This window comes from Oncorhynchus gorbuscha, linkage group LG03 (assembly GCF_021184085.1).
Source record: "Oncorhynchus gorbuscha isolate QuinsamMale2020 ecotype Even-year linkage group LG03, OgorEven_v1.0, whole genome shotgun sequence".
In the NCBI taxonomy this organism is placed as follows: domain Eukaryota; kingdom Metazoa; phylum Chordata; class Actinopteri; order Salmoniformes; family Salmonidae; genus Oncorhynchus; species Oncorhynchus gorbuscha.
In genome coordinates this window covers 532,631-812,500 of record NC_060175.1, presented here as the reverse complement: position 1 = coordinate 812,500, position 279,870 = coordinate 532,631, and the positions used below count along the sequence as shown (strand labels likewise).

The 279,870-nt window shown below is 43.0% G+C and overlaps 2 protein-coding genes across 4 annotated transcripts; one reads left to right on the top strand and one right to left on the bottom strand.

Moving 5' to 3' along the window:
- Positions 1-36,667: 36,667 nt before the first annotated feature.
- cfap92 (cilia and flagella associated protein 92 (putative)) lies at positions 36,668-219,405 on the bottom strand. 3 transcript variants are annotated; one of them, XM_046333526.1, is made up of 22 exons: positions 219,257-219,405; positions 218,424-218,863; positions 194,617-194,825; positions 184,802-184,956; positions 179,035-179,096; positions 169,814-169,948; positions 169,316-169,406; positions 168,939-169,105; positions 168,678-168,830; positions 152,319-152,503; positions 152,068-152,185; positions 151,602-151,873; positions 151,167-151,322; positions 148,930-149,285; positions 77,377-77,571; positions 74,258-74,543; positions 63,373-63,483; positions 58,707-58,919; positions 54,999-55,155; positions 51,786-52,006; positions 44,328-44,506; positions 36,668-37,236 (listed from the first exon to the last, which is right to left on the bottom strand). In XM_046333526.1, the coding sequence occupies exons 2-22, from the start codon at positions 218,842-218,844 to the stop codon at positions 37,038-37,040; spliced, it is 4,041 nt and encodes a 1,346-aa protein (XP_046189482.1). In that variant the 5' UTR covers positions 218,845-218,863; positions 219,257-219,405; the 3' UTR covers positions 36,668-37,037. The 3 variants fall into 3 exon arrangements, with proteins under 3 accessions (XP_046189482.1, XP_046189496.1, XP_046189489.1); XM_046333540.1 differs by lacking the exons at positions 184,802-184,956; positions 218,424-218,863; positions 219,257-219,405 and having other exon boundaries at positions 194,617-194,750; XM_046333533.1 differs by lacking the exons at positions 36,668-37,236; positions 44,328-44,506; positions 54,999-55,155 and having other exon boundaries at positions 51,834-52,006.
- Positions 219,406-220,473: 1,068 nt separating this feature from the next.
- Positions 220,474-256,146, top strand: efcc1 (EF-hand and coiled-coil domain containing 1). The gene is made up of 10 exons (XM_046343710.1): positions 220,474-221,172; positions 221,415-221,920; positions 235,505-235,653; positions 235,726-235,794; positions 235,911-235,977; positions 236,328-236,535; positions 247,324-247,434; positions 254,739-254,877; positions 255,313-255,451; positions 255,702-256,146. The coding sequence occupies exons 1-10, from the start codon at positions 220,474-220,476 to the stop codon at positions 256,144-256,146; spliced, it is 2,532 nt and encodes an 843-aa protein (XP_046199666.1).
- The last annotated feature ends 23,724 nt before the right edge of the window (positions 256,147-279,870 follow it).

The following is a 279,870-nucleotide window of genomic DNA, read 5'->3' as shown; positions in this document are numbered from 1 at the left end:
ATAGCAAGGCAACATCACATGACAACAGAGTGTGGTAGCAACACAACATGACGAGAGAGACCGAAGACAACAACATAGCAAGGCAACATCACATGACAACAGTGTGGTAGCAACACAACATGACGAGAGAGACCGAAGACAACAACATAGCAAGGCAACATCACATGACAACAGAGTGTGGTAGCAACACAACATGACGAGAGAGACCGAAGACAACAACATAGCAAGGACAACAACATAGCAAGGCAACATCACATGACAACAGAGTGTGGTAGCAACACAACATGACGAGAGAGACCGAAGACAACAACATAGCAAGGCAACATCACATGACAACAGAGTGTGGTAGCAACACAACATGACGAGAGAGACCGAAGACAACAACATAGCAAGGCAACATCACATGACAACAGAGTGTGGTAGCAACACAACATGACGAGAGAGACCGAAGACAACAACATAGCAAGGCAACATCACATGACAACAGTGTGGTAGCAACACAACATGACGAGAGAGACCGAAGACAACAACATAGCAAGGCAACATCACATGACAACAGTGTGGTAGCAACACAACATGAGAGAGAGACCGAAGACAACAACATAGCAAGGCAACATCACATGACAACAGAGTGTGGTAGCAACACAACATGACGAGAGAGACCGAAGACAACAACATAGCAAGGCAACATCACATGACAACAGTGTGGTAGCAACACAACATGACGAGAGAGACCGAAGACAACAACATAGCAAGGCAACATCACATGACAACAGAGTGTGGTAGCAACACAACATGACGAGAGAGTTGAAGACAACAACATAGCAAGGCAACATCACATGACAACAGAGTGTGGTAGCAACACAACATGACGAGAGAGACCGAAGACAACAACATAGCAAGGCAACATCACATGACAACAGAGTGTGGTAGCAACACAACATGACGAGAGAGACCGAAGACAACAACATAGCAAGGCAACATCACATGACAACAGAGTGTGGTAGCAACACAACATGACGAGAGAGACCGAAGACAACAACATAGCAAGGCAACATCACATGACAACAGAGTGTGGTAGCAACACAACATGACGAGAGAGACCGAAGACAACAACATAGCAAGGCAACATCACATGACAACAGAGTGTGGTAGCAACACAACATGACGAGAGAGACCGAAGACAACAACATAGCAAGGCAACATCACATGACAACAGTGTGGTAGCAACACAACATGACGAGAGAGACCGAAGACAACAACATAGCAAGGCAACATCACATGACAACAGAGTGTGGTAGCAACACAACATGACGAGAGAGACCGAAGACAACAACATAGCAAGGCAACATCACATGACAACAGAGTGTGGTAGCAACACAACATGACGAGAGAGACCGAAGACAACAACATAGCAAGGCAACATCACATGACAACAGAGTGTGGTAGCAACACAACATGACGAGAGAGACCGAAGACAACAACATAGCAAGGCAACATCACATGACAACAGAGTGTGGTAGCAACACAACATGACGAGAGAGACCGAAGACAACAACATAGCAAGGCAACATCACATGACAACAGAGTGTGGTAGCAACACAACATGACGAGAGAGACCGAAGACAACAACATAGCAAGGCAACATCACATGACAACAGAGTGTGGTAGCAACACAACATGACGAGAGAGACCGAAGACAACAACATAGCAAGGCAACATCACATGACAACAGAGTGTGGTAGCAACACAACATGACGAGAGAGACCGAAGACAACAACATAGCAAGGCAACATCACATGACAACAGTGTGGAGTGTGACAACAACATAGCAAGGCAACATCACATGACAACATGCAACACAACATGAGAGAGACCGAAGACAACAACATAGCAAGGCAACATCACATGACAACAGAGTGTGGTAGCAACACAACATGACGAGAGAGACCGAAGACAACAACATAGCAAGGCAACATCACATGACAACAGAGTGTGGTAGCAACACAACATGACGAGAGAGACCGAAGACAACAACATAGCAAGGCAACATCACATGACAACAGAGTGTGGTAGCAACACAACATGACGAGAGAGACCGAAGACAACAACATAGCAAGGCAACATCACATGACAACAGTGTGGTAGCAACACAACATGACGAGAGAGACCGAAGACAACAACATAGCAAGGCAACATCACATGACAACAGAGTGTGGTAGCAACACAACATGACGAGAGAGACCGAAGACAACAACATAGCAAGGCAACATCACATGACAACAGAGTGTGGTAGCAACACAACATGACGAGAGAGACCGAAGACAACAACATAGCAAGGCAACATCACATGACAACAGAGTGTGGTAGCAACACAACATGACGAGAGAGACCGAAGACAACAACATAGCAAGGCAACATCACATGACAACAGAGTGTGGTAGCAACACAACATGACGAGAGAGACCGAAGACAACAACATAGCAAGGCATCACATGACACATGACAACGAGAGAGAGAGTGCAAGGCAACATCACATGACAACAGAGTGTGGTAGCAACACAACATGACGAGAGAGACCGAAGACAACAACATAGCAAAGGCAACATCACATGACAACAGAGTGTGGTAGCAACACAACATGACGAGAGAGACCGAAGACAACAACATAGCAAGGCAACATCACATGACAACAGAGTGTGGTAGCAACACAACATGACGAGAGAGACCGAAGACAACAACATAGCAAGGCAACATCACATGACAACAGAGTGTGGTAGCAACACAACATGACGAGAGAGACCGAAGACAACAACATAGCAAGGCAACATCACATGACAACAGAGTGTGGTAGCAACACAACATGACGAGAGAGACCGAAGACAACAACATAGCAAGGCAACATCACATGACAACAGAGTGTGGTAGCAACACAACATGACGAGAGAGACCGAAGACAACAACATAGCAAGGCAACATCACATGACAACAGAGTGTGGTAGCAACACAACATGACGAGAGAGACCGAAGACAACAACATAGCAAGGCAACATCACATGACAACAGAGTGTGGTAGCAACACAACATGACGAGAGAGACCGAAGACAACAACATAGCAAGGCAACATCACATGACAACAGAGTGTGGTAGCAACACAACATGACGAGAGAGACCGAAGACAACAACATAGCAAGGCAACATCACATGACAACAGAGTGTGGTAGCAACACAACATGACGAGAGAGACCGAAGACAACAACATAGCAAGGCAACATCACATGACAACAGAGTGTGGTAGCAACACAACATGACGAGAGAGACCGAAGACAACAACATAGCAAGGCAACATCACATGACAACAGAGTGTGGTAGCAACACAACATGACGAGAGAGACCGAAGACAACAACATAGCAAGGCAACATCACATGACAACAGAGTGTGGTAGCAACACAACATGACGAGAGAGACCGAAGACAACAACATAGCAAGGCAACATCACATGACAACAGAGTGTGGTAGCAACACAACATGACGAGAGAGACCGAAGACAACAACATAGCAAGGCAACATCACATGACAACAGTGTGGTAGCAACACAACATGACGAGAGAGACCGAAGACAACAACATAGCAAGGCAACATCACATGACAACAGAGTGTGGTAGCAACACAACATGACGAGAGAGACCGAAGACAACAACATAGCAAGGCAACATCACATGACAACAGAGTGTGGTAGCAACACAACATGACGAGAGAGACCGAAGACAACAACATAGCAAGGCAACATCACATGACAACAGAGTGTGGTAGCAACACAACATGACGAGAGAGACCGAAGACAACAACATAGCAAGGCAACATCACATGACAACAGAGTGTGGTAGCAACACAACATGACGAGAGAGACCGAAGACAACAACATAGCAAGGCAACATCACATGACAACAGAGTGTGGTAGCAACACAACATGACGAGAGAGACCGAAGACAACAACATAGCAAGGCAACATCACATGACAACAGAGTGTGGTAGCAACAACAACATGACAACAGAGTGTGGTAGCAACACAACATGACGAGAGACCGAAGACAACAACATAGCAAGGCAACATCACATGACAACAGAGTGTGGTAGCAACACAACATGACGAGAGAGACCGAAGACAACAACATAGCAAGGCAACATCACATGACAACAGAGTGTGGTAGCAACACAACATGACGAGAGAGACCGAAGACAACAACATAGCAAGGCAACATCACATGACAACAGAGTGTGGTAACACAACATGACAACCGAAGACAACAACATAGCAAGGCAACATCACATGACAACAGAGTGTGGTAGCAACACAACATGACGAGAGAGAAGACAACAACATAGCAAGGCAACATCACATGACAACAGAGTGTGGTAGCAACACAACATGACGAGAGAGACCGAAGACAACAACATAGCAAGGCAACATCACATGACAACAGAGTGTGGTAGCAACACAACATGACGAGAGAGACCGAAGACAACAACATAGCAAGGCAACATCACATGACAACAGAGTGTGGTAGCAACACAACATGACGAGAGAGACCGAAGACAACAACATAGCAAGGCAACATCACATGACAACAGAGTGTGGTAGCAACACAACATGACGAGAGAGACCGAAGACAACAACATAGCAAGGCAACATCACATGACAACAGAGTGTGGTAGCAACACAACATGACGAGAGAGACCGAAGACAACAACATAGCAAGGCAACATCACATGACAACAGTGTGGTAGCAACACAACATGACGAGAGAGACCGAAGACAACAACATAGCAAGGCAACATCACATGACAACAGTGTGGTAGCAACACAACATGACGAGAGAGACCGAAGACAACAACATAGCAAGGCAACATCACATGACAACAGTGTGGTAGCAACACAACATGACGAGAGAGACCGAAGACAACAACATAGCAAGGCAACATCACATGACAACAGAGTGTGGTAGCAACACAACATGACGAGAGAGACCGAAGACAACAACATAGCAAGGCAACATCACATGACAACAGAGTGTGGTAGCAACACAACATGACGAGAGAGACCGAAGACAACAACATAGCAAGGCAACATCACATGACAACAGTGTGGTAGCAACACAACATGACGAGAGAGACCGAAGACAACAACATAGCAAGGCAACATCACATGACAACAGTGTGGTAGCAACACAACATGACGAGAGAGACCGAAGACAACAACATAGCAAGGCAACATCACATGACAACAGAGTGTGGTAGCAACACAACATGACGAGAGAGACCGAAGACAACAACATAGCAAGGCAACATCACATGACAACAGAGTGTGGTAGCAACACAACATGACGAGAGAGACCGAAGACAACAACATAGCAAGGCAACATCACATGACAACAGAGTGTGGTAGCAACACAACATGACGAGAGAGACCGAAGACAACAACATAGCAAGGCAACATCACATGACAACAGTGTGGTAGCAACACAACATGACGAGAGAGACCGAAGACAACAACATAGCAAGGCAACATCACATGACAACAGAGTGTGGTAGCAACACAACATGACGAGAGAGACCGAAGACAACAACATAGCAAGGCAACATCACATGACAACAGAGTGTGGTAGCAACACAACATGACGAGAGAGACCGAAGACAACAACATAGCAAGGCAACATGACAACATGACAACAACAGAGTGTGGTAGCAACAACACAACATGACGAGAGAGACCGAAGACAACAACATAGCAAGGCAACATCACATGACAACAGTGTGGTAGCAACACAACATGACGAGAGAGACCGAAGACAACAACATAGCAAGGCAACATCACATGACAACAGTGTGGTAGCAACACAACATGACGAGAGAGACCGAAGACAACAACATAGCAAGGCAACATCACATGACAACAGAGTGTGGTAGCAACACAACATGACGAGAGAGACCGAAGACAACAACATAGCAAGGCAACATCACATGACAACAGAGTGTGGTAGCAACACAACATGACCACAACATGGTAGCAACACAACATGGTAAAAACATTACTGGGCACAGACAACAGCACAAAGGGCAAGAAGGTAGAGACAAATAATACATTCTACAGGGACTTCAGGTTACGAAAAAAAATAAGGTATGGGAACTATAAAAATATCTGAACATTATGAAGTGGATATGAACACGTACTCAATTACATGCCTGCTTACACATACAGACTTACTCATACACACCTGATCTCGCTCTCTCACTCTCTATTTTCTCTCCTCTCCCTCTCTATTGTCGAGAACTGTTTTATAATTTAATGTGTTTATTGTTTGTCTATCTTTTTGATGTATTTGTCTACAAGTTTATATATGTTTACAGCAAGCAAGGGGACGATATCGGAGTAGGGGCATTGGGGCATTGGGGAATAATAACATATTGTACAGAATACATGTGTACTGTAGTGAAGCCGTGTCTAGAGTAATGCAAGGTCTCTTTCATGATCATGTGAAACTTCAGTTGCTATGGAAATGCTGGGATGTGTTTTTCAATTATGTTAAATGGAATTATGATGCAACTATGATGGTGATACGATATGGATACAATTATGAATATTAAGGCTATACGCACTACATGTTAGACACATAGACACTCAAACATGCAAATTGGCAGAGTTGTTATTTATTTGGACATCACACATTATAGTCTTACTCTTATACTAGATCTCATAATGTTAATGTTCACTGCTATGTGGATGACACACAGCTGTACATTTCAATAAAACATGGTGAAGCCCCAAAATTGCCCTCGCTAGAAGCATGTGGTTCAGACATAAGAAAGTGGATGGCTGCAAACTTTCTACTTTTAAACTCGGACAAAACAGAGATGCTTGTTTTAGGTCCCAAGAAACAAAGAGGTCTTCTGTTGAATCTGACAATTAATCTTAATGGTTGTACAGTCGTCTCAAATAAAACTGTAAAGGACCTCTGTGTTATTCTGGACCCTGATCTCTCTTTTGAAGAACATATCAAGACCATTTCAAGGACAGCTTTTTTCCATCTACGTAACATTGCAAAAATCAGAAACTTTCTGTCCAAAAATGATGCAGAAAAATTAATCCATGCTTTTGTCACTTCTAGGTTAGACTACTGCAATGCTCTACTTTCCGGCTACCGGGATAAAGCACTACATAAACTTCAGTTAGTGCTAAATACGGCTGCTAGAATCCTGACTAGAACCAAAAAATTTGATCATATTACTCCAGTGCTAGCCTCCCTACACTGGCTTCCTGTCAAAGCAAGGGCTGATTTCAAGGTTTTACAGCTAACCTACAAAGCATTAGGTAGGAGCAAGCCCATGTATCTCTCTGATTTGGTCCTGCCGTACATACCTACACGTACACTACGGTCACAAGACGCAGGCCTCTTAATTGTCCCTAGAATTTCTAAACAAACAGCTGGAGGCAGAGCTTTCTCCTATAGAGCTCCATTTTTATGGAACGGTCTGCCTACCCATGTGAGAAACGTAAACTCTGTCTCAAACTTTAAGTCTTTACTGAAGACTCATCTCTTCAGTGGGTCATATGATTGAGTAGTCTGGCCCAGGAGTGTGAAGGTGAATGGAAAGGCTCTAGAGCAACGAACCACCCTTCCTGTCTCTGCCTGGCCGGTTCCCCTCTTTCCACTGGGATTCTCTGCCTCTAAGCCTATTACAGGGGCTGAGTCACTGGCTTACTGGGACTCTCTCATACCGTCCCTGGGAGGGGTGTGTCACCTGAGTGGGTTGAGTCACTGATGTGATCATCCTGTCTGGGTTGGCACCCCCCCCTTGGGTTGTGCCATGGTGGAGATCTTTGTGGGCTATACTCAGCCGTGTCTCAGGATGGTAAGTTGGTGGTTGAAGACATCCCTCTAGTGGTGTGGGGGCTGTGCTTTGGCAAAGTGGGTGGGGTTATATCCTTCCTGTTTGGCCCTGTCTGGGGGTGTCCTCGGATGGGGCCACAGTGTCTCCTGACCCCTCCTGTCTCAGCCTCCAGTATTTATGCTGCAGTAGTTTGTGTCGGGGGGCTAGGGTCAGTTTGTTATATCTGGAGTACTTCTTCTGTCCTATTCGGTGTCCTGTGTGAATTTAAGTGTGCTCTCTCTAATTCTCTTTTTCTTTCTCTCTCTCGGAGGACCTGAGCCCTAGGACCATGCTTCAGGACTACCTGACATGATGACTCCTTGCTGTCCCCAGTCCACCTGGCCGTGCTGCTGCTCCAGTTTCAACTGTTCTGCCTTATTATTATTGGACCATGCTGGTCATTTATGAACATTTGAACATCTTGGCCATGTTCTGTTATAATCTCCACCCGGCACAGCCAGAAGAGGACTGGCCACCCCACATAGCCTGGTTCCTCTAGTTTTCTTCCTAGGTTTTGGCCTTTCTAGCGAGTTTTTCCTAGCCACCGTGCTTCTACACCTGCATTGCTTGCTGTTTGGAGTTTTAGGCTGGGTTTCTGTACAGCACTTTGAGATATCAGCTGATGTACGAAGGGCTATATAAATTATCACCTTCACAAGTGCAGTCTCGGTGCTATGATGGGGTCTAAAACCAGAATGAAGCATTTCGTATACATAGTTTCTCTTCAGGAAGGCAGTGAGTTGCTGTGCAACAGCCTTTTCTAAAAATGTTGAGAGGAATGGAAGATTCAATATAGGCAAATAGTTTTTTATATTTTCTGTGTCAAGGTTTGGCTTTTTCAAGAGAGGCTTTATTACTGCCACTTTTAGTGAGTTTGGTACACATCCAGTGGATAGAGAGCCATTTATTATGTTCAACATAGGAGGGCCAAGCACAGGAAGCAGCTCTTTCAGTACTTTAGTTGGAATAGGGTCCAGTATGCAGCTTGAAGGTTTAGAGGCCATGATTAATTTCATCATTGTGTCAAGAGATATAGTACTAAAACACTTGAGTGTCTCTCTTGATCCTAGGTCCTGGCAGAGTTGTGCAGACTCAGGACAACTGAGCTTTGAAGGAATACGCAGATTTAAAGAGGAGTCCGTAATTAGCTTTCTAATAATCATGATATTTTCCTCAAAGAAGTTCATGAATTTATTACTGCTGAAGTGAAAGCCATCCTCTCTTGTGGAATGCTGCATTTTAGTTAGCTTTGCGACAGTATCAAAAAGGAATTGCAGATTGTTCTTATTTTCCTCAATTAAGTTGGAAAAATAGGATGATCGAGCAGCAGTAAGGGCTCTTCGATACTGCACTTTCCAAGCTAGTTGGAAGACTTCCAGTTTGGTATGTCTCCATTTCCGTTCAAATTTTCTTGAAGCTTGCTTCGGTGCTCGGGGTATTTTCTGTGTACCAGGGAGCTAGTTTCTTATGAGAAATGTTTTTAGGGGTGCAACTGCATCTAGGGTATTGCGCAAGGTTAAATTAAGTTACTCAGTTAGGTGGTTAACTGATTTTTGTCCTCTGGCGTCCTTGGGTAGACAGAGGGAGTCTGGAAGGACATCAAGGAATCTTTGTGTTGTCTGTGAATTTGTAGCACGACTTTTGATGTTCCTTGGTTGGGGTCTGAGCAGATTATTTGTTACAATTGCAAATGTAATAAAATGGTGGTCCAATAGTCCAGGATCATCCTCTCCCACTGAATGACGATTATAGTAAAATATTCTTTCCAAATAAAATAAAAAATGGAAAATTAACAAATGTACAGAAAGATCAGTGCGAAGGCCAAATTACAGAGGAAGAACTTTTTGAGGCTATTAAATCCTTTCAGTCTGGAAAACCCCCGGGAATTGATGGCATACTGGTAGAGGTATATCAAATATTTTTTTTATATACTAAAAGCTCCATTGTTAGATTGTTTTAACTACTCCTATAGAAATGGTAGTCTGTCAGGTACTCAGCAGGAAGGTCTGATATCTCTATAATTTAAACAAAACCCAGATGGCAAATATAAAGACCCAGTCAATCTAAAAAACTGGAGGCCCCTTGCACTTCAATGTTGAGATGCAAAAATACTAGCAAAATGCAGAGCACTCAGAATTAAAAGGGTTTTACCAGGTATTGTTCATCCTGATCAGACAGGTTTTTTACATGGACGATACGATGGAGATAATATACGACAACTACTAGAAATAATAGAACATCATGAAACATCTAAGAAGCCAGGTCTGGTATTTATAGCAGATTTTGAAAAGGCATTTGATAAAGTGAAAACTTTATTTATAATTGCCTGGATTTTTTAAATTTCGGTAATTGTCTTATGAAATGGATAAAAAATAATGTACTAAAGAGTTTTGAATTGGGAAGAGGAGTCAAACAAAGGTGTCCGCAGTCACCATATCTATTCGTTATGGCCATTGAAATGCTGGCTATTAAAATCAGATCCAATAATGACAATAGAGGATTAGAAATCTAAGGTTTAAAAAGAAAAGGTGTCCCGATGTAGGCAGATGACTACGGTTTTATATTAATTCCACAAGCTAGATCCCTGCATTGTCTCATTGAAGATCTAGGTAACTAAAACCTAATTATGATAAGTGTACAATATTACGTATTGGATCCTTAAAAAATACTACTTTTACATTTCCCTGCAGCTTACCTATAAAATGGGCTGATGGTGAAGTAGACATACTTGGTATTCATATCACAAAATATATAAATAAGCTCTCCACAATGAATTTCAATACCTCCATGGAGATGTACCTGTCCATTTATGGGAAAAAAAGCCCTGATTAACTCCTTAGTCATATCTCAGTTTACTCACGTACACACAGCGCTGCCTACTCCTGATGATTCATTTTTCAAATCATATGAGCAAAAAATATTTCACTTTATCTGGGACGCTAAACCAGATAAAGTATAACGTGCCTATCTGTATAATGAATATGAATTGGGTGGGTTGAGATGATGAAATATAAAAGCACTAAACCTCACTAAAAGCTTCACTCATTCAAAAGTGTTATTTGAACCCTAAATGGTTCTAAAGTAGATTACTAAGAAAAGCTCCTCCATTGTTTAAAAATGGCCATATTGCCTTTGTACAGATTTTCATGTCTAATTTTCAATTAATTGAAAATGATACTTTTTTCAAAGTATCTGTCTTTTTCAAACAAGCATTGCAGAGCTTTTATCTCTACTTGCACATCATCATCTGCTCATCTATCACTCCAGTGTTAATCTGCTAAATTGTAATTATTCGCTCCTATGGCCTATTTATTGCCCACCTCATCATGCCTTTTGCACACACTGTATATAGACTTTCTTTTTTCTACTGTGTCATTGACTTGTTTATTGTGTTATTGGCTTGTTTATTGTTTACTCCATGTGTAACTTTGTGTTGTTGTCTGTGTCACACTTCTTTGCTTTATCTTGGCCAGGTCGCAGTTGCAAATGAGAACTTGTTCTCAACTAGCCTACCTGGTTAAATGAAGGTGAAATAAAAAATAATATATTAAGAAGAATGGGCCTTGAAGAATGGGCAACAATCCAAGTGGCTAGATGTGCCAAGCTTATAGAGACATACCCCAAGAGACTTGCAGTTGTAATTGCTGAAAAAGGTGCCTCTTCAAAGTATTGACTTTAACAGCTGTGTTGTGTGTATAAATTGCAAAATAATTGGGAAGAGATTTTCGATGCACCCATGGCACATGGTTTATGAATTGATATGCAAAACAACGCTGGATTCAAAATTTCTAATTTTCCAATTTAAATTACTATACAAAATTCTTGAAACTAATAGAATATTATATATATGGAGGATACAATTTTCCCAGCGCTGCAGATTCTGCTGTGAGGAGGCAGAGTCATTAGATCATTTATTTTGGTATTGTCTATATGTAGCTCGTTTATGGTCACAGGTCCAGGAATGGCTGAAGAATTGCATCATTTGCCTAGAACTAACGCCACAGATAGCAATACTGGGTGATTTGAAAAGCCATAGTCAATCAATAATATAATAATTATTTTAGCAAAAAATATATATTTTTAATTTACAATCTGTAGAATCTATGAGAATAGAAAGGTTCAATTATTTTGTGAAGCATCACAGCACAGTTTAAAAATATTTGGCAAATAAAAAATGGAAATGGATGATGTTGAGAGATAGATAGGTGGGGTTGAATGGAGCTGAAGGGTGGGACTGGATGGTGTTGAGAGATAGATAGGTGGGGTTGAATGGAGCTGAAGGGTGGGACTGGATGGTGTTGAGAGATAGATAGGTGGGGTTGAATGGAGCTGAAGGGTGGGACTAATAACAAGAGAAACAATGTAAAACATATACGGGATCTGTCAAATGTATATAGGTTCTGAACTTTTGTGAAATAGCAGTTACAAATAGAAATCAAACTGGATGGACATCAGAAATAGAGGAAGGACTAAGAACAAACAAGAGAGAACTATTGTAAAGTAGACTGTGTCTGCAGAATGTGTATAAGATGTATAAATTGAAGGTAAAAGCCGAAGTGTTTATTAGTTTAGTCCAATTGGGGGATCGGTGGTAGGATTTGTGGGGAATAATTATAAAGGTATATTCTTTAAAAAAGTATGTCTATATAGGTATGTGTATGTATATACAGTATGTGTATATGTATGCATGTATAACGAATCTCTTCGTCGTCTGAGGAGGAGTAGGAAATATCGGATCTGCCTCTGATTGGGAACCATACCAGGCCAAAAGCAGAAATACAACACATAGAACAAAAACATCAAAAACCCCAACTCAGCCAGCATATGCTGCCTTCCCAGCTCCTATGTTCTTAACTCTTTCCTTGTCTGCCTTTCACACCTCCTCTTTCTTCCTCTATTTTTTTATAAACAACAGATGTGCATTGAAGTACAGATTGAACTTGTAGTTATAATATTACAATTATAATATTTATAATGCATGTATTTATAACACTTGGATAATGAACTTCTTTCAATAAAGCATTTCACATTCTCTCCTGGTTTAAATTTAAGTTGATGAAATACTACACCTATCCTGTGTTTTTAAATTTTTTAAACTTTTATTTAACAAGGAAGGGCTCATTGAGATTTAAAATCTATTTTTCAAGAGCGTCCTGGCCAAGATCGGCAGCACCAAGTCATTACAAAAATTACAGACAAACTGTCATGTTTTGTCTTATATTGTCTTGTCATTATGCTTTCCCTTCTGTTCTGTACAGCACTTTGAGATATCAGCTGATGTACGAAGGGCTATATAAATAAATTTGATTGATTGATTGATTGTTCGTTTCCCCCTGCTGGTCTTATTAGGTTTGTTCCCTTTTTCTATCCCTCTCTCTCCCCCTCCCTCTCTCTCCTCTCTCTATCGTTCCGTTCCTGCTCCCAGCTGTTCCTCATTCTCCTAACTCACTCATTTAGTCTTTTCACACCTGTCCCCTATTTTGTCCTCTGATTAGAGTCCCTATTTCTCCCCTTGTTTTCCGCTTCTGTCCTTGTCGGATCCTTGTATGATGTTCGCTGTGCTGTGTCCTTGTCTCGCCCTGTCGTGTCTTGTCTCCTTCAGATGCTGCGTGTGAGCAGGTGTCTAAGTCTGCTATGGTCGGTGCCTTCCTGAAGCAACCTGCAGTAAATGCTCGAGTCTCCAGTCTGTCCTCGTTACTACGAGTGGATTTAAGTTTTTTTCCAGTTTTGTTTTCGTCTTGAGTTTTACTGGAATAAAGACTCTGTTTTCGCTAAGTCGCTTTTGGGTCCTCATTCACCTGCATAACAGAAGGATCCGACAACGAATGGACCCAGCGACTACGGATTCTCGTAACACTGCCGTCGAGATCCAGGGAGCTATGCTCGGCAGACACGAGCAGGAATTGTCTGCTGCTCGTCATGCCGTTGAGACCCTGGCCGCTCAGGTTTCCGACCTCTCTGGACAGTTCCAGAGTCTTCGTCTCGTGCCACCAGCTACTTCCTGGTCTGCCGAGTCTCCGGAACCTAGGGTTAATAACCCACCTTGTTACTCCGGGCAGCCCACTGAGTGCCGCTCCTTTCTCACCCAGTGTGATATTGTGTTCTCTCTCCAACCCAACACATACTCAAGAGAGAGAGCTCGGGTTGCTTACGTCATATCACTCCTTACTGGCCGGGCTCGAGAGTGGGGCACAGCTATCTGGGAGGCAAGGGCTGATTGTTCTAACAATTACCTGAGCTTTAAAGAGGAGGAGATACGGGTTTTTGATCGTTCAGTTTTTGGTAGGGAGGCTTCTAGGGCCCTGGCTTCCCTATGTCAAGGTGATCGATCCATAACGGATTACTCTATAGAGTTTCGCACTCTTGCTGCCTCTAGTGACTGGAACGAGCCGGCGCTGCTCGCTCGTTTTCTGGAGGGACTCCACGCAGAGGTTAAGGATGAGATTCTCTCCCGGGAGGTTCCTTCCAGTGTGGACTCTTTGATTGCACTCGCCATCCGCATAGAACGACGGGTAGATCTTCGTCACCGAGCTCGTGGAAGAGAGCTCGCGTTAACGGGTTTTCCCCTCTCCGCATCACAACCATCTCCTTCCTCCGGCTCAGAGACTGAGCCCATGCAGCTGGGAGGTATTCGCATCTCGACTAAGGAGAGGGAACGGAGGATCACCAACCGCCTGTGCCTCTATTGCGGATTTGCTGGACATTTTGTCAATTCATGTCCAGTAAAAGCCAGAGCTCATCAGTAAGCGGATGGCTACTGGTGAGCGCTACTACTCAGGTCTCTCCATCAAGATCCTGTACTACTATGTCGGTCCATCTACGCTGGACCGGTTCGGCTGCTTCATGCAGTGCCTTGATAGACTCTGGGGCTGAGGGTTGTTTTATGGACGAAGCATGGGCTCGGAAACATGACATTCCTCTCAGACAGTTAGGGAAGCCCACGCCCATGTTCGCCTTAGATGGTAGTCATCTCCCAGTATCAGATATGAGACACTACCTTTAACCCTCACAGTATCTGGTAACCACAGTGAGACTATTTCCTTTTTGATTTTTCGTTCACCTTTTACACCTGTTGTTTTGGGTCATCCCTGGCTAGTATGTCATAATCCTTCTATTAATTGGTCTAGTAATTCTATCCTATCCTGGAACGTTTCTTGTCATGTGAAGTGTTTAATGTCTGCTATCCCTCCTGTTTCTTCTGTCCCCTCTTCTCAGGAGGAACCTGGTGATTTGACAGGAGTGCCGGAGGAATATCATGATCTGCGCACGGTCTTCAGTCGGTCCAGAGCCAACTCCCTTCCTCTTCACCGGTCGTATGATTGTAGTATTGATCTCCTTCCGGGGACCACTCCCCCTCGGGGTAGACTATACTCTCTGTCGGCTCCCGAACGTAAGGCTCTCGAGGATTATTTGTCTGTTTCTCTTGACGCCGGCACCGTAGTGCCTTCTTCCTCTCCTGCCGGGGCGGGGTTTTTTTTTGTTAAGAAGAAAGACGGTACTCTGCGCCCCTGCATGGATTATCGAGGGCTGAATGACATAACGGTTAAGAATCGTTATCCGCTTCCCCTTATGTCATCAGCCTTCGAGATTCTGCAGGGAGCCAGGTTCTTTACTAAGTTGGACCTTCGTAATGCTTACCATCTCGTGCGCATCAGAGAGGGGGACGAGTGGAAAACGGCGTTTAACACTCCGTTAGGGCATTTTGAGTACTGGGTTCTGCCGTTTGGTCTCGCTAATGCTCCAGCTGTTTTTCAGGCATTAGTTAATGATGTACTGAGAGACATGCTGAACATCTTTGTTTTTGTCTACCTTGACGATATCCTGATTTTTTTCACCGTCACTCGAGATTCATGTTCAGCACGTTCGACGTGTACTCCAGCGCTTTTTAGAGAATTGTCTCTACGTGAAGGCTGAGAAGTGCGCCTTTCATGTCTCCTCCGTCACTTTTCTCGGTTCTGTTATTTCCGCTGAAGGCATTCAGATGGATCCCGCTAAGGTCCAGGCTGTCACTGATTGGCCCGTTCCAAGGTCACGTGTCGAGTTGCAGCGCTTTCTAGGTTTCGCTAATTTCTATCGGCGTTTTATTCGTAATTTCGGTCAAGTTGCTGCCCCTCTCACAGCTCTTACTTCTGTCAAGACGTGCTTTAAGTGGTCCGGTTCCGCCCAGGGAGCTTTTGATCTCCTCAAGAAGCGTTTTACGTCCGCTCCTATCCTCGTTACTCCTGACGTCACTAAACAATTCATTGTCGAGGTTGACGCTTCAGAGGTGGGCGTGGGAGCCATTCTATCCCAGTGCTTCCAGTCTGACGATAAGGTTCATCCTTGCGCTTATTTTTCTCATCGCCTGTCGCCATCGGAACGCAACTATGATGTGGGTAACCGCAAACTGCTCGCCATCCGCTTAGCCCTAGGCGAATGGCGACAGTGGTTGGAGGGGGCGACCGTTCCTTTTGTCGTTTGGACTGACCATAAGAACCTTGAGTACATCCGTTCTGCCAAACGACTTAATGCACCTCAAGCTCGTTGGGCGTTGTTTTTCGCTCGTTTCGAGTTTGTGATTTCTTATCGCCCGGGTAATAAGAACACCAAGCCTGATGCCTTATCCCGTCTCTTTAGTTCTTCTGTGGCTTCTACTGATCCCGAGGGGATTCTTCCTTATGGGCGTGTTGTCGGGTTGACAGTCTGGGGAATTGAGAGACAGGTTAAGCAAGCACTCACTCACACTGCGTCGCCGCGCGCTTGTCCTAGTAACCTTCTTTTCGTTCCTGTTTCTACTCGTCTGGCTGTTCTTCAGTGGGCTCACTCTGCCAAGTTAGCTGGCCATCCCGGCGTTCGAGGTACTCTTGCTTCTATTCGCCAGCGCTTTTGGTGGCCTACTCAGGAGCGTGACACGCGCCGTTTCGTGGCTGCTTGTTCGGACTGCGCGCAGACTAAGTCAGGTAACTCTCCTCCTGCCGGTCGTCTCAGACCGCTTCCCATTCCTTCTCGACCATGGTCTCACATCGCCTTAGACTTCATTACCGGTCTGCCTTCGTCTGCGGGGAAGACTGTGATTCTTACGGTTGTCGATAGGTTCTCTAAGGCGGCACATTTCATTCCCCTCGCTAAGCTTCCTTCCGCTAAGGAGACGGCACAAATCATCATCGAGAATGTGTTCAGAATTCATGGCCTCCCGTTAGACGGCGTTTCAGACAGAGGTCCGCAATTCACGTCACAGTTTTGGAGGGAGTTCTGTCGTTTGATTGGTGCTTCCGTCAGTCTCTCTTCCGGTTTTCATCCCCAGTCTAACGGTCAAGCAGAAACAGAAATCAGACGATTGGTCGCATATTACGCAGCCTTTCTTTTAGAAACCCTGCGTCTTGGGCAGAACAGCTCCCCTGGGCAGAATACGCTCACAACTCGCTTCCTTCGTCTGCTACCGGGCTATCTCCGTTTCAGAGTAGTCTGGGTTACCAGCCTCCTCTGTTCTCGTCCCAGCTCGCAGAGTCCAGCGTTCCCTCCGCTCAGGCGTTTGTCCAACGTTGTGAGCGCACCTGGAGGAGGGTGAGGTCTGCACTTTGCCGTTACAGGGCGCAGACTGTGAGAGCCGCCAATAAACGTAGGATTAAGAGTCCTAGGTATTGTCGCGGCCAGAGAGTGTGGCTTTCCACTCGTAACCTTCCCCTTACGACAGCTTCTCGTAAGTTGACTCCGCGGTTCATTGGTCCGTTCCGTGTCTCCCAGGTCTCCCTCTCTTCTTCCGCGACATCTTCGTCGCGTCCATCCTGTCTTCCATGTCTCCTGTGTCAAGCCCTTTCTTCGCACCCCCGTTCGTCTCCCCCCGTCCTTGTCGAGGGTGCACCTATTTACAAGGTACGTAGGATCATGGACATGCGTTCTCGGGGACGTGGTCATCAGTACTTAGTGGATTGGGAGGGTTACGGTCCTGAGGAGAGGAGTTGGGTTCCATCTCGGGACGTGCTGGACCGTTCGCTGATTGATGATTTCCTCCGTTGCCGCCAGGATTCCTCCTCGAGTGCGCCAGGAGGCGCTCGGTGAGTGGGGGGGTACTGTCATGTTTTTTCTTATATTGTCTTGTCATTATGCTTTCCCTTCTGTTCGTTTCCCCCTGCTGGTCTTATTAGGTTCGTTCCCTTTTTCTAACTCTCTCTCTCCCCCTCCCTCTCTCTCCTCTCTCTATCGTTCCGTTCCTGCTCCCAGCTGTTCCTCATTCTCCTAACTCACTCATTTAGTCTTTTCACACCTGTCCCCTATTTTGTCCTCTGATTAGAGTCCCTATTTCTCCCCTTGTTTTCCGCTTCTGTCCTTGTCGGATCCTTGTATGATGTTCGCTGTGCTGTGTCCTTGTCTCGCCCTGTCGTGTCTTGTCTCCTTCAGATGCTGCGTGTGAGCAGGTGTCTAAGTCTGCTACGGTCGGTGCCTTCCCGAAGCAACCTGCAGTCAATGCTCGAGTCTCCAGTCTGTCCTCGTTACTACGAGTGGATTTAAGTTTTTTTCCTGTTTTGTTTTCGTCTTGAGTTTTACTGGAATAAAGACTCTGTTTTCGCTAAGTCGCTTTTGGGTCCTCATTCACCTGCATAACACAAACAACATGAAAAACTACAAGTAAAAACCATAGAATTCACAAGAGTATAACTAAATCAAAATCAGCAAATTAAAAACATTGACAGGTCAGGGAATCAGTCTCAAGATCATTCATCAGTGATTTAAAAACACCAATCGGGACAAGTTCTTCCAGTTTAAAAGTATTTTGTAAGGTGTTCCAAGACGATGGATGGCCAGAGTACATAAAAGCCCTTTTTCCAAATTTAGTTCGGACATTTGGAACAGTTAGCAGGATAAAGTCCAGCGAACGAAGAGAGACATTTCTGAACAATAAAAATGCACAAATAAAAAGGTAGTAAACCCAAAATGACTTTTGTAAAATATCCCTATAGTCTAGTAAAGGCATAAATAGCCTCCTTCTGGCTTCAATAGAAAAACAGGTCTTATTCCTAAAATAAAATCCCAATTTCAGCTTCAATTTTTTTGTAAATTGTTGAATATGCAATTTAAAAGAGAGGTCGTCATCAATTAAAATTTAATGTAAATGTAAATGTAAAAAAAATGTAAATGTAAAAATGTAAAAATTCCAAGATATTTATATGAGGTTACAACCTCAATCTCCTTACCCTGACATGTGGTAATAGTTGAAAGGTTCAGAGGTCTATTTCTTGCTTTAGAAAACACCATTAGTTTAGTTTTGTCAGTATTGAGGATATGTTTATCAGATCAATGCAGATGAAGGGCATTAGATATTGAGATGAACTGGTTTTACAGTATTTACATGATGCATAGGAGGTGTAGTGTACTGTTTTTTAAAATTCTATTTCTGTATACATGAATTACAAATCAGCCTTTAACTAGTTAAATTGTTTCTAGTCTATTGCATAGTTACAATGTGTAACCATTGATGTCCCAGGACCAATATTGGTAAACACTGTTGAAGTGTATAATTGTAATACAGACATGCAGACACATCATCATTCAAAGACTGGAATATGATACTCCTGATATTGGATATGACTGGAAAATAATCTCAAACACATTCATACCTGAACTGCACCTTTAGTTGCCAAGATAGAGTACATGATCAGTGAATATTTACACCGAGCTGTCTGTCTAAACTACTGGCACACACCTCAGACACCCATGCATACCCCACAAGACATGCCACAAGAGGTCTCTTCACAGTCCAAGTCCAGAACAGACTATGGGAGGTGCACAGTACTACATAGATCCATGGATACATGGAACTCTAGATTTGAAAAACAGATAAAAAAAACACCTTATGGAACAGCGGGGACTGTGAAGCCACACAAACATTGGCACAGACACTTACTTACACACACACTCATACACACATACGACAACAAACGCACTATACATACACATGGATATAGTAATGTAGATATGTGGTAGTGGGGGTGGGTATCATTTGTGGAACGTTCCAACAGCAATCTGTTCCAAAACTTTGTGAATTACAAGGTTGCCAACAAACAATTCATACAAAGTAGCATGATCAATTCACATAGCGAACTAGCTGCCGAATAGCCATCAACTCACCATGTATCTTATTCTTAATGTTTGTCCATAGGCTACCAGAGTGAGGACAGCCATTGTTCAGAATAAACGTGGTGAGTGGAAAAACTTGATGAAATAGTCCACCCTGGTAGTGGTGGAGGAGGGGCCTGAGGGCACACAGTGTGTTGTGAAATCTGTGAATGTACTGTACTGTTTAAAAATGGCCGTAATTTTGCTGGACCCCAAGAAGAGTAGTGGGGATCCATAATAAATACAAAAATACAAATCTATTAAATGTACAGGCTACAATGTGGGTGTATCATCCATGGTAATAACTACATGTACACCTGAAGTCGGAAGTTTACATACACGTCGGTTGGAGTCATTAAAACTCCTTTTTCAACCACTCCACAAATTTCTTGTAAACAAACTATAGTTTTGGCAAGTCTTTTAGGGCATCTACTTTGTGCAGACAGAAGTAATTTTTCCAACAATTGTTTACAGACAGACTATTTCACTTATAATTCACTGTATCACAATTCCAGTGGGTCAGAGGTTTACATACACTAAGGTGACTGTCCCTTACACAGCTTGGAAAATTCCAGAAAATGATGGCATGGCTTCTGATAGGCTAATTGACATAATTTGAGTCAATTGGAGGTGTACCTGTGGAGGTATTTCAAGGCCTACCTTCAAACTCACTAACTCTTTGCTTGATATCCATGGGAAAATCAAAAGAAATCAGCCAATACCTCAGAATTTCTTTTGTAGATCTCCACAAGTCTGCTTCATCCTTGGGAGCAATTTCCAAAAGCCTGAAGGTACCACGTTCATCTGTACAAACAATAGTATAAACACCATGGGACCATGCAGCCATTGTACCGCTCAGGAAGGAGACAAGTTCTGTCTCCTAGAGATGAACGTACTTTGGTGCAAAAAGTGCAAATCAAATCCCAAAACAACAGCAAAGGACCTTGTGAAGTTGCTGGAGGAAACGGGTACAAAATAATCTATAGCCACAGTAAAACAAGTCCTATATCGACATAACCTGAAAGGCCGCTCAACAAGGAAGAAACCACTGCTCCAAAACTGCCATAATAAAGCCAGACAAGGGTTTACAACTGCACATGGGGACAAAGATCGTACTTTTTGGAGAAATGTCCTCTGGTCTGATGAAACAAAAGTAGAACTGTTTGGCCATAATTACCATCGTTGTGTTTGGAGGGAAAACCGTGAAGCACGGGGTGGCAGCATCATGTTGTGGGGGTGCTTTGCTGCAGGAGGCCTGGTGCACTTCACAAAATAGATGGCTTCATGAGGAAGGGAAATTATGTGGATATATTGAAGCAACATCTCAAGACATCAGGAAGTTAAAGCTTGGTTGCAAATGGGTCATCCAAATGGACAATGACCCCAAGTATACTTCCGAAGTTGTGTCAAAATGACTTAAGAACAACAAAGTCAAGGTATTTGAGTGGCCATCACAAAGCCCTGACCTCAATCCTATAGAAAATGTGTGGGAAGAAATGAAAAAGCGTGTGCGAGCAAGGAGGCCTTACAACCCTGACTTGGTTACACCAGCTCTGTCAGGAGGAATGGGACAAATTTCACCCAACTTATTGTGGGAAGCTTGTGGAAGGCTACCCGAAATGTTTGACCCAAGTTAAACCATTTAAAGGCAATGCTACCAAATACTAATTGAATGTATTATAGCGACCCGCACAGACAGCTGTGTGTTATGTGTTAGGCTAGGAGGTGGTTGTGTTGTACTGACCAGTACCCGGTGTTCGCGGGGTCCGACATGTCAATCAACCTGCTATCTGCCAATCACGGGAATGCCTGGAATGTTCTGATGCCGGGCATCCTGGTGGTTGGCGGAGTGGCGTGGAGGGGGGTTGGGCAGGGGGGTGGAGCATTGGAAGTTAAGACCAGGTTCAGCCTTTGTTCTCTCTCTCTTACGTCTGGGCTTCACAAGAGAAGTTCACGATTGTCTTGTGGGTTATCTGTCATCTATTTGGCGTGTGCTACGGCCCAAACAGTAGCCTGTGTAAAGTTGGTTTAATAAACCGTCAATTCGCAAACTCAAGCCTCTGTCTGGACAATTGTTCATTTATGATCTAGTCAGGTCATTACAGTATGTAAACTTCTGACTCGCTGGGAATGTGATGAAAGAAATAAAAGAAATAAAAGCTCATATTCTTAAAATTAAGTGGTGATCCTAACTGACCTAAGACTGGGAATTTTTACATGGATTAAATGTCAGGAATGATGAAAAACTGAGTTTAAATGTATTTGGCTAAGGTGTATGTAAACTTCCGACTTCAACTGTATATACAACTTGCATCCTTGGCACAAAATGATATTATATTCTACTCAATCAATAGGCTTCATTAATGTCATTCAGACTGTTTTGAAGTTGATACAACTGGCTATGATAGCTGAGGTTCATTGCTAAGTTCTGAACAAATATGTATACCAAATGTGTCACGTTCTGACCTTAGTTTCTTTGTTTTGCCTTTTGTTTTAGTATGGTGAGGGCTTGAGTTGGGTGGGTTGTCTATGTTAGTTTGTCTATGATTTGCTATTTCTGTGTTTGGCCTGGTATGGTTCTCAATCAGAGGCAGCTGTCAATCGTTGTCCCTGATTGAGAACCATATTTAGGGAGCCTGTTTTCCATTGTGTTTTGTGGGTGGTTATTTTCTGTCTTTGTGTATTTTGCCAGACAGGACTGTTTCGGTTTAGTCACGTTTATTGTTTTGTTCCAGTGTTCTGTTCAGTTTGATTCATTAAATATTACATCATGAACACTTACCACGCTGCAAATTGGTCCTCCGATCCTTCTCGCTACTACTCCTCAGAAGAGGAGGACAAGATCCGTTACAAAACTTTTGGGTACTGTCATGTCGTTGGCTATGCCGGATTAAGTGATTTCTCCGTAATTAATATTACCTGATTGAGGTAATCATGTAAATGTAATTAACTAGAGAGTCGGGGCACCACGAAATAATATTCATAGAGCTGTTATCTCCCAAATAAACTCTTAAAGACCTAGTAATATTTTACGTTAATAGCAATCAATATTAATCGTCACCTTAATTCAGTCTTAAACCCAATTCTTGGTTATCTTCACGAACCCTGGCTAACAAGTTGAATCAGCAATACACAATTGGGTTTAATTATTTATTTACTAAATACCCAACTAATCACACAGAATTACATATACAAAAATTAATCATACCTTGATTACAAATTACGTCATAAAGGAAAACGTCCCTAGTGGACGGAACAGATATGACAGCTGGTTACACAAAAGAAAAGGGGGCTGGGTTTGAGTGAAAGACTGAGGGACAAAGGGAGAAGCTGTGCTATCGTAAATACAGTATCTTATGCATTCTAAATTACCGCCCATTTGGAAAAGGAAAATGCAATAAATATTCATTTTGAGCTGCGCTTCGGTAGGTTGGTGATAGATGGAAGGCCATGTTGCCCAACCGAGTCCTTTGTCCTTTGAAGAATGTCTCTGGTGGTCAATTGGATACGTTGTAGTAACGTCGTTGTGTGGTAGATGGGATACTCTGTCTGTTCTTTCCTAGACCACGTTTGCAGCTGCTGTTGCTAACTCAACGGCTAGGAGGTATCATTCTGTAGTGAATCACTTCAAAGTTCATACCATTCCCAACCAAAACTCACTAAGAGGTTGGCATAGTTCTGTAGTTGACATGTTAGTCCTTTTAACGCAGAGGCTGCAGACCTCACATACTTGGAACAGGAGGTTACATTTTCATCAAGGGAGAGGAGGGCGTGTTTGAAAAGCTGTATAACCATGTCCCTTCACAGGGGCGGGCTACTGATTGAGCAGAGCCCTACCTTATGAAAACCAAAATCTCTCAATTGGAAGCTAAAATTACATTTTATCTCTTCACCAATAATTGTATATTCAAACATTCAAATTGAACAACAATTCCATGTGAATCCTATAACTCTGATGTGTAGCCTTTCCACTGTAGAGTTTATGTCATCCTATCATCGATGAGAATGTCTCAGACAACCAAACTGATATCATAGGTTTTATTGCTTCTTTAATCAGGACAACAGTTTTCAGCTGTGCTAACATAATTGTGAAAAAGGTTTTCTAATGATCAATTAGCCTTTTAAAATGACAAACTTGGATTAGCTAACACAATGTGCCATTGGAACACAGGAGTGATGGTTGCTGATAATGGGCCTCTGTACTTGGATTAGCTAACACAACATGCCATTGGAACACAGGAGTGATGGTTGCTGATAATGGGCCTCCGTACTTGGATTAGCTAACACAACGTGCCATTGGAACACAGGAGTGATGGTTGTTGATAATGGGCCTCCGTACTTGGATTAGCTAACACAACGTGCCATTGGAACACAGGAGTGATGGTTGCTGATAATGGGCCTCTGTACTTGGATTAGCTAACACAATGTGCCATTGGAACACAGGAGTGATGGTTGCTGATAATGGGCCTCTGTACTTGGATTAGCTAACACAAAGTGCCATTGGAACACAGGAGTGATGGTTGTTGATAATGGGCCTCTGTACTTGGATTAGCTAACACAAAGTGCCATTGGAACACAGGAGTGGTGGTTGTTGATAATGGGCCTCTGTACTTGGATTAGCTAACACAACGTGCCATTGGAACACAGGAGTGATGGTTGTTGATAATGGGCCTCTGTACTTGGATTAGCTAACACAACGTGCCATTGGAACACAGGAGTGATGGTTGCTGATACTGGGCCTCTGTACTTGGATTAGCTAACACAAAGTGCCATTGGAACACAGGAGTGATGGTTGTTGATAATGGGCCTCTGTACTTGGATTAGCTAACACAAAGTGCCATTGGAACACAGGAGTGATGGTTGTTGATAATGGGCCTCTGTACTTGGATTAGCTAACACAACGTGCCATTGGAACACAGGACTGATGGTTGCTGATACTGGGCCTATGTAGATATTCCATAAAAAATCTGCTGTTTACAGCTACAATGGGTCGTTTACAAGATGAACAATGTCTACATTGTATTTCTAATCAATTTGATGTTATTTTAATGGACAAAACATTTGCTTTTCTTCCAAGCACCAGGATATTTCTTAAGTCACCCCAAACTTTTGAACAGCAGTGTGTATATATATACATATAATTATTTACTGTATGTACAGTATATTATATAAAGCTACATTATTTACTGTATATACAGTAGTTTATATAAAGCTACATTATATCCCTCTTTTTCTCTGACTGTTTCTCAGTGAAATGTAATGTAAGTGAATTGATGTGTTCAAACTAAAAAAGCTTGTAAATGTTACACATTCTTTTTCTCAGTTCAGTTCCCAAAGTAATGGAACAGTTACTTCTGCCATCAAATAAGTAGATATATTTGGTACGATTAAAAGGAAATCATTTGTTGAATTCCTCTGCCAAATGTTCCATGTGTTGAACAGTGTTTACAGTGTTGCGTGTTTCCATGGAGACGGCCATGGTGATTACTAAGGCTGCTCACTAAGGTCCCCCCAGTGTTGATACCAGCGGGGACCTTCTCTCAACTCCCTCACTTCCTGTCCCTGCTGAGATCATGTTCATCTGCTCAGCAGCTGCACACACACACACACACACACACACACACACACACACACACACACACACACACACACACACACACACACACACACACACACACACACACACACACACACACACACACACACACACACACAGATTCACAGATCTGTTCTGAGGTAGCGTATTCCTAGCGGTGTGTGTATGGGGCCATGTTATTGAGGATAACCAGTAAAGTAGTGGGAAATGCTTCAGATACCCCCTGTCTTCCTGTCATCGTCCTGCGTGAGTTTATTCCCGGTTCATAGTGTTGACCAACATTTGATTAAACAGACTAGTTTTAGACATTTAAAGAGACTTCCTCCATGGCCATGAAAGGATTTGATCACAAGATAAGCATAAGGGAATGGGGTAGTAGGGGATGGGGTAGTATGGGATGGGGTAGTAGGGAATGGGGTAGTATGGGATGGGGTAGTATGGGATGGGGTAGTATGGGATGGGGTAGTATGGGATGGGGTAGTAGGGGATGGGGTAGTATGGGATGGGGTAGTATGGGATGGGGTAGTATGGGATGGGGTAGTATGGGATGGGGTAGTATGGGATGGGGTAGTAGGGGATGGGGTAGTATGGGATGGGGTAGTATGGGATGGGGTAGTAGGGAATGGGGTAGTATGGGATGGGGTAGTATGGGATGGGGTAGTATGGGATGGGGTAGTATGGGATGGGGAGTAGGGAATGGGGTAGTATGGGATGGGGTAGTATGGGATGGGGTAGTAGGGAATGGGGTAGTAGGGAATGGGGTAGTAGGGGATGGGGTAGTAGGGGATGGGTAGTAGGGAATGGGGTAGTAGGGGATGGGGTAGTAGGGAATGGGGTAGTAGGGGATGGGATAGGGAATGGGGAGTAGGGAATGGGGTAGTAGGGGATGGGTAGTAGGGGATGGGGTAGTAGGGGATGGGGTAGTAGGGGATGGGGGAGTAGGGAATGGGGTAGTAGGGGATGGGGTAGTAGGGAATGGGGTAGTAGGGAATGGGGTAGTATGGGATGGGGTAGTAGGGGATGGGGTAGTAGGGAATGGGGGAGTATGGGATGGGGGAGTAGGGGATGGGGAGTAGGGAATGGGGGAGTAGGGAATGGGGGAGTAGGGGATGGGGGAGTAGGGGATGGGGTAGTAGGGACGGGGGGGTAGTAGGGGAGTAGGGGATGGGGGAGTAGGGGACGGGGGGAGTAGGGAACGGGGTAGTAGGGGATGGGGAGTAGTAGGGAATGGGGTAGTAGGGGATGGGGGAGTAGGGGACAGGGTTAGTAGGGGGGGGGAGTAGGGAACGGGGTAGTAGGGGATGGGGGAGTAGGGGATGGGGGAGTAGTGGACGGGGGAGTAGGAGATGGGGAGTAGGGAATGGGGTAGTAGGGGATGGGGGAGTAGGGGATGGGGTAGTAGGGAATGGGGGTACGGGATGGGGAGTAATGAATGGGGTAGTAGGGAACGGGGGAGTAATGAATGGGGTAGTAGGGAATGGGGGAGTAATGAATGGGGTGGTAGGGGATGGAGGAGTAAGGAATGGGGTAGTATGGGATGGGGGAGTAGGGAATGGGGTAGTATGGGATGTGGTAGTAGGGAATGGGGTAGTAGGGAATGGGGTAGTAGGGGATGGGGTAGTAATGAATGGGGTAGTAGGGAATGGGGGAGTAATGAATGGGGTGGTAGGGGATGGAGGAGTAAGGAATGGGGTAGTATGGGATGGTACTATATACCGGTCTCTCTGTCTCTCCAGACTATAGACTCTACTGTACTCTACTATATACCTGTCTCTCTCTCTCTGTCCCTCCAGACTATAGACTCTACTGTACTCTATTATATACCTGTCTCTCTCTGTTTCTTCAGACTATAGACTCTACTGTACTCTACTATATACCTGTCTCTCTCTCTTTCTATCCCTCCAGACTATAGACTCTACTGTTCTCTACTATATACCGGTCTCTCTGTCTCTTCAGACTATAGACTCTACTGTACTCTACTATATACCTGTCTCTCTCTCTCTGTCCCTCCAGACTATAGACTCTACTGTACTCTACTATATACCTGTCTCTCTCTGTCCCTCCAGACTATAGACTCTACTATATGCCTGTCTCTCTCTCTGTATCTCCAGACTATAGACTCTACTATATGCCTGTCTCTCTCTCTCTCTCTGTCTCTCCAGACTATAGACTCTACTATATGCCTGTCTCTCTCGCTGTCTCTCCAGACTATAGACTCGACTATATACTTGTTTCTCTCTCTGTCCCTCCAGACTATAGACTCTACTATATGCCTGTCTCTCTCTCTGTCTCTTCAGACTATAGACTCTACTATATGCCTGCCTCTCTCTCTGTTTCTCCAGACTATAGACTCGATTATATACCTGTTTCTCTCTCTGTCCCTCCAGACTATAGACTCTACTATATGCCTGTCTCTCTCTCTGTCTCTTCAGACTATAGACTCTACTATATGCCTGCCTCTCTCTCTGTTTCTCCAGACTATAGACTCGATTATATACCTGTTTCTCTCTCTGTCCCTCCAGACTATAGACTCTACTATATGCCTGTCTCTCTCTCTGTCTCTCCAGACTATAGACTCGACTATATACTTGTTTCTCTCTCTGTCCCTCCAGACTATAGACTCTACTGTACTGTTACGTTCCCCAGTTTCTGTGTTGTGGGTTTGTATGTGTGTGTTTTTCAGAAAATGGCTTCCTGGATTCTAAGCAGCTGATAGGTCAGCCCCATTGCAGATTGGAACTCTGACCCCTCTCTCTCATCAGGGGATACAGCTGCCTCTGCAATTACCATCTCCTTCTCCAGCTTGATATTATCCAGTGTTCCTTTGTCAGAAGAGAGCTACTTTTTATGTCCCTTGTTAATTGTTGTGGCGGTCAGTAAAAGTTGTGTGGATATTATTTTGTAGCCGCTCCTTCGGCGGTATGTGTATCCCAAAAGTACTTCGTGTTTTTGGTTATTGAAATTGTTCATTAAGTATTGGTAATTAGTCTGTTTAATTTGTTCCCAGGGGGGGGGGATTTGATCCACTAAATCAAATCAAATCCAAATCAAATTGTATTTGTCACATACACATGGTTAGCAGATGTTAATGCGAGTGTAGCGAAATGCTTGTGCTTCTAGTTCTGACAATGCAGTAATAACCAACAAGTAATCTAGCCAACAATTCCCAAACTACTACCTTATAGACACAGGTGTAAGGGGATAAGAATAAGTACATAAAGAGATATGAATGAGTTTAATAACACTTAAAAAAACAAACTGCATAGTTTCCTAGGAATGCGAAGCGAGGCGGCCATCTCTGTCGGCGCCAGAAGTAACTGTAATGTAATGCAGTGTAGTAAAATTATGAGTTGTGATTATAGTTCATTGTTTAGCTAGCTACATGTCTAAACAGAAGACTCCACTATGTAATGCAGGGTAGTAACGTTATGAGTTGGGATTATAGTTCATTGTTTAGCTAGCTAGCTACATGTCTAAAGAAAAGACTCCACTATGTAATGCAGGGTACTAACGTTATGAGTTGGGATTATAGTTCATTGTTTAGCTAGCTACATGTATATACAAATGACTCCACTATGTAATGCAGGGTACTAACGTTATGAGTTGGGATTATAGTTCATTGTTTAGCTAGCTACATGTATATACAAACGACTCCACTATGTAATGCAGGGTACTAACATTATGAGTTGGGATTATAGTTCATTGTTTAGCTAGCTACATGTATATATAAATGACTCCACTATGCCAGTAACCATTCCACTGTACTGTTTACACCTTCTGTATCCTCTGCATGATTTGATATAGTGTTTGTTTACCAGAGATGGGAATGTGAAGAGCAACATGTATCAAAGTCAAATTAGGATATAAAATTACGATTCTCTGGTAGAATGCTCTGATTTAAGCTATAAGCTATTTTCTGCAATTAGCTCGCCATTTACTTGTAAATAATGATCTTGTTGTGAGTTTATTTTGTGTAATAATGAATCTAGATTAGCTAAAGTGAAGTTGTTGTCAGCTATATGATATGGTCATTATTTGAACTGGATAGCCAGCAAACTAACAAGCTAAAAACGAACCAAACATTGTTCAGAAAGTTGCTTTTAGTTGGCTGGTTTACTAGATTGACATTTACTAAAATCGTTTTTTAAACTGATGGGTTTATTGGTGTTAATAAAATACACCAATTATGCTATTTTGGACCACCATGCATCCTGTTGTTTTTGTGTTTCTACTTTTTCATAGCGACAACTGTCTACAGACACGTCGATAGGCGTAGTGTAGTAAAGCAGCCTTTAGTATTAACATTTTAGTTTTTTTTGTGCACTCTGTTTAGTACATGGCCTCACATGTGAATCCTTAAAGAGATGGGTGGGGCTAAGGCTTAAGAGGGTGTGAACAATGCTGAATTGGTCCTTCTGTAGCTCAGTTGGTAGAGCATGGCGCTTGTAACGCCAGGGTAGTGGGTTCGATTCCCGGGACCACCCATACGTAGAATGTCTGCACACATGACTGTAAGTCGCTTTGGATAAAAGCGTCTGCTAAATGGCATATATTATTATTATTATTATGAATGGGTGGGGCTAAGGCTTAAGAGGGTGTGAACAATGCCGAATGGGTGGGGCTAAGGCTTAAGAGGGTGTGAACAATGCTGAATGGGTGTAGACAAAGGAAAGACAATATGACAAATGTATGCACTCACTACTGTAAGTAACTCTGGATAAGAGCTTATGTTAAATGACTAACATGTAAAGAACAGCTCTCCAAAACATTCAAGGGACATTTTCTCAAAAGTGGGGTTGCAAGTTTATCAACTTTCAAAGCAGAATGTTTTTGCCATAGTTCACCAACTGTAGTGTAAGATATACAATTATCTTATCTCTGTGTCTTTACTTTTATAGGTGAACAGATGATCCCTGCGTGTGTGGTTCCCACTGTGAAGCATGGAGGAGGAGATGTGAGGGTGCTTTGCTGGTGACACTGTATGTGATTTAACCTGTTGCGATGAGCAAACCCGTATCCGGGAGCGTAATCATTGCCTCAAATGCATTAGCATAACGCAACGGACATAAATACCCCTAGAAACTTTTCCTATTCATGAAAATCGCAAATGAAATGAAATAAATATATTCAAACACAAGCTTAGCCTTTTGTTAACAACACTGTCATCTCAGATTTTCAAAATATGCGTTACAGCCAATGCTAGACAAGCATTTGTGTACGTTTATCATGGCATAATGCTATGCTAGGCTCTGCAGGCAGCAGGCAACATTTTCACGAAAATAAGAAATGCAACCAAATGAAATCATTTACCTCTGAAGAACTTCAGATGCTTTCACTCAGGAGACTCACAGTTAGATAGCAAATGTTCCTTTTTTCCCAAAATATTATTTTTGTAGGCGAAATAGCTCCCGTTTGTTCATCATGCTTGGCTGAGAAATCGACCCTATAACGGCAAACTTTTTTCAAAATTTGCTCCATAATATCGACAGAAACATGGCAGATGTTGTTTAGGATCCATCCTCAAGGTGTTAACAAATATATTCGATAATATATCCGTCGAGGCAGTTGGTTTCTCATAAGAAGCGATAGGAAAAATGGCTACCTCAGTATTTTACGCGAGGTTTTCTGCGCGAGACACCATGTGACCACATGCCATATATGGTCCCTTACAGCCATTCTTCAAGGGAAATGCCTAAACGTCACAATGCTCTAGACACTTTGGGGAAAACATGGAAAACGTAAGCTCATTCGTAGCTCATTCACAGCCATATAAGGAGTCATTGGCATGAGGTGGTTTCAAAAAAGGTGTCACTTCCTGGTTGGATTTTTTTCTGGGTTTCGCCTGTAACATCAGTTCTGTGGCACTCACAGACAATATCTTTGCAGTTTTGGAAACGTTAGTGTCTTCTTTCCAAAGCTGTCAATTGTATGCATAGTCGAGCATATTGTCGTGACAAAATATCTTGTTTAAAACGGGAACGTTTTTCATCCAAAAATTAAAATAGCGCCCCCTAAATCCAACTGGTTATTTAGAATTCAAGGCACAACCAGCATGTCTACCACAGTATTCTGCAGAGATACACCATCCCGTCTGGTTTGCTCTTAGTGGAACTATCATTTGTTTTTCAACAGGACAATGACCCAAAACACCTCCAGGCTGTGTAAGGGCTATTTGACCAAGAAGGAGAGTGATGGATTGCTGCATCAGATGATCTGGCCTCCACAATCACCCAACCTCAACCCAGTTGAGATGGTTTGGGATGAGTTGGACTGCAGAGTGAATCACAGACAGTGTCACCAGCAAAGCACCCACACAACATCACACCTCCTCTTCCATGCTTCACGGTGGGAACCACACATGCGGAGATCACCTGTTCACCTACTCTGAGTCTCAAAAGACACAGTGGTTAGAACCAAAAATCTCAAATTTGGACTCATCAGACCAGAGTGAAGGAAATGCAGCCAACTAGTGCTCAGCATATGTGGGAACTCCTTCAAGACTGTTGGAAAAGCATTCCTCATGAAGCTGGAAATAATTTTCATAATTTTAATTCTTTGGTTACTACACTTTTTTGGTTATTACATGATCCTATATGTGTTATCTCATAGTTTTGATGTCTTCACTATTATTCAACAATGTAGAGAAGAGAAAAAATATATAAATATTAAAAAAAAATATATATATATATATATATATATATATATATATAAAATATAAAAAATAAAGAAAAGCCCTTGAATGAGTAGGTGTGTCCAAACTTTTGACTGGTACTGTATTGGCTGTCCTTTCCAGACTTTCCACTTTGGTTAAATAGGTATCCACGTTAGCAGTGAGCACTTCCAATGATTCAATTACCAGTTTTAATTGTAAATCGAAGGCAGAGGTAATCCCTCACAAATATTCTCTTGTATAGTAGTTTTCAACTCTTTCTGTTGGTGTTGAGAGCCGCCATGTTCCCACTGTTGAATTGTGGACAGAAATCCTAGCTGCTGGAGTGTAATAGACCTGCTAGTTATTTCTTGTCCCACATCTTAATATGATGTTTAGTATTGACAGGTTGCAAAAGAAAGCCATGAAAAGGCCACTCGCTTCAATGCATGCCACCGGAACCTTTCCTCAATATTTATTTCTTCCATTTTTTTATATCTCTAATATATATTGTACCGTGACGAACTAAGTGAAAGGTGTCTTCGGTTGTTGTATGGGTGTGTTCTGTTGTTCTACGGAAGTGTTCTATTGTTCTACGGAAGTGTTCTATTGTTCTACGGAAGTGTTCTGTTGTTCTACGGAAGTGTTCTGTTGTTCTACGGGTGTGTTCTGTTGTTCTACGGGTGTGTTCTGTTGTTCTACGGGTGTGTTCTGTTGTTCTACGGGTGTGTTCTGTTGTTCTACGGGTGTCTTCTGTTGTTCTACGGGTGTCTTCTGTTGTTCTACGGGTGTGTTCTGTTGTTCTACGGAAGTGTTCTATTGTTCTACGGAAGTGTTCTATTGTTCTACGGAAGTGTTCTGTTGTTCTACGGAAGTGTTCTGTTGTTCTACGGGTGTGTTCTGTTGTTCTACGGGTGTGTTCTGTTGTTCTACGGGTGTGTTCTGTTGTTCTACGGGTGTGTTCTGTTGTTCTACGGGTGTGTTCTGTTGTTCTACGGGTGTCTTCTGTTGTTCTACGGGTGTCTTCTGTTGTTCTACGGGTGTGTTATGTTGTTCTACGGGTGTCTTCTGTTGTTCTACGGGTGTGTTCTGTTGTTCTACGGGTGTCTTCTGTTGTTCTACGGGTGTCTTCTGTTGTTCTACGGGTGTCTTCTGTTGTTCTACGGGTGTCTTCTGTTGTTCTACGGGTGTGTTCTGTTGTTCTACGGGTGTGTTCTGTTGTTCTACGGAAGTGTTCTGTTGTTCTAAGGGTGTGTTCTGTTGTTCTAAGAGTGTGTTCTGTGTTCTACGGGTGTGTTCTGGTGTGTTCTGTTGTTCTACGGGTGTGTTCTGTTGTTCTACGGGTGTGTTCTGTTGTTCTACGGAAGTGTTCTGTTATTCTACGGAAGTGTTCTGTTGTTCTAAGGGTGCGTTCTGTTGTTCTTCGGAAGTGTTCTGTTGTTCTACGGAAGTGTTCCCTTGTATGGGTGTGTTCTGTTGTTCTACTAAGGGTGTGTTCTGTTGAAGTGTTCTGTTGTTCTAAGGGTGTGTTCTGTTGTTCTAAGGGTGTCTTCTGTTGTTCTACGGGTGGTGTGTTCTGTTGTTCTACGGGTGTGTTCTGTTCTACGGAAGTGTTCTGTTGTTCTACGGAAGTGTTCTGTTGTTCTAAGGGTGTGGGTGTGCTCTGTTGTTCTAAGGGTGTGTTCTGTTGTTCTACGAAAGAGTTCTGTTGTTCTACGGAAGTGTTCTGTTGTTCTACGGGTGTGTTCTGTTGTTCTACGGGTGTCTTCTGTTGTTCTACGGGTGTCTTCTGTTGTTCTACGGGTGTCTTCTGTTGTTCTACGGGTGTGTTCTGTTGTTCTAAGGGTGTGTTCTGTTGTTCTAAGGGTGTGTTCTGTTGTTCTACGGGTGTGTTCTGTTGTTCTACGTGTTCTGGTGTGTTCTGTTGTTCTACGGAAGTGTTCTGTTGTTCTAAGGGTGCTGTTGTTCTGTTGTTCTACGGGTGTGTTCTGTTGTTCTACGGGTGTTCGGAAGTGTTCTGTTGTTCTACGGAAGTGTTCTGTTGTTCTACGGAAGTGTTCTGTTGTTCTACGGGTGTCTTCTGTTGTTCTACGGGTGTGTTCTGTTGTTCTACGGGTGTGTTCTGTTGTTCTACGGGTGTCTTCTGTTGTTCTACGGGTGTGTTCTGTTGTTCTACGGGTGTGTTCTGTTGTTCTACGGGTGTGTTCTGTTGTTCTACGGGTGTGTACTGTTGTTCTACGGAAGTGTTCTGTTGTTCTACGGAAGTGTTTTGTTGTTCTACGGAAGTGTTCTGTTGTTCTACGGGTGTCTTCTGTTGTTCTACGGGTGTGTTCTGTTGTTCTAGGGGGTGTGTTCTGTTGTTCTACGGGTGTCTTCTGTTGTTCTACGGGTGTGTTCTGTTGTTCTACGGGTGTGTGTCCTGTTGTTCTATGGGTGTGTTCTGTTGTTCTACGGGTGTGTTCTGTTGTTCTACGGGTGTGTTCTGTTGTTCTACAGAAGTGTTCTGTTGTTCTACAGAAGTGTTCTGTTGTTCTACGGAAGTGTTCTGTTGTTCTACGGAAGTGTTGTGTTGTTCTACGGGTGTGTTCTGTTGTTCTACGGAAGTTTTCTGTTGTTCTACGGGTGTCTTCTGTTGTTGTACGGGTGTGTTCTGTTGTTCTACGGAAGTGTTCTGTTGTTCTAAGGGTGTGTTCTGTTGTTCTAAGGGTGTGTTCTGTTGTTCTACGGGTGTGTTCTGTTGTTCTACTGTGTGTGTTCTGTTGTTCTACGGGTGTGTTCTGTTGTTCTAAGGGTGTGTTCTGTTGTTCTACGGAAGTGTTCTGTTGTTCTACGGAAGTGTTCTGTTGTTCTACGGAAGTGTTCTGTTGTTCTACGGAAGTGTTCTGTTGTTCTACGGAAGTGTTCTGTTGTTCTACAGAAGTGTTCTGTTGTTCTACAGAAGTGTTCTGTTGTTCTACGGAAGTGTTATGTTGTTCTACGGAAGTGTTCTGTTGTTGTACGGGTGTGTTCTGTTGTTCTGTTCTGGAAGTTTTCTGTTGTTCTAAGGTGTCTGTTGGTGTGTTCTGTTGTTCTACGGAAGTGTTCTGTTGTTCTGTTGTTCTAGGGTGTGTTCTGTTGTTCGGAAGTGTTCTGTTGTTCTACGGAAGTGTTCTGTTGTTCTACAGAAGTGTTCTGTTGTTCTACAGAAGTGTTCTGTTGTTCTACAGAAGTGTTCTGTTGTATGGGTGTGTTCTGTTGTTCTACGGAAGTGTTCTGTTGTTCTAAGGTGTTCTGTGTTCGGAAGTGTTCTGTTGTTCTAAGGGTGTGTTCTGTTGTTCTAAGGGTGTGTTCTGTTGTTCTAAGGGTGTGTTCTGTTGTTCTAAGGGTGTCTTCTGTTGTTCTACGGGTGTGTTCTGTTGTTCTACGGGTGTGTTCTGTTCTACGGAAGTGTTCTGTTGTTCTACGGAAGTGTTCTGTTGTTCTAAGGGTGTGCTCTGTTGTTCTAAGGGTGTGTTCTGTTGTTCTACAGGTGTGTTCTGTTGTTCAGGTGTGTTCTGTTGTTCTACGGAAGTGTTCTGTTGTTCTACGGGTGTGTTCTGTTGTTCTACGTGGTGTGTTCTGTTGTTCTACGGGTGTGTTCTGTTGTTCTACTGGTGTGTTCTGTTGTTCTATGGAAGTGTTGTGTTGTTCTAAGGGTGTGTTCTGTTGTTCTATGGAAGTTTTCTGTTGTTCTAAGGGTGTGTTCTGTTGTTCTACGGAAGTGTTCTGTTGTTCTACGGAAGTGTTCTGTTGTTGTACGGGTGTGTTCTGTTGTTCTATGGAAGTTTTCTGTTGTTCTACGGAAGTGTTCTATGGTCTAAGGGTGTGTTCTGTTGTTCTAAGGGTGTGTTAGGTTGTTCTACGGGTGTGTTCTGTTGTTCTAAGGGTGTGTTCTGTTGTTATACGGCTGTGTTGTGTTCTATTTTTCTAGGTGCTGCTGCCTAACACGTTCTGCACCAACGCATTCTTCAAGAACAACTACTAGATGACTCAGCTGCAGAAGAGTGGGTAGAACAGAAAACATGGGCGGCTAATTGTTTACAGCCAGTAGAGTTTTACCGCTCATCACGACAGCAGAGTTGCATGTGTTGCAGAAATCCCACCAGTCAGTCAGCCACATCATCGCATGCCATAAGGGTGTGTTCTGTTGTTCTACGAAATTGCCACATTATACAAGCTATTTTAATTACTGACATTTCATATGCTTTGTGCCAGTTACTCAACATATTCAGAGAGCAGGGGTTTTCTTTTTGATCCAGAAAAAACTATTGTTTTATTAGATGAATGAATGTAGTGGATGTTTGTATGTAATTAAGCTCTATTGGTTCCAGATTCTCTCAAGAAAATCACCAGGGATGTTCATTTAATACTGTATATACCATTTATAATAACACACACAAGTGACTATAATGACCTTACCTGGGTCCCATTGCACCCTGTTTCCCAGATCAAAAGTAGTGCACTACATAGCATATAGGGTGCCATTTGGGATGCTGCTCTTCTTTTAGTACTGATGATTCTACTGACACTACTGAAGAGGTTGTAATGAAATGAACAGTGGTGGTTGGAACATACTGACCATTTATTATATTAAAGTGTTGATTTTTCACATTTGTCATCCATAGTGCAGTGGTGTGGTTTCAGTCTGAGGTTACATCTCAAATGGCACCCGATTCCCTATACAGTACCAACGTTTGGTCAAGTAGTGCACTGTATAGGGTGCCATTTGGGACTCACACAAGGGGTTTTCCTCAGTTGATGTGCAGGGTGACATCCCTATAGGTCCGAGTCTCTACGATGCTCTGGGCTGGCTGTGATTGGCTGGTTCCAGCAGTTTGTCTGGTGTCATAGGGGGCTGGGTGTTTCTGGAAAACGTGGATACGCCTCTCTTTGTCTGTTAGGGGAGGAGCTGACCTCTTGTACTGGAACGACCTCTGCCTCAGGAACTCCCTTCAGGAAGTGACATCACACTTATGTTTCATGGTCCTTTAAAACAAATCTGTGGCACCTATAGCTCCCAGCTAGGGCCTCTATTTATTTTTCTCTAACATTTCCTGTTACTAAATACAACTACAAGAGAGTGATATAGATTAGTATCTATACAGTTATTTACTACATTTGTAAAATCTGAGATTCTGTTGTGACTAATGTTAGTGTGTATGGTAATAAAGATTGTGAGGTAACATACATGAACTGGTACTTGTAGGAGTAATAGGGTCAGGAGTAATACGGTGAGGTAAGGGTTAGAGTCAGGATTGTTAGGGTTAGAGAGTGTTAGGGTTAGAGTCAGGAGTGTTAGGGTTAGGGAGTGTTAGGGTTAGGGAGTGTAAGGGTTAGAGTCAGGAGTTAGGGTTAGGGTTAGAGTCAGGAGTGTTAGGGTTAGAGGGTCAGGAGTGTTAGGGTTAGGGAGTGTTAGGGTTAGGGTTAGGGAGTGTTAGGGTTAGGGAGTGTTAGGGTTAGAGTCAGAGTGTTAGGGTTAGAGAGTGTTAGGGTTAGGGTTAGGGAGTGTTAGGGTTTGTTAGAGTCAGGATTAGGGTTGTTAGTGGGTTAGAGAGTGTTAGGGTTAGAGTCAGGAGTTAGTTAGGGTTAGGGTTAGGAGTGTGTTAGGGTTAGAGAGTGTTAGGGTTAGAGTCAGGAGTATTAGGGTTAGGGAGTGTTAGGTTAGGGTTAGGGAGTGGGAGTGTTAGGGTTAGGGAGTGTTAGAGTTAGGGAGTGTTAGGGTTAGAGAGTGTTAGGGTTAGGGTTAGGGAGTGTTAGGGTTAGGGGGGTAGGGTTAGGAGTGTTAGGGGGAGTCATGATTGTTAGGGTTAGAGTCAGGAGTATTAGGGTTAGGGTGATTGTTAGGGTTAGAGAGTGTTAGGGTTAGAGTCAGGAGTATTAGGGTTAGGGAGGTTAGGGTTAGGAGTGTTAGGGTTAGGGAGTGTTAGGGTTAGAGTCAGGAGTATTGTTAGGGTTTAGGGGGAGTGTTAGGGTTAGAGGGTTAGGGGTTAGGGTTAGGGATTGTGTTAGGGTTAGGGGAGTAGTGTTAGGGTTAGAGTCAGGAGTGTTAGGGTTAGGAGTGTTAGGGTTAGAGTATTAGGGTTGTTAGGGTTAGGGTTAGGGTTAGGGAGTATTAGGGTTAGGAGTGTTAGGGTTAGAGAGTGTTAGGGTTGTATTAGGGTTAGAGTCAGGAGTGTTAGGGTTAGAGTCAGGATGAGGGTTGTTAGGGTTAGAGTGTTAGGGTTAGAGTCAGAGGTTAGGGTTGTTAGGGTTAGAGTCAGGAGTGTTAGGGTTAGGGAGTGTTAGGGTTTATTGTTAGGGTTAGGGAGGTTAGGGTTAGAGTTAGGAGTGTTAGGGTTAGGAGTATTAGGGTTAGGGTTAGGGTTAGAGTCAGGAGTGTTAGGGTTAGAGGTTAGAGTATTAGGGTTAGAGTCAGGAGTGTTAGGGTTAGAGTCAGGAGTATTAGGGTTAGAGTTAGGGTCAGGAGTGTTAGGGTTAGAGTCAGGAGTGTTAGGGTTAGGAGTGTTGTTAGTTAGGGTTAGAGGTTAGGGTTAGGGTGTTAGGGTTAGAGTCAGGAGTGTTAGGGTTAGAAGTGTTAGGGTTAGGGAGTGTTAGGGTTAGGATAGTGTTAGGGTTAGGGAGTGTAGGGTTAGTGGGTTAGAGTCAGGAGTGTTAGGGTTAGGGTTAGGGTTAGGAGTGTTAGGGTTAGGGAGTTGTTAGGGTTAGAGTGTTAGGGTTGTTAGGGTTAGGGAGTGTTAGTGTTAGGGTTAGAGAGTTGTTAGGGTTAGAGTCAGGAGTGTTAGGGTTAGGAGTGTTAGGGTTAGAGTCAGGAGTGTTAGGGTTAGAGTAAGGGTTAGAGAGTGTTAGGGTTAGGGAGGTGTTTAGGGTTAGGGTTAGGAGTGTTAGGGTTAGGGAGTGTTAGGGTTAGGGAGTGTTAGGGTTAGGGAGTGTTAGGGTTAGAGTCAGGTTAGGGTGTTAGGGTTAGAGAGTGTTAGGGTTAGGGAGTTATTAGGGTTAGAGTCAGGAGTGTTAGGGTTAGAGAGTGTTAGGGTTAGAGTCAGGAGTGTTAGGGTTAGAGTCAGGTTAGGGTTATTAGGGTTAGAGTCAGGAGTATTAGGGTTAGAGTCAGGATTGTTAGGGTTAGGGAGTGTTAGGGTTAGAGTCAGGAGTGTTAGGGTTAGTTAGGGAATGTTAGGGTTAGGGAGTGTTAGGGTTGGAGAGTGTTAGGGTTAGGGAGTGTTAGGGTTAGAGTCAGGATTGTTAGGGTTAGGGAGTGTTAGGGTTAGAGAGAGTGTTAGGGTTAGGTAGGGTTAGGGGGAGTGTAGTGTTAGGGTTAGAGAGTGTTAGGGTTAGGGAGTGTTAGGGTTAGAGTCAGGAGTGTTAGGGTTAGGGAGTGTTAGGGTTAGAGTCAGGAGTGTTAGGGTTAGAGTCAGGAGTGTTAGGGTTAGAGTAGGAGTGTTAGGGTTAGGGAGTGTTAGGGGAGTGTTAGGGTTAGGGAGTGTTAGGGTTGGAGAGTAGGGTTAGGGTTAGGGGGAGTGTTAGGGTTAGAGTCAGGATTGTTAGGGTTAGGGTTAGGGAGTGTTAGGGTTAGGGTTAGAGTGTTAGGGTTAGGGAGTGTTAGGGTTAGGGGGAGTGTTAGGGTTAGAGAGTTAGGGTTAGCGTTAGGGTTAGGGAGTGTTAGGGTTAGGGAGTGTTAGGGTTAGAGTCATGATTGTTAGGGTTAGAGTTAGGGTTAGGGTAGAGTTAGGAGTGTTAGGGTTAGAGTCAGGAGTTAGGGTTAGGGTAGGGTTAGGGAGTGTTAGGGTTAGGGAGTGTTAGGGTTGGAGTGTTAGGGTTAGGGGGGAGTTAGGGTTAGAGTCAGGATTGTTAGGGTTAGGATTAGGGTTTAGGGTTAGGGTTAGAGGGTTAGGGTTAGGGAGTGTTAAGGGTTAGGGAGTGTAGGAGTGGGTTAGGGAGTGTTAGGGTTAGGGAGTGTTAGGGTTAGGGTTAGGGAGTATTAGGGTTAGGGTTAGGGTTAGGGAGTGTTAGGGTTAGGAGTGTTAGGGTTAGGAGTGTTAGGGTTAGGGAGTGTTAGGGGGAGTGTTAGGGTTAGGGAGTGTTAGGGTTAGGGAGTGTTAGGGTTAGAGAGTGTTAGGTTAGGGAGTGTTAGGGTTAGAGTGTTAGGGTTGTTAGGGTTAGAGTCAGGAGTGTTAGGGTTAGAGTCAGGAGTGTTAGGGTTAGAGTCAGGAGTGTTAGGGTTAGAGTCAGGAGTGTTAGGGTTAGGGTTAGGGTTAGGGAGTGTTAGGGTTAGGGAGGTTAGGGGGAGTGTTAGGGTTAGAGTCAGGAGGTTGTTAGGGTTAGAGAGTGTTAGGGTTAGAGAGTGTTAGGGTTAGGGAGTGTTAGGGTTAGGGGAGTGTTAGGGTTAGAGTGTTAGGGAGTGTTAGGGTTAGAGTCAGGAGTGTTAGGGTTAGAGAGTGTTAGGGTTAGTTAGAGTGTTAGGGTTAGGGAGTATTAGGGTTAGAGTCAGGAGTGTTAGGGTTAGGGAGAGTGTTAGAGGGTTAGGGAGTGTTAGGGTTAGGGAGGGTTAGGGAGTGTTAGGGTTAGAGTCAGGAGTGTTAGGGTTAGGAGTGTTAGGGTTACAGTCAGGAGTGTTATTAGGGTTAGGAGTCAGGATTGTTAGGGTTAGGGAGGTGTTAGGGTTAGAGTCAGGAGTGTTAGGGTTAGAGAATGTTAGGGTTAGGGAGTTGTTAGGGGGTTGGAGAGTGTTAGGGTTAGGGAGTGTTAGGGTTAGAGTCAGGATTGTTATGGTTAGGGAAATGTAATGTAATGTAATGGAGTGTTAGGGTTAGAGTAGATTGTTAGTGTTAGGCTTAGGGAGTGTAAGGGTTCGTTAGAGGTTAGAGAGAGAGTGTTAGGGTTAGTTAGTTAGGAGGAGTGTTAGGGTTAGAGTCAGTTAGGAGTTAAGTCAGGAGTGTTAGGGTTAGGGTTAGAGTTGTTAGGGTTAGGGTTAGGAGTGTTAGGGTTGGGAGTGTTAGGGTTAGGGAGTGTTAGGGTTAGGGTTAGGAGTGTTAGGAGTCAGGGTTGTTAGGGTTAGGGAGTGTTAGGGTTAGTTAGAGTCAGGAGTGTTAGGGTTAGGGAGTGTTAGGGTTAGGGAGTGTTAGGGTTAGAGAGTGTTAGCGTTAGGGTTAGGGAGTGTAAGGGTTAGGGAGTGTTAGGGTTAGAGTCATGATTGTTAGGGTTATAGAGTGTTAGGGGGTAGAGTTAGGAGTGTTAGGGTTAGAGTCAGGAGTGTTAGGGTAGGGTTAGGGAGTGTTAGGGAGTGTTATGGAGTGTTAGGGTTAGGGAGTGTTAGGGTAGAGTCAGGATTGTTAGGGTTAGGTAGTGTTAGGGTTAGGAAGTGTAAGGGTTAGGGAGTGTAAGGGTTAGGGAGTGTTAGGGTTAGGGTTAGTGTTAGGGTTAGTCAGGGGTTAGGGTTAGGGGGTTAGGGTTAGGGAGTGTTAGGGTTAGGGAGTGTTAGGGTTAGGGTTAGGGGGAGTGTTAGGGTTAGGGAGTGTTAGGGTTAGAGGAGTGTTAGGGTTAGGGAGGTGTTAGGGTTAGAGAGTGTTAGGGTTAGAGTCAGGAGTGTTAGGGTTAGAGTCAGGATTGTGTTAGGGTTAGAGTCAGGAGTGTTAGGGTTAGAGTCAGGAGTGTTAGGGTTAGAGTCAGGAGTGTTAGGGTTAGTAATGGAGTCAGGGTTAGAGTGTTAGGGTTAGGGAGGAGTGTTAGGGTTAGGAGTGTTAGGGTTAGAGTCAGGAGTGTTAGGGTTAGAGAGTGTTAGGGTTAGAGAGTGTTAGGGTTAGGGAGTGTTAGGGTTAGGGAGTATTAGGGTTAGAGTCAGGAGTGTTAGGGTTAGAGAGTGTTAGGGTTACAGTCAGGAGTGTTAGGGTTAGAGTCAGGAGTATTAGGGTTAGAGTCAGGATTGTTAGGGTTAGGGAGTGTTAGGGTTAGAGTCAGGAGTGTTAGGGTTAGAGAATGTTAGGGTTAGGGAGTGTTAGGGTTGGTAAGGGTTAGGGAGTGTTAGGGTTAGGGAGTGTTAGGCTTAGTGTTAGGGTTAGGGAGTGTTAGGGGAGTGTTAGGGTTAGAGTCAGGATTGTTATGGTTAGGGAGTGTTAGGAGTGTTAGGGTTAGAGTCAGGGGTTAGAGAGTGTTAGGGTTAGGGAGTGTAAGGGTTAGAGAGTGTTAGGGTTAGAGTCAGGAGTGTTAGGGTTAGAGTCAGGAGTGTTAGGGTTAGAGTCAGGAGTGTTAGGGTTAGGGAGTGTTAGGGTTGGAGAGTGTTAGGGTTAGGGAGTGTTAGGGTTAGAGTCAGGATTGTTAGGGTTAGGGAGTGTTAGGGTTAGAGAGTGTTAGGGTTAGGGAGTGTTAGGGTTAGGGAGTGTTAGGGTTAGAGAGTGTTAGCGTTAGGGTTAGGGAGTGTAAGGGTTAGGGAGTGTTAGGGTTAGAGTCATGATTGTTAGGGTAGAGTTAGGAGTGTTAGGGTTAGAGTCAGGAGTGTTAGGGTAGGGTTAGGGAGTGTTAGGGAGTGTTAGGGAGTGTTAGGGTTAGGGAGTGTTAGGGTAGAGTCAGGATTGTTAGGGTTAGGGGTTAGGCTTGGGGGAAGTGTTAGCTTTACGTAACATACATACAGTGGTAATTGTTGTACTGTCAGGAGGGTTAGGCTAGGGGGGGAAGTGTTAGCTTTAGGTAACATACATAAAGTGGTACTTGTTGTACTGTCAGGAGGGTTAGGCTAGGGGGGAAGTGTTAGCTTTAGGTAACTTCCATACAGTGGTACTTGTTGTAGTGTCAGGAGGGTTAGGGGTTTGGCTAGGGGGGAAGTGTTAGCTTTAGGTAACATACATAAAGTGGTACTTGTTGTAGTGTCAGGAGGGTTAGGGGTTTCTAGGGGGAGTGGTTAGGCTAGTGGTACTTGTTGTACTGTCAGGAGGGTTAGGCTAGGGGGGAAGTGTTAGCTTTAGGTAACATGCATAAAGTGGTACTTGTTGTAGTGTCAGGAGGGTTAGGCTAGGGGGGAAGTGTTAGCTTTAGGTAACATACATAAAGTGGTACTTGTTGTACTGTCAGGAGGGTTAGGCTAGGGGGGAAGTGTTAGTTTTAGGTAACATACATAAAGTGGTACTTGTTCTAGTGCCAGGAGGGTTAGGGGTTTGGCTAGGGGGGAAGTGTTAGTTTTAGGTAACATACATAAAGTGGTACTTGTTCTAGTGCCAGGAGGGTTAGGCTAGGGGGGGAAGTGTTAGCTTTAGGTAACTTCCATAAAGTGGTACTTGTTCTAGTGCCAGGAGGGTTAGGCTAGGGGGGGAAGTGTTAGTTTTAGGTAACATACATAAAGTGGTACTTGTTGTAGTGTCAGAAGGGTTAGGGGTTAGGCTTGGGGGAAGTGTTAGCTTTACGTAACATACATACAGTGGTAATTGTTGTAGTGTCAGGAGGGTTAGGCTTGGGGGGGAAGTGTTAGCTTTAGGTAACTTCCATAAAGTGGTACTTGTTGTAGTGTCAGGAGGGTTAGGGGTTAGGCTAGGGGGGAAGTGTTAGCTTTAGGTAACTTCCATAAAGTGGTACTTGTTGTAGTGTCAGGAGGGTTAGGCTAGGGGGGGAAGTGTTAGCTTTAGGTAACTTCCATAATAATAATAATAATAATAATAATAATAATAAATAATAATATATGCCATTTAGCAGACGCTTTTATCCAAAGCGACTTACAGTCATGTGTGCATACATTCTACGTATGGGTGGTCCCGGTGATTGAACCCACTTCCCTGGCGTTACAAGCGCCATGCTCTACCAACTGAGCTACATGACCACACAAGTGGTACTTGTTGTAGTGTCAGGAGGGTTAGGCTAGGGGGGGAAGTGTTAGCTTTAGGTAACTTCCATAAAGTGGTACTTGTTGTAGTGTCAGGAGGGTTAGGGGTTAGGCTAGAGGGGAAGTGTTAGCTTTAGGTAACATACTGTACATAATGTGTTACTTGTTGTAGTGTGATGGTTGTCGTGGTAATGTATGTGATGTGTTGCTTGTTGTAGTGAGGGTGGTCATGGTAACTTACGTAAAGTGGTACTTGTTGTAGTGTGAGGGTTGTCGGGGGATGGTGTTCTTATTCCATCTCAGACTGTGTTCCGGGAACGGTCCTGGGGCGAAGGATGAGCTCTCCTCTCTCACCACCGCCATACGGCCTGACCTGGAGACCTGCTGGGGTTGTTGCAGTACTGACAGTACCGGCATGGGCTGTGATACAACACATACACATTGTCATACAGTAAGTACACACACACAACCATTACCAAACAAACACCAGTGAGGGTGGAAGGATTTTTCAATTGGGTAATTTTTTTTCCTATGTTTGATCGTTTTCTGCTTTCTGATTTAGAAGGTTTGTGGATGCTTCTCTTCTGTCATTACTTGATGCTGTTGAATACTAAATAAATCAAATCTAATGTTATTGGTCACATACACATATTTATCAGATGTTATTGCAGGTGTAGCGAAATGCTTATGTTCCTAGCTCCAACAGTGCAGTAACATCTCACAAATCACAACAATACACTTAAATATAAAAGTTAAATTATGGAATTAAGATATTTTTTAAATATTACTACGAGCAATGTCGGAGTGGCATTGACTAAAATACAGTATAAGAGAATACAGCAAATAAACCCAGCAAAAAAAGAAACGGACCTTTTTCAGGACCCTGTCTTTCAAAGATAATTCATAAAAATCCAAATAACTTCACAGATCTTCATTGTAAAGGGTTTAAGCACTGTTTTCCATGAACCATAATGAACATGCACCTGTGGAACGGTCATTAAGACACTAACAGCTTATAGACGGTGTCACGCCTTGGTCATTGTATTTTGTGTTTTCGTTATATATTTGTTCAGGCCAGGGTGTGACATGGGTTTATTGTGTTGTCGTATTGTTTTTTTTGTAGGCATTGGGATTGTGGTTGATTTGGGGTGTGTCTAGTTTAGGCTTGGCTGCCTGAGGCGGTTCTCAATCAGAGTCAGGTGATTCTTGTTGTCTCTGATAGGGAACCGTATTTAGGTAGCCTGGGTTTCACTGTGTATTTCGTGGGTGATTGTTTCTGTCTCTGTGTAGTTTCACCAGATAGGCTGTAATTAGGTTTCACGTTCCATTTGTTGTTTTTGTATTTATTAGTTATTTCATGTATCGTCATTTCTCTTAATTAAAGACATGAGTAACCACCACGCTGCATTTCGGTCCGACTCTCTTTCTACAAATGAAGAACGCCGTTACAGAATCACCCACCACACACGTACCGAGTGACGTGGTAACAGGCAGCTGGAGCAGCGAAAGGAGGACGTTATGGACAACAGAAGTATGGAGTATACTACGTGGGAAGAAATAGATAGGTGGGCGGTCGACCCAGAGAGAGTGCCAAGCCCGCCTGGGATTCGCTGTAGCAGTGCGAAGAGGGCTATAGGAGAATGGAGTCGAAGAGAAAGACACGGCGGCGCAGAAGGAAACCCGAAAGTCACCCCCAAAAATGTATTGAGGGAGGGCTCAGGGAGAGAGTGGCAGAGTCAGGAGTCAGACCTGAGCCAACTCTCCCTGTTAATCGTGAGGAGCAGCGATCTAAGGACTTCTGGACATGGGAGGAGATATTAGACGGAAAAGGACCCTGGGCTCAGCCTGGAGAATATCGCCGTCCCAAGGAAGAACTGGAGGCGGCCAAGCGAAGAGGCGCTGGTATGAGGAGGCAGCACGGCGCCGCGGATGGAAGCCCGAAAAGCAGCCCAAAAAAATGTATTGGGGGGGGCTTACAGGGAGTATGGCTATGCCAGGTAGGAGACCTGCGCAAACTCCCTGTGCTTACCGGTGGGCTAGAGAGACCAGGCAGACAACGTGTTATGCTATAGCCCGGTGCGGTTCATACCAGCGCTTCGTATTGGCCGGGCTAGAGTGGGCATCGAGCCAGGTAAGGTTGGGCAGGCTCGGTGCTCAAGAGCTCCAGTGCGCCTGCACGGTCAGGTCTATCCTGAGCCACCTCCACACACCAGTCCTCCGGTAGCAGCTCCCCGCACCAGGCTTCCTGTGCGTGTCCTCGATCCTGTAGCACCAGTTCCAGCACCACGCACCAGGCCTTCAGTGCGCCTCGCCTGTTCAGCACAGCCAGAGCCTTCATTCCCTCCTACGCTGTCGGAGTCTCCCGCCTGTTCAGCACTATCAGAGCCTTCCTCCTCTACAGCGCTGCCGGAGCCTCCTGCCTGTTCGGAGCAGCCTGAGCTGTCAGTCTGCATGAAGCAGCCAGAGCTGTCAGTCTGCATGGAGCAGCCAGAGCTGTCAGTCTGCATGAAGCAGCCAGAGCTGCCAGTCTGCAAAGAGCTGCCAGTCTGCAAGGAGCTGTCAGTCTGCAAGGAGCTGCCAGTCTGCAGGGTGCTGTCAGCCTGCATGGAGCAGTCAGAGCTGTCAGTCTGTATGAAGCAGCCAGAGCTGTCAGTCTGCATAAAGCAGCCAGAGCTGTCAGTCTGTATGAAGCAGCCAGAGCTTTCAGTTTGCATGAAGCAGCCAGAGCTGTCAGTCTGCAAAGAGCTGCCAGTCTGCAAGGAGCTGTCAGTCTGCAAGGAGCTGTCAGTCTGCAGGGAGCTGTCAGCCTGCATGGAGCAGCCAGAGCTGTCACTCTACATAGAGCAGCTAGATCCGCCAGTCAGCCATGATCTTCTAAATCTGCCAGTCAACCAGATTCTTCCAGATCTGCCAGTCAACCAGAATCTTCCAGATCTGCTAGTCAACCAGAATCTTCCAGATCCACCAGCCAGCCAGGATCTACCGGAGCCTACTGCCTGCCTGAGCTTCATCTCAGTACTGGGCTTCCTCTCAGTACTGGGCTTCCTCTCAGTACTGGGCTTTCTCTCAGTACTGGGCTTCCCCTCAGTCCCGGGCTGCCCCTCAGTCCTGAGCTGCCCCTCAGTCCCGAGCTGCCCCTCAGTCACGAGCTTCCCCTCAGTCCCGAGCTGCCTCAGTCCCGAGCTGCCCCTCATTCACGTGCTGCCCCTCAGTTCAGTGGGGTTCTGGGTGAGGACTATTAGACCATGGTCGGCTGTGAGGGTGGATTATCCCAGGACGTGAAGGGGAGGAACTAGGACATTAATGGAGTGGGGTCCACGTCCCGAGCCGGAACCGCCACCATGGACAGACGCCCACCCGGACCCTCCCTATGGTTGTGAGGTGCGCCCGGGAGTCCGCACCCTGGGGGGGGGGGGTTCTGTCACGCCTTGGTCTTAGTATTTTGTGTTTTCGTTATATATTTGTTCAGGCCAGGGTGTGACATGGGTTTATTGTGTTGTCGTATTGGGTTTTTTGTAGGCATTGGGATTGTGGTTGATTAGGGGTGTGTCTAGTTTAGGCTTGGCTGCCTGAGGCGGTTCTCAATCAGAGTCAGGTGATTCTTGTTGTCTCTGATAGGGAACCGTATTTAGGTAGCCTGGGTTTCACTGTGTATTTCGTGGGTGATTGTTTCTGTCTCTGTGTAGTTTCACCAGATAGGCTGTAATTAGGTTTCACGTTCCATTTGTTGTTTTTGTATTTATTAGTTATTTCATGTATCGTCATTTCTCTTAATTAAAGACATGAGTAACCACCACGCTGCATTTCGGTCCGACTCTCTTTCTACAAATGAAGAACACCGTTACAGACGGTAGGCAATTAAGGTCACAGTTATGAAGACTTAGGACACTAAAGAGGCCTTTCTACAGACTCTGAAAAACACCAAAAGAAAGATGCCCAGGAGCCCAGCTCATCTGCATGAACGTGCCTTAGGCATGCTGCAAGGAGGCATGAGGACTGCAGATGTGGCCAGGGCAGTAAATTGCAATATCCGTACAGTGAGACGCCTAAGACAGTGCTACAGGGAGACGGGACGAACAGTTGATCGTCCTCGCAGTGGCAGACCACGTGTAACAACACAGGTGTTGCACCAGGAACGCACAATCCCTCCATCAGTGATTAGACTGTCCGCGATAGGCTGAGAGAGGCTGGACTGGGGGCTTGTAGGCCTGTTGTAAGGCAGGTCCACACCAGACATCACCGGCAACAAGGCCGCCTATGGGCACGAAACCACCGTTGCTGGACCAGACAGGACTGGCAAAAAGTGCTATTCATTAACGAGTCATGGATTTGTCTCACCAGGGATGATGGTCGGATTCGCTAACCCTAACTAGTCGAAGGAATGAGCGTTACACCGAGGCCTGTACTCTGGAGCGGGATCGATTTGGAGGTGGAGGGTCCATCATAGTCTGGAGCGGTGTGTCACAGCAGGCAATCTCAACACGGTTCGTTATAGGGAAGACATCCTCCTCCCTCCTGACATGACCCTCCAGCATGACAATGCCACAAACAGATACTGACTGTTACTTTTGATTTGGATCCCCCCTTTGTTCACGGTCAAATTATTCCATTTCTGTTAGTCACATGTCTGTGGAACTTGTTCAGTTTACAGTTGAAGTCAAAACTTTACAATACACCTTAGCCAAATAAATTTAAACTCAATTTCTGACATTTAATCCTAGTAAAACTCCCTGTTTTCAGTCAGATAGGATCAACACTGTATTAAAAGAATGTGAAATGTCAGAATAATTGTAGAGAGAATGATTTATTTCAGCTTTTATTCCTTTCATCACATTCCCAGCGGGTCAGAAGTTTACATACACTCAATTAGTATTTGATAGCATTGCCTTTAAATTGTTTAACATGGGGCAAACGTTTTGGGTAGCCTTCCACAAGCTTCCCACAATAAGTTGTGAGTCAGGGTTGTAAGGCCTCCTTGCTCGCACACGCTTTTTCAGTTCTGCCCACAAATTTTCTATGGGATTGAAATCAGGGCTTTGTGATAGCCACTCCAATACATTGACTTTGTTGTCCTTAAGCCATTTGGCCACAACTTTGGAAGTATGCTTGGGGTCATTGTCCATCTGGAAGACCCATTTGCAAACAAGCTTCCTGACTGATGTCTTGAGATGTTGCTTCAATATATCCACATAATTTCCCTACCTCGTGATGACATCTATTTTGTGAAGTGCACCAGTCCTTCCTGCAGCAGAGCACCCCCACAACATGATGCTGCCACCTCCGTGCTTCACGGTTGGGATGGTGTTCTTTGGCTTGCAAACCTCCCCCTTTTTCCTCCAAACATAACGATGGTCATTATGGCCAAGTGGTTCTATTTTTGTTTCATCGGACCAGAGGGCATTTCTCCAAAAAGTACGATCTTTGTCCCCATGTTCCGTTGCAATCCGTAGTCTCGCTTTTTTATGGCGGCTTTGGAGCAGTGTCTTCTTCCTTGCTGAGTGTCCTTTCAGGTTATGTCAATATAGGACTTGTTTTACTGTGGATATAGATACTTTTGTACCTGCTTCCTCCAGCATCTTCACAAGGTCCTTTGCTGTTGTTCTGGGATTGATTTGCACTTTTCACACCAAAGTATGTTCATCTCTAGGAGACAGAACGCGTCTCCTTCCTGAGCGGTATGACGGATGCGTGGTCCCATGGTGTTTATACTTGCGTACTATTACGCAAGTATAAAGGTCCACAACTTTTTTCTGAGGCCTGTTATTGTTCCCATCACAAGGTGTATCTCTGTAATGATCATGCTGTTCAATCAGCTTCTTGATATGCCACACCTGTCAGGTGGATGGAGTATCTTGGCAAAGGAGAAATGCTCACTAACAGGGATGTTACCAAATTTGTGCACAAAAATTTGAGATAAATACTCTTTTTGTGCATATGGAACATTTCTGTGATATTTTTTTCTGCTCATGAAACATGAGACCTACACTTGACATGTTGCATTTTAAATTTTGGTCAGTGTAGTTGACATTGGTCAAGATTTGTCTTTCATTTCTGCTTCTCTAGTGGAGCGAGGACGCTTAGGGAGAGGGGAGATTTTTTTGTGCAAAATGTCCAAATGACATCAATTGGACCGGTTTTAAGGAAGTAAAAAACAAAAATCCAACATTCTGGGAGTATAGCAGTTCATCTTGGATGCACATTATGTGGTAAAAAAAAGTATATACTGTCAGCTTTTATTTCACCGAAAGAAATTGGTCCTTCTGTAGCTCAGTTGGTAGAGCATGGCGCTTGTAACGCCAGGGTAGTGGGTTCGATCCCCGGGACCACCCATACATAGAATGTATGCACACTTGTCTGTAAGTCGCTTTGGATAAAAGCGTCTGCTAAATAGCATATATTAAATTGCATGTTTAGGCTACACAACAGGTCCCTAAATGTGCCTTCTTACAGTATTCTCTCAAGATGCTGAAAGAAAGAAATCAAATTTCTCCACTTCTGTTCGCGAGACAAAATTAACATTTTTCTGCAAGAAACAGTTCATTGTTCAGGAGTTCATTCTATAATAGGCTACCACTGAAGCTGACAGTCAGCGGCCAGACTTCCAACTAGGCTACTGTTCCCATCTGAGCTTGAAATGAGGGAGTACGGACATGTCTGACACACATGGTATCACACATCTCTGGCTCAAGGAGCAAGAGAACACACTGTATTTCAGGGGAAGAACATGATGTCATGGTATCACACATCCATTGGCTCAAGGAGCAAGAGAACACACTGTATTTCAGGGGAAGAACATGATGTCATGGTATCACACATCCATTGGCTCAAGGAGCAAGAGAACACACTGTATTTCAGGGGAAGAACATGATGTCATGGTATCACACATCCATTGGCTCAAGGAGCAAGAGAACACACTGTATGTCAGGGGAAGAACATGATGTCATGGTATCATACATCCATTGGCTCAAGGAGCAAGAGAACACACTGTATTTCAGGGGAAGAACATGATGTCATGGTATCACACATCTCTGGCTCAAGGAGCAAGAGAACACACTGTATTTCAGGGGAAGAACATGATGTCATGGTATCACACATCCATTGGCTCAAGGAGCAAGAGAACACACTGTATGTCAGGGGAAGAACATGATGTCATGGTATCACACATCCATTGGCTCAAGGAGCAAGAGAACACACTGTATTTCAGGGGAAGAACATGATGTCATGGTATCACACATCCATTGGCTCAAGGAGCAAGAGAACACACTGTATGTCAGGGGAAGAACATGATGTCATGGTATCACACATCCATTGGCTCAAAGAGCAAGAGAACACACTGTATTTCAGGGGAAGAACATGATGTCATGGTATCACACATCCATTGGCTCAAGGAGCAAGAGAACACACTGTATTTCAGGGGAAGAACATGATGTCATGGTATCACACATCTCTGGCTCAAGGAGCAAGAGAACACACTGTATTTCAGGGGAAGAACATGATGTCATGGTATCACACATCCATTGGCTCAAGGAGCAAGAGAACACACTGTATGTCAGGGGAAGAACATGATGTCATGTTCTGTAATTCCTCCTCAACATTACTTTTGGTTTTCTGTGATTGTCTATTAATGGGGGCAGGAGTGTTTCCTGAAGCAGTGTTCACCTGAACAGGTAAATCTCCTGTCCCTACTCCTGTTCCCTACCTTGAGGGTGAGGCCAGGTTTCCTGAGGGAGTATTTCATTGGTCGATCCTTCAGTATATCATGCAGCTTCCCTGGGTCGGCCCCGCCCATGTGGCAGCTGAACTGTGGGACCCGCGCGTGGCTGCAGTTTGGAGTGTGTCCTGCGTCAGGCAGCACCTTCCTCAGCCAGCGGTAGTACTGAGACTGGGCTCCCTGCAGCTGCTCCCTCTGCAGACGCTCTCCTGAGGGAACACAGGTAGGAGCATATTATAATGAATGTTTCACAATGCCGTACCCTACTGAACGCCGTGCCCTATTGAAAACGGGATCCTTCTGAACACTGTAACCTACTAAAAGCTGGGCCATACTGAACTCTGTAACCTACTGAACACTGTATCCTACTGAACACTGAATACTACTGAACACTAACCTACTAAAGGGTGTATCCTACTGAACAACGTAACCTATTAAAAGCTGGGCCATTCTGAACACTGTAACCTACTAAAATCTGGGCCATACTGAACACTGTAACCTACTGAATACTGTATCCTACTGAACACTGTAACCTACTGAACACTGTAACCTACTGAACACTGTATCCTACTGAACACTGTATCCTACTGAACACTGTAACCTACTGAACACTGAATACTACTGAACACTGTAACCTACTAAAAGCTGGGCCATACTGAACACTGTAACCTACTGAACACTGTATCCTACTGAACACTATATCCTACTGAACACTGAATACTACTGAACACTGTATCCTACTGAACACTGAATACTACTGAACACTGTAACCTACTGAACACTGTAACCTACTGAACACTGTATCCTACTGAACACTGTGACCTACTGAACACTGTGTCCTACTGAACACTGAATACTACTGAACACTGTATCCTACTGAACACTGAATACTACTGAACACTGAATACTACTGAACACTGTATCCTACTGCACACTGAATACTACTGAACACTGTATCCTACTGCACACTGAATACTACTGAACACTGAATACTACTGAACACTACTGAACACTGAATACTACTGAACACTGTATCCTACTGAACTCTGTAACCTACTGAACACTGAATACTACTGAACACTGAATACTACTGAACACTAACCTACTAAAGGGTGTATCCTACTGAACAATGTATCCTATTAAAAGCTGGGTCATTCTGAACACTGTAACCTACTAAAATCTGGGCCATACTGAACACTGTAACCTACTGAATACTGTATCCTACTGAACACTGTATCCTACTGAACACTGTAACCTACTGAACACTGTATCCTACTGAACACTGTAACCTACTGAACACTGTAACCTACTAAAAGCTGGGCCATACTGAACACTGTAACCTACTGAACACTGTATCCTACTGAACACTGTATCCTACTGAACACTGAATACTACTGAACACTGTATCCTACTGAACACTGTATCCTACTGAACACTGTAACCTACTGAACACTGTAACCTACTGAACACTGTATCCTACTGAACACTGTGTCCTACTGAACACTGTGTCCTACTGAACACTGAATACTACTGAACACTACTGAACACTGTATCCTACTGAACACTGAATACTACTGAACACTGAATACTACTGAACACTGTATCCTACTGCACACTGAATACTACTGAACACTGAATACTACTGAACACTGAATACTACTGAACACTGTATCCTACCGAACACTGAATACTACTGAACACTGAATACTACTGAACACTGAATACTACTGAACACTGAATACTACTGAACACTGAATACTACTGAACACCGGATACTACTGAACACTGTATCCTACTGAACACTACTGTGTATAGTAACCATAGAGACAGGGTGGGGGTCTGGTACATGGTAGGTGTATAGTAACTATAGAGACAGGGTGAGGGTCTGGTACATGGTAGGTGTATAGTAACCATAGAGACAGGGTGGGGGTCTGGTACATGGTAGGTGTATAGTAACTATAGACACAGGGTGGGGGTCTGGTACATGGTAGGTGTATAGTAACCATAGAGACAGGGTGGGGGTCTGGTACATGGTAGGTGTATAGTAACCATAGAGACAGGGTGGGGGTCTGGTACATGGTAGGTGTATAGTAACTATAGAGTCAGGGTGGGGGTCTGGTACATGGTAGGTGTATAGTAACACAAGACACAGGGTGGGGGTCTGGTACATGTTAGGTGTATAGTAACCATAGAGACAGGGTGGGGGTCTGGTACATGGTAGGTGTATAGTAACTATAGAGTCAGGGTGGGGGTCTGGTACATGGTAGGTATATAGTAACTATAGACACAGGGTGGGGGTCTGGTACATGGTAGGTGTATAGTAACCATAGAGACAGGGTGGGGGTCTGGTACATGGTAGGTGTATAGTAACCATAGAGACAGGGTGGGGGTCTGGTACATAGTAGGTGTATAGAAACTATAGAGACAGGGTGAGGGTCTGGTACATGGTAGGTGTATAGTAACCATAGAGACGGAGTGGGGGTCTGGTACATGGTAGGTGTATTGTAACTATAGAGACAGGGTGGGGGTCTGGTACATGGTAGGTGTATAGTAACCATAGAGACGGGGTGGGGGTCTGGTACATGGTAGGTGTATAGTAACCATAGAGACGGGGTGGGGGTCTGGTACATGGTAGGTGTATAGTAACCATAGAGACGGGGTGGGGGTCTGGTACATGGTAGGTGTATAGTAACTATAGAGACAGGGTGGGGGTCTGGTACATGGTAGGTGTATAGTAACTATAGAGACAGGGTGGGGGTCTGGTACATGGTAGGTGTATAGTAACCATAGAGACAGGGTGGGGGTCTGGTACATGGTAGGTGTATAGTAACTATAGAGACAGGGTGGGGGTCTGGTACATGGTAGGTGTATAGTAACTATAGAGATGGGTGGGGGTCTGGTACATGGTAGGTGTATAGTAACAGGGCTGATAGTGTGTTACCTGCCAGGTGTATAGTAACCATAGAGACAGGATGGGGGTCTGGTACATGGTAGGTGTATAGTAACCATAGAGACGGGGTGGGGGTCTGGTACATGGTAGGTGTATAGTAACAGGGCTGATGGTGTGTTACCTGCCAGGTGTATAGTAACTATAGAGACAGGGTGGGGGTCTGGTACATGGTAGGTGTATAGTAACCATAGAGACAGGGTGGGGGTCTGGTACATGGTAGGTGTATAGTAACAGGGCTGATGGTGTGTTACCTGCCAGGTGTATAGTGACAGGGGGGACAGGACTCAAGACTGGTGGGGGTGTGATGTAGAGCTCCATGTCATTGTAGCGGTGTAGCCAGGGTCGGATGTCTCTCTGAGGCAGTGTGGGTCTCTGGGTGTTGCCATGAAGCACATTCTCTCTCCAAGGCTATGGAGGTAGAGACATTACACATTAAGATGCTACACATAGCTGTTTTAAAAACATCACTAACCATAACCCTACAGAGATATACATCACTAACCATAACACCTATAGAGGTATATATCACTAACCATAACCCTAACCCTATAGAGATATACATCACTAACCATAACCCTATAGAGGTATATATCACTAACCATAACCCTAACCCTATAGAGATATACATCACTAACCATAACCCTTTAGAGGTATATATCACTAACCATAACCCTATAGAGGTATATATCACTAACCATAACCCTATAGAGGTATATATCACTAACCATAACCCTATAGAGGTATATATCACTAACCATAACCCTATAGAGGTATATATCACTAACCATAACCCTATAGAGGTATATATCACTAACCATAACCCTATAGAGGTATATATCACTAACCATAACCCTATAGAGGTATATATCACTAACCATAACCCTATAGAGGTATATATCACTAACCATAACCCTATAGAGGTATACATCACTAACCATAACCCTATAGAGATATACATCACTAACCATAACCCTATAGAGGTATACATCATTAACCATAACCCTATAGAGGTATATATCACTAACCATAACCCTATAGAGGTATATATCACTAACCATAACCCTATAGAGGTATATATCACTAACCATAACCCTATAGAGGTATATATCACTAACCATAACCCTATAGAGGTATATATCACTAAACATAACACTATAAAGGTATATATCACTAACCATAACCCTATAGAGGTATATATCACTAACCCATAACACAGTGTTTGGTATGTCACATGACCTCCTATCAAATACCAGAGACTACCTACTCTAACCTCATGCATTGATCTGATTTTCTGTAATATACCATTGCTGAACAGACCATAATATTGTGACCATAACCATGACCACCAAGGTTCCAAAGAAACCCCCTAGGATTGTGGTCAAAATACATGTTAAAACATTTAATCATGATCTATTTCTAAATGATTTGGCTGCTGTACCCTGGGAGCTGATTTATCTAGAGGATGATTTAAATCATGCTACAGAATGTTTTATTGATTTGCTCACTGAGGTAATGGACCATCATGCCCCCGTAAGAAAGAGTACAGTTGGTGCCCGTCCATCTCCGTTGATTGATGATGAACTGGGTGAGGCTTTTTCTCAAAGAAATATGGCAAAAGTCTTAGCAGCCTATTCAAAATTAGAAATGATTGTAAAAAGGTATGGAACACAGTTAAGGGCTTACTTGGTACATATATCTCATCATCTAGTGTGGAGGTTGACAGGAGGATAATAACAAAACCAGTTGATATATCAATAAGCTAAGGATCCTGGGACTAAACACCTCGCTCTGCAACTGGATCCTGGACTTCCTGACGGGCCGCCGCCAGGTGGTGAGGGTAGATAGCAACACATCTGCCACACTGATCCTCAACACTGGAGCTCCACAGGGGTGCGTGCTCAGTCCCCTCCTGTATTCCCTGTTCACCCACGACTGCAAGGCCAGGCACGACTCCAACACCATCATTAAGTTTGCTGACGACACAACAGTGGTAGGCCTGATCACCAGCAACGATGAGACAGGGAGGAGGTCAGAGACCTGGCCGGGTGGTGCCAGAATAACAACCTATCCCTCAACATAACCAAGACTAAGGAGATGATTGTGGACTACAGGAAAAGGAGGACCGAGAACACACCCATTCTCATCGACGGGGCTTTAGTGGAGCAGGTTGAGAGCTTCAAGTTCCTTGGTGTCCACATCAAGAACAAACTAGAATGGTCCAAACACACCAAGACAGTCGTGAAGAGGGCACGACAAAGCCTATTCCCCCTCAGGAAACTAAAAAGATTTGGCATGGGTCCTGAGATCCTCAAAAGGTTCTATAGCTGCAACATCGAGAGCATCCTGACTGGTTGCATCACTGCCTGGTACAGCAATTGCTCGGCCTCTGACCGCAAGGCACTACAGAGGATAGTGTGTACAGACCAGTACATCACTGGGGCTAAATTGGCTGCCATCCAGGACCTCTACACCAGGCGGTTTCAGAGGACGGCCCTAAACATTGTCAGACCCCAGCCACCCCAGTCATAGACTGTTCTCTCTACTACCGCATGGCAAGTGGTGCCAAGTCTAGGACAAAAAGGATTCTCAACAGTTTTTACCCCTAAGCCATAAGCCTCCTGAACAGGTAATCAAATGGCACCCCAGACTATTTGCATTGTGTCCCCTCCCAACCCCTCTTTTTACGCTGCTGCTACTCTCTGTTTATCATATAGTCACTTTAACTATACATTCATGTACATACTACCTCAATTGGGCTGACCAACCATTGACTAACCGGGCTGTTGCATTGTGTCCTAACACGCCAACCCCTCTTTTACGCTGTCTGCATTGTCACTTTAACTGTCCCATACACCTCAATTGGGCTGACCAACCACATTGACTAACCGGGCTGTCTGCATTGTGTTCTTTTACGCTGCTGCTACTCTCTGTTTATCATATAGTCACTTTAACTATACACCCCTCTTTTACGCTGCTGCTACTCTCTGTTTATCATATAGTCACTTTAACTATACATTCATGTACATACTACCTCAATTGGGCTGACCAACCACATTGACTAACCGGGCTGTCTGCATTGTGTCCCAACACTCGCCAACCCCTCTTTTACGCTGCTGCTACTCTCTGTTTATCATATAGTCACTTTAACTATACATTCATGTACATACTACCTCAATTGGGCTGACCAACCACATTGATGCTATCTGCATTGTGTCCCACCACTTTAACCACGCTGCTGCTACTCTCTGTTTATCATATATGCATCGTCACTTTAACCATATCTACATGTACATACTACCTCAATCAGCCTGACTAACTGGTGTGTGTATATAGCCTTGCTACTGCTACTCTCTGTTCATCATATATGTATAGACACTTTAACCATATCTACATGGACATACTACCTCAATCAGCCTGACTAACTGGTGTGTGTATGTAGCCTCACTACTTTTATAGCCTCGCTACTGTATATAGCCTGTCTTTTTACTGTTGTTTTATTTCTTTATTGACCTATTGTTCACCTAATACCTTTTTTGCACATTTGGTTAGAGCCTGTAAGTAATCGTTTCACTGTAAGGTCTACACCTGTCATTTTCGGTGCACGTGACAAATAAACTTTGATTTGATTTGATTCTAGGAAGTTTTTCCTAGCCACCTTGATTCTACACCTGCATTGCTTGCTGTTTGGGGTTTTAGGCTGGGTTTCTACACAGCACTTTGTGACATCAGCTGATGTAAGAAGGGCTTTATAAATACATTTGATTGATTGATTGATTGAATGAATGAGAAGTCTTGTTTTCAGTTGCAGAACATACTGGTGATGGTGAAGCCTGCTGAAACCTGGGTTGTGAATGTGAATGAATGTGCCTTAATGAATATGAAAGAATGTGCCTTAATGAATGTTACCCTGCTGTAACCGGACCTCTGAACCCTAACCTCTGGGCTATCTATGATATCACCTTCCTGAGCTCGTCCCTGCGGGCCTCATCGGGGAGTCTGGGGTGTTCGTTGGCCTCGATGGAACTCCTGAAGCCTGGGTAGAGGAAGCCATCGTGGGTCCTCCAGGCTGCCCTCCTCTGGGCCTCCCTAGCCTTCCGCTCAGCCTCTACCTCCTGGGGGTCGACTGTAGCGCTGTGGTACTGCTGGTTGTAGGGCCACCTCTGCCCTAAAGACTGCATAGGGAGAGGAAGCGAGTATATTTAGCCCCTCTTGGAAGACAATGGAAGTACACTGAACAAAAATATAAGCACAAAATGCAACAATTTAAACGTTTTTACTTAGTTACAGTTCATATAAGAAATTCAGTGTTTTAAAATACATTCATTAGGACCTAATCTATGGATTTCACATGACTGGGAATACAGATGTGCATCTGTTGGTCACAGATACCTTTCTTTAAAAAAGTAGGGACGTGGATCAGAAAACCAGTCAGTAGCTGGTGTGACCATCAATTGCCTCATTCAGTGGGACACATTTCCTTTGCATAGAGTTGATCAGGCTGTTGAACATGCTTAATGGTTGACATGTCTGGTGAGTATGCAGGCCATGGACGAACTGGGACATTTTCAGCTTCTAGGAATTGTGTGCAGATCCTTGAGACATGGGTCATGCATTATCATGCTGAAACATGAGGTGATGGAGGCGAATGAAAGGCACGACAATGGGCCTCAGGATCTTGTCACGATATCTCTGTGCATTCAAATTACCATCAATAAAATGCAATTGTGTCCATAGCTTATGCCTGCCCATACCATAACCCCACTGCCACCATGGGGCACTCTGTTCACAACGCTGACATCAGCAAATCGCTTGCCCACACAACGCCATCTTGTTTTGTACTTTAGACGTTTTTCTTGTTTTGTATCGTTCAATGTTCTTCGTCATTGAACTCACTAACTGCACTTGCTTCCTGACTCCCTGCATCTACATGACAGAAATAAGCTTTTTGTGCGTATGGAACAATTCTGGGATCTTTTATTTCAGCTCATGAAACATGGGACCAACACTTTTCCACACACCCCGTTGCTGAAACACCCAGATCCTAAGCTAACCTTTGTGGTGGGCGTGGGAGCTGTCCTGTCACAACGTCAGAGTAATCAACAAAAACTGCATCCATGTGCATACTACTCTAAAAAAGCTGTCCCCTGCAGAGAGGAACTATGACTTCGGTGATCGATAGCTCCTGGCGGTGAAGTTGGCATTAGAGGAGTGGAGACACCGGCACCACGGACCTGTTTCTCGTCCTCATCAACCACCGGGACTTGGAGTACATACGGACAGCGAGGCAGCTGAATCCGGACATCCGCCAGGCTCTGGAGAGGGAACCCGCACCGGCTACCTGTCCTCCAGAGCGCACCTACGTTCCCACTGAGGTAAGGGATTGACTTTTGACCTGGGTGCAATCATCCCTTGTCGCTGAACACCCAGGTATCACCCGCACCACTCAATCCATCTCCATTAAGTACTGGTAACCCACCTTGGCGCAGGACGTCTCCTGCTACGTCAACTCCTGCTCCGTATGTACTGTCATGACGTTGCCCTCTTTGGGAACAGCGAGCACCATCCCCCTCCCTCTGTCTCCTACACTCAGGCTGCTGTGACCTCAGGTCGTAAATTCCTGGAGGAAATGATCTCCTCATGGCCACAGTATAGAGCGAGAGTGAGTTTCCATAGAGAGAACAAAGGAATTTCTTCCACCTCACGGAACTTGAGGTCCGAACTACATTTATGTTCTGGAGAAGGTATAAAAGATTGGTGAAGAATCCAGCTACGAACTGGTCCATTTGGTACAATTTTGTGAAACTCATGGAAGCTAATACGGCCACATTACCATAATGCTGTTTATACAATAGCCTCAGATATGAGGCTTACATCTAATTGTTGTATAAGATGAATGTGTGAGGATGATACTGTTTGTGAAATTGTGTAATGTGATTTTGGACTGTTTAATGAAGGAAACTCCTATTCCCTTTGGAGTTTAACTAAATCAGAGGACCGCCCATGAGCACAGTTATGGTCTGGCATCCTGGGACAGGCCCCTTTCTGCTCTTCCGAATAAAACCCCCACCTTGAGAATTTCTCAACAAACCGTGTTTCTCTCAATCACAAGAGGACAAAGGTTGCAGACCAGCTTACCTCGATAACGAGAGGGCCAAGGTTTGAGTAGATGGCTGAATCTTTTAACCATACCACATGGTTAAACTCTTAGACTAATCGATACCGACAAAATAAGAACAAGTCTTTGATATTAACTACTAATCTGCAGCTAGGAATTGGGTATCATTGAACGCGAAGACCGACAACCGCCGAAAAATCTATTCTATAACAACATGAATGAATGTCACTCTGAACTATTCATTCTAGCCACGACAGACAGGGAGAGAGGGCGGACAAACTCTCCAACAGAAACAAACTTTTCAACAGAGATCCCGACGACACACTGAGCGTAAATATATTTATCGATTGCAATTGTTCCCGAATGAGTGAGCGTTCATGTGCAAAGGATTAGGATTTGTTATAATTATCAACTTTGTAGTGTCTCATGTCAGTTGACCCCCACTTCCCTTTCTGTCCACCAAGCCGTGATGCCGGGTTATCCCACTAGGGAATCTCCGTTATCCTTTCCTTGTAACTGTCTACTGTCTTTGTTTATGCATTTCTGTGAATTACTTAGTTAGAAAATAAATGATTTAAGACAATTGATGTATGGATGACTCACAGTGAAGACTGGGTTCGTGCAGATAACCAACAATTTACGACGTTTGGAATGAGACTAACAAATCAAATCAAATGTATTTATATAGCCCTTCGTACATCAGCTGATGTCTCAACGTGCTGTACAGAAACCCAGCCTAAAACCCCAAACAGCAAGCAATGCAGGTGTAGAAGCACTGACGTGAGGTAAAATAAATAATTCATTAATTAAGAAGACAAATTGATGAGATATTAAAATATCTGAAAAGTTGTATTAGGAAAATTATAATTTTGTAAAGACACGACTGTGCTATCTAACCTCCAAACGAGGTTCAATGCCATACAACACTCCTTCCGTGGCCTCCAACTGCTCTTAAACGCTAGTAAAATCAAATGCATGCTTTTCAACCGTTCGCTGCCTGCACCCGCATGCCCGACTAGCATCACCACCCTGGATGGTTCCGACCTAGAATATGTGGACATCTATAAGTACCTAGGTGTCTGGCTAGACTGTAAACCCTCCTTCCAGACTCATATCAAACATCTCCAATCTAAAATCAAATCTAAAGTCGGCTTTCTATTCCGCAACAAAGCCTCCTTCACTCACACCGCCAAACTTACCCTAGTAAAACTGACTATCCTACCGATCCTCGACTTCGTCGATGTTATCTACAAAATAGCTTCCAACACTCTACTCAGCAAACTGGATGCAGTTTATCACAGTGCCATCCGTTTTGTTACTAAAGCACCTTATACGACCCACCACTGCGACCTGTATGCTCTAGTCGGCTGGCCCTCGCTACATATTCGTCGCCAGACCCACTGGCTCCAGGTCATCTACAAGTCCATGCTAGGTAAAGCTCCGCCTTATCTCAGTTCACTGGTCACAATGGCAACACCCACCCGTAGCACGCGCTCCAGCAGGTGTATCTCACTGATCATCTCTAAAGCCAACATCTCATTTGGCTGCCTTTCGTTCCAGTTCTCTGCTGCCTGTGCCTGGAACGAACTGCAAAAATCGCTCCATCCCAGTGTAGCATGTTTCTACTCTGTACTACATCCTGCTCCATCCCAGTGTAGCATGTTTCTACCCTGTACCACAGCCTGCTCCATCCCAGTCTAGCATGTTTCTACCCTGTACCACAGCCTGCTCCATCCCAGTGTAGCATGTTTCTACCCTGTATTACATCCTGCTCCATCCCAGTGTAGCATGTTTCTACCCTGCATTACATCCTGCTCCATCCCAGTGTAGCATGTTTCTACCCTGTACTACAGCCTGCTCCATCCCAGTATGGTATGTTTCTACTCTGTACTACATCCTGCTCCATCCCAGTGTAGCATGTTTCTACCCTGTATTACATCCTGCTCCATCCCAGTGTAGCATGTTTCTACCCTGCATTACATCATGCTCCATCCCAGTGTAGCATGTTTCTACCCTGTACCACAGCCTGCTCCATCCCAGTGTAGCATGTTTCTACCCTGTATTACATCCTGCTCCATCCCAGTGTAGCATGTTTCTACCCTGCATTACATCCTGCTCCATCCCAGTGTAGCATGTTTCTACCCTGTACTACAGCCTGCTCCATCCCAGTATGGTATGTTTCTACTCTGTACTACATCCTGCTCCATCCCAGTGTAGCATGTTTCTACCCTGTATTACATCCTGCTCCATCCCAGTGTAGCATGTTTCTACCCTGCATTACATCATGCTCCATCCCAATGTAGCATGTTTCTACCCTGTACTACATCCTGCTCCATCCCAGTGTAGCATGTTTCTACCCTGTACTACATACTGCTCCATCCCAGTGTAGCATGTTTCTACCCTGTATTACAACCTGCTCCATCCCAGTATGGTATGTTTCTACCCTGTATTACAACCTGCTCCATCCCAGTATGGTATGTTTCTACTCTGTACTACATCCTGCTCCATACCTGCATTGTGGTCTGAATGCTGTGTCTTTCGTCATCCAGTGGAGCTTGCAGTACAGCAGGTCTGGCCCTCTGCAGCTGAAGACTGGCCTGCTGCACCTCCGCAATGTTGGCCTGAGAATACATATGGATGGGTTGGATCAGAGTTACTGCAATGAATTGGTATTTGTTTAAAAAAACATCTAATCAAATCACATTTTATTGGACACATACATGCGTTTAGCAGGTGTAGGGAAATGCCCCTTGGCAACTTTATTTATTTAGCCTGGTCCTACATCTGTTTGTGCTGTCCATTAGTCTGGTCTCAGAGCAAAACGTATTATATCTTACTAAAATCTATTTAGTATGTGTTACAGGCTTTGGTTTTTCCATTTATATTTTAAGGTTGGACGTTAGCATGTAGAGCGCACCGATTGGCGTCACCTCGTTAGTCATAATGTGTTACACCTGTGCTGGTTTGTCACCTCTTTAGTGGGAAGGTGTTTCACCTGTGCTGGTTGAGGTGTTATTTACATGTCTGGCCCAGTGCTCCAGTTGTCTTGAGAGATGTGGAGGGTTAACACCTTCAGTTGACCCAGTGCTCCAGTTGTCTTGAGAGATGTGGAGGGTTAACACCTTCAGTTGACCCAGTGCTCCAGTTGTCTTGAGAGATGTGGAGGGTTAACAACTTCAGTTGACCCAGTGCTCCAGTTGTCTTGAGAGATGTGGAGGGTTAACAACTTCAGTTGACCCAGTGCTCCAGTTGTCTTGAGAGATGTGGAGGGTGAACACCTTCAGTTGACCCAGTGCTCCAGTTGTCTTGAGAGATGTGGAGGGTTAACACCTTCAGTTGACCCAGTGCTCCAGTTGTCTTGAGAGATGTGGAGGGTTAACACCTTCAGTTGACCCAGTGCTCCAGTTGTCTTGAGAGATGTGGAGGGTTAACACCTTCAGTTGACCCAGTGCTCCAGTTGTCTTGAGAGATGTGGAGGGTTAACACCTTCAGTTGACCCAGTGCTCCAGTTGTCTTGAGAGATGACCCAGTGCTCCAGTTGTCTTGAGAGATGTGGAGGGTTAACACCTTCAGTTGACCCAGTGCTCCAGTTGTCTTGAGAGATGTGGAGGGTTAACAACTTCAGTTGACCCAGTGCTCCAGTTGTCTTGAGAGATGTGGAGGGTTAACAACTTCAGTTGACCCAGTGCTCCAGTTGTCTTGAGAGATGTGGAGGGTGAACACCTTCAGTTGACCCAGTGCTCCAGTTGTCTTGAGAGATGTGGAGGGTTAACACCTTCAGTTGGCCCAGTGCTCCAGTTGTCTTGAGAGATGTGGAGGGTGAACAACTTCAGTTGGCGCTCCCTATTTTATTTCTAGACAAACAATCCTTTATCTGATCTTCCCTGTTTTCCTCTTTGCTCCACTTTTTGGTTTGATTCCTGTGTTTATGTGTGGGTGTCTTTTAGGTTCCAGTTGTTATTGCTAGTCAACTGTCAGTGGACACCCCCATGAGTGTCTTTCAGAAGCCCTCTGAAAACCCCTTCTGTTTCATTGTGGGTTTGCTCAGTGACTCTGCAGAACACTGTTTGTTTTGTATCCGCCAGTTCGTCACTACTGCCGTGAGAAACCACATTTACATTTACATTTAAGTCATTTAGCAGACGCTCTTATCCAGAGCGACTTACAAATTGGTGCATTCACCTTATGACATCCAGTGGAACAGCCACTTTACAATAGTGCATCTAAATCTTTTAGGGGGGGGGGTGAGAAGGATTACTTTATCCTATCCTAGGTATTCCTTAAAAAGGTGGGGTTTCAGGTGTCTCCGGAAGGTGGTAATTGACTCCGCTGTCCTGGCGTCTTGAGGGAGTTTGTTCCACCATTGGGGGGCCAGAGCAGCGAACAGTTTTGACTGGGCTGAGCGGGAACTGTACTTCCTCAGTGGTAGGGAGGCGAGCAGGCCAGAGGTGGATGAACGCAGTGCCCTTGTTTGGGTGTAGGGCCTGATCAGAGCCTGGAGGTACTGAGGTGCCGTTCCCCTCACAGCTCCGTAGGCAAGCACCATGGTCTTGTAGCGGATGCGAGCTTCAACTGGAAGCCAGTGGAGAGAGCGGAGGAGCGGGGTGACGTGAGAGAACTTGGGAAGGTTGAACACCAGACGGGCTGCGGCGTTCTGGATGAGTTGTAGGGGTTTAATGGCACAGGCAGGGAGCCCAGCCAACAGCGAGTTGTAGTAATCCAGACGGGAGATGACAAGTGCCTGGATTAGGACCTGCGCCGCTTCCTGTGTGAGGCAGGGTCGTACTCTGCGGATGTTGTAGAGCATGAACCTACAGGAACGGGCCACCGCCTTGATGTTAGTTGAGAACGACAGGGTGTTGTCCAGGATCACGCCAAGGTTCAATTGTCTCTGTGTCCTACGTTGAGATAAAAATTCTTAATTCTTATGGGAGCAGTCCAGCCCATTAAGTCTCTGGTCTATCTCCATAACAAGATTTTGGATCAGATATGTATGAACCCTTTGTTTCAGATGGGTTTGTGTCTCTGCAGAGGGGAGATGCTGGTAAGCAGCCGGAGAAGATACTGTGAGACATTGGGGGCAGGCCAGTCCTTCATTTTGGAGGGTGTTTTGCCTTTGGCTGAAACTTCAGCAACTGGTTAAAGTGTGTTAGTGGAGAAGGGTTGCATGGAAGATCCTTTGTATTATGTAGAATGCGAATCTGATCTTTTATCTGGTTTCTTATTGTATTTGTGGTATTGACCTGTTGAGCTGTCTGTTTGAACTACTTATTTTATTAAAACTGCGTTGTTGGTTAAGGGCTTCTAAGTAAGAATTTCAATGTACACCTGTTGTATTTGGCGCATGTGACAAATACAATTTGATTTGCAACGGCACACCTGCCTGTATAAGGTCCCACAGTCGAAGGAATTGTCCGTAGAGCTCTGGGACAGGATTGTGTCGAAGCACCGATCTGGGGTAGGGTACCAAAACATTTCTGCAGCATTGAAGGTCCCCAAGAACACAGTGGCCTCCATCATTCTTAAATGGAAGAAGTTTTGAACCACCAATACTTTTTCTAGAGCTGGCCGCCCAGCCAAATTGAGCAATCGCGGAAGAAGAGCCTTCATCAGGGAGGTGACCAAGATCCCGATGGTCACTCTGACAGAGCTCCAGAGTTCCTGTGTGGGGATGGGAGAACCTTGCAGAAGGACAACCATCTCTGCAGCACTCCACCAATCAGGCCTTTATGGTAGAGTTGCCAGACTGAAGCCACTCCTCAGGAATAGGCACACGCCCGCTTGGAGGACTCTCAGACCATGAGAAATAAGATTCTCTTGTCTGATAAAACCAAGATTGAACTATTTGCCCTGAATGCCAAGTGTCTGGATGAAACCTGACTCCATCCCTACGGTAAGTATGGTGATGGTAGCATCATGCTGTGGGGATGTTTGTCTGTGGTGGAGACTTGGAGACTTGTCAAGATCAAGGGAAAGATGAATGGAGCAAAGTACAGAGAGCTCTTTGATGAATACTTGCTCCAGAGTGCTCAGGGCCTCAGACTGGGGTTCACCTTCTAACTGGACAACGACCCTAAGCACAGCAAAGATAATGCAGGAGCCCAAACTTGAACCTGATCGAACAGCTCTGGAGAGACCTGAAAATAGCTGTGCAGCGAGGCTCCCCATCCAACCTGACAGAGCTTGAGAGGATCTGCAGAAATGAACTGGATAAACTACTCAAATACAGATGTGCCAAGCTTGTAGAATCATACCCAAGAAGACTCGAGGCTGTAGTCACTGCCACTGTTACTGTTTTTGCTTTGTCATTATGGGGTATTGTATTTAGATTGATGAAGGGGAAAACACTATTTTATCCATTTTATATTAATATTAAGGCTAACATAGTGGAAAAAGTCAAGGGGTCTGAACTTTCCGAGTGCACAGTATTTTACGATTGCTATTGCATTGGTAGGCCAATGTAACGTAGAGTAACATATCATACTAAATGGAGTGGCGCAAATATTTAAATATATATTTTACTCTGAGACCAAATTGTGTCCATAGCATTTGGCAAGACAGCACAAAAAGATCACGCGACAGGGCAATTATTTAATCACTATTAGCCTGGTTCAGACCTTGATGTACCAACTCCTCTGATGATCGTTTTCTTTCCTTCACACACTCTCTAAACTACCACACACACACACACACACACACACACACACACACACACACACACACACACACACACACACACACACACACACACACACACACACACACACACACACACACACACACACACACACACACACTCTCACTCTCACACATGTACTCCTCTTGCTCTCTCTCTCACACATCTCTCTCCTACTCTTGCTCTCTCTCTCTGCATTGCATAACATAAGATTACTCCTACAGCATGGAGATCTGGCATAACCAGGCATAATACTGTACATAATTGCATAACATAATTGCATAACATAATAAGTATTACATAATACAGCATGAAATAGCATTATATAACATAGCATAACATAGTATAGTATAACATGTTATAGAATAATATAGCATAACAATATATGCATAATATGGCATAATATACCATTATGCATAATATATTATGATAATATAGAATTGCAAAATATAGCATAACAATATAAGCATAATATAGCATAACATAATATAGCATAATATAACATAACATAATATAGCATAACATAATATAGAATTGCAAATATACAATAATATAGCATATAGCATAATAACATATAGCATATAATAATGTAGCATAATATAGCATAATATAACATAATATAACATAATATAACATAATATAATATAACATAATATAGCATAATATAACATAATATAATATAGCATAATATAGCATAATATAAATAATATACATAATATAGCATAATATAACATAATATAATATATAATATAACATAATATAGCATAATATAGCATAATATAACATAATATAACATAATATAACATAATATAGCATAATATAGCATAATATAACATAATATAGCATAATATAACATAATATAACATAATATAACATAATATAGCATAATATAGCATAATATAACATAATATAATATAATATAACATAATATAACATAATATAATATAACATAATATAACATAATATAATATAACATAATATAACATAATATAACATAATATAGCATAATATAATATAATATAATATAACATAATATAATAACATAATATAAATATAACATAATATAATATAATATAACATAATATAACATAATATAATATAACATAAATAATATACATAATATAACATAATATAACATAATATAGCATAATATAACATAATATAACATAATATAACATAATATAATATAACATAATATAACATAATATAATATAACATAATATAACATAATATAACATAATATAATATAGCATAATATAACATAATATAACATAATATAGCATAATATAACATAATATAACATAATATAATATAGCATAATATAGCATAATATAACATAATATAGCATAATATAACATAATATAGCATAATATAACATAATATAACATAATATAGCATAATATAGCATAATATAACATAATATAATATAACATAATATAGCATAATATAACATAATATAATATAGCATAATATAGCATAATATAACATAATATAACATAATATAGCATAATATAACATAATATAATATAACATAATATAATATAACATAATATAACATAATATAGCATAATATAACATAATATAACATAATATAACATAATATAATATAGCATAATATAACATAATATAATATAACATAATATAATATAACATAATATAACATAATATAGCATAATATAACATAATATAACATAATATAGCATAATATAACATAATATAATATAACATAATATAACATAATATAACATAATATAACATAATATAACATAATATAGCATAATACAGCATAATATAGAATTGCAAAATATAGCATAACAATATATAGCATAATAGCATAATATAAAATAACATAGCATAACATAATATAGTATAACATAATATAGCATAATACAGCATAACATAATATAACATAATATAACATAATACAGCATAGCATAATGTAGCATAATATAGCATAATATAACATAATATAATATAACATAATATAATATAACATAATATAACATAATATAACATAATATAACATAATATAGCATAATATAGAATTGCAAAATATAGCATAACAATATATAGCATAATAGCATAATATAAAATAACATAGCATAACATAATATAGTATAACATAATATAGCATAATACAGCATAACATAATATAACATAATATAACATAATACAGCATAGCATAATGTAGCATAATATAGCATAATATAACATAATATAACATAATATAATATAACATAATATAGCATAATATAACATAATATAATATAGCATAATATAGCATAATATAACATAATATAGCATAATATAGCATAATATAACATAATATAATATAACATAATATAACATAATATAGCATAATATAGCATAATATAACATAATATAACATAATATAACATAATATAGCATAATATAGCATAATATAACATAATATAGCATAATATAACATAATATAACATAATATAACATAATATAGCATAATATAACATAATATAATATAATATAATATAACATAATATAACATAATATAACATAACATAATATAACATAATATAACATAATATAGCATAATATAACATAATATAACATAATATAACATAATATAATATAATATAACATAATATAACATAATATAGCATAATATAACATAATATAGCATAATATAACATAATATAGCATAATATAACATAATATAATATAGCATAATATAGCATAATATAACATAATATAGCATAATATAGCATAATATAACATAATATAATATAGCATAATATAGCATAATATAACATAATATAGCATAATATAACATAATATAACATAATATAGAATAATATAACATAATATAACATAATATAGCATAATATAACATAATATAATATAACATAATATAATATAACATAATATAACATAATATAGCATAATATAACATAATATAACATAATATAACATAATATAATATAACATAATATAATATAGCATAATATAGCATAATATAGCATAATATAGCATAATATAGCATAATATAACATAATATAACATAATATAGCATAATATAATATAGCATAATATAACATAATATAATATAACATAATATAGCATAATATAACATAATATAGCAGAATATAGCATAATATAACATAATATAATATAACATAATATAATATAACATAATATAATATAACATAATATAGCATAATATAGCATAATATAACATAATATAATATAACATAATATAATATAACATAATATAATATAACATAATATAGCATAATATAGCATAATATAGCATAATATAACATAATATAATATAACATAATATAATATAACATAATATAATATAACATAATATAATATAACATAATATAGCATAATATAGCATAATATAACATAATATAACATAATATAACATAATATAATATAGCATAATATAACATAATATAATATAACATAATATAGCATAATATAGCATAATATAGCATAATATAACATAATATAATATAACATAATATAACATAATATAGCATAATATAACATAATATAACATAATATAACATAATACAGCATAGCATAATATAACATAATATAACATAATATAACATAATATAACATAATACAGCATAGCATAATATAACATAATATAACATAATATAATATAGCATAATATAGCATAATATAACATAATATAACATAATATAACATAATATAGCATAATATAACATAATATAATATAACATAATATAGCATAATATAGCATAATATAACATAATATAATATAACATAATATAATATAACATAATATAATATAACATAATATAGCATAATATAGCATAATATAGCATAATATAACATAATATAATATAACATAATATAATATAATATAACATAATATAATATAACATAATATAATATAACATAATATAGCATAATATAGCATAATATAACATAATATAACATAATATAACATAATATAATATAGCATAATATAACATAATATAATATAACATAATATAGCATAATATAGCATAATATAGCATAATATAACATAATATAATATAACATAATATAACATAATATAGCATAATATAACATAATATAACATAATATAACATAATACAGCATAGCATAATATAACATAATATAACATAATATAACATAATATAACATAATACAGCATAGCATAATATAACATAATATAACATAATATAATATAGCATAATATAGCATAATATAACATAATATAACATAATATAACATAATATAGCATAATATAACATAATATAATATAACATAATATAACATAATATAACATAATATAGCATAATATAACATAATATAACATAATATAATATAACATAATATAACATAATATAGCATAATATAGCATAATATAGCATAATATAATATAACATAATATAACATAATATAGCATAATATAACATAATATAGCATAATATAACATAATATAACATAATATAACATAATATAACATAATATAATATAGCATAATATAACATAATATAATATAACATAATATAGCATAATATAACATAATATAGCAGAATATAGCATAATATAACATAATATAATATAACATAATATAATATAACATAATATAATATAACATAATATAGCATAATATAGCATAATATAACATAATATAATATAACATAATATAATATAACATAATATAATATAACATAATATAGCATAATATAGCATAATATAGCATAATATAACATAATATAATATAACATAATATAATATAACATAATATAATATAACATAATATAATATAACATAATATAATATAACATAATATAGCATAATATAGCATAATATAACATAATATAACATAATATAACATAATATAATATAGCATAATATAACATAATATAATATAACATAATATAGCATAATATAGCATAATATAGCATAATATAACATAATATAATATAACATAATATAATATAACATAATATAACATAATATAGCATAATATAACATAATATAACATAATATAACATAATACAGCATAGCATAATATAACATAATATAACATAATATAACATAATATAACATAATACAGCATAGCATAATATAACATAATATAACATAATATAATATAGCATAATATAGCATAATATAACATAATATAACATAATATAACATAATATAGCATAATATAACATAATATAATATAACATAATATAACATAATATAACATAATATAGCATAATATAACATAATATAACATAATATAATATAACATAATATAACATAATATAGCATAATATAGCATAATATAGCATAATATAATATAACATAATATAACATAATATAGCATAATATAGCATAATATAATATAATATAGCATAATATAGCATAATATAATATAACATAATATAGCATAATATAATATAATATAACATAATATAACATAATATAGCATAATATAATATAATATAGCATAATATAATATAACATAATATAGCATAATATAGCATAATATAGCATAATATAATATAACATAATATAACATAATATAGCATAATATAGCATAATATAATATAATATAATATAGCATAATATAATATAACATAATATAACATAATATAGCATAATATAACATAATATAGCATAATATAGCATAATATAGCATAATATAATATAACATAATATAACATAATATAGCATAATATAGCATAATATAATATAATATAACATAATATAACATAATATAGCATAATATAACATAATATAACATAATATAGCATAATACAGCATAGCATAATATAACATAATATAACATAATATAACATAATATAGCATAATATAACATAATATAACATAATATAATATAACATAATATAACATAATATAGCATAATATAGCATAATATAGCATAATATAATATAACATAATATAACATAATATAGCATAATATAGCATAATATAATATAATATAGCATAATATAGCATAATATAATATAACATAATATAGCATAATATAATATAATATAATATAACATAATATAGCATAATATAATATAATATAGCATAATATAATATAACATAATATAGCATAATATAGCATAATATAGCATAATATAATATAACATAATATAACATAATATAGCATAATATAGCATAATATAATATAATATAGCATAATATAATATAACATAATATAACATAATATAGCATAATATAACATAATATAGCATAATATAGCATAATATAGCATAATATAATATAACATAATATAACATAATATAGCATAATATAGCATCATATAATATAATATAGCATAATATAATATAACATAATATAACATAATATAGCATAATATAACATAATATAACATAATATAGCATAATATAACATAATATAACATAATATAACATAATATAGCATAATACAGCATAGCATAATATAGCATAATGTAGCATAATATAACATAATATAACATAATATAACATAATATAACATAATATAACATAATATAATATAGCACAACATAATATTGATTAGTATAGCATAATGTAGCATAACATAACATAAAATAACAAATAGAATCACATAACATAGCGTAATATAGCTTTACATAACATATTATATCATAACATAAAATAGCTTAAAATGGCATAGCATAGCATTGCATTACACAGCATAGCATAAACAGGGATAGTATAGCGTAACATAACACAAGACACCACAACCTGTATAAAATCTTTGGTGAGTTTGTTCATCTGCTGGTTGGAGAGGTAATGTTTCCACTGTAAATAGGGAGCATTGTGTGTATCCACGTGGCATTGTGTGTTCTCTGAGCCATGGTGTGACAGCACATCAGCCTCTGCTACACCACTACCCAGCAGCCTCTGCTGCCACCTCCCAGGGTGCACCGCTCCAAACTCCTTGGTCATGGAGAGGACCATCTCAGCCGACGGGAACAGATTGTTCTGAACAACGTCCTTCATCTTCCTCAGCTGGACCAGCAGGCTCAACCTGAAGAATCATAAGCAACTATATTAATCATATACAACTATATTAACCACATACAACTATATTAACCACATACAACTATATTAACCACATACAACTATATTAACCACATACAACTATATTAACCACATACAACTATATTAATCATATACAACTATATTAACCATATACAACTATATTAACCATATACAACTATATTAACCATATACAACTATATTAACCATATACAACCATATTAACCATATACAACTATATTAACCATATACAACTATATTAACCATATACAACTATATTAACCATATACAACTATATTAACCATATACAACTATATTAATCATATACAACTATATTAACCATATACAACTATATTAACCATATACAACTATATTAATCATATACAACTATATTAACCATATACAACTATATTAACTATATACAACTATATTAACCATATACAACTATATTAATCATATACAACTATATTAACCATATACAACTATATTAACTATATACAACTATATTAACCATATACAACCATAACCATAAAAAAGACCGTAAAACCGTAAAAAATAATTGCGGCCTTTTAAGCATTCTAGTACAGTTAAACAGTTACACAGACGCAGCGGTCTAAGGCACTGTATCTCAGTGCAAGAAGCGTCACTACAGTCCCTGGTTCGAATCCAGGCTGTATCACATCCGGCCGTAATTGGGACTCTCATAGCGCACAATTGGCCCAGCGTCGTCCGGGTTTGGCCGGGGTAGGCCGTCATTGTAAATAAGGATTTGTTCTTAACTGACTTGCCTAGTGAAATGAAGGTTAAATTAAAAATATATATTCATAATATATAACACATACACATCAGCATGGCTGAGCATACAACCACAGGGCTGAGCATACAACCATGGGTTGGAGGTCAAAGACAGACAGAGACAGACGGACAGAAAGACAGACAGAGACAGACGGACAGAAAGACAGACAGACAGACAGACAAACAAGTGTAACAGAAAGACAGACAGACAGACAGACAGACAGACAGACAGACAGACAGACAGACAGACAGACAGACAGACAGACAGACAGACAGACAGACAGACAGACAGACAGACAGACAGACAGACAGACAGACAGACAGACAAACAAGTGTAACAGACAGACAGACAGACAGACAGACAGACAGACAGACAGACAGACAGACAGACAGACAGACAGACAGACAGACAGACAGACAGACAGACAGACAGACAGACAGACAGACAGACAGACAGACAGACAGACAGACAGACAGACAGGTGTAATGGACAGACAGTCAAACAGATTAAATAGACGGACAAATGGACATCTGTCTGACAGACAGACAAACAGACAGACAGACAGACAACCAGACAGACAGACAGACAGGTGTAACAGACAGACAGACAGACAGACAGACAGACAGACAGACGAAATAGACAGACAAATGGATATCTGTCTCACAGACAGACAAACAGACAGAGAGGTGTAACAGACAGACAGACAGACAGACAGACAGACAGACAGACAGACAGACAGACAGACAGACAGACAGACAGACAGACAGACAGACAGACAGACAGACAGACAGACAGACAGGTGTAATGGACAGACAGTCAAAAAGATTAAACAGACAGACAGACAGACAGACAGACAGACAGACAGACAGACAGACAGACAGACAGACAGACAGACAGACAGACAGACAGACAGACAGACAGACAGACAGACAGACAGACAGGTGTAATGGACAGACAGTCAAACAGATTAAATAGACGGACAAATGGACATCTGTCTGACAGACAGACAAACAGACAGACAGACAGACAACCAGACAGACAGACAGACAGGTGTAACAGACAGACAGACAGACAGACAGACAGACAGACAGACAGACAGACAGACAGACAGACAGACAGACAGACAGACAGACAGACAGACAGACAGACAGACAGACGAAATAGACAGACAAATGGATATCTGTCTCACAGACAGACAAACAGACAGAGAGGTGTAACAGACAGACAGACAGACAGACAGACAGACAGACAGACAGACAGACAGACAGACAGACAGACAGACAGACAGACAGACAGACAGACAGACAGACAGACAGGTGTAATGGACAGACAGTCAAAAAGATTAAACAGACAGACAGACAGACAGACAACCAGACAGACAGACAGACAGGTGTAACAGACGGTCAGACAGACAGACAGACAGACAGACAGACAGACAGACAGACAGACAGACAGACAGACAGACAGACAGACAGACAGACAGACAGGTGTAACAGACAGACAGACAGACAGACAGACAGACAGACAGACAGACAGACAGACAGACAGACAGACAGACAGACAGACAGACAGACAGACAGACGAAATAGACAGACAAATGGATATCTGTCTCACAGACAGACAAACAGACAGAGAGGTGTAACAGACAGACAGACAGACAGACAGACAGACAGACAGACAGACAGACAGACAGACAGACAGACAGACAGACAGACAGACAGACAGACAGACAGACAGACAGACAGACAGACAGACAGACAGACAGACAGACAGACAGACAAATAGGTGTAACAGACAGACAGATAGGTGTAACAGATAGACAAATAGGTGTGACAGACAGACAAATAGGTGTGACAGACAGACAGACAGACAGACAGACAGACAGACAGACAGACAGACAGACAGACAGACAGACAGACAGACAGACAGACAGACAGACAGACAGACAGACAGACAGACAGACAGACAGACAGACAGACAGACAGACAGACAGACAGACAGACAGACAGACAGACAGGTGTAGTACCGTGACATGGCCTGGAAGCAGGTATGAGGCACCATGTCTCTGACGTAGACCAGAGGTTGTCTCATGATGGTCTCCAGGGGTTGGTGTAGGTGGACGGGAGTAAAGCTGACATCCAGACGGGTATATAGACGCTTAGAGAAACTCAGACCAGAGTTATAGAGAACCATCACCTGGTCCTCCTCACTGCCTGTTAACCTGAAACCACATTAACACCACACTTTACATGTATCTATAACATCTTACTGTCTGGAGAGTCTCTATGTACCTTACTGTCTGGAGAGTCTCTATGTATCTGTCTGGAGAGTCTCTATGTACCTTACTGTCTGGAGAGTCTCTATGTATCTGTCTGGAGAGTCTCTAGGTACCTTACTGTCTGGAGAGTCTCTATGTATCTTACTGTCTGGAGAGTCTCTATGTACCTGTCTGGAGAGTCTCTATGTACCTTACTGCCTGGAGAGTCTCTATGTACCTTACTGTCTGGAGAGTCTCTATGTACCTGTCTGGGGAGTCTCTATGTATCTGTCTGGAGAGTCTCTATGTACCTGTCTGGAGAGTCTCTATGTACCTGTCTGGAGAGTCTCTATGTATCTGTCTGGAGAGTCTCTATGTACCTGTCTGGAGAGTCTCTATGTACCTTACTGTCTGGAGAGTCTCTATGTACCTTACTGTCTGGAGAGTCTCTATGTATCTGTCTGGAGAGTCTCTATGTATCTGTCTGGAGAGTCTCTATGTATCCGTCTGGAGAGTCTCTATGTATCTGTCTGGAGAGTCTCTATGTACCTGTCTGGAGAGTCTCTATGTATCTTACTGTCTGGAGAGTCTCTATGTACCTTACTGTCTGGAGAGTCTCTATGTACCTGTCTGGAGAGTCTCTATGTACCTTACTGTCTGGAGAGTCTCTATGTACCTTACTGTCTGGAGAGTCTCTATGTACCTGTCTGGAGAGTCTCTATGTATCTGTCTGGAGAGTCTCTATGTACCTGTCTGGAGAGTCTCTATGTATCTTACTGTCTGGAGAGTCTCTATGTACCTTACTGTCTGGAGAGTTTCTATGTATCTGTCTGGAGAGTCTCTATGTATCTGTCTGGAGAGTCTCTATGTATCTGTCTGGAGAGTCTCTATGTACCTGTCTGGAAAGTCTCTATGTATCTTACTGTCTGGAGAATCTCTATGTACCTTACTGTATGGAGAGTCTCTATGTACCTGTCTGGAGAGTCTCTATGTATCTTACTGTCTGGAGAGTCTCTATGTACCTGTCTGGAGAGTCTCTATGTATCTTACTGTCTGGAGAGTCTCTATGTATCTTACTGTCTGGAGAGTCTCTATGTACCTTACTGTCTGGAGAGTCTCTATGTACCTTACTGTCTGGAGAGTCTCTAAGTATCTGTCTGGAGAGTCTCTATGTATCTGTCTGGAGAGTCTCTATGTATCTGTCTGGAGAGTCTCTATGTACCTTACTGTCTGGAGAGTCTCTATGTATCTGTCTGGAGAGTCTCTATGTATCTGTCTGGAGAGTCTCTATGTATCTGTCTGGAGAGTCTCTATGTATCTGTCTGGAGAGTCTCTATGTATCTGTCTGGAGAGTCTCTATGTATCTGTCTGGAGAGTCTCTATGTATCTTACTGTCTGGAGAGTCTCTGTGTATCTTACTGTCTGGAGAGTCTCTATGTATCTGTCTGGAGAGTCTCTATGTATCTGTCTGGAGAGTCTCTATGTATCTGTCTGGAGAGTCTCTATGTATCTTACTGTCTGGAGAGTCTCTATGTATCTTACTGTCTGGAGAGTCTCTATGTATCTTACTGTCTGGAGAGTCTTTATGTATCTGTCTGGAGAGTCTCTATGTATCTGTCTGGAGAGTCTCTATGTATCTGTCTGGAGAGTCTCTATGTACCTGTCTGGAAAGTCTCTATGTATCTTACTGTCTGGAGAGTCTCTATGTACCTTACTGTATGGAGAGTCTCTATGTACCTGTCTGGAGAGTCTCTATGTATCTTACTGTCTGGAGAGTCTCTATGTACCTGTCTGGAGAGTCTCTATGTATCTTACTGTCTGGAGAGTCTCTATGTATCTTACTGTCTGGAGAGTCTCTATGTAACTTACTGTCTGGAGAGTCTCTATGTATCTGTCTGGAGAGTCTCTATGTATCTTACTGTCTGGAGAGTCTCTATGTATCTTACTGTCTGGAGAGTCTCTATGTACCTTACTGTCTGGAGAGTCTCTATGTATCTGTCTGGAGAGTCTCTATGTATCTGTCTGGAGAGTCTCTATGTATCTGTCTGGAGAGTCTCTATGTACCTTACTGTCTGGAGAGTCTCTATGTATCTGTCTGGAGAGTCTCTATGTATCTGTCTGGAGAGTCTCTATGTATCTGTCTGGAGAGTCTCTATGTATCTTACTGTCTGGAGAGTCTATGTGTATCTTACTGTCTGGAGAGTCTCTATGTATCTTACTGTCTGGAGAGTCTCTATGTATCTTACTGTCAGGAGAGTCTCTATGTATCTGTCTGGAGAGTCTCTATGTATCTGTCTGGAGAGTCTCTATGTATCTTACTGTCTGGAGAGTCTATGTATCTTACTGTCTGGAGAGTCTCTATGTATCTTACTGTCTGGAGAGTCTCTATGTACCTTACTGTCTGGAGAGTCTCTATGTATCTTACTGTCTGGAGAGTCTCTATGTATCTTACTGTCTGGAGAGTCTCTATGTATCTTACTGTCTGGAGAGTCTCTATGTACCTTACTGTCTGGAGATTCTCTATGTATCTGTCTGGAGAGTCTCTATGTATCTGTCTGGAGAGTCTCTATGTACCTTACTGTCTGGAGAGTCTCTATGTACCTTACTGTCTGGAGAGTCTCTATGTATCTTACTGTCTGGAGAGTCTCTATGTATCTGTCTGGAGAGTCTCTATGTATCTGTCTGGAGAGTCTCTATGTACCTTACTGTCTGGAGAGTCTCTATGTACCTTACTGTCTGGAGATTCTCTATGTATCTGTCTGGAGAGTCTCTATGTATCTGTCTGGAGAGTCTCTATGTATCTGTCTGGAGAGTCTCTATGTATCTGTCTGGAGAGTCTCTATGTACCTTACTGTCTGGAGAGTCTCTATGTACCTGTCTGGAGAGTCTCTATGTATCTGTCTGGAGAGTCTCTATGTATCTGTCTGGAGAGTCTCTATGTATCTGTCTGGAGAGTCTCTATGTATCTGTCTGGAGAGTCTCTATGTACCTTACTGTCTGGAGAGTCTCTATGTATCTGTCTGGAGAGTCTCTATGTATCTGTCTGGAAAGTCTCTATGTATCTGTCTGGAGAGTCTCTATGTATCTGTCTGGAGAGTCTCTATGTATCTTACTGTCTGGAGAGTCTCTGTGTATCTTACTGTCTGGAGAGTCTCTATGTACCTGTCTGGAGAGTCTCTATGTATCTGTCTGGAGAGTCTCTATGTATCTGTCTGGAGAGTCTATATGTATCTTACTGTCTGGAGAGTCTCTATGTATCTTACTGTCTGGAGAGTCTCTATGTATCTTACTGTCTGGAGTGTCTCTATGTATCTGTCTGGAGAGTCTCTATGTATCTTACTGTCTGGAGAGTATCTATGTATCTTACTGTCTGGAGAGTCTCTATGTATCTGTCTGGAGAGTCTCTATGTATCTGTCTGGAGTGTCTCTATGTATCTGTCTGGAGAGTCTCTATGTATCTTACTGCCTGGAGAGTATCTATGTATCTTACTGTCTGGAGAGTCTCTATGTATCTGTCTGGAGAGTCTCTATGTATCTGTCTGGAGAGTCTCTATGTATCTTACTGTCTGGAGAGTCTATGTATCTTACTGTCTGGAGAGTCTCTATGTATCTTACTGCCTGGAGAGTCTCTATGTACCTTACTGTCTGGAGAGTCTCTATGTATCTGTCTGGAGAGTCTCTATGTATCTTACTGTCTGGAGAGTCTCTATGTATCTTACTGTCTGGAGTGTCTCTATGTATCTGTCTGGAGAGTCTCTATGTATCTTACTGTCTGGAGAGTATCTATGTATCTTACTGTCTGGAGAGTCTCTATGTATCTGTCTGGAGAGTCTCTATGTATCTGTCTGGAGTGTCTCTATGTATCTGTCTGGAGAGTCTCTATGTATCTTACTGTCTGGAGAGTATCTATGTATCTTACTGTCTGGAGAGTCTCTATGTATCTGTCTGGAGAGTCTCTATGTATCTGTCTGGAGAGTCTCTATGTATCTTACTGTCTGGAGAGTCTATGTATCTTACTGTCTGGAGAGTCTCTATGTATCTTACTGCCTGGAGAGTCTATGTATCTGTCTGGAGAGTCTCTATGTACCTTACTGTCTGGAGAGTCTCTATGTATCTGTCTGGAGAGTCTCTATGTACCTTACTCTCTGGAGAGTCTCTATGTATCTTACTGTCTGGAGAGTCTCTATGTATCTTACTGTCTGGAGAGTCTCTATGTATCTGTCTGGAGAGTCTCTATGTACCTTACTGTCTGGAGAGTCTCTATGTACCTTACTGTCTGGAGAGTCTCTATGTACCTTACTGTCTGGAGAGTCTCTATGTATCTGTCTGGAGAGTCTCTATGTATCTTACTGTCTGGAGAGTCTCTATGTATCTTACTGTCTGGAGAGTCTCTATGTACCTTACTGTCTGGAGATTCTCTATGTATCTGTCTGGAGAGTCTCTATGTATCTGTCTGGAGAGTCTCTATGTACCTTACTGTCTGGAGAGTCTCTATGTATCTGTCTGGAGAGTCTCTATGTACCTTACTCTCTGGAGAGTCTCTATGTATCTTACTGTCTGGAGAGTCTCTATGTATCTTACTGTCTGGAGAGTCTCTATGTATCTGTCTGGAGAGTCTCTATGTACCTTACTGTCTGGAGAGTCTCTATGTACCTTACTGTCTGGAGAGTCTCTATGTACCTTACTGTCTGGAGATTCTCTATGTATCTTACTGTCTGGAGAGTCTCTATGTATCTTACTGTCTGGAGAGTCTCTATGTACCTGTCTGGAGAGTCTCTATGTATCTTACTGTCTGGAGAGTCTCTATGTATCTTACTGTCTGGAGAGTCTCTATGTACCTTACTGTCTGGAGAGTCTCTATGTACCTTACTGTCTGGAGAGTCTCTATGTATCTGTCTGGAGAGTCTCTATGTATCTGTCTGGAGAGTCTCTATGTATCTGTCTGGAGAGTCTCTATGTACCTTACTGTCTGGAGAGTCTCTATGTATCTGTCTGGAGAGTCTATGTATCTGTCTGGAGAGTCTCTATGTATCTGTCTGGAGAGTCTCTATGTATCTGTCTGGAGAGTCTCTATGTATCTGTCTGGAGAGTCTCTATGTATCTGTCTGGAGAGTCTCTATGTATCTTACTGTCTGGAGAGTCTCTGTGTATCTTACTGTCTGGAGAGTCTCTATGTATCTGTCTGGAGAGTCTCTATGTATCTGTCTGGAGAGTCTCTATGTATCTGTCTGGAGAGTCTCTATGTATCTTACTGTCTGGAGAGTCTCTATGTATCTTACTGTCTGGAGAGTCTCTATGTATCTTACTGTCTGGAGAGTCTTTATGTATCTGTCTGGAGAGTCTCTATGTATCTGTCTGGAGAGTCTCTATGTATCTGTCTGGAGAGTCTCTATGTACCTGTCTGGAAAGTCTCTATGTATCTTACTGTCTGGAGAGTCTCTATGTACCTTACTGTATGGAGAGTCTCTATGTACCTGGAGAGTCTCTATGTATCTTACTGTCTGGAGAGTCTCTATGTACCTGTCTGGAGAGTCTCTATGTATCTTACTGTCTGGAGAGTCTCTATGTATCTTACTGTCTGGAGAGTCTCTATGTAACTTACTGTCTGGAGAGTCTCTATGTATCTGTCTGGAGAGTCTCTATGTATCTTACTGTCTGGAGAGTCTCTATGTATCTTACTGTCTGGAGAGTCTCTATGTACCTTACTGTCTGGAGAGTCTCTATGTATCTGTCTGGAGAGTCTCTATGTATCTGTCTGGAGAGTCTCTATGTATCTGTCTGGAGAGTCTCTATGTACCTTACTGTCTGGAGAGTCTCTATGTATCTGTCTGGAGAGTCTCTATGTATCTGTCTGGAGAGTCTCTATGTATCTGTCTGGAGAGTCTCTATGTATCTTACTGTCTGGAGAGTCTATGTGTATCTTACTGTCTGGAGAGTCTCTATGTATCTTACTGTCTGGAGAGTCTCTATGTATCTTACTGTCAGGAGAGTCTCTATGTATCTGTCTGGAGAGTCTCTATGTATCTGTCTGGAGAGTCTCTATGTATCTTACTGTCTGGAGAGTCTATGTATCTTACTGTCTGGAGAGTCTCTATGTATCTTACTGTCTGGAGAGTCTCTATGTACCTTACTGTCTGGAGAGTCTCTATGTATCTTACTGTCTGGAGAGTCTCTATGTATCTTACTGTCTGGAGAGTCTCTATGTATCTTACTGTCTGGAGAGTCTCTATGTACCTTACTGTCTGGAGATTCTCTATGTATCTGTCTGGAGAGTCTCTATGTATCTGTCTGGAGAGTCTCTATGTACCTTACTGTCTGGAGAGTCTCTATGTACCTTACTGTCTGGAGAGTCTCTATGTATCTTACTGTCTGGAGAGTCTCTATGTATCTGTCTGGAGAGTCTCTATGTATCTGTCTGGAGAGTCTCTATGTACCTTACTGTCTGGAGAGTCTCTATGTACCTTACTGTCTGGAGATTCTCTATGTATCTGTCTGGAGAGTCTCTATGTATCTGTCGTGAGAGTCTCTATGTATCTGTCTGGAGAGTCTCTATGTATCTGTCTGGAGAGTCTCTATGTACCTTACTGTCTGGAGAGTCTCTATGTACCTGTCTGGAGAGTCTCTATGTATCTGTCTGGAGAGTCTCTATGTATCTGTCTGGAGAGTCTCTATGTATCTGTCTGGAGAGTCTCTATGTATCTGTCTGGAGAGTCTCTATGTACCTTACTGTCTGGAGAGTCTCTATGTATCTGTCTGGAGAGTCTCTATGTATCTGTCTGGAAAGTCTCTATGTATCTGTCTGGAGAGTCTCTATGTATCTGTCTGGAGAGTCTCTATGTATCTTACTGTCTGGAGAGTCTCTGTGTATCTTACTGTCTGGAGAGTCTCTATGTACCTGTCTGGAGAGTCTCTATGTATCTGTCTGGAGAGTCTCTATGTATCTGTCTGGAGAGTCTATATGTATCTTACTGTCTGGAGAGTCTCTATGTATCTTACTGTCTGGAGAGTCTCTATGTATCTTACTGTCTGGAGTGTCTCTATGTATCTGTCTGGAGAGTCTCTATGTATCTTACTGTCTGGAGAGTATCTATGTATCTTACTGTCTGGAGAGTCTCTATGTATCTGTCTGGAGAGTCTCTATGTATCTGTCTGGAGTGTCTCTATGTATCTGTCTGGAGAGTCTCTATGTATCTTACTGCCTGGAGAGTATCTATGTATCTTACTGTCTGGAGAGTCTCTATGTATCTGTCTGGAGAGTCTCTATGTATCTGTCTGGAGAGTCTCTATGTATCTTACTGTCTGGAGAGTCTATGTATCTTACTGTCTGGAGAGTCTCTATGTATCTTACTGCCTGGAGAGTCTCTATGTACCTTACTGTCTGGAGAGTCTCTATGTATCTGTCTGGAGAGTCTCTATGTATCTTACTGTCTGGAGAGTCTCTATGTATCTTACTGTCTGGAGTGTCTCTATGTATCTGTCTGGAGAGTCTCTATGTATCTTACTGTCTGGAGAGTATCTATGTATCTTACTGTCTGGAGAGTCTCTATGTATCTGTCTGGAGAGTCTCTATGTATCTGTCTGGAGTGTCTCTATGTATCTGTCTGGAGAGTCTCTATGTATCTTACTGTCTGGAGAGTATCTATGTATCTTACTGTCTGGAGAGTCTCTATGTATCTGTCTGGAGAGTCTCTATGTATCTGTCTGGAGAGTCTCTATGTATCTTACTGTCTGGAGAGTCTATGTATCTTACTGTCTGGAGAGTCTCTATGTATCTTACTGCCTGGAGAGTCTATGTATCTGTCTGGAGAGTCTCTATGTACCTTACTGTCTGGAGAGTCTCTATGTATCTGTCTGGAGAGTCTCTATGTACCTTACTCTCTGGAGAGTCTCTATGTATCTTACTGTCTGGAGAGTCTCTATGTATCTTACTGTCTGGAGAGTCTCTATGTATCTGTCTGGAGAGTCTCTATGTACCTTACTGTCTGGAGAGTCTCTATGTACCTTACTGTCTGGAGAGTCTCTATGTACCTTACTGTCTGGAGAGTCTCTATGTATCTGTCTGGAGAGTCTCTATGTATCTTACTGTCTGGAGAGTCTCTATGTATCTTACTGTCTGGAGAGTCTCTATGTACCTTACTGTCTGGAGATTCTCTATGTATCTGTCTGGAGAGTCTCTATGTATCTGTCTGGAGAGTCTCTATGTACCTTACTGTCTGGAGAGTCTCTATGTATCTGTCTGGAGAGTCTCTATGTACCTTACTCTCTGGAGAGTCTCTATGTATCTTACTGTCTGGAGAGTCTCTATGTATCTTACTGTCTGGAGAGTCTCTATGTATCTGTCTGGAGAGTCTCTATGTACCTTACTGTCTGGAGAGTCTCTATGTACCTTACTGTCTGGAGAGTCTCTATGTACCTTACTGTCTGGAGATTCTCTATGTATCTTACTGTCTGGAGAGTCTCTATGTATCTTACTGTCTGGAGAGTCTCTATGTACCTGTCTGGAGAGTCTCTATGTATCTTACTGTCTGGAGAGTCTCTATGTATCTTACTGTCTGGAGAGTCTCTCTACTGTAGTCTCTATGTACCTGTCTGGAGAGTCTCTATGTATCTTACTGTCTGGAGAGTCTCTATGTACCTGTCTGGAGAGTCTCTATGTATCTTAATGTCTGGAAAGTCTCTATGTATCATACTGTCTGGAGAGTCTCTATGTACCTTACTGTCTGGAGAGTCTCTATGTATCTGTCTGGAGAGTCTCTATGTATCTTACTGTCTGGAGAGTCTCTATGTATCTTACTGTCTGGAGAGTCTCTATGTACCTTACTGTCTGGAGAGTCTCTATGTATCTGTCTGGAGAGTCTCTATGTATCTGTCTGGAGAGTCTCTATGTATCTGTCTGGAGAGTCTCTATGTACCTTACTGTCTGGAGAGTCTCTATGTATCTGTCTGGAGAGTCTCTATGTATCTGTCTGGAGAGTCTCTATGTATCTGTCTGGAGAGTCTCTATGTATCTTACTGTCTGGAGAGTCTATGTGTATCTTACTGTCTGGAGAGTCTCTATGTATCTTACTGTCTGGAGAGTCTCTATGTATCTTACTGTCTGGAGAGTCTCTATGTATCTGTCTGGAGAGTCTCTATGTATCTGTCTGGAGAGTCTCTATGTATCTTACTGTCTGGAGAGTCTATGTATCTTACTGTCTGGAGAGTCTCTATGTATCTTACTGTCTGGAGAGTCTCTATGTACCTTACTGTCTGGAGAGTCTCTATGTATCTTACTGTCTGGAGAGTCTCTATGTATCTTACTGTCTGGAGAGTCTCTATGTATCTTACTGTCTGGAGAGTCTCTATGTACCTTACTGTCTGGAGATTCTCTATGTATCTGTCTGGAGAGTCTCTATGTATCTGTCTGGAGAGTCTCTATGTACCTTACTGTCTGGAGAGTCTCTATGTACCTTACTGTCTGGAGAGTCTCTATGTATCTTACTGTCTGGAGAGTCTCTATGTATCTGTCTGGAGAGTCTCTATGTATCTGTCTGGAGAGTCTCTATGTACCTTACTGTCTGGAGAGTCTCTATGTACCTTACTGTCTGGAGAGTCTCTATGTATCTGTCTGGAGAGTCTCTATGTATCTGTCTGGAGAGTCTCTATGTATCTGTCTGGAGAGTCTCTATGTATCTGTCTGGAGAGTCTCTATGTACCTTACTGTCTGGAGAGTCTCTATGTACCTGTCTGGAGAGTCTCTATGTATCTGTCTGGAGAGTCTCTATGTATCTGTCTGGAGAGTCTCTATGTATCTGTCTGGAGAGTCTCTATGTATCTGTCTGGAGAGTCTCTATGTACCTTACTGTCTGGAGAGTCTCTATGTATCTGTCTGGAGAGTCTCTATGTATCTGTCTGGAAAGTCTCTATGTATCTGTCTGGAGAGTCTCTATGTATCTGTCTGGAGAGTCTCTATGTATCTTACTGTCTGGAGAGTCTCTGTGTATCTTACTGTCTGGAGAGTCTCTATGTACCTGTCTGGAGAGTCTCTATGTATCTGTCTGGAGAGTCTCTATGTATCTGTCTGGAGAGTCTATATGTATCTTACTGTCTGGAGAGTCTCTATGTATCTTACTGTCTGGAGAGTCTCTATGTATCTTACTGTCTGGAGTGTCTCTATGTATCTGTCTGGAGAGTCTCTATGTATCTTACTGTCTGGAGAGTATCTATGTATCTTACTGTCTGGAGAGTCTCTATGTATCTGTCTGGAGAGTCTCTATGTATCTGTCTGGAGTGTCTCTATGTATCTGTCTGGAGAGTCTCTATGTATCTTACTGCCTGGAGAGTATCTATGTATCTTACTGTCTGGAGAGTCTCTATGTATCTGTCTGGAGAGTCTCTATGTATCTGTCTGGAGAGTCTCTATGTATCTTACTGTCTGGAGAGTCTATGTATCTTACTGTCTGGAGAGTCTCTATGTATCTTACTGCCTGGAGAGTCTCTATGTACCTTACTGTCTGGAGAGTCTCTATGTATCTGTCTGGAGAGTCTCTATGTATCTTACTGTCTGGAGAGTCTCTATGTATCTTACTGTCTGGAGTGTCTCTATGTATCTGTCTGGAGAGTCTCTATGTATCTTACTGTCTGGAGAGTATCTATGTATCTTACTGTCTGGAGAGTCTCTATGTATCTGTCTGGAGAGTCTCTATGTATCTGTCTGGAGTGTCTCTATGTATCTGTCTGGAGAGTCTCTATGTATCTTACTGTCTGGAGAGTATCTATGTATCTTACTGTCTGGAGAGTCTCTATGTATCTGTCTGGAGAGTCTCTATGTATCTGTCTGGAGAGTCTCTATGTATCTTACTGTCTGGAGAGTCTATGTATCTTACTGTCTGGAGAGTCTCTATGTATCTTACTGCCTGGAGAGTCTATGTATCTGTCTGGAGAGTCTCTATGTACCTTACTGTCTGGAGAGTCTCTATGTATCTGTCTGGAGAGTCTCTATGTACCTTACTCTCTGGAGAGTCTCTATGTATCTTACTGTCTGGAGAGTCTCTATGTATCTTACTGTCTGGAGAGTCTCTATGTATCTGTCTGGAGAGTCTCTATGTACCTTACTGTCTGGAGAGTCTCTATGTACCTTACTGTCTGGAGAGTCTCTATGTACCTTACTGTCTGGAGAGTCTCTATGTATCTGTCTGGAGAGTCTCTATGTATCTTACTGTCTGGAGAGTCTCTATGTATCTTACTGTCTGGAGAGTCTCTATGTACCTTACTGTCTGGAGATTCTCTATGTATCTGTCTGGAGAGTCTCTATGTATCTGTCTGGAGAGTCTCTATGTACCTTACTGTCTGGAGAGTCTCTATGTATCTGTCTGGAGAGTCTCTATGTACCTTACTCTCTGGAGAGTCTCTATGTATCTTACTGTCTGGAGAGTCTCTATGTATCTTACTGTCTGGAGAGTCTCTATGTATCTGTCTGGAGAGTCTCTATGTACCTTACTGTCTGGAGAGTCTCTATGTACCTTACTGTCTGGAGAGTCTCTATGTACCTTACTGTCTGGAGATTCTCTATGTATCTTACTGTCTGGAGAGTCTCTATGTATCTTACTGTCTGGAGAGTCTATGTATCTTACTGTCTGGAGAGTCTCTATGTATCTTACTGCCTGGAGAGTCTCTATGTACCTTACTGTCTGGAGAGTCTCTATGTATCTGTCTGGAGAGTCTCTATGTATCTTACTGTCTGGAGAGTCTCTATGTATCTTACTGTCTGGAGTGTCTCTATGTATCTGTCTGGAGAGTCTCTATGTATCTTACTGTCTGGAGAGTATCTATGTATCTTACTGTCTGGAGAGTCTCTATGTATCTGTCTGGAGAGTCTCTATGTATCTGTCTGGAGTGTCTCTATGTATCTGTCTGGAGAGTCTCTATGTATCTTACTGTCTGGAGAGTATCTATGTATCTTACTGTCTGGAGAGTCTCTATGTATCTGTCTGGAGAGTCTCTATGTATCTGTCTGGAGAGTCTCTATGTATCTTACTGTCTGGAGAGTCTATGTATCTTACTGTCTGGAGAGTCTCTATGTATCTTACTGCCTGGAGAGTCTATGTATCTGTCTGGAGAGTCTCTATGTACCTTACTGTCTGGAGAGTCTCTATGTATCTGTCTGGAGAGTCTCTATGTACCTTACTGTCTGGAGAGTCTCTATGTATCTTACTGTCTGGAGAGTCTCTATGTATCTTACTGTCTGGAGAGTCTCTATGTATCTGTCTGGAGAGTCTCTATGTACCTTACTGTCTGGAGAGTCTCTATGTACCTTACTGTCTGGAGAGTCTCTATGTACCTTACTGTCTGGAGAGTCTCTATGTATCTGTCTGGAGAGTCTCTATGTATCTTACTGTCTGGAGAGTCTCTATGTATCTTACTGTCTGGAGAGTCTCTATGTACCTTACTGTCTGGAGATTCTCTATGTATCTGTCTGGAGAGTCTCTATGTATCTGTCTGGAGAGTCTCTATGTACCTTACTGTCTGGAGAGTCTCTATGTATCTGTCTGGAGAGTCTCTGTCTGGAGAGTCTCTATGTATCTTACTGTCTGGAGAGTCTCTATGTATCTTACTGTCTGGAGAGTCTCTATGTATCTGTCTGGAGAGTCTCTATGTACCTTACTGTCTGGAGAGTCTCTATGTACCTTACTGTCTGGAGAGTCTCTATGTACCTTACTGTCTGGAGATTCTCTATGTATCTTACTGTCTGGAGAGTCTCTATGTATCTTACTGTCTGGAGAGTCTCTATGTATCTATCTGGAGAGTCTCTATGTATCTGTCTGGAGAGTCTCTATGTACCTTACTGTCTGGAGATTCTCTATGTATCTGTCTGGAGAGTCTCTATGTATCTGTCGTGAGAGTCTCTATGTATCTGTCTGGAGAGTCTCTATGTATCTGTCTGGAGAGTCTCTATGTACCTTACTGTCTGGAGAGTCTCTATGTACCTGTCTGGAGAGTCTCTATGTATCTTACTGTCTGGAGAGTCTCTGTGTATCTTACTGTCTGGAGAGTCTCTATGTACCTGTCTGGAGAGTCTCTATGTATCTGTCTGGAGAGTCTCTATGTACCTTACTGTCTGGAGAGTCTCTATGTACCTGTCTGGAGAGTCTCTATGTATCTTACTGTCTGGAGAGTCTCTGTGTATCTTACTGTCTGGAGAGTCTCTATGTATCTGTCTGGAGAGCCTCTATGTATCTGTCTGGAGAGTCTCTATGTATCTTACTGTCTGGAGAGTCTCTGTGTATCTTACTGTCTGGAGAGTCTCTATGTACCTTACTGTCTGGAGAGTCTCTATGTACCTTACTGTCTGGAGAGTCTCTATGTACCTTACTGTCTGGAGATTCTCTATGTATCTTACTGTCTGGAGAGTCTCTATGTATCTTACTGTCTGGAGAGTCTCTATGTATCTATCTGGAGAGTCTCTATGTATCTGTCTGGAGAGTCTCTATGTACCTTACTGTCTGGAGATTCTCTATGTATCTGTCTGGAGAGTCTCTATGTATCTGTCGGGAGAGTCTCTATGTATCTGTCTGGAGAGTCTCTATGTATCTGTCTGGAGAGTCTCTATGTACCTTACTGTCTGGAGAGTCTCTATGTACCTGTCTGGAGAGTCTCTATGTATCTTACTGTCTGGAGAGTCTCTGTGTATCTTACTGTCTGGAGAGTCTCTATGTACCTGTCTGGAGAGTCTCTATGTATCTGTCTGGAGAGTCTCTATGTACCTTACTGTCTGGAGAGTCTCTATGTACCTGTCTGGAGAGTCTCTATGTATCTTACTGTCTGGAGAGTCTCTGTGTATCTTACTGTCTGGAGAGTCTCTATGTATCTGTCTGGAGAGCCTCTATGTATCTGTCTGGAGAGTCTCTATGTATCTTACTGTCTGGAGAGTCTCTGTGTATCTTACTGTCTGGAGAGTCTCTATGTATCTTACTGTCTGGAGAGTATCTATGTATCTGCCTGGAGAGTCTCTATGTATCTGTCTGGAGAGTCTCTATGTATCTGTCTGGAGAGTCTGTATGTACCTTACTGTCTGGAGAGTCTCTATGTACCTTACTGTCTGGAGAGTCTCTATGTACCTTACTGTCTGGAGAGTCTCTATGTACCTTACTGTCTGGAGAGTCTCTATGTATCTGTCTGGAGAGTCTATGTACTTTACTCACTGGAGAGTCTCTATGCATCTGTCTGGAGAGTCTCTATGTATCTGTCTGGAGAGTCTCTATGTAATATATAATAATAATAATATATAATAATATATAATATATGCCATTTAGCAGACGCTTTTATCCAAAGCGACTTACAGCCATGTGTGCATACATTCTACGTATGGGTGGTCCCGGGGATTGAACCCACTACCCTGGCGTTACAAGCGCCATGCTCTACCAACTGAGCTACAGAAGGACCACGTATGTATCTTGCTGTCTGGAGAGTCTCTGTGTATCTGTCTGGAGAGTATCTATGTATCTTACAGTCTGGAGAGTCTCTATGTACCTTACTGTCTGGAGAGTCTCTATGTACCTTACTGTCTGGAGAGTCTCTATGTATCTGTCTGGAGAGTCTCTATGTACCTTACTGTCTGGAGCGTCTCTATGTCTATATGGTCTATATGGTCCTTCTGTAGCTCAGTTGGTAGAGCATGGTGCTTGTAACGCCAGGGTAGTGGGTTCGATTCCCGGGACCACCCATACGTAGAATGTATGCACACATGACTGTAAGTCGCTTTGGATAAAAGCGTCCGCTAAATGGCATATATTATTATATTATTATTATGTACCTTACTGTCTGGAGAGTCTCTATGTATCTTACTGTCTGGAGAGTCTCTATGTATCTTACTGTCTGGAGAGTCTCTATGTATCTTACTGTCTGGAGAGTCTCTATGTATCTTACTGTATAGAGAGTCTCTATGTTTCTGTCTGGAGAGTCTCTATGTATCTTACTGTCTGGAGAGTCTCTATGTATCTGTCTGGAGAGTATCTATGTACCTTACTGTATAGAGAGTCTCTATGTATCTTACTGTCTGGAGAGTCTCTATGTACCTGTCTGGAGAGTCTCTATGTATCTGTCTGGAGAGTCTCTATGTATCTGTCTGGAGAGTCTCTATGTATCTGTCTGGAGAGTCTCTGTGTATCTTACTGTCTGGAGAGTCTCTATGTATCTTACTGTCTGGAGAGTCTCTATGTATCTTACTGTCTGGAGAGTCTCTATGTATCTGTCTGGAGAGTCTCTATGTACCTGTCTGGAGAGTCTCTATGTACCTGTCTGGAGAGTCTCTATGTACCTTACTGTCTGGAGAGTCTCTATGTATCTTTCTGGAGAGTCTCTATGTATCTGTCTGGAGAGTCTCTATGTATCTGTCTGGAGAGTCTCTATGTACCTGTCTGGAGAGTCTCTGTGTATCTTACTGTCTGGAGAGTCTATGTATCTTACTGTCTGGAGAGTCTCTATGTATCTGTCTGGAGAGTCTCTATGTATCTGTCTGGAGAGTCTCTATGTATCTGTCTGGAGAGTCTCTATGTACCTTACTGTCTGGAGAGTCTCTATGTACCTTACTGTCTGGAGAGTCTCTATGTATCTTACTGTCTGGAGAGTCTCTATGTATCTGTCTGGACAGTCTATGTACTTTACTGTCTGGAGAGTCTCTATGTATCTGTCTGGAGAGTCTCTATGTATCTTACTGTCTGGAGAGTCTCTATGTATCTGTCTGGAGAGTCTCTATATACCTGTCTGGAGAGTCTCTATGTATCTGTCTGGAGAGTCTCTATGTACCTTACTGTCTGGAGAGTCTCTATGTACCTTACTGTCTGGAGAGTCGCTATGTATCTGTCTGGAGAGTCTCTATATACCTGTCTGGAGAGTCTCTATGTATCTGTCTGGAGAGTCTCTATGTATCTGTCTGGAGAGTCTCTATGTACCTTACTGTCTGGAGAGTCTCTATGTATCTGTCTGGAGAGTCTCTATATACCTGTCTGGAGAGTCTCTATGTATCTGTCTGGAGAGTCTCTATGTACCTTACTGTCTGGAGAGTCTCTATGTACCTTACTGTCTGGAGAGTCGCTATGTATCTGTCTGGAGAGTCTCTATATACCTGTCTGGAGAGTCTCTATGTATCTGTCTGGAGAGTCTCTATGTATCTGTCTGGAGAGTCTCTATGTACCTTACTGTCTGGAGAGTCTCTATGTACCTGTCTGGAGATTCTCTATGTACCTGTCTGGAGAGTCTCTATGTACCTGTCTGGAGATTCTCTATGTACCTGTCTGGAGAGTCTCTATGTATCTTACTGTATGGATAGTCTCTATGTACCTGTCTGGAGAGTCTCTATGTACCTTACTGTCTGGAGAGTCTCTATGTACCTTACTGTATGGAGAGTCTATGTATCTGTCTGGAGAGTCTCTATATACCTTACTGTCTGGAGAGTCTCTATGTATCTTACTGTATGGAGAGTCTCTATGTACCTTACTGTCTGGAGAGTCTCTATATACCTTACTGTATGGAGAGTCTCTATGTAACTTACTGTATAGAGAGTCTCTATGTATCTTACTGTCTGGAGAGTCTATGTATCTGTCTGGAGAGTCTCTATGTATCTGTCTGGAGAGTCTCTATGTATCTGTCTGGAGAGTCTCTATGTACCTGTCTGGAGAGTCTCTATGTATCTGTCTGGAGAGTCTCTATGTACCTTACTGTCTGGAGAGTCTCTATGTACCTGTCTGGAGAGTCTCTATGTATCTGTCTGGAGAGTCTCTATGTATCTGTCTGGAGAGTCTCTATGTATCTTACTGTCTGGAGAGTCTCTATGTATCTTACTGTCTGGAGAGTCTCTATGTATCTTACTGTCTGGAGAGTCTCTGTGTATCTTACTGTCTGTAGAGTCTCTATGTACCTGTCTGGAGAGTCTCTATGTATCTGTCTGGAGAGTCTCTATGTATCTGTCTGGAGAGTCTCTATGTATCTTACTGTCTGGAGAGTCTCTGTGTATCTTACTGTCTGGAGAGTCTCTATGTATCTTACTGTCTGGGGAATCTCTATGTATCTGCCTGGAGAGTCTCTATGTATCTGTCTGGAGAGTCTCTATGTATCTGTCTGGAGAGTCTCTATGTACCTTACTGTCTGGAGAGTCTCTATGTACCTTACTGTCTGGAGAGTCTCTATGTACCTTACTGTCTGGAGAGTCTCTATGTATCTGTCTGGAGAGTCTATGTACTTTACTCACTGGAGAGTCTCTATGTACCTTACTGTCTGGAGAGTCTCTATGTATCTGTCTGGAGAGTCTCTATGTATCTTACTGTCTGGAGAGTCTCTATGTATCTGTCTGGAGAGTCTCTATGTATCTGTCTGGAGAGTCTCTATGTATCTTACTGTCTGGAGAATCTCTATGTATCTGTCTGGAGAGTATCTATGTATCGTACTGTCTGGAGAGTCTCTATGTATCTGTCTGGAGAGTCTCTATGTACCTTACTGTCTGGAGAGTCTCTATGTATCTGTCTGGAGAGTCTCTATGTATCTGTCTGGAGAGTCTCTATGTATCTTACTGTCTGGAGAGTCTCTGTGTATCTTACTGTCTGGAGAGTCTCTATGTACCTGTCTGGAGAGTCTCTATGTATCTGTCTGGAGAGTCTCTATGTATCTGTCTGGAGAGTCTATGTACTTTACTCACTGGAGAGTCTCTATGTACCTTACTGTCTGGAGTCTCTATGTATCTTACTGTCTGGAGAGTCTCTATGTATCTGTCTGGAGAGTCTCTATGTATCTGTCTGGAGAGTCTATGTACTTTACTCACTGGAGAGTCTCTATGTACCTTACTGTCTGGAGAGTCTCTATGTACCTTACTGTCTGGATAGTCTCTATGTACCTTACTGTCTGGAGAGTCTCTATGTACCTTACTGTCTGGAGAGTCTCTATGTATCTGTCTGGAGAGTCTCTATGTATCTTACTGTCTGGAGAGTCTCTATGTATCTGTCTGGAGAGTCTCTATGTATCTGTCTGGAGAGTCTCTATGTATCTTACTGTCTGGAGAGTCTCTATGTATCTGTCTGGAGAGTATCTATGTATATTACTGTCTGGAGAGTCTCTAGGTATCTGTCTGGAGAGTCTCTATGTACCTTACTGTCTGGAGAGTCTCTATGTATCTTACTGTCTGGAGAGTCTCTATGTATCTTACTGTCTGGAGAGTCTCTATGTATCTTACTGTCTGGAGAGTCTCTATGTATCTTACTGTATAGAGAGTCTCTATGTTTCTGTCTGGAGAGTCTCGATGTATCTTACTGTCTGGAGAGTCTATGTATCTGTCTGGAGAGTCTCTATGTACCTTACTGTATAGAGAGTCTCTATGTATCTTACTGTCTGGAGAGTCTCTATGTACCTGTCTGGAGAGTCTCTATGTATCTGTCTGGAGAGTCTCTATGTATCTGTCTGGAGAGTCTCTATGTATCTTACTGTCTGGAGAGTCTCTGTGTATCTTACTGTCTGGAGAGTCTCTATGTATCTTACTGTCTGGAGAGTCTCTATGTATCTTACTGTCTGGAGAGTCTCTATGTATCTGTCTGGAGAGTCTCTATGTACCTGTCTGGAGAGTCTCTATGTATCTGTCTGGAGAGTCTCTATGTACCTTACTGTCTGGAGAGTCTCTATGTACCTGTCTGGAGAGTCTCTATGTATCTGTCTGGAGAGTCTCTATGTATCTGTCTGGAGAGTCTCTATGTATCTGTCTGGAGAGTCTCTATGTATCTGTCTGGAGAGTCTCTATGTATATTACTGTCTGGAGAGTCTCTGTGTATCTTACTGTCTGGAGAGTCTCTATGTACCTGTCTGGAGAGTCTCTATGTATCTGTCTGGAGAGTCTCTATGTATCTGTCTGGAGAGTCTCTATGTATCTTACTGTCTGGAGAGTCTCTGTGTATCTTACTGTCTGGAGAGTCTCTATGTATCTTACTGTCTGGAGAGTCTCTATGTATCTGTCTGGAGAGTCTCTATGTATCTTACTGTCTGGAGAATATCTATGTATCTTACTGTCTGGAGAGTCTCTATGTATCTGTCTGGAGAGTCTCTATGTATCTTACTGTCTGGAGAGTCTCTATGTATCTGTCTGGAGAGTCTCTATGTACCTTACTGTCTGGAGAGTCTCTATGTATCTTACTGTCTGGAGATTCTCTATGTATCTGTCTGGAGAGTCTCTATGTATATGTCTGGAGAGTCTCTATGTATCTGTCTGGAGAGTCTCTATGTATCTGTCTGGAGAGTCTCTATGTATCTGTCTGGAGAGTCTCTATGTATCTTACTGTCTGGAGAATATCTATGTATCTTACTGTCTGGAGAGTCTCTATGTATCTGTCTGGAGAGTCTCTATGTATCTTACTGTCTGGAGAGTCTCTATGTATCTTACTGTCTGGAGAGTCTCTATGTACCTTACTGTCTGGAGAGTCTCTATGTACCTTACTGTCTGGAGAGTCTCTATGTATATGTCTGGAGAGTCTCTATGTATCTGTCTGGAGAGTCTCTATGTACCTTACTGTCTGGAGAGTCTCTATGTACCTGTCTGGAGAGTCTCTATCTATCTGTCTGGAGAGTCTCTATGTATCTGTCTGGAGAGTCTCTATGTATCTGTCTGGAGAGTCTCTATGTACCTTACTGTCTGGAGAGTCTCTATGTATCTGTCTGGAGAGTCTCTATGTATCTGTCTGGAAAGTCTCTATGTATCTGTCTGGAGAGTCTCTATGTATCTGTCTGGAGAGTCTCTATGTATCTGTCTGGAGAGTCTCTATGTATCTGTCTGGAGAGTCTCTATGTATCTTACTGTCTGGAGAGTCTCTGTGTATCTTACTGTCTGGAGAGTCTCTATGTACCTGTCTGGAGAGTCTCTATGTATCTGTCTGGAGAGTCTCTATGTATCTGTCTGGAGAGTCTATATGTATCTTACTGTCTGGAGAGTCTCTGTGTATCTTACTGTCTGGAGAGTCTCTATGCATCTTACTGTCTGGAGTGTCTCTATGTATCTTACTGTCTGGAGAGTCTCTATGTATCTTACTGTCTGGAGAGTATCTATGTATCTTACTGTCTGGAGAGTCTCTATGTATCTGTCTGGAGAGTCTCTATGTATCTTACTGTCTGGAGAGTCTATGTATCTTACTGTCTGGAGAGTCTATGTATCTTACTGTCTGGAGAGTCTCTATGTATCTTACTGTCTGGAGAGTCTCTATGTACCTTACTGTCTGGAGAGTCTCTATGTATCTGTCTGGAGAGTCTCTATGTATATTACTGTCTGGAGAGTCTCTATGTATCTTACTGTCTGGAGAGTCTCTATGTACCTTACTGTCTGGAGAGTCTCTATGTATCTGTCTGGAGAGTCTCTATGTACCTTACTGTCTGGAGAGTCTCTATGTATCTTACTGTCTGGAGAGTCTCTATGTATCTGTCTGGAGAGTCTCTATGTATCTGTCTGGAGAGTCTCTATGTATCTGTCTGGAAAGTCTCTATGTATCTGTCTGGAGAGTCTCTATGTATCTGTCTGGAGAGTCTCTATGTATCTGTCTGGAGAGTCTCTATGTATCTTACTGTCTGGAGAGTCTCTGTGTATCTTACTGTCTGGAGAGTCTCTATGTACCTGTCTGGAGAGTCTCTATGTATCTTACTGTCTGGAGAGTCTCTATGTATCTGTCTGGAGAGTCTCTATGTACCTTACTGTCTGGAGAGTCTCTATGTATCTTACTGTCTGGAGATTCTCTATGTATCTGTCTGGAGAGTCTCTATGTATATGTCTGGAGAGTCTCTATGTATCTGTCTGGAGAGTCTCTATGTATCTGTCTGGAGAGTCTCTATGTATCTGTCTGGAGAGTCTCTATGTATCTTACTGTCTGGAGAATATCTATGTATCTTACTGTCTGGAGAGTCTCTATGTATCTGTCTGGAGAGTCTCTATGTATCTTACTGTCTGGAGAGTCTCTATGTATCTTACTGTCTGGAGAGTCTCTATGTACCTTACTGTCTGGAGAGTCTCTATGTACCTTACTGTCTGGAGAGTCTCTATGTATATGTCTGGAGAGTCTCTATGTATCTGTCTGGAGAGTCTCTATGTACCTTACTGTCTGGAGAGTCTCTATGTACCTGTCTGGAGAGTCTCTATCTATCTGTCTGGAGAGTCTCTATGTATCTGTCTGGAGAGTCTCTATGTATCTGTCTGGAGAGTCTCTATGTACCTTACTGTCTGGAGAGTCTCTATGTATCTGTCTGGAGAGTCTCTATGTATCTGTCTGGAAAGTCTCTATGTATCTGTCTGGAGAGTCTCTATGTATCTGTCTGGAGAGTCTCTATGTATCTGTCTGGAGAGTCTCTATGTATCTGTCTGGAGAGTCTCTATGTATCTTACTGTCTGGAGAGTCTCTGTGTATCTTACTGTCTGGAGAGTCTCTATGTACCTGTCTGGAGAGTCTCTATGTATCTGTCTGGAGAGTCTCTATGTATCTGTCTGGAGAGTCTATATGTATCTTACTGTCTGGAGAGTCTCTGTGTATCTTACTGTCTGGAGAGTCTCTATGCATCTTACTGTCTGGAGTGTCTCTATGTATCTTACTGTCTGGAGAGTCTCTATGTATCTTACTGTCTGGAGAGTATCTATGTATCTTACTGTCTGGAGAGTCTCTATGTATCTGTCTGGAGAGTCTCTATGTATCTTACTGTCTGGAGAGTCTATGTATCTTACTGTCTGGAGAGTCTCTATGTATCTTACTGTCTGGAGAGTCTCTATGTACCTTACTGTCTGGAGAGTCTCTATGTATCTGTCTGGAGAGTCTCTATGTATATTACTGTCTGGAGAGTCTCTATGTATCTTACTGTCTGGAGAGTCTCTATGTACCTTACTGTCTGGAGAGTCTCTATGTATCTGTCTGGAGAGTCTCTATGTACCTTACTGTCTGGAGAGTCTCTATGTATCTTACTGTCTGGAGAGTCTCTATGTATCTGTCTGGAGAGTCTCTATGTATCTGTCTGGAGAGTCTCTATGTATCTGTCTGGAAAGTCTCTATGTATCTGTCTGGAGAGTCTCTATGTATCTGTCTGGAGAGTCTCTATGTATCTGTCTGGAGAGTCTCTATGTATCTTACTGTCTGGAGAGTCTCTGTGTATCTTACTGTCTGGAGAGTCTCTATGTACCTGTCTGGAGAGTCTCTATGTATCTGTCTGGAGAGTCTCTATGTATCTGTCTGGAAAGTCTCTATGTATCTGTCTGGAGAGTCTCTATGTATCTGTCTGGAGCGTCTCTATGTATCTGTCTGGAGAGTCTCTATGTATCTTACTGTCTGGAGAGTCTCTGTGTATCTTACTGTCTGGAGAGTCTCTATGTACCTGTCTGGAGAGTCTCTATGTATCTGTCTGGAGAGTCTCTATGTATCTGTCTGGAGAGTCTATATGTATCTTACTGTCTGGAGAGTCTCTGTGTATCTTACTGTCTGGAGAGTCTCTATGCATCTTACTGTCTGGAGTGTCTCTATGTATCTTACTGTCTGGAGAGTCTCTATGTATCTTACTGTCTGGAGAGTATCTATGTATCTTACTGTCTGGAGAGTCTATGTATCTGTCTGGAGAGTCTCTATGTATCTTACTGTCTGGAGAGTCTATGTATCTTACTGTCTGGAGAGTCTCTATGTATCTTACTGTCTGGAGAGTCTCTATGTACCTTACTGTCTGGAGAGTCTCTATGTATCTGTCTGGAGAGTCTCTATGTATATTACTGTCTGGAGAGTCTCTATGTATCTTACTGTCTGGAGAGTCTCTATGTACCTTACTGTCTGGAGAGTCTCTATGTATCTGTCTGGAGAGTCTCTATGTACCTTACTGTCTGGAGAGTCTCTATGTATCTTACTGTCTGGAGAGTCTCTATGTATCTGTCTGGAGAGTCTCTATGTATCTGTCTGGAGAGTCTCTATGTATCTGTCTGGAAAGTCTCTATGTATCTGTCTGGAGAGTCTCTATGTATCTGTCTGGAGAGTCTCTATGTATCTGTCTGGAGAGTCTCTATGTATCTTACTGTCTGGAGAGTCTCTGTGTATCTTACTGTCTGGAGAGTCTCTATGTACCTGTCTGGAGAGTCTCTATGTATCTGTCTGGAGAGTCTCTATGTATCTGTCTGGAAAGTCTCTATGTATCTGTCTGGAGAGTCTCTATGTATCTGTCTGGAGAGTCTCTATGTATCTGTCTGGAGAGTCTCTATGTATCTTACTGTCTGGAGAGTCTCTGTGTATCTTACTGTCTGGAGAGTCTCTATGTACCTGTCTGGAGAGTCTCTATGTATCTGTCTGGAGAGTCTCTATGTATCTGTCTGGAGAGTCTCTATGTATCTTACTGTCTGGAGAGTCTCTGTGTATCTTACTGTCTGGAGAGTCTCTATGTACCTGTCTGGAGAGTCTCTATGTATCTGTCTGGAGAGTCTCTATGTATCTGTCTGGAGAGTCTATATGTATCTTACTGTCTGGAGAGTCTCTGTGTATCTTACTGTCTGGAGAGTCTCTATGCATCTTACTGTCTGGAGTGTCTCTATGTATCTTACTGTCTGGAGAGTCTCTATGTATCTTACTGTCTGGAGAGTATCTATGTATCTTACTGTCTGGAGAGTCTCTATGTATCTGTCTGGAGAGTCTCTATGTATCTTACTGTCTGGAGAGTCTATGTATCTTACTGTCTGGAGAGTCTCTATGTATCTTACTGTCTGGAGAGTCTCTATGTACCTTACTGTCTGGAGAGTCTCTATGTATCTGTCTGGAGAGTCTCTATGTATATTACTGTCTGGAGAGTCTCTATGTATCTTACTGTCTGGAGAGTCTCTATGTACCTTACTGTCTGGAGAGTCTCTATGTATCTGTCTGGAGAGTCTCTATGTACCTTACTGTCTGGAGAGTCTCTATGTATCTTACTGTCTGGAGAGTCTCTATGTATCTGTCTGGAGAGTCTCTATGTATCTGTCTGGAGAGTCTCTATGTATCTGTCTGGAAAGTCTCTATGTATCTGTCTGGAGAGTCTCTATGTATCTGTCTGGAGAGTCTCTATGTATCTGTCTGGAGAGTCTCTATGTATCTTACTGTCTGGAGAGTCTCTGTGTATCTTACTGTCTGGAGAGTCTCTATGTACCTGTCTGGAGAGTCTCTATGTATCTGTCTGGAGAGTCTCTATGTATCTGTCTGGAAAGTCTCTATGTATCTGTCTGGAGAGTCTCTATGTATCTGTCTGGAGAGTCTCTATGTATCTGTCTGGAGAGTCTCTATGTATCTTACTGTCTGGAGAGTCTCTGTGTATCTTACTGTCTGGAGAGTCTCTATGTACCTGTCTGGAGAGTCTCTATGTATCTGTCTGGAGAGTCTCTATGTATCTGTCTGGAGAGTCTATATGTATCTTACTGTCTGGAGAGTCTCTGTGTATCTTACTGTCTGGAGAGTCTCTATGTATCTTACTGTCTGGAGTGTCTCTATGTATCTGTCTGGAGAGTCTCTATGTATCTTACTGTCTGGAGAGTATCTATGTATCTTACTGTCTGGAGAGTCTCTATGTATCTGTCTGGAGAGTCTCTATGTATCTTACTGTCTGGAGAGTCTATGTATCTGTCTGGAGAGTCTCTATGTATCTGTCTGGAGAGTCTCTATGTATCTTACTGTCTGGAGAGTCTCTATGTATCTGTCTGGAGATTCTCTATGTATCTTACTGTCTGGAGAGTCTCTATGTATCTTACTGTCTGGAGAGTCTCTATATACCTTACTGTCTGGAGAGTCTCTATGTATCTTACTGTCTGGAGAGTCTCTATGTATCTTACTGTCTGGAGAGTCTCTATGTATCTTACTATGTCTGGAGAATCTCTATGTATCTTACTGTCTGGAGAGTCTCTATGTATCTGTCTGGAGAGTCTCTATGTATCTTACTGTCTGGAGTGTCTCTATGTATCTGTCTGGAGAGTCTCTATGTATCTTACTGTCTGGAGAGTATCTATGTATCTTACTGTCTGGAGAGTCTCTATGTATCTGTCTGGAGAGTCTCTATGTATCTTACTGTCTGGAGAGTCTATGTATCTGTCTGGAGAGTCTCTATGTATCTGTCTGGGGAGTCTCTATGTATCTTACTGTCTGGAGAGTCTCTATGTATCTGTCTGGAGATTCTCTATGTATCTTACTGTCTGGAGAGTCTCTATGTATCTTACTGTCTGGAGAGTCTCTATATACCTTACTGTCTGGAGAGTCTCTATGTATCTTACTGTCTGGAGAGTCTCTATGTATCTTACTGTCTGGAGAGTCTCTATGTATCTTACTATGTCTGGAGAATCTCTATGTATCTTACTGTCTGGAGAGTCTCTATGTATCTGTCTGGAGAGTCTCTATGTATATTACTGTCTGGAGAGTCTCTATGTATCTTACTGTCTGGAGAGTCTCTATGTACCTTACTGTCTGGAGAGTCTCTATGTATCTGTCTGGAGAGTCTCTATGTACCTTACTGTCTGGAGAGTCTCTATGTATCTTACTGTCTGGAGAGTCTCTATGTATCTGTCTGGAGAGTCTCTATGTATCTGTCTGGAGAGTCTCTATGTATCTGTCTGGAAAGTCTCTATGTATCTGTCTGGAGAGTCTCTATGTATCTGTCTGGAGAGTCTCTATGTATCTGTCTGGAGAGTCTCTATGTATCTTACTGTCTGGAGAGTCTCTGTGTATCTTACTGTCTGGAGAGTCTCTATGTACCTGTCTGGAGAGTCTCTATGTATCTGTCTGGAGAGTCTCTATGTATCTGTCTGGAAAGTCTCTATGTATCTGTCTGGAGAGTCTCTATGTATCTGTCTGGAGAGTCTCTATGTATCTGTCTGGAGAGTCTCTATGTATCTTACTGTCTGGAGAGTCTCTGTGTATCTTACTGTCTGGAGAGTCTCTATGTACCTGTCTGGAGAGTCTCTATGTATCTGTCTGGAGAGTCTCTATGTATCTGTCTGGAGAGTCTATATGTATCTTACTGTCTGGAGAGTCTCTGTGTATCTTACTGTCTGGAGAGTCTCTATGTATCTTACTGTCTGGAGTGTCTCTATGTATCTGTCTGGAGAGTCTCTATGTATCTTACTGTCTGGAGAGTATCTATGTATCTTACTGTCTGGAGAGTCTCTATGTATCTGTCTGGAGAGTCTCTATGTATCTTACTGTCTGGAGAGTCTATGTATCTGTCTGGAGAGTCTCTATGTATCTGTCTGGAGAGTCTCTATGTATCTTACTGTCTGGAGAGTCTCTATGTATCTGTCTGGAGATTCTCTATGTATCTTACTGTCTGGAGAGTCTCTATGTATCTTACTGTCTGGAGAGTCTCTATATACCTTACTGTCTGGAGAGTCTCTATGTATCTTACTGTCTGGAGAGTCTCTATGTATCTTACTGTCTGGAGAGTCTCTATGTATCTTACTATGTCTGGAGAATCTCTATGTATCTTACTGTCTGGAGAGTCTCTATGTATCTGTCTGGAGAGTCTCTATGTATCTTACTGTCTGGAGTGTCTCTATGTATCTGTCTGGAGAGTCTCTATGTATCTTACTGTCTGGAGAGTATCTATGTATCTTACTGTCTGGAGAGTCTCTATGTATCTGTCTGGAGAGTCTCTATGTATCTTACTGTCTGGAGAGTCTATGTATCTGTCTGGAGAGTCTCTATGTATCTGTCTGGGGAGTCTCTATGTATCTTACTGTCTGGAGAGTCTCTATGTATCTGTCTGGAGATTCTCTATGTATCTTACTGTCTGGAGAGTCTCTATGTATCTTACTGTCTGGAGAGTCTCTATATACCTTACTGTCTGGAGAGTCTCTATGTATCTTACTGTCTGGAGAGTCTCTATGTATCTTACTGTCTGGAGAGTCTCTATGTATCTTACTATGTCTGGAGAATCTCTATGTATCTTACTGTCTGGAGAGTCTCTATGTATCTGTCTGGAGAGTCTCTATGTACCTTACTTTCTGGAGAGTCTCTATGTATCTTACTGTCTGGAGAATCTCTATGTATCTGTCTGGAGAGTCTATGTATCTTACTGTCTGGAGAGTCTCTATGTATCTTACTGTCTGGAGAGTCTCTATGTATCTGTCTGGAGAGTCTCTATGTATCTGTCTGGAGAGTCTCTATGTATCTTACTGTCTGGAGAGTCTCTATGTATCTTACTGTCTGGAGAGTCTCTATGTATCTTACTGTCTGGAGTGTCTCTATGTATCTGTCTGGAGAGTCTCTATGTATCTTACTGTCTGGAGAGTATCTATGTATCTTACTGTCTGGAGAGTCTCTATGTATCTGTCTGGAGAGTCTCTATGTATCTTACTGTCTGGAGAGTCTATGTATCTGTCTGGAGAGTCTCTATGTATCTGTCTGGAGAGTCTCTATGTATCTTACTGTCTGGAGAGTCTCTATGTATCTGTATAGAGAGTCTCTATGTATCTGTCTGGAGAGTCTCTATGTATCTTACTGTCTGGAGAGTCTCTATATACCTTACTGTCTGGAGAGTCTCTATGTATCTTACTGTCTGGAGAGTCTCTATGTATCTTACTGTCTGGAGAGTCTCTATGTATCTTACTATGTCTGGAGAATCTCTATGTATCTTACTGTCTGGAGAGTCTCTATGTATCTGTCTGGAGAGTCTCTATGTACCTTACTTTCTGGAGAGTCTCTATGTATCTTACTGTCTGGAGAATCTCTATGTATCTGTCTGGAGAGTCTCTATGTATCTTACTGTCTGGAGAGTCTCTATGTATCTTACTGTCTGGAGAGTCTCTATGTATCTGTCTGGAGAGTCTCTATGTATCTGTCTGGAGAGTCTCTATGTATCTTACTGTCTGGAGAGTCTCTGTGTATCTTACTGTCTGGAGAGTCTCTATGTACCTGTCTGGAGAGTCTCTATGTATCTGTCTGGAGAGTCTCTATGTATCTGTCTGGAGAGTCTATATGTATCTTACTGTCTGGAGAGTCTCTGTGTATCTTACTGTCTGGAGAGTCTCTATGCATCTTACTGTCTGGAGTGTCTCTATGTATCTTACTGTCTGGAGAGTCTCTATGTATCTTACTGTCTGGAGAGTATCTATGTATCTTACTGTCTGGAGAGTCTCTATGTATCTGTCTGGAGAGTCTCTATGTATCTTACTGTCTGGAGAGTCTATGTATCTTACTGTCTGGAGAGTCTCTATGTATCTTACTGTCTGGAGAGTCTCTATGTACCTTACTGTCTGGAGAGTCTCTATGTATCTGTCTGGAGAGTCTCTATGTATATTACTGTCTGGAGAGTCTCTATGTATCTTACTGTCTGGAGAGTCTCTATGTACCTTACTGTCTGGAGAGTCTCTATGTATCTGTCTGGAGAGTCTCTATGTACCTTACTGTCTGGAGAGTCTCTATGTACCTTACTGTCTGGAGAGTCTCTATGTATCTGTCTGGAGAGTCTCTATGTATCTGTCTGGAGAGTCTCTATGTATCTGTCTGGAAAGTCTCTATGTATCTGTCTGGAGAGTCTCTATGTATCTGTCTGGAGAGTCTCTATGTATCTGTCTGGAGAGTCTCTATGTATCTTACTGTCTGGAGAGTCTCTGTGTATCTTACTGTCTGGAGAGTCTCTATGTACCTGTCTGGAGAGTCTCTATGTATCTGTCTGGAGAGTCTCTATGTATCTGTCTGGAAAGTCTCTATGTATCTGTCTGGAGAGTCTCTATGTATCTGTCTGGAGAGTCTCTATGTATCTGTCTGGAGAGTCTCTATGTATCTTACTGTCTGGAGAGTCTCTGTGTATCTTACTGTCTGGAGAGTCTCTATGTACCTGTCTGGAGAGTCTCTATGTATCTGTCTGGAGAGTCTCTATGTATCTGTCTGGAGAGTCTATATGTATCTTACTGTCTGGAGAGTCTCTGTGTATCTTACTGTCTGGAGAGTCTCTATGTATCTTACTGTCTGGAGTGTCTCTATGTATCTGTCTGGAGAGTCTCTATGTATCTTACTGTCTGGAGAGTATCTATGTATCTTACTGTCTGGAGAGTCTCTATGTATCTGTCTGGAGAGTCTCTATGTATCTTACTGTCTGGAGAGTCTATGTATCTGTCTGGAGAGTCTCTATGTATCTGTCTGGAGAGTCTCTATGTATCTTACTGTCTGGAGAGTCTCTATGTATCTGTCTGGAGATTCTCTATGTATCTTACTGTCTGGAGAGTCTCTATGTATCTTACTGTCTGGAGAGTCTCTATATACCTTACTGTCTGGAGAGTCTCTATGTATCTTACTGTCTGGAGAGTCTCTATGTATCTTACTGTCTGGAGAGTCTCTATGTATCTTACTATGTCTGGAGAATCTCTATGTATCTTACTGTCTGGAGAGTCTCTATGTATCTGTCTGGAGAGTCTCTATGTATCTTACTGTCTGGAGTGTCTCTATGTATCTGTCTGGAGAGTCTCTATGTATCTTACTGTCTGGAGAGTATCTATGTATCTTACTGTCTGGAGAGTCTCTATGTATCTGTCTGGAGAGTCTCTATGTATCTTACTGTCTGGAGAGTCTATGTATCTGTCTGGAGAGTCTCTATGTATCTGTCTGGAGAGTCTCTATGTATCTTACTGTCTGGAGAGTCTCTATGTATCTGTCTGGAGATTCTCTATGTATCTTACTGTCTGGAGAGTCTCTATGTATCTTACTGTCTGGAGAGTCTCTATATACCTTACTGTCTGGAGAGTCTCTATGTATCTTACTGTCTGGAGAGTCTCTATGTATCTTACTGTCTGGAGAGTCTCTATGTATCTTACTATGTCTGGAGAATCTCTATGTATCTTACTGTCTGGAGAGTCTCTATGTATCTGTCTGGAGAGTCTCTATGTACCTTACTTTCTGGAGAGTCTCTATGTATCTTACTGTCTGGAGAATCTCTATGTATCTGTCTGGAGAGTCTCTATGTATCTTACTGTCTGGAGAGTCTCTATGTATCTTACTGTCTGGAGAGTCTCTATGTATCTGTCTGGAGAGTCTCTATGTATCTGTCTGGAGAGTCTCTATGTATCTTACTGTCTGGAGAGTCTCTATGTATCTTACTGTCTGGAGAGTCTCTATGTATCTTACTGTCTGGAGTGTCTCTATGTATCTGTCTGGAGAGTCTCTATGTATCTTACTGTCTGGAGAGTATCTATGTATCTTACTGTCTGGAGAGTCTCTATGTATCTGTCTGGAGAGTCTCTATGTATCTTACTGTCTGGAGAGTCTATGTATCTGTCTGGAGAGTCTCTATGTATCTGTCTGGAGAGTCTCTATGTATCTTACTGTCTGGAGAGTCTCTATGTATCTGTATAGAGAGTCTCTATGTATCTGTCTGGAGAGTCTCTATGTATCTTACTGTCTGGAGAGTCTCTATATACCTTACTGTCTGGAGAGTCTCTATGTATCTTACTGTCTGGAGAGTCTATGTATCTTACTGTCTGGAGAGTCTCTATGTATCTTACTATGTCTGGAGAATCTCTATGTATCTTACTGTCTGGAGAGTCTCTATGTATCTGTCTGGAGAGTCTCTATGTACCTTACTTTCTGGAGAGTCTCTATGTATCTTACTGTCTGGAGAATCTCTATGTATCTGTCTGGAGAGTCTCTATGTATCTTACTGTCTGGAGAGTCTCTATGTATCTTACTGTCTGGAGAGTCTCTATGTATCTGTCTGGAGAGTCTCTATGTATCTGTCTGGAGAGTCTCTATGTATCTTACTGTCTGGAGAGTCTCTATGTATCTGTCTGGAGATTTTCTATGTATCTTACTGTCTGGAGAGTCTCTATGTATCTTACTGTCTGGAGAGTCTCTATATACCTTACTGTCTGGAGAGTCTCTATGTATCTTACTGTCTGGAGAGTCTCTATGTATCTTACTGTTTGGAGAGTCTCTATGTATCTGTCTGGAGAGTCTCTATGTATCTGTCTGGAGAGTCTCTATGTATCTTACTGTCTGGAGAGTCTCTATGTATCTGTCTGGAGAATCTCTATGTATCTTACTGTCTGGAGAGTCTCTATGTATCTGTCTGGAGAGTCTCTATGTACCTTACTTTCTGGAGAGTCTCTATGTATCTTACTGTCTGGAGAATCTCTATGTATCTGTCTGGAGAGTCTCTATGTATCTTACTGTCTGGAGAGTCTCTATGTATCTGTCTGGAGAGTCTCTATGTATCTGTATAGAGAGTCTCTATGTATCTGTCTGGAGAGTCTCTATGTATCTTACTGTCTGGAGAGTCTCTATATACCTTACTGTCTGGAGAGTCTCTATGTATCTTACTGTCTGGAGAGTCTCTATGTATCTTACTGTCTGGAGAGTCTCTATGTATCTTACTATGTCTGGAGAATCTCTATGTATCTTACTGTCTGCAGAGTCTCTATGTATCTGTCTGGAGAGTCTCTATGTACCTTACTTTCTGGAGAGTCTCTATGTATCTTACTGTCTGGAGAATCTCTATGTATCTGTCTGGAGAGTCTCTATGTATCTTACTGTCTGGAGAGTCTCTATGTATCTTACTGTCTGGAGAGTCTCTATGTATCTGTCTGGAGAGTCTCTATGTATCTGTCTGGAGAGTCTCTATGTATCTTACTGTCTGGAGAGTCTCTATGTATCTGTCTGGAGATTCTCTATGTATCTTACTGTCTGGAGAGTCTCTATGTATCTTACTGTCTGGAGAGTCTCTATATACCTTACTGTCTGGAGAGTCTCTATGTATCTTACTGTCTGGAGAGTCTCTATGTATCTTACTGTCTGGAGAGTCTCTATGTATCTTACTATGTCTGGAGAATCTCTATGTATCTTACTGTCTGGAGAGTCTCTATGTATCTGTCTGGAGAGTCTCTATGTACCTTACTTTCTGGAGAGTCTCTATGTATCTTACTGTCTGGAGAATCTCTATGTATCTGTCTGGAGAGTCTCTATGTATCTTACTGTCTGGAGAGTCTCTATGTATCTGTCTGGAGAGTCTCTATGTATCTGTATAGAGAGTCTCTATGTATCTGTCTGGAGAGACTCTATGTATCTGTATAGAGAGTCTCTATGTATCTGTCTGGAGAGTCTCTATGTATCTTACTGTCTGGAGAGTCTCTATATACCTTACTGTCTGGAGAGTCTCTATGTATCTTACTGTCTGGAGAGTCTCTATGTATCTTACTGTCTGGAGAGTCTCTATGTATCTTACTATGTCTGGAGAATCTCTATGTATCTTACTGTCTGGAGAGTCTCTATGTATCTGTCTGGAGAGTCTCTATGTACCTTACTTTCTGGAGAGTCTCTATGTATCTTACTGTCTGGAGAATCTCTATGTATCTGTCTGGAGAATCTCTATGTATCTTACTGTCTGGAGAGTCTCTATGTATCTGTCTGGAGAGTCTCTATGTACCTTACTTTCTGGAGAGTCTCTATGTATCTTACTGTCTGGAGAATCTCTATGTATCTGTCTGGAGAGTCTCTATGTATCTTACTGTCTGGAGAGTCTCTATGTATCTTACTGTCTGGAGAGTCTCTATGTACCTGTCTGGAGAGTCTCTATGTACCTGTCTGGAGAGTCTCTATGTATCTTACTGTCTGGAGAATCTCTATGTATCTGTCTGGAGAGTCTCTATGTATCTTACTGTCTGGAGAGTCTCTATGTATCTTACTGTCTGGAGAGTCTCTATGTACCTGTCTGGAGAGTCTCTATGTATCTGTCTGGAGAGTCTCTATGTATCTGTCTGGAGAGTCTCTATGTATCTTACTTTCTGGAGAGTCTCTATGTATCTGTCTGGAGAGTCTCTATGTATCTGTCTGGAGAGTCTCTATGTATCTGTCTGGAGAGTCTCTATGTATCTGTCTGGAGAGTCTCTATGTATCTGTCTGGAGAATCTCTATGTATCTGTCTGGAGAGTCTCTATGTATCTGTCTGGAGAGTCTCTATATACCTGTCTGGAGAGTCTCTATGTATCTGTCTGGAGAGTCTCTATGTATCTGTCTGGAGAGTCTCTATGTATCTGTCTGGAGAGTCTCTATGTATCTGTCTGGAGAGTCTCTATATACCTGTCTGGAGAGTCTCTATGTATCTGTCTGGAGAGTCTCTATATACCTGTCTGGAGAGTCTCTATGTACCTGTCTGGAGAGTCTCTATATACCTGTCTGGAGAGTCTCTATGTATCTGTCTGGAGAGTCTCTATGTACCTGTCTGGAGAGTCTCTATGTATCTGTCTGGAGAGTCTCTACGTATCTGTCTGGAGGGTCTCTACGTATCTGTCTGGAGAGTCTCTATGTATCTTACTGTCTGGAGAGTCTCTATGTATCTTACTGTCTGGAGAGTCTCTATGTATCTTACTGTCTGGAGAGTCTCTATGTATCTTACTGTCTGGAGAGTCTCTATGTATCTGTCTGGAGAGTCTCTATCTATCTGTCTGGAGAGTCTCTATGTATCTGTCTGGAGAGTCTCTATGTATCTGTCTGGAGAGTCTCTATGTATCTTACTGTCTGGAGAGTCTCTATGTATCTGTCTGGAGAGTCTCTATCTATCTGTCTGGAGAGTCTCTATCTATCTGTCTGGAGAGTCTCTATCTATCTGTCTGGAGAGTCTCTATCTATCTGTCTGGAGAGTCTCTATCTATCTGTCTGGAGAGTCTCTATGTATCTGTCTGGAGAGTCTCTATCTATCTGTCTGGAGAGTCTCTATGTATCTGTCTGGAGAGTCTCTATCTATCTGTCTGGAGAGTCTCTATGTATCTGTCTGGAGAGTCTCTATGTATCTTACTGTCTGGAGAGTCTCTATGTATCTGTCTGGAGAGTCTCTATCTATCTGTCTGGAGAGTCTCTATGTATCTGTCTGGAGAGTCTCTATGTATCTGTCTGGAGAGTCTCTATGTATCTTACTGTCTGGAGAGTCTCTATGTATCTGTCTGGAGAGTCTCTATCTATCTGTCTGGAGAGTCTCTATCTATCTGTCTGGAGAGTCTCTATCTATCTGTCTGGAGAGTCTCTATCTATCTGTCTGGAGAGTCTCTATGTATCTGTCTGGAGAGTCTATCTATCTGTCTGGAGAGTCTCTATGTATCTGTCTGGAGAGTCTCTATCTATCTGTCTGGAGAGTCTCTATGTATCTGTCTGGAGAGTCTCTATGTATCTGTCTGGAGAGTCTCTATGTATCTTACTTTCTGGAGAGTCTCTATGTATCTTACTTTCTGGAGAGTCTCTATGTATCTTACTGCCTGGAGAGTATCTATGTATCTTACTGTCTGGAGAGTCTCTATGTATCTGTCTGGAGAGTCTCTATGTATCTGTCTGGAGAGTCTCTATGTATCTGTCTGGAGAGTCTCTATGTACCTGTCTGGAGAGTCTCTATGTATCTGTCTGGAGAGTCTCTATGTATCTGTCTGGAGAGTCTCTATGTATCTTACTGTCTGGAGAGTCTCTATGTATCTTACTGTCTGGAGAGTCTCTATGTATCTTACTGTATGGAGAGTCTCTATGTATCTGTCTGGAGAGTCTCTATGTATCTTACTGTCTGGAGAGTCTCTATGTACCTTACTTTCTGGAGAGTCTCTATGTATCTGTCTGGAGAGTCTCTATGTATCTTACTTTCTGGAGAGTCTCTATGTATCTTACTGTCTGGAGAGTCTCTATGTATCTGTCTGGAGAGTCTCTATGTACCTTACTGTCTGGAGAGTCTCTATGTACCTTACTGTCTGGAGAGTCTATGTATCTTACTGTCTGGAGAGTCTCTATGTACCTTACTGTCTGGAGAGTCTCTATGTATCTTACTGTATGGAGAGTCTCTATGTATCTTACTGTCTGGAGAGTCTCTATGTATCTTACTGTATGGAGAGTCTCTATGTACCTTACTGTCTGGAGAGTCTCTATGTATCTTACTGTCTGGAGAGTCTCTATGTATCTGTCTGGAGAGTCTCTATGTATCTGTCTGGAGAGTCTCTATGTATCTGTCTGGAGAGTCTCTATGTATCTTACTTTCTGGAGAGTCTCTATGTATCTGTCTGGAGAGTCTCTATGTATCTGTCTGGAGAGTCTCTATGTATCTGTCTGGAGAGTCTCTATGTATCTGTCTGGAGAGTCTCTATGTATCTTACTGTCTGGAGAGTCTCTATGTATCTGTCTGGAGAGTCTCTATCTATCTGTCTGGAGAGTCTCTATCTATCTGTCTGGAGAGTCTCTATCTATCTGTCTGGAGAGTCTCTATCTATCTGTCTGGAGAGTCTCTATCTATCTGTCTGGAGAGTCTCTATGTATCTGTCTGGAGAGTCTCTATCTATCTGTCTGGAGAGTCTCTATGTATCTGTCTGGAGAGTCTCTATGTATCTTACTGTCTGGAGAGTCTCTATGTATCTGTCTGGAGAGTCTCTATCTATCTGTCTGGAGAGTCTCTATGTATCTGTCTGGAGAGTCTCTATGTATCTGTCTGGAGAGTCTCTATGTATCTTACTGTCTGGAGAGTCTCTATGTATCTGTCTGGAGAGTCTCTATCTATCTGTCTGGAGAGTCTCTATCTATCTGTCTGGAGAGTCTCTATCTATCTGTCTGGAGAGTCTCTATCTATCTGTCTGGAGAGTCTCTATGTATCTGTCTGGAGAGTCTCTATCTATCTGTCTGGAGAGTCTCTATGTATCTGTCTGGAGAGTCTCTATCTATCTGTCTGGAGAGTCTCTATGTATCTGTCTGGAGAGTCTCTATGTATCTGTCTGGAGAGTCTCTATGTATCTTACTTTCTGGAGAGTCTCTATGTATCTTACTTTCTGGAGAGTCTCTATGTATCTGTCTGGAGAGTCTCTATGTATCTGTCTGGAGAGTCTCTATCTATCTGTCTGGAGAGTCTCTATGTATCTGTCTGGAGAGTCTCTATCTATCTGTCTGGAGAGTCTCTATGTATCTGTCTGGAGAGTCTCTATCTATCTGTCTGGAGAGTCTCTATGTATCTGTCTGGAGAGTCTCTATGTATCTGTCTGGAGAGTCTCTATGTATCTTACTTTCTGGAGAGTCTCTATGTATCTTACTTTCTGGAGAGTCTCTATGTATCTGTCTGGAGAGTCTCTATGTATCTGTCTGGAGAGTCTCTATGTATCTGTCTGGAGAGTCTCTATGTATCTTACTGTCTGGAGAGTCTCTATGTATCTTACTTTCTGGAGAGTCTCTATGTATCTTACTTTCTGGAGAGTCTCTATGTATCTGTCTGGAGAGTCTCTATGTATCTGTCTGGAGAGTCTCTATGTATCTGTCTGGAGAGTCTCTATGTATCTTACTGTCTGGAGAGTCTCTATGTATCTTACTGTCTGGAGAGTCTCTATGTATCTTACTGTATGGAGAGTCTCTATGTACCTTACTGTATGGAGAGTCTCTATGTATCTTACTGTATGGAGAGTCTCTATGTATCTGTCTGGAGAGTCTCTATGTATCTGTCTGGAGAGTCTCTATGTATCTTACTGTATGGAGAGTCTCTATGTATCTTACTTTCTGGAGAGTCTCTATGTATCTTACTTTCTGGAGAGTCTCTATGTATCTGTCTGGAGAGTCTCTATGTATCTTACTGTCTGGAGAGTCTCTATGTATCTTACTTTCTGGAGAGTCTCTATGTATCTTACTGTCTGGAGAGTCTCTATGTATCTTACTGTCTGGAGAGTCTCTATGTATCTTACTTTCTGGAGAGTCTCTATGTATCTTACTGTCTGGAGAGTCTCTATGTATCTGTCTGGAGAGTCTCTATGTACCTTACTGTCTGGAGAGTCTCTATGTACCTTACTGTCTGGAGAGTCTATGTATCTTACTGTCTGGAGAGTCTCTATGTACCTTACTGTCTGGAGAGTCTATGTATCTTACTGTATGGAGAGTCTCTATGTATCTTACTTTCTGGAGAGTCTCTATGTATCTGTCTGGAGAGTCTCTATGTATCTTACTTTCTGGAGAGTCTCTATGTATCTTACTGTCTGGAGAGTCTCTATGTATCTGTCTGGAGAGTCTCTATGTATCTTACTGTCTGGAGAGTCTCTATGTATCTTACTTTCTGGAGAGTCTCTATGTATCTTACTGTCTGGAGAGTCTCTATGTATCTGTCTGGAGAGTCTCTATGTACCTTACTGTCTGGAGAGTCTCTATGTACCTTACTGTCTGGAGAGTCTATGTATCTTACTGTCTGGAGAGTCTCTATGTACCTTACTGTCTGGAGAGTCTCTATGTATCTTACTGTATGGAGAGTCTCTATGTATCTTACTGTCTGGAGAGTCTCTATGTATCTTACTGTATGGAGAGTCTCTATGTACCTTACTGTCTGGAGAGTCTCTATGTATCTTACTGTCTGGAGAGTCTCTATGTATCTGTCTGGAGAGTCTCTATGTATCTGTCTGGAGAGTCTCTATGTATCTGTCTGGAGAGTCTCTATGTATCTTACTTTCTGGAGAGTCTCTATGTATCTGTCTGGAGAGTCTCTATGTATCTGTCTGGAGAGTCTCTATGTATCTGTCTGGAGAGTCTCTATGTATCTGTCTGGAGAGTCTCTATGTATCTTACTGTCTGGAGAGTCTCTATGTATCTTACTGTCTGGAGAGTCTCTGTGTATCTTACTGTCTGGAGAGTCTCTATGTATCTGTCTGGAGAGTCTCTATGTATCTGTCTGGAGAGTCTCTATGTATCTTACTGTCTGGAGAGTCTCTGTGTATCTTACTGTCTGGAGAGTCTCTATGTATCTGTCTGGAGAGTCTCTATGTATCTTACTTTCTGGAGAGTCTCTATGTATCTGTCTGGAGAGTCTCTATGTATCTGTCTGGAGAGTCTCTATGTATCTGTCTGGAGAGTCTCTATGTATCTGTCTGGAGAGTCTCTATGTATCCGTCTGGAGAGTCTCTATGTATCTGTCTGGAGAGTCTCTATGTATCTGTCTGGAGAGTCTCTATGTATCTTACTTTCTGGAGAGTCTCTATGTATCTGTCTGGAGAGTCTCTATGTATCTTACTTTCTGGAGAGTCTCTATGTATCTGTCTGGAGAGTCTCTATGTATCTTACTTTCTGGAGAGTCTCTATGTATCTGTCTGGAGAGTCTCTATGTACCTGTCTGGAGAGTCTCTATGTATCTGTCTGGAGAGTCTCTATGTATCTGTCTGGAGAGTCTCTATGTATCTGTCTGGAGAGTCTCTATGTACCTGTCTGGAGAGTCTCTATGTATCTGTCTGGAGAGTCTCTATGTATCTGTCTGGAGAGTCTCTATGTATCTGTCTGGAGAGTCTCTATGTACCTGTCTGGAGAGTCTCTATGTATCTGTCTGGAGAGTCTCTATGTATCTTACTTTCTGGAGAGTCTCTATGTATCTGTCTGGAGAGTCTCTATGTACCTGTCTGGAGAGTCTCTATGTATCTGTCTGGAGAGTCTCTATGTATCTGTCTGGAGAGTCTCTATGTATCTGTCTGGAGAGTCTCTATGTATCTGTCTGGAGATTCTCTATGTATCTGTCTGGATAGTCTCTATGTATCTTACTGTCTGGAGAGTCTCTATGTATCTGTCTGGAGAGTCTCTATGTATCTGTCTGGAGAGTCTCTATGTATCTTACTGTCTGGAGAGTCTCTATGTATCTGTCTGGAGAGTCTCTATGTATCTGTCTGGAGAGTCTCTATGTATCTGTCTGGAGAGTCTCTATGTATCTTACTGTCTGGAGAGTCTCTATGTATCTGTCTGGAGAGTCTCTATGTATTTTACTGTCTGGAGAGTCTCTATGTATCTTACTGTCTGGAGAGTCTCTATGTATCTTACTGTCTGGAGAGTCTCTATGTATCTTACTGTCTGGAGAGTCTCTATGTATCTGTCTGGAGAGTCTCTATGTATCTTACTGTCTGGAGAGTCTCTATGTATCTTACTGTCTGGAGAGTCTCTATGTATCTGTCTGGAGAGTCTCTATGTATCTGTCTGGAGAGTCTCTATGTATCTGTCTGGAGAGTCTCTATGTATCTGTCTGGAGAGTCTCTATGTATCTTACTGTCTGGAGAGTCTCTATGTATCTTACTTTCTGGAGAGTCTCTATGTATCTTACTGTCTGGAGAGTCTCTATGTATCTTACTGTCTGGAGAGTCTCTATGTATCTTACTTTCTGGAGAGTCTCTATGTACCTTACTTTCTGGAGAGTCTCTATGTATCTGTCTGGAGAGTCTCTATGTATCTGTCTGGAGAGTCTCTATGTATCTGTCTGGAGAGTCTCTATGTATCTGTCTGGAGAGTCTCTATGTATCTTACTTTCTGGAGAGTCTCTATGTATCTTACTTTCTGGAGAGTCTCTATGTATCTGTCTGGAGAGTCTCTATGTATCTGTCTGGAGAGTCTCTATGTATCTGTCTGGAGAGTCTCTATGTATCTGTCTGGAGAGTCTCTATGTATCTTACTGTCTGGAGAGTCTCTATGTATCTTACTGTCTGGAGAGTCTCTGTGTATCTTACTGTCTGGAGAGTCTCTATGTATCTTACTTTCTGGAGAGTCTCTATGTATCTGTCTGGAGAGTCTCTGTGTATCTGTCTGGAGAGTCTCTATGTATCTGTCTGGAGAGTCTCTATGTATCTGTCTGGAGAGTCTCTATGTATCTTACTGTCTGGAGAGTCTCTATGTATCTTACTTTCTGGAGAGTCTCTATGTATCTGTCTGGAGAGTCTCTATGTACCTGTCTGGAGAGTCTCTATTTATCTGTCTGGAGAGTCTCTATGTATCTGTCTGGAGAGTCTCTATATATCTGTCTGGAGAGTCTCTATGTACCTGTCTGGAGAGTCTCTATGTATCTGTCTGGAGAGTCTCTATGTATCTGTCTGGAGAGTCTCTATGTACCTGTCTGGAGAGTCTCTATGTATCTGTCTGGAGAGTCTCTATGTATCTTACTTTCTGGAGAGTCTCTATGTATCTGTCTGGAGAGTCTCTATGTACCTGTCTGGAGAGTCTCTATGTATCTGTCTGGAGAGTCTCTATGTATCTGTCTGGAGAGTCTCTATGTATCTGTCTGGAGAGTCTCTATGTATCTGTCTGGAGAGTCTCTATGTATCTGTCTGGATAGTCTCTATGTATCTTACTGTCTGGAGAGTCTCTATGTATCTGTCTGGAGAGTCTCTATGTATCTGTCTGGAGAGTCTCTATGTATCTTACTGTCTGGAGAGTCTCTATGTATCTGTCTGGAGAGTCTCTATGTATCTGTCTGGAGAGTCTCTATGTATCTGTCTGGAGAGTCTCTATGTATCTTACTGTCTGGAGAGTCTCTATGTATCTGTCTGGAGAGTCTCTATGTATTTTACTGTCTGGAGAGTCTCTATGTATCTTACTGTCTGGAGAGTCTCTATGTATCTTACTGTCTGGAGAGTCTCTATGTATCTTACTGTCTGGAGAGTCTCTATGTATCTGTCTGGAGAGTCTCTATGTATCTTACTGTCTGGAGAGTCTCTATGTATCTTACTGTCTGGAGAGTCTCTATGTATCTGTCTGGAGAGTCTCTATGTATCTTACTGTCTGGAGAGTCTCTATGTATCTGTCTGGATAGTCTCTATGTATCTTACTGTCTGGAGAGTCTCTATGTATCTGTCTGGAGAGTCTCTATCTATCTGTCTGGAGAGTCTCTATGTATCTGTCTGGATAGTCTCTATGTATCTTACTGTCTGGAGAGTGTCTATGTATCTGTCTTGAGAGTCTCTATGTATCTTACTGTCTGGAGAGTCTCTATGTACCTGTCTGGAGAGTCTCTATGTACCTGTCTGGAGAGTCTCTATGTACCTGTCTGGAGAGTCTCTATGTATCTTACTGTCTGGAGAGTCTCTATGTATCTTACTGTCTGGAGAGTCTCTATGTATCTTACTGTCTGGAGAGTCTCTATGTATCTGTCTGGAGAGTCTCTATGTATCTGTCTGGAGAGTCTCTATGTACCTGTCTGGAGAGTCTCTATGTACCTGTCTGGAGAGTCTCTATGTATCTGTCTGGAGAGTCTCTATGTATCTGTCTGGAGAGTCTCTATGTACCTGTCTGGAGAGTCTCTATGTATCTGTCTGGAGAGTCTCTATGTATCTTACTGTCTGGAGAGTCTCTATGTATCTTACTGTCTGGAGAGTCTCTATGTATCTTACTGTCTGGAGAGTCTCTATGTATCTGTCTGGAGAGTCTCTATGTATCTTACTGTCTGGAGAGTCTCTATGTATCTTACTGTCTGGAGAGTCTCTATGTATCTGTCTGGATAGTCTCTATGTATCTTACTGTCTGGAGAGTCTCTATGTATCTGTCTGGAGAGTCTCTATCTATCTGTCTGGAGAGTCTCTATGTATCTGTCTGGATAGTCTCTATGTATCTTACTGTCTGGAGAGTGTCTATGTATCTGTCTTGAGAGTCTCTATGTATCTTACTGTCTGGAGAGTCTCTATGTACCTGTCTGGAGAGTCTCTATGTACCTGTCTGGAGAGTCTCTATGTACCTGTCTGGAGAGTCTCTATGTATCTTACTGTCTGGAGAGTCTCTATGTATCTTACTGTCTGGAGAGTCTCTATGTATCTTACTGTCTGGAGAGTCTCTATGTATCTGTCTGGAGAGTCTCTATGTATCTTACTGTCTGGAGAGTCTCTATGTATCTGTCTGGAGATTCTCTATGTATCTTACTGTCTGGAGAGTCTCTATGTACCTGTCTGGAGAGTCTCTATGTACCTGTCTGGAGAGTCTCTATGTACCTGTCTGGAGAGTCTCTATGTATCTTACTGTCTGGAGAGTCTCTATGTATCTTACTGTCTGGAGAGTCTCTATGTATCTTACTGTCTGGAGAGTCTCTATGTATCTGTCTGGAGAGTCTCTATGTATCTGTCTGGAGAGTCTCTATGTACCTGTCTGGAGAGTCTCTATATACCTGTCTGGAGAGTCTCTATGTATCTGTCTGGAGAGTCTCTATGTATCTGTCTGGAGAGTCTCTATGTACCTGTCTGGAGAGTCTCTATGTATCTGTCTGGAGAGTCTCTATGTATCTTACTGTCTGGAGAGTCTCTATGTATCTTACTGTCTGGAGAGTCTCTATGTATCTTACTGTCTGGAGAGTCTCTATGTATCTGTCTGGAGAGTCTCTATGTATCTTACTGTCTGGAGAGTCTCTATGTATCTTACTGTCTGGAGAGTCTCTATGTATCTGTCTGGATAGTCTCTATGTATCTTACTGTCTGGAGAGTCTCTATGTATCTGTCTGGAGAGTCTCTATCTATCTGTCTGGAGAGTCTCTATGTATCTGTCTGGATAGTCTCTATGTATCTTACTGTCTGGAGAGTGTCTATGTATCTGTCTTGAGAGTCTCTATGTATCTTACTGTCTGGAGAGTCTCTATGTACCTGTCTGGAGAGTCTCTATGTACCTGTCTGGAGAGTCTCTATGTACCTGTCTGGAGAGTCTCTATGTATCTTACTGTCTGGAGAGTCTCTATGTATCTTACTGTCTGGAGAGTCTCTATGTATCTTACTGTCTGGAGAGTCTCTATGTATCTGTCTGGAGAGTCTCTATGTATCTGTCTGGAGAGTCTCTATGTACCTGTCTGGAGAGTCTCTATGTACCTGTCTGGAGAGTCTCTATGTATCTGTCTGGAGAGTCTCTATGTATCTGTCTGGAGAGTCTCTATCTATCTGTCTGGAGAGTCTCTATGTATCTGTCTGGAGAGTCTCTATCTATCTGTCTGGAGAGTCTCTATGTATCTGTCTGGAGAGTCTCTATGTATCTGTCTGGAGAGTCTCTATGTATCTTACTTTCTGGAGAGTCTCTATGTATCTTACTTTCTGGAGAGTCTCTATGTATCTGTCTGGAGAGTCTCTATGTATCTGTCTGGAGAGTCTCTATGTATCTGTCTGGAGAGTCTCTATGTATCTGTCTGGAGAGTCTCTATGTATCTGTCTGGAGAGTCTCTGTATCTGTCTGGAGAGTCTCTATGTATCTTACTGTCTGGAGAGTCTCTATGTATCTGTCTGGAGAGTCTCTATGTATCTTACTTTCTGGAGAGTCTCTATGTATCTGTCTGGAGAGTCTCTATGTATCTTACTTTCTGGAGAGTCTCTATGTATCTGTCTGGAGAGTCTCTATGTACCTGTCTGGAGAGTCTCTATTTATCTGTCTGGAGAGTCTCTATGTATCTGTCTGGAGAGTCTCTATATATCTGTCTGGAGAGTCTCTATGTACCTGTCTGGAGAGTCTCTATGTATCTGTCTGGAGAGTCTCTATGTATCTGTCTGGAGAGTCTCTATGTACCTGTCTGGAGAGTCTCTATGTATCTGTCTGGAGAGTCTCTATGTATCTTACTTTCTGGAGAGTCTCTATGTATCTGTCTGGAGAGTCTCTATGTACCTGTCTGGAGAGTCTCTATGTATCTGTCTGGAGAGTCTCTATGTATCTGTCTGGAGAGTCTCTATGTATCTGTCTGGAGAGTCTCTATGTATCTGTCTGGAGAGTCTCTATGTATCTGTCTGGATAGTCTCTATGTATCTTACTGTCTGGAGAGTCTCTATGTATCTGTCTGGAGAGTCTCTATGTATCTGTCTGGAGAGTCTCTATGTATCTTACTGTCTGGAGAGTCTCTATGTATCTGTCTGGAGAGTCTCTATGTATCTGTCTGGAGAGTCTCTATGTATCTGTCTGGAGAGTCTCTATGTATCTTACTGTCTGGAGAGTCTCTATGTATCTGTCTGGAGAGTCTCTATGTATTTTACTGTCTGGAGAGTCTCTATGTATCTTACTGTCTGGAGAGTCTCTATGTATCTTACTGTCTGGAGAGTCTCTATGTATCTTACTGTCTGGAGAGTCTCTATGTATCTGTCTGGAGAGTCTCTATGTACCTTACTGTCTGGAGAGTCTCTATGTATCTTACTGTCTGGAGAGTCTCTATGTATCTGTCTGGAGAGTCTCTATGTATCTTACTGTCTGGAGAGTCTCTATGTATCTGTCTGGAGAGTCTCTATGTATCTTACTGTCTGGAGAGTCTCTATGTATCTGTCTGGAGAGTCTCTATCTATCTGTCTGGAGAGTCTCTATGTATCTGTCTGGATAGTCTCTGTGTATCTTACTGTCTGGAGAGTGTCTATGTATCTGTCTTGAGAGTCTCTATGTATCTTACTGTCTGGAGAGTCTCTATGTACCTGTCTGGAGAGTCTCTATGTACCTGTCTGGAGAGTCTCTATGTACCTGTCTGGAGAGTCTCTATGTATCTTACTGTCTGGAGAGTCTCTATGTATCTTACTGTCTGGAGAGTCTCTATGTATCTGTCTGGAGAGTCTCTATGTATCTGTCTGGAGAGTCTCTATGTACCTGTCTGGAGAGTCTCTATGTACTGTCTGGAGAGTCTCTATGTATCTGTCTGGAGAGTCTCTATGTATCTGTCTGGAGAGTCTCTATGTACCTGTCTGGAGAGTCTCTATGTATCTGTCTGGAGAGTCTCTATGTGTACTGTCTGGAGAGTCTCTATGTATCTTACTGTCTGGAGAGTCTCTATGTATCTTACTGTCTGGAGAGTCTCTATGTATCTGTCTGGAGAGTCTCTATGTATCTTACTGTCTGGAGAGTCTCTATGTATCTTACTGTCTGGAGAGTCTCTATGTATCTGTCTGGATAGTCTCTATGTATCTTACTGTCTGGAGAGTCTCTATGTATCTGTCTGGAGAGTCTCTATCTATCTGTCTGGAGAGTCTCTATGTATCTGTCTGGAGAGTCTCTATGTATCTTACTGTCTGGAGAGTCTCTATGTATCTGTCTGGAGAGTCTCTATGTATCTTACTGTCTGGAGAGTCTCTATGTACTGTCTGGAGAGTCTCTATGTACCTGTCTGGAGAGTCTCTATGTATCTGTCTGGAGAGTCTCTATGTATCTTACTGTCTGGAGAGTCTCTATGTATCTTACTGTCTGGAGAGTCTCTATGTATCTTACTGTCTGGAGAGTCTCTATGTATCTGTCTGGAGAGTCTCTATGTATCTTACTGTCTGGAGAGTCTCTATGTATCTGTCTGGAGAGTCTCTATGTATCTTACTGTCTGGAGAGTCTCTATGTACCTGTCTGGAGAGTCTCTATGTATCTGTCTGGAGAGTCTCTATGTATCTGTCTGGAGAGTCTCTATGTATCTTACTGTCTGGAGAGTCTCTATGTATCTTACTGTCTGGAGAGTCTCTATGTATCTTACTGTCTGGAGAGTCTCTATGTATCTGTCTGGAGAGTCTCTATGTATCTGTCTGGAGAGTCTCTATGTACCTGTCTGGAGAGTCTCTATGTACCTGTCTGGAGAGTCTCTATGTATCTGTCTGGAGAGTCTCTATGTATCTGTCTGGAGAGTCTCTATGTACCTGTCTGGAGAGTCTCTATGTATCTGTCTGGAGAGTCTCTATGTATCTTACTGTCTGGAGAGTCTCTATGTATCTTACTGTCTGGAGAGTCTCTATGTATCTTACTGTCTGGAGAGTCTCTATGTATCTGTCTGGAGAGTCTCTATGTATCTTACTGTCTGGAGAGTCTCTATGTATCTTACTGTCTGGAGAGTCTCTATGTATCTGTCTGGATAGTCTCTATGTATCTTACTGTCTGGAGAGTCTCTATGTATCTGTCTGGAGAGTCTCTATCTATCTGTCTGGAGAGTCTCTATGTATCTGTCTGGAGAGTCTCTATGTATCTTACTGTCTGGAGAGTGTCTATGTATCTGTCTTGAGAGTCTCTATGTATCTTACTGTCTGGAGAGTCTCTATGTACCTGTCTGGAGAGTCTCTATGTACTGTCTGGAGAGTCTCTATGTACCTGTCTGGAGAGTCTCTATGTATCTTACTGTCTGGAGAGTCTCTATGTATCTTACTGTCTGGAGAGTCTCTATGTATCTTACTGTCTGGAGAGTCTCTATGTATCTGTCTGGAGAGTCTCTATGTATCTGTCTGGAGAGTCTCTATGTACCTGTCTGGAGAGTCTCTATGTACCTGTCTGGAGAGTCTCTATGTATCTGTCTGGAGAGTCTCTATGTATCTGTCTGGAGAGTCTCTATGTACCTGTCTGGAGAGTCTCTATGTATCTGTCTGGAGAGTCTCTATGTATCTGTCTGGAGAGTCTCTATGTACCTGTCTGGAGAGTCTCTATGTATCTGTCTGGAGAGTCTCTATGTATCTTACTTTCTGGAGAGTCTCTATGTATCTGTCTGGAGAGTCTCTATGTACCTGTCTGGAGAGTCTCTATGTATCTGTCTGGAGAGTCTCTATGTATCTGTCTGGAGAGTCTGGAGTATCTGTCTCTATGTATCTGTCTGGAGAGTCTCTATGTATCTGTCTGGATAGTCTCTATGTATCTTACTGTCTGGAGAGTCTCTATGTATCTGTCTGGAGAGTCTCTATGTATCTGTCTGGAGAGTCTCTATGTATCTTACTGTCTGGAGAGTCTATGTATCTGTCGGGAGAGTCTCTATGTATCTGTCTGGAGAGTCTCTATGTATCTGTCTGGAGAGTCTCTATGTATCTTACTGTCTGGAGAGTCTCTATGTATCTGTCTGGAGAGTCTCTATGTATCTTACTGTCTGGAGAGTCTCTATGTATCTTACTGTCTGGAGAGTCTCTATGTATCTTACTGTCTGGAGAGTCTCTATGTATCTGTCTGGAGAGTCTCTATGTATCTTACTGTCTGGAGAGTCTCTATGTATCTTACTGTCTGGAGAGTCTCTATGTATCTGTCTGGATAGTCTCTATGTATCTTACTGTCTGGAGAGTCTCTATGTATCTGTCTGGAGAGTCTCTATCTATCTGTCTGGAGAGTCTCTATGTATCTGTCTGGATAGTCTCTATGTATCTTACTGTCTGGAGAGTGTCTATGTATCTGTCTTGAGAGTCTCTATGTATCTTACTGTCTGGAGAGTCTCTATGTACCTGTCTGGAGAGTCTCTATGTACCTGTCTGGAGAGTCTCTATGTACCTGTCTGGAGAGTCTCTATGTATCTTACTGTCTGGAGAGTCTCTATGTATCTTACTGTCTGGAGAGTCTCTATGTATCTTACTGTCTGGAGAGTCTCTATGTATCTGTCTGGAGAGTCTCTATGTATCTGTCTGGAGAGTCTCTATGTACCTGTCTGGAGAGTCTCTATGTACCTGTCTGGAGAGTCTCTATATATCTATCTGGAGAGTCTCTATGTATCTTACTGTCTGGAGAGTCTTTATGTATCTGTCTGGAGAGTCTCTATGTATCTGTCTGGAGAGTCTCTATGTATCTGTCTGGAGAGTCTCTATGTATCTGTCTGGAGAGTCTCTGTGTATCTTACTGTCTGGAGAGTCTCTATGTATCTTACTGTCTGGAGAGTCTCTATGTATCTTACTGTCTGGAGAGTCTCTATGTATCTTACTGTCTGGAGAGTCTCTATGTATCTTACTGTCTGGAGAGTCTCTATGTATCTTACTGTCTGGAGAGTCTCTATGTATCTGTCTGGAGAGTCTCTATGTATCTGTCTGGAGAGTCTCTATGTATCTTACTGTCTGGAGAGTCTCTATGTATCTGTCTGGAGAGTCTCTATGTATCTTACTGTCTGGAGAGTCTCTATGTATCTTACTGTCTGGAGAGTCTCTATGTATCTGTCTGGAGAGTCTCTATGTATCTGTCTGGAGAGTCTCTATGTATCTTACTGTCTGGAGAGTCTCTATGTATCTGTCTGGAGAGTCTCTATGTATCTTACTGTCTGGAGAGTCTCTATGTATCTGTCTGGAGAGTCTCTATGTATCTTACTGTCTGGAGAGTCTCTATGTATCTGTCTGGAGAGTCTCTATGTACCTTACTGTCTGGAGAGTCTCTATGTACCTTACTGTCTGGAGAGTCTATGTATCTTACTGTCTGGAGAGTATCTATGTACCTGTCTGGAGAGTCTCTATGTATCTGTCTGGAGAGTCTCTATGTATATGTCTGGAGAGTCTCTATGTATCTGTCTGGAGAGTCTCTATGTATCTGTCTGGAGAGTCTCTATGTACCTTACTGTCTGGAGAGTCTCTATGTACCTTACTGTCTGGAGAGTCTATGTATCTTACTGTCTGGAGAGTATCTATGTACCTGTCTGGAGAGTCTCTATGTATCTGTCTGGAGAGTCTCTATGTATATGTCTGGAGAGTCTATGTATCTTACTGTCTGGAGAGTCTCTATGTATCTGTCTGGAGAGTCTATGTATCTGTCTGGAGAGTCTCTATGTATCTTACTGTCTGGAGAGTCTCTATGTATCTTACTGTCTGGAGAGTCTCTATGTATCTGTCTGGAGAGTCTCTATGTATCTGTCTGGAGAGTCTCTATGTATACTGTCTGGAGAGTCTATGTATCTGTCTGGAGAGTCTCTATGTATCTGTCTGGAGAGTCTCTATGTATCTTACTGTCTGGAGAGTCTCTATGTATCTTACTGTCTGGAGAGTCTCTATGTATCTGTCTGGAGATTCTCTATGTATCTTACTGTCTGGAGAGTCTCTATGTATCTTACTGTCTGGAGAGTCTCTATATACCTTACTGCCTGGAGAGTCTCTATGTATCTTACTGTCTGGAGAGTCTCTATGTATCTTACTGTCTGGAGAGTCTCTATCTGTAGTCTCTATGTATCTGTCTGGAGAGTCTCTATGTATCTTACTGTCTGGAGAGTCTCTATGTATCTGTCTGGAGAGTCTCTATGTATCTTACTGTCTGGAGAGTCTCTATGTATCTGTCTGGAGAGTCTCTATGTATCTGTCTGGAGAGTCTCTATGTACCTGTCTGGAGAGTCTCTATGTACCTGTAGTCTCTATGTATCTGTCTGGAGAGTCTCTATGTATCTGTCTGGAGAGTCTCTATGTACCTGTCTGGAGAGTCTCTATGTATCTGTCTGGAGAGTCTCTATGTATCTGTCTGGAGAGTCTCTATGTACCTGTCTAGTCTCTATGTATCTGTCTGGAGAGTCTCTATGTATCTTACTGTCTGGAGAGTCTCTATGTATCTGTCTGGAGAGTCTCTATGTACCTGTCTGGAGAGTCTCTATGTATCTGTCTGGAGAGTCTCTATGTATCTGTCTGGAGAGTCTCTATGTATCTGTCTGGAGAGTCTCTATGTATCTGTCTGGAGAGTCTCTATGTATCTGTCTGGAGAGTCTCTATGTATCTTACTGTCTGGAGAGTCTCTATGTATCTGTCTGGAGAGTCTCTATGTATCTGTCTGGAGAGTCTCTTATGTATCTGTATCTGTCTGGAGAGTCTCTATGTATCTGTCTGGAGAGTCTCTATGTATCTGTCTGGAGAGTCTCTATGTATCTTACTGTCTGGAGAGTCTCTATGTATCTGTCTGGAGAGTCTCTATGTATCTTACTGTCTGGAGAGTCTCTATGTATCTTACTGTCTGGAGAGTCTCTATGTATCTTACTGTCTGGAGAGTCTCTATGTATCTGTCTGGAGAGTCTCTATGTATCTTACTGTCTGGAGAGTCTCTATGTATCTTACTGTCTGGAGAGTCTCTATGTATCTTACTGTCTGGAGAGTCTCTATGTATCTTACTGTCTGAGAGAGTCTGTCTGGAGAGTCTCTATCTATACTGTCTGGAGAGTCTCTATGTATCTGTCTGGAGAGTCTCTATGTATCTTACTGTCTGGAGAGTGTCTATGTATCTGTCTGGAGAGTCTCTATGTATCTTACTGTCTGGAGAGTCTCTATGTACCTGTCTGGAGAGTCTCTATGTACCTGTCTGGAGAGTCTCTATGTACCTGTCTGGAGAGTCTCTATGTATCTTACTGTCTGGAGAGTCTCTATGTATCTTACTGTCTGGAGAGTCTCTATGTATCTTACTGTCTGGAGAGTCTATGTATCTGTCTGGAGAGTCTCTATGTATCTGTCTGGAGAGTCTCTATGTATCTGTCTGGAGAGTCTCTATGTACCTGTCTGGAGAGTCTCTATGTATCTGTCTGGAGAGTCTCTATGTATCTTACTGTCTGGAGAGTCTCTATGTATCTGTCTGGAGAGTCTCTATGTATCTGTCTGGAGAGTCTCTATGTATCTGTCTGGAGAGTCTCTATGTATCTGTCTGGAGAGTCTCTATGTATCTTACTGTCTGGAGAGTCTCTATGTATCTTACTGTCTGGAGAGTCTCTATGTATCTTACTGTCTGGAGAGTCTCTATGTATCTTACTGTCTGGAGAGTCTCTATGTATCTTACTGTCTGGAGAGTCTCTATGAGAGTCTCTATGTCTGTCTGAGAGATCTGTCTGGAGAGTCTCTATGTATCTTACTGTCTGGAGAGTCTCTATGTATCTGTCTGGAGAGTCTCTATGTATCTTACTGTCTGGAGAGTCTCTATGTATCTTACTGTCTGGAGAGTCTCTATGTATCTGTCTGGAGAGTCTCTATGTATCTGTCTGGAGAGTCTCTATGTATCTTACTGTCTGGAGAGTCTCTATGTATCTGTCTGGAGAGTCTCTATGTATCTTACTGTCTGGAGAGTCTCTATGTATCTGTCTGGAGAGTCTCTATGTATCTTACTGTCTGGAGAGTCTCTATGTATCTGTCTGGAGAGTCTCTATGTACCTTACTGTCTGGAGAGTCTCTATGTACCTTACTGTCTGGAGAGTCTCTATGTATCTTACTGTCTGGAGAGTCTCTATGTACCTGTCTGGAGAGTCTCTATGTATCTGTCTGGAGAATCTCTATGTATCTGTCTGGAGAGTCTCTATGTATCTGTCTGGAGAGTCTCTATGTATCTGTCTGGAGAGTCTCTATGTACCTTACTGTCTGGAGAGTCTCTATGTACCTTACTGTCTGGAGAGTCTATGTATCTTACTGTCTGGAGAGTATCTATGTACCTGTCTGGAGAGTCTCTATGTATCTGTCTGGAGAGTCTCTATGTATATGTCTGGAGAGTCTATGTATCTTACTGTCTGGAGAGTCTCTATGTATCTGTCTGGAGAGTCTATGTATCTGTCTGGAGAGTCTCTATGTATCTTACTGTCTGGAGAGTCTCTATGTATCTTACTGTCTGGAGAGTCTCTATGTATCTGTCTGGAGAGTCTCTATGTATCTGTCTGGAGAGTCTCTATGTACCTTACTGTCTGGAGAGTCTATGTATCTGTCTGGAGAGTCTCTATGTATCTGTCTGGAGAGTCTCTATGTATCTTACTGTCTGGAGAGTCTCTATGTATCTGTCTGGAGAGTCTCTATGTATCTGTCTGGAGAGTCTCTATGTATCTTACTGTCTGGAGAGTCTCTATGTATCTTACTGTCTGGAGAGTCTCTATGTATCTTACTGTCTGGAGAGTCTCTATGTATCTTACTGTCTGGAGAGTCTCTATGTATCTGTCTGGAGAGTCTCTATGTATCTGTCTGGAGAGTCTCTATGTATCTGTCTGGAGAGTCTCTATGTATCTGTCTGGAGAGTCTCTATGTATCTTACTGTCTGGAGAGTCTCTATGTATCTTACTGTCTGGAGAGTCTCTATGTATCTGTCTAGTCTCTATGTATCTGTCTGGAGAGTCTCTATGTATCTGTCTGGAGAGTCTCTATGTATCTGTCTGGAGAGTCTCTATGTATCTGTCTGGAGAGTCTCTATGTATCTTACTGTCTGGAGAGTCTCTATGTATCTGTCTGGAGAGTCTCTATGTATCTTACTGTCTGGAGAGTCTCTATGTACCTTACTGTCTGGAGAGTCTCTATGTACCTTACTGTCTGGAGAGTCTATGTATCTACTGTAGTATCTATGTACTGTCTGGAGAGTCTCTATGTATCTGTCTGGAGTCTCTGTCTGGAGAGTCTCTATGTATCTGTCTGGAGAGTCTCTATGTATCTGTCTGGAGAGTCTCTATGTATCTTACTGTCTGGAGAGTCTCTATGTACCTTACTGTCTGGAGAGTCTCTATCTTACTGTCTGGAGAGTCTCTATGTACCTGTCTGGAGAGTCTCTATGTATCTGTCTGGAGAGTCTCTATGTATCTGTCTGGAGAGTCTCTATGTATCTTACTGTCTGGAGAGTCTCTATGTATCTATGTATCTGTCTGGAGAGTCTCTATGTATCTTACTGTCTGGAGAGTCTCTATGTATCTTACTGTCTGGAGAGTCTCTATGTATCTGTCTGGAGAGTCTCTATGTATCTGTCTGGAGAGTCTCTATGTATCTTACTGTCTGGAGAGTCTCTATGTTCTGTCTGGAGAGTCTCTATGTATCTTCTGTCTGGAGAGTCTCTATGTATCTTACTGTCTGGAGAGTCTCTATGTATCTGTCTGGAGAGTCTCTATGTATCTTACTGTCTGGAGAGTCTCTATGTATCTGTCTGGAGAGTCTCTATGTATCTTACTGTCTGGAGAGTCTCTATGTATCTGTCTGGAGAGTCTCTATGTACCTTACTGTCTGGAGAGTCTCTATGTATCTGTATCTGTCTGGAGAGTCTCTGTATCTGTCTGGATGTACCTGTCTGGAGAGTCTCTATGTATCTTACTGTCTGGAGAGTCTCTATGTAGTCTATATGCACCTTACTGTCTGGAGAGTCTCTATGTATCTGTCTGGAGAGTCTCTGTGTATCTTACTGTCTGGAGAGTCTCTATGTATCTTACTGTCTGGAGAGTCTCTATGTATCTGTCTGGAGAGTCTCTATGTATCTTACTGTCTGGAGAGTCTCTATGTTTCTGTCTGGAGAGTCTCTATGTATCTTACTGTCTGGAGAGTCTATGTACCTGTCTGGAGAGTCTCTATGTATCTGTCTGGAGAGTCTCTATGTATATGTCTGGAGAGTCTCTATGTATCTGTCTGGAGAGTCTCTATGTATCTGTCTGGAGAGTCTCTATGTATCTGTCTGGAGAGTCTCTATGTATCTGTCTGGAGAGTCTCTATGTATCTTACTGTCTGGAGAGTCTCTATGTATCTTACTGTCTGGAGAGTCTCTATGTATCTGTCTGGAGAGTCTCTATGTATCTGTCTGGAGAGTCTCTATGTATCTGTCTGGAGAGTCTCTATGTATCTTACTGTCTGGAGAGTCTCTATGTATCTTACTGTCTGGAGAGTCTCTATGTATCTGTCTGGAGAGTCTCTATGTATCTGTCTGGAGAGTCTCTGTCTGGAGAGTCTCTATGTATCTTACTGTCTGGAGAGTCTCTATGTATCTACTGTCTGGAGAGTCTCTATGTATCTTACTGTCTGGAGAGTCTCTGGAGAGTCTCTATGTATCTTACTGTCTGGAGAGTCTCTATGTATCTGTCTGGAGAGTCTCTATGTATCCATCTGGAGAGTCTCTATATACCTTACTGCCTGGAGAGTCTCTATGTATCTTACTGTCTGGAGAGTCTCTATGTATCTTACTGTCTGGAGAGTCTCTATGTATCTTACTGTCTGGAGAGTCTCTATGTATCTGTCTGGAGAGTCTCTATGTATCTTACTGTATGGAGAGTCTCTATGTATCTTACTGTCTGGAGAGTCTATGTATCTTACTGTCTGGAGAGTCTCTATGTATCTGTCTGGAGAGTCTCTATGTATCTGTCTGGAGAGTCTCTATGTATCTGTCTGGAGAGTCTCTATGTATCTGTCTGGAGAGTCTATGCATCTTACTGTCTGGAGAGTCTCTATGTATCTGTCTGGAGAGTCTCTATGTATCTTACTGTCTGGAGAGTCTCTATGTTTCTGTCTGGAGAGTCTCTATGTATCTTACTGTCTGGAGAGTCTCTATGTAGTCTCTATGTATCTTACTGTCTGGAGAGTCTCTATGTATCTTACTGTCTGGAGAGTCTCTATGTATCTGTCTGGAGAGTCTCTATGTATCTTACTGTCTGGAGAGTCTCTATGTATCTTACTGTCTGGAGAGTCTCTATCTGTCTAGTCTATATGCACCTTACTGTCTGGAGAGTCTCTATGTATCTGTCTGGAGAGTCTCTGTGTATCTTACTGTCTGGAGAGTCTCTATGTATCTTACTGTCTGGAGAGTCTCTATGTATCTGTCTGGAGAGTCTCTATGTATCTTACTGTCTGGAGAGTCTATGTTTCTGTCTATGTATCTTACTGTCTGGAGAGTCTCTATGTATCTGTCTGGAGAGTCTCTATGTATCTTACTGTCTGGAGAGTCTCTATGTATCTGTCTGGAGAGTCTCTATGTATCTTACTGTCTGGAGAGTCTCTATGTATCTTACTGTCTGGAGAGTCTCTATGTATCTGTCTGGAGAGTCTCTATGTACCTTACTGTCTGGAGAGTCTCTATGTACCTTACTGTCTGGAGAGTCTATGTATCTTACTGTCTGGAGAGTATCTCTACCTGTAGTCTCTATGTATCTGTCTGGAGAGTCTCTATGTATCTGTCTGGAGAGTCTCTATGTATCTGTCTGGAGAGTCTCTATGTACTGTCTGGAGAGTCTCTATGTATCTTACTGTCTGGAGAGTCTCTATGTTTCTGTCTGGAGAGTCTCTATGTATCTTACTGTCTGGAGAGTCTCTATGTATCTGTCTGGAGAGTCTCTATGTATCTTACTGTCTGGAGAGTCTCTATGTATCTTACTGTCTGGAGAGAGTCTCTCTATGTATCTTACTGTCTGGAGAGTCTCTATGTATCTGTCTGGAGAGTCTCTATGTACCTTACTGCCTGGAGAGTCTCTATGTACCTTACTGTCTGGAGAGTCTATGTATCTTACTGTCTGGAGAGTATCTATGTACCTGTCTGGAGAGTCTCTATGTATCTGTCTGGAGAGTCTCTATGTATATGTCTGGAGAGTCTCTATGTATCTGTCTGGAGAGTCTCTATGTATCTGTCTGGAGAGTCTCTATGTATCTGTCTGGAGAGTCTCTATGTCTGTCTGGAGAGTCTCTATGTATCTTACTGTCTGGAGAGTCTCTATGTATCTTACTGTCTGGAGAGTCTCTATGTATCTGTCTGGAGAGTCTCTATGTATCTGTCTGGAGAGTCTCTATGTATCTGTCTGGAGAGTCTCTATGTATCTGTCTGGAGAGTCTCTATGTATCTTACTGTCTGGAGAGTCTCTATGTATCTTACTGTCTGGAGAGTCTCTATGTATCTGTCTGGAGAGTCTCTATGTATCTGTCTGGAGAGTCTCTATGTATCTGTCTGGAGAGTCTCTATGTATCTGTCTGGAGAGTCTATGCATCTTACTGTCTGGAGAGTCTCTATGTATCTGTCTGGAGAGTCTCTATGTATCTTACTGTCTGGAGAGTCTCTATGTTTCTGTCTGGAGAGTCTCTATGTATCTTACTGTCTGGAGAGTCTCTATGTATCTGTCTGGAGAGTCTCTATGTATCTTACTGTCTGGAGAGTCTCTATGTATCTTACTGTCTGGAGAGTCTCTATGTATCTTACTGTCTGGAGAGTCTCTATGTATCTTACTGTCTGGAGAGTCTCTGTCTGTCTCTATGTATCTTACTGTATGGAGAGTCTCTATGTATCTTACTGTCTGGAGAGTCTCTATGTATCTTACTGTCTGGAGAGTCTCTATGTATCTGTCTGGAGAGTCTCTATGTATCTGTCTGGAGAGTCTCTATGTATCTGTCTGGAGAGTCTCTATGTATCTGTCTGGAGAGTCTCTATGTATCTTACTGTCTGGAGAGTCTCTATGTATCTGTCTGGAGAGTCTCTATGTATCTTACTGTCTGGAGAGTCTCTATGTATCTGTCTGGAGAGTCTCTATGTATCTTACTGTCTGGAGAGTCTCTATGTATCTGTCTGGAGAGTCTATGTATCTTACTGTCTGGAGAGTCTATGTATCTTACTGTATGGAGAGTCTATGTATCTGTCTGGAGAGTCTCTATGTACCTTTCTGGAGTCTCTATGTACCTGTCTGGAGAGTCTCTATGTATCTTACTGTCTGGAGAGTCTCTATGTATCTGTCTGGAGAGTCTCTATGTACCTTACTGTCTGGAGAGTCTCTATGTATCTTACTGTCTGGAGAGTCTCTATGTACCTTACTGTCTGGAGAGTCTCTATGTATCTGTCTGGAGAGTCTCTATGTATCTTACTGTCTGGAGAGTCTCTATGTATCTGTCTGGAGAGTCTCTATGTATCTTACTGTCTGGAGAGTCTCTATGTATCTTACTGTCTGGAGAGTCTCTATGTATCTTACTGTCTGGAGAGTCTCTATGTATCTGTCTGGAGAGTCTCTATGTATCTGTCTGAAGAGTCTCTATGTATCTTACTGTCTGGAGAGTCTCTATGTATCTTACTGTCTGGAGAGTCTCTATGTATCTGTCTGGAGAGTCTATATGTATCTGTCTGGAGAGTCTCTATGTATCTGTCTGGAGAGTCTCTATGTATCTTACTGTCTGGAGAGTCTCTATGTATGTGGAGCGTCTCTATGTATCTGTCTGGAGAGTCTCTATGTACCTTACTGTCTGGAGAGTCTCTATGTATCTTACTGTCTGGAGAGTCTCTATGTATCTTACTGTCTGGAGAGTCTCTATGTATCTTACTGTCTGGAGAGTCTCTATGTATCTGTCTGGAGAGTCTCTATGTATCTTACTGTCTGGAGAGTCTCTATGTATCGTACTGTCTGGAGAGTCTCTATGTATCTTACTGTCTGGAGAGTCTCTATGTATCTGTCTGGAGAGTCTCTATGTATCTGTCTGGAGAGTCTCTATGTATCTGTCTGGAGAGTCTCTATGTATCTGTCTGGAGAGTCTCTATGTATCTGTCTGGAGAGTCTATGCATCTTACTGTCTGGAGAGTCTCTATGTATCTGTCTGGAGAGTCTCTATGTATCTTACTGTCTGGAGAGTCTCTATGTTTCTGTCTGGAGAGTCTCTATGTATCTTACTGTCTGGAGAGTCTCTATGTATCTGTCTAGTCTGTATCTTCTGGAGAGTCTCTATGTATCTTACTGTCTGGAGAGTCTCTATGTATGGAGAGTCTATGTATCTGTCTGGAGAGTCTCTATGTACCTTTCTGGAGTCTCTAATGTACTGTCTGGAGAGTCTCTATGTATCTTACTGTCTGGAGAGTCTCTATGTATCTGTCTGGAGAGTCTATATGTATCTGTCTGGAGAGTCTCTATGTATCTGTCTGGAGAGTCTCTATATACCTTACTGTCTGGAGAGTCTCTATGTATCTTACTGTCTGGAGAGTCTCTATGTATCTGTCTGGAGAGTCTCTATGTACCTTACTGTCTGGAGAGTCTCTATGTATCTTACTGTCTGGAGAGTCTCTATGTATCTTACTGTCTGGAGAGTCTCTATGTATCTTACTGTCTGGAGAGTCTCTATGTATCTTACTGTCTGGAGAGTCTCTATGTATCTTACTGTCTGGAGAGTCTCTATGTATCTGTCTGGAGAGTCTCTATGTATCTGTCTGGAGAGTCTCTATGTATCTGTCTGGAGAGTCTCTATGTATCTGTCTGGAGAGTCTATGCATCTTACTGTCTGGAGAGTCTATCTGTCTGGAGAGTCTCTATGTATCTTACTGTCTGGAGAGTCTCTATGTTTCTGTCTGGAGAGTCTCTATGTATCTTACTGTCTGGAGAGTCTCTATGTATCTGTCTGGAGAGTCTATGTATCTTACTGTCTGGAGAGTCTATGTATCTTACTGTCTGGAGAGTCTCTATGTATCTGTCTGGAGAGTCTCTATGTATCTTACTGTCTGGAGAGTCTCTATGTATCTTACTGTCTGGAGAGTCTCTATGTATCTGTCTGGAGAGTCTATATGCACCTTACTGTCTGGAGAGTCTCTATGTATCTGTCTGGAGAGTCTCTGTGTATCTTACTGTCTGGAGAGTCTCTATGTATCTTACTGTCTGGAGAGTCTCTATGTATCTGTCTGGAGAGTCTCTATGTATCTTACTGTCTGGAGAGTCTCTATGTTTCTGTCTGGAGTCTCTATGTATCTTACTGTCTGGAGAGTCTATGTATCTGTCTGGAGAGTCTCTATGTATCTTACTGTCTGGAGAGTCTCTATGTATCTGTCTGGAGAGTCTCTATGTATCTTACTGTCTGGAGAGTCTCTATGTATCTTACTGTCTGGAGAGTCTCTATGTATCTGTCTGGAGAGTCTCTATGTACCTTACTGCCTGGAGAGTCTCTATGTACCTTACTGTCTGGAGAGTCTATGTATCTTACTGTCTGGAGAGTATCTATGTACCTGTCTGGAGAGTCTCTATGTATCTGTCTGGAGAGTCTCTATGTATCTGTCTGGAGAGTCTCTATGTATCTGTCTGGAGAGTCTCTATGTATCTGTCTGGAGAGTCTCTATGTATCTTACTGTCTGGAGAGTCTCTATGTTTCTGTCTGGAGAGTCTCTATGTATCTTACTGTCTGGAGAGTCTCTATGTATCTGTCTGGAGAGTCTCTATGTATCTTACTGTCTGGAGAGTCTCTATGTATCTTACTGTCTGGAGAGTCTCTATGTATCTTACTGTCTGGAGAGTCTCTATGTATCTGTCTGGAGAGTCTCTATGTACCTTACTGCCTGGAGAGTCTCTATGTACCTTACTGTCTGGAGAGTCTATGTATCTTACTGTCTGGAGAGTATCTATGTACCTGTCTGGAGAGTCTCTATGTATCTGTCTGGAGAGTCTCTATGTATCTGTCTGGAGAGTCTCTATGTATCTGTCTGGAGAGTCTCTATGTATCTGTCTGGAGAGTCTCTATGTATCTGTCTGGAGAGTCTCTATGTATCTGTCTGGAGAGTCTCTATGTATCTTACTGTCTGGAGAGTCTCTATGTATCTTACTGTCTGGAGAGTCTCTATGTATCTGTCTGGAGAGTCTCTATGTATCTGTCTGGAGAGTCTCTATGTATCTGTCTGGAGAGTCTCTATGTATCTTACTGTCTGGAGAGTCTCTATGTATCGTACTGTCTGGAGAGTCTCTATGTATCTTACTGTCTGGAGAGTCTCTATGTAGTCTCTATGTATCTGTCTGGAGAGTCTCTATGTATCTGTCTGGAGAGTCTCTATGTATCTGTCTGGAGAGTCTATGCATCTTACTGTCTGGAGAGTCTCTATGTATCTTTCTGGAGAGTCTCTATGTATCTTACTGTCTGGAGAGTCTCTATGTTTCTGTCTGGAGAGTCTCTATGTATCTTACTGTCTGGAGAGTCTCTATGTATCTGTCTGGAGAGTCTCTATGTATCCATCTGGAGAGTCTCTATATACCTTACTGCCTGGAGAGTCTCTATGTATCTTACTGTCTGGAGAGTCTCTATGTATCTTACTGTCTGGAGAGTCTCTATGTATCTTACTGTATGGAGAGTCTCTATGTATCTGTCTGGAGAGTCTCTATGTATCTTACTGTATGGAGAGTCTCTATGTATCGTACTGTCTGGAGAGTCTCTATGTATCTTACTGTCTGGAGAGTCTCTATGTATCTGTCTGGAGAGTCGCTATGTATCTGTCTGGAGAGTCTCTATGTATCTGTCTGGAGAGTCTCTATGTATCTGTCTGGAGAGTCTCTATGTATCTTACTGTCTGGAGAGTCTCTATGTTTCTGTCTGGAGAGTCTCTATGTATCTTACTGTCTGGAGAGTCTCTATGTATCTGTCTGGAGAGTCTCTGTGTATCTTACTGTCTGGAGAGTCTCTATGTATCTTACTGTATGGAGAGTCTATGTATCTTACTGTCTGGAGAGTCTATGTATCTTACTGTATGGAGAGTCTATGTATCTGTCTGGAGAGTCTCTATGTACCTTTCTGGAGTCTCTATGTACCTGTCTGGAGAGTCTCTATGTATCTTACTGTCTGGAGAGTCTCTATGTATCTGTCTGGAGAGTCTCTATATACCTTACTGTCTGGAGAGTCTCTATGTATCTTACTGTCTGGAGAGTCTATATGTACCTTACTGTCTGGAGAGTCTCTATGTATCTGTCTGGAGAGTCTCTATGTATCTTACTGTCTGGAGAGTCTCTATGTATCTGTCTGGAGAGTCTCTATGTATCTGTCTGGAGAGTCTCTATGTATCTTACTGTCTGGAGAGTCTCTATGTATCTGTCTGGAGAGTCTCTATGTATCTTACTGTCTGGAGAGTCTCTATGTATCTTACTGTCTGGAGAGTCTCTATGTATCTTACTGTCTGGAGAGTCTCTATGTATCTGTCTGGAGAGTCTCTATGTATCTGTCTGGAGAGTCTCTATGTATCTTACTGTCTGGAGAGTCTCTATGTATCTTACTGTCTGGAGAGTCTCTATGTACCTTACTGTCTGGAGAGTCTCTATGTATCTGTCTGGAGAGTCTCTATGTATCTGTCTGGAGAGTCTCTATGTATCTTACTGTCTGGAGAGTCTCTATGTATCTTACTGTCTGGAGAGTCTCTATGTATCTGTCTGGAGAGTCTCTATGTATCTTACTGTCTGGAGAGTCTCTATGTATCTTACTGTCTGGAGAGTCTCTATGTATCTTACTGTCTGGAGAGTCTCTATGTATCTTACTGTCTGGAGAGTCTCTATGTATCTGTCTGGAGAGTCTCTATGTATCTTACTGTCTGGAGAGTCTCTATGTATCTTACTGTCTGGAGAGTCTCTATGTATCTTACTGTCTGGAGAGTCTCTATGTATCTGTCTGGAGAGTCTCTATGTATCTGTCTGGAGAGTCTCTATGTATCTGTCTGGAGAGTCTCTATGTACCTTACTGTCTGGAGAGTCTCTATGTATCTTACTGTCTGGAGAGTCTCTATGTATCCATCTGGAGAGTCTCTATATACCTTACTGCCTGGAGAGTCTCTATGTATCTTACTGTCTGGAGAGTCTCTATGTCTATGTATCTGTATCTGTCTGGAGAGTCTCTATGTATCTGTCTGGAGAGTCTCTATGTACCTTACTGTCTGGAGAGTCTCTATGTATCTTACTGTCTGGAGAGTCTCTATGTATCCATCTGGAGAGTCTCTATGTATCCATCTGGAGAGTCTCTATGTATCTTACTGTCTGGAGAGTCTCTATGTATCTGTCTGGAGACTGTATCTGTCTGGAGAGTCTCTATGTATCTGTCTGGAGAGTCTCTATGTACCTTACTGTCTGGAGAGTCTCTATGTATCTTACTGTCTGGAGAGTATCCATCTGGAGAGTCTCTATGTACCTTACTGCCTGGAGAGTCTCTATGTATCTTACTGTCTGGAGAGTCTCGATGTACCTTACTGTCTGGAGAGTCTCTATATACCTTACTGCCTGGAGAGTCTCTATGTATCTTACTGTCTGGAGAGTCTATGTACCTTACTGTCTGGAGAGTCTCTATGTAGTCTCTTACTGTCTGGAGAGTCTCTATGTACCTTACTGTCTGGAGAGTCTCTATGTATCTGTCTGGAGAGTCTCTATGTATCTGTCTGGAGAGTCTCTATGTATCTTACTGTCTGGAGAGTCTATGTATCTTACTGTATGGAGAGTCTCTATGTATCTTACTGTATGGAGAGTCTATGTATCGTACTGTCTGGAGAGTCTCTATGTATCTTACTGTCTGGAGAGTCTCTATGTATCTGTCTGGAGAGTCTCTATGTATCTGTCTGGAGAGTCTCTATGTATCTGTCTGGAGAGTCTCTATGTATCTGTCTGGAGAGTCTATGCATCTTACTGTATGGCGATCTTACTATATGTTTTGAGACAGTATAACATGATTAAATCAAATCAAACTTTATTTGTCACAAGCGCCGAATACAACAGGTATAGACATGACCTTGAAATGCTTACTTACAAGCCCTTAACCAACAATGCAGATCAAGAAAGAGTTAAGAAAATATTTACCAAACTAAAGTAAAAAAAATATAAAAAATAACACCATAAAATAACAATAATGAGGCTATATGTGTTATCGACTGTACGTTAATTTATCAAGTGAAACTCTGTGTTGTTGTTTTTGTCGCATTGATTTGCTTTATCTTGGCCAGGTGACAGTTGTAAATGAGAACTTGTTCTCAACTGGCCTACCTGGTTAAATAAAGGTGTTCTCAACTAGCCTACCTGGTTAAATAAAGGTGTTCTCAACTAGCCTACCTGGTTAAATAAAGGTGTTCTGAACTAGCCTACCTGGTTAAATAAAGGTGTTCTCAACTAGCCTACTTGGTTAAATAAAGGTGTTCTCAACTAGCCTACCTGGTTAAATAAAGGTGTTCTCAACTGGCCTACCTGGTTAAATAAAGGTGAAATAAATACAAACATTTAAATATATATATACAGGGTGTGCCAGTACAGAGTCAATGTGCGGTGGTACAGGTTATTTGAGGTAATTTGTACATGTAGGTAGTGGTAAAATGACTATGCATAGATATGAGGCTATCTCACAGTATGATTTGGGATACCTTCAGAGACTCATGTACCACACTCCATGAGTACACAGGTACTGTGACGTCATACATCCAAGTCTGTGTAGAGACGTGTATCCCCACAAACAAATGGGACGTCATATGACAACAGCAAGCCCTTTCAAAAAACCAGCTTTACTACATAGGAAAAATAACTAGCTTTACTACATAGGAAAAATAACTAGCTTTACTACATAGGAAAAATAACTAGCTTTACTACATAGGAAAAATAACTAGCTTTACTACATAGGAAAATTAACTAGCTTTACTACATATGAAAAATAACTAGCTTTACTACATAGGAAAATAACTAGCTTTACTACATAGGAAAATAACCAGCTTTACTACGTAGGAAAATAACTAGCTTTACTACATAGGAAAAATAACTAGCTTTACTACATAGGGAAAATAACTAGCTTTACTACATAGGAAAATAACTAGCTTTACTACATAGGAAAATAACTAGCTTTACTACATAGGAAAATAACTAGCTTTACTACATAGCAAAAATAACTAGCTTTACTACATAGAAAAAATAACTAGCTTTACTACATAGGAAAATAACTAGCTTTACTACATAGGAAAAATAACTAGCTTTACTACATAGGAAAATAACTAGCTTTACTACATAGGAAAAATAACTCTGCCTACATCAGTGGAGGTAAAGAAAATACAAATCAGGAAATATGAACTGTGCTCTGCAATAAGGAAGGATAATCAATATGAACTGAGCTCTACAATAAGGAAGGATAATCAATATGAACTGTGCTCTACAATAAGGATAATCAATATGAACTGTGCTCTACAATAAGGATAATCAATATGAACTGTGCTCTGCAATAAGGATAATCAATATGAACTGTGCTCTGCAATAAGGAAGGATAATCAATATGAACTGTGCTCTACAATAAGGATAATCAATATGAACTGTGCTCTACAAGAAGGATAATCAATATGAACTGTGCTCTACAATAAGGATAATCAATATGAACTGTGCTCTACAATAAGGATAATCAATATGAACTGTGCTCTACAATAAGGATAATCAATATGAACTGTGCTCTACAAGAAGGAAGGATAATCAACATGAACTGTGCTCTACAATAAGGAAGGATAATCAATATGAACTGTGCTCTACAATAAGGAAGGATAATCAATATGAACTGTGCTCTACAATAAGGATAATCAATATGAACTGTGCTCTGCAATAAGGAAGGATAATCAATATGAACTGTGCTCTACAAGAAGGAAGGATAATCAATATGAACTGTGCTCTACAATAAGGATAATCAATATGAACTGTGCTCTACAAGAAGGAAGGATAATCAATATGAACTGTGCTCTGCAATAAGGAAGGATAATCAATATGAACTGTGCTCTACAAGAAGGAAGGATAATCAATATGAACTGTGCTCTGCAATAAGGAAGGATAATCAATATGAACTGTGCTCTACAATAAGGATAATCAATATGAACTGTGCTCTGCAAGAAGGAAGGATAATCAATATGAACTGTGCTCTACAATAAGGATAATCAATATGAACTGTGCTCTGCAATAAGGAAGGATAATCAATATGAACTGTGCTCTGCAATAAGGAAGGATAATCAATATGAACTGTGCTCTGCAATAAGGAAGGATAATCAATATGAACTGTGCTCTACAAGAAGGAAGGATAATCAATATGAACTGTGCTCTGCAATAAGGAAGGATAATCAATATGAACTGTGCTCTACAATAAGGATAATCAATATGAACTGTGCTCTGCAAGAAGGAAGGATAATCAATATGAACTGTGCTCTACAATAAGGATAATCAATATGAACTGTGCTCTACAAGAAGGAAGGATAATCAATATGAACTGTGCTCTACAATAAGGATAATCAATATGAACTGTGCTCTACAAGAAGGAAGGATAATCAATATGAACTGTGCTCTGCAATAAGGAAGGATAATCAATATGAACTGTGCTCTACAAGAAGGAAGGATAATCAATATGAACTGTGCTCTGCAATAAGGAAGGATAATCAATATGAACTGTGCTCTACAATAAGGATAATCAATATGAACTGTGCTCTGCAAGAAGGAAGGATAATCAATATGAACTGTGCTCTACAATAAGGATAATCCATATGAACTGTGCTCTGCAATAAGGAAGGATAATCAATATGAACTGTGCTCTGCAATAAGGAAGGATAATCAATATGAACTGTGCTCTACAATAAGGATAATCAAGATGAACTGTGCTCTACAATAAGGATAATCAATCTGAACTGTGCTCTGCAATAAGGAAGGATAATCAATATGAACTGTGCTCTACAATAAGGAAGGATAATCAATATGAACTGTGCTCTGCAATAAGGAAGGATAATCAATATGAACTGTGCTCTACAATAAGGATAATCAATATGAACTGTGCTCTGCAATAAGGAAGGATAATCAATATGAACTGTGCTCTGCAATAAGGATAATCAATATGAACTGTGCTCTACAATAAGGATAATCAATATGAACTGTGCTCTACAATAAGGATAATCAATCTGAACTGTGCTCTACAATAAGGAAAATCAATATGAACTGTGCTCTACAAGAAGGAAGGATAATCAATATGAACTGTGCTCTGCAATAAGGAAGAATAATCAATATGAACTGTGCTCTGCAATAAGGAAGGATAATCAATATGAACTGTGCTCTGCAATAAGGAAGGATAATCAATATGAACTGTGCTCTGCAATAAGGAAGGATAATCAATATGAACTGTGCTCTACAATAAGGATAATCAATATGAACTGTGCTCTACAATAAGGATAATCAATATGAACTGTGCTCTGCAATAAGGAAGAATAATCAATATGAACTGTGCTCTGCAATAAGGAAGGATAATCAATATGAACTGTGCTCTGCAATAAGGAAGGATAATCAATATGAACTGTGCTCTGCAATAAGGAAGGATAATCAATATGAACTGTGCTCTACAATAAGGATAATGAATATGAACTGTGCTCTACAATAAGGATAATCAATATGAACTGTGCTCTGCAATAAGGAAGGATAATCAATATGAACTGTGCTCTACAATAAGGAAGGAAAATCAATATGAACTGTGCTCTACAAGAAGGAAGGATAATCAATATGAACTGTGCTCTGCAATAAGGAAGGACAATCAATATGAACTGTGCTCTGCAATAAGGAAGGATAATCCATATGAACTGTGCTCTACAATAAGGAAGGATAATCAATATGAACTGTGCTCTGCAATAAGGAAGGAAAATCTATATGAACTGTGCTGTGCAACAAGGAAGGATAATCAATATGAATTGTGCTCTGCAATAAGGAAGGAAAATCAATATGAACTGTGCTCTACAATAAGGAAGGATAATCAATATGAACTGTGCTCTACAATAAGGAAGGATAATCAATATGAACTGTGCTCTACAATAAGGAAGGATAATCAATATGAACTGTGCTCTGCAATAAGGAAGGATAATCAATATGAACTGTGCTCTACAATAAGGATAATCAATATGAACTGTGCTCTGCAATAAGGAAGGATAATCAATATGAACTGTGCTCTACAATAAGGAAGGATAATCAATATGAACTGTGCTCTACAATAAGGAAGGATAATCAATATGAACTGTGCTCTGCAATAAGGAAGGATAATCAATATGAACTGTGCTCTACAATAAGGATAATCAATATGAACTGTGCTCTACAATAAGGATAATCAATATGAACTGTGCTCTGCAATAAGGAAGAATAATCAATATGAACTGTGCTCTGCAATAAGGAAGGATAATCAATATGAACTGTGCTCTGCAATAAGGAAGGATAATCAATATGAACTGTGCTCTGCAATAAGGAAGGATAATCAATATGAACTGTGCTCTACAATAAGGATAATGAATATGAACTGTGCTCTACAATAAGGATAATCAATATGAACTGTGCTCTGCAATAAGGAAGGATAATCAATATGAACTGTGCTCTACAATAAGGAAGGAAAATCAATATGAACTGTGCTCTACAAGAAGGAAGGATAATCAATATGAACTGTGCTCTGCAATAAGGAAGGACAATCAATATGAACTGTGCTCTGCAATAAGGAAGGATAATCAATATGAACTGTGCTCTACAATAAGGAAGGATAATCAATATGAACTGTGCTCTGCAATAAGGAAGGAAAATCTATATGAACTGTGCTGTGCAACAAGGAAGGATAATCAATATGAATTGTGCTCTGCAATAAGGAAGGAAAATCAATATGAACTGTGCTCTACAATAAGGAAGGATAATCAATATGAACTGTGCTCTACAATAAGGAAGGATAATCAATATGAACTGTGCTCTACAATAAGGAAGGATAATCAATATGAACTGTGCTCTGCAATAAGGAAGGATAATCAATATGAACTGTGCTCTACAATAAGGATAATCAATATGAACTGTGCTCTGCAATAAGGAAGGATAATCAATATGAACTGTGCTCTACAATAAGGAAGGATAATCAATATGAACTGTGCTCTACAATAAGGAAGGATAATCAATATGAACTGTGCTCTGCAATAAGGACGGATAATCAATATGAACTGTGCTGTGCAATAATGAAGGATAATCAATATGAACTGTGCTCTGCAATAAGGAAGGATAATCAATATGAACTGTGCTCTACAATAAGGAAGGAAAATCAATATGAACTGTGCTCTACAATAAGGAAGGATAATCAATATGAACTGTGCTCTACAATAATGAAGGATAATCAATATGAACTGTGCTCTACAATAAGGAAGGATAATCAATATGAACTGTGCTCTACAATAAGGAAGGAAAATCAATATGAACTGTGCTCTACAATAAGGAAGGATAATCAATATGAACTGTGCTCTACAATAATGAAGGATAATCAATATGAACTGTGCTCTGCAATAAGGAAGGAAAATCAATATGAACTGTGCTCTACAATAAGGAAGGATAATCAATATGAACTGTGCTCTACAATAAGGATGGATAATCAATATGAACTGTGCTCTACAATAAGGAAGGATAATCAATATGAACTGTGTTCTACAAGAAGGAAGGATAATCAATATGAACTGTGCTCTACAATAATGAAGGATAATCAATATGAACTGTGCTCTGCAATAAGGAAGGAAAATCAATATGAACTGTGCTCTACAACAAGGAAGGATAATCAATATGAACTGTGCTCTACAATAAGGAAGGATAATCAAAATGAACTGTGCTCTACAATAAGGAAGGATAATCAAAATGAACTTTGCTCTACAATAAAGAAGGATAATCAATATGAACTGTGCTCTGCAATAAAGAAGGATAATCAATATGAACTGTGCTCTACAATAAGGATAATCAATATGAACTGTGCTCTACAAGAAGGATAATCAATATGAACTGTGCTGTGCAATAATGAAGGATAATCAATGTGAACTGTGCTCTGCAATAAGGGAGGACAATCAATATGAACTGTGCTCTACAATAAGGATAATCAATATGAACTGTGCTCTGCAATAAGGGAGGATAATCAATATGAACTGTGCTCTACAATAAGGAAGGATAATCAATATGAACTATGCTCTACAATAAGGAAGGATAATCAAAATGAACTGTGCTCTACAATAAGGAAGGATAATCAAAATGAACTGTGCTCTGCAATAAAGGATAATCAATATGAACTGTGCTCTACAATAAAGAAGGATAATCAATATGAACTTTGCTCTGCAATAAAGAAGGATAATCAATATGAACTGTGCTCTACAATAAGGATAATCAATATGAACTGTGCTCTACAATAAGGATAATCAATATGAACTGTGCTGTGCAATAATGAAGGATAATCAATGTGAACTGTGCTCTGCAATAAGGGAGGACAATCAATATGAACTGTGCTCTACAATAAGGATAATCAATATGAACTGTGCTCTGCAATAAGGGAGGATAATCAATATGAACTGTGCTCTACAACAAGGAAGGATAATCAATATGAACTGTGCTCTACAATAAGGAAGGATAATCAATATGAACTGTGCTCTGCAATAAGGAAGGATAATCAATTCCTTGCAGGTAACCATGCTTGACAGAGGAAGAACAAGCTCCTTTTGAAGCTATATATATATATATATAACTCACTGTGTTTAGCCAGTCTATATATATATCTTACTGTATGGAGACAGTCTATATACATCTTAATGTATGGGGACAGTCATATATATATATATGTCTAACTGTATAGAGACAGTATATATATAACTTACTGTATGGGGACAGAGTATATATATATATATATATGTATTACTGTATGGAGGCAGTGTAACGTACTGTATAGAGACAGTCTATATACATCTTAATGTATGGGGACAGTCTATATACATCTTAATGTATGGGGACAGTCTATATATGTATCTACTGTATGGAGACAGTCTATATACATCTTAATGTATGGGGACAGTCTATATATGTATCTACTGTATGGAGACAGTCTATATACATCTTAATGTATGGGGACAGTCTATATATGTATCTACTGTATGGAGACAGTCTATATACATCTTAATGTATGGGGACAGTCATATATACATCTTAATGTATGGGGACAGTCTATATATAACTTGCTATATGGAGACAGTCTCTATATAACTTACTGTATGGAGACAGTCTCTATATAACTTACTGTATGGAGACAGCCTCTATATAACTTACTGTATGGAGACAGCCTCTATATAACTTACTGTATGGAGACAGTCTCTATATAACTTACTGTATGGAGACAGTCTCTATATAACTTACTGTATGGAGACAGTCTCTATATAACTTACTGTATGGAGACAGTCTCTATATATCTTACTGTATGGAGACAGTCTATATATAACTTGCTATATGGAGACAGTCTCTATATAACTTACTGTATGGAGACAGTCTCTATATAACTTACTGTATGGAAACAGTCTCTATATAACTTACTGTATGGAGACAGTCTCTATATAACTTACTGTATGGAGACAGTCTCTATATAACTTACTGTATGGAGACAGTCTCTATATAACTTACTGTATGGAGACAGTCTCTATATAACTTACTGTATGGAGACAGTCTCTATATAACTTACTGTATGGAGACAGTCTCTATATAACTTACTGTATGGAGACAGTCTCTATATAACTTACTGTATGGAGGCAGTCTCTATATAACTTACTGTATGGGGGCAGTCTCTATATAGAGTGCCTTGCGAAAGTATTCGGCCCCCTTGAACTTTGCGACCTTTTGCCACATTTCAGGCTTAAAACATAAAGATATAAAACTGTATTTTTTTGTGAAGAATCAACAACAAGTGGGACACAATCATGAAGTGGAACGACATTTATTGGATATTTCAAACTTTTTTAACAAATCAAAAACTGAAAAATTGGGCGTGCAAAATTATTCAGCCCCTTTACTTTCAGTGCAGCAAACTCTCTCCAGAAGTTCAGTGAGGATCTCTGAAATATCCAATGTTGACCTAAATGACTAATGATGATAAATACAATCCACCTGTGTGTAATCAAGTCTCCGTATAAATGCACTTGCACTGTGATAGTCTCAGAGGTCCGTTAAAAGCGCAGAGAGCATCATGAAGAACAAGGAACACACCAGGCAGGTCCGAGATACTGTTGTGAAGAAGTTTAAAGCCGGATTTGGATACAAAAATATTTCCCAAGCTTTAAACATCCCAAGGAGCACTGTGCAAGCGATAATATTGAAATGGAAGGAGTATCAGACCACTGCAAATCTCCCAAGACCTGGCCGTCCCTCTAAACTTTCAGCTCATACAAGGAGAAGACTGATCAGAGATGCAGCCAAGAGGCCCATGATCACTCTGGATGAACTGCAGAGATCTACAGCTGAGGTGGGAGACTCTGTCCATAGGACAACAATCAGTCGTATATTACACAAATCTGGCCTTTATGGAAGAGTGGCAAGAAGAAAGACATTTCTTAAAGACATCCATAAAAAGTGTCATTTAAAGTTTGCCACAAGCCACCTGGGAGACACACCAAACATGTGGAAGAAGGTGCTCTGGTCAGATGAAACCAAAATTGAACTTTTTGGCAACAATGCAAAACGTTATGTTTGGCGTAAAAGCAACACAGCTCATCACCATGAACACACCATCCCCACTGTCAAACATGGTGGTGGAGGCATCATGGTTTGGGCCGGCTTTTCTTCAACAGGGACAGGGAAGATGGTTAAAATTGATGGGAAGATGGATGGAGCCAAATACAGGACCATTCTGGAAGAAAACCTGATGGAGTCTGCAAAAAAATGGAGAATGGGACGGAGATTTGTCTTCCAACAAGACAATGATCCAAAACATAAAGCAAAATCTACAATGGAATGGTTCAAAAATAAACATATCCAGGTGTTAGAATGGCCAAGTCAAAGTCCAGACCTGAATCCAATCGAGAATCTGTGGAAAGAACTGAAAACTGCTGTTCACAAATGCTTTCCATCCAACCTCACTGAGCTCGAGCTGTTTTCTAAGGAGGAATGGGAAAAAATTCCAGTCTCTCGATGTGCAAAACTGATAGAGACATACCCCAAGCAACTTACAGCTGTAATCGCAGCAAAAGGTGGCGCTACAAAGTATTAACTTAAGGGGGCTGAATAATTTTGCATGCCCAATTTTTCAGTTTTTGATTTGTTAAAAAAGTTTGAAATATCCAATAAATGTCGTTCCAATTCATGATTGTGTCCCACTTGTTGTTGATTATTCACAAAACAATACAGTTTTATATCTTTATGTTTGAAGGCTGAAATGTGGCAAAAGGTCGCAAAAGAATACTTTTCACTTACTGTATGGGACAGTCTCTATATACTGTATGGAGACAGTTCTCAATGGGACACTGTAACTTACTGTATGGAGACAGTCTCTATATAACTTACTGTATGGAGACAGTCTCTATATAACTTACTGTATGGAGACAGTCTCTATGTAACTTACTGTATGGAGACAGTCTCTATATAACTTACTGTATTGAGACAGTCTCTATATATCTTACTGTATGGAGACAGTCTCTATATAACTTACTGTATGGAGACAGTCTCTATATAACTTACTGTATGGAGACAGTCTCTATATAACTTACTGTATGGAGACAGTCTCTATATAACTTACTGTATGGAGACAGTCTCTATATAACTTACTGTATGGAGACTGTGTCCCAGAGTCTCCTGACACCTTTATGTTTCAGTCCTTCCAGAACAAAAAGGTGGATTTGTTTATCTAGCAGGTGGAACCCCGTCACCACGTCCAAGTCACGGCTCTCCCTCTCCGGCGCCGCCATCTTGTAACACGACAATGCCCGCTCCACAGTCTCCTCTGATTGGTCCTCCAGATGGAACGCCACAGCATTGATCCTTAGTAGCTCCGCCCTAAGCCGTGACATCACCGGGACATTAGCGTACTTGAACAGGTATATGATGCGTCCGAACGGGCAGTCCCATGCCCCGTCACTGGTCCCACCTCCTCCCGTCAGAGGACAGGCAATCTCCACCTGCACCTAAATCAATCAATCAATCAAGTTGAGATCAATAAACTACTACTACTACCACTACTACCACTACTACCATTACTACCACTACTACATTTACATTTAAGTCATTTAGCAGGCGCTCTTATCCAGAGCGACTTACAAATACTACTACTATTAATACTACTACCACTACTACTATTAATACTACTACCACTACCACCACTACTACTATTACTACTACTACTATTAATACTACTACCACTACTAGCACCACTACTATTAATACTACTACCAGTACCACCACTACTATTAATACTACTACCACTACCACCACTACTACTACTACCACTACTACTATTAATACTACTACCACTACTAGCACCACTACTATTAATACTACTACCACTACTACTATTAATACTACTACCACTACCACCACTACTACTATTAATACTACTACCACTACTACTATTAATACTACCACTACTACTACTACCACTACTACTATTACAACCACTACCACTACTACTATTAATACTATTAATACTACTACCACTACTACTACTACCACTACTACTATTAATACTACTACCACTACTAATATTCATACTACTACCACTACCACCACTACTACTATTAATACTACTACCACTACTACCACTACTACTATTAATACTACTACCACTACTAGCACCACTACTATTAACTATGAATACTACCACTGCTACTATTAATACTACTACCACTACCACCACTACTACTATTAATACTACTACCACTACTACTATTAATACTACCACTACTACTACTACCAATACTACTATTAATACTACTACCACTACCACCGCTACTACAATTAATACTACTACCACTACTACTATTAATACTAGCACTACTACTACCACTACTGCTATTAATACTACTACCACTACTGCTACTACTACTACCACTACTACTATTAATACTACTATTAATACTACTACCACTACCACTACTACCAATGCCACTACTACTACTACTACTACTACTATTAATACTACTACCACTACTACTATTAATACTACCACTACTACCACTGCTACTACTACTACTGCCACTACTACTACTACTACTACCACTACTACTACCACTACTACTATTAATACTACCACTACTACCACTACTACTACTACTACCAATACTACTATTAATACTACTACTACTACAACTACTATTATTAATACTACTACCACTACTACTATTAATACTGCCACTACTACCACTAATAATACTACTACTACTACTACCACTACTACTACTACTACCACTACTATTAATACTACTACCACTACTACTGCTACCACTACTACTACCACTACTACTACCACTACTACTACTACTACTACTACTACTACTACTACCACTATTAATACTACCACTACTACTACCACTACTACTACCACTACTACTACCACCACTACTACTACTACTACTATTAATACTACTACTACCACTACTACTACTACCACTACTACTCCCACTACTAGTAATACTACTACCACTACTACTACTACCACTCCTACCAATACTACTATTAATACTATTACCACTACTACCACTACTACTACTACCACCACTACTACTACTACCACTACTACTCCCACTACTAGTAATACTACTACCACTACTACTACTACCACTCCTACCAATACTACTATTAATACTATTACCACTACTTCCATTACTACTACTACCACCACCACTACTACTACTACTATTAAGACTACTATTACTACTATTAGTACTACTACTATTACTACCACTACTACTATTATTACTACTATTAATTTTACCACTGCTACTAATACTACCACCACTACTACTACTGCTACTACTACTACTACTTCTACTATTCTACTACTACTATACCTTGAGCTGTGAATTGGCGTCAAAATAGTGTCCAGGCTGTTGCTCTGGCCCATCCACCCCTCCTGTCCCTGGCATGGAGGCCATTTTCCTCTCCCAGTCACTCCTCTCACTACTCAACAGCTGGGGCGGTGGGGAACAGCGGATCGGCAGGTTCACCTGGTCATGGAACGGGAAAGAACACTAAATATTCCCATCCAACTGGTTCTGGTGCTGAAAAGAAAGATGGATGAATGTACTAGAAAAATGACAAATGTCTGCCACGATCTTCCCACTGAGGTTTAAGTGAGTAGCACAAAGTCAGATCAATGTTGTTATATTGTGATATTGATTACTGCTTCTTTGGGAAAGAGCTAGAAAGGCATTTCACTGTACTTGTGCACGTGACAATAAAAACAGTGAACAGTCTTGTTTTTCCTTGATCAATGCTAGCTTCACCTTCAGACTCCTTTGTCCTTGTAGCAGGTCATTGAGGTTAAGCTTGGCGAGGCCACAGGGGTCATAGTGTTTGCTGTTCTCTCTGAAGGGGTGGTGATTGGTCCGTTTCCCAGAGACAGGGACGACACTGCTTAGCTTGTCATCATTGGGATATGTCCCAAACAGAGCAGGGCTGGTCGACACCTTCTCCAACTTCCTGTCTCTGTCGTGGACCTCAATCTCCAGCGGAGGACCTCGCAGGACCTCCAACAGCTCCCCGGGACTTAGCAAGCCTGGATTAGGTAGAGCTAGCAATAATAAAAGCTCAAACAATAGACAGATTTAGGAATCGCTGTAGCAGTAACATTAGCTTTAGCGATAGCTTTAGCGCTAATGATAGATAAAGCGATAACTGCATTTAGCGATAGCGATGATATGAATAGTGACAGTAAACAAATTCTTAAGGGCATGTTTGACAGTGCTCCACCTGTCATGATGACGTTGACGTCATTGAAGTAAACTTTAGTCCTGTGTTCCTGGCCTTTGGTCCGGTGCTTAGATGTGTTATGGAACTGGTACTGGCAGTACACTGGCAGACACTTCTCCTGACAGAAGATGTAGTAGAAGAGGAAAGGATGTTTGGGGTCAGCTGAGACAGTGTAGTGTTAGTACCTACAGTGTGTAGAAAGGGGCAGGCTGGGAGGGTCATGTTAGAGGTCAAGAGTTGGGGTATATTACCTCTAAGACATGGAAGGGGACAGGGGATGATGGCAGGGAGGAGGCTGACAGGATGGTGATGACTAGAGGGTTGAGTTCAGCCTTCAGCTTCTCAGAGATCAGAGGTCGGTCAAGTGTGATGTTACACAGACCCTCGTACACCCCAGAGGAATACGTCTCCAGGCAGTCAGTCAGACACCGGTCTCCTAACATACACAAATGAAAAAAAAGACAAGATTGACATACTTTACAACAAAACTGTTGTTCTTTATCTACGTTTTAGAACTACATTAACTTTGCCATGCCGATAGTAAAACATTTGATGTGTCTTTTCTTTGGTGTTGTGATACTGTGTTTAGCAGTGTAGTTGTAACTGGGGGATTTGGGGAGGGGCTACAGATGTTTCTAATTGGCTAGCCTTTAGCCACCAACCGGGTGTTTTGTTTTTCAGGGAAAATTGAGCTTTTAGGTGTTAGCAAGGCGACACTCCATCCTAACTCCTCCTCAACATTTACTGGATTGGTTGAACAGTGCAGAAGAAAACCATTTCCTTCCATTCCATCCAATTTCCCTTTCCTTCCATTCCATTTCCATTTCCTTCCTGTCATGTTTTGTCTTAGATTGTCTTGTCATTTTGCTTTTCCCTCTGTTCGTTTTCCCCCTGCTGGTCTTTTTAGGTTCGTTCCCCTTTTTCTCTCTCTCTTCCTCTCTCTCTTCTCTCTATCGTTCCGTTCCTGCTCCCAGCTGTTCCTATTCCCCTAATCAATCATTTAGTCTTCCCACACCTGTTCCCTATCTTTTTCCCTGATTAGAGTCCCTATTTCTCCCCTTGTTTTCCGTTTCTGCCCTGTCGGATCCTTGTCTATTGTTCACCGTGCTGTGTCTGTGTATCGCCCTGTCGTGTCGTGTTTCCCTCAGATGCTGCGTGGTGAGCAGGTGTCTGAGTCTGCTACGTTCAAGTGCCTTCCCGAGGCAACCTGCAGTTCTTGATCGAGTCTCCAGTCTGTTCTCGTCTATTACGAGTGGAATTATGCCTTATGATTGTAGATTTACTTTACTGGATTAAAGACTCTGTTTTCGCCAAGTCGCTTTTGGGTCCTCATTCACCTGCATAACAGAAGGATCCGACCAAAGAATGGACCCAGCGACTACAGACGCTCGTAACACTGCCGTCGAGATCCAAGGAGCCATGCTCGGCAGACACGAGCAGGAATTGTCTGCTGCTCGCCATGCCGTGGAGAACCTGGCCGCTCAGGTTTCCGACCTCTCTGGACAGTTCCAGAGTCTTCGTCTCGTGCCACCTGTTACTTCCTGGCCTGCTGAGCCTCCGGAACCTAGGGTTAATAACCCACCTTGCTACTCCGGGCAGCACACGGAGTGCCGCTCCTTTCTCACCCAGTGTGATATTGTGTTCTCTCTCCAACCCAACACATACTCTAGAGAGAGAGCTCGGGTTGCTTACGTCATTTCACTCCTTACTGGCCGGGCTCGAGAGTGGGGCACAGCTATCTGGGAGCCAAGGGCTGATTGTTCAAACAATTACCAGAACTTTAAAGAGGAGATGATTCGGGTTTTTGACCGTTCAGTTTTTGGTAGGGAGGCTTCTAGGGCCCTGGCTTCCCTATGCCAAGGTGATCGATCCATAACGGATTACTCTATAGAGTTTCGCACTCTTGCTGCCTCTAGTGACTGGAACGAGCCGGCGCTGCTCGCTCGTTTTCTGGAGGACTCCACGCAGTGGTCAAAGATGAGATTCTCTCTCGGGAGGTTCCTTCCAGTGTGGACTCTTTGATTGCTCTCGCCATCCGCATAGAACGACGGGTAGATCTCCGTCACCAAGCTCGTGGAAGAGAGCTCGTCAACGGTGTTTCCCTGCTCCGCATCGCAACCATCTCCCTCCTCTGGCTCAGAGACTGAGCCCATGCAGCTGGGAGGTATTCGCATCTCGACTAAGGAGAGGGAACGGAGGATCACCAACCGCCTGTGCCTCTATTATGGATTTGATGGACATTTTGTCAATTCATGTCCAGTAAAGGCCAGAGCTCATCAGTAAGCGGAGGGCTACTGGTGAGCGCTACTACTCAGGTCTCTTCATCTAGATCCTGTACTACTATGTCGGTCCATCTACGCTGGACCGGTTCGGTGCTACATGCAGTGCCTTGATTGACTCTGGGGCTGAGGGTTGTTTCATGGACGAAGCATGGGCTCGGAAACATGACATTCCTTTCAGACAGTTAGACAAGCCTACGCCCATGTTTGCCTTAGATGGTAGTCATCTTCCCAGTATCAGATTTGAGACACTACCTTTAACTCTCACAGTATCTGGTAACCACAGTGAGACTATTTCTTTTTTGATTTTTCATTCACCTTTTACACCTGTTGTTTTGGGTCATCCCTGGCTAGTATGTCATAATCCTTCTATTAATTGGTCTAGTAATTCTATCCTATCCTGGAACGTTTCTTGTCATGTGAAGTGTTTAATGTCTGCCATCCCTCCCATTTCTTCTGTCCCCACTTCTCAGGAGGAACCTGGCGATTTGACAGGAGTGCCGGAGGAATATCATGATCTGCGCACGGTCTTCAGTCGGTCCCGAGCCAACTCCCTTCCTCCTCACCGGTCGTATGATTGTAGTATTGATCTCCTTCCGGGGACCACTCCTCCTCGGGGTAGACTATACTCTCTGTCGGCTCCCGAACGTAAGGCTCTCGAGGATTATTTATCTGTGTCTCTTGACGCCGGTACCATAGTGCCTTCTTCCTCTCCGGCCGGGGCGGGGTTCTTTTTTGTTAAGAAAAAGGACGGTACTCTGCGCCCCTGCGTGATTATCGAGGGCTGAATGACATAACGGTTAAGAATCGTTATCCGCTTCCCCTTATGTCATCAGCCTTCGAGATTCTGCAGGGAGCCAGGTGCTTTACTAAGTTGGACCTTCGTAACGCTTACCATCTCGTGCGCATCAGAGAGGGGGACGAGTGGAAAACGGCGTTTAACACTCCGTTAGGGCATTTTGAGTACCGGGTTCTGCCGTTTGGTCTCGCCAATGCGCCAGCTGTTTTTCAGGCATTAGTTAATGATGTTCTGAGAGACATGCTGAACATCTTTGTTTTTGTCTATCTTGACGATATCCTGATTTTTTCACCGTCACTCGAGATTCATGTTCAGCACGTTCGACGTGTTCTACAGCGCCTTTTAGAGAATTGTCTCTACGTGAAGGCTGAGAAGTGCTCTTTTCATGTCTCCTCCGTTACTTTTCTTGGTTCCGTTATTTCCGCTGAAGGCATTCAGATGGATTCCGCTAAGGTCCAAGCTGTCAGTGATTGGCCCGTTCCAAGGTCACGTGTCGAGTTGCAGCGCTTTTAGGTTTCGCTAATTTCTATCGGCGTTTCATTCGTAATTTCGGTCAAGTTGCTGCCCCTCTCACAGCTCTTACTTCTGTCAAGACGTGTTTTAAGTGGTCCGGTTCCGCCCAGGGAGCTTTTGATCTTCTAAAAGAACGTTTTACGTCCGCTCCTATCCTCGTTACTCCTGACGTCACTAGACAATTCATTGTCGAGGTTGACGCTTCAGAGGTAGGCGTGGGAGCCATTCTATCCCAGCGCTTCCAGTCTGACGATAAGGTTCATCCTTGCGCTTATTTTTCTCATCGCCTGTCGCCATCTGAACGCAACTATGATGTGGGTAATCGCGAACTGCTCGCCATCCGCTTAGCCCTAGGCGAATGGCGACAGTGGTTGGAGGGGGCGACCGTTCCTTTGTCGTTTGGACAGACCATAAGAACCTTGAGTACATCCGTTCTGCCAAACGACTTAATGCCCGTCAAGCTCGTTGGGCGTTGTTTTTCGCTCGTTTCGAGTTTGTGATTTCTTACCGTCCGGGTAGCAAAAACACCAAGCCTGATGCCTTATCCCGTCTGTTTAGTTCTTCTGTGGCTTCTACTGATCCCGAGGGGATTCTTCCTTATGGGCGTGTTGTCGGGTTGACAGTCTGGGGAATTGAAAGACAGGTTAAGCAAGCACTCACGCACACTGCGTCGCCGCGCGCTTGTCCTAGTAACCTCCTTTTCGTTCCTGTTTCCACTCGTCTGGCTGTTCTTCAGTGGGCTCACTCTGCCAAGTTAGCTGGTCATCCCGGTGTTCGAGGCACTCTTGCGTCTATTCGCCAGCGCTTTTGGTGGCCGACTCAGGAGCGTGACACGCGCCGTTTCGTGGCTGCTTGTTCGGACTGCGCGCAGACTAAGTCGGGTAACTCTCCTCCTGCCGGTCGTCTCAGACCGCTCCCCATTCCTTCGACCATGGTCTCACATCGCCCTAGACTTCATTACCGGTCTGCCTTCGTCTGCGGGGAAGACTGTGATTCTTACGGTTGTCGATAGGTTCTCTAAGGCGTCACATTTCATTCCCCTCGCTAAACTTCCTTCCGCTAAGGAGACGGCACAAATCATCATCGAGAATGTGTTCAGAATTCATGGCCTCCCGTTAGACGCCGTTTCAGACAGAGGCCCGCAATTCACGTCACAGTTTTGGAGGGAGTTCTGTCGTTTGATTGGTGCGTCCATCAGTCTCTCTTCCGGGTTTCATCCCCAGTCTAACGGTCAAGCAGAGAGGGCCAATCAGACGATTGGTCACAACTTGCAGGCTTGTTTTCAAATTGCTGTGCGTTTTGTTGCCAACCTATTTTGCTACCTGACAACTTTACGGGTTTCACTTTTTAATTACCGTTCATATATTTATTTTTTCCTCAACTTTTTCACTCCGGACGCTTTATCTGGACACGATTCGTCAGGACCTCCAACAGCCGAAGCTAAGTAGTAACATTAACATGATGCCTTCTAATTGCAGCCGCTGTGCTCGCCTTACGGCGAGGATAGCTGTACTGCAAGCCCAGCTTCAGACGCAATCGTTAGGCAAGGGTAATTTCAGTGTAGGAAAGGATGAAACAGCGTCTGTGCCACCAGTAAGTACAGATAGTAGTATAAATCCCCTGGCACAGTCCCCGCAGCCGGACAACTTTCTCACGGTTTCTGGAAGGAAATGCTGTAGAACGCTCAACCGGTGTCGCTCATTCAGCAGACAGAAACTTTCAACCGGTTCTCCCCATTAAGCAGCGGGTCGGTGTCAGAGGCCGAGTCTTCTCTGGTCTCTACTCCTCCCGTTACGGGGTCTGAGATGCCGAAGCTTCCCACCATTAGCTCTGACAAATTGAAAACTCTAGTCATTGGCGACTCCATTACCCGCAGTATTAGACTTAAAGCGAATCATCCAGCGATCATACACTGTTTACCCGGGGGCAGGGCTACCGACGTTAAGGCTAATCTGAAGATGGTGCTGGCTAAAGCTAAAACTGGCGAGTGTAGAGAGTATAGAGATATTGTTATCCACGTCGGCACCAACGATGTTAGGATGAAACAGTCAGAGATCACCAAGCGCAACATAGCTTCTGCGTGCATATCAGCTAGAAAGATGTGTCGGCATCGAGTAATTGTCTCTGGCCCCCTCCCAGTTAGGGGAGTGATGAGCTCTACAGCAGAGTCTCACAACTCAATCGCTGGTTGAAAACTGTTTTCTGCCCCTCCCAAAAGATAGAATTTGTAGATAATTGGCCCTCTTTCTGGGACTCGCCCACAAACAGGACCAAGCCTGACCTGCTGAGGAGTGACGGACTCCATCCTAGCTGGAGGGGTGCTCTCATCTTATCTGCCAACATAGACAGGGCTCTAACTCCTCTAGCTCCACAATGAAATAGGTGCAGGCCAGGCAGCAGGCTATTAGCCAGCCTGCCAGCATAGTGGAGTCTGCCACTAGCATAGTTAGTGTAGTCAGCTTAGCTATCACCATTGAGACCGTGTCTGTGCCTCGACCTGGGTTGGGCAAAACTAAACATGGCGGTGTTCGCCTTAGCAATCTCACTAGGATAAAGACCACCTCCATTCCTGTCATTACTGAAAGAGATCATGATACCTCACATCTCAAAATAGGGCTACTTAATGTTAGATCCCTTACTTCAAAGGCAATTATAGTCAATGAACTAATCACTGATCATAATCTTGATGTGATTGGCCTGACTGAAACATGGCTTAAGCCTGATGAATTTACTGTGTTAAATGAGGCCTCACCTCCTGGCTACACTAGTGACCATATCCCCGTGCATCCCGCAAAGGCGGAGGTGTTGCTAACATTTACGATAGCAAATTTCAATTTACAAAAAAAAAAAAATGACGGTTTCAGGTGTCTTTTGAGCTTCTAGTCATGAAATCTATGCAGCCTACTCAATCACTTTTTATAGCTACTGTTTACAGGCCTCCTGGGCCATATACAGCGTTTCTCACTGAGTTCCCTGAATTCCTATCAGACCTTGTAGTCATTGCAGATAATATTCTAATCTTTGGTGACTTTAATATTCACATGGAAAAGTCCACAGACCCACTCCAAAAGGCTTTTGGAGCCATCATCGACTCAGTGGGTTTTGTCCAACATGTCTCTGGACCCACTCACTCTCACAGTCATACGCTGGACCTAGTTTTGTCCCATGGAATAAATGTTGTGGATCTTAATGTTTTTCCTCATAATCCTGGACTATCAGACCACCATTTTATTACGTTTGCAATTGCAACAAATAATCTGCTCAGACCCCAACCAAGGAACATCAAAAGTCGTGCTATAAATTCACAGACAACACAAAGATTCCTTGATGCCCTTCCAGACTCCCTCTGCCTACCCAAGGACGCCAGAGGACAAAAATCCGTTAACCACCTAACTGAGGATCTCAATTTAACCTTGCGCAATACCCTAGATGCAGTTGCACCCCTAAAAACTAAAAAAATGTCTCATAAGAAACTAGCTCCATGGTACACAGAAAATACCCGAGCTCTGAAGCAAGCTTCCAGAAAATTGGAACGGAAATGGCGCCACACCAAACTGGAAGTCTTCCGACTAGCTTGGAAGGATGGTACCGTGCAGTACCGAAGAGCCCTTACTGCTGCTCGATCGTCCTATTTTTCTAACTTAATTGAGGAAAATAAGAACAATCCGAAATTCCTTTTTGATACTGTGGCAAAGCTAACTAAAAAGCAGCATTCCCCAAGAGAGGATGACTTGCACTTTAGCAGTGATAAATTCATGAACTTCTTTGAGGAAAAGATTATGATTATTAGAAAGCAAATTACGGACTCCTCTTTAAACCTGCGTATTCCTCCAAACCTCAGTTGTCCTGAGTCTGCACAACTCTGCCAGGACCTAGGATCAAGAGAGACGCTCAAGTGTTTTAGTACTATATCTCTTGACACAATGATGAAAATAATCATGGCCTCTAAACCTTCAAGCTGTATACTGGACCCTATTCCAACTAAACTACTGAAAGAGCTGCTTCCTGTGCTTGGCCCTCCTATGTTGAACATAATAAACGGCTCTCTATCCACTGGATGTGTACCAAACTCACTAAAAGTGGCAGTAATAAAGCCTCTCTTGAAAAAGCCAAACCTTGACCCAGAAAATATAAAAACTATCGGCCTATATCGAATCTTCCATTCCTCTCAAAGATTTTAGAGAAGGCTGTTCGCAGCAACTCACTGCCTTCCTGAAGACAAACAATGTATACGAAATGCTTCAGTCTGGTTTTAGACCCCATCATAGCACTGAGACGGCACTTGTGAAGGTGGTAAATGACATTTTGATGGCATCGGACCGAGGCTCTGCATCTGTCCTCGTGCTCCTAGACCTTAGTGCTGCTTTTGATACCATCGATCACCACATTCTTTTGGAGAGATTGGAAACCCAAATTGGTCTACACGGACATGTTCTGGCCTGGTTTAGGTCTTATCTGTCGGAAAGATATCAGTTTGTCTCTGTGAATGGTTTGTCCTCTGACAAATCAACTGTACATTTCGGTGTTCCTCAAGGTTCTGTTTTAGGACCACTATTGTTTTCACTATATATTTTACCTCTTGGGGATGTTATTCGAAAACATAATGTAAACTTTCACTGCTATGCGGATGACACACAGCTGTACATTTCAATGAAACATGGTGAAGCACCAAAATTGCCCTCGCTAGAAGCATGTGTTTCAGACATAAGGAAGTGGATGGCTGCAAACTTTCTACTATTAAACTCGGACAAAACAGAGATGCTTGTTCTAGGTCCCAAGAAACAAAGAGATCTTCTGTTGAATCTGACAATTAATCTTAATGGTTGTACAGTCGTCTCAAATAAAACTGTGAAGGACCTCGGCGTTACTCTGGACCCTGATCTCTCTTTTGAAGAACACATCAAGACCATTTCGAGGACAGCTTTTTTCCATCTACGTAACATTGCAAAAATCAGAAACTTTCTGTCCAAAAATGATGCAGAAAAATTAATCCATGCTTTTGTCACTTCTAGGTTAGACTACTGCAATGCTCTATTTTCCGGCTACCCGGATAAAGCACTAAATAAACTTCAGTTAGTGCTAAATACGGCTGCTAGAATCCTGACTAGAACCAAAAAATTTGATCATATTACTCCAGTGCTAGCCTCTCTACACTGGCTTCCTGTCAAAGCAAGGGCTGATTTCAAGGTTTTACTGCTAACCTACAAAGCATTACATGGGCTTGCTCCTACCTACCTCTCTGATTTGGTCCTGCCGTACATACCTATACGTACGCTACGGTCACAAGACGCAGGCCTCCTAATTGTCCCTAGAATTTCTAAGCAAACAGCTGGAGGCAGGGCTTTCTCCTATAGAGCTCCATTTTTATGGAACGGTCTGCCTACCCATGTCAGAGACGCAAACTCGGTCTCAACCTTTAAGTCTTTACTGAAGACTCATCTCTTCAGTGGGTCATATGATTGAGTGTAGTCTGGCCCAGGAGTGGGAAGGTGAACGGAAAGGTCTGGAGCAACGAACCGCCCTTGCTGTCTCTGCCTGGCCGGTTCCCCTTTTTCCACTGGGATTCTCTGCCTCTAACCCTGTTACGGGGGCTGAGTCACTGGCTTGCTGGGGCTCTCTCTTGCCGTCCCTGGGGGTGCCACCTGGGTGGGTTGATTCACTGTTGTGGTCGGCCTGTCTGGGTTTCCCCCCTTGGGTTGTACCGTGTCGGAGATCTTTGTGGGCTATACTCGGCCTTGTCTCAGGATGGTAAGTTGGTGGTTGAAGATTTCCCTCTAGTGGTGTGGGGGCTGTGCTTTGGCAAAGTGGGTGGGGTTATATCCTTCCTGTTTGGCCCTGTCCGGGGTGTCCTCGGATGGGGCCACAGTGTCTCCTGACCCCTCCTGTCTCAGCCTCCAGTATTTATGCTGCAGTAGTTTGTGTCGGGGGCTAGGGTCAGTTTGTTTATCTGGAGTACTTCTCCTGTCCTATTCGGTGTCCTGTGTAAATCTAAGTGTGCGTTCTCTAATTCTCTCCTTTCTCTTTTCTTTTTCTCTCTCGGAGGACCTGAGCCCTAGAACCATGCCCCAGGACTACCTGACATGATGACTCCTTGCTGTCCCCAGTCCACCTGGCCATGCTGCTGCTCCAGTTTCAACTGGCCTGGGCCCTAGGACCATGTCCCAGGACTACCTGACATGAGGACTCCTTGCTGTCCCCAGTCCACCTGGCCATGCTCCTGCTCCAGTTTCAACTGTTCTGCCTTACTATTATTCAACCATGCTGGTCATTTATGAACATTTGAACATCTTGGCCACGTTCTGTTATAATCTGGTGGCACAGCCGGAAGAGGACTGGCCACCCCACATATGCTCTCTCTAATTCTCTCTTTCTTTCTCTCTCTCGGAGGACCTGAGCCCTAGGACCATGCCCCAGGACTACCTGACATGATGGCTCCTTGCTGTCCCCAGTCCACCTGACTGTGCTGCTGCTCCAGTTTCAACTGTTCTGCCTTATTATTATTTGACCATGCTGGTCATTTATGAACATTTGAACATCTTGGTCATGTTCTGTTATAATCTCTACCCGGCACAGCCAGAAGAGGACTGGCCACCCCACATAGCCCGGTTCCTCTCTAGGTTTCTTCCTAGGTTTTGGCCTTTCTAGGGAGTTTTTCCTAGCCACCGTGCTTTTACACCTGCATTGTTTGCTGTTTGGGGTTTTAGGCTGGGTTTCTGTACAGCACTTTGAGATATCAGCTGACGTACGAAGGGCTATATAAATAAATTTGATTTTGATTTGATTTGATTTGATTGGTCGCATACTACGCAGCCTTTCTTTCAGAAACCCTGCGTCTTGGGCAGAACAGCTCCCCTGGGCAGAATACGCTCACAACTCGCTTCCTTCGTCTGCTACCGGGTTATCTCCGTTTCAGAGTAGTCTGGGTTACCAGCCTCCTCTGTTCTCATCCCAGCTTGCCGAGTCCAGCGTTCCCTCCGCTCAAGCGTTTGTCCAACGTTGTGAGCGCACCTGGAGGAGGGTGAGGTCTGCACTTTGCCGTTACAGGGCACAGACTGTGAGAGCCGCCAATAAACGTAGGATTAAGAGTCCAAGGTATTGTTGCGGCCAGAGAGTGTGGCTTTCCACTCGCAACCTTCCTCTTACGACAGCTTCTCGTAAGTTGACTCCGCGGTTCATTGGTCCGTTCCGTGTCTCCCAGGTCGTCAATCCTGTCGCTGTGCGACTGCTTCTTCCGCGACATCTTCGTCGCGTCCATCCTGTCTTCCATGTCTCCTGTGTCAAGCCCTTTCTTCGCACCCCGTTCGTCTTCCCTCCCCCCTCCCGTCCTTGTCGAGAGCGCACCTATTTACAAGGTACGTAGGATCATGGACATGCGTTCGGGGACGGGGTCACCAATACTTAGTGGATTGGGAGGGTTACGGTCCTGAGGAGAGGAGTTGGGTTCCGTCTCGGGACGTGCTGGACCGTTCACTTATTGATGATTTCCTCCGTTGCCGCCAGGATTCCTCTCGAGTGCGCCAGGAGGCGCTCGGTGAGTGGGGGGTACTGTCATGTTTTGTCTTAGATTGTCTTGTCATTTTGCTTTTCCCTCTGTTCGTTTTCCCCTGCTGGTCTTTTTAGGTTCGTTCCCCTTTTTCTCTCTCTTCCTCTCTCTCTTCTCTCTATCGTTCCGTTCCTGCTCCCAGCTGTTCCTATTCCCCTAATCAATCATTTCGTCTTCCCACACCTGTTCCCTATCTTTTCCCTGATTAGAGTCCCTATTTCTCCCTTGTTTTCCGTTTCTGCCCTGTCGGATCCTTGTCTATTGTTCACCGTGCTGTGTCTGTGTATCGCCCTGTCGTGTCGTGTTTCCCTCAGATGCTGCGTGGTGAGCAGGTGTCTGAGTCTGCTACGTTCAAGTGCCTTCCCGAGGCAACCTGCAGTTCTTGATCGAGTCTCCAGTCTGTTCTCGTCATTACGAGTGGAATTATGCCTTATGATTGTAGATTTACTTTACTGGATTAAAGACTCTGTTTTCGCCAAGTCGCTTTTGGGTCCTCATTCACCTGCATAACACTTCCATTCTATCCTGTTCCCTTTCCTTCCATTCCATTTCAATTTCCTTCCATTCTAGCCTGTTCACTTTCCTTCCATTCCATTTCCATTTCCTTCCATTCTATCCTGTTCCCTTTCCTTCCATTTCATTTCCATTTCCTTCCATTCTATCCTGTTCCCTTTCCTTTCATTCCATTTCCATTTCCTTCCATTCTATCCTGTTCCCTTTCCTTCCATTCCATTTCCATTTCCTTCCATTCTATCCTGTTCCCTTTCCTTCCATTCCATTTCCTCCCATTCTATCCTGTTCCCTTTCCTTCCATTTCATTTCCATTTCCTTCCATTCTATCCAAGTTCCCTTTCCTTCCATTCCATTTCCATTTCCTTCCATTCTTCCATTTCCATTTCCTTCCATTCCATTTCCATTTCCTTCCATTCTATCATGTTCATTCATTTATTTCCTTCCATTCTGTTCCTTTCCATTCCATTTCCATTTCCATTTCCTTCCATTCTATCCTGTTCCCTTTCCTTCCATTCCATTTCCATTTCCTTCCATTCTATCCTGTTCCCTTTCCTTCCATTCCATTTCCATTTCCTTCCATTCTATCCTGTTTCCTTTCCCTTCCATTCCCTTTCCTTCCATTCTATCCTGTTTCCTTTTCCTTCCGTTCTAACTCAGTCCCTTTTCTTCCAATCAATCCCATTTCCCTTTCCCACCATTTTATCCCATTTCCGTGGGAAATGCTGTTACGCCACTCTATCACATTTCTTTCCATTCAATTCTTTCCCATTTCATTTTCCGTCCATTCCATTTCCGTTTCCTTTCATTATATCCATTTCCCTTTCCTTCGATTCGATCCCATTTCCCTTTCCTTCCATTTGATCCCATTCCCCTTTCCTTCCATTCCATTCCTCTCTATCCCATTTACCTGTCCTTCCATTCTATCCCACTTCCCTCCCTTTCCTTCTGTTCTATCCCATTTTATTTTCCGTCCATTTCCTTCCATTTCCGCTTCCTTAAATCCTCTTCGGGCTAGGGGGAACTATTTTCACATCCGGATGAAAAGCGTGCCCAAAGTAAACTCCCTGCTACTCAGGCCCAGAAGCTAGGATGTTTATATAATGGTAGATTCGGATAGAAAACACTCTAAAGTTTCTAAAACTGTTCAAATTATGTCTGTGAGTATAACAGAACTTATTTGGCAGGCGAATAAATGGACATGTACTGGTACTGGTACCCCCTGTATATAGCCTCCACATTGACTCTGTACTGGTACCCCCTGTATATAGCCTCCACATTGACTCTGTACCGGTACCCCCTGTATATAGCCTCCACATTGACTCTGTACCGGTACCTCAAATCAAATCAAATCAACATCTTGGCCACGTTCTGTTATAATCTCCACCCGGCACAGCCAGAAGAGGACTGGCCACCCCACATATGCTCTCTCTAATTCTCTCTTTCTTTCTCTCTCTCGGAGGACCTGAGCCCGAGGACCGTGCCCCAGGACTACCTGACATGATGGCTCCTTGCTGTCCCCAGTCCACCTGACTGTGCTGCTGCTCCAGTTTCAACTGTTCTGCCTTATTATTATTCGACCATGCTGGTCATTTATGAACATTTGAACATCTTGGTCATGTTCTGTTATAATCTCTACCCGGCACAGCCAGAAGAGGACTGGCCACCCCACATAGCCTGGTTCCTCTCTAGGTTTCTTCCTAGGTTTTGGCCTTTCTAGGGAGTTTTTCCTAGCCACCGTGCTTTTACACCTGCATTGTTTGCTGTTTGGGGTTTTAGGCTGGGTTTCTGTACAGCACTTTGAGATATCAGCTGATGTACGAAGGGCTATATAAATAAATTTGATTTGATTTGATTTACCGGTACCTCCTGTATATAGCCTCCACATTGACTCTGTACCGGTACCCTCTGTATATAGCCTCCACATTGACTCTGTACCGGTACCCCCTGTATATAGCCTCCACATTGACTCTGTACCGGTACCCCCTGTATATAGCCTCCACATTGACTCTGTACCAGTACCCCCTGTATATAGCCTCCACATTGACTCTGTACCTGTATATAGTATTGACTCTGTACCAGTATATAGCCTCCACATTGACTCTGTACCAGTACCCCTGTATATAGCCTCCACATTGACTCTGTACCAGTACCCCTGTATATAGCCTCCACATTGACTCTGTACCAGTACCCCCTGTAGCCCCCTTGTATATAGCCTCCACATTGACTCTGTACCAGTACCCCTGTATATAGCCTCCACATTGACTCTGTACCAGTACCCCCTGTATATAGCCTCCACATTGACTCTGTACCGGTCCCCCTGTATATAGCCTCCACATTGACTCTGTACCGGTACCCCTGTATATAGCCTCCACATTGACTCTGTACCGGTACCCCTGTATATAGCCTCCACATTGACTCTGTACCGGTACCCCCTGTATATAGCCTCCACATTGACTCTGTACCGGTACCCCCTGTATATAGCCTCCACATTGACTCTGTACCGGTACCCCCTGTATATAGCCTCCACATTGACTCTGTACCGGTACCTCCTGTATATAGCCTCCACATTGACTCTGTACCGGTACCTACCTGTATATAGCCTCCACATTGACTCATTTCCCTTTCCTTCCATTTCATTCTATACCATTTCCCATTCATTCTATTCTATCCCATTTCCCTTATTTCCATTTAATTATATTCCATTTCCCTTTCATTCCATTCCATTCTACTCCATTTCCATTTCCTACTATTCTATCCCATTTTCCTTTCCTTTCCTTCCATTCAATCTCATTTACCTGTCGATTCCATTTTATACGATTTCCATTTCCTTCCATTCCATTTCCATTTCCTTCAATTCTATCCCATTCCCTTTGGTTTGCTTCTGTCAGATTTCCCTTTCTATACATTAAACCCATTATATTCCTTTCAATTTCACTTGTCTTCCATTCTACCCCATTTTCCATTTCCTTCCATTCTATTCTACCCCATTTCATCTTCCTTCCATTCTATTACATCCCATTTCTCTTTCCTTCCATTCTATTCTAGCCCATCTCCATTTCCTTCCATTCTATTCTACCCCATTTCATCTTCCTTCCATTCTATTACATACCATTTCCCTTTCCTTCCATTCCATTCTATCCCATTTCCTATTCCATTTCCCTTTCCTTCTATTATATTCTAGCCCAATTCCCTTTCCTTCGATCCCATTCTATCGCATTTCCATTTTCTTCCACACTATCCAATTTCTCTTTATTTTCCTTCCATTTCAATCTATTCCATTTCATTTACCTTACATTCTATCCCATTTCCATTTACCTTCCATTCTATCCCATTTCCATTTACATTCCATTCTATCCCATTTACATTTACATTCCATTCTATCCCATTTCCATTTCCATTCCATTCTATCACATTTCCATTTACCTTCCATTCTATCCCATTTTCATTTACCTTCCATTCTATCCCATTTCCATTTCCATTCCATTCTATCCCATTTCCATTCCATTATATCCCATTTCCATTTCCATTCCATTCTATCCCATTTCCATTCCATTCCATTCTATCCCATTTACATTTACATTCCAGTCTATCCCATTTACATTCCATTATATACCCTTTCCCTTTCCCTTTCTTTCCATTCCATTCATTCCCATTGACCTTTTCTTCCATTCTATCCCATTTCCATTTACATTCCATTCTATCCCATTTCCATTCCATTATATCCCATTTCCATTTCCATTCCATTCTATCCCATTTCCATTCCATTATATCCCATTTCCATTTACATTCCATTCTATCCCATTTCCATTTACATTCCATTCTATCCCATTTCCATTTACATTCCATTCTACCCCATTTCCATTTACCTTCCATTCTATCCCATTTCCATTTACATTCCATTCTACCCCATTTCCATTTACCTTCCATTCTATCCCATTTCCATTTACATTCCATTCTATCCCATTTTCATTTACATTCCATTCTATCCCATTTCCATTTCCATTCCATTCTATCCCATTTACATTCCATTCTATCCCATTTCCATTTACTTCCATTATATACCCTTTCCCTTTCCCTTTCTTTCCATTCCATTCATTCCCATTGACCTTTTCTTCCATTCCATTAATTCCCATTGACATTTTCTTCCATTCCCATTCCCTTTCATTCTATTCAATTTCACTGTCCTTACATTGTGCCCAATTACCATTTCCTTCCATTCCAATCTATCTCATTTCTCTGTTATTCTATCCCATTTCCCTTTCTTTTCATTTCCCCCAATCCCATTTGACACTCCCTCCATTCCTTTCCATTTCCTTTTTCTTCCATTCTATCCATATTCCCTTTCCTTACATTATTTTCAATCCGATTTTCCTATTGTTCCTTTCTGTCAGATTACCCCTTCCTCCCATTCGATCCCATTTCCATGTCCTTCCTTTTGATACTATCCCATTTCCATGTCCTTCCTTTTGATACTATCCCATTTCCATGTCCTTCCTTTTGATACTATCCCATTTCCCTTTCCTTCCATTCTGTCCAATTTCCCTGTCCTTCCATTCCCTCCCATTTCCCTTTCCTTCCATTCTGTCCAATTTCCCTGTCCTTCCATTCCCTCCCATTTCCCTGTCCTTCCATTCTGTCCAATTTCCCTGTCCTTCCATTCTGTCCAATTTCCCTGTCCTTCCATTCCCTCCCATTTCCCTGTCCTTCCATTCCCTCCCATTTCCCTGTCCTTCCATTCCCTCCCATTTCCCTGTCCTTCCATTCCCTCCCATTTCCCTGTCCTTCCATTCCCTCCCATTTCCCTGTCCTTCCATTCCCTCCCATTTCCATGTCCTTCCTTTCTATTCTTTCCCATTTATTTTCCCCTTTCTTTCCATTCCATTCTATCCCATGTCTCTTTCCATCCCATTCCATTTGATCACTTTATTTGCATTCTATTCCATCCCAGTCTCTCCTATCTCACCTGCCAGGAGGTATATGTAGCTGAGTTCTAGTGATGCCACTCCGTTCCTCCTGATGTGCTCAATGTGAGAAGCAGTCTCCAGGGTCGACTTGACGAGAGCCTTCTTCCTAGGCACCACCAATTTGTCCTTTACTGAACCAGCCTTCATAGGAGCTGAGGTGAGAGAAACACATGACTTTATACTGTATGTGTCAGCTGATATTGACAGGATTTCTATAGAAATAAACAGGTTCAAACAGCGCCTCCAGACCAGTCACGTACGAATGGTTGTCTTGCTGGTTTCTTTTACGGCTTTGGAAGACTGGTCCAGGGCTGATTTCTTCTGGGCTGGTTTTGATGAAGCAGAATCCTTCTCCTTCTCCTGTTCCACTGGGCCATCAGGTTTGGCACTCTTTGAGTCGACTGACTGCAGGTCCTGTTCCCCTGATCTAAAACATCACAGAAAAATGGGAAAGTTTGTCAAGCTTGGCATGGAATATTGGTGTGTGTGTGTGTGTGTGTGTGTGTGTGTGTGTGTGTGTGTGTGTGTGTGTGTGTGTGTGTGTGTGTGTGTGTGTGTGTGTGTGTGTGTGTGTGTGTGTGTGTGTGTGTGTGTGTGTGTGTGTGTGTGTGTGTGTGTGTGTGTGTGAGTGTGTGACCTGGCTCCACATGGTTCTGTGTCTGAGACCAGCGATCCTGTGTTGAGGGCAGCTGAGGAGGAGACCTCTGTGGTGGATGCCTTGGGCTCAACTGGTAGGTAAGGTTAACATCATGTTACACTGTAGGCTATGGCTCAACTGGTAGGTAAGGTTAACATCATGTTACATGTAGGCTATGGCTCAACTGGTAGGTAAGGTTAACATCATGTTACACTGTAGGCTATGGCTCAACTGGTAGGTAAGGTTAACATCATGTTACATGTAGGCTATGGCTCAACTGGTAGATAATGTTAACATCATGTTACACTGTAGGCTATGGCTCAACTGGTAGGTAATGTTAACATCATGTTACACTGTAGGCTATGGCTCAACTGGTAGGTAATGTTAACATCATGTTACACTGTAGGCTATGGTTCAACTGGTAGGTAATGTTAACATCATGTTACACTGTAGGTATACCCTGTGTTCACGTTATGGATACTGATGAAAGTCCTGTACCTGTAACACAGTTGAGCTCAGAGAACCTCTTGAAGTCCGTGGACAAGGCATCTCCTCTCTTATTGGACGATCTGGTCCTGGGATTCTTCTTCTCAAACATTGATCTCAACTTGTACACCATGCTCTTTATCCCACCTGAAAGCAAACATCATCTGAAATCCACTATTTGCTCAAATTCAGATTGTTATATTGTCCCAACGTGCAGTCTACCTCAGCCATTCTACCAGATTTTTGCTATCCTTCTCCCGTATAGCTGTTGTTTTGATTGTGTCTGAGGTGTAAGCTGTCATATCCACAAGAGGCTCCCCGTGTTATACCCACCACAAGCATTGCCATTGGCTGCATGGAGTCACATTAGTAGAAATACCATGCAGCTGTGTTTACAAATTCAAACACTGGAACATGTGGTGTAATCTAAACCTTGTTTAGACTGACAGAAATCCTCGTGATTTATTTTAATGATCTTAAATTTGAGTGTCATGTCTTCCATAAAACACACTTTCTCATTGTGAACTTCTAGCGCGATTGGGAAGGGTGTGGGCAGCATCGTGACAATGGGCCAATTTGTTTTGCATGGCCTAGTGCCCCGGATGGGTGGAAATGTTAAGAACCAATGGAATGGTCTAATATGTGCAAACTCCACGCCCACCCAGGACAATAGGCCATGCAAAATGAACCTGCCAAACGAGCACATGAGCAGCCACTCACTGATTTGACAGCTCAGTTACACCACTGATAAAATAAGAAGCCAGATCTCTCAGGATGTAACAATCTGAAGCATCTTTTTATAGAACTTCTGATGATGAGACAAAGTCCACTGGTGGGAAGTGGGAAGAGAGGGAAGAAACCTGGCTGACAATCTGCTTTAATATTGTAGCATGGTTTGAGATCTATGCTGATTGTTAAAGTCACTTCTATCCACAACCGTACAAACCATCAAACCATCAGTATAAGGTGCCGCCGACAAACATGGCAGCTCTGCTTCTAGCTCTTAAGCAACTTTGCAGTATTCATTTTTGTGTGTGTTATTTCTTACATTATTAGCCCAGAAAGTTTTTGGGGCTATTACACACAGCCGGAAATAACTTTTGGATATCAGAGTGGCGGTAACTCACCACAATTACGAACAGGAACACGACTTTCCAGAATTGGATCCTTTGTTTGTATCCCCCAGGACAATGAACTTATCCCAGAGGCTGCTCCAAAACATTGCCAGTGGAGAAGAGATATTCAGAATGGACCTCTAGTCCGAGGCGTGTACACCATCCAAAGCTTTTGAGTATATTACTCGCTAATGTTCAGTCTCTGGACAATGAAGTAGACAAGCTCAGGAAAAGGATCTCCTTCCAGAAAGACACCAGGGACTGTAACATATTCTGGTTCATGGAATCATGGTTCTCTCGGAATATACTGTCCCCATCCATACAGCCAGCTGGGTTCTCAGTTCATCGCGCAGACAGGAATAAAGAACTCTCCGTGAAGAAGAAAGGCCCTGCCTGTATGCTTCATTATTAACTACTCATGGTGTGATTTGTGATAAAATACAGAATCTCAAGTCCTTTTGTTTCCTCAACCTAGAATACCTCACAATCAAATGCAGACAGTATTACCTCCCGAGAGAATTCTCTTCAGTTATAGGCACAGCCATGTATATTCCCTCTCAAGCCGATACCATGCCGGCCCTCAAATAACTACACTGGACGTCATGCAAACTGGAAACCACATATCCTTAGGTCACATTTATTGTAGCTGGCGATTTTAACCTCTAGTGACGAACAATCCCGTATCCGGGAGCGTAATCATAGCCTCAAGTGCATTACCATAACGCAACTTTTCCTATTCATGAAAATCGCAAATGAAATGAAATAAATATATTCAAACACAAGCTTAGCCTTTTGTCAACAACACTGTCATCTCAGATTTTCAAAATATGCTTCACAGCCAACGCTAGACAAGCATTTGTGTAAGTTTATCGTGGCATAATGCTATGCTAGCTCTACTGGCAGCAGGCAACATTTTCACAAAAATAAGAAAAGCAACCAGATTAAATCATTTACCTTTGAAGAACTTCAGATGCTTTCACTCAGGAGACTCACAGTTAGATAGCAAATGTTCCTTTTTTCCAAAAATAATATTTTTGTAGGCGAAAAACATCCCGTTTGTTCATCCTGCTTGGCTGAGAAATCGGCCGAAAAATACTTAAACTATAACGCCTAATTTTTTTCAAAATGAACTCCATAATATCGAACAGAAACACGGCAAACGTTGTTTAGGATCCATCCTCAAGGTGTTTTTAACATATGTATTCAATAATATATCCGTGGAGGCAGTTGGTTTCTCATTAGAAAAGATTGGAAAAATGGCTACCTCCGTATTTTACGCAAGGTTTTCTCCGGCAGACACCATGCGACCACTCGCCCTATATGGTCTCTTACAGCCATTCTCCAATGGAAATGCCTAAAAAGACGTCACAATGCTGTAGACACCTTGGGGAAAACGTGGAAAACGTAAGCTGACTCCTAGCTCCTTCACAGCCATATCAGGAGTCATTGGCATGAGGCAGTTTTAAAAAATGCGGCACTTCCTGATTGGATTTTTATCTGGGTTTCGCCTGTAACATCAGTTCTGTGGCACTCACAGATAATATTTTTGCAGTTTTGCAAACGTCAGAGTGTTTTCTTTCCAAAGCTGTCAATTATATTTATAGTCGAGCATCTTTTCGTGACAAAATATCTTGTTTAAAACGGGAATGTTTTTCCTCCCAAAATTAAAAGAGCGCCCCCTATATCTAACTAGTTAACTATTTAAATTTAAGGAAAATGCTACCGAAGTTCTATCAACACATTAACTGTAGAGGAAAAACACTAGATCACTGCTACTCATCTCTTCGAGATGCCTACAATGCCCTCCCTCGCTTTCCATTAGGCAATTCTAACCCTAACCCAATTTGTAAGTCGCTCTGGATAAGAGCGTCTGCTAAATGACTTAAATGTAAATGTAATTCAGATATCGACTCCATTTTGCTCTTCCCTTCCTATAGGCAGAAACTCAAGCAGGAAGTACCCGTGCTAAGGTATATTCAACGCCGGTCTGACCAATCAGAATGCATGCTTCAAGATTGTTTTGATCACATGGACTGGGATATGTGCCGGGTAGCTTCTGAGAATAACATTGACGCTTTCACAGACACGGTGACTGAGTTCATCAGGGAGTGTATAGGGGATGTTGTTCCCATGGTGACTATTAAAACCTACCCAAACCAGAAACCGTGGATAGATGGCAGCATTCGTAAAAAACTGAAAGCGCAAACCACCTCATTTAACCATGGTTAGGTGACTGGGAATATGGTCAAATACAAACAGTGTAGTTATTCCCTCCGTAAGGCAGTCAAACAGGCAAAACTTCAGTATAGAGACAAAGGAGAGTCGCAATTCAACCGCTCAGACTCGAGACGTATGTGGCAGGGTCTACAGACAATCACGGATTAAAGGGAAAACCAGCCCCATCGCGGACACCTATGTCTTGATCCCAGACAAGCTAAACACCTTTGCACGCTTTGAAGATAACACAGTGCCACCAACGCAGCCCAATCCTAAAGGACTATGGGATGTGAGTAAGACATTTAAGCGTGTTAACTCTCCGAAGGCTGAAGTGGCATCCCTAGACGCGAGTAAAGGCTGCAGACCCAGACGGCATCCCCAGCCGCGCCCTCAGAGCATGTGCAGACCAGCTGGCTGGATTGTTTACAGACATATTCAATCTCTCCCTATCCCAGTCTACTGTCCGCACTTGTTTCAAGAGGTCCACCATTGTTCCTGTACCCAAGAAAGCAAAGGCAACTGAACTAAATGACTATTGCCCCGTAGCACTCAATGCTGTCATCATGAAGTGCTTTGCGAGGCTAGTTAAGGATCATATCAACCACATCTTATCTGCCTCCCTAGACCCACTTCAATTTGCTTACCGACCCAATAGATTCACAGACGATGCAATCGCCATCACAATGCACACTGCCCTATCCCATCTGGACAAGAGGAATACCTATGTCAGAATGCTTTTCATTGACTATAGCTCAGCCTTCAATACCATAGTACCCTCCAAGCTCATCATTAAGCTCAGGGCCCTGGGTCTGAACCCCACCATGTGCCTTTGGGTCCTGGACTTCCTGTTGGGTCGCCCTCAGTTGGTGAAGGTAGGAAACAACACCTCCACTTCGCTGATCCTCAACACAGAGTCCCCACAAGGGTGCTCAGCCCTCTCCTGTACTTCCTGTTCACCCATGACGCAAGCCTCCAACTCAATCATCAAGTTTGCAGATGATATAACAGTAGTAAGCATGATTACCAATAATGACGAGACAACCTACAGGGAGGAGGTGAGGGCGCTGGAAGAGTGGGGCCAGGAAAATAACCTCTCTCTCAAAGTCAACAAAACAAAGGAGCTGATTGTGGACTTCAGTAAACAGCAGAGGGAGCATGCCACTATCCACATTGACAGGCCTGAAGTGGAGAAGGTGAAGAGCATTACATTTACATTTACATTTAAGTCATTTAGCAGACGCTCTTATCCAGAGCGACTTACAAATTAAGTTCCTCATTAAGTTCCTCGGCGTACACATCACTGATGATCTGAAATGGTCCACCCACACAGACAGTATGGTGAAGAAGAAGGCACACGAGCCCCTCTTCATCCTCAGGAGGCTGAAGAAATTTGGTTTGGCCCCTAAGACCATCAAACTTTTACAGATGCACAATTGAGAGCATCATATCGGGCTGTTTAACCACCTAGTACGGAAACTGCTCCGCCCGCAATTGCAGGGCTCTACAGAGGGTGGTACAGTTTGCACAACGCATCCCTGAAGTCACACTGCCTGCCCTACGGGACACCTACAGCACCCAATGTCACAGGAAGGCCAAAGAGATCATCAAGAACATCAACCACCCGAGCCACTGCCGGTTCACCCCACTATCATCTAGAAGGCGAAGTCAGTACAGGTGCATCAAAGCTGGGACCGAGAGACTGAAAAACAGCTTCTATCTCAAGGCCATCAGACTGTTAAATATCCATCCCTAGATGGCTTCCACCCGGTTACTCAACCTTAGAGGCTGCTGCCCTATATACATAGACATGGAATCACTGGCCACTTTAATAATGGGACCCTAGTCACTTTAATAATGTTTACATACTGCTTTACTAATCTCATATGTACAGTTGAAGTCGGAAGTTTACATACACTTAGGTTGGAGTCATTAAAACTCATTTTTCAATCACTCCACAAATTTCTGTTTAACAAACTGTAGTTTTGGCAAGTCGGTTAGGAAATCTACTTTGTGCATGACACAAGTAATTTTTCCAACAATTGTTACAGACAGATTATTTAACTTCGAATTCACTATATCCCAGTGGGTCAGAAGTATACATACACTAAATTGACTGTGCCTTTAAACAGCTTGGAAAATTCCAGAAAATTATGTAATGGCTTTAGAAGGCTAGTTGACATCATTTGAGTCAATTGGAGGTGTACCTGTGGATGTATTTCAAGGCCTACTTTCAAACTCAGTGCCTCCTTGCTTGAAATCATGAGAAAATCAAAAGAAATCAGCCAAGACCTCAGAAAAAAGAAAAATTTGTAGACCTCTACGAGTCTGGTTCATCCTTGGGAGCAGTTTCCAAATGCCTGAAGGTACCACATTCATCTGTACAAACAATAGTATGCAAGTATAAACACCATGGGACCACGCAGCCGTCATACCGCTCAGGAAGGAGACACTTTCTGTCTCCTAGAGATGAACGTACTTTGGTGCGAAAAGTGCAAATCAATCCCAGAACAGCAGCAAAGGACCTTGTGAAGATGCTGGAGGAAAAGGGTACAAAAGTATCTATAGTCAATCACCACCTTCCGGAGACACCTGAAACCCCACCTCTTTAAGGAATACCTAGGATAGGATAAGTATTCCCTCCCCCCCCTTTAAGATTTAGATGCACTATTGTAAAGTGACTGTTCCACTGGATGTCATAAGGTGAATGCACCAATTTGTAAGTCGCTCTGGATAAGAGCGTCTGCTAAATGACTTAAATGTAAATGTTAAATGTCTATAGCCACAGTAAAACGAGTCCTATATCGACATAACCTGAAAGGCCGCTCAGCAAGGAAGAAGCCACTGCTCCAAAACCGCCACAAAAAAGCCAGACTACGGTTTGCAACTGCACATGGGGACAAAGATCCTACTTTTTGGAGAAATGTCCTCTGGTCTACTGAAACAAAATAGAACAGTTTGGACCTCTACAACCAACAGACCTTTCACTTATCTTCCCCAATACCAGCAGACCTGATTAAACTGGTCAACCAATCATCAAGTCCTTGATTAGATGAAACAGGAATGCTAGTTCTGGACTTAATAAGTGGAATTGTCTGGGGCGCTACAGGAGATGAGTGGGAAAAACACTGCATTAGGAGCCCAGGCAGGGCCAGTTTTCCAGTGCTTAGCCATGATAAGTTTCTGGCCTTATGGTCATTGTAAGTATGCTTCCCTGTAAGGCTTTGACCAGGACACCACGGAGCCGGTGTGAGATATGGGTCTGAAAACATACCTCAATCCAGTAATGGGAGATGGCGTTGTACTCCTAATTCACCCATTATCCAAAATGCTACACCAAGAAGATTGAAATACTGCTGTTTTTTAAGTAAACTGTCCTCATGATAGATAGCTTAGGCACAGCAGCCATTATGGAATGGCACATCACATTGAACATCAACTGCCAAAATGTCTGCTGTTGCTTCTACTAGTTCGCACGAGGACGAAAAGGGCAGTTTTATGAAAAACGTGAGGTATTTCAGTCTTCTTTATGTAGTATTTTGAATAATGGGTCAATTAGGAGTACAAGGAAATCTCCCATTTCTGAATTGAGGTAGATTTTGAGACCAATATCACACTCCTGCTCCTCAGTGTCCTGGTTAAAGCAACCAGATGCTTAGAGCCCAGTGTCCTGCCCCAGCCCGGATCTCAGGTCACAGATGGAGATTGTATTATGCCCCAGCCCAGATCTCATTGTATTATGTCGCTAAAGTGCCAATACAAACTTACAGGGAAGCGGAGAGTGACTGGAAATTAGGAATCTTATTATGTCTATGCTTAGCTAAGCCCAGTGCCCTGCCCCAGCCCAGATCTCAGGTCACAGATGGAGATATTATTATGTCTATGCTTAGCTAAGCCCAGTGCCCTGCCCCAGCCCAGATCTCAGGCCACAGATGGAGATTGTATTAGGTCTATGCTTAGCTAAACCCAGTGCCCTGCCCCAGCCCAGATCTCAGGTCACAGATGGAGATTGTATTATGTCTATGCTTAGCTAAGCCCAGTGCTCTGACCCAGCCCAGATCTCAGGTCACAGATAGAGATATTATTATGTCTATGCTTAGATAAGCCCAGTGTCCTGCCCCAGCCCAGATCTCAGGTCACAGATGGAGATTGTATTATGATTGTATTGTGTCTATGCTTAGCTAAACCCAGTGCCCTGCCCCAGCCCAGATCTCAGGTCACAGATGGAGATTGTATTATGACTGTATTATGTCTATGCTTAGCTAAGCCCAGTGCCCTGCCCCAGCCCAGATCTCAGGTCACAGATGGAGATTGTATTATGATTGTATTATGTCTATGCTTAGATAAGCCCAGTGTCCTGCCCCAGCCCAGATCTCAGGTCACAGATGGATTGTATTATGTCTATGTAGTTATGACTGTATTATGTGCCCTGCCCCAGCCCAGATCTCAGGTCACAGATGGGAGATTGTATTGTTAGCTAAGCCCAGTGCCCTGCCCCAGCCCAGATCTCAGGTCACAGATGGAGATTGTATTATGACTGTATTATGTCTATGCTTAGCTAAACCCAGTGCCCTGCCCCAGCCCAGATCTCAGGTCACAGATGGAGATTGTATTATGTCTATGCTTAGGTAAACCCAGTGCCCTGCCCCAGCCCAGATCTCAGGTCACAGATAGAGATATTATTATGTCTATGCTTAGATAAGCCCAGTGCCCTGCCCCAGCCCGGATCTCAGGTCATAGATGGAGATATTATTATGTCTATGATTAGCTAAACCCAGTGCCCTGCCCCAGCCCAGATCTCAGGTCACAGATGGAGATAGTATTATGTCTATGATTAGCTAAACCCAGTGCCCTGCCCCAGCCCAGATCTCAGGTCACAGATGGAGATATTATTATGTCTATGCTTAGCTAAGCCCAGTGTCCTGCCCCAGCCCAGATCTCAGGTCACAGATGGAGATTGTATTATGATTGTATTGTGTCTATGCAGTGTGCCCCAGCCCAGATTAGCTAAGCCCAGTGCCCTGCCCCAGCCCAGATCTCAGGTCACAGATGGAGATTGTATTATGTCTATGCTTAGATAAGCCCAGTGCCCTGCCCCAGCCCAGATCTCAGGTCACAGATGGAGATTGTATTATGATTATGTCTATGCTTAGATAAGCCCAGTGCCCTGCCCCAGCCCAGATCTCAGGTCACAGATGGAGATTGTATTATGTCTATGCTTAGATAAGCCCAGTGCCCTGCCCCAGCCCAGATCTCAGGTCACAGATGGAGATTGTATTATGATTGTATTGTGTCTATGCTTAGCTAAGCCCAGTGCCCTGCCCCAGCCCAGATCTCAGGTCACAGATGGAGATTGTATTATGTCTATGCTTAGATAAGCCCAGTGCCCTGCCCCAGCCCAGATCTCAGGTCACAGATGGAGATTGTATTATGTCTATGCTTAGATAAGCCCAGTGCCCTGCCCCAGCCCAGATCTCAGGTCACAGATGGAGATTGTATTATGTCTATGCTTAGATAAGCCCAGTGCCCTGCCCCAGCCCAGATCTCAGGTCACAGATGGAGATTGTATTATGTCTATGCTTAGATAAGCCCAGTGCCCTGCCCCAGCCCAGATCTCAGGTCACAGATGGAGATTGTTTATTTGATTACTTCTGGCTGCCTCAGTCTAAGTTTACTCCTAGACATCAGATAGATACCTCATGACAGTCATTAACATGAACACATTCTCCAGCACACTTATATTAATGTAGCACAACATCAGTCTAAAATAATATTGCCAACTGAACACTAAAACACTGTTGAAAGTAGGCCAAAACAAATCTAACAGACAACTATCTGAGTTTGGGAAATGTCAATGATTCCCAGTGATGTTATTAGAAGTTAAAACAGGTTAAAAGCTCTTACCTAGATCATTGTCTTCCCCTGGTTTGGCCTGTGGCAGCCGGAAGGTTTTGGGTCGGTCATATCTGGATCAATAAATAAGCAAGCAGACACTTTGATCCACACTTACATTGAACAACAGGTTTACATACTTATTCATTGTTGGGGCTCAGTTCAATCCGTATCGCTGAGGTTCAGCATTATATCACTATTGAAATCTAAAGTTAATATCAGAATGAGCCGAGATATGCAGCATTTACCACTGAACCAAGAAGGTTGATTTAACATTTCTAACGCGATGTAATGCAGTTCTTCAGTACTATAGATTCAATTGAGCCTTTAGTCCACAATCTGTGGTACAATACCTGTCTTTAATCTATAATCTGTGGTACAATACCTGTCCTTAGTCTGTAATCTGTGTTACAATACCTGGCTTTAATCTATAATCTGTGGTACAATACCTGTCCTTAGTCTATAATCTGTGGTACAATATCTGGCGTTAGTCTATAATCTGTGGTACAATACCTGGCCTTAGTCTGTAATCTGTGGTACAATACCTGGTTTTAGTCCATAGTCTGTGGTACAATACCTGGCCTTAGTCTGTAATCTGTGTTACAATACCTGGCCTTAATCTATAATCTGTGGTACAATACTTGGCCTTAGTCTATAATCTGTGGTACAATACTTGGCCTTAGTCTATAATCTGTGTTACAATACCTGGCCTTAGTCTATAATCTGTGTTACAATACTTGGCCTTAGTCTATAATCTGTGGTACAATACCTGTCCTTAGTCTATAATCTGTGGTACAATACCTGGCCTTAGTCTATAATCTGTGGTACAATACTTGGCCTTAGTCTATAATCTGTGGTACAATACCTGGCCTTAGTCTATAATCTGTGGTACAATACTTGGCCTTAGTCTATAATCTGTGGTACAATACCTGGCCTTAGTCTATAATCTGTGTTACAATACCTGGCCTTAGTCTATAATCTGTGGTACAATACCTGGCGTTAGTCTATAATCTGTGGTAAAATGGTTGGCTTTAGTCCACAATCTGTGGTACAATACCTGGTTTTAGTCTATAATCTGTGGTAAAATACCTGGCCTTAGTATATAATCTGTGGTACAATACCTGATTTTAGTCTATAATCTGTGTTACAATACCTGGCCTTAATCTATAATCTGTGGTAAAATGCCTGGCTTTAGTCCACAATCTGTGGTACAATTGTCACGAATATTACCGAAGGTGACTCCCCTTCTTGTTCGGGTGGCGCTCGGCGGTTGTCGTCGCCGGTCTACTAGCTATCGCCGATCCGTTGTTCTGTGTTCGTTTAGTTTTGTATAATTGGTGCACCTGTTTCTAGTTTGATTGTTAGGATAGGGTATATATAGTCTGTTTAGCCCGCTTCTGTTTCGTGCGGGCTTGTTCGTCTGTTTTGTTGGTTGAGTGTATTTTGTTGTATTTTGGGTTACACGCTGTCCGGTTATTTCTGTTCATTTGGGTTTTCACTTTGTACATGTTGTATTTCGGGACATTAAAGCGCGTTGTTTTTCCCACATCTTTGCTCTCTGCGCCTGACTCCACACCTCTTCACTCATAATTGTGACAGAAGCCCGCACCACGATATGGAGTCAGCAGGAGCAGCGACCACTCCTCTTCCCACTATGGAGGAGAGAGTCCAACATCACACATCCATCCTCCATCGCCTAGGATCAGCGATGGAACGGATGATGGAGAGGATGGATCGTTGGGAGAGGAATGGTTGGCCCTAGTCTACTCCATCCGACCCTCCCACCAGCAACTCTACCATCTGCCCCATCTGGATCCGGTTCCAGCGCTCTGCTCATGACGCCTCCGAGAAATACTGATGGAACAGCGACAGGGTGCCAGGGATTCCTGCTGCAATTAGACCTCTACCTGTCCACTGTGAGTGGATGCCTGGCCTTGTTCGACCGGCCCCCTCAGAGGAGGAGAGAGTAGGGGTCCTCATCACCTGCCTGTCTGGTAGAGCCCTGGAGTGGGCTAATGCGGTCTGGAATGGGCCCGACTCGGCAAGAGACAACTACTCAGAGTTCATCCGCCGTTTCAGGCCGTGTTCGATCACCCTCCAGAGGGTCGTGCGGCAGGTGAGAGATTGTTCCATCTGAGACAGGGGAAGAGGAGCGCGCAGGACTTTCGTCGCTGGAGTTCCGGACCTGGCTGCGGGAGCAGGGTGGAACGACAGGGCCCTGATAGACCATTACAGGTGTAGCCTGAGAGAGAGAGGACGTCCGTAGGGAGCTGGCCTGTCGGGATACTACACTTGGCCTGGATGGACTGATAGACCTGTCGATCCGGTTGGACCATCTGCTAGCTGCTCGTGGACGTTCTGAAAGGGTCTTGTCAGTTCTACCTCCTGATCCTCCTGTCCCTATTCCGATGGAGTTAGGAGGTACCGCATCAAGGGAGATCGGAGGAGGAAGCTCCTCCTGTACCAGTTGTGGCCGGAGAGGGCACACGTCTGGTCGGTGCTGGAGGAATTAATCTAGGAATCATGAGGGCAGGCAGAATACTCATCGGTCACCCCAGGTGAGTAAGCACCACACTCTCCCAGAGTTTCCTGTTGGTCACATGTTTCTATTAATTTGTTTCCTAAATTATTCTCCTTCTCTCCAGCATAAGGCACTGGTAGATTCAGGCGCAGCTGGAAACTTTATAGATCGCGGAGACTCGCTTCAGAGGTTGAGGATTCCGTTAGTTAAAGTAAACCCCCCTTTTCCCGTGCACTCTTTAGATAGTCGACCATTAGGGTCAGGGCTGGTGAAGAAAGCCACAATTTCGTTGGAGATGATTACGCAGGGGAATCACAAGGAGCGAATTAGTTTGTTCCTTATCGATTCACCTGCGTTTCCAGTTATTCTAGGGATTCCCTGGTTGGCTATTCATAATCCTACGCTTTCGTGGAAACAGGGAACTCTACAGGGGTGGTCTGATGAGTGTTCAGGCAGGTGTGTAGGGGTTTCCATCGGTGCTACAACGGTGGAGAGTCCAGACCAGGTTTCCACCGTGCGCATTCCAGCTGAGTATGATGATTTGGCTATCGTTTTCAGTAAAAAGAAAGCGACCCAATTACCACCCCATAGGCAGGGGGATTGCGTGATAAATCTCCAGGTTAACGCTGCACTTCCCAGGAGCCATGTGTATCCTTTGTCTCAGGAGGAGAAGGTGGCTTTGGAAAATTATATCACCGAGGCTCTGGGACAGGGGTACATTCGGCCCTCCATGTCACCTGTCTCTTCGAGTTTCTTTTTTGTGAAGAAAAAAGATGGTGGTTTGCATCCGTGTATTGATTATAGAGGTCTAAATTCCATCACAGTGGGTTTTAGTTACCCACTACCTCTCATTGCTACGGTAGTGGAATCATTTCACGGAGCGCAGTTCTTCACTAAACTGGATCTCAGGAGTGCTTATAATTTGGTGCGTATTCGGAAGGGAGATGAGTGGAAAAATTCACTAAGCCACTCTTCTACCAACATGTCACCATTTGAGTGCGTGTTGGGGTACCAGCCGGTCTTGGCACCGTGGCATCAGAGCCAGACTGAGGCTCCTGCGGTGGAGGAGTGGGCACAGCGCTCTAAGGAGACCTGGAGGGCAGTCCAGGAGTCATTACGCCAAGCTAGTATAAGGCAGAAGAAGAGCGTGAACCGTCACCGCAGTGAGGCCCCCGTGTTTGCACCTGGGGACAGGGTCTACAGTCAATCTCGACTACAACCTGCCTCTCCACTTTCCCTGCCGGAAGCTGGGTCCGCAGTGTATAGGGCCATTTAAAGTCCTGAGGAGAATAAATGAGGTTTGTTATCGATTATCACTTCCTTCGTACTGCATCGTATTAACCCCTCATTTCATGTGTCTCTTCTCAGGCCAGTGGTAGCTGGTCCCATGCAGGAAAATGAGGTACCGGAGGTTCCTCCACCCCTCTGACACTTCCGTCATGAATCGAGGGGTCCCCGGCGTACAAGATACGAGCTATTCTGGACTCGAGACGCCGGGTGAAAGGATTGCAGTACCTCGTCGACTGGGAGGGGTACGGTCCGGAGGAGAGGTGCTGGGTTCCGGCGAGGGATATTCTAGACCCATCCATGTTGAGTGAATTTCATCGCCTCCGCCCGGATCGCCCAGCGCCTCGGCCTCCGGGCCCCTGCCCTAACCCACCTGGACAAGAGGAGCTGCGCGTCAGAGAATGCTGTACTGACTACAGCTCGAATATTACACCAAGTGACTCCCTTCTTGTTCGGGTGAGCCCTGGGTCTCGACCCCGCCGGTCTACTGGGTACGCCGATCCGTTGTTCTGTGTTCGTTTAGTTTTGTCTAATTGGTGCACCTGTTTCTAGTTTGATTGTTAGGATAGGGTATATATAGTCTGTTTAGCCCGCTTCTGTTTCGTGCGGGCTTGTTCGTCTGTTTTGTTGGTTGAGTGTATTTTGTTGTATTTTGGGTTACACGCTGTCCGGTTATTTCTGTTCATTTGGGTTTTCACTTTGTACATGTTGTATTTCGGGACATTAAAGCGCGTTGTTTTTCCCACATCTTTGCTCTCTGCGCCTGACTCCACACCTCTTCACTCATAATTGTGACAACAATACCTGGTTTTAGTCTATAATCTGTGGTACAATACCTGGCTTTAGTCTATAATCTATGGTACAATACCTGGCCTTAATCCATAATCTGTGGTACAATTCTTTGCCTTGGTCTATAATCTGTGGTACAATACCTGGCCTTAGTCTGTAATCTGTGTTACAATGCCTGGCCTTAGTCTATAATCTGTGGTAAAATACCTGTCTTTAGTCTATAATCTGTGGTACAATACCTGGTTTTAGTCTATAATCTGTGGTACAATACCTGGCCTTAGTACATAACCTGTGGTACAATACCTGGTTTTAGTCCATAATCTGTGGTACAATACCTGGCCTTAGTCTGTAATCTGTGTGAGTGGTACAATACCTGGCCTTAGTCTGTAATCTGTGTTACAATACCTGGTTTTAGTCTATAATCTGTGGTACAATACCTGGCCTTAGTCTATAATCTGTGGTACAATACCTGGTTTTAGTCTGTAATCTGTGTTACAATACCTGGCCTTAATCTATAACCTGTGGTAAAATACCTGTCTTTAGTCTATAATCTGTGGTACAATACCTGGCCTTAGTCTGTAATCTGTGTGAGTGGTACAATACCTGGCTTTCGTCTGTAATCTGTGTGAGTGGTACAATACCTGACTTTCGTCTGTAATCTGTGTGAGTGGTACAATACCTGGCTTTCATCTGTAATCTGTGTGAGTGGTACAATGCCTGTTCTTGTCTGTAATATGTTGTATAATACATTGCCTAAATCTGTAATCTGTGTAAGTGGCACAATGCCTGGCCTTGTCTGTAATATGTGGTACAATACCTGGTCTTGTCTGTAATATGTGGTACAATACCTGGTCTTGTCTGTAATATGTGGTACAATGCCTGGCCTTGTCTGTAATATGTGGTACAATACCTGGTCTTGTCTGTAATATGTGGTACAATACTTGGTCTTGTCTGTAATATGTGGTACAATACCTGGTCTTGTCTGTAATATGTGGTACAATGCCTGGCCTTGTCTGTAATATGTGGTATAATTGGTCTTGTCTGTAATCTGTGTGAGTGGTACAATGCCTGTCTTTAGTCTGTAATCTGTGTGAGTGGTACAATGCCTGTCTTTAGTCTGTAATCTGTGTGAGTGGTACAATGCCTGTCTTTAGTCTGTAATCTGTGTGAGTGGTACAATACCTGGCTTTAGCAGAGACCCTGTCCTTGGTGTCCCAGATTTTGAAGGTGATTTTATGAGACACCAGTTTAATGAGCAGCTCTCTGGTGACTCTAACCTTTACAGACTGAGACCAGCCTAACCACACCTGGTCCCCTTCAAGCCACGGCTTCAACACCTGGGGAGATACATACACACACCACATGGTCTGTTATACACCTGTTGGACATAATGTGCCTGGTCACTTTGAGGACTCTACATTGAGGACCATTATATTCAATGAGAGAAAAGGAGGGTGTGTCATTGTGTTGAGATTGAGTGGGATTACATGTCCATGCCATGCCATGCCTGTCTTTCTGTCTGTCTGTCTGCTTAGCTTTAGCTCAGAAGGCTAACACAATCATGGCATTACCTTGGTCTGTTTGTTTGTCTGCCTTGGCTTTACTCAGAAAATCAAATCACATGCACTGAATAGAATAGGTTTAGACCTTACAGTGAAATGCTGACTTTACAAGCCCTTAACCAACAATGCTTTAACTTCTTCGATATAGGGGGCGCTCTTTTAATTTTTGGTTAAAAAAACGTTCCTGTATTAAACAAGATATTTTGTCACGAAAAGATGCTCGACTATGCATATAATTGACAGCTTTGGAAAGAAAACACTCTGACGTTTCCAAAACTGCAAATATATTATCTGTGAGTGCCACAGAACTGATGCTACAGGCGAAACCAAGATTACATTTCAAACAGGAAATGCTCCAGATTTTGAAGGCGCTGTGTTCCAATGTCTCCTTATATGGCTGTGAATGCGCCAAGAATGAGCTTACACTTTCTGTCATTTCCCCAAGGTGTCTGCAGCATTGTGACGTATCTTGTAGGCATATCATTGGAAGAGTGACCATTTTACACTAAATTTACCAGGTGATCACTTGGTGTCCTCCGTCGCAATTATTGCGTAATCTCCAGCTGCGTGTATTTTTCCATTTGCTTCCGAGGAGAAACCCAACTGCCACGAATGACTTATCATCGAATAGATATGTGAAAAACACCTTGAGGATTGATTCTAAACAACGTTTGCCATGTTTCTGTTGATATTATGGAGTTAATTTTGAAAAAAGTTTGGCGTTGTAATGACTGAATTTTCTGGGTTTTTTCTTAGCCAAACGTGATGAACAAAACGCAGAGATTTCTCCTACACAAATAATATTTTTGGAAAAACTGAACATTTGCTATCTAACTGAGAGTCTCCTCATTGAAAACATCAGAAGTTCTTCAGAGTAAATGATTTTATTTGAATGCTTTTCTTGTTCTTGTGAAAATGTTGCCTGCTGAATGCTCGGCTTAATGCTATGCTAGCTATCAATACTCTTACACAAATGCTTGTGTAGCTATGGTTGAAAAGCATATTTCGAAAATCTGAGATGACAGTGTTGTTAACAAAAGGCTAAGCTTGTGAGTGAACATATTTCTTTAATTTCATTTGCGATATTCATGAATAGTTAACGTTGTGTTATGGTAATGAGCTTGAGGCTATGATTACGCTCCCGGATTCGGGATTGCTCAATGCAAGAAGTTAAGACGTTTTAAGAAAAAAATAAGTGTTAAACTAAAAATAACGAGTAACAAATAATTAGACAGAAGCAGTAAAATAACAATAGCGAGGCTATATATAGAGGGTACCGGTAGTGTCATGGCTAATACAATCATGGCATTACCTTGGTCTGTCCGTCCGTCCGTCCGTCTAACTTCGCTTTAGCTCAGCAGGCTAACACAATCACAGCATTATCTTGGTCTCTCTCACACACACACTAACTTCCTCTCATTCTACGTGTAGATTTTAGCTTTCTGTCTGTCTGTCTGTCTGTCTGTCTGTCTGTCTGTCTGTCTGTCTGTCTGTCTGTCTGTCTGTCTGTCTGTCTGTCTGTCTGTCTGTCTGTCTGTCTGTCTGTCTGTCTGTCTGTCTGTCTGTCTGTCTGTCTGTCTGTCTGTCTGTCTGTCTGTCTGTCTGTCTGTCTGTCTGTCTGTCTGTCTGTCTGTCTGTCTGTCTGTCTGTCTGTTAACTGTCAGTCTGGATTAATACCGGTCTATCTATACCTGTCAGTCTGGGTTAATACCTGTCAGTCTGGGTTAATATCCGTCCGTCCGTCCGTCCGTCCGTCCGTCCGTCTGTCCGTCTGTCACCTTAACACAGACAAACAGACAGACTGTAACCCAGAAAGACAGGTATTACCCCAGACAGACAGGTGTAGACAGGCAGGTATAGATAGACAGGTATAAACCCAGACTGACAGGTATAGATAGACAGCTATTAACCCAGACTGACAGGTATTAACCCAGACTGACAGGTATAGATAGACAGGTATTAATCCAGACTGACAGGTATTAACCCAGACTGACAGGTATTAACCCAGACTGACAGGTATTAACCCAGACTGACAGGTATTAACCCAGGCTGACAGGTATTATCCCAGACTGACAGGTATTAGCCCAGACTGACAGGTATTAACCCAGACTGACAGGTATTAACCCAGACTGACAGGTATTAACCCAGACTGACAGGTATTAATCCAGACTGACAGGTATTACCCCAGACTGACAGGTATTAACCCAGACTGACAGGTATTAACCCAGACTGACAGGTATAGATAGACAGGTATTAATCCAGACTGACAGGTATAGATAGACAGGTATTAACCCAGACTGACAGGTATTAACCCAGACTGACAGGTATAGATAGACAGGTATTACCCCAGACTGACAGGTGTAGATAGACAGGTATTAATCCAGACTGACAGGTATAGATAGACAGGTATTACCCCAGACTGACAGGTATTACCCCAGACTGACAGGTATAGATAGACAGGTATTAATCCAGACTGACAGGTATTAACCCAGACTGACAGGTATTAACCCAGACTGACAGGTATTAATCCAGACTGACAGGTATTACCCCAGACTGACAGGTATTAACCCAGACTGACAGGTATTAACCCAGACTGACAGGTATAGATAGACAGGTATTAATCCAGACTGACAGGTATAGATAGACAGGTATTAACCCAGACTGACAGGTATTAACCCAGACTGACAGGTATAGATAGACAGGTATTACCCCAGACTGACAAGTGTAGATAGACAGGTATTAATCCAGACTGACAGGTATAGATAGACAGGTATTACCCCAGACTGACAGGTATTACCCCAGACTGACAGGTGTAGATAGACAGGTATTAACCCAGACTGACAGGTATAGATAGACAGGTATTACCCCAGACTGACAGGTATTACCCCAGACTGACAGGTGTAGATAGACAGGTATTAACCCAGACTGACAGGTATTAACCCAGACTGACAGGTATAGATAGACAGGTATTAATCCAGACTGACAGGTATTAACCCAGACTGACAGGTATAGATAGACAGGTATTAACCCAGACTGACAGGTATTAACCCAGACTGACAGGTATAGATAGACAGGTATTATCCCAGACTGACAGGTATTAACCCAGACTGATAGGTATAGATAGACAGGTATTAACACAGACTGATAGGTATAGATAGACAGGTATTAACCCAGACTGACAGGTATAGATAGACAGGTATTAACCCAGACTGACAGGTATAGATAGACAGGTATTAACCCAGACTGACAGGTATAGATAGACAGGTATTAACCCAGAGTGACAGGTATTAACCCAGACTGACAGGTATAGATAGACAGGTATTAACCCAGACTGACAGGTATTAACCCAGACTGACAGGTATAGATAGACAGGTATTATCCCAGACTGACAGGTATTAGCCCAGACTGACAGGTATAGATAGACAGGTATTAATCCAGACTGACAGGTATAGATAGACAGGTATTACCCCAGACTGACAGGTATTACCCCAGACTGACAGGTATAGATAGACAGGTATTATCCCAGACTGACAGGTATAGATAGACAGGTATTATCCCAGACTGACAGGTATTAACCCAGACTGACAGGTATTAATCCAGACTGACAGGTATAGATAGACAGGTATTACCCCAGACTGACAGGTATTAACCCAGACTGACAGGTATAGATAGACAGGTATTAACCCAGACTGACAGGTATAGATAGACAGGTATTACCCCAGACTGACAGGTATTATCCCAGACTGACAGGTATAGATAGACAGGTATTAACCCAGACTGACAGGTATTATCCCAGACTGACAGGTATAGATAGACAGCTATTAACCCAGACTGACAGGTATAGATAATTAACCCAGACTGACAGGTATTATCCCAGACTGACAGGTATAGATAGACAGGTATTAACCCAGACTGACAGGTATTAACCCAGACTGACAGGTATTAACCCAGACTGACAGGTATTATCCCAGACTGACAGGTATTAATCCAGACTGACAGCTATTAACCCAGACTGACAGGTATAGATAGACAGCTATTAACCCAGACTGACAGGTATTATCCCAGACTGACAGGTATTAATCCAGACTGACAGGTATTATCCCAGACTGACAGGTATTAATCCAGACTGACAGGTATTAATCCAGACTGACAGGTATTATCCCAGACTGACAGCTATTAACCCAGACTGACAGGTATTATCCCAGACTGACAGGTATTAATCCAGACTGACAGGTATTATCCCAGACTGACAGGTATTACCCCAGACTGACAGGTATTATCCCAGACTGACAGGTATTAACCCAGACTGACAGGTATTAATCCAGACTGACAGGTATTAACCCAGACTGACAGGTATTATCCCAGACTGACAGGTATTAATCCAGACTGACAGGTATTATCCCAGACTGACAGGTATAGATAGACAGGTATTAATCCAGACTGACAGGTATTATCCCAGACTGACAGGTATTACCCCAGACTGACAGGTATTATCCCAGACTGACAGGTATTAACCCAGACTGACAGGTATTAATCCAGACTGACAGGTATTAACCCAGACTGACAGGTATTAACCCAGACTGACAGGTATTATCCCAGACTGACAGGTATTATCCCAGACTGACAGGTATAGATAGACAGCTATTAACCCAGACTGACAGGTATAGATAGACAGCTATTAACCCAGACTGACAGGTATTATCCCAGACTGACAGGTATAGATAGACAGCTATTAACCCAGACTGACAGGTATTATCCCAGACTGACAGGTATAGATAGACAGGTATTAACCCAGACTGACAGGTATTAATCCAGACTGACAGGTATTAACCCAGACTGACAGGTATTATCCCAGACTGACAGGTATTAATCCAGACTGACAGCTATTAACCCAGACTGACAGGTATAGATAGACAGCTATTAACCCAGACTGACAGCTATTAACCCAGACTGACAGGTATAGATAGACAGCTATTAACCCAGACTGACAGGTATAGATAGACAGCTATTAACCCAGACTGACAGGTATTATCCCAGACTGACAGGTATAGATAGACAGGTATTAACCCAGACTGACAGGTATTAATCCAGACTGACAGGTATTATCCCAGACTGACAGGTATAGATAGACAGGTATTAACCCAGACTGACAGGTATAGATAGACAGGTATTAACCCAGACTGACAGGTATAGATAGACAGGTATTATCCCAGACTGACAGGTATTATCCCAGACTGACAGGTATTAACCCAGACTGACAGGTATAGATAGACAGGTATTATCCCAGACTGACAGGTATAGATAGACAGGAATTAACCCAGACTGACAGGTATAGATAGACAGGTATTAACCCAGACTGACAGGTATTATCCAGACTGACAGGACAGGTATTAACCCAGACTGACAGGTATTAACCCAGACTGACAGGTATTATCCCAGACTGACAGGTATTAACCCAGACTGACAGGTATTATCCCAGACTGACAGGTATTATAGACAGGTATTAACCCAGACTGACAGGTATTAATCCAGACTGACAGGTATTGACAGGTATTATCCCAGACTGACAGGTATTAATCCAGACTGACAGTATTATCCCAGACTGACAGGTATTAATCCAGACTGACAGGTATTAATCCAGACTGACAGGTATTAACCCAGACTGACAGGTATTAACCCAGACTGACAGGTATTAACCCAGACTGACAGGTATAGATAGACAGGTATTAATCCAGACTGACAGGTATTATCCCAGACTGACAGGTATTAACCCAGACTGACAGGTATTAATCCAGACTGACAGGTATTAACCCAGACTGACAGGTATTAATCCAGACTGACAGGTATTATCCCAGACTGACAGGTATTAATCCAGACTGACAGGTATTAACCCAGACTGACAGGTATTATCCCAGACTGACAGGTATTATAGACTGACAGGTATTAATCCAGACTGACAGGTATTAACCCAGACTGACAGGTATTAATCCAGACTGACAGGTATTAACCCAGACTGACAGGTATTAATCCAGACTGACAGGTATTATCCCAGACTGACAGGTATTAACCCAGACTGACAGGTATTAACCCAGACTGACAGGTATTAATCCAGACTGACAGGTATTAACCCAGACTGACAGGTATTAATCCAGACTGACAGGTATTATCCCAGACTGACAGCTATTATCCCAGACTGACAGCTATTATCCCAGACTGACAGCTATTATCCCAGACTGACAGCTATTATCCCAGACTGACAGCTATTATCCCAGACTGACAGGTATTAATCCAGACTGACAGGTATTATCCCAGACTGACAGGTATTAACCCAGACTGACAGGTATAGATAGACAGGTATTAATCCAGACTGACAGGTATTATCCCAGACTGACAGGTATTATCCCAGACTGACAGGTATTATCCCAGACTGACAGCTATTATCCCAGACTGACAGCTATTATCCCAGACTGACAGCTATTATCCCAGACTGACAGCTATTATCCCAGACTGACAGGTATTAATCCAGACTGACAGGTATTATCCCAGACTGACAGGTATTAACCCAGACTGACAGGTATAGATAGACAGGTATTAATCCAGACTGACAGGTATTATCCCAGACTGACAGGTATTATCCCAGACTGACAGGTATTAACCCAGACTGACAGGTATAGACAGACAGGTATTAATCCAGACTGACAGGTATTATCCCAGACTGACAGCTATTATCCCAGACTGACAGCTATTATCCCAGACTGACAGGTATTAACCCAGACTGACAGGTATAGATAGACAGGTATTAATCCAGACTGACAGCTATTATCCCAGACTGACAGCTATTATCCCAGACTGACAGGTATTAATCCAGACTGACAGGTATTATCCCAGACTGACAGGTATTATCCCAGACTGACAGGTATTATCCCAGACTGACAGGTATTATCCCAGACTGACAGGTATTATCCCAGACTGACAGGTATTAACCCAGACTGACAGGTATTAACCCAGACTGACAGGTATAGATAGACAGGTATTATCCCAGACTGACAGGTATTATCCCAGACTGACAGGTATAGATAGACAGGTATTATCCCAGACTGACAGGTATAGATAGACAGGTATTAATCCAGACTGACAGGTATTAACCCAGACTGACAGGTATTAATCCAGACTGACAGGTATTAACCCAGACTGACAGGTATAGATAGACAGGTATTATCCCAGACTGACAGGTATTATCCCAGACTGACAGGTATAGATAGACAGGTATTATCCCAGACTGACAGGTATAGATAGACAGGTATTAACCCAGACTGACAGGTATTATCCCAGACTGACAGGTATAGATAGACAGGTATTAACCCAGACTGACAGGTATAGATAGACAGGTATTAACCCAGACTGACAGGTATAGATAGACAGGTATTACCCCAGACTGACAGGTATAGATAGACAGGTATAGACAGGTATTATCCCAGACTGACAGGTATTATCCCAGACTGACAGGTATTATCCCAGACTGACAGGTATTATCCCAGACTGACAGGTATTAACCCAGACTGACAGGTATTATCCCAGACTGACAGGTATTATCCCAGACTGACAGGTATTATCCCAGACTGACAGGTATTATCCCAGACTGACAGGTATTATCCCAGACTGACAGGTATTAACCCAGACTGACAGGTATAGATAGACAGCTATTAACCCAGACTGACAGGTATAGATAGACAGCTATTAACCCAGACTGACAGGTATAGATAGACAGGTATTAATCCAGACTGACAGGACTGACAGGTATTAACCCAGACTGACAACCCAGACTGACAGGTATTATCCCAGACTGACAGGTATTATCCCAGACTGACAGGTATTAATCCAGACTGACAGGTATAGATAGACAGCTATTAACCCAGACTGACAGGTATAGATAGACAGGTATTAATCCAGACTGACAGGTATAGATAGACAGGTATTAACCCAGACTGACAGGTATTAATCCAGACTGACAGGTATTATCCCAGACTGACAGGTATTATCCCAGACTGACAGGTATTATCCCAGACTGACAGGTAATCCCAGACTGACAGGTATAGATAGACAGCTATTAACCCAGACTGACAGGTATAGATAGACAGCTATTAACCCAGACTGACAGGTATAGATAGACAGGTATTAATCCAGACTGACAGGTATAGATAGACAGGTATTAACCCAGACTGACAGGTATTACCCCAGACTGACAGGTATTATCCCAGATCCCAGACTGACAGGTATAGATAGGTATTAACCCAGACTGACAGGCTATTAACCCAGACTGACAGGTATAGATAGACAGGTATTATCCCAGACTGACAGGTATAGATAGACAGGTATTATCCCAGACTGACAGGTATAGATAGACAGGTATTATCCCAGACTGACAGGTATAGATAGACAGCTATTAACCCAGACTGACAGGTATTATCCCAGACTGACAGGTATTAATCCTCAGGAAACTGAAAAGATCTGGCATGGGTCCTGAGATCCTCAAAAGGTTCTACAGCTGCAACATCGAGGGCATCCTGACTGGTTGCATCACTGCCTGGTAGAGCAATTGCTCGGCCTCGGGCCACAAGGCACTACAGAGGGTAGTGCGAACGGCCCAGAACATCACTGGGGCCAAGCTTCCTGCCATCCAGGACCTCTACACCAGGCGGTGTCAGAGGAAGGACCTAAAAATGGTCAAAGACCCCAGCCACCCCAGTCATAGACTGTTCTCTCTACTACCACACGGCAAGTGGTACTGAAGTGCCAAGTCTAGGACAAAAAGGCTTCTCAACAGTTTTTACCCTCAAGCCATAAGACTCCTGAACAGGTAATCAAATGGCTACCTGGTCTATTTGCATTGTGCCTCCCCTGTTTTACGCTGCTGCTGCTCTCTGTTCATAATATATGTATAGACACTTTAACCATACCTACATGTACATACTACCTCAATCAGCCTGACTAACAGGTGTCTGTATATAGCCTTGCTACTGCTACTCTCTGTTCATCACATATGTATAGACACTTTAACCATACCTACATGTACATACTACCTCAATCAGCCTGACTAACAGGTGTCTGTATATAGCCTTGCTACTCTTATTTTCAAATGTCTATTTACTGTTTTATTTCTTTACTTACCTACACACACACACACACACACACACACACACACACACACACACACACACACACACACACACACACACACACACACACACACACACACACACACACACACACACACACACACACACACACACACACACACACACACACACACACACACACACACACACACACTAATAAACTGAACTACTGAAGTGCATAGCACTGTGATAAGGCCTTCCCAGAGTTCATAATAAAGACTTGTCTCAGTTCAGCAGGCTAACATACTGATGGCATTACCTTTGTCTCATTCTCCATGTAGATCTTAGCAGCAAGGCCGAACATCACCAGATCTACTTTAACAGGGTCCTGGTCCCCAGGCAGCATGTTGTACTCTATACGGTAGTATGTCTGGGCCTTAGGGGCCTCCACCACTCCACCGGACAGAGCACGTTTGGGCTTCTTCTTCTCCACTAAGACCACATCACCTACAGGACAGGGTTCTTCACCTAAAACAGGGAATATAATTAAAGATAAGGCTGTCTCATAAATAACCTAGGGGACAAAAGGGGAAAGAATTACATTACAACACACCAATATGAACTTTTATGGGATAGAGGACTGATAGAGGACAGAGGGGTGATGTATCTCTATGGGATAGAGGACAGAGGGGTGATGTATCAATATGGGATAGAGGACAGATAGAGGACAGAGGGGTGATGTATCTCTATGGGATAGAGGACAGAGGGGTGATGTATCTCTATGGGATAGAGGACAGATAGAGGACAGAGGGGTGATGTATCTCTATGGGATAGAGGACAGATAGAGGACAGAGGGGTGATGTATCTATATGGGATAGAGGACAGAGGGGTGATGTATCAATATGGGATAGAGGACAGATAGAGGACAGAGGGGTGATGTAGCTGTGTGGGATAGAGGACAGAGAGGGGACAGAGGGGTGATGTATCTCTATGTGATAGAGGACAGAGAGGGGACAGAGGGGTTATGTATCAATATGGGATAGAGGACAGAGGGGTGATGTATCTGTATGGGATAGAGGACAGAGGGGTGATGTATCTCTATGGGATAGAGGACAGATAGAGGACAGAGGGGTGATGTATCTGTATGGGATAGAGGACAGATAGAGGACAGAAGGGTGATGTATCTCTATGGGATAGAGGACAGATAGAGGATAGAGGGGTGATGTATCTGTATGGGATAGAGGACAGATAGAGGACAGAAGGGTGATGTATCTCTATGGGATAGAGGACAGATAGAGGATAGAGGGGTGATGTATCTGTATGGGATAGAGGACAGATAGAGGACAGAAGGGTGATGTATCTCTATGGGATAGAGGACAAATAGAGGACAGAGGGGTGGTGTATCAGTATGGGATAGAGGACAGAAAGAGGACAGATAGAGGACAGAGGGGTGATGTATCTCTATGGGATAGAGAACAGAGGGGTGATGTATCTCTATGGGATAGAGGATAGAGGGGTGATGTATCTGTATGGGATAGAGGACAGATAGAGGACAGAAGGGTGATGTATCTCTATGGGATAGAGGACAAATAGAGGACAGAGGGGTGGTGTATCAGTATGGGATAGAGGACAGATAGAGGACAGATAGAGGACAGAGGGGTGATGTATCTCTATGGGATAGAGAACAGAGGGGTGATGTATCAATATGGGATAGAGAACAGAGGGGTGATGTATCTCTATGGGATAGAGGACAGAGGGGTGATGTATCTGTATGGGATAGAGGACAGAGGGGTGATGTATCTGTATGGGATAGAGGACAGAGGGGTGATGTATCTGTATGGGATAGAGGACAGAGGGGTGATGTATCTCTATGGGATAGAGGACAGAGGGGTGATGTATCTGTATGGGATAGAGGACAGAGGGGTGATGTATCTCTATGGGATAGAGGACAGAGGGGTGATGTATCTCTATGGGATAGAGGACAGATAGAGGACAGAGGGGTGATGTATCTGTATGGGATAGAGGACAGATAGAGGACAGAGGGGTGATGTATCAATATGGGATAGAGGACAGATAGAGGATAGAGGGGTGATGTATCTCTATGGGATAGAGGACAGAGGGGTGATGTATCAATATGGGATAGAGGACAGATAGAGGACAGAGGGGTGATGTATCTCTATGGGATAGAGGACAGAGGGGTGATGTATCAATATGGGATAGAGGACAGATAGAGGACAGAGGGGTGATGTATCTGTATGGGATAGAGGACAGAGGGGTGATGTATCTGTATGGGATAGAGGACAGAGGGGTGATGTATCTCTATGGGATAGAGGACAGAGGGGTGATGTATCAATATGGGATAGAGGACAGATAGAGGACAGAGGGGTGATGTATCTGTATGGGATAGAGGACAGAGGGGTGATGTAGCATTTGGTTCTTTAACGCACACACATATTCTTCACTCCTCCCTGCGCCATTATAAGATAAGTTAACAATGTGGGTCGACACACAAATTAACTTCTGTCTTGGTGCATGCATTTCACACCTGTCAGTGTTCATATTTGAGAGATACAATAATTATTATACTTATCAATGTTGTGGATGAGCGCATTGTTTGTTTGTTCTGTTCCTCTCTCTCCATCTCTGTAGCTTCCGGGTATGCTGGAAAAGGACCCGAGCTAAGGGAATTGGGTTGGCTTTATAGTGCCTGTCCCAAATGGCTCATTAATGCATATGGACTTATTGAAAGATATTGTTAGTAGTGATGTAATGTTGTAAATGTTATGTTGTGATATTGTTTAAAACCGTGTTGCAATGTATATCCTTTAGTATGTGTAGTTCATGGAAAATGTAGGTTTGTTTTGTTAATTGATTAATTAATTAGAGTTAATTGTTCTGAGGGGAGGGGCTAGCCCTACAAAAGGAGCCTCTCTTTTTTTGTTCCGGAATCACTTGTAAATAAACACCTTTGCACAGAAGAACTTTTGCGGTTCCGCCATCTTTTTATTTTGATAGAGGTTAGGTTATCCAGTTTAGCCTTCTGGCCTACTCTACGTGACAGTATCAATATGGGATAGAGGACAGAGGGGTGATGTATCAATATGGGATAGAGGACAGATAGAGGACAGAGGGGTGGTGTATCTGTATGGGATAGAGGACAGAGGGGTGATGTATCTCTATGGGATAGAGGACAGAGGGTTGATGTATCAATATGGGATAGAGGACAGATAGAGGACAGAGGGGTGGTATATCTGTATGGGATAGAGGACAGATAGAGGACAGAGGGGTGATGTATCAATATGGGATAGAGGACAGAGGGGTGATGTATCAATATGGGATAGAGGACAGATAGAGGACAGAGGGGTGGTGTATCTCTATGGGATAGAGGACAGAGGGGTGGTGTATCTCTATGGGATAGAGGACAGAGGGGTGATGTATCTTTATGGGATAGAGGACAGAGGGGTGATGTATCTGTATGGGATAGAGGACAGAGGGGTGATGTATCTGTATGGGATAGAGGACAAATAGAGGACAGAGGGGTGATGTATCTCTATGGGATAGAGGACAGAGGGGTGATGTATCAATATGGGATAGAGGACAGATAGAGGACAGAGGGGTGATGTATCTCTATGGGATAGAGGACAGAGGGGTGATGTATCTCTATGGGATAGAGGACAGATAGAGGACAGAGGGGTGATGTATCTGTATGGGATAGAGGACAGAGGGGTGATGTATCTGTATGGGATAGAGGACAGAGGGGTGATGTATCAATATGGGATAGAGGACAGATAGAGGACAGAGGGGTGGTGTATCTCTATGGGATAGAGGACAGAGGGGTGATGTATCTGTATGGGATAGAGGACAGAGGGGTGATGTATCTCTATGGGATAGAGGACAAATAGAGGACAGAGGGGTGGTGTATCAGTATGGGATAGAGGACAGATAGAGGACAGATAGAGGACAGAGGGGTGATGTATCTGTATGGGATAGAGGACAGAGGGGTGATGTATCTCTATGGGATAGAGGACAGAGGGGAGATGTATCTATATGGGATAGAGGACAGATAGAGGACAGATAGGGGACAGAGGGGTGGTGTATCTCTATGGGATAGGGGACAGATAGAGGACAGATAAAGAACAGAGAGGGGACAGAGGGGTGATGTATCTCTATGGGATAGAGGACAGAGGGGTGATGTATCTCTATGGGATAGAGGACAGAGGGGAGATGTATTTCAATGGGATAGAGGACAGAGGACAGATAGAGGATCAGAGAGGGGACAGGGGACAGATAGAGGCCAGATAGAGGACAGAGAGGGGACAGAGGGGTGATGTATCAGTATGGGATAGAGGACAGATAGAGGACAGAGGGGTGATGTATCTCTATGGGATAGAGGACAGAGGGGTGATGTATCAATATGGGATAGAGGACAGATAGAGGACAGAGGGGTGATGTAGGACAGAGGGGTGATGTATCTATGGGATAGAGGACAGAGAGGACAGAGGGGTGATGTATCTGTATGGGATAGAGGTCAGAGGGGTGATGTATCTGTATGGGATAGAGGACAGAGGGGTGATGTATCAATATGGGATAGAGGACAGATAGAGGACAGAGGGGTGGTGTATCTCTATGGGATAGAGGACAAATAGAGGACAGAGGGGTGGTGTATCAGTATGGGATAGAGGACAGATAAAGGACAGAGAGGGGACAGAGGGGTGATGTATCTCTATGGGATAGAGGACAGAGGGGTGATGTATCTCTATGGGATAGAGGACAGAGGGGAGATGTATCTCTATGGGATAGAGGACAGAGGGGTGGTGTATCAATGTGGGATAGGGGACAGATAGAGGACAGATAGAGGACAGAGAGGGGACAGAGGGGTGATGTATCAGTATGGGATAGAGGACAGATAGAGGACAGAGAGGGGACAGAGGGGTGATGTATCTCTATGGGATAGAGGACAGAGGGGTGATGTATCTCTATGGGATAGAGGACAGAGGGGAGATGTATCTCTATGGGATAGAGGACAGAGGGGTGGTGTATCAATGTGGGATAGGGGACAGATAGAGGACAGAAGGGTGATGTATCTCTATGGGATAGAGGACAGAGAGGGGACAGAGGGGTGATGTATCTACATGGGATAGAGGATAGAGGGGTGATGTATCTGTATGGGATAGGGGAAAGAGAGGTGATGTATCTCTATGGGATAGAGGACAAATAGAGGACAGAGGGGTGATGTATCTCTATGGGATAGAGGACAGAGAGGGGACAGAGGGGTGATGTATCTCTATGGGATAGAGGACAGAGGGGTGATGTATCTCTATGGGATAGAGGACAGAGGGGAGATGTATCTCTATGGGATAGAGGATAGAGGGGTGATGTATCTCTATGGGATAGAGGACAGATAGAGGACTGAGGGGTGATGTATCTCTATGGGATAGAGGACAGAGAGGGGACAGAGGGGTGATGTATCTACATGGGATAGAGGATAGAGGGGTGATGTATCTGTATGGGATAGGGGAAAGAGAGGTGATGTATCTGTATGGTATAGGGGACATATAGGGGGTAATGTAGCTCCAGTTTACAGGGGACAGATGGGGGTAATGTAGCTCTATGGTATAGGGGACATATAGGGGTAATGTAGCTCCATGGTATAGGGGACAGATAGGGGTAATGTAGCTCTATGGTATAGGGGACAGATAGGGGTAATGTAGCTCCATGGTATAGGGGACAGGTAGGGGACAGATAGAGGACAGAGGGGTGATGTATCTCTATGGGATAGAGGACAGATAGAGGACAGAGGGGTGATGTGTCTCTATGTGATAGAGGACAGAAAGGGGACAGAGGGGTGATGTATCTCCATGGTAAAGGGGACAGATAGGGGTAGTTTAGCTCTATGGTATAGGGGACAGATAGGGGTAGTGTAGCTCCATGGTATAGGGGACAGATAGGGGTAATGTAGCTCTATGGTATAGGGGACAGATAGGGGTAATGTAGCTCCATGGTATAGGGGACAGATAGGGGTAATGTAGCTCAATGGTATAGAAAACAGATAGGGGTAATGCAGCTCCAGTTTACAGGGGACAGATAGGGGCAATGTAGCTCTATGGTATAGGGGACAGATAGGGGTAATGTAGCTCCATGGTATAGGGGACAGATAGGGGTAATGTAGCTCCATGATATAGGGGACAGATAGGTGATGCAGCTCCATGGATATAGGGGACAGATAGGGTGATGCAGCTCCATGATATAGGGGACAGATAGGGGTGATATTCAGATAGGGGTAATGTAGCTCTATGTATAGGGGACAGATAGGGGACAGATATGGTTGAAAACAGATATGGGATAGAGGACAGAGAGGGACAGAGGGGTGATGTATCTGTATGGGATAGAGGACAGATAGAGGACAGAGGGGTGATGTGTCTGGTATAGGGGATAGAGGACAGAGAGGGGACAGAGGGGTGATGCAGCTCTATGATATAGGGGACAGATAGGGTGATGCAGCTCTATGATATAGGGGACAGATAGGGGTGATATTCATATAGGGGTAATGTAGCTCTATGATATAGGGGACAGGTAGGGGACAGATATGGTTGATGTGTCTATGGGATAGAGGACAGAGAGGGGACAGAGGGGTGATGTATCTGTATGGGATAGAGGACAGATAGAGGACAGAGGGGTGATGTGTCTCTATGTGATAGAGGACAGAGAGGGGACAGAGGGGTGATGTATCTCCATGGTATAGGGACAGATAGGGGTAATGTAGCTACATGGTATAGAAAACAGATAGGGGTAATGTAGCTCCATGGTATAGGGGACAGATAGGGGTAATGTAGCTCCATGGTATAGAGGACAGATAGGGGTAATGTAGCTCCATGGTATAGGGGACAGATAGGGGTAATGTAGCTCCAGTTTACAGGACAGGAGTAAGATGGTATAGGGACAGATAGGGTAATGTAGCTCTATGGTATAGGGGACAGATAGGGGTAATGTAGCTCTATGGTATAGGGGACAGAGGGTGATGTAGGTCATGGTATAGGGGACAGATAGGGGTGATGCAGCTCTATGATATAGGGGACAGATAGGGTGATGCAGCTCTATGATATAGGGGACAGATAGGGTGATGCAGCTCTATGGTATAGGGGACAGATAGGGGTAGTTTAGCTCTATGGTATAGGGGACAGATAGGGGTAATGTAGCTCTATGGTATAGAGGACAGAGAGGGTGATGTAGGTCAATGGTATAGGGATAGATAGGGGTGATGCAGCTCTATGATATAGGGGACAGATAGGGTGATGCAGCTCTATGATATAGAGGACAGATAGGGTGATGCAGCTCTATGATATAGGGGACAGATAGGGTGATGCAGCTCTATGATATAGAGGACAGATAGAGGTGATGCAGCTCTATGATATAGGGATAGATAGGGGTGATGCAGCTCTATGATATAGGGGACAGATAGGAGTGATGCAGCTCTATGATATCGAGGACAGATAGGGTGATGCAGCTCTATGATATAGGGGACAGATAGTGTGATGCAGCTCTATGATATAGGGGACAGATAGGGTGATGCAGCTCTATGATATAGGGGACAGATAGTGGTGATATACATATAGGGGTAATGTAGCTCTCTGATATAGGGGACAGGTAGGGGACAGATATGGTTGATGTGTCTCTATGGGATAGAGGACAGAGAGGGGACAGACGGGTGATGTATCTGTATGGGATAGAGGACAGATAGAGGACAGAGGGGTGATGTATCTCTATGTGATAGAGGACAGATAGAGGACAGAGGGGTGATGTATCTCTATGGGATAGAGGACAGAGGGGGATGTATCCATGGGATAGGGGACAGAGGGGTGATGTATCCATGGATAGAGGACAGATAGAGGACAGAGGGGTGGTGTATCTCTATGGGATAGAGGACAGAGGGGTGATGTATCTCTATGGATAGAGGACAGAGGGGTGATGTATCTCTATGGGATAGAGGACAAATAGAGGACAGAGGGGTGGTGTATCAGTATGGGATAGAGGACAGATAGAGGACAGATAGAGGACAGAGGGGTGATGTCTCAATATGGGATAGAGGACAGATAGAGGACAGAGGGGTGATGTATCTCTATGGGATAGAGGACAGAGGGGTGATGTATCTGTATGGGATAGAGGTCAGAGGGGTGATGTATCTGTATGGGATAGAGGACAGAGGGGTGATGTATCAATATGGGATAGAGGACAGATAGAGGACAGAGGGGTGGTGTATCTCTATGGGATAGAGGACAGAGGGGTGATGTATCTCTATGGGATAGAGGACAAATAGAGGACAGAGGGGTGGTGTATCAGTATGGGATAGAGGACAGATAAAGGACAGAGAGGGGACAGAGGGGTGATGTATCTCTATGGGATAGAGGACAGAGGGGTGATGTATCTCTATGGGATAGAGGACAGAGGGGAGATGTATCTCTATGGGATAGAGGACAGAGGGGTGGTGTATCAATGTGGGATAGGGGACAGATAGAGGACAGATAGAGGACAGAGAGGGGACAGAGGGGTGATGTATCAGTATGGGATAGAGGACAGATAGAGGACAGATAGAGGACAGAGAGGGGACAGAGGGGTGATGTATCTCTATGGGATAGAGGACAGAGGGGTGATGTATCTCTATGGGATAGAGGACAGAGGGGAGATGTATCTCTATGGGATAGAGGACAGAGGGGTGGTGTATCAATGTGGGATAGGGGACAGATAGAGGACAGAAGGGTGATGTATCTCTATGGGATAGAGGACAGAGAGGGGACAGAGGGGTGATGTATCTACATGGGATAGAGGATAGAGGGGTGATGTATCTGTATGGGATAGGGGAAAGAGAGGTGATGTATCTCTATGGGATAGAGGACAAATAGAGGACAGAGGGGTGATGTATCTCTATGGGATAGAGGACAGAGAGGGGACAGAGGGGTGATGTATCTCTATGGGATAGAGGACAGAGGGGTGATGTATCTCTATGGGATAGAGGACAGAGGGGAGATGTATCTCTATGGGATAGAGGATAGAGGGGTGATGTATCTCTATGGGATAGAGGACAGATAGAGGACTGAGGGGTGATGTATCTCTATGGGATAGAGGACAGAGAGGGGACAGAGGGGTGATGTATCTACATGGGATAGAGGATAGAGGGGTGATGTATCTGTATGGGATAGGGGAAAGAGAGGTGATGTATCTGTATGGTATAGGGGACATATAGGGGTAATGTAGCTCCAGTTTATAGGGGACAGATGGGGGTAATGTAGCTCTATGGTATAGGGGACATATAGGGGTAATGTAGCTCCATGGTATAGGGGACAGATAGGGGTAATGTAGCTCTATGGTATAGGGGACAGATAGGGGTAATGTAGCTCCATGGTATAGGGGACAGGTAGGGGACAGATAGAGGACAGAGGGGTGATGTATCTCTATGGGATAGAGGACAGATAGAGGACAGAGGGGTGATGTGTCTCTATGTGATAGAGGACAGAAAGGGGACAGAGGGGTGATGTATCTCCATGGTAAAGGGGACAGATAGGGGTAGTTTAGCTCTATGGTATAGGGGACAGATAGGGGTAGTGTAGCTCCATGGTATAGGGGACAGATAGGGGTAATGTAGCTCAATGGTATAGGGGACAGATAGGGGTAATGTAGCTCTATGGTATAGAGGACAGAGAGGGTGATGTAGGTCAATGGTATAGGGGATAGATAGGGGTGATGCAGCTCTATGATATAGGGGACAGATAGGGGTGATGCAGCTCTATGATATAGGGGACAGATAGGGGTGGTGCAGCTCTATGATATAGGGGACAGATAGGGTGATGCAGCTCTATGATATAGGGGACAGATAGGTGTAATGTAGCTCCCATGGTATAGGGGACAGATAGGGGTAATGTAGCTCCAGTTTACAGGGGACAGATAGGGGTAATGTAGCTCTATGGTATAGGGGACAGATAGGGGTAATGTAGCTCCATGGTATAGGGGACAGATAGGGGTAATGTAGCTACATGGTATAGAAAACAGATAGGGGTAATGTAGCTCCAGTTTACAGGGGACAGATAGGGGTAATGTAGCTCTATGGTATAGGGGACAGATAGGGGTAATGTAGCTCCATGGTATAGGGGACAGATAGGGGTAATGTAGCTCCATGGTATAGGGGACAGATAGGGTGATGCAGCTCTATGATATAGGGGACAGATAGGGTGATGCAGCTCTATGATATAGGGGACAGATAGGGGTGATATTCATATAGGGGTAATGTAGCTCTATGATATAGGGGACAGGTAGGGGACAGATATGGTTGATGTGTCTATGGGATAGAGGACAGAGAGGGGACAGAGGGGTGATGTATCTGTATGGGATAGAGGACAGATAGAGGACAGAGGGGTGATGTGTCTCTATGTGATAGAGGACAGAGAGGGGACAGAGGGGTGATGTATCTCCATGGTATAGGGGACAGATAGGGGTAATGTAGCTACATGGTATAGAAAACAGATAGGGGTAATGTAGCTCCATGGTATAGGGGACAGATAGGGGTAATGTAGCTCCATGGTATAGAGGACAGATAGGGGTAATGTAGCTCCATGGTATAGGGGACAGATAGGGGTAATGTAGCTCCAGTTTACAGGGGACAGATAGGAGTAATGTAGCTCTATGGTATAGGGGACATATAGGGGTAATGTAGCTCCATGGTATAGGGGACAGATAGGGGTAATGTAGCTCTATGGTAAAGAGGACAGAGGGTGATGTAGGTCAATGGTATAGGGGATAGATAGGGGTGATGCAGCTCTATGATATAGGGGACAGATAGGGTGATGCAGCTCTATGATATAGGGGACAGATAGGGTGATGCAGCTCTATGGTATAGGGGACAGATAGGGGTAGTTTAGCTCTATGGTATAGGGGACAGATAGGGGTAATGTAGCTCTATGGTATAGAGGACAGAGAGGGTGATGTAGGTCAATGGTATAGGGGATAGATAGGGGTGATGCAGCTCTATGATATAGGGGACAGATAGGGTGATGCAGCTCTATGATATAGAGGACAGATAGGGGTGATGCAGCTCTATGATATAGGGGACAGATAGGGTGATGCAGCTCTATGATATAGAGGACAGATAGAGGTGATGCAGCTCTATGATAAAGGGGATAGATAGGGGTGATGCAGCTCTATGATATAGGGGACAGATAGGAGTGATGCAGCTCTATGATATCGAGGACAGATAGGGTGATGCAGCTCTATGATATAGGGGACAGATAGTGTGATGCAGCTCTATGATATAGGGGACAGATAGGGTGATGCAGCTCTATGATATAGGGGACAGATAGTGGTGATATACATATAGGGGTAATGTAGCTCTCTGATATAGGGGACAGGTAGGGGACAGATATGGTTGATGTGTCTCTATGGGATAGAGGACAGAGAGGGGACAGACGGGTGATGTATCTGTATGGGATAGAGGACAGATAGAGGACAGAGGGGTGATGTATCTCTATGGGATAGAGGACAGATAGAGGACAGAGGGGTGATGTGTCTCTATGTGATAGAGGACAGAAAGGGGACAGAGGGGTAATGTAGCTCCATGGTATAGGGGACAGATAGAGGTAATGTAGCTCCATGGTATAGGGGACAGATAGGGGTAATGTAGCTCCATGGTATAGGGGACAGATAGGGGTAGTTTAGCTCTATGGTATAGGGGACAGATAGGGGTAATGTAGCTCTATGGTATAGAGGACAGAGAGGGTGATGTAGGTCAATGGTATAGAGGACAGATATGGGTGATGCAGCTCTATGATATAGGGGACAGATAGGGTGATGCAGCTCTATGATATAGAGGACAGATAGAGGTGATGCAGCTCTATGATATAGGGGACAGATAGGGTGATGCAGCTCTATGATATAGAGGACAGATAGAGGTGATGCAGCTCTATGATATAGAGGACAGATAGGAGTGATGCAGCTCTATGATATCAAGGACAGATAGGGTGATGCAGCTCTATGATATAGGGGACAGATAGTGTGATGCAGCTCTATGATATAGGGGACAGATAGGGGTGATATTCATATAGGGGTAATGTAGCTCTATGATATAGGGGACAGGTAGGGAACAGATATGGTTGATGTGTCTATGGGATAGAGGACAGAGTGGGGACAGAGGGGTGATGTATCTGTATGGGATAGAGGACAGATAGAGGACAGAGGGGTGATGTGTCTCCATGGTAAAGGGGACAGATAGGGGTAGTTTAGCTCCCATGGTATTGGGGACAGATAGGAGTAATGTAGCTCCAGTTTACAGGGGACAGATAGGGGTAATGTAGCTCCATGGTACAGGGGACAGATAGGGGTAATGCAGCTCTATGGTAAAGGGGACAGATAGGGGTAGTTTAGCTCCCATGGTATTGGGGACAGATAGGGGTAATGTAGCTCCATGGTATAGGGGACAGATAGAGGTAATGTAGCTGCAGTTTACAGGGGACAGATAGGGGTAATGTAGCTCCATGGTATAGGGGACAGATAGGGGTAATGTAGCTCTATGGTATAGAGGACAGAGGGTGATGTAGGTCAATGGTATAGGGGATAGATAGGGGTGATGCAGCTCTATGATATAGGGGACAGATAGGGTGATGGAGCTCTATGATATAGAGGACAGATAGATGTGATGCAGCTCTATGATATAGGGGACAGATAGGGTGATGCAGCTCTATGATATAGAGGACAGATAGAGGTGATGCAGCTCTATGATATAGGGGACAGATAGGGTGATGCAGCTCTATGATATAGAGGACAGATAGAGGTGATGCAGCTCTATGATATAGGGGACAGATAGGAGTGATGCAGCTCTATGATATCAAGGACAGATAGGGTGATGCAGCTCTATGATATAGGGGACAGATAGTGTGATGCAGCTCTATGATATAGGGGACAGATAGGGGTGATATTCATATAGGGGTAATGTAGCTCTATGATATAGGAGACAGGTAGGGGACAGATATGGTTGATGTGTCTATGGGATAGAGGACAGAGTGGGGACAGAGGGGTGATGTATCTGTATGGGATAGAGGACAGATAGAGGACAGAGGGGTGATGTGTCTCCATGGTAAAGGGGACAGATAGGGGTAGTTTAGCTCCCATGGTATTGGGGACAGATAGGGGTAATGTAGCTCCAGTTTACAGGGGACAGATAGGGGTAATGTAGCTCCATGGTACAGGGGACAGATAGGGGTAATGTAGCTCTATGGTAAAGGGGACAGATAGGGGTAGTTTAGCTCCCATGGTATTGGGGACAGATAGGGGTAATGTAGCTCCATGGTATAGGGGACAGATAGAGGTAATGTAGCTCCAGTTTACAGGGGACAGATAGGGGTAATGTAGCTCCATGGTATAGGGGACAGATAGGGGTAATGTAGCTCTATGGTATAGAGGACAGAGGGTGATGTAGGTCAATGGTATAGGGGATAGATAGGGGTGATGCAGCTCTATGATATAGGGGACAGATAGGGTGATGCAGCTCTATGATATAGGGGACAGATAGGGTGATGCAGCTCTATGGTATAGGGGACAGATAGGGGTAGTTTAGCTCTATGGTATAGGGGACAGATAGGGGTAATATAGCTCTATGGTATAGAGGACAGAGAGGGTGATGTAGGTCAATGGTATAGGGGATAGATAGGGGTGATGCAGCTCTATGATATAGGGGACAGATAGGGTGATGCAGCTCTATGATATAGAGGACAGATAGGGGTGATGCAGCTCTATGATATAGGGGACATATAGGGTGATGCAGCTCTATGATATAGGGGACAGATAGGGTGATGCAGCTCTATGATATAGAGGACAGATAGGGTGATGCAGCTCTATGATATAGGGGATAGATAGGGGTGATGCAGCTCTATGATATAGGGGACAGATAGGGGTGATATACATATAGGGGTAATGTAGCTCTATGATATAGGGGACAGGTAGGGGACAGATATGGTTGATGTGTCTATGGGATAGAGGACAGAGAGGGGACAGACGGGTGATGTATCTGTATGGGATAGAGGACAGATAGAGGACAGAGGGGTGATGTGTCTCTATGTGATAGAGGACAGAGGGGTGATGTGTATATGGGATAGAGGACAGATAGAGGACAGAGGGGTGATGTATCTCCATGGTATAGGGGACAGATAGGGGTAGTTTAGCTCCCATGGTATAGGGGACAGATAGGGGTAATGTAGCTCCATGGTATAGGGGACAGATAGGGGTAATGTAGCTCCATGGTATAGGGGACAGATAGGGGTAGTTTAGCTCTATGGTATAGGGGACAGATAGGGGTAATGTAGCTCCATGGTATAGGGGACAGATAGGGGTAGTTTAGCTCTATGGTATAGGGGACATATAGGGGTAATGTAGCTCTATGGTATAGGGGACAGATAGGGGTAGTTTAGTTCTATGGTATAGGGGACAGATAGGGGTAGTTTAGCTCTATGGTATAGGGGACAGATAGGGGTAATGTAGCTCTATGGTATAGAGGACAGAGAGGGTGATGTAGGTCAATGGTATAGGGGATAGATAGGGGTGATGCAGCTCTATGATATAGAGGACAGATAGAGGTGATGCAGCTCTATGATATAGGGGACAGATAGGAGTGATGCAGCTCTATGATATCAAGGACAGATAGGGTGATGCAGCTCTATGATATAGGGGACAGATAGTGTGATGCAGCTCTATGATATAGGGGACAGATAGGGGTGATATTCATATAGGGGTAATGTAGCTCAATGATATAGGGGACAGGTAGGGGACAGATATGGTTGATGTGTCTATGGGATAGAGGACAGAGTGGGGACAGAGGGGTGATGTATCTGTATGGGATAGAGGACAGATAGAGGACAGAGGGGTGATGTATCTCCATGGTAAAGGGGACAGATAGGGGTAGATTAGCTTCCATGGTATTGGGGACAGATAGGTGTAATGTAGCTCCATGGTATAGGGGACAGATAGGGGTAGTTTAGCTCTATGGTATAGGGGACAGATAGAGGTAATGTAGCTCCAGTTGACAGGGGACAGATAGGGGTAATGTAGCTCTATGGTATAGGGGACAGATAGGGGTAATGTAGCTCCATGGTATAGGGGACAGATAGGGGTAATGTGTCTATGGGATAGAGGACAGAGTGGGGACAGAGGGGTGATGTATCTCCATGGTAAAGGGGACAGATAGGGGTAGTTTAGCTTCCATGGTATAGGGGACAGATAGGGGTGATGCAGCTCTATGATATCGAGGACAGATAGGGGTGATGCAGCTCTATGATATAGGGGACAGATAGGGTGATGCAGCTCTATGATATAGGGGACAGATAGGGTGATGCAGCTCTATGATATAGGGGACAGATAGGGGTGATGCAGCTCTATGCTATAGGGGACATATAGGGTGATGCAGCTCTATGATATAGGGGACAGATAGGGTGATGCAGCTCTATGATATAGGGGATAGATAGGGGTGATGCAGCTCTATGATATAGGAGACAGATAGTGTGATGCAGCTCTATGATATAGGGGACAGATAGGGGTGATATTCATATAGGGGTAATGTTGCTCTATGATATAGGGGACAGGTAGGGGACAGATATGGTTGATGTGTCTATGGGATAGAGGACAGAGTGGGGACAGAGGGGTGATGTATCTGTATGGGATAGAGGACAGATAGAGGGCTGATGTATCACTATGGGATAGAGGACAGATAGAGGACAGAGGGGTGATGTGTCTCCATTGTAAAGGGGACAGATAGGGGTAGTTTAGCTCCCATAGTATTGGGGACAGATAGGTGTAATGTAGCTCCATGGTATAGGGGACCGATAGGGGTAGTTTAGCTCTATGGTATAGGGGACAGATAGAGGTAATGTAGCTCCAGTTTACAGGGGACAGATAGGGGTAATGTTAGCTCTATGGTATAGAGGACAGAGAGGGTGATGTAGGTCAATGGTATAGGGGATAGATAGGGGTGATGCAACTCTAATATATAGGGGACAGATAGGGTGATGCAGCTCTATGATATGGAGGACAGATTCAGGTGATGCAGCTGTATGATATAGGGGACATATAGGGTGATGCAGCTCTATAATATAGGGGACAGATAGGGTGATGCAGCTCTATGATATAGGGGACAGATAGGGTGATGCAGCTCTATGATATAGGGGACAGATAGGGGTGATGCAGCTTTATGATATAGGGGACAGATAGGGTGATGCAGCTCTATGATATAGAGGACAGATAGGGGTTATGCAGTTCTATGATATAGGGGACAGATAGGGTGATGCAGCTCTATGATATAGGGGACAGATAGGGGTGATGCAGCTCTAATGAATTAGGGGACCGATAGGGTGATGCAGCTCTATGATATAGAGGACAGATAGGGTGATGCAGCTCTATGACGAGGATAGATAGGGTGATGCAGCTCTATGATATAGAGGACAGTTAGGGGACAGATAGGGGTGATATACATATTGGGGTAATGTAGCTCTATGATATAGAGGACAGGTAGGGGCATTGATATGGTTGATGTGTATATGGGATAGAGGACAGAGAGGGGACAGAGGGGTGATGTATCTCCATGGTATAGAGGACAGATAGGGGTAGTTTAGCTCCCATGGTATAGGGGACAGATAGGGGTAATGTATCTCCATGGTATAGGGGACACATAGAGGTAATGTAGCTCCATGGTACAGGGGACAGATAGGGGTAATGTAGTTCCATGGTATAGGGGACAGATAGGGATAATAATAGCTACATGGTATAGAAAACAGATAGGGGTAATGTAGCTCCATGGTATAGAAAACAGATATGGGTAATGTAGCTCCATGGTATAGGGGACAGATAGGGGTAATGTAGCTCCATGGTATAGGGGACAGATAGGGGTAGTTTAGTTCTATGGTATAGGGGACAGATAGGGGTAATGTAGCTCTATGGTATAGAGGACAGAGAGGGTGATGTAGGTCAATGGTATAGGGGACAGATAGGGTGATGCAGCTCTATGATATAGGGGACAGATAGGGTGATGCAGCTCTATGATATAGAGGACAGATAGGGGTTATGCAGTTCTATGATATAGGGGACAGATAGGGAAAAGATAGGGGTGATATACATATTGGGGTAATGTAACTCTATGGTACAGAGGACAGATTGGGTGATGCAGCTCTATGATATAGAGGACAGATTGGGTGATGCAGCTCTATGATATAGAGGACAGATAGGGTAATGCAGCTCTATGATATAGGGGACAGATAGGGGTAATGTAGCTACATGGTATAGGGGACAGATAGGAGTGATGCAGCTCTATGATATCGAGGACAGATAGGGGTGATATAGCTCTATGGTATAGGGGACAGATAGGGGTAATGTAGCTCCATGGTATAGGGGACAGATAGGGGTAATGTAGCTACATGGTATAGGGGACAGATAGGAGTGATGCAGCTCTATGATATCGAGGACAGATAGGGGTGATGCAGCTCTATGATATAGGGGACAGATAGGAGTGATGCAGCTCTATGATATAGGGGACATATAGGGTGATGCAGCTCTATGATATAGGGGACAGATAGGGTGATGCAGCTCTATGATATAGAGGACAGATAGGGGTGATTCAGCTGTATGATATAGGGGACAGGTAGGGGACAGATATGGTTGATGTGTCTATGGAATAGAGGACAGAGTGGGGACAGAGGGGTGATGTATCTGTATGGGATAGAGGACAGATAGAGGACAGAGGGGTGATGTATCTCTATGGGATAGAGGACAGATAGAGGACAGAGGGGTGATGTGTCTCTATGTGATAGAGGACAGAGGGGTGATGTGTATATGGGATAGAGGACAGATAGAGGACAGAGGGGTGATGTATCTCCATGGTATAGGGGACAGATAGGGGTAGTTTAGCTCCCATGGTATAGGGGACAGATAGGGGTAATGTAGCTCTATGGTATAGGGGACAGATAGGGGTAATGTAGCTCCATGGTATAGGGGACAGATAGGGGTGATTTAGCTCTATGGTATAGGGACAGATAGGGTGATGCAGCTCTATGATATAGGGGACAGATAGGGGTAGTTTAGCTCTATGGTATAGGGGACATATAGGGGTAATGTAGCTCTATGGTATAGGGGACAGATAGGGGTAGTTTAGCTCTATGATATAGGGGACAGATAGGGGTAATTTAGCTCTATGATATAGGGGACAGATAGGGGTAATGTAGCTCTATGGTATAGAGGACAGATAGGGTGATGTAGGTCAATGGTATAGGGGATAGATAGGGTGATGCAGCTCTATGATATAGAGGACAGATAGAGGTGATGCAGCTCTATGATATAGGGGACAGATAGGAGTGATGCAGCTCTATGATATCAAGGACAGATAGGGTGATGCAGCTCTATGATATAGGGGACAGATAGTGTGATGCAGCTCTATGATATAGGGGACAGATAGGGGTGATAGTCATATAGGGGTAATGTAGCTGATATGATATAGGGGACAGGTAGGGGACAGATATGGTTGATGTGTCTATGGGATAGAGGACAGAGTGGGGACAGAGGGGTGATGTATCTCTGTATGGGATAGAGGACAGATAGAGGACAGAGGGGTGATGTATCTCTATGGTATAGGGGACAGATAGGGGTAGATGCAGCTCCTATGATATAGGGGACAGATAGGGGTAATGTAGCTCCATGGTATAGGGGACAGATAGGGGTAGTTTAGCTCTATGGTATAGGGGACAGATAGAGGTAATGTAGCTACATGATATAGGGGACAGATAGAGGGATGATAGCTCCATGATATAGGGGACAGATAGGGGTAATGTAGCTCTATGGTATAGGGGACAGATAGGGTGATGCAGCTCCATGGTATAGGGACAGATAGGGGTGATGGGTATGATGTAGACCGATAGGGTGATGCAGTATAGGGGACAGATAGGGTGATGCAGCTCTATGATATAGGGGACAGATAGATGGGTGATGCAGCTCTATGATATAGAGGACAGATAGGGTGATGCAGCTCTATGATATCAAGGTCAGATAGGGTGATGCAGCTCTATGATATAGGGGACAGATAGGAGTGATGCAGCTCTATGATATAGAGGACAGATAGGGTGATGCAGCTCTATGATATAGGGGATAGATAGGGGTGATGCAGCTCTATGATATAGGGGACAGATAGGAGTGATGCAGCTCTATGATATCAAGGTCAGATAGGGTGATGCAGCTCTATGATATAGGGGACAGATAGTGTGATGCAGCTCTATGATATAGGGGACAGATAGGGTGATGCAGCTCTATGATATAGAGGACAGATAGGGGTGATGCAGCTCTATGATATAGGGGACATATAGGGTGATGCAGCTCTATGATATAGGGGACAGATAGGGTGATGGAGCTCTATGATATAGAGGACAGATAGGGTGATGCAGCTCTATGATATAGGGGATAGATAGGGGTGATGCAGCTCTATGATATAGGGGACAGATAGGAGTGATGCAGCTCTATGATATCAAGGACAGATAGGGTGATGCAGCTCTATGATATAGGGGACAGATAGTGTGATGCAGCTCTATGATATAGGGGACAGATAGGGTGATGCAGCTCTATGATATAGGGGACAGATAGGGGTGATATACATATAGGGGTAATGTAGCTCTATGATATAGGGGACAGATATGGTTGATGTGTCTATGGGATAGAGGACAGAGAGGGGACAGACGGGTGATGTATCTGTATGGGATAGAGGACAGATAGAGGACAGAGGGGTGATGTATCTCTATGGGATAGAGGACAGATAGAGGACAGAGGGGTGATGTGTCTCTATGTGATAGAGGACAGAAAGGGGACAGAGGGGTAATGTAGCTCCATGGTATAGGGGACAGATAGGGGTAGTTTAGCTCTATGGTATAGGGGACAGATAGGGGTAATGTAGCTCTATGGTATAGAGGACAGAGAGGGTGATGTAGGTCAATGGTATAGAGGACAGATATGGGTGATGCAGCTCTATGATATAGGGGACAGATAGGGTGATGCAGCTCTATGATATAGAGGACAGATAGGGTGATGCAGCTCTATGATATAGGGGACAGATAGGGTGATGCAGGACTGATATGATATAGAGGACAGATAGGGGTGATGCAGCTCTATGATATAGGGGACAGATAGGGGTGGCAGCTCTATGATATAGGGACATATAGGGTGATGCAGCTCTATGATATAGAGGACAGATAGGGTGATGCAGCTCTATGATATAGAGGACAGATAGGGTGATGCAGCTCTAATGATATGAGGACAGCCATTTAGGGGACAGTCATGGGACATTGATATACGATATGGGTGATCCTCTATGAATAGAGGACAGATAGGGTGATGCAGCTCTGGAACAGTTAGGGGACGCCATGTCTACCAACTGAGCTCTATGATATAGAACCAGAGCTCTATAGAGGACAGATAGGGGATAGATAGGGGTGATGCAGCTCTATGATATAGGGACAGATAGGGGTGATGCAGCTCTATGATATAGGGGACAGATAGGGTGATGCAGCTCTATGATATAGAGGACAGATAGGGGTTATGCAGTTCTATGATATAGGGGATAGATAGGGGTGATGCAGCTCTATGATATAGGGGACAGATAGGGGTGATGCAGCTCTAATGAATTAGGGGACCGATAGGGTGATGCAGCTCTATGATATAGAGGACAGTTAGGGGACAGATAGGGGTGATATACATATAGGGGTAATGTAGCTCTATGATATAGGGGACAGGTAGGGGCATTGATATGGTTGATGTGTATATGGGATAGAGGACAGAGAGGGGACAGAGGGGTGATGTATCTCCATGATATATAGAGGACAGATAGGGGTAGTTTAGCTCCCATGATATAGGGGACAGATAGGGGTAATGTAGCTCCATGGTATAGGGGGCACATAGAGGTAATGTAGCTCCATGGTACAGGGGACAGATAGGGGTAATGCAGCTCTATGGTATAGGGGACAGATAGGGGTAATGTAGTTCCATGGTATAGGGGACAGTTAGGGGTAATAATAGCTACATGGTATAGAAAACAGATAGGGGTAATGTAGCTCCATGGTATATAAAAAACAGATAGGGGTAATGTAGCTCCATGGTATAGGGGACAGATGGGGGTAATGTAGCTCCATGATATATAGGGGACAGATAGGGGTGTTTAGTAGCTCTACATATAGGGGACAGATAGGGGTAATGTAGCTCTATGGTATAGAGGACAGAGAGGGTGATGTAGGTCAATGGTATAGGGGACAGATAGGGGTGATGCAGCTCTATGATATAGGGGACAGATAGGGTGATGCAGCTCTATGATATAGGGGACAGATAGGGTGATGCAGCTCTATGATATAGGGGACAGATAGGGTGATGCAGCTCTATGATATAGAGGACAGATAGGGGTGATGCAGCTCTATGATATAGGGGACAGATAGGGGTGATGCAGATCTATGATATAGGGGAGAGATAGAGTGATGCAGCTCTATGATATAGAGGACAGATAGGGGTGATGCAGCTCTATGATATTGAGGACAGATAGGGGTGATGCAGCTCTATGATATAGAGAACAGTTAGGGGACAGATAGGGGTGATATACATATGGTGTAATGTAGCTCTATGATATAGAGGACAGATAGGGGTGATGCAGCTCTATGATATAGAGGACAGATAGGGTGATGCAGCTCTATGATATAGGGGAGAGATAGAGTGATGCAGCTCTATGATATAGGGGACAGATAGGGGTGATATACATATGGGGTAATGTAGCTCTATGTATAGAGGACAGAGAGGATAATGTAGCTCTATGGTATAGAGGACAGATATGGGACAGTTGGGGGACAGATAGGGGTGATATACATATAGGGGTAATGTAGCTCTATGATATAGGGGACAGATAGGGGTGATATACATATGGGGTGATGCAGCTCTATGATATAGGGACAGAGGGTGATGCAGCTGATATACATATAGGGGAATGTAGCTCTAGATATAGGGGACAGATAGGGGTGATATACATATGGTGTAATGTAGCTCTATGGTATAGGGGACAGCTGGGGTGATGCAGCTCTATGATATAGGGGACAGTTAGGGGACAGATAGGGATGATATACATATAGGAGTAATGTAGCTCTATGGTATAGAGGACAGATATGGTGATGCAGCTCTATGATATAGAGGACAGATAGGGTGATGCAGCTCTATGATATAGAGGACAGATATGGTGATGCGGCTCTATGATATAGGGGACAGTTAGGGGACAGATAGGGGTGATATACATATAGGGGTAATGTAGCTCTATGATATAGGGGACAGATAGGGGACAGATAGGGTTGATATACATATTGGGGTAATGTAACTCTATGGTATAGAGGACAGATTGGGTGATGCATCTCTACGATATAGAGGATAGATAGGGGTGATGCAGCTGTAATGAATTAGGGGACCGATAGGGTGATGCAGCTCTATGATACCGAGGACAGATAGGGTGATGCAGCTCTATGATATAGAGGACAGTTAGGGGACAGATAGGGGTGATATACATATGGTGTAATGTAGCTCTATGATATAGAGGACAGATAGGGGTGATGCAGCTCTATGATATAGAGGACAGATAGAAGTGATGCATCTCTACGATATAGAGGATAGATAGGGGTGATGCAGCTCTATGATATAGGGGACAGATAGGGTGATGCAGCTCTATGATATAGAGGACAGATAGGGGTGATGCAGCTCTATGATATAGAGAACAGTTAGGGGACAGATAGGGGTGATATACATATGGTGTAATGTAGCTCTATGATATAGAGGACAGATAGGGGTGATGCAGCTCTATGATATAGAGGACAGATAGGGGTGATGCATCTCTACGATATAGAGGATAGATAGGGGTGATGCAGCTCTATGATATAGGGGACAGATAGGGTGATGCAGCTCTATGATATAGAGGACAGATAGGGGTGATGCAGCTCTATGATATAGAGAACAGTTAGGGGACAGATAGGGGTGATATACATATGGTGTAATGTAGCTCTATGATATAGAGGACAGATAGGGGTGATGCAGCTCTATGATATAGAGGACAGATAGGGGTGATGCAGCTCTATGATATAGGGGAGAGATAGGGTGATGCAGCTCTATGATATAGGGGACAGATAGAGTGATGCAGCTCTATGATATAGGGGACAGATAGGGGTGATATACATATGGGGTAATGTAGCTCTATGGTATAGAGGACAGAGAGGATAATGTAGCTCTATGGTATAGAGGACAGATATGGGACAGTTGGGGGACAGATAGGGGTGATATACATATAGGGGTAATGTAGCTCTATGGTATAGAGGACAGATATGGTGATGCAGCTCTATGATATAGGGGACAGATAGGGGTGATATACATATAGGTGTAATGTAGCTCTATGGTATAGGGGACAGATATGGTGATGCAGCTCTATGATATAGGGGACAGTTAGGGGACAGATAGGGGTGATATACATATGGTGTAATGTAGCTCTATGATATAGAGGACAGATATGGTGATGCAGCTCTATGGTATAGAGGACAGATATGGTGATGCAGCTCTATGATATAGGGGATAGTTAGGGGACAGATAGGGGTGATATACATATGGTGTAATGCAGCTCTATGATATAGGGGACAGATAGGGTGATGCAGCTCTATGATATAGGGGACAGTTAGGGGACAGATAGGGGTGATATACATATGGTGTAATGTAGCTCTATGATATAGGGGACAGATAGGGTGATGCAGCTCTATGATATAGGGGACAGTTAGGGGACAGATAGGGGTTATATACATATGGTGTAATGTTTCTCTATGATATAGGGGACAGATAGGTGTGATGTCAAGGACTCTTGTGTGTATGCTATAGTTTTAGTAACTATAAACAAGTAACATTCATTTTCTTCTCTGCTTTCTATAAGATTAATGTTTGTGAATTCAAATGCTGCGTAATTCTGCTGTTTGCCAATGTGTTTGTGGGTGCTACTGTATTTTGTGTTGACATTTCTATTCATAATGTGCTTGCCTGTTGTAATATGTATAGTCCCAACATATGGTAGCGTACCTTTAGGAATGGCTATAACAATGCTGACAGTCCATTTGACCACATGGGAGCCATCTTTGCTGTCTGTACCGGTCAGGTCATCGGGTATGTCTTTGCTGTTTGTACCGGTCAGGTCATCGGGTATGTCTTTGCTGTTTGTACCGGTCAGGTCATCGGGTATGTCTTTGCTGTTTGTACCGGTCAGGTCATCGGGTATGTCTTTGCTGTCTGTCGTAACGATGACATCCACAGGTGAGCTGGACTCCGAATATGACCTGTCCTGGTCTCTATGTTCTTGTCCCCCTGGGAACATGTCCTCCCTGTCCCTGTCTCTCCCACACCCTTCTGTCTCTGTGTCCTCCCCCAAATCAGAGTCTGGTGGAGAGGGACAGGGTAGAGAGCTCTTGGAGTCAGGTTCCTCACACAGCGATCTGGACTCCATGGTTCAGTCACAGCTTTTTCTGATTAATAGACAGTGTAATGTTACTGACTGAATAACAGACCTGCCAAGGGAACAAACATTGTTATTTCTAACTTCGTCAAAAATCAATATAAATAAATATAATAAATTACGTTGCAGCCAAACAAAGTAAATGTTCATTATTTTATTCTTAAAATAACAAATGTCATGCTCTACACTCCTAACAACAATGAGTAAATGCTACGCATACAACAATACAAGATACAGCTCTACATTATTATGTAACTTTTCAAATCCTAATTCACAATGAAATGCACAAGCCTACCGTTTATTGTCCTGTTTGCCTGTGTGGGTTGGTGATCAGGCACATCATTTTCATATCATCTGAGTAAAATTACATGTCAACTTTTCTGTGAATCACCTTCCTACTTACCGCTACGCGAAATAGTCCTTAGCTCTTTGGTAGACTGGAGGTGCAGTTCGGCAGCTATTTCAGTTTGTGTCCCTTACATCTTTTACCAATATCATCACTGATACATGATATATAGCCTAGTTATTTTCATAATTACGTAGAATCACGGTTTCATCTTTGACGGAATAACATCAAATGCGGTAGGATGTCACATGAACTGTTTACGTCACCTTAGCAACCAGTGTTGCGACAACAACGTGATAACGTTACAATCGCCAATGTCACAAATTGTTTGTAACAATGTTGCGGCGAGTGAAAGTTACATTGTGACATCATAATATATCATAATAAATGGATATTATTTATCACAATGGCCAATCCGGAACGAACTGAAACTTTGAAAGCCCGATTAGATTAGAAGAATCAAGCATTGCTATTATCCTGATAATTATGAACTCGATAAAAGATTGTTTAAGCATCAGAATAGTCTACAAACAAACAATGTTTTTACAATGTTTTTACAAAAAATACAAACAACCCACACAATATTTTAGTCATTTAAGACTGTCATTATTTTCAGCAATTACTTTTTCAACCTGTTAGAAACTATTATAACAAAATCTTTAAATCATTCAATATTTTCTTTCGTGCATGAATACCACCTAGGCTTTTCAAACCATTACCCCCCTCACGGACTCAATTACAGAACAATGAAGCCGTATTGATATCTGTTGGTCGACCAGACATCAGTCCCAACTGTCAATCAACTGGTCTAACTCAATAGAACAGCAGTTGATTGGTTTAAACCCTATTGTTTCAAATAAGCTACATGCCATACCGTTATTATCAGGTCGCAATATGATATTGCACATTGTATTGTATTCTATCCCATTATTTTATTTCATTTTGCTTTCTATTCTATAAAATATGATATGTTCTACTCTTACTGTAGTATAGTGTAATGTAGGCTGCGTTAGAAAGATGTGAACGTGATAAGCATACATTTTCTTTCTCTACTTTCGAGGAAACCATTTCAAATGTCGCCCCAGTGTATATGTGTTGAGGGGCTGAGCCAAAACTCGCTTCAAAGAAACGCCCTGCGCGCACAGAGAGCTCCTCTGCAGAAATACACTTTTATTCAGTCACGGAAAAGAGAACATGGACGGGATGCTACAACATGATCACTGATACACAACTTGTTTTTTTCTCATCAATGGATTTGTACTGATTTGAAAAGAATGGATAAAATATTGGTTAAAGATAGTTGTGATCTGTACGGCCGACCCGCCCGCAGGACACAATGGATAGCGAGTACCCTGGCTTACCACTACGGACTGGATCGGGGAGTAGAGAACGAAATTATAGTTCTGGCGACCGGACTGGACCAGTATCTGCAGGAGATCTTCCACCACATGGACTGTACAGGAGATGGGAAGATATCCATGGAGGACTTTAATATTCTGTGTGAGATCTTGGGGTTGAACAAAGACTCTGAGTCGGAGGAGTGTGTGGGGGTCCTGGATAATCTGCCCAGTGAGTTTACCTTCAGGCAGTTCCACGCTAAACTCTGCGGATACTTCAGCACCAAGGCTGGGTCCCAGTATGAGAACGGGAGGTTACTGGTCGGGAAAGACAGCGAGCATATAGAGACTCAGATCCGCCTGAGGATCCCTCTGAGGCGGCGAAAGAAGATGCTATCTCTGGGGACCGGTGGGAGAGAGAGCCCGGGATCGTCACCGAACTCAGATAGACATTTGCCGGGCTGTCGGCAGCTGCGCGCCTTCTGCACCCGGGAGTGTTACGAGGAGATTGTGGCTCTGGAGGAAGCAGAGGAAAGGATAACTAAACTACAGGATGAGAATGCCAGTCTGAGGGAGCTGGTGGAGGATATGAGGGCGGCTCTACAGAGCAGTGATGCCCGCTCCCTGGCACTACAGGTAAGGGTATCCAGATGGGCATCAGTGGTATTGTTATTATTATGTGTTGATGGGAGGCTTTGAGTCTGTAACAAAACATAGCCCTGTAAAGGATCATGAAGTTTTAGAATAGAGACACTGACACTTTCAAATGAATATGATTATGGGAAAGTTGGCATTGGAAAAGCTGTGTTAGCAGGCTATTATATCCCCCCATCACTGAACTGGCCATAGCCTACTGTTGTCTGTCTGTTCCCTCCCAGGTAGGACTGTTGAAGAGCCACTCCAAACACGAATCAGAGAGCGGCTGCTTCATCGCTCATCACAAACTATCTGTCCGGACGACCCACAGCAGCAACAACTGCCATGGGAACACCAAGACCCACAACCTCAGCCACATCAAGACGACCCACAGCAGCAATCCCAGCAGCCAGCGTGACCCCAGTCAGTACTCTAGCCTGAAGACCAGTAGCCAGTACACTATTGACCCGATCCACAGCTCTCGGAATGGGCAGGTGGAGGAGGCCATTCTGTTTAATAAAAAGCTGGAACAAGAGCTGAGGTCGTCGCGGGAGGCAGTGTCGGAGTTAGAGGGGTGTAACAGGGCACTGCAGGTGGAGCAGGGGGACATGAGGAGGAAGGTGGAGGATGCCCGTCAGGCGCTGGTCAGTGGAATGGGGAAGGTCAAAGAGCTGGAGGCTAAAGCCAGCAGAGTACCAGTCCTACAGAGACACATCAAGCAGCTGGAGCAGGAGATCCTCTACTACAGGTTAACATGACTGTACCTTCAGGAACAAAGCTTCAGTTCCTCTACATGTTATTCCTATACGATAGGTCCAGTTCTACCTAGGTGCATGAGTCTGGTGTAGTGGTGGTGGAGTGGCCCCTATAGGAGTCTGGTGTAGTGGTGGCGGGGTGGCCCCTATAGGAGTCTGGTGTAGTGGTGGCAGGGTGCTCTCTATAGGAGTCTGGTGTAGTGGTGGTAGGGTGCTCTCTATAGGAGTCTGGTGTAGTGGTGGTGGGGTGCTCTCTATAGGAGTCTGGTGTAGTGGTGGTGGGGTGCTCTCTATAGGAGTCTGGTGTAGTGGTGGTGGAGTGCTCTCTATAGGAGTCTGGTGTAGTGGTGGCGGGGTGCTCTCTATAGGAGTCTGGTGTAGTGGTGGTGGGGTGGCCTCTATAGGAGTCTGGTGTAGTGGTGGTGGGGTGCTCTCTATAGGAGTCTGGTGTAGTGGTGGTAGGGTGCTCTCTATAGGAGTCTGGTGTAGTGGTGGTGGGGTGGCCTCTATAGGAGTCTGGGGTGAGGTGGTGGGTGGGGGTGGGGGGGCCTCTATAGGAGTCTGGTGTAGTGGTGGTGGGGTGCTCTCTATAGGAGTCTGGTGTAGTGGTGGTGGGGTGCTCTCTATAGGAGTCTGGTGTAGTGGTGGTGGGGTGCTCTCTATAGGAGTCTGGTGTAGTGGTGGTAGGGTGCTCTCTATAGGAGTCTGGTGTAGTGGTGGTGGAGTGCTCTCTATAGGAGTCTGGTGTAGTGGTGGTGGGGTGCTCTCTATAGGAGTCTGGTGTAGTGAGTAGTGGTGGTAGGGTGCTCTCTATAGGAGTCTGGTGTAGTGGTGGTGGGGTGCTCTCTATAGGAGTCTAGTGTAGTGGTGGTGGGGTGCTCTCTATAGGAGTCTGGTGTAGTGGTGGTGGGGTGCTCTCTATAGGAGTCTAGTGTAGTGGTGGTGGGGTGCTCTCTATAGGAGTCTAGTGTAGTGGTGGTGGGGTGTCTGGTGTAGTGGTGGTGGGGTCTCTATAGGAGTCTGGTGTAGTGGTGGTGGGGTGCTCTGGTGTAGTGGTGGTGGGGTGCTCTATAGGAGTCTATAGGAGTCTGGTGTAGTGGAGTGGGGTGCTCTCTATAGGAGTCTGGTGTAGTGTAGGAGTGGTGGGGGTGCTCTCTATGGTGTAGTGGTGGTGGGGTGCTCTCTATAGGAGTCTGGTGTAGTGGTGGCGGGGTGGCCTCTATAGGAGTCTGGTGTAGTGGTGGCGGGGTGGCCTCTATAGGAGTCTGGTGTAGTGGTGGTGGGGTGGCCTCTATAGGAGTCTGGTGTAGTGGTGGTGGGGTGGCCTCTATAGGAGTCTGGTGTAGTGGTGGTGGGGTGGCCTCTATAGGAGTCTGGTGTAGTGGTGGTGGGGTGGCCTCTATAGGAGTCTGGTGTAGTGAGTAGTGGTGGTGGTGGGGTGGCCTCTATAGGAGTCTGGTGTAGTGGTGGTGGGGTGGCCTCTATAGGAGTCTGGTGTAGTGGTGGTGGAGTGCTCTCTATAGGAGTCTGGTGTAGTGGTGGTGGGGTGCTCTCTATAGGAGTCTGGTGTAGTGAGTAGTGGTGGTGGGGTGCTCTCTATAGGAGTCTGGTGTAGTGGTGGTGGGGTGCTCTCTATAGGAGTCTGGTGTAGTGGTGGTGGGGTGCTCTCTATAGGAGTCTGGTGTAGTGGTGGTGGGGTGCTCTCTATAGGAGTCTGGTGTAGTGGTGGTGGGGTGCTCTCTATAGGAGTCTGGTGTAGTGGTGGTGGAGTGCTCTCTATAGGAGTCTGGTGTAGTGGTGGTGGGGTGCTCTCTATAGGAGTCTGTAGTGAGTAGTGGTGGTGGGGTGCTCTCTATAGGAGTCTGGTGTAGTGTGGTGGGGTGCTCTCTATAGGAGTCTGGTGTAGTGGTGGTGGGGTGCTCTATAGGAGTCTGGTGTAGTGGTGGTGGGGTGCTCTCTATAGGAGTCTGGTGTAGTGGTGGTGGGGTGCTCTCTATAGGAGTCTGGTGTAGTGAGTAGTGGTGGTGGGGTGCTCTCTATAGGAGTCTGGTGTAGTGGTGGTGGGGTGCTCTCTATAGGAGTCTGGTGTGGGGTGGCCTCTATAGGAGTGTGGTGGGGTGCTCTCTATAGGAGTCTGGTGTAGTGGTGGTGGGGTGCTCTATAGGAGTCTGGTGTAGTGGTGGTGGGGGGTGCTCATCTATAGGAGTCTGGTGTAGTGAGTAGTGGTGGTGGGGTGCTCTCTATAGGAGTCTGTGTAGTGAGTAGTGGTGGTGGGGTGCTCTCTATAGGAGTCTGGTGTAGTGGTGGTGGGGTGCTCTCTATAGGAGTCTGGTGTAGTGGTGGTGGAGTGCTCTCTATAGGAGTCTGGTGTAGTGGTGGTGGGGTGCTCTCTATAGGAGTCTGGTGTAGTGAGTAGTGGTGGTGGGGTGCTCTCTATAGGAGTCTGGTGTAGTGAGTAGTGGTGGTGGGGGTGCTCTCTATAGGAGTCTGGTGTAGTGGTGGTAGGGTGCTCTCTATAGGAGTCTGGTGTAGTGGTGGTGGAGTGCTCTCTATAGGAGTCTGGTGTAGTGGTGGTCGGGGTGCTCTCTATAGGAGTCTGGTGTAGTGGTGGTGGGGTGGCTTCTATAGGAGTCTGGTGTAGTGCTGGTGGGGTGCTCTCTATAGGAGTCTGGTGTAGTGGTGGTGGGGTGGCCCCTATAGGAGTCTGGTGTAGTGGTGGTGGGGTGCTCTCTATAGGAGTCTGGTGTAGTGGTGGTGGGGTGCTCTCTATAGGAGTCTGGTGTAGTTGTGGCGGGGTGGCCTCTATAGGAGTCTGGTGTAGTGGTGGTGGGGTGGCTTCTATAGGAGTCTGGTGTAGTGCTGGTGGGGTGGCCTCTATGGGAGTCTGGTGTAAGATAACTCTAACCACTAGGCTAACTGCCTCCCCCCTCTAACCACTAGGCTACCTGCCTACCCTTTTAACCACTAGGCTACCTGCCTCCCCCCTCTAACCACTAGGCTACCTAGGAGTCGTCCCCCTCTAACCACTAGGCTACCTGCTTCCCCCTCTAACCACTTGGCTACCTGCCCCATCCCCCTCTAACCACTAGGCTATCCCTCACCCTCTAACCACTAGGCTAACTGCCTCTATAGGAGTCCCCTCTAACCACTAGGCTACCTGCCTGGCCCCTCTAACCCCTAGGCTACCTGCCTCCCCCTCTAACCACTAGGCTACCTGCTGGTGTAGGCTACCTGCCTCCCCTCTAACCACTAGGCTACCTGCCTCCCCCTCTAACCACTAGGCTACCTGCCTCCCCTCTAACCACTAGGCTACCTGCCCCCCTCTAACCACTAGGCTACCCCTCCCCCTCTAACCACTATGCTAACTGCCTCCCCCCTCTAACCACTAGGCTACCTGCCTCCCCTCTAACCACTAGGCTACCTGCCTCCCCCTCTAACCACTAGGCTACCTGCCTCCCCCTCTAACCACTAGGCTACCTGCCTCCCCCTCTAACCACTAGGCTACCCCCCCCCTCTAACCACTAGGCTACCTTCTCCCCCTCTAACCACTAGGCTACCTGCCTCCCCTTCTAACCACTAGGCTACCTGCCTCCCCCTCAAACCACTAGGCTACCTGCCTCCTCCTCTAACCACTAGGCTACCTGCCTCCCCCTCTAACCCCACCCCTCTAACCACTAGGCTACCCCTCCCTCTAACCACCCCCCACCCCTCTAACCACTAGGCTACCTGCCTCCCCCTCTAACCACAAGGCTACCTACCTGCCTCCCCCTCTAACCACTAGGCTACCTGCTACCCTCCCCCTCTAACCACAAGGCTACCTGCCTCCCCCTCTAACCACTAGGCTACCTGCCTCCCCCTCTAACCACTAGGCTACCTGCCTCCCCCCTAACCTAACCACTATGCTAACTGCCTCCCCCTCTAACCACTAGGCTACCTGCCTCCCCCTCTAACCACTAGGCTACCTGCCTCCCCCTCTAACCACTAGGCTACCTGCCTCCCTCCTCTAACCACTAGGCTACCTGCCTCCCCCTCTAACCACTATGCTAACTGCCTCCCCCTCTAACCACTAGGCTACCTGCCTCCCCCTCTAACCACTAGGCTACCTGCCTCCCCCTCTAACCACTAGGCTACCTGCCTCCCCCTCTAACCACTAGGCTACCTGCCTCCCCTCTAACCACTAGGCTACCTGCCTCCCCCTCTAACCACTAGGCTACCTGCCTCCCCCCCCCCACCCCTCTAACCACTAGGCTACCTGCCTCCCCTCTAACCACTAGGCTACCTGCCTCCCCCTCTAACCACTAGGCTACCTGCCTCCCCCTCTAACCACTAGGCTACCTGTCCCCCCCTCTAACCACTAGGCTACCTGCCTCCCCCTCTAACCACTAGGCTACCTGCCTCCCCCTCTAACCACTAGGCTACCTGTCCCCCCCCACCCCTCTAACCACTAGGCTACCTGCCTCCCCCTCTAACCACTAGGCTACCTGCCTCCCCCTCTAACCACTAGGCTACCTGCCTCCCCCTCTAACCACTAGACTACCTGCCTCCCCCTCTAACCACTAGGCTACCTGCCTCCCCCTCTAACCACTAGGCTACCTGCCTCCCCCTCTAACCACTAGGCTACCTGTCCCCCCCACCCCTCTAACCACTAGGCTACCTGCCTCCCCTCTAACCACTAGGCTACCTGCCTCCCCTCTAACCACTAGGCTACCTGCCTCCCCCTCTAACCACTAGACTACCTGCCTCCCCCTCTAACCACTAGACTACCTGCCTCCCCCTCTAACCACTAGGCTACCTGCCTCCCCCTCTAACCACTAGGCTACCTGCCTCCCCCTCTAACCACTAGGCTACCTGCCTCCCCCTCTAACCACTTGGCTACCTGCCTCCCCCTCTAACCACTAGGCTACCTGCCTCCCTCCTCTAACCACTAGGCTACCTGCCTCCCCCCTCTAACCACTAGACTACCTGCCATCCCAACGAAAAAAAGTGATTAAAGTAGTTGGAAATGTCAGTAGGTTTTTCTACTAGGTTTTATACCCACAGAGCCCTAGCTCTAAACTACACATCACTATGCTATGTTTTATATCCACAGAGCCCTAGCTCTAAACTACACATCACTATGCTATGTTTTATACCCACAGAGCCCTAGCTCTAAACTACACATCACTCTGTTTTATATCCACAGAGCCCTAGCTCTAAACTACACATCACTATGCTATGTTTTATATCCACAGAGCCCTAGCTCTAAACTACACATCACTATGCTATGTTTTATACCCACAGAGCCCTAGCTCTAAACTACACATCACTATGCTATGTTTTATATCCACAGAGCCCTAGCTCTAAACTACACATCACTCTGTTTTATATCCACAGAGCCCTAGCTCTAAACTACACATCACTATGCTATGTTTTATATCCACAGAGCCCTAGCTCTAAACTACACATCACTCTGTTTTATATCCACAGAGCCCTAGCTCTAAACTACACATCACTATGTTTTATATCCACAGAGCCCTAGCTCTAAACTACACATCACTATGTTTTATATCCACAGAGCCCTAGCCCTAAACTACACATCACTCTGTTTTATATCCACAGAGCCCTAGCTCTAAACTACACGTCACTATGCTATGTTTTATATCCACAGAGCCCTAGCTCTAAACTACACATCACTCTGTTTTATATCCACAGAGCCCTAGCTCTAAACTACACATCACTCTCCTATGTTTTATATCCACAGAGCCCTAGCTCTAAACTACACATCACTCTGTTTTATATCCACAGAGCCCTAGCTCTAAACTACACATCACTATGCTATGTTTTATATCCACAGAACCCTAGCTCTAAACTACACATCACTCTGTTTTATATCCACAGAGCCCTAGCTCTAAACTACACATCACTATGTTTTATATCCACAGAGCCCTAGCTCTAAACTACACATCACTATGTTTTATATCCACAGAGCCCTAGCCCTAAACTACACATCACTCTGTTTTATATCCACAGAGCCCTAGCTCTAAACTACACATCACTATGCTATGTTTTATATCCACAGAGCCCTAGCTCTAAACTACACATCATTATGCTATGTTTATACCCACAGAGCCCTAGCTCTAAACTACACATCACTATGCTATGTTTTATATCCACAGAGCCCTAGCTCTAAACTACACATCACTCTGTTTTATACCCACAGAGCCCTAGCTCTAAACTACACATCACTCTGTTTTATACCCACAGAGCCCTAGCTCTAAACTACACATCACTATGGTATGTTTTATACCCACAGAACCCTAGCTCTAAACTACACATCACTCTGTTTTATACCCACAGAGCCCTTGCACTAAACTACAGATCACTCTGTTTTATATTTAAGTTGCTCTGGATAAGAGCGTCTGCTAAATTACTTAAATGTAATGTAAATGTATATCCACAGAGCCCTAGCTCTAAACTACACATCACTCTGTTTTATACCCACAGAGCCCTAGCTCTAAACTACATAACACTCTGTTTTATATCCACAGAGCCCTAGCTCTAAACTACACATCACTCTATTTTATATCCACAGAGCCCTAGCTCTAAACTACATATCACTATGCTATGTTTTATACCCACAGAGCCCTAGCTCTAAACTACAAATCACTCTATATTATATCCACAGAGCCCTAGCTCTAAACTAAAAATCATTATGCTATGTTTTATATCCACAGAGCCCTAGCTCTAAACTACACATCACTCTGTTTTACACCCACAGAGCCCTAGCTCTAAACTACACATCACTCTGTTTTATATCCACAGAGCCCTAGCTCTAAACTACACATCACTATGTTTTATATCCACAGAGCCCTAGCCCTAAACTACACATCACTCTGTTTTATACCCACAGAGCCCAAGCTCTAAACTACACATCACTATGCTATGTTTTATACCCACAGAGCCCTAGCTCTAAACTACACATCACTCTGTTTTATACCCACAGAGCCCTAGCTCTAAACTACAAATCACTATGCTATGTTTTATATCCACAGAGCCCTAGCTCTAAACTACACATCACTCTGTTTTATATCCACAAAAACCTAGCTCTAAACTACACATCACTCTGTTTTAGATCCACAGAGCCCTAGCTCTAAACTACACATCACTATGCTATGCTTTATACCCACAGAGCCCTAGCTCTAAACTACACATCACAATGCTATGTTTTATATCCACAGAGCCCTAGCTCTAAACTACACATCCCTCTGTTTTATATCCACAGAGCCCTAGCTCTAAACTACACATCACTATGCTATGTTTTATATCCACAGAGCCCTAGCTCTAAACTACACATCACTATTCTATGTTTTATACCCACAGAGCCCTAGCTCTAAACTACACATCACTCTGTTTTATATCCACAGAGCCCTAGCTCTAAACTACTCATCACTATGCTATGTTTTATATCCACAGAGCCCTAGCTCTAAACTACACATCACTATGCTATGTTTTATATCCACAGAGCCCTAGCTCTAAACTACACATCACTCTGTTTTATATCCACAGAGCCCTAGCTCTAAACTACACATCACTATGCTATGTTTTATACCCACAGAGCCCTAGCTCTAAACTACACATCACTCTGTTTTATACCCACAGAGCCCTAGCTCTAAACTTCACATCACTCTGTTTTATACCCACAGAGCCCTAGCTCTAAACTACACATCACTCTGTTTTATACCCACAGAGCCCTAGCTCTAAACTACTCATCACTATGCTATGTTTTATATCCACAGAGCCCTAGCTCTAAACTATATATCACTCTGTTTTATATCCACAGAAACCTAGCTCTAAACTACACATCATTATACTATGTTTTATACCCACAGAGCCCTAGCTCTAAACTACACATCACTATGATATGTTTTATATCCACAGAGCCCTATCTCTAAACTACACATCACTCTGTTTTATATCCACAGAGCCCTAGCTCTAAACTACTCATCACTATGCTATGTTTTATATCCACAGAGCCCTAGCTCTAAACTACACATCACTATGCTATGTTTTATACCCACAGAGCCCTAGCTCTAAACTACACCTCACTCTGTTTTATATCCACAGAGCCCTAGCTCTAAACTACACATCACTATGCTATGTTTTATACCCACAGAGCCCTAGCTCTAAACTACACATCACTATGTTTTATATCCACAGAGCCCTAGCTCTAAACTACACATCACTCTGTTTTATACCCACAGAGCCCTAGCTCTAAACTACTCATCACTATGCTATGTTTTATATCCACAGAACCCTAGCTCTAAACTACACATCACTCTGTTTTATATCCACAGAGCCCTAGCTCTAAACTACTCATCACTATGCTATGTTTTATATCCACAGAGCCCTAGCTCTAAACTACATATCACTCTGTTTTAGATCCACAGAGCCCTAGCTCTAAACTACACATCACTCTGTTTTATATCCACAGAGCCCTAGCTCTAAACTACTCATCACTATGCTATGTTTTATATCCACAGAGCCCTAGCTCTAAACTTCACATCACTCTGTTTTATACCCACAGAGCCCTAGCTCTAAACTACACATCACTCTGTTTTATATCCACAGAGCGCTAGCTCTAAACTACACATCAGTATGCTATGTTTAATATCCACAGAGCCCCAGCTCTAAACTACACATCAGTATGCTATGTTTAATATCCACAGAGCCCTAGCTCTAAACTACACATCACTATGCTATGTTTTATACCCACAGAGCCCTAGCGCTAAACTACACATCACTATGCTATGTTTTATATCCACAGAGCCCTAGCTCTAAACTACACATCACTCTGTTTTATATCCACAGAAAGCTAGCTCTAAACTACACATTAAAATGTTTTATAACCACAGAGTCAACTTCAACTAGTAGTTGATCCTACAGCATACAGTCAGTCTGCTTCCAACAGGATATAACCCTAACCCTGTGGCTGTACAGTAGGGGTGGCAGGTAGCTTTGGGCCAGTAACCAAAAGATTGCTGGATCGAATCCCAGAGCTGACAAGGTAAAAGTAGTTAACCCACTGTTCCCCGGGTGCCGAAGATGTGGATGTCGATTAAGGCAGCCCCCCGCACCTCTCTGATTCAGATGGGTTGGGTTCAATCTGGAAGACACATTTCAGTTGAATGCATTCAGTTGTACAACTTTCCCTTGTTGTTCCCACAGAGTCAGGCTGTTTCTGTACTGTGGCTGATCCTACAGCGTAGAGTCCGACTGTTTCTGTACTGTGGCTGATCCTACAGCATAGAGTCAGGCTATTTCTGTACTGTGGCTGATCCTACAGCGTAGAGTCAGCCTGGTCCACACCCTGTTGGTGGCTGGCAGGGTAACCTTACAATCAAATGCTTACTTACAGGCTCTAACCAATAGTGCAAAAAATGTATTAGGTGAACAATAGGTAAGTAAAATTACATGCTGGCTGTCTGGGTTACTGGCTGGGTGGCTGGGTAACTGTCTGGCTGGGTTACTCGCTGGTTGGCTGGGTAACTGTCTGGCTGTGTTACAGACTGGTGTTTGTATAGCCAAGCTGCTGAGAAACTGCTTTCTCTGATTTTGTTCTTGGCAAGACACATACACTCACCAACACACACACACGCGGCAGGACGTTGACATCTGGATTCTCCCAGCTCCCCTATCGTATTTCCTCTGACACAGAACACCAGATGAAAGGAGAGAGCGAGAGAAAGAGAAAGAACTGGAACATTTGAATAAATGCTGAATGATTGATCTGGCAGGCTGGGTAACTGTATGGCTTTTTGCCTGTGTTACTGGATGGCAGGCTGGGTAACTGCCTGGCTGTTTGGCTGGGATACTGGCTGGCTGGGTAACTGCCTGGCTGTTTGGCTGGGATACTGGCTGGCTGGGTAACTGCCTGGCTGTTTGCCTGTGTTACTGGCTGGCTGGCTGGGTAACTGTCTAGCTGGCTGGGTTACTTTCTGGGTAACAGGCTTGCTGGCTGGGTAACTGTCTAGCTGGCTGGGTTACTTTCTGGGTAACAGGCTTGCTGGCTGGGTAACTGTCTAGCTGGCTGGGTTACTTTCTGGGTAACAGGCTTGCTGGCTGGGTAACTGTCTAGCTGGCTGGGTTACTTTCTGTGTTACTGGCTGGCTGGCTGGGTAACTGTCTAGCTGGCTGGGTTACTTTCTGTGTTACTGGCTGGCTGGCTGGGTAACTGTCTAGCTGGCTGGGTTACTTTCTGTGTTACTGGCTGGCTGGCTGGGTTACTGGATGGCAGGCTGGGTTACAGGCTTGCTGGCTGGGTAACTGTCTGGCTGGGTTACAGGCTGCCTGGTTGGGTAACTGTCTGGCTGTCTGTGTTGCTGGCTGGCTGTGTTGCTGAATGGCTGGGTAACTGGCTGGCTGGCTGGCGGTGTAACTGGCTGGCTGGATAACTGTCTGGCTGTGTTATAGGCTGGCTGGGTAACTGTCTGGCTGTCTGTGTTGCTGGGTAACTGTCTGGCTGTGTTACAGGCTGGCTGGCTGGGTAACTGTCTGGCTTTTTGGCTGTGTTACAGGCTGGCCAGCTGGGTACCTGTCTGGCAGTTTGGCTGGGTTACAGGCTGGCTGGGTAACTGTCTGTCTGTGTAAATGTCTGGCCTTGTTACAGGCTGGATGGCTGGGTAACTGTCTTGCTGGGTTACTGGCTTGCTGGGTAACTGTCTGGCTGGGTTACTGGCTTGCTGGGTAACTGTCTTGCTGGGTTACTGGCTGCCTGGGTAACTGTCTGGCTGGGTGATATCTGGCTGGGTAATTGTCTGGCTGGATTACTGGCTTGCTGGGGAATTGTCTGGCTGGGTTACTGGCTTGCTAGGTAACTGTCTTGCTGGGTTACTGGCTGCCTGGGTAACTGTCTGGCTGGGTGATATCTGGCTGGGTAATTGTCTGGCTGGGTTACTGGCTTGCTGGGTAATTGTCTGGCTGGGTTACTGGCTTGCTGGGTAATTGTCTGGCTGGGTTACTGGCTTGCTGGGTAACTATCTGGCTGGGTTACTGGCTTGCTGGGTAACTGGCTTGCTGGGTAATTGTCTGGCTGAGTTACTGGCTTGCTGGGTAACTGGCTTGCTGGGTAACTGGCTTGCTGGGTAACTGGCTTGCTGGGTAACTGGCTTGCTGGGTTACTGGCTTGCTGGGTTACTGGCTTGCTGGGTAACTGGCTTGCTGGGTAACTGGCTTGCTGGGTTACTGGCTTGCTGGGTAACTGGCTTGCTGGGTAACTGGCTTGCTGGGTAACTATCTGGCTGGGTTTACTGGCTTGCTTGGTAACTGGCTTGCTGGGTAACTGGCTTGCTGGGTTACTGGCTGGAGGCTGTATATCCAAGCTTCTGAGAAACAGCTTTCTCTGATTTTGTTCTTGGCAAGACACATACATGCCACCGACACACACACACGCGGCAGGACGTTGACATCTGGAAACACTTACAGTGATTCTCCCAGGCCCCCTATCGGATTTCCTTCGACACAGAACACCAGACAGCAGGAGAGAGAGAGAGAAAGAGAAGGAACTGGAAAATGTAAATACATTCTGAATGATAGATCTGCTAGAGAACTGTAGTGGGAATGTGTTCTGAATAAGACACTTTGAATTTGGAGTTTAAATGTAAAGAAAAACAACTAGATGGTTAAATGGTTGTTAGCTGGATAAGTTGTTTTCATGTTAGACTAAAACAGAGCCTTATGGACGGTTGGATTGACCATCATGTTGTCTGTGTGTTCTCCTGGTTTTCAGTTTGATCCAGTTCATGTCATTGTTTTTAACCTCACAATTCTCAGTCTTCCTCAGCAAAACTATTCTAGCAGACAAAGTTTCTAAAACGCCTTCAACTAAAGATGAAAACCTTATCCCAATTATAGTACTCCACCCAACAAGCTAGCTACAGTATATCACAGGCAGCCCTATAAAGAGCTATGTATATCACAGCTCCTATTAAAGGATGATGGTGATTGTAGATGCTCATGTTACGGAATACCCTCTTTGATGTCAGGCAATGTCTTGGATTGATTGTGTCAATGTATACGGAGCTCTTGTTCTGTACAAGAAAAATGTCAATGTTTTCTCCTTCACTGTGCCCAATGGGCCTTTGGTGGTCCATGGCTCCTTGGAGATCTGTTTAGCTGCAGGTACTAGCCTGATTCTAAGTGGCAATAGAATAAGAATATATTTACACTGTGTATATTTATACTGAACAAAAATATAAACGCAACACGTTCCATGTTTTATGAACTGACATAAAAGATCCCAGAAATGTTCCATATGCACAAAATGTGTTTACATCCCTGTTAGTGAGCATTATCTGACAGGTGTGGCATATCAAGAAGCTGATGAAACAGCGAGATCATTACACAGCTGTTTTGTCACACAACACAATGAGTTTTGGGGGAACGTGCAACTGGCATGCTGACTGCAGGAATCTCCATGAATGTTAATTTCTCTACCATAAGCCTCCTCCAACATCATTTTAGAGAATTTGGCAGTATGTTCAAACTGCCTCACAACCAAAGACCACGTGTAACTACTCCAGCCCAGGACCTCCACATCTGTCTTCTTCACCTGCGGGATTGTCTGAGACCAGCCACCCAGACTGCTGAGGAAACTGTGGGTTTGCACAACTGAAGAATTTCACACACAAACTGTCAGAAACCGTCTCAGGGAAGCTCATCTGGGTGCTCGTTGTCCTCACCAGGGTCTTGACCTGAATGTAGTTTGCGTCGTAACCGACTTCATTGGGCAAATTCTCACCTTCGATGGCCACTGTCACGCTGGAGAAGTGTATGAATCCTGGTTTCAACTGTACCGGGCAGATGGCAAACAGCATGTATGGCGTCGTGCGAGTGGTTTGCTGATATCAACGTTGTGAACAGAGTGCCTCAGGGTTATGGTATGGGCAGGCATAAGCTATGGACAACAAACACAATTGCATTTTATTGATGGCAATTTGAATGCGATATTGTGACAAGATCCTGAGGCCCATTGTTGTGCCATTCATCCACCACCATCACCTCATGTTTCAGCATGATAATGCACAACCCCATGCCACAAGGATCTGTACACAATTCCTGGAAGCTGAAAATGTCCCAGTTCTTCCATGGTCTCCATACTCACCAGACATGTCACCCATTGAGTATGTTCTGGATGCTCTGGATCGACGTGTACGACAGCCTGTTCCAGTTCCCACCACCTTCCAGCACTTCACACAGCCATTGAAGTGGAGTGGGACAACATTCCACAGGCCACAATCAACAGCCTGATCAATATGAGAAGGAGATGTGTCGTGCTGCAGGAGGCAAATGGTGGTCACACCAGATACCGACTGGTTTTCTAATCTTTACCCCTACCTTTTTTAAAGGTATCTGTGACCAACAGATGCATATCTGTATTCTCAGTCATCTGAAATCCATAGATTACAGCCTAATGAATTTATTTCAATTGGCTGATTTACTTATATGAACTGTAACTCAGTAACATATTAGAAATTGTTGCATGTTGCATTTATATTTTTGTTCTGTATATATATTATATCTCTTTGACTGTTCCCTCTCAGGTCGGAAGTGTCTAAATTACAGCTCTCATGGTGCACAAGGGCAAATAAGCAGGTGGGCGGAGCCTGCGGACCAGTCCAGAGGTGTTGCCTAGACAACCAACAGGACCGCCGGTCCCCCACCGGCCGCTCTGAGACAACTCCAGATAACAGTAAGACACCACGAGGGGTTTGTTTGGTTTTCTGACCTCTATGTGTGTTAATGTGTGTGTTCTGTCCTCCAGGTCAGGAGCAGTTGTTCCGGTCAGTAGAAGGCCAGGCAGCATCAGACGACGACGAGGAAAAGTGGACAGGTGTGAACAGGTTTAGTGTGTGTGCATGTTTGGGATGGCTTTTCACATGAACATGTGTCAAATGTAAACGTGTGTATTAATTAATGTTAATTAATGTTGGTGTGTGTTGGGGACAGGTGAACAACAGAGACAGGTGGACGAAATGAAGAGGATCCTCACCAGACTGTCCTGCTGCGGAGACAGGTACACAGTACACACACACATACACAGGATAATGCACACACACACACACACACACACACACACACACACACACACACACACACACACACACACACACACACACACACACACACACACACACACACACACACACACACACACACACACACACACACACACACACACACACACACACACACACACACACACACACACACACAGACGCACAGACGCATAGACACATGCACTCACACATAGGTATGCACACACACACGCATTAGCCTCTCACACACACATGTTTATGTGAAAAATGGGGACCATAACCCTAACCTGTATGTAATTGACCTGCATCTGTCTCTCCTGTCCCTTAGGTGTGATGACAAGGCTATGAAGAAACTGCTGTCCCACTTCAGTGGTTCCAGGAGGAGTGAGGAGAGCACAAGAGGAGGAGAGGAGGAGGAGAGGAGTGAGGAGAGGAGGAGTGCGGTGGTAGAGCTCTTAGAGAAGGTGACGAGGCTGAATAAAAAGTTGGAGCAGAAGGAGACCCAGGCACAACAGTTACAGATGGACATGGGCCAGGTACACACACGTGCAAGTACACACACTCAAAGCAGAACATGTGTGGTGAGCTAGAACTGGTACAACTGGAGCCACTGACGTGAACAACCAAAATACGGCATACATGATGTTTTGACTCTCAGTTCGTTGTCATCATTCTGAGGACTGTTGGTTCTGGTGTAAAATGTATTAAAGACTAGAGGAGGAGGCAACGACTGGGAACTGAACAGACTGCTGGAGGTTGATATGAAAGACTGGGAACTGAACAGCCTGCTGGAGGTTGATATGAAAGACTGGGAACTGAACAGCCTGCTGGAGGTTGATATGAAAGACTGGGAACTGAACAGCCTGCTGGAGGTTGATATGAAAGACTGGGAACTGAACAGCCTGCTGGAGGTTGATATGAATGACTGGGAACTGAACAACCTGCTGGAGGTTGATATGAAAGACTGGGAACTGAACAGCCTGCTGGAGGTTGATATGAAAGACTGGGAACTGAACAGCCTGCTGGAGGTTGATATGAAAGAATGGGAACTGAACAGCCTGCTGGAGGTTAATATGAAAGACTGGGAACTGAACAGCCTGTTGGAGGTTGATATGAAAGAGTGGGAACTGAACAGCCTGCTGGAGGTTGATATGAAAAACTGGGAACTGAACAGCCTGCTAGAGGTTAATATGAAAGACTGGGAACTGAACAGCCTGCTGGAGGTTGATATGAAAGACTGGGAACTGAACAGCCTGCTGGAGGTTGATATGAAAGACTGGGAACTGAACAGCCTGCTGGAGATTGATATGAAAGACTTGGGCTTCAAAGAGGAGAAGACTGCAGAGAGTGGCACAGCCCTCCTTCCAAATAGCACCAAGCTCCAGCCTCAGCCCAGCTCTCAGCCACCCAGCCTCAACCCAGTTCTCAGCCACCCAGCCTCAACCCAGTTCTCAGCCACCCAGTCTCAACCCAATTCTCAGCCACCCAGCCTCAACCCAGTTCTCAGCCTCCCAGCTCTCAGCCACCCAGCCTCAACCCAGTTCTCAGTCACCCAGCCTCAACCCAGTTCTCAGCCACCCAGCCTCAACCCAGTTCTCAGCCTCCCAGCTCTCAGCCACCCAGCCTCAACCCAGCTCTCGGCCACCCAGCCTCAACCCAGTTCTCCGCCTCCCAGCTCTCAGCCACCCAGCCTTAGCCCAGCTCTCAGCCACCCAGCCTCAACCCAGTTCTCAGCCACCCAGCCTCAGCCCAGCTCCCAGTCACCCAGCCTCAGCCCAACTCCCAGCTCTCAGCCACCCAGCCTCAGAACAGCTCCCAGGCACCCAGCCCCAGCCCAGCTCCCAGACACCCAGCCCCAGCCCAGCTCCCAGACACCCAGCCCCCAAACCCAGCCCCCAAACCCAGCCCCCAGCCTCAGCCCAGCTCCCAGACACCCAGCCCCAGCCCAGCTCCCAGACACCCAGTCCCCAGTCCCCAGCCCCCAGCCCCCAGCCTCAGCCCAGCTCCCAGACACCCAGTCCCCAGCCCCCAGCCCCAGCCCCAGCCCCCAGCCTCAGCCCAGCTTCCAGACACCCAGCCCCCAGCCCAGTTCCCAGCCTCAGCCCAGCTCCCAGCTACCCAGCCTCAGCCTCAGCCTCAGCCTCCCAGCCTGAGCCTTAAACCCCATCCCTAACCCCAGCCAGTGGTGAACTGAGCCACCCTGACTGAAGCACAGCTGGTTCCCTGTGTGTGTTGACCACAATCACCCTTCACCCTTCAAACCCTTCTGCTAGAGCAGAATGATTCCTGCTGGTTAGAGCCTGTTGGAGTTTTCACCCAACATGGAGAAAATGAGGCGTTTCATTACATTTGATCTCTGAGGTCTGTAGTACCTACAGGCAACAACCCTAAACATCTGTTCATGTTAACCATCTGCTGTGATCTCTGAGGTCTATAGTACCTACAGGCAACAACCCTAAACATCTGTTCATGTTAACCATCTGCTGTGATCTCTGAGGTCTGTAGTACCTACAGGCAACAACCCTAAACATCTGTTCATGTTAACCATCTGCTGTGATCTCTGAGGTCTATAGTACCTACAGGCAACAACCCTAAACATCTGTTCATGTTAACCATCTGCTGTAATATGGTTAACATGAACAGATATTTAGGGTTGTTGCCTGTAGGTACTATAGACCTCAGAGATCACAGCAGATGGTTAGGGTTGTTGCCTGTAGATACTATAGACCTCGGAGTTCACAGCAGATGGTTAACATGAACAGATGTTTAGGGTTGTTGCCTGTAGGTACTATAGACCTCAGAGATCACAGCAGATGGTTAACATGAACAGATGTTTAGGGTTGTTGCCTGTAGGTACTATAGACCTCAGAGATCACAGCAGATGGTTAACATGAACAGATATTTAGGGTTGTTGCCTGTAGGTACTATAGACCTCAGAGATCACAGCAGATGTTTAGGGTTGTTGCCTGTAGGTACTATAGACCTCAGAGATCACAGCAGATGTTTAGGGTTGTTGCCTGTAGGTACTATAGACCTCAGAGTTCACAGCAGATGGTTAACATGAACAGATGTTTAGGGTTGTTGCCTGTAGGTACTATAGACCTCAGAGATCACAGCAGATGTTTAGGGTTGTTGCCTGTAGGTACTATAGACCTCAGAGTTCACAGCAGATGGTTAACATGAACAGATGTTTAGGGTTGTTGCCTGTAGGTACTACAGACCTCAGAGATCACAGCAGATGGTTAACATGAACAGATGTTTAGGGTTGTTGCCTGTAGGTACTATAGACCTCAGAGATCACAGCAGATGTTTAGGGTTGTTGCCTGTAGATACTATAGACCTCAGAGATCACAGCAGATGGTTAACATGAACAGATGTTTAGGGTTGTTGCCTGTAGGTACTATAGACCTCAGAGTTCACAGCAGATGGTTAACATGAACAGATGTTTAGGGTTGTTGCCTGTAGGTACTATAGACCTCAGAGTTCACAGCAGATGGTTAACATGAACAGATGTTTAGGGTTGTTGCCTGTAGGTACTATAGACCTCAGAGATCACAGCAGATGTTTAGGGTTGTTGCCTGTAGGTACTATAGACCTCAGAGATCACAGCAGATGTTTAGGGTTGTTGCCTGTAGATACTATAGACCTCAGAGATCACAGCAGATGGTTAACATGAACAGATGTTTAGGGTTGTTGCCTGTAGGTACTACAGACCTCAGAGATCAGAACGCCTCATTTTCTCCATGTTGGGTGAAAACTCCAACAGGCTCTAACCAGCAGGAATCATTCTGCTCTAGCAGAAGGGTTTGAAGGGTGAAGGGTGAAGGGTGTTTGTGGTCAACACACACAGGGAACCAGCTGTGCTTCAGTCAGGGTGGCTCAGTTCACTACTGGCTGGGGTTAGGGATGGGGTTTAAGGCTCAGGCTGGGAGGCTGAGGCTGAGGCTGGCTGAGGCTGAGGCTGAGACTGAGGCTGAGGCTGGGGCTGGGTAGCTGGGAGCTGGGCTGAGGCTGGGGGCTGGGTGTCTGGCAGCTGGGCTGAGGCTGGGGGCTGGGGGCTGGGGCTGGGGGCTGGGTGTCTGTGAGTGGTGACCACTTTTTAAGAACAAGTTCAGTGCTAAAATTGACATGTTTAATCTGCTATAGTTGACACAGTTAATCTCCTATAGTTGACATAGTTAATCTGCTATAGTTAATCTGCTATAGTTGACATAGGTAATCTGCTATTGTAACGATCGTCGTTGGAATGAGGTGAGGACCAAAGCGCAGCGTGGTATGTGTTCATGATGATATTCATTTAAACTCAGAACACTAAACAAAATAATAAAGATAAAGAAACGAAACCGAAACAGTTCTGTAAAGTGACAAAACACACTAGACCGAAAATAAACACCCACAAAACACAAGTGGGAAAAGGCTACCTAAGTATGATTCTCAATCAGAGACAACTAACGACACCTACCTCTGATTGAGAACCATACCAGGCCAAACGCAAACAAAACATAGAAAAGGAACATAGACAACCCACCCAACTCACGCCCTGACCATACTAAAACAAAGACATAACAAAGGAACTAAGGTCAGAACGTGACAGCTATAGTTGACATAGTTCATGAGATATTGCTGATATAGATCTGCTATAGTTGACATAGTTAATGCTATAGTTGACATAGTTAATGTGCTATAGTTGACATAGTTAATGTGCTAGAGTTGACATAGTTCATGAGATATTGCTGATATAGATCTGCTATAGTTGACATAGTTAATGTGCTAGAGTTGACATAGTTCATGAGATATTGCTGATATAGATCTGCTAGAGTTGACATAGTTAATGTGCTATAGTTGACATAGTTAATGTGCTATAGTTGACATAGTTCATGAGATATTGCTGATATAGATCTGCTATAGTTGACATAGTTAATGTGCTATAGTTGACATAGTTAATGTGCTATAGTTGACATAGTTAATGTGCTAGAGTTGACATAGTTCATGAGATATTGCTGATATAGATCTGCTAGAGTTGACATAGTTAATGTGCTATAGTTGACATAGTTAATGTGCTATAGTTGACATAGTTCATGAGATATTGCTGATATAGATCTGCTATAGTTGACATAGTTAATGTGCTATGGTCCTTCTGTAGCTCAGTTGGTAGAGCATGGCGCTTGTAACGCCAGGGTAGTGGGTTCGATCCCCGGGACCACCCATACGTAGAATGTATGCACACATGACTGTAAGTCGCTTTGGATAAAAGCGTCTGCTAAATGGCATATATTATTATTATATATTATATTACTATAGTTGACATAGTTAATGTGCTATAGTTGACATAGTTCATGAGATATTGCTGATATAGATCTGCTATAGTTGACATAGTTAATGTGCTATAGTTGACATAGTTAATGTGCTATAGTTGACATAGTTAATGTGCTAGAGTTGACATAGTTCATGAGATATTGCTGATATAGATCTGCTAGAGTTGACATAGTTAACGTGCTATAGATGAGATAGTTAATCTGCTACAATTGACATAGTTAACGATGTCCACTACAGCACGTTAATATAGCATGTTAACTATAGTCAATTAACTACATCAACTATAGAAAATTAACTATGTCAACTATAGCATATGAACAATGTCAACTATAGCAGATTAACTATGTCCACTACAGCTCATGAATTATGTCAACTTTGTCAACTATAGCACGTAAACTATGTCAACTATAGCACGTAAACTATGTCAACTATAGCACATTAACTATGTCAACTATAGCAGATTAACTATGGCCACTACAGCTCATGAATTACGTAAACTATGTCAACTATAGCACGTTAACTATGTCAACTATAGCACGTAAACTATGTCAACTATAGCACGTAAATGATGTCAACTATAGCACGTAAATTATGTCAACTATAGCACGTAAATTATGTCAACTATAGCACGTTAACTATGTCAACTATAGCACGTAAACTATGTCAACTATAGCACGTAAACTATGTCAACTATAGCACGTTAACTATGTCAACTATAGCACGTAAACTATGTCAACTATGGGCCTCCCGAGTGACGCTTGACGTTCAGGCCAAAGAGTTCAATCTTGGTTTCATCAGACCAGAGAATCTTGATTCACATGGTCTGAGAGTCATTTAGATGCCTTTTGGCACACTCCAAGAGGGCTGTCATGTGCCTTTTACTGAGGCGTGGCTTCCATCTGGCCACTCTACAATAAAGGCCTGATTGGTGGTTGTCCTTCTGGAAGGTTCTCCCATCTCCACAGAGGAACTCTGGAGCTCTGTCAGAGTGACCATCATGTTCTTGGTCACCTCCCTGACCAAGGCCTTTCTACACCGATTGTTCAGTTTGACCCAGCGGGCCAGCTCTAGAACAAGTCTTTGTAAGGATAGATGCTGGTAGAGATGAGAAGCAGGTACAGGGAGTGAACATTTAATTATCAACGGACATGGAACAGGACAGCGTCTGGACCAGAACACATAACGACATTAATGCAGGGATCAAGCGGGGGAGCAGACCGTTATAGACGGGGCAATCAATTCAAATCACATTTTATTAGTCACATGCGCCGAATACAACAGATGTAGAGCTCACAGTGAAATGCTTACTTATGAGTCCCTAACCAGGAGTGCAGTTTTAAAAAATACGGATAAGAATACGAGATAAAATCATCAAGTAATTAAAGAGTAGCAGTAAAAATTAACAATACATACAGGGGGTGCCGGTACAGAGTCAATGTGCAGGGGCACCGGTTACATGTACATGTGGGAAGAGTTAATTAAAGTGACTATGCATAGATGACAACAGAGAGTGGCAGTGGTGTGGAGAGGGGGAGGGGGCAATGAAAATATTCTGGGTAGCCATTTGACTAGATGTTCAGGAGTCTTATGGCTTGGGGGTAGAAGCTGTTTAGAAGCCACTTGGACCTAGACTTGGTGCTCCGGTACGGTTTGCTGTGTGGTAGCAGAGAGAACAGTCTATGACTAGGGTGGCTGGAGTCTTTGACAATTTTTAGGGCCTTCCTCTGGCACCGCCTGGTATAGAGGTCCTGGATGGCAGAAAGCTTGGCCCTGGTGATGCACTTGGCCATTCGCACTACCCTCTGTAGTGCCTTGCGGTTGGAGGCCGAGCTGCTGCCATAGCAGGTAGTGATGCAACCAATCAGGATGCTCTCGATGGTGCAGCTGTAGAACCTTTAAAGGGTCTGAGGACCCATGCCAAATCTTTTCAGTCTCCTGAAGGGGAATAGGTTTTGTCGTGCCGCTTCACGACTGTCATGGTGAGCTTGGACCATGTTAGTTTGTTGGTGATGTGGACACCAAGGAACTGGAAGCTCTCAACCTGCTCCCACTGCAGCCCCGTCGTTGATAATGGGGGCGTGCTCCGTCCTCTTTTTCCTGTAGTCCACAATCATCCCCTTTGTCTTGATCACGTTGAGGAGGGGGTTGTTGTCCTGGCATCACACAGCCATGTCTCTAACCTCCTCCCTATAGGCGGTCTCGTTATTGTGGGTGATCAGGCCAACCACTGTTGTGTCATCTGCAAATTTAATGATGGTATTGGAGTCGTGCCTGGCCATTCAGTCATGAGTGAACAGGGAGTATAGGAGGGGGCTGAGCACGCACCCCTGAGGGGCCCCTGTGTTGAGGATCAGTGTGGTGGATGTGTTGCCTACCCTTACCACCTGGGGGCAGGACGTCAGGAAGTGCAGGATCCAGTTGCAGAGGGAGGTGTTTTGTCCCAGGGTGCTTTTGTAGGTACTATATTGTACTTTTACTATACTGTATGTTGTTGACATGTACTGTACTGTACTATACTGTATGTTGTTGACATGTACTATATTATAGGTACTATATTGTACTTTTACTATGCTGTATGTTGTTGACATGTACTGTACTATACTATACTGTAGGTAGTTGCCATGTACTGTACTATACTATACTGTAGGTAGTTGTCATGTACTGTACTGTACTGTACTATACTGTAGATTGTTGCCATGTACTGCACTATACTATACTGTAGGTTGTTGACATGTACTGTACTATACTGTAGGTTGTTGACATGTACTGTACTGTACTGTAGGTTGTTGACATGTACTGTACTGTACTGTAGGTTGATGACATGTACTGTACTGTACTATACTGTAGGTTGTTGACATGTACTGTACTGTACTGTAGGTTGTTGACATGTACTGTACTGTACTGTAGGTTGATGACATGTACTGTACTGTACTATACTGTAGGTTGTTGACATGTACTGTACTGTACTGTAGGTTGTTGACATGTACTGTACTGTACTATAATGTAGGTTGTTGACATGTACTGTACTATACTGTAGGTTGTTGACATGTACTGTACTGTACTGTACTGTACTGTACTGTACTGTACTGTACTGTACTGTACTGTACTGTACTGTACTGTACTGTACTGTACTGTACTGTACTGTAGGTTGTTGACATGTACTGTACTATACTGTAGGTTGTTGACATGTACTGTACTGTACTATACTGTAGGTTGTTGACATGTACTGTACTATACTGTAGGTTGTTGACATGTACTGTACTGTACTATACTGTAGGTTGTTGATGTAACGTCGTTCTTCATTTGTAGAAAGAAAGTCGGACCGAAATGCAGCGTGGTGGTTACTCATGACTTTAATGAAAAAAGTGACACATGAAATAACTATACAAATACAAAAACAACAAACGGAACGTGAAATCTAATTACAGCCTATCTGGTGAAACTACACAGAGACAGGAACAATCACCCACGAAACACAAAGCGAAACCCAGGCTACCTAAATACGGTTCCCAATCAGAGACAACGAGAATCACCTGACTCTGATTGAGAACCGCCTCAGGCAGCCAAGCCCATACAACACCCCTACTCAGCCGCAATCCCAATAACACCCTGGCCTGAACAAATAATTAAAGAAAACACAAAATACTAAGACCAAGGCATAACAGAACCCCCCCCCCCTAAGGTGCGGACTCCCGGACACACCTCAAAACCATAGGGAGGGTCCGGGTGGTCGTCTGTCCATGGTGGCGGTTCCGGGTCGGGACGTGGACCCCACTCCATGAATTTCCTAGTTCCTCCCCTACGCGTCCTGGGATAATCCACCCTCGCCGCCGACCATGGCCTAATAGTCCTCACCCAGAACCCTACTGAACTGAGGAGCAGCTCGTGACTGGGGGGCAGCTCGGGACTGAGGCAACTCGGGACTGAGGGGCAGCTCGGGACTGAGGGGCAGCTCGGGACTGAGGGGCAACTCGGGACTGAGGGGCAGCTCGGGACTGAGGGGCAGCTCGGGACTGAGGGGCAGCTCGAGACTGAGGGGCAGCCCGGAACTGAGGGGAAGCCCAGTACTGAGAGGAAGCCCAGTACTGAGATGAAGCTCAGGTAGGTAGTAGGCTCCGGTAGATCCTGGCTGGCTGGCGGATCTGGAAGATTCAGGTTGACAAGCAGATCTGGAAGATTCTGGTTGACTGGCAGATCTGGTAGAATCTGGTTGACTGGCAGATCTAGAAGATCATGGCTGACTGGCAGATCTAGCTGCTCTATGCAGACTGGCAGATGTGGAAGAGACTGGTTGACTGGCAGATCTGGAAGAATCTGGTTGACTGGCAGATCTAGAAGATCATGGCTGACTGGTGGATCTAGCTGCTCTATGCAGACTGACAGCTCCTTGCAGACTGACAGCTCTGGCTGCTCCATGCAGGCTGACAGCACCCTGCAGACTGGCAGCTCCTTGCAGACTGACAGCTCCTTGCAGACTGACAGCTGCTTGCAGACTGGCAGCTCTTTGCAGACTAACAGCTCTGGCTGCGTCATGCAGACTGACAGCTCTGACTGCTCCATGCAGGCTGACAGCACCCTGCAGACTGGCAGCTTCTTGCAGACTGACAGCTCCTTGCAGACTGACAGAACTTTGCAGACTGACAGCTCTGGCTGCTTCATGCAGACTGACAGCTCTGGCTGCTTCATGCAGACTGACAGCTCAGGCTGCTCCATGCAGACTGACAGCTCAGGCTGCTCCGAACAGGCAGGAGGCTCCGGCAGTGCTGTAGAGGAGGAAGGCTCTGATAGCGCTGAACAGGCGGGAGACTCTGACAGCGCAGGAGGGAGGGAAGGCTCTGATAGCGCTGAACAGACAGGAGACTCCGGTAGCGCAGGAGAGGAGAAAGGCTCTGACAGCGCTGGAGAGGCGGGAGACTCCGACAGCACAGGAGAGGCGAGGCGCACTGTAGACCTGATGCGTGGTGCTGGCACTGGTGATACTGGAGCGAGGACACGCACAGGAAGCCTGGTGCGGGGAGCTGCTACCGGAGGACTGGTGTGTGGAGGTGGCTCTGGATAGACCGGACCGTGCAGGCGCACTGGAGCTCTTGAGCACCAAGCCTGCCCAAGCTTACCTGGCTCGATGCCCACTCTAGCCCGGCCAATAGGAAGGGCTGGTATGTGCCGCACCGGGCTATGCTCCCGCACTGAAAACACTGTGCGCTCCATAGCATAACACGGTGCCTGCCCGGTCTCTCTAGCCCACCGGTAAGCACAGGGAGTTTGCGCAGGTCTCCTACCTGGCATAGCCATACTCCCTTTAAGCCCACCCCCCCCCCAATAATTTTTCGGGCTTCCATCCGCGTCGCCGTGCTGCCTGTAGGTTGTTGACATGTACTGTACTGTACTATACTGTAGGTTGTTGACATGTACTGTACTGTAGGTTGTTGACATGTACTGTACTGTACTGTACTGTAGGTTGTTGACATGTACTGTACTGTACTATACTGTAGGTTGTTGACATGTACTGTACTGTACTATACTGTAGGTTGTTGACTTGTACTGTACTGTACTATACTGTAGGTTGTTGACATGTACTGTACTGTACTATACTGTAGGTTGTTGACATGTACTGTACTGTACTATACTGTAGGTTGTTGACATGTACTGTACTGTAGGTTGTTGACATGTACTGTACTGTACTGTACTGTAGGTTGTTGACATGTACTGTACTGTACTATACTGTAGGTTGTTGACTTGTACTGTACTATACTGTAGGTTGTTGACATGTACTGTACTGTACTATACTGTAGGTTGTTGACATGTACTGTACTGTACTATACTGTAGGTTGTTGACCTGTACTGTTTTGCATTATACTGTAGGTACTCTAGGTTGCATGTGAGGTGGGACCATAGACTTTATTTGACATGATTGGGTCAGACCTGGCCATGTAGTATAGGAGCTGTTCTACTAGGTGCTTAGTAAGCTATTAGTACACTATGTAATGTAAAATGTATGTATTTTCCAGATGAAAGACAGTCTGGTCCAGGTGTTACAACAGAAAGCTGAGGAGGCAGAGCTGCTACAGACAGAACTGCAGCTGCTACAGACAGAACTACAGATGCTGGAGACAGAAAGAGTACGTACATTGTTTTGTGTTATCTATAGGTTGGATATATGTTATATACACTGAGTGTACAAAACATTAGGAACACCTGCACTTTCCATGACATAGAGTGACCAGGTGAAAGCTATGATCCCTTATTGATGTCAATCAGTGTAGATGAAGGGGGGGGAGATGGGTTGAAGGATTGTTAAGCCTGGAGACAATAGAGACATGGATTGTGTGTGTCTGCCATTGAAAACGTACCGGTACTGAGTCAATGTGGAGGGGTACGAGGTAGTCATGAGGATATATACAAAACGTACCGGTACTGAGTCAATGTGGAGGGGTACGAGGTAGTCATGAGTCTATATACAAAACGTACCGGTACTGAGTCAATGTGGAGGGGTACGAGGTAGTCATGAGTCTATATACAAAACGTACCGGTACTGAGTCAATGTGGAGGGGTACGAGGTAGTCATGAGTCTATATACAAAACGTACCGGTACTGAGTCAATGTGGAGGGGTACGAGGTAGTCATGAGTCTATATACAAAACGTACCGGTACTGAGTCAATGTGGAGAGGTATGAGGTAGTCATGAGTCTATATACAAAACGTACCGGTACTGAGTCAATGTGGAGGGGTATGAGGTAGTCATGAGTCTATATACAAAACGTACCGGTACTGAGTCAATGTGGAGGGGTACGAGGTAGTCATGAGGATATATACAAAACGTACCGGTACTGAGTCATTACATTTACATTTAAGTCATTTAGCAGACGCTCTTATCCAGAGCGACTTACAAATTGGTGCATTCACCTTATGACATCCAGTGGAACAGTCACTTTACAATAGTGCATCTAAATCTTAAAGGGGGGGGGTGAGAGGGATTACTTATCCTATCCTAGGTATTCCTTAAAGAGGTGGGGGAGTCAATGTGGAGGGGTACGAGGTAGTCATGAGTCTATATACAAAACGTACCGGTACTGAGTCAATGTGGAGGGGTACGAGGTAGTCATGAGGATATATACAAAACGTACCGGTACTGAGTCAATGTGGAGGGGTACGAGGTAATAATGAGGCTATATCCAAGGAGTACCAGTCCTGAATTAATGTGCAGGGGTACGAGGTAATAATGAGGCTATATCCAAGGAGTACCAGTCCTGAATTAATGTGCAGGGGTACGAGGTAGTAATGAGGCTATATACAACGAGTACCAGTACTGAATTAATATGCAGGGGTATGAGGTAGTAATGAGGCTATATACAACGAGTACCAGTCCTGAATTAATGCGCAGGGGTACGAGGTAGTAATGAGGCTATATACAACGAGTACCAGTACTGAATTAATGTGCAGGGGTACGAGGTAGTAATGGGGTAATACAGCATGTACTGTACATGTAGATTGCGGAAACAGTGACTAGTCAATCAGGATAGATAATAGACAGAGTAACAGCAGTGTTGGTAGTAGGGTAGGTAATATAATGTAGGTAGAGGTAAAGACTAGACAACAGGATAGATAATAAACAGAGTAACAGCAGTGTTGGTAGTAGGGTAGGTAATATGTACATGTAGGTAGAGGTAAAGACTAGACAACAGGATAGATAATAGACAGAGTAACAGCAGTGTTGGTAGTAGGGTAGGTAATATAATGTAGGTAGGGGTAAAGACTAGACAACAGGATAGATAATAGACAGAGTAACAGCAGTGTTGGTAGTAGGGTAGGTAATATGTACATGTAGGTAGAGGTAAAGACTAGACAACAGGATAGATAATAGACAGAGTAACAGCAGTGTTGGTAGTAGGGTAGGTAATATGTACATGTAGGTAGAGGTAAAGACTAGACAACAGGATAGATAATAGACAGAGTAACAGCAGTGTTGGTAGTAGGGTAGGTAATATGTACATGTAGGTAGAGGTAAAGACTAGACAACAGGATAGATAATAAACAGAGTAACAGCAGTGTTGGTAGTAGGGTAGGTAATATGTACATGTAGGTAGAGGTAAAGACTAGACAACAGGATAGATAATAGACAGAGTAACAGCAGTGTTGGTAGTAGGGTAGGTAATATAATGTAGGTAGGGGTAAAGACTAGACAACAGGATAGATAATAGACAGAGTAACAGCAGTGTTGGTAGTAGGGTAGGTAATATGTACATGTAGGTAGAGGTAAAGACTAGACAACAGGATAGATAATAAACAGAGTCTCTCCCTATTGTCAATATGCCTTTTCCATTGTTGTTTTGGTTAGTGAATGTTGTCTTATTTCACTGTAGAGCCTCCAGCCCTGCTCAATATGCCTTAGCTAGCCCTTTTGTTTCACCTCCCACACATGCGGTGACCTCACCTGGTTTAAATGATGTCTCTAGAGACAAAACCTCTCTCATCGTCACTCAATGCCTTGGTTTACCTGCACTGTATTCACATCCTACCATACCCTTGTCTCTACATTATTCCTTGAATCTGTTCTTCTGCGCCCAGAAACCTGCTCCTTTTACTCTCTGTTCCGAACAAACTAGACGATCAGTTCTTATATCCTTTAGCCGTACCCTTATCCTACTCCTCCTCTGTTCCTCTGGTGATGTAGAGGTCAATCCAGACCCTGTAGCGCCTAGCTCCACTCCCATTCCCCAGCCTCCTCCCTAAGTTTGTTTTATTCACTGCTTTAGCACACTCCACCAACCCTGATGTCCTAGCTGTGTCTGAATCCTGGTTTAGGAAGGCCAACAAAAATCCTGAAATTTCCATCCCTAACTATAACATTTTCCGACAAGATAGAACTGCCAATGGGGGCGGAGTTGCAATCTACTGCAGAGATAGCCTGCAGAGTTCTGTCATACTATCGAAGTCTGTACCCAAACAAAATCTACATTTCCAGAAACAAGTCTCTCACAGTTGCCACTTGTTATAGACCACCTTCTTCCCCCAGCTGTGCCCTGGACACAATATTGCCCCCCATCTATCTTCAGAGCTCGTACTGTTAGGTGACCTAAACTGGGACATGTTTAACACCTCGGCCGTCCTACACTCTAAGCTAGATGCCCTCAATCTCACACAAATTATCAATGAACCTACCAGGTACTACCCCAAATCTGTAACCACGGGCACCCTCATAGACATCATCTTGACCAACCTGCCCTCTAAATACACCTCTGCTGTCTTCAAACAGGATCTCAGCGATCACTGCCTCATTGTCTGCGTCTGTAATGGGTCTGCGGTCAAACGACCACCCCTCATCAATGACAAACGCCCCCTAAAACCCTTCAGCGAACAGGCCTTTCTAATTGACATGGCCGGGGTATCCTGGAATGACATTGACCTCATCCCGTCAGTAGAGGATGCCTGGTTATTCTTTAAAAGTAAATAAATAAATAAGCATGCTCCATTCAAAAAATTTAGAACCATGAATAGATTTAGCCCTTGGTTCACTCCAGACCTGTCTACCCTTGACCAGCACAAAAACATCCTGTGGCGTTCTGCATTAGCATCGAATAGCCCCTGTGATATGCAACTTTTCAGGGAAGGTAGGAACCAATATAGACAGGCAGTTAGGAAAGCTAAGGCTAGCTTTTCAAACAGAAATTTGCATCCTGTAGTACAAACTCAAAAAAGTTCTGGGACACTGTAAAATCCATGGAGAATAAGAGCACCTCCTCCCAGCTGCCCACTGCACTGAGGCTAGGAAACACTGTCACTACCAATAAATCCACAATAATTGAGAATTTCAAAAAGCATTTTTCTACGGCTGGCCATGCTTTCCATCTGGCTACCCCTACCCCGGTCAAGAGCATTGCGCTCCCCACAGCAACTCGCCCAAGCCTTCCCCACTTCTCCTTCACCCAAATCCAGATAGCTGATGTTCTGAAAGGGCTGCAAAATCTGGACCCCTACAAATCAGCCGGGCTAGGCAATCTGGACCCTTCCTTTCTAAAATGATCTGCCGAAATTGTTGCAACCCATATTACTAGCCTGTTCAACCTCTCTTTCGTATCGTCTGAGATTCCCATAGATTGGAAAGCTGCCGCGGTCATCCCCCTCTTCAAAGGGGGAGACACTCTAGACCCAAACTGCTACAGACCTATATCTATTCTACCCTGCCTTTCTAAGGTCTTTGAAAGCCAAGTTAAGAAACAGATTACCAACCACTTCGAATCTCACCGTACCTTCTCCACTATGCAATCTGATTTCAGAGCTGGTCATGGGTGCACCTCAGCCACACTTAAGGTCCTTAACAATATCATAACCGCCATCGATAAGAGACATTACTGTGCAGCCGTATTCATCAACCTCTGTCAATCACAACATTCTTATTGGCAGACTCAACAGCCTTGGATTCTCAAATGATTGCCTCGCTTGGTTCACCAACTACTTCTCCGATAGAGTTCAGTATGTCAAATCAGAGGGCCTGTTGTCCGGACCTTTGGCAGTCTCTATGGAGGTGCCACAGGGTTCAATTTTCGGGCCGACTCTCTTCTCTGTATACATCAATGATGTCGCTCTCGCTGATGGTGATTCTTTGATCCACCTCTATGCAGACGACACCATTCTGTATACCTCTGGCCCTTCTTTGGACACTGTGTTAACTAACCGCCAGATGAGCTTCAATGCCATACAACTCTCATTCCGTAAAACTAAATGTATGCTCTTCAACCGCACCTGCCCGTCCAGCATCTACTCAGACTCAGTTCTGACTTAAACTGTTATTTACCTTGGCAAGTCAGTTGAGAACAAATTCTTATTTTCAATGATGGCCTAGGAACAGTAGGTTAACTGCCTCGTTCAGGGGCAGAACAATAGATTTGTACCTTGTCAGCTCGGGGATTTAATCTTAAAACCTTTCAGTTACTTGTCCAATGCTCTAACCACTAGGCTATGCTGCTGCCCCAGAATATGTGGACAACTACAAATACCTAGATGTCTGGTTAACTGTAAACTCTCCTTCCAGACTCACATTAAACATCTCCAATCAAAAATTAAATCTAAAATCGGCTTCCTATTTTGCAACAAAGCATCCTTCACTCATGCTGCCAAACATACCCTCGTAAAACTAACCATCCTACCCATCCTCGACTTCGGCGATGTCATTTACAAAATAGCCTCCAACACTCTACTCAACAAATTGGATGCAGTCTATCACAGTGCCATCCGTTTTGTCACCAAAGCCCCATATACTTACTGACTTAAATGTAAATGTATGTACACTATTGTAAAGTGACTGTTCCACTGGATGTCATAAGGTGAATGCACCAATTTGTAAGTCGCTCTGGATAAGAGCGTCTGCTAAATGACTTAAATATACTACCCACCACTGCGACCTGTATGCTTTCGTTGGCTGGCCCTCGCTTCATACTCGTCGCCAAACACACTGGCTCCAGGTCATCTACAAGACTCTGCTAGGTAAAGCCCAGCCTTATCTCAGCTCACTGGTCACAATAGTAGCACACACTCCAGCAGGTATATCTCACTGTTCACCCCCAAAGCCAATTCTTCCTTTGGCCACCTCTCCGTCCAGTTCTCTGCTGCCAATGACTGGAACGAACTGCAAAAATCCCTGAAGCTGGAGACTCTTTCCTCCCTCACTAGCTTTAAGCACCAGCTGTCAGAGCAGCTCACCGATCACTGCACCTGTACATAGCTCATCTGTAAATAGCCAATCCAATCTACCTCATCCCCATACTGTATTTATTTACCTTGCTCCTTTGCATCCCAGTATCTCTACTTGCATATTCATCTTCTGCACATCTACTATTCCAGTGTTTAATTGCTATATTGTAATTGCTATATTACTTCGCCACCATGGCCTATTTATTGCCTCACCTCTCTTATCCTACCTCATTTGCACATACTGTATATAGAGTTTTGTACTGTATTATTGATTGTATGTTTGTTTATTCCATGTGTAACTCTGTGTTGTATGTGTCAAACTGCTTTGCTTTATCTCGGCCAGGTCGCAGTTGTAAATGAGAACTTGTTCTCAACTAGTCTACCTGGTTAAATAAAGGTGTTCTCAACTAGCCTACCTGGTTAAATAAAGGTGTTCTCAACTAGCCTACCTGGTTAAATAAAGGTGTTCTCAACTAGCCTACCTGGTTAAATAAAGGTGTTCTCAACTAGCCTACCTGGTTAAATAAAGGTGTTCTCAACTAGCCTACCTGGTTAAATAAAGGTGTTCTCAACTAGCCTACCTGGTTAAATAAAGGTGTTCTCAACTAGCCTACCTGGTCAAATAAAGGTGTTCTCAACTAGCCTACCTGGTTAAATAAAGGTGTTCTCAACTAGCCTACCTGGTTAAATAAAGGTGTTCTCAACTAGCCTACCTGGTTAAATAAAGGTGTTCTCAACTAGCCTACCTGGTTAAATAAAGGTGTTCTCAACTAGCCTACCTGGTTAAATAAAGGTGTTCTCAACTAGCCTACCTGGTTAAATAAAGGTGGTATAAATCAAATCAAATATAGTAACCAAACAAAGTGTTAAATCAAAATACATTTTCTATTCTTCAAAGCGCCTTGATGACAGCTTTGCACACTCTTGGTATTCTCTCAACCAGCTTCAACAGTCTGGAAGGAGTTCCCTCATATGCTGAACACTTGTTGGCTGCTTTTCCGTCACTGTGCGGTCCAACTCATCCCAAACCATCTCAATTGGGTTGAGGTCAGATGATTGTGGAGTCCAGGTGATCTGATGCAGCACTTCATTGCTCTCCTTCTTGGTCAAAAAGCCATTAGACAGCCTGGAGGTGTGTTGGGTCATTGTCCTGTTGAAAATCATATGATAGTCCCTCTAAGTGCAAACCAGATGGTATGGCATATCGCTGCATAATGCTGTGATAGCCATGCTGGTTAAGTGTGCCTTGAATTCTAAATAAATCACCCACAGTGTCACCAGCAAAGCTCCCTCACACCATCACACCTCCCCCTCCATGCTTCACGGTTGGAACGACACATGCAGAGATCATCCTTTCACTTACTCTGCGTCTCACAAAGACACAATAAAGAAAAACTCTGGAATGACTAGGTGTGTCCAAACTTTTGACTGGTACTTATTTTCCACCATTGCAAATAAATTCATTAAAAATCCTACAATGTGATTTTCTGGATTTTTTTTCTAATTTTGTCTGTCATAGTTGAAGTGTACCTATGATGAAAATTACAGGCCTCTCTCATCTTTTTAAGTGAGAGAACTTGCACAATTGGTTGCTGACTAAATACTCTTTTGCCTCACTGTATATAAGCTGAGGAGACAGGTCTAGTATACATGCTTTATATTGTTGTTATAACATATTGATATGTTTCTGTCCATCATACATATCATATATTTTATTGTTGTGTTGGTCCTATAGGTGTGTCTGTCCCTAGTGGAGGAGAAGTTGCTGGATGTTCTACAGCTCCTCCACCAGCTCAGAGACCTCAACGTGTCCCGACGCTCCCTGGGGAAGATCTTACTGAGCACCTTGGAGTCCTGCAGCGACCCACAACATGGTGAGTAGTAGTTACTATACCACAGCCCTCAACGCAGAGTAGTACTGCCCATTGAAATCAGGTAGTGACCATGATGTAGTAACATGAGTTATACTAGTTACTATACCACAGATGGAACCTAGATGGAACCTACTGGCCAGCCAGGCCAGTAGACCATAACTTTTTGGGCACCCGGGCTAGTTGGGCACATTTTCTACTGGGACTCAATTCAATCTGTAAAGCTGAAATTCTGCATTGTAGCCTGATTGACATTTAAGAAATTGTTCCAGCATTAGAGTAGACTGCATTCACGGGAAATGATGCATATCGGCTCAATCAGAAATTCCCTTTAAATTGTAACATTTCAGCGATACGGATTAAATAGAACCCCAAATTAACTCAGATCCGGAAGACGTGCTGCACCATGAACTGGGCCGTCTCTTTGGCAGAGGGTAGTTTTGGAGAGGAATGAAGTGGGCGGCTTTGGAAAACCGATCCACCACAGTCAGGATGGTGGTGATGCCATCAGGTGGGAGAAGACCCGTGACAAAGTCCAGGGGGATATGAGACCAGGGACGGTGAGCGACCGGCAGAGGTTGGAGGAGACCAGTCGGATTTTGCTGAGGAGTCTTGTTTTGTTCACAAACCATGCAAGCGGCGATGAATACGAGATGTCAGGGACCATGGTAGGCCACCAAAATCGTTGTCGCACAAAAGCCAGGGTGTGACTGGAGCCCGGGTGGCAGGCAAGCCTGGAGGAGTGGGACCGCGTCAGGTTATCAAGGCCCCCTCAGGGTTCGGCTGGGAACGCTGCACCTCACGAACGTGCTTCCCTATTCCCCAAGCCTGGAGGAGTGGCACCGCGTCAGGTTATCAAGGCCCCCTCAGGGTTCGGCTGGGAACGCTGCGGCTCACAATCGTGCTTCCCTATTCCCCAAGCCTGGAGGAGTGGGACCGCGTCAGGTTATCAAGGCCCCATCAGGGTTCAGCTGGGAACGCTGCGCCTCACGAACGTGCTTCCCTATTCCCCAAGTCTGGAGGAGTGGGACCACGTCAGGTTATCAAGGCCCCCTCAGGGTTTGGCTGGGAACACTGTGCCTCACAAACGTGCTTCCCTATGCCCCAAGCCTGGAGGAGTGGGACCATGTCAGGTTATCAAGGCCCCCTCAGGGTTTGGCTGGGAACATTGTGCCTCACAAACGTGCTTCCCTATTCCTCAAGCCTGGAGGAGTGGGACCACGTCAGGTTATCAAGGCCCCCTCAGGGTTCGGCTGGGAACGCCGTGCCTGACGAACGTGCTTCCCTATTCCCCAGCTGAGTGCCGTTGCCAGGCACAAAGTGGGACGGATGGTTCAGAGGTAGCAGCCGTGGGGCTATAGCGGCATGACATTCTTGGATCCCGGCCAGTATGAGAGGGAGAAGTTGAACCAGGTGAACAGTAGGGCCCACCTAGCTTGCTTGGAATTGGGGTGCTTGGCAATGCAGAGATATTCCAGGTTCTTGTGTTTGGTCCACGCCATGAAAGGATGTTCCACCCCCGTGGAGTTAAGGTGGTGGGAGAAGAAGGTGCAGGGATGTAACTTGAGGTCCAGGGCCGACCGCTGGGACAGGACAGCCCCCACTCCGACATTCGAAGCATCGGTTCCACCACTAACCGGTGGGACGGGTCAGGATGAACTAAGATGGGAGCTGTGGTGAAGCGGTGTTTGAGATGCCATAATGACCATTCAGCAGCTGGGGACCATGTGAACAGAACCTTGGGAGAGGTGTGTGCAGATAGGGGGGACGCCAGGGTCTGTAGCCCCGGATAAAGCGGCTGTAAAAGTTGTAAATCCCAGGAAACGCTGCAGCTGTACTCTGAATGTAGGCTGGGGCCAATCCACTAACTACTGCTCTCACCTTCCTGGGATCCATCTGTACATTCCCTGCAGCGATAACCAAGGAAGGGGATGGTGGAGCGATGGAATTCGCATTTTTCTGCTTTTCCAAAAATCTGGTTCTCCAGGAAATGTTGGAGAACCTGTCGGAAGTGTTCTTGGGTAGAGTGGGAGAAGACGAGGTTTTCATCGAGGTAGACGAAGATGAACCGGTTCAACATGTCGCGGAGAACACCATTAACCAGCCTGGAGCCTGGAACACAGCAGGGGCGTTGGTGAGGCCAAAAAGCATGACCAGATACTCTTAGTGACCAATGGCCACGTTGAAGGCAGTTTTCCACTCGTCCGCTTCCCATTTCCACACCAGGTGATAGGCGTTCTGTAGGTCCAGCTTGGAGAACACGGTGGCTCCCTGGAGTACCGTTCATAAGTTTGGGGTAACTTAGAAATGTCTACAGTGTAGACATTGTTAATGTTGTAAATGACTATTGTATTTGGAAACGGCTCAACGTCAACAGTGAAGAGGCAACTCCGGGAGTTGAGTTCCTCTGTCCAGTGTCTGTGTTCTTTTGCCCATCTTAATCTTTTCTTTTATTGGCCAGTCTGAGATATTGAGGACTTGTGAGGTGTCCGTTTCTCAAACTAGACACTCTAATGTACTTTTCCTCTTGCTCAGATGTACACTGGGGCCCCCCACTCTTCTTTCTATTCTGGTTAAAGCCAGTTTGCTCTGTTCTGTGAAAGATGTAGTACACAGCGATGCACGAGATCTTCAGTTTCTTGGCAGTTTCTCACTTGGAATAGCCTTCATTTCTCAGAACAAGAATAGAGTGATGAGTTTCAGAAGAAAATACTTTCGTTCTGGCCTTTTTGAGCCTGTAGTCGAAACCACAAATGCTGATGCTCCAGATACTCAACTAGTCTGAAGAAGACCAGTTTTATTGCTTCTTTAATCAGGAAAACAGTTTTCAGCTGTGCTAACACAATTGCAAAATGGTTTTCTAATGATCAATTAGCCTTTTAAAATGATAAACTTGCATGAGCTAACACAACGTACCATTGGAACACAGGAGTGATGGTTGCTGATAATGGGCCTCTGTACGCCTATGTAGATATTCCATTAAAAATCAGCTGTTTCCAGCTACAATAGTCATTTACAACATGAACAATGTCTACACTGTATTTCTAATCAATGTGATGTTATTTAATGGACAAATTGTTTTGCTTTTCTTTCAAATAAAGGGAAATGTCTAAGTGACCCCAAACTTTGAACGTTAGTGTGTTTTCACTTTTCAGAATTAGAAGTGTGGTCACAGGATGTAAACATTGCTATGGTGGGTTTGAATGAATCGAAAATGACCTTTACATTTCAAGCTTACCATAGCACTGAACTTCGGCCATACGGGTTGAATAGAGCCCTTCATTTCCATCCCTGTCTCAACAGCTGCATGATAAACTACACACCAATAACATCAATGTGGGCTTTGTGAAACATGATCATCAATACACACCAATAACAACATGTGAATCATAAACATCAATACACACCAATAACAACATGTGAAACATCCCTATACACCAATAACAACATGTGAAACATCACTACACACCAATAACAACATGTGAAACATGAACATCACTACACACCAATAACAACATGTGAAACATCCCTACACACCAATAACAACATGTGAAACATCACTACACACCAATAACAACATGTGAAACATCACTACACACCAATAACAACATGTGAATCATAAACATCAATACACACCAATAACAACATGTGAAACATCACAACACACCAATAACAACATGTGAAACATGAACATCACTACACACCAATAACAACATGTGAAACATCCCTACACACCAATAACAACATGTGAAACATCACTACACACCAATAACAACATGTGAAACATCACTACACACCAATAATAACATGTGAAACATGAACATCACTACACACCAATAACAACATGAAACACTACACACCAATAACAACATGTGAAACATGAACATCACTACACACCAATAACAACATGTGAAACATCCCTACACACCAATAACAACATGTGAAACATCACTACACACCAATAACAACATGTGAAACATCACTACACACCAATAATAACATGTGAAACATGAACATCACTACACACCAATAACAACATGTGAAACATCCCTACACACCAATAACAACTGAAACATCACTACACACCAATAACAACATGAAACATCACTACACACCAATAACAACAACACCAATAATAAAATGTGAAACATCACAATACACCAATAACAACATGTGAAACATCACTACACACCAATAACAACATGTGAAACATGAACATCACTACACACCAATAACAACATGTGAATCATCACTACACACCAATAACAACATGTGAAACATCACTACACACCAATAACAACATGTGAAACATCACTACACACCAATAACAACATGTGAAACATCACTACACACCAATAACAACATGTGAAACATGAACATCACTACACACCAATAACAACATGTGAAACATGAACATCACTACACACCAATAACAACATGTGAAACATCACTACACACCAATAACAACATGTGAAACATCACTACACACCAATAACAACATGTGAATCATAAACATACCTACACACCAATAACAACATGTGAAACATAAACATCACTACACACCAATAACAACATGTGAAACATGAACATCACTACACACCAATAACAACATGTGAAACATCACTACACACCAATAACAACATGTGAAACATCACTACACACCAATATCAACATGTGAAACATCCCTACACACCAATAACAACATGTGAAACATCACTACACACCAATAACAACATGTGAAACATCACAACACACCAATAACAACATGTGAAACATCACTACACACCAATAACAACATGTGAAACATCACTACACACCAATAACAACACGTGAAACAACATCCCTACACACCAATATCAACATGTGAAACATCACAACACACCAATAACAACATGTGAAATATCACTACACACCAATAACAACATGTGAAACATAAACATCACTACGCACCAATAACAACATGTGAAACATCCCTACACACCAATAACAACATGTGAAACATCACTACACACCAATAACAACATGTGAAACATCACTACACACCAATAACAACATGTGAACCATCACTACACACCAATAACAACATGTGAACATCACTACACACCAATAACAACATGTGAAACATCCCTACACACCAATAACAACATGTGAAACATCACTACACACCAATAACAACATGTGAAACATCACTACACACCAATAACAACATGTGAAACATGAACATCACTACACACCAATAACAACATGTGAAACATCACTACACACCAATAACAACATGTGAAACATCACTACACACCAATATCAACATGTGAAACATCCCTACACACCAATAACAACATGTGAAACATCACTACACACCAATAACAACATGTGAAACATCACAACACACCAATAACAACATGTGAAACATCACTACACACCAATAACAACATGTGAAACATCACTACACACCAATAACAACACGTGAAACAACATCCCTACACACCAATATCAACATGTGAAACATCACAAAGCACCAATAACAACATGTGAAATATCACTACACACCAATAACAACATGTGAAACATAAACATCACTACGCACCAATAACAACATGTGAAACATCCCTACACACCAATAACAACATGTGAAACATCCCTACACACCAATAACAACATGTGAAACATCACTACACACCAATAACAACATGTGAAACATCACTACACACCAATAACAACATGTGAAACATCACTACACACCAATAACAACACGTGAAACAACATCCCTACACACCAATATCAACATGTGAAACATCACAACACACCAATAACAACATGTGAAATATCACTACACACCAATAACAACATGTGAAACATAAACATCACTACGCACCAATAACAACATGTGAAACATCCTACACACCAATAACAACATGTGAAACATCCTACACACCAATAACAACATGTGAAACATCACTACACACCAATAACAACATGTGAAACATCACTACACACCAATAACAACATGTGAACCATCACTACACACCAATAACAACATGTGAACATCACTACACACCAATAACAACATGTGAAACATCCCTACACACCAATAACAACATGTGAAACATCACTACACACCAATAACAACATGTGAAACATCACTACACACCAATAACAACATGTGAAACATGAACATCACTACACACCAATAACAACATGTGAAACATCACTACACACCAATAACAACATGTGAAACATCACTACACACCAATATCAACATGTGAAACATCCCTACACACCAATAACAACATGTGAAACATCACTACACACCAATAACAACATGTGAAACATCACAACACACCAATAACAACATGTGAAACATCACTACACACCAATAACAACATGTGAAACATCACTACACACCAATAACAACACGTGAAACAACATCCCTACACACCAATATCAACATGTGAAACATCACAACACACCAATAACAACATGTGAAATATCACTACACACCAATAACAACATGTGAAACATAAACATCACTACGCACCAATAACAACATGTGAAACATCCCTACACACCAATAACAACATGTGAAACATCACTACACACCAATAACAACATGTGAAACATCACTACACACCAATAACAACATGTGAACCATCACTACACACCAATAACAACATGTGAACATCACTACACACCAATAACAACATGTGAAACATCCCTACACACCAATAACAACATGTGAAACATCACTACACACCAATAACAACATGTGAAACATCACTACACACCAATAACAACATGTGAAACATCACTACACACCAATAACAACATGTGAAACATCACTACACACCAATAACAACATGTGAAACATCACTACACACCAATAACAACACGTGAAACAACATCCCTACACACCAATATCAACATGTGAAACATCACAACACACCAATAACAACATGTGAAATATCACTACACACCAATAACAACATGTGAACCATCACTACACACCAATAACAACATGTGAACCATCACTACACACCAATAACAACATGTGAACATCACTACACACCAATAACAACATGTGAAACATCCCTAAACACCAATAACAACATGTGAAACATCACTACACACCAATAACAACATGTGAAACATCACTACACACCGATAACAACATGTGAAACATCACTACACACCAATATCAACATGTGAAACATCACTACACACCAATATCAACATGTGAAACATCACTACACACCAATAACAACATGTGAAACATAAACATCACTACACACCAATAACAACATGTGAAACATCCCTACACACCAATAACAACATGTGAACCATCACTACACACCAATAACAACATGTGAACCATCACTACACACCAATAACAACATGTGAACATCCCTACCCACCAATAACAACATGTGAAACATCACTACACACCAATAACAACATGTGAAACATCACTACACACCAATAACAACATGTGAACCATCACTACACACCAATAACAACATGTGAACCATCACTACACACCAATAACAACATGTGAAACATCACTACACACCAATAACAACATGTGAAACATCACTACACACCAATATCAACATGTGAAACATCACTACACACCAATAACAACATGTGAAACATCACTACACACCAATAACAACACGTGAAACAACATCCCTACACACCAATATCAACATGTGAAACATCACAACACACCAATAACAACATGTGAAATATCACTACACACCAATAACAACATGTGAAACATAAACATCACTACACACCAATAACAACATGTGAAACATCCCTACACACCAATAACAACATGTGAAACATCACTACACACCAATAACAACATGTGAAACATCACTACACACCAATAACAACATGTGAGCCATCACTACACACCAATAACAACATGTGAACCATCACTACACACCAATAACAACATGTGAACATCACTACACACCAATAACAACATGTGAAACATCCTACACACCAATAACAACATGTGAAACATCACTACACACCAATAACAACATGTGAAACATCACTACACACCAATAACAACATGTGAAACATCACTACACACCAATAACAACATGTGAAACATCACTACACACCAATAACAACATGTGAAACATCACTACACACCAATAACAACATGTGAAACATCACTACACACCAATAACAACATGTGAAACATCACTACACACCAATAACAACATGTGAGCCATCACTACACACCAATAACAACATGTGAACCATCACTACACACCAATAACAACATGTGAACATCACTACACACCAATAACAACATGTGAAACATCCTACACACCAATAACAACATGTGAAACATCACTACACACCAATAACAACATGTGAAACATCACTACACACCAATAACAACATGTGAAACATCACTACACACCAATAACAACATGTGAAACATCACTACACACCAATAACAACACGTGAAACAACATCCCTACACACCAATATCAACATGTGAAACATCACAACACACCAATAACAACATGTGAACATCACTACACACCAATAACAACATGTGAAACATCCCTACACACCAATAACAACATGTGAAACATCACTACACACCAATAACAACATGTGAAACATCACTACACACCAATAACAACATGTGAAACATCACTACACACCAATAACAACATGTGAAACATCACTACACACCAATAACAACACGTGAAACAACATCCCTACACACCAATATCAACATGTGAAACATCACAACACACCAATAACAACATGTGAGCCATCACTACACACCAATAACAACATGTGAACCATCACTACACACCAATAACAACATGTGAACATCACTACACACCGATAACAACATGTGAAACATCACTACACACCAATATCAACATGTGAAACATCACTACACACCAATATCAACATGTGAAACATCACTACACACCAATAACAACATGTGAAACATAAACATCACTACACACCAATAACAACATGTGAAACATCCCTACACACCAATAACAACATGTGAACCATCACTACACACCAATAACAACATGTGAACCATCACTACACACCAATAACAACATGTGAACATCCCTACCCACCAATAACAACATGTGAAACATCACTACACACCAATAACAACATGTGAAACATCACTACACACCAATAACAACATGTGAACCATCACTACACACCAATAACAACATGTGAACCATCACTACACACCAATAACAACATGTGAAACATCACTACACACCAATAACAACATGTGAAACATCACTACACACCAATATCAACATGTGAAACATCACTACACACCAATAACAACATGTGAAACATCACTACACACCAATAACAACACGTGAAACAACATCCCTACACACCAATATCAACATGTGAAACATCACAACACACCAATAACAACATGTGAAATATCACTACACACCAATAACAACATGTGAAACATAAACATCACTACACACCAATAACAACATGTGAAACATCCCTACACACCAATAACAACATGTGAAACATCACTACACACCAATAACAACATGTGAAACATCACTACACACCAATAACAACATGTGAGCCATCACTACACACCAATAACAACATGTGAACCATCACTACACACCAATAACAACATGTGAACATCACTACACACCAATAACAACATGTGAAACATCCCTACACACCAATAACAACATGTGAAACATCACTACACACCAATAACAACATGTGAAACATCACTACACACCAATAACAACATGTGAAACATCACTACACACCAATAACAACATGTGAAACATCACTACACACCAATAACAACATGTGAAACATCACTACACACCAATAACAACATGTGAAACATCACTACACACCAATAACAACATGTGAAACATCACTACACACCAATAACAACATGTGAGCCATCACTACACACCAATAACAACATGTGAACCATCACTACACACCAATAACAACATGTGAACATCACTACACACCAATAACAACATGTGAAACATCCCTACACACCAATAACAACATGTGAAACATCACTACACACCAATAACAACATGTGAAACATCACTACACACCAATAACAACATGTGAAACATCACTACACACCAATAACAACATGTGAAACATCACTACACACCAATAACAACATGTGAAACATCACTACACACCAATAACAACATGTGAAACATCACTACACACCAATAACAACATGTGAAACAACATCCCTACACACCAATATCAACATGTGAAACATCACAACACACCAATAACAACATGTGAAATATCACTACACACCAATAACAACATGTGAACCATCACTACACACCAATAACAACATGTGAACCATCACTACACACCAATAACAACATGTGAACATCACTACACACCAATAACAACATGTGAAACATCCCTACACACCAATAACAACATGTGAAACATCACTACACACCAATAACAACATGTGAAACATCCCTACACACCAATATCAACATGTGAAACATCACTACACACCAATAACAACATGTGAAACATCACTACACACCAATATCAACATGTGAAACATGAACATCACTACACACCAATAACAACATGTGAAACATCCCTACACACCAATAACAACATGTGAAACATCACTACACACCAATATCAACATGTGAAACATGAACATCACTACACACCAATAACAACATGTGAAACATCACTACACACCAATAACAACATGTGAACCATCACTACACACCAATAACAACATGTGAACATCACTACACACCAATAACAACATGTGAAACATCACTACACACCAATAACAACATGTGAACCATCACTACACACCAATAACAACATGTGAACCATCACTACACACCAATAACAACATGTGAACATCACTACACACCAATAACAACATGTGAAACATCCCTAAACACCAATAACAACATGTGAAACATCACTACACACCAATAACAACATGTGAAACATCACTACACACCAGTAACAACATGTGAAACATCACTACACACCAATATCAACATGTGAAACATCACTACACACCAATAACAACATGTGAAACATCACTACACACCAATATCAACATGTGAAACATCCCTACACACCAATAACAACATGTGAAACATCACTACACACCAATAACAACATGTGAAACATCACAACACACCAATAACAACATGTGAAACATCACTACACACCAATAACAACATGTGAAACATCACTACACACCAATAACAACACGTGAAACAACATCCCTACACACCAATATCAACATGTGAAACATCACAACACACCAATAACAACATGTGGAATATCACTACACACCAATAACAACATGTGAAACAAAAACATCACTACACACCAATAACAACATGTGAAACATCCCTACACACCAATAACAACATGTGAAACATCACTACACACCAATAACAACATGTGAAACATCACTACACACCAATAACAACATGTGAGCCATCACTACACACCAATAACAACATGTGAACCATCACTACACACCAATAACAACATGTGAACATCACTATACACCAATAACAACATGTGAAACATCCCTACACACCAATAACAACATGTGAAACATCACTACACACCAATAACAACATGTGAAACATCACTACACACCAATAACAACATGTGAAACATCACTACACACCAATAACAACATGTGAAACATCACTACACACCAATAACAACATGTGAAACATCACTACACACCAATAACAACATGTGAAACATCACTACACACCAATAACAACACGTGAAACAACATCCCCACACACCAATATCAACATGTGAAACATCACAACACACCAATAACAACATGTGAAATATCACTACACACCAATAACAACATGTGAACCATCACTACACACCAATAACAACATGTGAACCATCACTACACACCAATAACAACATGTGAACATCACTACACACCAATAACAACATGTGAAACATCCCTACACACCAATAACAACATGTGAAACATCACTACACACCAATAACAACATGTGAAACATCCCTACACACCAATATCAACATGTGAAACATCACTACACACCAATAACAACATGTGAAACATCACTACACACCAATATCAACATGTGAAACATGAACATCACTACACACCAATAACAACATGTGAAACATCCCTACACACCAATAACAACATGTGAAACATCACTACACACCAATATCAACATGTGAAACATGAACATCACTACACACCAATAACAACATGTGAAACATCACTACACACCAATAACAACATGTGAAACATCCCTACACACCAATAACAACATGTGAACCATCACTACACACCAATAACAACATGTGAACCATCACTACACACCAATAACAACATGTGAACATCACTACACACCAATAACAACATGTGAAACATCACTACACATCAATAACAACATGTGAAACATCCCTACACACCAATAACAACATGTGAAACATCACTACACACCAATAACAACATGTGAAACATCACAACACACCAATAACAACATGTGAAACATGAACATCACTACACACCAATAACAACACGTGAAACATCACTACACACCAATAACAACATGTGAAACATCACTACACACCAATAACAACATGTGAAACATCACTACACACCAATAACAACATGTGAAACATCACTACACACCAATAACAACACGTGAAACAACATCCCTACACACCAATATCAACATGTGAAACATCACTACACACCAATAACAACATGTGAAACATAAACATCACTACACACCAATAACAACATGTGAAACATCCCTACACACCAATAACAACATGTGAACCATCACTACACACCAATAACAACATGTGAACCATCACTACACACCAATAACAACATGTGAACATCACTACACACCAATAACAACATGTGAAACATCACTACACACCAATAACAACATGTGAAACATCCCTACACACCAATAACAACATGTGAAACATCACTACACACCAATAACAACATGTGAAACATCACAACACACCAATAACAACATGTGAAACATGAACATCACTACACACCAATAACAACACGTGAAACATCACTACACACCAATAACAACATGTGAAACATCACTACACACCAATAACAACACGTGAAACAACATCCCTACACACCAATATCAACATGTGAAACATCACAACACACCAATAACAACATGTGAAACATCACTACACACCAATAACAACATGTGAAACATCCCTACACACCAATAACAACATGTGAAACAGCACTACACACCAATAACAACATGTGAAACATCACAACACACCAATAACAACATGTGAAACATGAACATCACTACAAACCAATAACAACACGTGAAACATCACTACACACCAATAACAACATGTGAAACATCACTACACACCAATAACAACACGTGAAACAACATCCCTACACACCAATATCAACATGTGAAACATCACAACACACCAATAACAACATGTGAAACATCACTACACACCAATAACAACATGTGAAACATAAACATCACTACACACCAATAACAACATGTGAAACATCCCTACACACCAATAACAACATGTGAAACATCACTACACACCAATAACAACATGTGAAACATCACTACACACCAATAACAACATGTGAACCATCACTACACACCAATAACAACATGTGAAACATCACTACACACCAATAACAACATGTGAAACATCACTACACACCGATAACAACATGTGAAACATCACTACACACCAATATCAACATGTGAAACATCACTACACACCAATAACAACATGTGAAACATCACTACACACCAATAACAACATGTGAACCATCACTACACACCAATAACAACATGTGAACATCACTACACACCAATAACAACATGTGAAACATCCCTACACACCAATAACAACATGTGAAACATCACTACACACCAATAACAACATGTGAAACATCCCTACACACCAATATCAACATGTGAAACATCACTACACACCAATATCAACATGTGAAACATCCCTACACACCAATATCAACATGTGAAACATCACTACACACCAATATCAACATGTGAAACATGAACATCACTACACACCAATAACAACATGTGAAACATCCCTACACACCAATAACAACATGTGAAACATCCCTACACACCAATAACAACATGTGAAACATCACTACACACCAATAACAACATGTGAAACATCACTACACACCAATAACAACACGTGAAACAACATCCCTACACACCAATATCAACATGTGAAACATCACAACACACCAATAACAACATGTGAAACATCACTACACACCAATAACAACATGTGAAACATAATCATCACTACACACCAATAACAACATGTGAAACATCCCTACACACCAATAACAACATGTGAAACATCACTACACACCAATAACAACATGTGAAACATCACTACACACCAATAACAACATGTGAACCATCACTACACACCAATAACAACATGAGAACCATCACTACACACCAATAACAACATGTGAAACATCACTACACACCGATAACAACATGTGAAACATCACTACACACCAATATCAACATGTGAAACATCACTACACACCAATAACAACATGTGAAACATCACTACACACCAATAACAACATGTGAAACATCCCTACACACCAATAACAACATGTGAAACATCACTACACACCAATAACAACATGTGAAACATCACAACACACCAATAACAACATGTGAAACATGAACATCACTACACACCAATAACAACACGTGAAACATCACTACACACCAATAACAACATGTGAAACATCACTACACACCAATAACAACACGTGAAACAACATCCCTACACACCAATATCAACATGTGAAACATCACAACACACCAATAACAACATGTGAAACATCACTACACACCAATAACAACATGTGAAACATCCCTACACACCAATAACAACATGTGAAACAGCACTACACACCAATAACAACATGTGAAACATCACAACACACCAATAACAACATGTGAAACATGAACATCACTACAAACCAATAACAACACGTGAAACATCACTACACACCAATAACAACATGTGAAACATCACTACACACCAATAACAACACGTGAAACAACATCCCTACACACCAATATCAACATGTGAAACATCACAACACACCAATAACAACATGTGAAACATCACTACACACCAATAACAACATGTGAAACATAAACATCACTACACACCAATAACAACATGTGAAACATCCCTACACACCAATAACAACATGTGAAACATCACTACACACCAATAACAACATGTGAAACATCACTACACACCAATAACAACATGTGAACCATCACTACACACCAATAACAACATGTGAAACATCACTACACACCAATAACAACATGTGAAACATCACTACACACCGATAACAACATGTGAAACATCACTACACACCAATATCAACATGTGAAACATCACTACACACCAATAACAACATGTGAAACATCACTACACACCAATAACAACATGTGAACCATCACTACACACCAATAACAACATGTGAACATCACTACACACCAATAACAACATGTGAAACATCCCTACACACCAATAACAACATGTGAAACATCACTACACACCAATAACAACATGTGAAACATCCCTACACACCAATATCAACATGTGAAACATCACTACACACCAATATCAACATGTGAAACATCCCTACACACCAATATCAACATGTGAAACATCACTACACACCAATATCAACATGTGAAACATGAACATCACTACACACCAATAACAACATGTGAAACATCCCTACACACCAATAACAACATGTGAAACATCCCTACACACCAATAACAACATGTGAAACATCACTACACACCAATAACAACATGTGAAACATCACTACACACCAATAACAACACGTGAAACAACATCCCTACACACCAATATCAACATGTGAAACATCACAACACACCAATAACAACATGTGAAACATCACTACACACCAATAACAACATGTGAAACATAATCATCACTACACACCAATAACAACATGTGAAACATCCCTACACACCAATAACAACATGTGAAACATCACTACACACCAATAACAACATGTGAAACATCACTACACACCAATAACAACATGTGAACCATCACTACACACCAATAACAACATGAGAACCATCACTACACACCAATAACAACATGTGAAACATCACTACACACCGATAACAACATGTGAAACATCACTACACACCAATATCAACATGTGAAACATCACTACACACCAATAACAACATGTGAAACATCACTACACACCAATAACAACATGTGAACCATCACTACACACCAATAACAACATGTGAACATCACTACACACCAATAACAACATGTGAAACATCCCTACACACCAATATCAACATGTGAAACATCACTACACACCAATATCAACATGTGAAACATGAACATCACTACACACCAATAACAACATGTGAAACATCCCTACACACCAATAACAACATGTGAAACATAAACATCACTACACACCAATAACAACATGTGAAACATCACTACACACCAATAATAACATGTGAAACATCACTACACACCAATAACAGCATGTGAAACATTACTACACACTAATAACAACATGTGAAACATCACTACACACCAATAACAACATGTGAAACATCACTACACACCAATAACAACATGTGAAACATCACTACACACCAATATCAACATGTGAAACATGAACATCACTACACACCAATAACAACATGTGAAACATCACTACACACCAATAACAACATGTGAACCATCACTACACACCAATAACAACATGTGAACATCACTACACACCAATAACAACATGTGAAACATCCCTACACACCAATAACAACATGTGAAACATCACTACACACCAATAACAACATGTGAAACATCCCTACACACCAATATCAACATGTGAAACATCACTACACACCAATATCAACATGTGAAACATGAACATCACTACACACCAATAACAACATGTGAAACATCCCTACACACCAATAACAACATGTGAAACATCACTACACACCAATATCAACATGTGAAACATCACTACACACGATTAACAACATGTGAAACATCACTACACACCAATAACAACATGTGAAACATCACTACACACCAATATCAACATGTGAAACATGAACATCACTACACACCAATAACGACATGTGAAACATCCCTACACACCATTAACAACATCTGAAACATCACTACACACCAATATCAACATGTGAAACATGAACATCACTACACACCAATAACAACATGTGAAACATCCCTACACACCAATAACAACATGTGAAACATCACTACACACCAATATCAACATGTGAAACATGAACATCACTACACACCAATAACAACATGTGAACCATCACTACACACCATTAACAACATGTGAAACATCACTACACACCAATAACAACATGTGAAACATAAACATCACTACACACCAATAACAACATGTGAAACATCACTACACACCAATAACAACATGTGAAACATCACTACACACCAATAACAACATGTGAAACATCAAGAATAAGAGAAAGACTTTACAAGCAGTAAACTTGTAAAGTTTTTTACAAAATCAACAATTCCCCGTATATTATGAAAGGGCCTATTTGACCAATCCCCAAACTATTTCAGCATAAAGGAGTCTAATCATCGTAATTTTATTGCATGACCCATCGCCACAGTACAAAAAGAGGGCTCGCAATTTCAACCAATCAACCCACATTACCGCATAATATGGTTCAATCAGGGTACACGGCAACTAACTTTTTCCCTCATCAGCACATTTTCAAATGTCATAATTGCAGCAGTAAAATCAAGCATTTTAGCACGCAAAAAAATCTTTGCGGAATCCTGGAGGGACTGACTATAAATGGCATTTTTTCCCAGAAAATCTATATATCCATTTTCAGAATGGAAATATGGTATATTTGGTACATTTGCTTTTATTGCTGAAATAACTTGTGAAATGGATTAGTGTGTTTTTTCACTAATTCATCATGGCATGGGGTTTTCAATGAAAGACATGTATTTGTTTAAAATTGATCAATTGATGGTTTTATTTCAGAGTAAAATAATTGTTTTTTTTGCTAAATGCTATTTATCCGCCTTTATCCGCCATTTTTGATAAAGAACTTTAGAAAGTATACTTTGTGCCGTTAACATTTTCTTAAATAAAAAATGTATTCAACAGTAACATGAGATTTATGTACAGCTCTCTGGGTGAGGTTCTGTCTGTCTAACACACTGACATGTACAGCTCTCTGGGTGAGGTTCTGTCTGTCTAACACACTGACATGTACAGCTCTCTGGGTGAGGTTCTGTCTAACACACTGACATGTACAGCTCTCTGGGTGAGGTTCTGTCTGTCTAACACACTGACATGTACAGCTCTCTGGGTGAGGTTCTGTCTAACACACTGACATGTACAGCTCTCTGGGTGAGGTTCTGTCTGTCTAACACACTGACATGTACAGCTCTCTGGGTGAGGTTCTGTCTAACACACTGACATGTACAGCTCTCTGGGTGAGGTTCTGTCTGTCTAACCACACTGACATGGACAGCTCTCTGGGTGAGGTTCTGTCTAACACACTGACATGTGCAGCTCTCTGGGTGAGGTTCTGTCTGTCTAACACACTGACATGTACAGCTCTCTGGGTGAGGTTCTGTCTGTCTACCACACTGACATGTACAGCTCTCTGGGTGAGGTTCTGTCTAACACACTGACATGTACAGCTCTCTGGGTGAGGTTCTGTCTGTCTAACACTGACATGTGCAGCTCTCTGGGTGAGGTTCTGTCTGTCTAACACACTGACATGTGCAGCTCTCTGGGTGAGGTTCTGTCTAACACACTGACATGTACAGCTCTCTGGGTGAGGTTCTGTCTGTCTAACACACTGACATGTACAGCTCTCTGGGTGAGGTTCTGTCTAACACACTGACATGTACAGCTCTCTGGGTGAGGTTCTGTCTAACACACTGACATGTACAGCTCTCTGGGTGAGGTTCTGTCTAACACACTGACATGTACAGCTCTCTGGGTGAGATTCTGTCTGTCTAACACACTGACATGTACAGCTCTCTGGGTGAGGTTCTGTCTAACACACTGACATGTACAGCTCTCTGGGTGAGGTTCTGTCTGTCTAACACACTGATATGTACAGCTCTCTGGGTGAGGTTCTGTCTAACACACTGACATGTGCAGCTCTCTGGGTGAGGTTCTGTCTGTCTAACACACTGACATGTACAGCTCTCTGGGTGAGGTTCTGTCTAACACACTGACATGTACAGCTCTCTGGGTGAGGTTCTGTCTGTCTAACACACTGATATGTACAGCTCTCTGGGTGAGGTTCTGTCTGTCTAACACACTGACATGTACAGCTCTCTGGGTGAGGTTCTGTCTAACACACTGACATGTACAGCTCTCTGGGTGAGGTTCTGTCTAACACACTGACATGTACAGCTCTCTGGGTGAGGTTCTGTCTAACACACTGACATGTACAGCTCTCTGGGTGAGGTTCTGTCTAACACACTGACATGTACAGCTCTCTGGGTGAGGTTCTGTCTAACACACTGACATGTACAGCTCTCTGGGTGAGGTTCTGTCTGTCTAACACACTGACATGTGCAGCTCTCTGGGTAAGGTTCTGTCTGTCTAACACACTGACATGTACAGCTCTCTGGGTGAGGTTCTGTCTGTCTAACACACTGACATGTACAGCTCTCTGGGTGAGGTTCTGTCTGTCTAACACACTGACATGTACAGCTCTCTGGGTGAGGTTCTGTCTGTCTAACACACTGACATGTACAGCTCTCTGGGTGAGGTTCTGTCTGTCTAACACACTGACATGTACAGCTCTCTGGGTGAGGTTCTGTCTGTCTAACACACTGACATGTGCAGCTCTCTGGGTGAGGTTCTGTCTGTCTAACACACTGACATGTACAGCTCTCTGGGTGAGGTTCTGTCTAACACACTGACATGTACAGCTCTCTGGGTGAGTTTCTGTCTAACACACTGACATGTACAGCTCTCTGGGTGAGGTTCTGTCTAACACACTGACATGTACAGCTCTCTGGGTGAGGTTCTGTCTGTCTAACACACTGACATGTACAGCTCTCTGGGTGAGGTTCTGTCTAACACACTGACATGTGCAGCTCTCTGGGTGAGGTTCTGTCTGTCTAACACACTGATATGTACAGCTCTCTGGGTGAGGTTCTGTCTGTGAAACACACAGACATTGATTTGATTTGATATATATTTCATCTCCCCTCTCTCTCAGAGTCTCTTTAACCAATAACATAGATAGAAACCATCTATCTCCTCTCTCTCAGGGAAAGACCACATTCTGGAGGTTCTGAATGCTCTGTACCACGAGCTGGCTGCCTGTGAGGTCTTGACCACCAGCGGAACTCTGGAGAGAACACAGTCCCTCAGCAATCCTCTGGAGAGAACTCAGTCCCTCAGCAACCCTCTGGCGAGAACTCAGTCCCTCGGCAACCCTCTGGAGAGAACACAGTCCCTCTGCAACCCTCTGGAGAGAATGCAGTCCCTCGGCAACCCTCTGGATAGAACCCAGTCCCTCGGCAACCCTCTGGAGAGAACGCAGTCCCTCGGCAACCCTCTGGAGAGACCACAGTCCCCCAGCAACCCTCTGGAGAGAACTCAGTCCTCAGCAACCCTCTGGAGAGAACACAGTCCTCAGCAACCCTCTGGAGAGACCACAGTCCTCAGCAACCCTCTGGATAGAACCCAGTCCCTCGGCAACCCTCTGGAGAGAATGCAGTCCCTCGGCAACCCTCTGAAGAGAACACAGTCCTCAGCAACCCTCTGGAGAGACCACAATCCCCCAGCAACCCTCTGGAGAGAACTCAGTCCCTCAACAACCCTCTGGAGAGAACTCATTCCATCAGCAACCCTCTGAAGAGAACACAGTCCCTCAGCAACCCTCTGGAGAGAATTCATTCCTTCAGTAACCCTCTGGAGAGATTACAGTCCCTCAGCGACCCTCTGGAGAGAACACAGTCCCTCAGCGACCCTCTGGAGAGAACACAGTCCCTCGGCAACCCTCTGGAGAGAACACAGTCCCTCAGCATCCTTCTTTAGAGAACACAGTCCCTCAACAACCCTAGTAGTTACTGAACAACCCTAGTAGTTACTGAAGTTCCCCTGGGCGGTGAGGTGAAGAGGCTTGGACCCTGGCATGGGAAACATTTAAATTGCATACTACTTGCGTCCTCTCTCCTCATCTCCTCCTCAAAACCCATTTATTGACAAACCCAGATGTCCCTCCCCTCTGACCTTTTCCTCAAGTAGGTTTTGAGAAGGAGACGAGAGAGGACACACGGATTATGCAATTGAGATATTCCCCATGCCAGGGTCCAAGCCTTCTCACGTCAGCGACCCAGGGGAACTTCAGTAACTACAATTGGTTCCTGGTCAAACCATAATGTACAGCATTATTTACACTAAATGGCCAAAAGTATGTGGACACCTGCTCATCAAACATCTCATTCCAAAATCATGGACATCCATATGGAGTTGGTCCTCCCTTTGCTGCCATAACAGCATCCACTCTTCTGGGAAGGCTTTCCACTAGATGTTGGAACATTGCTGCAAGGACTCGCTTCCATTCAGCCACAAGAGCATTAGTGAGATCGGGCACAGATGTTGTGTGATTAGGCCTGGTTTGCAGTCTTTGTTCCAATTCATGCCAAAGGTGTTCGATGGGGTTGAGATCAGGGCTCTGTTCAGGTCAGTAAAGTTCTTCCGTTATCGACAAATCATTTCTGTATGGACCTTGCTTTGTGCATGGGGGTATTGTCATGCTGAAACAGGAAAGGTCCTTCCCCAAACTGTTGCCACAAAGTTGAATGCACAGAATCGTCTAAAATGTAATTGTATGCTATAGCATTAAGTTATTAGTTATTAGAAAATTTGGAATTTGGTGGTGAGTGTTGCAACTGAGGACAGACCATTTTTACGCCCTTCAGCACTTTGCAGTCCCGTTCTGTGAGTTTGTGTGGTCTATCACTTCTGTTATTGCCATGATTGCTCCTAGATGTTTCCACTTCACAATAACAGCACTTAGCTGACGAGAGAGACATCATCAGAGCGCACAACAGGACACTGGACTGTCTGCACTCAGTCTGTTGTTTACATTAAAACGTTTAATTAAATCCATTTTAATCCCAACTAAAGGTTTGTTACTAAGGATTCCACAACGCAGGTAGCCTTTACGGCTGGGACTGCAAGTTTGTGTTCCTTTTTTTTTGCGTGGATTCCGCAAGTGCTAGCTGGCTGTACTACAGACAACTGTCATCGTCGTGGGAAAGACTCACTGTTATCTTCTCGTAAAACAACTGGTTGCAGTATAGTGGCAATCTGGATACCAAGCAGATCCTGGGGGAATCTACGAGTACCAACAACTTTACACTAGGGAGGAACAACATACTCCTTCGTGGAAAGATCCGACCACCTCACAAAATAACTTTAACCCCCCAAAAAAAAGAAAAACAGATTAATCTACAGACACGGACGATTTACTTACCATTGAGGTAGAGGCTAGTGCTCTGGCTGGAATCCATCAACACTGGAACAGTTGTGTGAGGAGGTAGCAGGGCTGGAATCCATGCAACACTGGAACAGTTGTGTGAGGAGGTAGCAGGGCTGGAATCCATGCAACACTGGAACAGTTGTGTGAGGAGGTAGCAGGGCTGGAATCCATGCAACACTGGAACAGTTGTGTGAGGAGGTAGCAGGGCTGGAATCCATGCAACACTGGAACAGTTGTGTGAGGAGGTAGCAGGGCTGGAATCCATGCAACACTGGAACAGTTGTGTGAGGAGTTGGCAGAGCTGAGGGGGAGTCTGGAGTTCAGCCAGAGTTAAATTCTCACGCTCCAAAGAGAAAACAAGACACTCACAGTCAAGGTAAAAATACACGATTCCAACATGGGTTGTCTACTCAGGGTAAACAGGGTGATGAAGGAGACGCTACTAGACATACAAAGTCGTAGCGTGAAAATCTATTTTTTTCTGGTATTCCTGAGGACGCATCCAATAATCCAGAGGGCGCAATCAGAGAATTCATGAAATCCGCATTGAATCTTCCTATAGAGACTGTAAACAAGGTGGCTTTTCACCGGGTAAAGACTTGGAGCTCGGAGCTACAAGACCAAGGGTCCCCGACCGATCATCGCAAAATTTGAACACTACCAACAAAAGGAGCTGATCAAAAGCAGAGGAAGGGAGCTTCAAGGGACCAAATTCAGTCTCAATGACCAATTTCCAAAGGAGATAAATGAACGTCGTAAGAGACTGTATCCGGTACAAAGACAACAAAGGAAGGATGGTAGGCGTGCCTTTATCATTGTGGACAAACTCTTTGTAGATGGACAGCTATTCCGAGACAGCTCCATAACACCGTGGCTGTACTAAATTATACAGGGACTTCAAGTTATGAAAAAAAAAGGTATGGGAAATGTTTAAAATATCAGAACATTATGAAGTGAATATGAACACACGCGTACTCAACTTGCTTGCTTACACATACAGACTTATACATACACACACACACCTGATCTCGCTCTCTTCTCTCACTCTCTTTTCTCTCCTCTCCCTCTCTATTGTCGAGAACTGTTTTATAATTTAATGTGTTTATTGTTTGTCTATCTTTTTGATGTATTTGTCTACAAGTTTATATATGTTTACAACAAGCAAGGGGAAGTTATCAGAATAGGGGCATTGGGGAATAATAACATATTGTATGGAATACATGTGTACTGTAGTGAAGCAGTCTCCAGGGTAATGCAAGGTCTCTTTCATGATCATGTGAAACTTCAGTTGCTATGGAAATGCTGGGATGTGTTTTTCAATTATGTTAAATGGAATTATGATGCAACTATGATGGTGATACGATATGGATTACAATTATGAATATTAAGGCTATACACACTACATGTTACACACATAGACACTCAAACATGCAAATTGGCAGAGTTATTATTTATTTGGACATCACACATTATAGTCTTACTCTTATACTAGTCTTACTCTCTCATTATATCATATTCAATATCATACACATCAGCCTACTCAGATTTGTTACACACATAATTTGTCTCAATTCTTTTACATTGTGGCATTGGCTTACAGGCAAACAGGCAAACAGGCAAACAGGCAAACAGGCAAACAGGCAAACAGGCAAACAGGCAAACAGGCAAACAGGCAAACAGGCAAACAGGCAAACAGGCAAACAGGCAAACAGTCAAACAGTCAAACAGTCAAACAGGCAAACAGGCAAACAGGCAAACAGGCAAACAGGCAAACAGGCAAACAGGCAAACAGGCAAACAGTCAAAAGGGAATAAAAAAGATATTGCTAGAACCTATTTCTAATTCTAAATATCAGACACTTGAAAGCTCTAGTTTTGACCTTCATAATACCTCTGATGGCAGTAACTTTACAAGCTCTAATTATGGTCAATTTAGCCTGATAATAGTATCTAGTTTTGGTAAGGGGTGAAATAAGTATAGCTAGTTATAATTGTAATGGTTTGGAAGATTATAAAAAAAGATCATTCTTTACATGGCTAAATGAAAACGAACATAACATATACTGTTTACAAGAATCTCACTCTACATCCTTAGATGAAGTTGCGTAGAAAAAATGCATTTTCTGTCATGTACAAAGGAACTCAAAGGGTGTGATGATATTAATTAACAAAATTTTAATCTGAATGTGCAAATAATCAGGATTGATTCTCAAGGAAGGTGGATCCTTTGGATATGAAAGTGGACGAAAAATCTCATTAATCTATATGGT

Bases quoted from the DNA above. Each gene is read 5' to 3' on its own strand.
- cfap92 (XM_046333526.1), bottom strand. From the start codon at position 218,844: ATGGAGTCCAGATCGCTGTGTGAGGAACCTGACTCCAAGAGCTCTCTA. The intron at 168,831-168,938 runs GTACGTGACTGG...CTCTCACCTCAG, and splicing joins AACCAGCAAGACAACCATTC to CTCCTATGAAGGCTGGTTCA. The intron at 63,484-74,257 runs GTTGTGGTGTCT...ATGTATTCTCAG, and splicing joins TCACCAAAGATTTTATACAG to GCCAACATTGCGGAGGTGCA.
- efcc1 (XM_046343710.1), top strand. From the start codon at position 220,474: ATGGATAAAATATTGGTTAAAGATAGTTGTGATCTGTACGGCCGACCC. The intron at 221,173-221,414 runs GTAAGGGTATCC...GTTCCCTCCCAG, and splicing joins CCCGCTCCCTGGCACTACAG to GTAGGACTGTTGAAGAGCCA. The intron at 235,978-236,327 runs GTACACAGTACA...CCTGTCCCTTAG, and splicing joins CTGTCCTGCTGCGGAGACAG to GTGTGATGACAAGGCTATGA.